This window comes from Vicugna pacos, chromosome 2 (assembly GCF_048564905.1).
Source record: "Vicugna pacos chromosome 2, VicPac4, whole genome shotgun sequence".
Classification (NCBI taxonomy): Eukaryota; Metazoa; Chordata; class Mammalia; order Artiodactyla; family Camelidae; genus Vicugna; species Vicugna pacos.
The window spans coordinates 94,758,003-95,046,360 of record NC_132988.1 but is presented as its reverse complement, the minus strand read 5'-3'; the positions used below and the strand labels follow the sequence as shown (position 1 = coordinate 95,046,360).

The 288,358-nt window shown below is 38.6% G+C and overlaps 1 protein-coding gene and 1 pseudogene across 1 annotated transcript; one reads left to right on the top strand and one right to left on the bottom strand.

Moving 5' to 3' along the window:
* Positions 1-121,465: 121,465 nt before the first annotated feature.
* Positions 121,466-284,808, top strand: NWD2 (NACHT and WD repeat domain containing 2). Its single transcript, XM_072945334.1, has 7 exons — positions 121,466-121,921; positions 186,173-186,261; positions 205,012-205,128; positions 270,656-270,859; positions 272,934-273,078; positions 274,581-275,170; positions 278,599-284,808. The coding sequence occupies exons 1-7, from the start codon at positions 121,771-121,773 to the stop codon at positions 282,529-282,531; spliced, it is 5,229 nt and encodes a 1,742-aa protein (XP_072801435.1). The 5' UTR covers positions 121,466-121,770; the 3' UTR covers positions 282,532-284,808.
* Positions 157,511-157,739, bottom strand: LOC116284104 (ATP synthase membrane subunit K, mitochondrial pseudogene; annotated as a pseudogene).
* Positions 284,809-288,358: the final 3,550 nt, after the last annotated feature.

Here is a 288,358-nt window from a genome sequence, read left to right as displayed (position 1 = left end):
TCTCATGGTCCAATATGGTAGAATCTACATTCTAGGTGGCAGGATTGAGGAAGGAATGAAGAGAGAAAAAGAATGTGCCATCCATCTTAAGGAATGTTCCTCATGCTTTACACATACAAATCCACTTAATCCTCAAATAGTCCCAAGAAATGAAAACTGATGTCATTGCAATGCAGAAGGGGAGACTGAGGCACAGAGAGAAATGAGTTGCCCAAGTCACATGACTAGTTAAGTGGTACAGAATTAGAACATAGGGTGTCTGACTCCAGAGCTTGTATTGTTAAACACTACAATACTGAAAAATAGCTTAATTTCTCTGGACCAGCATTCTTTTATCTGTGAAATCAAAAAGATGGTATAGATGGGGGGTTCAAAAACTGATGTCAAGTGTGCCAAATAAGGTCTACAAATGAGTTTTATTTGGTTTTTTTGTTTTGTTTTGTTTTAAAATTCCTTTAAGTAGGACATGCACTACCCAATCTGCCAAGACCTTACTACCTCCCTATACTTTCTTTTATATCAGCTTTTGTTATCATTACCTTCTGGCACCAGAAGACATTTAAGTTGGAGACACATAGATAAGATGGTTTCCCTTCTAGCTCTACACTGCTATCAAGGGAGGAAACAGTTTTCTGAGGAATGTTCACCAAAATCATCCATAGTGTACTTGATTGAGCCTTACGTAAATAAAATAGCTCCAAGAATTACTAGAAACTTCATTAAAATGAAACAGTTAACAAGGTGTAAGCAGCTTGTGTATCCTTTACTAAATTTATATATACTAAATATATACGGCAAACTGCGAACTCTAGAGATTAATATGATGTGGTGCTAATATTAGTTTTCAACCCACATTCTTTACAATATGGGGACACCCCCAGAATACAACTGGTTAGTAAATAGTCTATCCATTTGCTTTTGTTTTACTGGTGTTTTTAAAGCAGTTTTAGGTTCACAGAAAAAGAGGGGAAGGTACAGAGATTCCCATGTGTACTCTATCCCCACACATGCATAGCCTCCCCCTTTATCAGCATCTCCCAACAGATGTTGATATATTTGTTTCAGTTGGTGAACCTACACTGACACTCACAATCACCCAAAGTCCATAGTTTACATTATGGCTCACTCTTTTGTTCACCTAGTTTTATATTCATCTTCTACTTCATTACCTTGATTTCATGTCTCTGACCTAAACCACCTGAATATGCTTCTTAATTAAAGTTATGCTGACCCAGTGGTTGCTTGTTTCAGGACCAATATGCTAATTGAGAGGACTTCTCAATATCTCTGTCTGTGATTGCTTGAGGTTGAGTGAGGCTTTGAAATCTAAACCCACTGCTTCATCTACCAGGTCATGGCTCTTGCATTCCTTGCTTTGACACTGGCTGTTTGTTTCTTTTCCTAATGGCTATTGTACTTTGCTTCTGGAGCTGTTTGGGTGCAGGCAGAGAGAAAGAAGGTGGTTAAGTTTACCTACCTTGTGGTTTAGCTATCAAGTGTAACAAAAGGACAAAGGAACAAGGGAGTGAGAGCATCTTTATAGTGACAAACATTAAGTCCACATTGGCAAAGGGGAAAGTGAAGATTAAAAAAAAGGCTGATGGACAGGAACAAATTGGGGAACACATGCTCTGGGAAGGATTAGGTTCCCTGATACATCGAAAAAATATTGAAGTATCTTTTTTCTGTGTTCTGGAAATTAGGGTATGGGTGAAAGCATTGAAAGGTAAGCTCTCACAGGAGAAATTATTTGAATTGATGCTACATTTGCTCTCAATAGAAATGTTGCAGTTGATTAATCCATAAATCAGTAAAATGATAAGTAGGATAAAAATCACATTGGAAATAAATTAATTAACAGACCTTAGATAGTCTAAAAACTGAATCATGATAAGGAAGCAGGTTGTCACTTCTCATTAAGACTTCAGAATTTAAAAAAAAACTGCTTTCAGAGACAAGAATGTGCTGCTAAATTCAATACTTCATCAAGAGATGAGGGCATGAAGGAGACCTACTGAAAAGAAAAGAAAAGAAATGAATGTTTTCTCTCCCCAATCTGTTCCAAATGGAGTCATATAATGATGGATGTTTTAATTTACTTAGCGTGCTCCAAAGAGCAGAAGGCAGGTTAATTCCATGGATATTTGCATATTTAGAAACCATTACTTAAAGAAATAGCACATCATCAAATAGTTAATTCTTATAAGGAAATATGATTCCTGAGTTGTGTCATATGATATGAAAAGAAAGAAAATAAAATAAAACGGAAGGAGGTATAACAGGTTCTAAAACTTTTCATGATGAAGACTTCTAAGTATAAAGTGCATGTGTAATCAAAGCATGTGTATCTGAATAACAGTTTAAAATATGAATGAATGTGTCCCACACACCCCCTGTCTCTTCCTAAGGCACTTTTTTGGACCACCTGGCCCTTCCCCATTCAAAACTAGATTAACGTTTAATCTATCCCTTGCCATAGGGTAGATTTTAACAGCTGAACACAGATCACAAGGGAGTCATCTCTGTCATGTTCGAATCATCTAAAGTCTCTTGAAATTTACAACAGAGGCACTAGTTTGAAAGAAAAGATGTTCTGAAAATCAAAGCAAAGCCCTGAAGGACCTGAGATATAAAGTTTATGCCATAAAAAATACATTTGGGAGAGTAGATAAAGGCCATGATAACCTTATCCCCTGAATAAAAATTCTATCAACTAGGAAAGAGGGAAGAGTTGCCAAGTGAAAGAAGAGAGAACATATCTCAGTGTGTCCCTGACAGGGATGCTGTGTCTTACCCCTTACCTGAAGTCCAGAAGCGGTTGAGGAGCTTCACAAAAATTTATGTAAGTTGTGGGTCTGTAATTCCAATTACATGTTATATGCGTTAGGAATGTTGGATTTTTTAAATCCTCATTTTTATAAGGTTACAGGTTTGGAGAATTGAAAGCAGAGGTTTGGAATCTGTGCCTTGCCTTGCAGGGGAAGAAAAGACACCCTGTGACTGGGGAACCATCAAAGTGAAAATGATATAAGATTAGTAGTTAGGCAGACACACCTAAAGCATCCTCTTAGAGTTCTCCTGCTTCCCAATGTGGCACAGGAACAAACAGAACTTTCCTCATGTGGCCAAGAATGATGAGGCTATGTCCTAGAGAGCTGAGAGCCCTGACCCTTGGAAGGCCTGGTGGTTGAAATCATGAGGGCACTGAGGTAATCCACATGGACCAACAAGTGAAGGATAGAGGCTGCTGAGAATGTCCCAAGGGACACCATCCTGGTTGCCTTGGGACCAGATGTTCTTTGCTTTCTCTCTGCCATATCCTCATTCTCATACCTTGGCACTAAACCAGATCCTCAAGACTTAGGCAAAATATTGGCATCATGAGGAATAAAGTTAATGATTAGCTGAGACAACCAGGAATTGACTATCAAAACCCAGAACTTACTTTTTGGAGAATTGGAGGACATGAAATAAAAATTAAAATCTTCTTTAGTAAGAAATAAAGTAGATTTTTTTTTCTGCTCTGGAGTTTGTGCTTGAAAAGTTAATGGCATCTTCAAGTACACACAAAATCCAGACCAACAGCAGAGATGCATTATGGGGCAGATATTCATTTTTATGAAAAAATTATTTATTTTATAAAATAATGCACCAGATTTCAATGTATACAAATATTGAATCATTATGTTGTACACCTGAAACTAATATAATGCTATATGTCAATTATACCTTAATTTAAAACTTTAAAAATAAAGAAGGAATAATGTATATATTATATATCTAACAACATCTAAAAATAAATAAAAAGTAAAATAAAATAAAATACTGCACCAAGAAATGTTTTTCAAAGTTCTTTACTCTAAATGCATATAACATATCATTGGAATTATAGAAATGTAATTTATATAAATTTGGGGAAACTCCTCAGTTATCTAAAGCCTACTTAACAAAACTCAAGCATCCACATTCCTACAGAGCTGAGGGAACTCATGCCTCTTTCATTTAGAATCCAGTCAGAAACAGCTGAGGTTAACGTGAGTGAGCAAATGGACAGGCTATGTGCATAGGAAAGTGGAAACACTTGCAGAGATGTGATGGTGAAGTTTGAGCCTCCTTTGATGTCATTCAAAAAAAGTTCAGTTGTAGATAGGGAGGAATTCGATTGGGGGTGAACACTGGAGAACCACATGTGTACCAGCACATGTGTGCAACCATGGGAATAAAACAAAAAGAGAAACAAGGAAATTCTGTAGGAGGTGGAGCAGGGTTGTTTAGCAATCACCGTAGCCTGATGAGTAGGATGAGTTTCTCTCAAGTCCTCATTTTTGGAGCTGTTTCTCCCACCTGCAATGTGAATATGGGTGCTTGTTCATCAGCTTGATTGCTCGATAAGTTGCAGAAGACAGAGTATGGTCTGGAGAGATCCAGTCATGTTTAGGACTGCCCTTCACCTCCACCAATTAGCCTCATTGCACCCCTCTTTCCCACTTTACTCTTATAAGCTGCTCAGGGCATCACCTGTGAACTTAAGTTCTCTTTCTCAGGGCATAAAATGTGCCAGCAAAGTTTCAATAACCACCTTATTTCTTTAGTCACAAACTAGGTTTGAGCAAGAGTATGAAATGGAATGAAGTATGGTATGAAGGATAGATAAAGGCCACGATAACCTTGTCCCCTGAATAAAAATTCTATAAACTAGGAAAGAGGGAGGAGTTGCCAAGGGAATTGGATGTAATTGAAATTACAGACACACAATTTACATAAACTTTTGTGAAGCTCCTCAACTGCTTCTGGACTTGAGGGTTGAGGGTAAGACACAAAATCCTTATCAGGGACACACTGAGATATGTTTTTCCCTTGCTTCCAGGCACATAAGATTACAACACTTATTCGAGACACATAGGATCTCCATAAAGTGCAGGACAACAAAACAAGCACATTTAAAGCACTTATAGTATGAAGGGGAAAAACGCATTTATATGTGTTTGTGTATATATATGAAATATAGTAAATTCTTTTTATTCGTGGTAATTATGTTTTAGGAACTCACTATGAACTGTGAATAAGAGAATTGCTTCCAGAGGAGATAAAGGTTAGGTTCCCGTAAGCTTCTGGTCACAACATTGTCATCAACTGATCAACACATAACCTTGCTTTATGTATATTTCTGTTTAAAGACTCCTTTTTAAATATATAATCATCCCTTGGTACCTGCAGGGGATTGGTTCCAGGACCTGGCAGGGATACCAAAATCTAAGGATGCTCTATACCCATAGTTGGCTCTCCGTATCCACAGTTCTACATCCACAGAACCAACCAACCAGGGATCTCGTAGTACTGTAGTATTTATTATGGAAAAAAACCTGTATATAATGTACTCATGCATTTCAAACCCATGTTGTTCAAGGGTTATCTGTATTGCTACGTCAATAATATTGAACTCACAACAGCACAGTACCTTTATCTGAACAAAGCTTATTAAATGCAGGTATTTTCCCCATTAGGCCTATCATAGCCTTCTTGCACTTAGAAACACTAAGCAGCACTTCAGCACTGTATTTGGGGACCATTTTAAAGAGCAAGATCACCAACAGGAAAGACAAAAAAATGCTAAAAATGTGGCACTAAATAGACCACACAAAAAGAATGCTTGTTTTCAGTATGAGAGCTGAAATAAGAAGGCAGAATATCACCTTATTCAGCCTCAACTGGGAACACACAAATCAGACAATTCAAATTTAGGAGGTTACAAATAAATTTTAGTGAGAAGGCAAGTTTGCAAGTAGAAAATTTGTGAATAATGAGGATCAACTATATTTGAGACTCATAGCTGTTAGTGGATGCAAACTAGGAAGGTGATTTTTTCTTCATTAATGAGAGAATGAACTGTTGAAAAATTTTCTTCATTCCTATTTGTATTCAGACTTAGGAGTGCTCCAAATGTTTGTAGCAATCTACATGTTGTCTATCACAGAACATTGCAGAAAGCTTCTCTGGAAACAGACTCCGAGGTAGTGATTTGCATGCACAAGATGTACCAGGAAATGATTCTGGGATCAACCCCTGTGGGGAAATGAGGGCACTGGGGTGAGAAAGGACACACTTACCTGAGGTGAAGTCACAGGGACCCCACAGGGGCAGGAAAGCAGGTAGAGGATGCTGGAGCTAGAACGGCCCTCAGAGTTGTCCCACAGAGCAGCTGGGGTTTCGCGACTACTCCTATGACAAGTCAGTAGATGCAGGCTGTCCCTCACAAAGAGCTGTGATGTTAGGTGTGGTAGTTCCCTTCAGCAGATGGCAATTCCTAAAGAGAGACCTAGCTGTATGAAGTCGCAATCACCGTCAGCATTCCCAGCAGTGGGAGGTGTGGATGCCTGAGTCACGCAGGGAGAATGTGGGCAGTATACCCCAACACCTGCAAAACTGTGCCAAGCACAACAGGGCATTTCTAGTGACTTAGTTCAGGACAGTCTCAATGATGTTTAACAAAGAGATAGAACTACTGGTAGTGACAGAATAATGGCCTCCCCCACAAAGATGTCCATTCCCTAATCCCCAGAACTTGTGATTATGTTACTTTACATGGCAAATGGGATTTTGCATATGCGATTATAAAGAAGGGAATGGTTATCTTGGAGAGTACAGGTATGTCCAGTGTAACCACATGAATCCCTTAAAGTGGAGAACCTTTCCAGGCTGCCCAGAACTGGAGATACGGCAGTATGAGAAGGCCTCCATCTGGTGTTGCTGACTTTGAAAATGAAAGGAGAGGGCCATGAGCCACGGAATGTGGGCGGCCTCTAGAAGCTGAAAAAGGCGGGAAAAAAAAAAAAGGATTGTGCCCTAGAGCCTCCAGAAAGGTATGCAGCCCTGAATTTTAGCCCAGTGAGACCCATGTTGGACTTTGACATAAAAAACCGTAAGATAATAAATGTGTATTATTTAAGACACCACATTTGTGGTAATTTGTTACAGCAGCAATGTAAATGCATACATGAGCTATCAGAGTAGTGACTGTTACTCCCAGGCTGAGAGAAAAGGGAGGCACCCCAGTGCACCAAGCTGCAGAGTGAAGGTGCAGGGACTTCCCAGCAAGCTGTGGAAGTCATCCTGGGAGCTGGCCACTTTTCAGGTGATCTCTTTTTTTTTTTTTCACTATTGCATCTCAGTATGCTTCTGGAGCCATTTATTTCCTTTATTTTTCTCTCCCTAAACTACTCATTACTGAATCTCACACCTGCATAGCCATTATCTGTTAATTTGCTAGCAGCAAAACCTTGTGTGACTCACAATGGGGCATCCTGGCCCTGCCTAACAGCTGTCCCTTCAGGAAGTCAGGAGAGCCATCTTTCCTGTTGTTCTTCATGCCATTAGCCTTCCCTGAAAGGGAACAACTCCCAAAGTCCATGCTAAAATACTGAAGTGCAATTCTGTTACTTGCCCAGGAATGTGCCTACCTACTCTATGTCTCAACTTGTATTTAATGATGGAAGTAGAACAGTGTACAAGAAAGACACAGTCCTTACCTCCAAAGAACTTAGTGAGAGGTATAGACAGGAGTTTAATATAGCTTGTATGTTCTTTGATAGAGAAATGCAGGCTTCTAATGACCATGCTGGAGAATTGGATAATTGCTTATCAGTCAGGGAGGGTTTCTCTGGCGAAGTGTCACTGAAATTGAGGCTTGGAGAATGTATAGAAAATAGCTAGACAAGTGGGGTAATAAAAAAAAGAGTGTTTCAGGCAGATAGAACATGAAAAAGTGCAGAGGAAATAGTGAAAAATCACCAATGTTTATTGAATGTTGTGCTGAGACCTGTGCTAAGTGCTTTACATACATGATTTCACCTCATTTTCACAACAACCCAGTGAGGTACACACTATTATTAATTCCATTTTCCATATAGGAAAACTGAGGAACAGTGAGTTTATGGATCTTGCGATGATACAGCATATAAGTAGTTGAATATACACTTGAGCCCAAATAATCTGGCCATAGAATCCTCATGTTTAATCAGTATTTTGCACTATTACTGTTGGAGTCCTGAGCAAAAGACACCATGGCTCATTGCAAGAACTGAAGTAAGTTCCATATGCTTGGGGCTGAGAATGGTGGAGGCAGGGAATTGGATTCAGTAATGGCAGGAAATGAAGCAGAAGTTTTCATTTATGGCAGATAATCGTATTTGTCTGGTACTCAAGATTTCATCAATGTTTGATGAGGATTTGGAAGCTGTGGGATTCAGTGGGAAGGACATAGATTTTGGTATCAGCCTTGAGATCCAACCCTCCCTCTTCTGCTTAGTAGTAATGCCATTTACAGCAACATGGATGGACCTAGAGATTATCATAATAAGTGAAATAAGTCAGACAGAGAAAGACAGATAACATAGGATATCACTTATATGTGGAATCTAAAATATGATACAAATGAGCTTATTTACAAAGCAGAAACAGGCTCACAGACATAGAAAACAAACTTCGGGTCACCAAAGGGGAAAAGTGGGGGAGGGATAAATTGGGAGTTTGGGATTAACAGATACACATTACTGTATATGAAATAGATAAAGAACAAAGACCTACTATATAGCACATGGAACTGTATTTAATATCTTATAATAACCTATAATGGAAAAGAATCTTTAAAAGAATATATATATATATGAATCACTTTGCTGTATACCTGAAACTAACACAGCATTGTTTATCAACTATACTCCAATAAAAAAAAAGATTCACTCCCCCCAAAAAAACCCACAAAAACCAATTTAACTTAAGAACATTCTTTAAGCTCTCTGTACATTTTCTTCTGTGCTCCTATCTGTGCCTTGGAGATTAAAATAACAAAGAGTTGTTGTGAGGATTTCATGGTGTAGAACCTAAGCGTCTAGCATATAGTCAGTAGAAGCCCAAATGTTCAGTTTTTTCCCTCCCCTATGGAGGGACAGGGCAGACTATATGAATGTCTCTGCATGATTCAGCCAACACAGAGCAAGAACATGAACAAAAGTGGATGCTGACCCACAAATTTTAAAATATTGCACTGGACTTGAATTTCAAACCTCAAATTTCATTGAGCCAAAATTTAAACACCAAGGGAAGTGTGGTATGGAGGGAGGCCAATGTATTAGAATTCAGGAAATGTGTGCTCAACTGTCTGCTCTACTGCAAGTAACTGTGGGACCCACTTCTTATCTGAAATAAAAGCAGGTTGAACCTGATGCCCTCTGTGTACTACTCAGAACTAGCTTCAAACAGGACTAGAAAAATCAAATTGATCTCTGAATTAAGCTAGGATTTGCAGGTTAAATTAAGAAAGGAAGGAAGGAAGGAAGGAGGGAAGGGAGGGAGGGAGAGAGAAAGAAAAGAAAGAAAGGAAGGAAGGAAGGAAGAAAGAGAAAGAAAGAAAGAAAGAAAGAAAGAAAGAAAGAAAGAAAGAAAGAAAGAAAGAAAGAAAGAAAGAAAGAAAGAAAGAAAGAAAGAAAGAAAGAAAGAAAGAAAGAAAGGAAGGAAGAAAGGAAGAAAGGAAGAAAGGAAGAAAGAAAGGAAAGGAAGAAAGGAAGAAAGGAAGAAAGGAAGAGAAAGAAAGGAAGGAAGGAAGGAAGGAAGAAAGGAAGGAAGGAGGGAAGAAAGAATTTAAATACTTTTTAAACAAATCAAAAAAGAAATTTATAACAGATATAAGCTTCTTGGGAGCCACATAGAAAGTATGCAGGAAGATAAGATGTAGGAGCTTTGATGTGAGAGAGACGTACATCCTAATTTGCTCTCTATGGTTTGCTGAATTTATCATCCAAAGTAAATCATTACCTCTTTAAATTTGTTTCTTCATCTATAAAATGAAAATGCTAACGTTCCTTCATAGAGTTGTGTTCAAGGAAGAAAAAAATCCATTTATCACCTTTCTCCGAGAAACATTAAACACTCCTTCTTTTTTGCTTAGAGTCTACACTGTGCATCATCAGAGCATGTATCCAGCTGTCTCCTATGTGAGGGTTTTTTTCTATTTTGATCTCTATGAAGAGGCTGTCATAGTCACATTTTTGTCTAAATAGGGCCTTGAATAGTGCCCAGCACATAGTAGTTTTTCAATGAATGTAGGCTGTTCAAATTAATAAGGAAAAGAAAATTAAAACAATGAGATTGAATTTTTAATCTAGTAGATTAGTGAAGATATTTAAAGACATACTAATGCAGACAAATGAACATGAACGGAAACAACCTTCCTTGAAATCAATTTAGTAATGTTTCCAGAGTCTTAAAACCTCTGTACTCTTCAGTTCAGTAATTCCAGTCTTAGGAATCCATGTAACGGAAATAGTAAGATATTTGCCATGTAAAAAAAGCAATGCATGGGAAAAAAAAGCGTGTAAGTAAATACACCAAAATACTATTTAGTGACCATTTCTAAGTGGAGAACTTAAAGCTGATTTTAATTTTCCACTGTATACTTTTCTGTCTTTTCCAAAATTTATTTAGTGATCATTTAAAAATTTTATAGCAAGATTATATAGTACTTTTATAGTTATATGCGAGATCTTTGAAAGTTTACATATATACTCCTAAATATATTAAAAACCATTATTAATGATCTTCAAATTCCTAAGCTTCTTTTATTTACCTCCAAAACCGTTGTGGCATCTTGCATGTTGTAGGTACCCTATAAATTATATATATGTAATTTCACATGAGTGCATCTATTTGGGTCCTTAATTTATCTTTCTTCTCTAAATTTAGAAGTGTCACTTGTATTTTTCTTCTGGTCATTCAATTTCCGAAGACATGCAAATGTCAGCAGATTTATTTTTCTCCAAAACAGGTTAGTGCTCCAGTTAACTGCTGTCCAGATAGTTTTTATTAAAAAGTAGCACAGTTCTCCCTGTGAGATTTCATCATCACATGCTAGGAGGAACTGAGAAGTTAATAGGCTACAAGGATTGGTTGGAGCGTCTGATCATTGCTGCGTTATTGCCGAGGCAGACACAAAAGAAGTTCTTAAAAAAATAAATCATTACGATGGCTCTTCTTTACTGATGGAGTTCCTTTATATAATAAATTATGTTTGTAAATCCTTTTTTTGGTAAAAAGGCCATTGTTTACTTGACCAAATTTATTTTTACTGAGTGAAGATTTCAGTCTTTCAATAGAATTAACGATTATTGCCATTTTTAATGTGTTCTACTGTCTGCTCGACTGCAGGTGACTGTGGCACCCTCTTCTCTGAGCTTGAGATTAACAGACATGTTTTAAAAATTCTTCCCTGACACTTCAAGGTCTCCTCCTAGAGTTTGTTACATCAAGTACCCATCTTCTCATATTTCTATGAGATTCCAGTATATTCTTACTCTTCTCAGACCACCACATAATTAAGTCTCTGCTCCCACAACAAAAATCTTTCCTTCTCTATAATTCTTTTGAGCTCTGATTCTGTTTCTCTCATTCCCTGAAGTATTAATGTCTTTAAAAGGTAGTTCACACTCAACTGAATAAATTTAACATTTTTAACCTATTGCTTACTCCAACTTCTGATTTCTACCCTTGCTACACTACTGAAAATGTTTTCTTGGACATCTCCCATCAATTCTTATAACCTAAGCAAGGTCTCTTTTCCACTCTCCAACTTATTCTACTTCTCTATGCTTTTAACGTTGCTTGCTACTCTATCTTATTTGAAACTCACCTCTTTTCACTCAGATGCTTGGAAGGGTAGGATGTCAGTGACGAAGGAACTGGGATTTCACCCTTCTTCCAAAATTCTCTATCAGTGGGAAGCAGTAGTTTGAAAGTGCATTTACTTTTGTAAAATACTCACACAAGTTACACATAAGAATGTTTTTTGGGTAATGTAAAAAAAAAGAAAATAGAACATGTATACCTAAAAGTCTGTCTTCATACCCTGCCCCCTACACCAACCCATCCCACTCCTCCTCACTTAGTTAAATAACCTGGTGATTATTGTCCCAATGCTTTTTCTGTGTATCCATAGTAATACACTGGTATGTATATAGAAATAAGCATTTTACAAACATAAATGATATATACATAGATTTTGGCAACAAATGAGCTTATGTGTCTATTTTTCTTAAACCTGTGTATTGCTTTAAAGCTAAAAGGAAGAGCTACTAAGGATAGAAAGAATAGCATGAAAAGTGGGGAGACTCAAAGATGGACAGATGGCTTGGTTTGTGCTTAAAATATCTTATAAATACATAGGCATATTTCATTCCCATGCCACATAAAGCTTCTTAAATTTAGCAATGGGAGATTAAGTGCAGAATTTGGGGTTTTGATTCCTTTTTAAATAGTCTTTTTGTTGCTAATGTTGAAAATGAAAACACAGCTTAATTGAGAGGTATCAATTAAATTCAGTTTCAGTTTTTATTAGGCACTTGAAAAAGAGGACTTATTTCTATAAGACTTTAATAGTAGGCTTTCATTTTCAGGAAGTGTGAAGTTGAAAAGAGTTGCAGTCAAGGAACAGAAAGAGAACATCTTAATTTTAGTACACTTCTTTTCACATTCTGGCTGTGCCGCCCAAGGTGACTGCATTTCACAGCCTACTCACATGCTGTAAATATCTTTGCATGTGGTCAGTCTCATCCTCGCACTGTAGTAACATGCCTTAAACACAGCACTAAAAGCTTTGAACAAGATGGCATCTATGTATAATGAGGTTTACTCGTTTTCTAGAAAAATGAAACGGCTTTTGAAGTGACTCTATTTGTACTACGTAAGAGAGGATTTCAGTGTTCAAGTTAAAAAGAAACTTGGGTTGAAAAGACTTTAGGGGATTTTTCTATGAACTAAATGATTAGAGATTCGTATTTCATCAAGCACTTTGTTGAAAAAGGGAATGGTTATATAGAGGAGCAGATATTAGAAAGGGCAGGGGATTTAGAGATAAGGATAAGAAACATGGTATTAATATGGATATAGTAGTTACAAACACTGGAATTAGAATTAATTATGTTACATTGAAAGAAATTAACAATGATCATTAGCTATTACCTGTAGAGATTAAAAAATTTTACACAAAAAAAGATACAAAAGTGAAAAATACTTTAGAACTTAAGGACCATTAAACAAGAGATAAAGAATGCATTAATACACATTTAATGACGGATTGAGGAAATTGGTATCTTTTCATAAGGGCTTGAAAACTTACGATAGCCCAAGCCTTAGATGCATGTGGTGAAAAAATTACTTAAGCAAGATAGCAATGATTGATATTTTTCTCTCATTTATTCCTATAAATGTGGCTAAAATGACCTTAGTAATTGATAACCTCAAGATTGGTGATTGTCATTTTAATCATTAATGTTGATCATCATACATACTAGGAGCATTAAAGAAATGTGGCAAACAGTTGATTTGAGTTTTAATGATGTGTTGCTTGCAAGGTTCTTCAAGGCAAATGCTGAAGGGCTATTTATTTCTTTTCAACTAAGGCCCCACCTGCTGCCTGCCATACTAACATGAATTCTTAATCTGAACAGATGGGCTTTCCACAGGTGTGGTTACCAAAAAAAAAAAAAAAAGAAAAAAGGATATGACCCACATTTATTTTCTTTAAAATAAAAAGCAACATATTATTAAAAGCAAGATTCATTTTGCTTTTGCATTTATTGATCATTTAGAGAACATTTTTGAATAAATTAAAATATGTAAGTATGGGCAGACCTCTCTTGAAACCTTGGATTCTACCCTTACCTTGTCCCACCCACTCTCACCCAACACTCTTACTACAGCAGTCTTGGGCCCTATGCAGCTGAGTGGTATGCTTAAATACTCCTCCAGGAAATTTCAATATGATTTCATCCCATCAGCAAAACCAAAGAAAACTACTGCATCAGTGCTTCTGTAAAGTGTAATTGAAAAGAGAAATCAAAACTCTTCAGTTTATGATCTTGATCCAGTTCAGTCACCATCATATTGATTTTTTTTTACCCTTCTAAAACTAGAAACCTTCTTTCCAGGGGTGACCTCTTCCTTGTTTTAGGAACCTTTATAGGCACTGATATTGATCCTGTTATTTCTTTAATCCTCTTCTCTTGGCCACTCAAGTGGTCACATGATCCTGTTTAATCAGCTTATCCTATCCCTCTAACCACAGTAACTCAAAATGAGCCAGGGAGAGCACTTGGCCAAGATTTTTTACCAGAACCTCAAAGGAGAGGTCAAGTTTTACTTTTTCTATTGAGGATGTAAAGCTAGTAAGATATGTCTTGAGCTAAGCATCCTTCATACCTGCTATATTCTGAATCCAAACATTCCAGTATTTTCAGTTATGTTTATGCTGGCTTGAGTTGAGTTTCCATCACTGGCAAATGAGCAGGCCCAACAAACACATCACACTATACTGGGTAATGGGTTAAATTCTTTGACTTATTTTCTTCACCTATAAAAGTTGGATAATGGCATCTACCATGCCCATATACCAGGGAAATAATGATAAGATCTGATGTTTAAGATGCAAAGCATTTATTATCTTATAATAGGTTTTCCAAATGATATATTTCACATACAACTCTTCAAAATAAATATTTAATAATTGAAACAACAGTAATCCAAGCCAATTATTTAGTAGTATGTAAAAATGTCTTTTGTTATATTTCTTAATTCTTAATGAGTTATTTTGTTGTTGAGGAAATATTGCTCATCAGCAAAGCAAAAACTTCAATTTATTTATAAACCAATAACTGGAAAAGTAAATAATTCTTTCTTTATTCACTTAACAGTTTAATCATGTAATAGTTATACCTTAATAGCTCTTTCTTCCAATACTGAAATTATACTTAAAATTTCTAATTTCTTGATACAATGTGTATCAGTGCCTCTCAAACTTACCAATCACCTGTTAAAAATGCAGATTCTGATTCCATAGGTCTGAAATATGTTTTCTTTTTTTTCCTTTACTTTTAATTTTTCAGCTTTATTGAGATATAATTCATGTATAACAATGTGTAAAAGTTTGAGGCATACAATGTGATGATTTGATACACCTATTTATTGTGAAATGATTACTATCATATGGTTAGTTCATGCCTTCATCACCTCACGTAATTACCTCTATATATGTCTGTGTAGTGTGTGTTGAGAAAATCATTTAAGATTTACTCTCATTTACTCTATATTACTGTATATAATACAATATTTTTAACTATTGTCACCACACTGTACATTGGATACCAAGAACTTACTCATCTTCTAACTGGAAGTTTGAACCATTTGATAAACATCTTCCCATTTCCTCCACCCCCAGCCCCTGGCAATCACCACTCTACTCTCTGCTCTTATGAATTTGGTGTTTTTATGTTCCACATATAAGTGAGATCACACAGTATTTGTCTTTTTCGGTGTTACTTATTTCACTTCGCATAATACCCTCAAGGTCCATCCATGTTCTCATAAATGTCAGGGTCTCCTTTTTAAAGGCTCAGTAATATTCCATTGTACAGATATACCACAACTCCTTTATCCATACATCCATCAATAGACACTTAGGTTGTTTCCATGCCCTGGTTATTGTGAATAATCCTTCAATGAACATCAGGGTGCAGATATCTTTTCGAGATAGTTATTTCATTTCCTGCAGATATATTCCCAACAATGGAACTGCAGGATCATATGGTAGTTCTGTTTTTAATCTTTTTAGGAAACTCCATATTGTTCTCCATAGTAGCTGTAGCAATTTACATTTCCCCCAGTAGTGCACAAGGGTTCCCTTTCCTACACATCCTCACCAACAATTATTATCTCTTTTTTTTATTTTAATAATAGAGATCCTAAAAGTATGAGGTGCTGTGTCATTTTGGTTTGATTTTCATTTACCTGATGATTAGTGATGCTGAGCATTTTTCATGTAACTGTTGGAAATTTGCATGTCTTCTTGGGAAAAATATCTACTCAGGACCTCTGCTCATTTTTAATCAGACTGCTTGCTTGTTTGTTTTGCTATTAAGTCATAAAGTGCCTTATATATTTTAGATATTAACTAAATAACTAGATAGATAGTTTGTAAGTATTTCTCACAAGCTCCAGGTGAAAATGTATCTGGGCTGCAAACCAACTTTGAGCATCAAAGGACTAGAACAAAACCCTCCAAACAATATAAACACAAGCCAAATGAGTTAGGAGTTGAAAGATTTAAGACAGTATAGTCTGAATTTTCTAATAAAAAAAACCTATGTGAGTATGACAAATCCTGGCTTTCATTTTCTCATCTAAGATGAAAATATTGAAATGTATTATAAAATAAACACAGAAACACAGAGGTACTTAGTAAATTATTGATTGACCGCCATTGAAAAATACCGTAGGATACGTGTGTTAGGATTTTTAAGGATCTGTTATTCTAAGTGGAAAGAATATATATTTTTTAGTAGGTAACTGTAATAGAGTTCCAGATTTATATTCAGTCTCTATTTTCAGATAATAGTCAATTTGACAAATATATGAATAGCATCCTGTAATTTTCAATAAAAAATTGAGCCTATAACTAAATGTGTTCACAGTTGACTGGCCTAGAGTTCATACTGAAAAGACAGGTTGAAATGGTAGGTGACTAATGAAACACATTTCTGACTGACTTCAAGACAACATACACTGGAATATGATTGTCAGTTAAGGTGGCTTCTTAAAAGCAGCCTGCACTGGAATGGTATGCAAATTTCTTTTCTATCCTTTGCAGCACCCCTGTAGAATAGTAAACATATCATTTTAATATAAAATAGGTATCTCAGTTCAAAAGTTGTAGGATATAGGCAACCTTATAAAAGCCAGAAGACATTGAATTATGCTGAGAGGCAACATTATTACACCAAGAAATGCACGAAATTCATCAAAATCCAGCCATAAAATTTCAGCTAAGAAGTATTACTTCTTAGCATAAAAATTGTTGACATTCTATGCTTAAGAGACTTTTAAAGTGAGAGTAATTTAGTGTATCCCGATAATGTTGGAGTGATCGATGGATGGAGTTTTCTTGTTCTAAGGTAGAATAACAACTGTTTAGTTGAATTGTTGATTAATTAATTTGAGCCAGCCTTAAGGATATGCCTGAGAAACAGAAATAATAAGATCTCATTTTTCAGGGTTTTTTGGTCCCTTGATCAACTAAGTCTATTTCGGATTTTAGTTACTAATTGATCTTTCACTAATGCTTTTTACAACAATTCAGAAAAATTTAATTCAGCCTCATAAGAGTTGATTTGGTTAATTTTTCCCTTCACATAGGTAAATGTGATCAAATATATTTTCATCTAGTAAGACCTGAGGTGGTTTAGGATTTTTTTTTAACATTTTTTTATTGAGTTATAGTCATTTTACAATATTGTGTCAAATTCTAGTGTAGAGCATAATTTTTCAGGTATACATGAACATACATATATTCATTGTCACATTTTTTTTCACTGTGAGCTACCACAAGATCTTGTGTATATTTCCCTGTGCTATACAGTATAATCTTGTTTATCTATTCTGCATATGCCTGTCAGTATCTACAAATTTTGAAATCCCAGTCTGTCCCTTCCCACCCCCCACCCCCTTGGCAACCACAAGTTTTTATTCTATGTCAATGAGTCTGTTTCTGCTTTGTATTTATGTTCTTTTTTTTTTTTCAGATTCTACATATGAGCAATCTCATATGGTATTTTTCTTTCTCTTTCTGGCTTACTTCACTTAGAATGACATTCTCCAGGGACATCCATGTTGCTGCAAATGGCATTAGGTTGTCATTTTTATGGCTGAATAGTATTCCATTGTATAAATATACCACATCTTCTTTGTCCAGTCATTTGTTGATGGACATTTAGGCTGTTTCCATGTCTTGGCTATTGTAAATAGTGCTGCTATGAACATTGGGGTGCAGGTGTCTTTTTGAAGTAGGGTTCCTTCTGGATATATGCCCAGGAGTGGGATTACTGGGTTTAGGATTTTTGAAGTTTATGGGCAGATCTTTTATGAACCTGAGTGAGAATTTGAAGCAACATCTCCATGATCTCTAAACAAAAGAAAAATCTGAGAGTTGATTTAAGGTCTGAACAACTTGTTAAGACTGACACAGATTCCAGCACAAAGTTATATGCAATTTGAAGGATAAAGATGATCAGTCTAAAAAGATATACCCACCTGGTATAGATGAGCATCCATTCACTTCTTAAGGGAGCTTTTAATGCCAGTGGAAATAGTTTTTCCCCACCGGTAGTTTTGGAAACTGATGAAGAAAATGCAATCTTCAAAATGTGAACAGCAATCCAAAAAAAAAAAAAAAAGACTATCAACTATATAACATGGCACGATTATTTGTGACATTTTCAGGAATCTTTTTTTTTTTTTTTGCTCTATGTTGCCTCTTTCAAGGTCACAATTTTGAAACTGGACTATCGAGTTGAAAGGGAAGAAAAGCTGAATAAATGAGTTTATGAATTTAGTTCTGTTTGGAAACCACCCTTACATATCTCAGCGTGTAGCAGTATATAATATACATAGATTAGTGACTTGATTTAGATTAAATATGGCTTGTTATTTAAGTACAAAGATAAATGATGAATATTATATTTCCCAAGCCATAAAAACCCAACTTTTAAAATACTAAAAGAAGCCATATATCAGATAAAAGAATTTTTTGTGTTCTTTTCTCTATCCTTTTGCTGTTGTGTTGTCATTGTCTGAAAATTTGAAGTAGATTTCTGAATCTTTTGGAAAGTTTTTAGTAGAGGTAATCTCATGTGGGATTTTTGCCACTTTATCATTATCTTGTCTGAGAAGTAAACATAAGGCAGATAACATGTGAGGCATTTAGCACAACACTTGCCATATAGCATCCATTTAGCATTTGTAAAATTATGCATGGTATGCTATACAGTTTCTACTTTCAATATTACATAAATCAAAGTCATTTTTCATGTAAAGTGTCTTTAATCACCAACATAGAAAAAAATAGGTCTTCAGGCCAAACTTCATCATAATTGCAAAATATTTAGATTTTTTAAAACACTGATGAATAAGATCAATCTTTTCCCCTTTTAGCAGATGTGAGTAATTTTCAAGACAGCTCTAGTGGTAAGAACTGGGAGCCTGCTCTTTCAACACACATGTGCTGAAATGTCCTGTTTCCCAGCTTTATAATTAGAGATTATTTCACAATGATTTTCAGCACAGATAAAATTTAGCTCACTTAAGATATGACAGCCATCATCTCTTATTTTCATTAAACATGCTCTAGAGCGGGTGGTTATAGAAATAAGATAGGAATTAGCATCTGAAAGTTTAAAGATGATTGCAAAATCTCTTCCTTAGAAAATTACGGGTTTCCCTTGGCTTCGCTTTCCTAAAATATATCAGCACTGCTCCAAGTGGCAGCCTCTGCTGCCTGATGTATCACATTTGAGCTTTCATCTACATCTACGAAAAAGAAGTATGATTTCAGCTGTTCCAAAATATAAGCTGTGTCTCGCTCTTGAGATGTGAGGACAGTTGGCTGAGTGTGTTACCAAAGCCCATATGCCCCCATGTAATTTGCCCACTTTTTCCTCTCTGAATGTGTCTCAGCTTAAATGCATCTGCTCCACCATACACGCTTTTCAGTGCATACAATTTCCTATGCCTCATAGCAAGCCTTTATGATAAAATTAAAAATTTAAGAAACTATTTCTAGTTCTTTTTAAAAAATTTTTTCAACTTTGTCTATGTAGCCCTATCAAACAAATCAGTCAGTTCTTTCATTAATGATCATTTCCTGTGGTGTCCATTTAACAAGAAAAAAGAATCAGACCATGTTGGCTGGCTTTCAGTGGTGGCCCTGTCAGCATTTGGAGAGTATGAGAGTTCTTGGCCTTGCTTCCTTGGAACCAAACTCTGATGCTCTGTGGAAAAGGGTCCATGAGGTTCTCAAGATTAAAAGAAATATTGTCTAAGTCCTCACATCTCTTTCTATTGGCTTCTGGAAAACCAAAGAAGTAGCCATAGAAATGAGGGCATATATCTCACTGTTCTTCTTCCCATTAATTTCAGGATATGGGGCCACTGAATTGCCCACTAGTGTTTCTTTCTCACTTGAGAAAACTTACAATTTAGCAACACTTGTTACTTGGTACTAGACAAGCCAGTAATGGAGTTCTCATGGAGTCAGGGCTGATTTGTCATGGCTAAGAAGAGAGTGTGAAGTGCAGAAAGAAGCAGATAAGGCAAGTGTGCAAGAATAACAGAGACAAGAGACCATTTGGTTCCAGAAGATAGAAAATGTGACCTTGATCCCTAGCTTTATGTTCCTACTTCTAGTAGCTCTTGAGATGTCTCTGAATTTCCTGTCCTGATAGGTCAAAAGATACCACTGCTTCCTTCCAATAGATTCTCCAAAACATTCAATCAGCAAATACTTACTGAGTCTGTAATATGTGCCCAGCATTGTAGCAGGCTCTAAGTAGACAACAGAGTATGAGATGGACATTGTAACTATTCCTCATGGATCTTTCAGTTTGACAGAGAAGCATTGAGTAGATAATTACACCCCCACAAAAAAACCATATTGTGAAAAGGGAAGTGTAGTCTGTCATGAAAGCATACGGTTTGGTAGCATGAGGCCTTAACCTAGTCTGATAGAGGAATATTGAAAGTGGTTGAGGAGAATATCTTTGAGGAAGTAACATGTCAGCTAAGACCTGAAGGGTAGGTGAAGGGAGAGGGGGAAGTGAAAATATTCCAAGCAAAAGACAAAAGTAAGAGCAGCATGAAGCTGGATGACAGAGCATTGGTGTTTTGAGAAAATGCTAATTTGAGGAAATCCAATAGAGCCCAAAAGGAAACTGAAAAGTAAGTAAGAATCAAAACTTGGGAATACTTTTTTAATTACTGTAGATTTATAATACATATTGAAATCAGGAAATGTAATGCCTCCAGCTTTGTTCTTCTTTATCAAGATTACTTTGGCTATTTGCAGTCTTTTGTGGTTCCATTTGAATTTTAGAATTTTTTTTTTATATTTCTGTGAAAAATTGCATTGGGATTTTGATGGGGATAACACTGAATCTATAGATCACTTGAAGTAATTGAAACAGTGAGATATTGGAATAAAGACAGACACACAGAGCAATGGAACAGAATACAGAGTCCAGAAATAAACCCATGTATAAGCATTCAACTGATCTTCCCTAAGGTTGCCAAGAACACACAATGGGGAAAGGATAGTCTCTTCAACAATGGTGTAGAGAAAACTAAATATCCACATGCAGAAGGATAAAATTGGACCCTTACCTTACAGTATACACAAAAGTAAACTCAAAATGTGTTAAAAAGTTAAGTGTAAAACTTGAAACTGTAAAATTTCTAGAAAAAACAGGGTCTTAGCAATGATTTCTTGGACATGACAACAAAAGCACAAGCAACAAAAGCAAAAATGAACAAGTGGGACGACATCAAACTAAAAAGCTTCTGCACAGCAAAGGAAACAAATCAACAGAATTAAAAGGCAAACTATAGAATGGGAGAAAATATGTGCAGACCATGTATCTGGTAATTGCTTAATATTCAAAATATATAAGTAACTCCTATAACTCCATAGCTCTGTATATATATATAAAACTCAATAGCTATATATATATATATATAAAACTCAATAGCTATATATATATATATGTGTGTGTGTGTGTATATATTTATATATGTGTGTGTGTGTGTGTGTGTGTGTGTATATATATATATATATATATATATATATATATATATATATATAAAACCCAATTTAAAAATGGGCAAAGTCATCATTAAAAAGTCCACATGCAATAAATGCTGGAGAGGGTGTGGACAAAAGGGAACCCTCCTACACTGTTGGTGGGAATGTAGTTTGGTGCAACCATTATGGAAAACAATATGGTGATTCCTCAAAAAACTAAAAGTAGACTTACCCTATGATCCAGCAATCCCACTCCTGGGCATATATCTGGAGGGAACCTCAAATTTGAAAAGATTCATGCACCCCAATGCAATATAAAGCAGCACTATATACAATAGTCAAGACGTGGAAACAACCTAAATGTCCATTGACAGAGGACTGGATAAAGAAACTGTGATATATTTATACAGTGGAATACTACTCAGCCATAAAAAAGAATAAAATAATGCCATTTGTAGCAACATGGAGCTGGAGACTGGCATTCTAAGTGAAGCAAGCCAGAAAGAGAAAAAAAATACCATATGATGTCACTCATATGTTGAATTTTAAAAAAGAAAAAAGAAGACACTAATGAACTCATTTACAAAATAGGAACAGACTCACAGACATAGTAAACAATCTTATGGTTACCAGCAGGGAAAGGGGGTAGGAAGGGATAAATTTGATAGTTTGATATTTGCAAATATTAATTACTATATATAAAAATAGGTTTAAAAAACAAATTTCTTTGTACAGCACAAGGAACTGTATTCAATATCTTGTAATAACCTTTAATAAAAAAGAATATGAAAATGAATATATGTACGTATATGTATGTCTGGGATATTAGGCTGTACACCAGAAATTGATACATTGTAACTGACTATACATCAATTAAAAATAAATAAATAAAAATTTAAAAGTAAATTAAAATGGACAAAGGACTTGAATGGACATTTCTTCAAAGACATCCAAATTGCCAACAGATATATGAAAGGTGTTTGACATCACTATGATGAAAGAGATACAAATCACAACCACGATAAGATACCATCACCTCATATAAATGTAACAAATTAACATGTTGTACAATTTAAATTTACACACAATGTTATATGTCATATATATTTCAGTCTTTTTTTTTAAAAGGAAGGCTATTTTCAAAAAACAAATTAACAAGTTTTGATGAGAATATGAAACAATTGGAATTCTTATACATTTTTGGTGGGAATGTAAATGTTGCAGTACTATGAAAAACAGTATGGAGGCCCTTCAAAAATTTAAAAATAGAACTACTATATAATCCAGAAACCCCCCTTCTGGGTATATATCCAAAGGAAAGGAAATCAATATCTCAAAGTGATATGTGCACTGCCATGTTCATTTCAACACTATTCACAGTAGCCAGGGTATGGAAATATCCTAAGTGTCTACTGATGAATGCATATACATATATACATACGTGTGTGTGTGTGTGTGTATACACACACACACATATATATATGAATATTATTCCGTCTTTAAAAGGAAGGAAATCCTGTCATATGCAACAACATGGATAAGCCTGGGGGACATTATGCTAAATGAAATGATTCAGTCACTGGAGGACAAGTACTGCATAATTCCACTTACATGAAGTATCTGAAATAGTCAAACTAATAGAAGTAGACACTAGAATGGTGGTTGCCAGGGACTGGAGGATGGGGAGTGGAGGGGGTGAATGAGGAGTTGTTGTTTAGTAAGTATAAAGCTTCAGTTATGCAAGATGAGTATGTTCTAGAGATCTACTGGACAGCATAGTACCTATAGTTAACAATACTATGTTGTACACTTTTTAAAAATTAAGAGAATAGATCCCATGTTAAGTGTTCTTACTACAAAAGAAAGTGGGGCATACAAGAAATTTTTAGAGGTGATGGATATGATTATCACTTTTGATTGTGGTGGTCGTTTCATGAGTATGCATTCGTCCAAACTCATCAAATTAGAGACATTAGATGTGTGCAGTCTTTTGTATAAAAATTATATCTCAATAAGCCTGTTTTTAAAAACCTTGGGAATGTTTTTAAGACCTCTGGATTTTATTCTATAGGCAAGGAGAAGCTAAATAAAGTTTTTAAGAAGGGTCGTGACATTTGCATCTTTCACCATTTAGGACAAGTTAAGTCTGCTGCATTAAATACAGAGGGAGATAATATTAACTGGGACTAACTGGGACCATGGTTTTCAACTGGGGTATTATTACTTCCTAGTAGACATTTAGTAATGCCTGGAGACATTTCTAATTGTTACAACTCTGAGGGGAAGGAGAAAGGGTTGTTATTGACATCTAGTTGGTAGAGGACAGGGATGCTGGTCACCATCCTACAATGCACAGGACAGTCTGCCAGAACCAAGAATTATCTGGCTCAACACATCAATGCTGTGAAGGTTGAGAAACTGTGGAGTAGATTGAGGGTAATGGAAATTAAGAAAAGTCAAGCATTAGAAAGATATTTAAGAAGTAAAATTAATTGGATTTAGTGATTAGACAGAGTTGTTAAGCATAAGAGGCAAAAAAATTTGACTCTTGGGTTTCTGAGTTGAACAATTAATTGGTGGTTGGTGATACCATGAACTGACTTAGGGAGCAATTTTGGAAGAATGGGTTTTAGATGAAGTAGAGTAGGAACGATGAAGAATGTCATGTTGAACATTTTGCCTTTGCTGCAAGACAATCAAGGGAATATTCTGACATACATATGTATAAATAGCCCTGACACTTAGGAGAAAGCGCAAGATCTAGTTAAATATTTAAGAGTTGTTATGAGAAATAAATTAGATAATCACATGGAAAACTCAGTATAGTATCTGGCTCATTTGTAATCATCCACTTAATATTATTATTGATAGTATTGGTGTGATTAAATGGAAGCCAAGAGAATGAATAAGATTGCCTCAAGAGATGAAGTGAAGTGAATAAGAAGAAGATGGAGCCCTAAGCAGTGCCAAAAAAAAAGAAGGAGCAGGCAGAGGAAGAGCTAGGAACTGTGTGGTTAGAGACATGGGAGGAAAACCAGGAGCATGTGTGTCCCATGAAACAAAGGGAGAAGATGGTTTCTAGAGCAGCTAGTGGTCAACCATACCAAATGTTGGTCTGAGTTCAAGTAGATTGAGAAGTAACCTTTTTTTCAAATAAATTGGAAGATTAGATCATTGGTGTTCTTGGGAAATGCTGGTTTGGTAAAGTACTGGGAAGAGATTTGGAGTGGGTTAGGCAGTGAAGAGAGGAGAAGAAATTGTAACTTTTCTACAACTCTTTTGAAAAGCTTGGCTGCAGAGAGAAAGAGAATAGAACTATAGTTAGAGCAATATATGAAGTTATTATTATTATCATTATTGTTTAAGACAGAAGAGATTTGGCGTATTTAAATGGCATATTTAAATGGCATGTTTAAATGTCATGGTTAAATGTCAATGGAGGGAGGCTGAAAGTACAAAATAGAAACAAAATAACTGTTGAGATAAGATCTCCATGAAGGAAGAAGGAGAACATGACAAATAAATAAGATGACTGATATAGCTCACATAAGAAACAGCTCACTGATTTATTTAGCCATGTCCTTTTCCTTTCTTGTAAGTGGAGACAGTTGATGTGGACTAGAGCGTGAAGCCCTTAGGGAATTAGAAGTAAGAACGTTGCCAAAGGGAGTCCTTGTTTGTTTACTTTCCTCAGTTTAATGGTATTTGGATATTAAGGGATGTGAGAAGTCTCTTTGGGGGACTCTCTTTGCAGCCAATTTTCCTTTTAATTCACTTACTTTATAAGCTGAGGAGGTAATAGTGTATTCTAAGTCAATATCTTGTCTGTGGCCATCAGAAAGAAAAACGACTCCTGCTCATAATTGCTAAAATGTTCTAAAATTTATTTGGAGATTAAGAGGAGCATGATTTTGAAATTTTTCTTAATGTAGTGAAGGGCTTTTTGAGGTATATGAGAGGGTATAATTGGAAGGAATGGAAAAATCATAAATAAACATCTTCACATTCCATTGTAGCCAGCAGATTAGCAATGGGGAAGAGAAATGGATCTCAGTTATGCCACTGACCTGCTGCGTGACCTTGAGCAAGCTTCTTAACATCTCTGTCTCAATTTCCTCTTCTGCACAAGGAGAATTATAATAATACCACTTTCATATGGGTTACCCTGAGGATTAAAGGAGATAATGTATGGTAGAACCCTCAAGAATTATTACTATTATTTGAATGGATGATTTGTCTTTGCCAGTTCAGTAATAGGAATATGCTGTTTATTTTTATATTCACAAATGCGCCTAACTTTAATTCATTCTCTTAAATATCTAACATTAATTCAAAATTATGACAATGGACTTTAATATCTGGAACAACTGAGCAATAAAGCATTCTCCCTTTTGCTCCATAAGCAGTTGTCTATCTCAAAGCTTCTACCCAGACTCTAAAGATGAGAGGGAAATCGTGCAGGAAGACACAGAAATAGCCTTTGCCTGTCTATTTGGAGGCCTTCTGTTGTCTGCCCAGGTGCTCTGACCTCTCATTTATTATCTTTTCTCCAAGAAGAAAGCACAGAGAGGAAGAAGTAAGAATTCTCAATAGAAATATTTGACAAGAAGAAAACGTTACCTTGGTTGTCGTTGCCATATACTGAATAGCTACTATATTTTGGTCACCCACCTTGGCATTTTACACTTTTGAAAAAGAAACATGAAGAAGAAAATACTTAGGAGCAATAATGACATAAATGAGGTGATCTGTGTTTGGAAGGGCATGGACAGGGCAAATACTATAATTTTTCATTGCTTCAGAACCAACAACTAATGAGTCAGATTAACCTCTTTTCCTTGAACATACCTTGGATGAAGGTTAATCACATTCATTCCTGTGAGTCAACATCTGCCATGTCCTGGAAAAATCTTGTCAACCATTCCAATAATTAGAGCCCCATATGATGATTTTCAAAATTTCCTGAACCATCAGAATCCTGCCAACTTCATATGTCTCTTGGGTTAACTCATTTCTACCCAATAAATACCTGGCTGCTGAGAATCTAGAAACTATTGCTTTTGCAAATCAGAGATTTTAAATTGAGGAACATGGAAAACTGCAGAAGGAAAGGGGAAAGCCAGAGTTTGACTGCAAAGAAGACCAGAGAATATGGATATCAAAACTGTGAATGGATGCTTTTGCCAACTAGACAGTCACATCAAGTCTAATATAAAATGAGACCCCCAGTTCTTTCTTCCCATTTTTCTCTTAATCTAGCCTTTTACCTTAAAAATATCACGACTCACACATGGTCAGCTCATCTCTAGACCAAAAACATAAAAACCAGTGGGTGTTTTATGTGAGTTCACATTTCAACCCATCGCAATACTTAATTACTATAATGATGAACCAGATCAGTGCTTCTCAAACTGTAATGTGCATATAAATTCCCTGAGGATTTTATTAAAATGCAGATTCTGATTCAGTAGATTTGAAATGGGGCCCAAGATTCTGTATTTTTAACAACTAATTCTATTGCCTTAGAGATCAAGGTCCACACATTGCATTAATAGGTTCAAAGTAAAATTACTTCTAATGATCCATCTCATTATTGCTTAATCTATGTCAAAATTTTGTGACTCGGAGTCCAGTATACAATTTCAGTCCATGAGAATCAGCATAAAAGTAAATTTTTCACAGTGATCAGCTAATGCCCAATCAACCATGAAGATTATTCAGAGCTGTCCAATTAGCTGTCTTAATTATTAAAATTTTGTTGAGATGCATCATTATGATATCTATAAAATTTTATATTTGACTTTCCTTTTAATTTTTCTCAGATGCAAACTTTAACTTTTTAAATAAAATTTGAAGTGTTCATTTAGGGTCTGTTCATATCGCTAGAAAATTAATGTTTTTTGATTATGGAGTGACATAAATGACATGAAAGAAAATCTGGAAGTAATCAATAATATGACCTTCTAACCAAGATAGAGTATATAGGTAAGCCAGAGCAAAGGCCCTTAAGTATCTGACACATTACTTTTAGACAGAATCGCTGGCACCAATGGCATTAATAGTAAATAAAGAGCAAAGTTCTACTTCAAAATACCTAGCATGTAGCAGAGAGGTTAGCATATAGTAAATTCTCTATACCAGTGTCTTGAATTTAGCTGAATTGTAAGGCTCTGCTCTATTTACAAAAAATCTTTGCCAAAAAAAGACCAGGAAGAGAAAAAATACTGCTATAGTAGAAAGAGCTTTTTAAATAAGACGGATGTATTCCCAAAAGCCTCTTTTCCAATAGATTATTAAGGCCACCTTCACTCTCCATTGTCTTTTTGTCATTTTGCTACACCCAATAAGTGCTAACCTTAGGTAACCCAATAGTCTGTGTTCTCAGTGCCTGCATTCAAGTAGCTCAGATCCTCTGGGGCAAATCACATCACCAGGTTGACTGATAGCACTTTCAATTTGTAATTCCAAGTCTCTACTGAGTTCTTGACATCCCTTATGACCTTATCGTATTATTCCAGTCACTGTATTCCAATCAGTTTCTGGATAGACTCTTTCTGCCCTTTATACTCCTTAGATGGCAGACCCCTCCTTTGTCTCCTCCACAATCAGTGGATGATCTTAGTGAAATGTGGCTTGTAGTCAAGATTGCAGGCTCTAAAAGTAAGCTTTTTGTATTCAGGATTCTGCAATTTATCTAAATGCAACCTTAGGCAGACATTTGTGTTTTTACACTTTTGTGCCTCAGTTACTTACTGAATAAAATATAGACAATAATATTTCCTGCTTCATAAGGTTATTGTAAATAGTAAATGAGTCAGTATATGTAAATCTTTAAAAATAACACCTGCTTTCAATAAACCATCAATAAAAGTTTACTATTATTCTAATTACATTTTCACAGGAAAAATAAAAGCCAGTGGATCAATGGATAGAAATTTCCTTAGCTACCCAATCCCATAACAACAAATCCATCTGCATCCTCGTGACTTCATCTCAATCTAATTTCTTCCAAAAGGTCTTACTTCCTAATACCATCAAATTGGGGGTTAGGGTTTTAATATATGAATTTGGGGCAAACAAGCACAAACATTCAGTCTGTGACAACAACCTACGACTAACTGGCTCCCACCCAAATCCTCTAGGAAAGGTTACAGATAATTTCTGTGTTACTAAATCTGGTGATCACTTTACTGAGCTCTTCTCAGGGTTCAACATTGACTCCCTTTTCCTTTGACTTCTATAACATCACACTTTCACAACTTTCTTCTTATCTTCTTACCTCCTTCACTATCTACTCCATAGCTCATGCCAGAAATGTCACAGTATCCAGTCACCAAGTCTGGTGATTCTCCATCCAAGTCTGGTGATTCTCCATCCTAAATATTTAAACACATCCCTTTTCATGACTACTGATGCCATCATAGACAAAATGATATTCTACCTAACCATCTGAAATCCCTTTTTCATTCTCCACACAGCATCCAGTGATCATCTTAAAACCTTATCATATAGCTCTCCTTAAAATCATTCAGTTGCTGTTATTTTTAGGTTAACAATTACATTTCTACATTTATTTTAACTTTATTATAAAAAATCCAATATACTTCAAAGTAGGGAGAATATTATAATTATTTCCCATGTATTCATCATCTAGTCCTAACATTGTTATAATTGTATCATTTTCCTTCATCTACTTTCTCTTTGCTCAATTACTTTATTATTGTGGTAAAATATACACAACATTTTAACCATTTTTAAGTATACCATTCTATTGTACTACATACACATTGTTGTCCAACCATCACCACCATCCATCACCTAAAGATTACATTTTTATGACATGACAATTATGACAAGCATGAACTGTTCTCCACCCTGGGTCACAATGGTGCAGTCAGTCTGGCATTTATACACTTCCTTGTATGTGCCAAACTGGCTCAAAGCCTTCCCATAGGCTTTTCCCTCTGCTTAAAATTATCTTTCCCACTGGTTTACTAGTGAAATCCTACTCAGTGTTGAAGATTCAGCTTAAACATTAGTCCTTTCCCTAGTAATGCACACTAGATGAGGTCTCTAGGTACATGTTCTTGCTATGCTTCCAACTTCTATATACAGAGGCAATATAGAATGGGCCAAACTCTAGAGCCAGACTGCCAGGGTTTGAATCTTGGCTCTGTGTGACCCTGGGAAAGTCACTGTATATCTCTATGTCTCAATTTCTATCTGTCAAATGGGGATAAAAGGACCTACCTCTAGGTTATTTTAAGAATTATTTAAGTATTTAGACTATGTCAGGGAACCTAGTGTTACATAAGTATGAGCAGTTACCACCCTTCTTCAAAGTACTTAATGGATTTTGTGCAAGTTTGGTTAAATGTCTGTCTGCCGCCATGGAGTCTCTCTTGGTTACCACCACATCTGCAGAGCCTAGAATGGTGCCTGTCACATCAGTGCTCAATCAAATTTGGTTAAAAAATTGAATGAAGCCTTCAGGTCTCTTCTTAAATATTACCAGCTCAGACCATTATTGTAAAGATCAAATTAAAGAATTAATGAAAATTTTCTTCTAAGCTTTAAATCTCAATGCACATCAAGATACTGTTATTGGGAAGATCAAGCATAAACAAACAAAAGTAAACTGCCCTTTAGATGATGAGGAAACACGTATTAAATTGCCACAATGCATAGAATGTATTCGTGTATCCCAAAAGGAGTTCCTTGAAATGCTAGTTTAAGAGAAAATAAGAAATTTTTACTTAGATTAATAAATTTGGAAAATGCTCCAAATAATTGTCCCCCTCTTCCTTTGTCATTTCACAATATATATTACCCTATAAAGCATTAAAAATAAGATAATTAGAATTTTTTAACTCTGAATTTTATCAAATTATTTTTTCTGACCATAAAACATTTTTTGCAAATTACCTATTAATTTGCCATAGATTCTAAGCTTCATCGAATCTAGCTGGGTAAATCCCAGGATAGAAATGATATGATTTTATCAAGAACAAGATCATTGTAGATTCAAGGTGTCTGAGAATGCTTCAGGTACAAGTTGGAATGTGAGCCAGGCAGTAGAAAGAATAGTATTTGGAAAGGCAAAGAGAAAGTGCATTCCACAGAGAGATAACAAAATGTTAACCACAGAAATGGGACTCTTTTGGTAAATATATTGCTGAACTAATCTTGATATCAAATCTCATAGTCTTGCCAATTTTTTAGGATGTTCAATAACAATCGTAAATTTTTTTTTTATTTCATAGAGAAGCTGAGAATTGAACTAGCACTTAAGGAGGGTTGCATTGGGGTAAGTGGTGTGGAGAAGAGAAAAAATATAAAGTTTTCTGAGAAGCAGGGGAAAGAGTGGACAGGCAGATTTGCATTTATTGAGAGTCCTCCACTCAACACTTTCCTGTATATGTTATCAGGAAATCCCCCAACAGCAATCCTCTAAAACAGTTATTACTATCTCCCTTTTACAAATGAGTAATCTGAGGCTCAAAGAGCTTGTGTGATATGGCCAATAACACACAGCAGAGTTTTGATCGTAGTCCAAAATATATACTCCTTCTACTACATTACACTATCTCCTAAATTCAATTAAAATTAAACATACACACACTTTTCTGTCCTTCTTGCCATCACCACTGCCATCTGATTACACCCTCCATACTATCTTTCATACCCATATACCTGCCCCTCCCTTGCTGCATCTCCACAAAGACACACAGAAAATGTGCTCTTCATTTTTATGACTATAGTTTCACTGTCCTGTAGGGCAGCCACAAGCCATACATGGCTATGGAGCTCCTGAAATGTGGCTAGTCCAAATCGAGATGTGCTGTGGCATAAAATACACACCAGATTTCAAAAACTTAGACTAAAAAAAGAAAGTAAATTAATAATTTTTATACTTGTTTCATTTTTCAAGAATATTTTGAATATTTTTGAGTAAACTGAAATATACCATTATTAGAGTTAATTTCACCTGTTTCTCCTTTTTCAAGCAACTAGTAGACAATTTTTAATTACATAGGTTTATTAATGCTACATATTATATTTCTATTGTACAGTTTTGGAACATAGTATAAACTTTTTTGTGTCTGTACTTGAAATTCCCAAGATTTCTGTCACAGGATTAATTCGTTAACAGGACCTCTTAAATGTCTGATACATTAAGTATTATCTTTTTTGAATGAATTTATCAGAAATTAGCCCAATTTAACCAATCTAGAAAGGCCCTGAATGAATGGGGCTGAGATGGGCAAAAGACTTTGACTCAGGTAGAATCAAGTTTAGGTACAGAAAGTGGGAGAGATGAATGGGTACTGGGTTTGGGGCTGCAGGAAGGTTCCTTGGTTGGAAGGTTGGCAGAGAGTGAGGGGCTCAAGGAAGTTGGAGAAAAAAAAACTGCAAAATAAAAGAATTGCCAACATGGAAGTACAACCAGGATGGGTCCTAAATATCCAGTTTCATGGCTTTTCCTTTAAGGATCAGGTTTTGTTCCATAAAAGTTATGATCTTAATGCCAAAGGTAGACTCTGATTCCATCACTCTGAGTAAGGCTTCAGCTCTGCAGTCAGACCAGGGCTTTCTGGTAGCCCTTGGACTCGTCAGGCACCTTGGACTTGGATGGGTGTTTGCTTGAGGGAGAGCTGCAGCGGTAGCACCCTCGGTGAACAGCCCAGTGATGCTGTGGGTTCAGTGTTTCTGGGCTCAGAAGAGGAATAAAGAACGACAAGCAATATACTCTCCCCTCAGTTTTTCTGAAGAATATTGTCACTATTCCTGGTAATAGGAACCTCTTTATCTGTCAGTTTTCATTTAGTTGTTTCATTATACCTAAAAATTTATCCCTAATGTGGAAACAGTTTCTTCGGACATACTACAATCAGGTGCTTATCCGAGTACTCCTCTGGCTGAACTTGAGAAATTGATTGTGTGCTTTAATTACAGTTTAAAACGTAGCAAGTGGAGAAGAAAATGGCACTACTTTAGATCCTTTTGTTCTATGTAATTTAGCATTTAGTCACCATTGTATGTAAATTCCCAAAGGGAAATTGAAAGGATAAAATGTGATTTTTAAAGTAGAGACTATAATCTTATCTTTAAAAATGTTGTTTTTACATAAAAAACAATGTATTTTGCATGTTGTAAAAAGGAAATGAATTTAACTGCATTAAGCGATGAGGAAATACTGGGTTATGGGTCTCAGCACCAAGATTATTTACTGGATCATCTTGGTCCAATTACTTCATGAAGTTTGTTTCTCTTTTATAACATGAAGATAATTAAATTTCTCTCCTGGGTTTAGGGTGAGGGAAAAAAATGGATAGATTATAAGTTACAACACACACCACCACCTGGAACAGAATAAATGATAACCTTCTCAATGTTCTCCCTCCATATTTAAAGTAAAGGGCATTGCCTCATTCATTCATGAATCAGAACCTGTTAGAATAATTCAAAGTCTTCTTGGTAAATTCCTAAATCCATTGCTCCAGCCACAGAGCATTCTATGGAATGCCCTGTCTGAAAGGCCACTCCCTCTCTGGCACACTCATAGGCACTCCTTCTGCCTCTCTTGCTTGCAAAATAAGATGGCAATATTTTCTATCCCAGGTGGGCTATCAGCTTTTCCTTCTCAACATTTGCATCTCTGTCTCTCTCTCTCTCTCTCTGTCTAGTAGCCCTTCCTCAAGAAAGCAGCCTTTATTTTGCACTTGAGTCATTAACTAGAGAGCCTTTTGGAGACTGTGATATGATGGCAGGACCAGAGGTTTTGTCTCAGCCTCCAAGACAGTGGCATTTTTTTCTCTCCTGGAAAGTCACAGGACCACTGATATCAGTTCATTAATCAGAAAGAGTTTTCAAATAAGCAGAACCTTCCAAAAATGGGTCCAGCAGCCTCAGGAGGTAATAAATTTCCCATCATTGGAGATGTTCCAGCGGATGCTAGACGACAACTTGTTTATTCACTGAGTAAATATTGAATGAGTTCCCACTTTGTGTCTGTGATGGGGTAACAGGAGCTAGAAAAAGAATAAGACTAGTTCCCTCAAGTCAAGGTGCTCCTGATCTAGTCAGGGAAACAAACACAAAAGCTGATAACGTTGTACCATTCATACCTTGTGAAGACTTCTCGTAGAAAAGAACGTCCAAGAGAGATCCAAAGGCAAAATGAAGATTAAAAGGGCAGACAAAAATATGTTTAGACAAAGAAACAACATTTAAAAAGTCTAGAGTGAAGAAAAACATAAGGCTCCAACAAAAAAAACTCAAAACATGAAGACAACAAAAGAGGTGGGTATGGCTGAAGAGGAACTTGGAAAGATAAAAAGGGATTCAGACAAGGAAATTTGAAGAACCATATGAACATGTGAGTTTACATGTGAAGCCAGGATCCCCTGGTGGTTTTCAGCAGACTCTGTGCTTGGGAGTCTAGCCCCAGCCCTGAACTCTGAGGGGTTGAATGGAAACCTGCTTGGCTCCTGTCTTTGCATCTCCAGTCCAGGTGAGGGCTCTCTCTGGCAGAGGGCTGTTGACATCTCTGACCTGAGTGTATGAAAGGAAAGAGATGGTTGTTCTCAAATTGCTGACTTTTTTTTTTCCATTATCATTTCTCTTAAAAAGCCAGAGGAAAAGAAATTTTCCAGGCAGCCATCACAAAGCCTATAAGAAAATGAGTGCCCCATCAACCAAAGATCTATTTAGTGATTATCAAGGAGGAAAAAAAATCCTTTTCAAAGACTCTGTTTGCACCCCAAAGATAAATTTACACGTTTAGCAAAAGAAAAAAGAATATATAAGAAAGATACCTCAGAGGTAAAAATCCTGTATTACTGACCTTTCTAGGAATGGGTTAATTCCTTCCTGCCCCCCAACCCCCAACTGCATAGTCACAAAGACATAAAAAAGTCTAGTAGAGAGAATGGCTCAATCTTTTTTCCTCTAAATAACTAACTTCTCATTAGTATTTACTATGTGCAAGAAACACATTAGATGTTTTACATGCATTGCTTTATTTAATCCTCACATGACTGAGAACTAAGTAGGTATCATCATTGTTCTCATTTTATCAATAGGTAAACTGAGGCTAAGTGAGGTTGGAAACTCGCTTACCACCACAAAGCAAGCAGTGATGGAGCCAGGGATTCAGACTCAGAATCTTGACCACTACACAAGAGTTTCAAGAGGCAGAACTTACACTACCTGCACCAGCAGTGTCTGGAGTGCTTGTTTAAGATGCAGATCCTTCAGGCCCAGTCCAGGCCTATGGATCAGAATTTATATGAGTGAGTCCAGAAAATCACATTTTAACCAAGCAGCCAATGTGATTCTTTTGAGGACAGAAATTTGATCAGCATTCCACTCTACTATTCAAAATGACACTGGTAGATTAAAGTAACTGTCCCAGGACTCTAGAGGAGAAAAATGACCAAGGTAGGAACATTAGCTTTTTGTTCTCTCTGAGTGTGCTTGTTCAGAGCAACAAAACTGTCGAATTGGAAAAGGTGAAATCTAGCTGCTACTTGCCTCAGTGCTACAGCTGTAGTTAAAGCTGGGCTGCTCCCCACATTTGGCGCCTTGTGGTACCCCTGCTCTTGTGCCTAGAGAGGCCTTTCCTGACCGATGTTATCGACAGCACCATAGTGAAGAGCAAGGAGCTACACCCATGGGGCCTGGGCTCCCAGTTCTGTCCCTCACTGCGTAAAAATGGAAGTCATTTACATTCTCTGGGCCTCAGTTTTGTCATTTATGAAATGGGGATAATTAATGCTCAGGGAACAAATTTAGGGCAGAGAGTAAACTTCATCTGATGTTGTATGTGAAATTCATGTAGCCTGAAGCCTGATGCCTAAGAGGTGCTCAGAAGACGGTGATGGTGGTTTTTACAAATAGCCCAGCACTCTGGCTATCCCTTCTGTTTTCTACCCAATTTTAGGATAACAGGCGAAGAGCCTTGGCTTTTTAGTTGAACAAATGTGAATTCAAGTCCTGACTCTGTCAATCACTAGCTATGAGATCTTGGGCAAGTTAAGTTACATAAGTGCTCTAACTTTTATCTTCTCATTTATGACACAAGGACAAATTTCTGCTTCTGAGAATTCTTTTAAGAATTAAAAGAAATAAAGTATGCAAAGTTCCTAGTACATGGTAGACACTCAACATCTGTTGTTTACTCTCTCATTTTAAAACCAAATTACTTGGTTTCTTAACAACCTCAGAGGGCAATTTGTTATAATTGTAGCATTGTGTATTTTATTGGATTTAATTCCTTTCAAGGCTAATATAGTAGCTTAGTAATTTGTTACTAACTTATTGACTAGAACCCAAACATTATCCAAATATTAGTTATGGATCACTTCCTAGCTCTTCCTTACTCTGACTTCTTGTCCTTCCACATCAGCCCAAATTTATTCCCTTAGAGACCGCATAGCTCAAGCTGCTTCTTTTCCAGGCAAGATATTGGCAGCCAAAAGAGGTGAAGTGACAGAAGATCCAGGTCAGCTGCAAAGATGATAAAATAGTTGGAAAATGAGATTTATGAAAAAAAGTAATTTTAAAAGCTAGAAATTATTTCTTCTGGAGATTCTGAGGACAACTCAGTGATGATCATCAGACACATGGATGTTTATGCTGCAAGGAAATGTATTCCTCAGTTACCCTCCAATTCCACAAAGGACAAGGGGCTCTGGACCTGATCACAGTGTGATGGATTTAGAGTAAATATAAGAAAGATGATGGCCAGAACAGAGCTGACAGTTTTCTCTGGTTTATTTTCTGTTATCCTTTATAAATCTCCCAGAATCATGATTCAAATGTCAGGCTTTGGCCACATCTAATTACTTCTCTAAGCCCCATTCATTCACTTAGCACACAACTGGGGAGCACCACATCTGCACCAAGCACTGTGCCAGGCCCTGGGGACATGAGAACCAGATGGGCACGGTCCCTATCTTTGTGGCATTATATAGTCCAACTGGAGTGGATGTTATGGACAGAGTCCTTAGAAAGGTAGATCTAGAGTAAAACGATCATTTCCTTAACTAGGAATTTTGGAACTTTCTACAGCATCTCAGTTGGTAAAGATAGTAAATTCCAAGTGCCTTAGTATGTCCTTCAGCTCCTTCAAAGATCTAGTTTCATCTCTCAACATTCCCATAACATGCGCCAGTGACATACAGTTCCCTAAATACACCTTTGTGAAGAAACAGTTTTGTGCCTTGGGGTTTTCTCTGTTTGTTATGCTTTGCTCCCCACCATCACTGAGCCCTAGGGAGTAAACTGGTCTTCCCATTAAGTAATGGACAGATTGTGAGTTCTGTACATCAGTATCCCTGATAGGCTGTGAGCCCTATAAAAGCAGGAAAAACATGGAATGTCATTGTGGTCTAGTGTTTAGCAAAGTATGTGGACAATCAATACAAGAAGGAAGGGGGGAAAGAATGGGAGAAAGAAATGAGAGAGGAAGGAGGGTAGGATGGAAGGAAGGGAGGGAAGGAGAGAGGAAGGAAAGACTCTCATATGATGAGATAATATTCCTAAGTCTTAACTGTATTTCTCCCAAAGGCCTCTTCCCACTCCCTGCACAATCCGTCCACTCCTACCTCTGCCCTCAGCTTATAACCCGTCTTAGATCCTGAAACAAAAATAAAATAGGCTTGAGTCAGAAGGACTTAGACATACACCTACAGAGTTTACAGAATGAGTTTTTAATACCAGAAGATAATAGATAAATGACTCTGGATGAGAACGAAGTAAAAAGAAAGAGTATCTCTTAGACCATAGAGAAAGACACAGAAAAACCCCAAGGTTAGTAGGACTAAGGTTTAGAGTAGGAAGGGTGAGGAAAGACCTTCCTTTGAGAGCACTAAGCAAGACTGACTTAGTTCTAAGTCATCACACTTCCTCACATCCAAGGGACCAATTGCCCAGAGTCAGCCTCTTGGCCAGAGAGCATCAGTTTGGAGAAAACTGGTTAGGGCACTGGAGATGCTATCCTGACTCCTGCCTACCTGGAGCATCTAGAGAACTTGTATCAGGAACATGGACACTTGTGGCATGAGAGTGATATGAAATAATCCTAAACCATCCATCCTGGTTGAACTCAAAGCACTTCATTTTTTTAATTGAGGTAAAATTGGTATGTAACATTATATAAATTTCACATGTTCATAATAATGTTTCATAATTCAACATCTGTATATACTACAAAGTGATCACCACCAAAGGTCTGCTTACCAAAAAAAAGGCTTTTTGTTTGTTCATATTAGTGAAATTTTGTGGTATTTGTCTTTCACTTAGCATAACACTCCCAAGTTCCATCCATGTCATTGCAAATAGTAAGATTTCATTATTCTTATGGCTGAGTAGTATTCTACTGTATATATATACCACACCATCTTTATGTATTCATCTTAGTGAACATTTAGTTTGTTTCCATATCTTGACTATTGTAAATAATGCCCCAATAAATTAAAGCACTTTTTAAAAATTGAAATAACATTGGTTTTTAACATTGCATAAGTTTCATGTATACAATATTATATTTCTACATATATATATATATGTATATCTCACATATACATTTATCACATTTCCTTATACATTCATTCATCAGTGGATATTTAGGTTGTTTCCACATCTTGGCTATTGTAAATAATGCTGCTGTGAACATTGGGGTGAATAAATCTTTTCAAATTAATGTTCTTGTATTCTTTGGATGTATACCTATGAGTGGAATTGCTGGATCATATGTTAGTTCTAGTCTTAATATTCTTAGAAATCCCCCTACCGTTTTTCATAGTGGCTGTGCCCATTTACATTCCCACCAAGTGTATGAGGGCTTCCATTTTCCCACATCCTCGTCAACATGGGCTTCTAAAAGGAGCACAATTACTAAGACTTCCTGCATGGTCACAAAGGTGACCTTTAGCTTTGTCTTGCAATGGATTTTATGAAATGAAGTAGGTCAGACCTATGACCACCAGAACAGGCATTAGGAAAATTAATTTAGAATCTGTATTAGTTAACTAGGGCTGCTCTAACAAATTACCACAAACTGAGTGACTTAAAACAACAGTAAGAACTGACATGAAATCTATTATCTCACAGTTCTAGAGGCTGGAAGTCTGAAATCAAGTTAATAGCAGGTCCATACTCCCTTTGAAGGCTCTAGGAGGAGTGCTTCCTTGGCTCTTTTAGGTTTTGGAGATTGCTAGCAATCTTTGGCATTTGTTGGTTGTGGCAGCACAACTTCAGTCTCGGCCTCTGTATCCACATGGTCATCTTCCTTCTGTATGTCTGAGTGTCTGTGTCTCCGTTTCTCTTCTTGTAAGAATTAGAGCCCACCCTAATCCAGTATGGCCTCAACTTGTATCTTAATTACATCTGCAGAGACCCTATTTCCAAGGTCACATTCACAGGTACCCAGGAGCAAGACCTTGAATGTATCTTTCTGGGGAACATAATTCAACTCACAACAGAATCCTAAATGTTATTTCTTACCACAGCCTACAGTGAAGCGGCAAATTAGATGCTACTATGTGATATATTACTCTAAACATAGTTTTACTCAACTACAGGGAAAATTCTATCAAAAAAAATGACTCAACTACATTAGAATTTCCTAATTAGTGTTCCACAGAATACTGTTTCTGAGGATGTAATTAGCTGTGCTGTGACTCAAGGGTTATGTATCTATTACAGCCCCAATCAAAGAAGAACTAGTAGGTGATACATGCTATATTATATGTTACATATGTATATTCTATATTGTGTATCATATAAAGCTACATATTATATAGCATATACACAAGGGAATTTATCTTATGTAATTATGCAGCTTGTTTAAGGAATCTCTGTAAAGTTGTCTTCTTGTGTGGTGTTGAAGCTTAAAGTCCACAGAATGGGCAATCAGAAAGAAAGATGGATGTAAAGTGGGGGAGATCAAGGATAAGCCAAAACCCATGAGTACAGGTGGAACCTATGTCAGTTCCTATGGCCTCTGACCTTGATGGCATGGGCGTCCTGTGGGAAGAGCTGGAGCTAAACACACAACCTGGCCCAAGAGTCAGAGAAGCTGAAGGAGGATTAGTGGAAAGGTGGAGCACTGGCAGGCCCAGCGGCTGCTCCACATCCCTGAGGCAAGCCAGCAGAGAAGCAACAAAGTGGGAGACCCACAAAAGGGCTACTGCTGTATTTCTGCCTTTCCAATCTCCTGCCAGAATATCTCGTGTTGCACCCCTCCCTGCCCCCAACCAAAACGCACACAGGATGGGGATTCTGGGAAATGGAGTTTAGCCTAGTCAAGTTGACACATTACCAAGTCACTTAAGCTATAGCACTACGTTAAAAATCACAATGTGCCATATCTCTCTCTCTGAGAGACTCAGGACATTAGTGTACCAAAGGCTCAGCAAAGTCCTTGAGTTTAAAAATAAATAAACTTTTCAGCTTTGATCTAAGATTTCCCACACTTATTACAATAGCTGATTTTGGAGATTATGATTATGAAAAATTATTGTGGAAACTCAATGATTGTTTATTGGCGTGATGTCTGTTTTTTGCTATATTTCTATAAGTAGTTCTTAGAAAAACTCTAATAAGATGCTGTGTTTCTTTAGAATATCCTGGTTACTAAGTAGAGAAGAGTTTCTTCAATTCATTCACCAACATATCCAATCATTCTCAATTTTAAGGGAAGATATATGCAACATGCTAGAGAAATCTGGAACTTCTCAAATCATCCTTAAGTAATCCATTTAAAGTGTTGGGGCTCTATCTTATCTTCATGAAAGGCCTAATAATAAATAAAGCTCATCTGATTTCCTTTTAAAAGTGACTGTAGTTAAACCACCTACAGAATCAATGTACACACACCCACATCTTGGAACATATAGTCATTGGATTAAAAGTTTTAAAACTAGATTATAAAAATAGCTACTGTTTAAGGCAACATAATAACAGATGAGAGCATGGACTTGGGAACCAGGCTTTTCCAAGTGAAAACTGTCTTAATCTGTTTGGGCTGCTGCAATGGTATACCATAGACTAGGTGGCTTATAAACAACAGACATTTATTGCTAACAGTTTTGGAGGCTGGGAAGTTCAAGAACAAGGCACCAGCAGGTTTGGTGTCTGGTGACGGCTCTCTTTTGGTTCGTAGTCAGCCACCTTCTCACTGTATCCTCACATGGTGGAATGGTTAAGGGAGCTCTCTGGGGTCTCTTTAATAAGGGCAGTAATACTATTTCTAAGGGCTCCACCCTCATGACCTAATCACCTCCCAAGGGCCTCACTTCTAAATATCACATTGGGGATTAGGTTTCAACATATAATTTGGGGAAAAGAGGGGACACAAACATTGAGTCTCTAGCAAGCATGGACTCTGAAATCAGACTGCTTAAACTTGAGACTCAGTTCTACCACTTATTAGCTGTGTGACACTGAGTAAGCTACTTAATCACTCTGAGCTTCAATTTTCTCATTGTAAAACAGGACTAGTAATCTTTCTCCCTTCATAAGTTATAATGGGTATTAAAGAATTTAACATTTGGAAAGAGTTTTAAACCATGCTTTGTACATTGTGAATGGTGTGTGTGTGTGTATGTGTGTGTGTCCAGCTCTTCAAGGCAATCCCTGCTGAGCCTATACCATTATGTCAGTTTTATAGATGAGGAAAGTCTGTTCAAATAGAGGTGAAGTATTGTCTCTTAGGGCATACTGCAGGAGGCAGTCAGGACAAAACCCTAGATGACTCTGACTCTAACACATGGTCTCATTCCCCACAGCCATGGCACCTTCAAGCAAAGCTTTATGGCTCTCTTAGACTTCCTCCAGAAAGTCTCAAAAGACAAGATCAAATTGACTAGGTCCAGAAATGGAATTAGTCCCTCTCCCCAGGGGTGCTAAAGTTGTAGCTGTCACTCATTCTTGACCTAGACTAGATATGAATGCAGAACTTAGAATGAAAGGCTCCATGGGTTTATTTTGCCCTGAGCTTACATGGTCCCTAGAAAGTTCTTTAAATACTTTCAATCAAGGGCTCAGAAAAATTTTTAAAAATAACCTTGCACATACAATTAGAAACTGGCATGTGGGGAATTAAACAGAAGAGATGGAATTTTCTCTGATTATCAGGGACTACTTGAAGGGAACTGCTTTGAAGAAAATACCTCAGACTCAAAAACCACACAAGGAGTTCTGACATGACTTGTTGATGGCAAAGCTGACAGGAGCTCAAGGGCAGAGACTCAGAAAAGAGACCCTCCTCTTTTAGCCGTCAGAGATAGAGAGGGACCAGCTTGGAATGGTCTGGGACAGGTGTCACTGTGTTATTGCGAGTTTAATGACTATTACAGAAACATAGACAGTAAAATATTTTCAAAGCAAGTGTGAAAGAATCCCTTATCATGTTTCTATGTGATCATGCTTGAGAAGCAGATCAAAAATGAATTTCCACACATCTCCACAGTAGTTCAAGTAATTCGAAGGATGCCATCAGGACACCAGATGGCTGTTTCACTATAGGATAGTGAAGTAGTGAAAAAGGAGAAAAGAGGTTCTGCTCACACTTCTTCAGGAAGCTTTGCTGATCCCTGCTGTCTGCGTTGATCACTCCCAGCTCTGGACTCCTGCTGCCAATACAGTCAGTGCTACGTGTTTTGTATCTGTGGTTCTTCTATTTGTTAACCGAGTGACCTAAAGCGAGTTACCTGACTACTCTCATCCATTTCCTCAGTGTCAGGATGAGAAAACTACCAATCTCACAGGGGTAAGAATAAGAATGAACTTCATTAATCACAAAAGGACTTAGACCACAGTGCTTGGCACTTGGTGCCGTGGTTCGTGGGCTTTCTGTGTTCCTGCTTCCTGTCTCGCATAGACTGTGGTATTTGATGTGCCCATTGGGAAATATTTTAAGACCCATAAGAACTTAGAAATATCTGTTTCTGAGATTTCAACTATGGCATCATCACAACATGGACCAAACCACGGATTTTCAAAATTAACCTAAAGATATAAAATTAATCTTCAAGCATAATAAGCCAGGATTTATGAAATGAACTTTGTAAAAGAACCAACTGTATAAGCAACTGTGGAAGAAAATCAGTGGCTTCATTGGAACTCTTTGGATACAAGTGACAGAAGCCCAACTTAAATAATAACAATTATTATTATTATTATGTGCTCAAACAATATCACAGAATTGTTCCTTTCTCCATTTCTCTGTTTTGCTTTCCTCTGTATTGGATTCACTCTTGAGCAAACCTTCAACTGAAATAGCTAATGACTCCTGGCAGTTCACATGGCCTTGGCTAGCACCATTATTATCCAAGTACTTACAATGTTTTTGATCCACTGACATAGAATCCCATGTAATATGTCCAAAGGAGCCACTTTACAGAAAAGCAGGCAATGCTTTGCATGCATATAATGGCACACACTGATCCTAGCACATACTGTGCTAACTAGCAGCAGCTGGCCTGATAAGCAGGGATATGGCCATTTGAAGGACACTGGCTTAGCATCATACCTTGAAAGGATGGGAGGACAACTTATATACACTCGAGGACACCTCATTATACTAAATTGATGACCATTGTGGGAGCTGGTGCTATGTGCCCTGTTAGTAGAATATATGCATCTGGGAACCAAGGAGAAGAAATAGAAATGGCCTCACTCACCATCATCCCCAGGATCCATGTGAAGAATTTGTGCTTCCTGTTCTACACTGATAGACCCTGTGTGTCTGAAGGATTGGTTCCCAAAGAGTACTTGTGCTTCCTATTCCTGCAATGTTATGCTGCATGGCTCTAAAGATCCTGAATTCCAGAAGGGAATGCTTCCACCAGAATACAGACTAAGGGTCCCATTTAACTTTAAGCTACAGCTTCTGCCAAGTCAGTTCAAGCTGTTCATGGAAAGAGACCAGAAGGCAAGGACAGGAGCTATCATTTTGGCAGGGCTGGGATCCTGATCATCAGGAAGAGGCTGCCACATAAAAGAGACAGAGGAAAATAGTTAGCACCCAGGTGGCCACAGGGGTGTTTCTTGACACTCCCCTGCCTTGTTGTAAAGTACAGACAGCCTTGGCCTGAGATGGAGACCAGGGATAAAAATCTGGGTCTCATCCCCCAGGTATGCCACCTAGCCCAGGAGAGGTACGAGCTGAGGGTGAGAGACCAATAGAATGTGTGGTAGAGGAGGGAGATGAGGAGTATTGGTCCTGGTCTGGAGACAGCTGCCGCCAGGAGAACTGTATGTAGTTTGGTGCACTAACTTTCCTCTTACATATTCCTTATGGAAAAGAGACCCTTCACCAGAATCTTGGGGAGACTGAGTGGGATGAAATTCCTATGTGAAGTGGATCCAAGAGCTACAAGGATGAGTTGTAGTGGGTGCTGTGGTGCTACCCAGATGCCCCAGGACAGAACATGCGCACTCAGGCTGCCACTGGGAGACGTGGCTGCTGATTTCTCTCCACTGAAGCACTTTCTGGGGTTTTCTTTTGACAAAGGGAGTTACTTTACCAAAGATTACCTCTGGTTAATTCAAGGTTAAAAGAGGTCTGATTCCCTAACCTCAATTCAGGAAAATCTGAATGGCCATCTTAAGACTAGAGGGCCCCATTGGCCTGTGTTGTAGCTATACATTTGACTTCTTCCCCGGCCCAGCTGTGCCTTCCTCATTTGCTTAATGATGCTCAGGTGATGTTACTGAGATCACAACCCAAAACACCTCCCACATGCTAATCTTCACCTCAGAGTCTGTTTTCCTGGGTACCTAACCTGAGACAATAGCCAAATCTATGGAATGTTCATTATGTGCTAAATACTTTGTACATGTTAACTCATTCAGTGCTCATTGAAAAATAATATTATCTCCATATGTCAGATGAGAACCTTTAAGTTTAGAGAGGGTTAAATGACTAATGTGAAGCCTAATAAGATGATTTGAAAATTAGATTTGGGACAAATATATATCAGATTGATCGCTTATGGAAATCTGGAATTCTACCGAGATTTTCATTATCTGCGAGTGTATCTGATGACCTGTGACAGGTATAGATTGTAATTGCTAAGTTTCCATTTGTATCACATGTTCTGAGACTACTAGTGACAGTACCTAGAGACCATCCAGTGACCACATCTCAATGAGGCTTTATTTAACCCTTATAAATTCCAAAGGTCAAATGTACTTACTGTGATCAAATTCTAGTTACAAAGCTGGTGAAAGGTTAAATAAAAAAAGAAAAGAGAGATATTAGTAATTTTGACTATCTTCTTTGCCCTGTACTAGTGTTTTTCAAACTTCTTTTACCTCAACCCATAGTAAGAAATACATATTTCATAGTGACCCAGCATGTACATGTATATGTATGTACATAAGGGAAACTAAAGCAAAAAATTTCACTGTCCAGTACATGCCCTTATTAATATGGCAATGACTTTATGCTCTATTTGTATGTTTTAAGCTAGTTGATACTCACTGTATTGATTTCAGATTAAATGATCATGAAGAATAGTTTATAAATCACTGCCCAGTGCTAAGTCTCTTCACATATATTTACTAATTTAGCTCTTCTGACAAGTTTTCAAAAAAATAATTACTATCATCCCATTTTTTCTCTAATGAGGTACATGCTTTAACAACCATCCAGAGATCCTACAACTCATAAATGACAGAGCAGGAATTTAAATAGATTAAATTACTAAATTATTTTATACATGTTTCAGTCTCATGGGCAGCATGCAGAATGCTTAAAAAGAAGAAGAGAACAAAAGAAAAAATGAAGAAATATAGGCATTTTCCCCATCCATTTTCTTTTGCCTCTTATACTTACTTTACTATCAGTTTTAGGAAAGAGCCGGGCTAGAAAGATGCCCCAAACTCAGTGGAGATGTCAGTAACTAAAAGCAAGTGGCATCCTCGCCATTCCCTGTGAGAATTTGTGGAACTGAGTACAGCTTAAGAAAATTTACCTTCCAGCTAGCTTGTATTTTCTAATATCTAGGCAGGAAGACATAAAGGTAAGGATAGTGTTCTTTCTCATCATTCAAGTTCTAAGCACCATTTCTTTTGCTTCTGGAGAAGTGAACAAACTGTCAAGTCAATCAATACTCCTATCAACTCTTTTCTGGAAATCAATTCACTGAGAATATTCGCCTTGATGTAACTTAAGCACTTTATTCACTCTGGAATCTTACTGATAAATTCATGTGAATTGTGATATATTCTCTGAGCTTGCACGAGTTTGTAAGCATTTGTGGCAAAGATGAATTTGAAAGACAAAATTCCCTTAATCATTTTTAACTTCTTAAGCAACACAATTCTCAAAACCAACACATTGGTATAAGATACAAAAAGCATCTTCCTCTTTATGCAATTTTTTATTTTCTACTATTCTTCAGATAGTGTTTTACAAGAAAAATGTACCATGGTGGTTAACAAGAGATATAAATTTATGTCTTTTCCAGTCAAGTGGTGGGGAGAAAACAGTTTACATGGGATCACGTAGTAAAGAAGAAAGCAATTTTAGACACGCTTTTACAAAATAATCTATAGATTTAGTGTTATTCTCACCTGAGTCTCAACAGAAGTCATGTAAAACTGGCAAACAGATTTTTTAAATGAATTAAAAGAAGCAAAAGGCAAGAATAGCCAAATCATTCTTAAAGAAGGAAAAATTGTCTGTGTGTTCTGGGTGGGTGCATATTTGCCCTAGAATAGTTGTTCTTGAACTTTGGTGTGTATTTGATAATAAAGAACACAGACCCCTAGGTGTGTTGAAGTAAGTTGGAACTCACAGCTCTATATTTTTATCAAGGCTCCCAGGTGATTTTGATACTCATCCAAACCTGACAATCACTGCCCTAGTTCACAAGACAAATTATTAAACTATAGCAATTAAAACAGGGTGGTACCAGCATAGGAAAAGATAAGAGACTAATAGAACAGAAAAGAAAGCCCCAAAATACATAGACCCATATACATGCTTGACATAAAAAGGTGAACTGCAGGTGGTGGGAGAGAAGAAACTACTTAAAAATGATGCCAGGAAAATGGTATCTATTTTAAGATAAAATTGGATTCCAAAGATCAATAAAATTTAAAGGACATTAAAGACAAATATTAAAAAGTCAAAACTTTAGAACTTTTAGAAGAAAGTAAAAGAAAATAACTTTATGTCCTATTGGACCTTAGAGTAAAGAAGAGTTTCTAAAGACAGATTTATAAGGCACAGATCATAAGGAAAACATTAATAAAAATATTTTTAAAAATTTTCTTCCATTTGCAACTATCTATAAGAAATCAGATTATTATTATATTTGGTATATTATTATACCAAACACAAACAAACAACCCAATCAAAAAACAGGCAGAAGCCCTAAATAGACATTTCTCCAAAGAAGACATCCAGATGGCCCACAGGCACAGGAAAAGATGCTCAATATTGCTAATACAGAAGTGCAAATCAAAACTAAAATGAGGTATCACCTCACACCAGTCAAAATGGCTGTCATTTAAAAAGTCTACAAACAATAAATGCTTCAGAGAATGTGAAGAAAAAGGAACCCTCCTACACTGTTGGTGGGAATGTAAATTGGTACAGCCACTATGGAGGACAGTATAGAGGTTCCTTAAAAAACTAAAAATAGAATTACCCTATGATCTGGCAATCCCAATCCTGGGTATAAGATTTGTAGATATTAACAGGCATATGTAGAATAGATAACAAGATTATACTGTATAGCACAGGGAAATACATACAAGATCTTGTGGTAGCTCACAGTGAAAAAAAAAATGTGACAATGAATATATGTATGTTCATGTATAACTGAAAAATTGTGCTCTACACTGGAATTTGACACAACATTATAAAATGACTATAACTCAATAAAAAAAATTTAGAATGAAAAAAATAAATATATCTGGAGAAAACTATAATTTGAAAAGCAAATGCACCCTGGGGTTCTTAGCAGAAATATTTATAATAGCCAAGACATGGAAACAACCTAAATGCCTACTGACGTAAATGGATAAAGAAGATGTGGTATATGTACACAATGGAATATTACTCAGCCATAAAAAGAATGAAATAAAATGCCATTTGCAGCAACATGGATGGATCTAGAGATTATCATATTTAGTGAAATAAGTCAAATAGAGAAAGACAAATATCATATGATTTCACTTATATGTGGAATTTAAAAATAAGATACAAATTTAATTTACAAACCAAACATAGATTCACAGACATAGAAAACTATGGTTACCAAAGAGGAAGGGGCAGAGGAGGGATAAATTAGGAGTTTGGGATTAACAGATACACACTACTATATATAAAATAGATAAACAACAAGGACCCACTGTATAGCACAGGGAGATATATTCAATTTTGTGTAATAACATGGAAAACACAATGGAAAACAATCTGAAAAAAAAATATATGTATATATATGTATAACTGAATCACTTTGTTGTATGCCTGAAACTAACATTGTAAATCAACTACACTTCAATAAAACATAAAACTAAAAAAAAGAAATCAGATTATTCTAGATATTGCTCAACCAAAATCAAAATATTGCAATTAATTGGAGGCTAAGGCTTTTACAAGAACATAGTTGTCATTCCTAAAAAGAATTTTAAATGTTTATTTATTGTTGAATGAATAAATGTCCCAAAGTTCAATATATATGATACATTTATACTAATATAGTAGGCCCCAAAACATTTATCCATTGCTTCTCCTGTCAAGGAATGGAATTGAAGAATCCTCCTGGAAGTATAAGGCTAGTAAAATATGGTGCCCCTTTTACCACTTGGGGTCATAGCAAGAATCCAATGGAATACTTCAAATAACGGACTGAGGGGTTGGATAGATGGGCTGCTCACAACGCTGTGAGCAAGCTAAAGGAACATGACAAAGGATGGTGACACTTCTCAAAACTACAGCACATTGCATGCCCTTCTCTAAGGACTGAAGGGCAAAGGGAAGAGGGAAAAGTGGTTACCAGAATGTGGCAAAAGCTATGGCTGTAGGAGAAAGGAACAAAGCATCAGCCAGACCGTGACCAGGCGGAGAAGGAGCCTATGGAACAAATACCCTAACCTCCCTTTAACTGCTCACCTGCAGGTCTCCTCCCAGTGCCACCCCCTCCCCAAGGAGAACATGGTTGATGCAGTCCAGAGCAGTTGGTCTTCCAGGACAAAGGGCAGCATGGAAAATGGTGGAAGTTATATCTGGAGTAACAGAATATCCAACACAGCACCAAATACATGTGAATACAAACCACAGAGAGGAACATCAGCTAAATAACATTATAGTCGCCTGTCCTCAGTATTCAGTCATTATGGGAAAATATCAGGTTTCTAGACTCCAATGGGGAGAGTGATCATATTACCTCAAAGATATGGGCTTTAAAAGATATGATTAAAATGTGAGTATGACAGATTCATATGTAAGATACCTTCTTACATACATGAGCATTTATAAAATTCATAAGACAGTCATGGAGGTAGACTCATTATTTCAATGCAAATGAAACTATATAATCATAATTTAAGAAACACTTTCTATTACACATATAAATGTGTGTCAAGACAAATGGTTTCCGATGAACAGTTAACTTCAGTACCCTAGAGAGACAATAGGGGTAGTAATGAAAGACACCCTCAAACACATGGAATTTTCTTCCAAATTTGAGGTCACCTTGACCCAGCTCCATTTTCTTCTCAAAGAATGCCAAGTCCACTTAGAAATACCACTACTGAGACATGGATGCCTTTGTCATTTCATCACTCCAGAAACATTTAGCCAAAAGCTAGACTACTGACAACATGTTACCAATATTTTGTCAACATTTAAATTTTTCTTCTTCAGGTGATTCACCTTTTAGAAAACATCAACAGAAGGAGAAAATAAAATTTTCCCTAACAGACTGAGTAATGAGAGATCTAATTTTTCTTTTAGGTGAAGTCTACATAAACCTAATTCCCAGGGAAGCATAGACCATCCCTACCCTTTACTCCAGCAGCTATATCCTAGCTCATCAATCACAAAAGCATCAACTGAAGTAGCAGCTGAATGGTCTGCTATACGTCTTTCTGTGTTCTTTCAACTGTTTCAGCCTGTGTGCCAATTGCTTTCTTCGTGGTCCTGCGTGAAACAGCAAGGCCAAGTGTATTCATTTTGGAATAATGCTTGAGTTGTGCTTCTGGCAGCTCCTAATACAGTGATCATAAAATTTTTTCAGGCATTATGTATGTTTTCAGTCTCTAAAAGGACATTCAGTATTGTATAAAGTGATTCACAATCAAATTTGAGTTGAGAATTTCAAAACCCAGCTTGAGATAAAACAACAACAATAAATGCCTATTGTCTTCAAGACAAAGGCAAGAATCACTGTGGTTCATTCAGTAAACTTTTACTGTTTTTGTAATGTGCCAGGCAGAGTTCTGGTCCTCAAGTATAGAGGAGAGATGGATAGATGTGATACAGACCCAATGTACCACTAGACAAACTGGTATAGATAATTAGAATTCAGTGTTAAGCTCTGTGTGTAGTCCTACCTATTTTCAATACTCTTTTTCTTTTATACTAATAGGCTCTCAATTTTAATTGCAGTGGCAATGTGATCAACTAAAAATGTTTAATTTCCTGGACTCTCTTGCCCTGAGGTGCATGCAATATTTTTCTGCCAATGAGATAAAGGCAGAAGTCCATGGAGAGATTATTGCTTATTGAATAAGCAGTCAAAAATCTCTTTAGAATATACAACTTAGCTCCTTACAATTTTGTTCATTCCCTTTCTTCTCAAGAATGTAGAAGAGATACCAGTAAGTGCAGCAGCCATTGTACAACTGTGAGGCAACAAGCCTGGTGATAAAATCCTAGATCCAAGGATGGCAGAGTAGAAATATGAAAAAAGATAGGCTTCCTGATGATCTCCTTGATGACCCTGTATAACCCCCTTGGAGAATGTTAATTACATAAGACAAACTGCTACCTGTTTCCCAAGTCATTGCTAAGACAGATTTTGACAGAAGAATGCCTCATGTCCTCTAAAATACAAGGGAGGGGGCAAAGGGAAATTTTCACAAGACACACTGGCATTTAAAGTGTGAGCATCAGCTAGGAGAAAGGAAAGAGGAAGCAGTAGAGTCTAGGGGTGAAGGGGAACTGGAATCAGAATGCTTGAGTGTATAACAATGTAGTTTCTGCAGTGTGCCTCCACTTGTGAATAGTGACTCTCTCTATACTACAGTTTCCTCTTCTGTAGGAGAAGGGTAACTTTTGTATCTACTTTATAGCCTAATTGTAAGTATAAAACAATTATCACTTGTGACACTATCAAAACAGTACTTTGCACATCATATGGCAGGTGCACGTGGGTGTACAGGGGACTGGGCAGTTGTCCTAATAGCTCTACTCCCAAAGGAAGTGGCACATTGTGCATACTGGCTGACTGTTATCAAATATTTCTAGATGGATCTGTTTTATCAGTTAATTCACTCAGGATTCGGAAGAGTTGATAAAAAAAAATGTCCTTTCCTCAGGATTTGACTGAGCAATATACAGTTTGAAGATTTTGCAGCGATCAGATACATGCTGCAGATGGATGCTTGAATAAGAATTTGGTTTTCATTTTGATGACTATTTATCATCCACGTGTACCTCTCCTCTCTTTCACCTCCATTCTGTTACCAGACAGTTTCCTGTTAGGTTGATCACACCCTATTCAGTTATTTCCTCTACTTGACCAAAGGTGTTTCTAATTTAGCTTCTTAATTCCTACTGAGACCACTAATGAGCTCCATGACTTTGTTTTAAAATATACCCAGGATTTTGTTTTTATTCAGTATGGAGAGGCCAACAGATCAGGAAACAATTGCCATTGAAAAAACTGTGTTATTCACAATTCCTAGAGGAATGGGTCATACCAGGTCATGCAGGGCCACACGGAGAAGCATTGGGGTCAGTCAGGAGGCAGAAGGAGCAAAGGGAAAGCATGGGTGGAAGGCTTTATTGTGATTTTTGTGGGTAGGAATGGGTGAGGCCATGTAAACAGTTCAGGATTCACTAGTTTGAATAATTTCTGTGGACTCTGAGCTATATGGGTGGTCCTTAGTTGTCTGGTACCTGGTCCTGGGATGATTAGGGCACAGGAATATTGCCTGAGAGTGTAGAAGCCAGATAGAGGAGGTGGATCTTCAGAATATGGGCTCTGGATTGGTTGGTTTGCATAGTTTATTTTGTCTAGGAATTAGCTAGCCCTGGGAGGGGCAGTCTCTTCCTAGTCACTGATGACTTCAAGATATCCAAGTAACATAGATACAGAAAATAAAAACATGATTAATACAGCCTTGGGCTCCAGTTTTGTGTTTGTTGATTTACAGTATTTCAGTTGTGTGTTTTTTTAATTTTTCTTCTGTGCCATGTAAATGTCCAATTCTAACACTTACAAATAAATAAGTTATACACTATCAAAAACATTTTTTTTTCAAAACAAAGCTATTCAAGTGTTCATATTGCTTTGGCTAGACTGTCTTGGGGTGTTTAATTTCCAGGTAATTGCTGTGATTTTCCACTATGAAGAGACAGGCTTAGTCACTGAAGTCTGAATAAAGAGATACTTTCCAGTTTGTATTTAATCAAGATTAATCGTAGTTCCTACACAGTTACTACAATTAGTATAATATATATATGTATATATTATTCTATATCATACACACACCTAAATACTGATCATCTCACCATCTTTCTCCAAATAACATCTAAAATATTTTAGAAAATACATTGTATTTTAGCGGGGGGACAGTATAGCAAATCCTGAGATAAAATACAAATATTTTTCTAATAAATATAAATAAATAAAATGCCCTTTAATCTTCACTTTCCCTGGACTTGCAAACACCCTGTGAATAGGAAACGTGTGCTCTATGTCCATCCCTAGTATGTAACTCAAGGCTGGCACATAGTAGAAACTCAACAGTAAATATTTGTTGAAAGAATGGTGATGAAGTCAATGTAAATAATAAATAATAAGTTAATATAATGTAAAGTAATATAAATATGAAATATAAATAAAGTAATATAAATATGAAAGTATTTTCAGTCTGTGAGGAAAACATTTCTCTAGAATTCTGCTAAAATGGCTTTAAGTGGCTAAAGTTCACTTCTCTGTTCCTTGTGGGCAAAGAAAGATATGTCAAGAACAGTCACGTCAACCAGTGTAGTTCTATACAAATCACTGCTCTTCAATTTTCCCTACCAAAACTCCCACCACTCCCAGTCACAATCCAGCCAAAACTCCCAAATCATGAACTCATATTAACTTGACCTTATATTTATATGACTAGGTAGAGTTTAAATGGCTCTGTTAGTATATGATCTCATTTAAATTTCACAACCACCTTGGGAGGTAATTAAGATGGGCACATGCCCAGGCATTTAAACACTCATGAGCTCCAGAGATTTTGAACATCAAAAAAAAAAATCATCTTAGAATGAGTGGAAATCAGACACTTCATTAAGCTACTACACTCAGAAATCTCAGCAGTGGAAGAGGCCACTCAAATTATCCTGTCCACCTACAGCTTGAATGAAAAAGAAAACATTTGCTCTGAAGGTTAAATAATACACCCAAATAGCCAGTGAGCACCAGAGCAGTGACCGAAATTCAAATTGCCTTCTTTTTCTCAGCCTGTCTAGTTGTAAGTGGTCTGTCAGAACTGTTGATATAGTAATAAAGTTGCTGACTTTGTCTTGTTTGAAGTCCTCTATGAAAGTATCTGGCCATTTTGCGTCCTCAGTCTGTCTTTCTCACCCTAGGAGATTACCTACAGCTCCATGCCTCAGCTTTTCTCCACCTTCCATAACTTGAAAAGCAGTCTAATAAACTCATTCACTGGCTCTCCAGCAATAAAAGCCCTGTTTTATAAACTTTGCCAATTTCTGTGATGTAAATCCTCCCACCATTGCTAATTTCAAGGATGACCATCTTTAACAATGGATTACAAAATTCCTGGAAAAAACTTAATAACCAATGATGAAGACTATTTATTACCATTCTGAAAGATATTGGTATTTACTAAAAGCAGTGCTACTCCCCAAAGTATCTTCCTACTGGGAGTATCACTTCACCTGGAAGATAGTTAGAAATGTAAATCCCACTCCAAACTGGAATGGTAGGACTCAGGGATTTCTATTTTAACAAGCATTTAGGTTAATCTTGTGCATACTTAGGTTTGAGAAGCATGGTATTAGTTTGCAAGGGTTGCCATAAAAAAGTACCATAGCCAGGTGGCTTAAACATGGTCTATTCTCAGTGTGTGTCTGTATCCTAATTGCCTCTGCTTATAAGGACAAAAATATTAGATTTGGGCTCACATCAATGAGTTCATTTAATTTTAATTACCTCTCAGAATCTGAGGTAATGGGGGTTAGGACTTCAACATATAGATCTGGCGTATACAATTCAGCCCAGAAGAGTGTCCAGAGAATGGCAGTAATTATGAAAAGAACTCAGTAGCTATATGAAAAAATTCACACCATGTGATATTAGTTTTTATTAACTATTCTGTTTGCTCCTCTTATGAAATCAGAGTTAGATACACTACTTAGAGATACTTGCACTGAGCAGATCTCATTGATACTAGACATCATTTTGGTGCCCAAATTCAGCTCCATCACAAAATGTGAGCTAAAGAGGGACTCTTTCTGGTTGGTGTACTTCCTCTTACAGTATCAGGCATTAAGAGCTGTTTTGCAAGACCCTTAGATACCCAGACACACAAATACATAAAATAAAAGTGAAAAAATAATACATTCTCCATTTTTAGTATAATTAAGTCTGCTATTTAGGGTCACTCATTTATCAAACTCTGATTTTGGAATATTTAATTATTCTACTTCATCAGATTTGTTGAAATGAGTCCAGTAGGGGCATTTGGGGCAGTTTATCCTAAAAGAAACTATGCTTTAAATTTATATATAGTGTTGCATTAGCAGTCTCACATTCTGAAACTGTTCATAATAAAGTTATATTCTAGGAGTTTTCCAAAATATTCTTCAAGACTTCTGTTGTGAACATATATTGAATTCTTGCACATACAGAATCATTCCAAGTCTTAGTGCCATTCATATCATGAATTTTTTCATATTTTGTATATGAAGGAAGGCAAGTGAAAAATGGTTTTTTCTAAATTAAAGTAAAAGTAGAAAATATCATATCACTCCATGATCCCAAAATTTGTCAGGTGGCTTCAAAGAGGAAAAAAACACATCACTATTAGCAAAATCCCCAGGCACAAACTCTGACATATCGCCTTTGATTACATCTAATGCATCACATGTTTTTTGTAACTAGATCTGACAGTTCCCATGGTATATTAACCCAAAACTATTCAAATACTTCAGTGCAACTTGCCTTTCTGAATTTAGGGCACCAATTTTTTCAAGCAAGAAGGATAAAAGGTTTTCTTATTCTTCCTAGGGATTCCTGAAAAAAAAAACCCATAGCATCCCAGAGGTAGAAGGGATGTTGGTGTTCGTGTAGTTCAATTTCCCACTTAATTGGGAATTCCCTCTACACTAGTGCTACCAAGCTGTCCCCAGTCTTTGCTCGCACACTTTTTATGACAACACAATTGCTGCCTTTGTAGGCAACACCCATTGGCACTATCCTCACTACAAAGCAGCATTAATTTGCTGACTCACACACAAATTACAAATCAGATACTTGAACCCCACTTTAAGAACCTTTTACATCTCTCTTCTGAATTAAAAAAAAAATCCTTAAATATTCCCCAAATAACTTTTGAGTGCCTCTTTACCCTCAAAACAGAGACATGTTTATGATACAGTGATTAAAAAATGGAAAAATACACAAATTCTTTCCTTGAAACTATGTTTTCTCAGCTATTACCTTAGTTTTCTTCTTCCATAAAAATCAGTGTCTGGAAAAGAGTATCATATACTTGGTTTTACTTCCTCACTTTGCCTTAACTTTGGAAGCAATTGGGCTGCCACCTCTACAACATCACTGAAAGCATTATTCAGTATTATCCCTCTACGTTTCTAAAACATCTCAATACTCTTGATTCTGCATTTCTTTTTACAATGTTCTTCTCTTGTTTTCTCTGACAACAATTTTTATTTATTCTCACCCATGTCTCTGGTCAATCCATTGCAGAATCCTTCTTGGACTTGTCTTGCTTGTTCACTCCTTTATACTTACCCAAGTTTATCTCTTATATTTCTCCTTATTTTTAAGCCAAAAAGGAAAAAAAATGGCCCTCAGGATGTCTATGAACCCCCAAAACTTGTATCCAAAATTTTGTATCTGTATGTGTGTGCATATTTTTAGCATTAAAAGTATTTACTGAGTACTCAAAGACTTCCTGGAATGAATTTCTACATTGCTTCTTGCATGAGTGCCTCCACTTGTAGGACATCAGCTACCTCAGGTACCCATCACTAGGCAGCTCCACTGATAATCTCTCAAGTGCCTCAAACACAACAATTCAGAAGCAAATCTCTATCTTACCATCACCACTAAATTTGTCTTTCATACATTATTGACTGTCTTTTTGAATTCCGGCACTCCATCTAGTTGTCCAAAATATAAACCAAGGACTAATACATAGCCCCTCCTCCCTACTCTCCAAATCTAATCGGTGGTGAAGCCCCTCAGTTAGACCCCTTTAACGTCTTCAGAATTCATCCCCTCTCCATCCTTACAAGCTGCCTTACTTCAGGGTGCCATCATTTCTCAAGCCAATTAGTCCAACACATCTCTGATTGGTCTCCCTGTCCCAAAATTTACTTCTCTTCAATCCGTTCTCTACATTTATGCTAAGTGTTTTACGCCAAATTCCATATCAGATCCAGGCACTTGGCTATTTAAATTCTTTTTGTAGTTTCCAACTGTCTTCAGTGTAAAATCCATATGTCTTAAATAGTACGCAGTGCTTTTCATTACTTCTGCCTGAATATTCAGCTAATCTCTTGCCACTCTCATCTTCGTATCTCTTGCATTTCTCCTTCTAGTGCCTCCTTACTCCAAGCATTCTCTGCTACCCTCTCCATCCCCAGTCATATGGTTAACTCCTACACATTCTTCAAAACTCAGCTGGGGTATCACATCATCCACTCCTTCATTCATTCAGCTAATGTTTATTAGGAGCCATCTCTTTGCCAGATATCATGAAGACATCGTATAAATAAGATAAATGTAATCCTTGTCCTCCCAGAATTTATCTTCTATCTGGAAAAGCATTCATACCAATCAGTGCATAATTAGTTGTTTTAAACAGCAATTAAAACAACAATAAGTGATTTTAGAAGGAAATATAAGGTATACTGAGAATATGAATATGGTCCTGATCTAGACTGGGATATCAGGGGAACTTTTCCATGGAAATCACATTTAAGCTGAGACTGGAAAGATCTGTAGTTATTCTTGGGTGAAGTAGGGGAAGGATTCCAGGTGAAGGGAACAGCCTATGTACTGTGCAGAGGTCTTGAAACAAAAATGTTCATGTCGTACTGGAGGAACTGCAGTATGACTGCCGCTCAAGGTGTAAGATACAGAGCGACACAAGTTGAGTGTAGAAACATAAGAAGGGCCAGGTTATGCGAGATTTTGGAATCTTGTTAATGATTTAAGTCTAATTACAAGAATAATAAATAGTCCCAAAAGGGTTTTAAGTAGGTAAGTGATATGATTAGATATGCCTTTTTATCACTCTGACTTCTGTTCACAGAATGGATAGGCTAAATGAATAGAGTAGATACAAAGATGGCTTTCAAGAAATTAGTGTAAGAGTTTAGGCAGGGTGATACTGGTAGCTTATACCAAATTAATGTTGCAGTTAGAAAACAGAAAAATATAAAAGTTGTTTGGAAGGTAAAACTAACAGAACTTGATAAAGGACTTATATGGCAGTTAAAGGAAAAGGATATTAAGGGTAACACCTATGTTTCTAGTTTGTACAACCAGGGGGATGATTATGCCATTCATTAATACAGGCAACACTGAAAGAGGGGCAAGTTTCACAGGACAGTATAGTTTCCAATTCATTAAACTTGGAGGTGATGTTAAGTAAGCAAACCTGAAGGGCACAAGTAGTCATGTCAAAGTTAAAAACATTAATTTAAGAGTCAGTATATGGGTTGTAATTAAAATTCAGAGTTGTCATCAGCCCAGAATATGAAACAATAATAATAAAACTAATAATAATAGCCAATGTTTTTCAAGATTTTATTACATACTTATCACTTCCTTAATGACTTAGCAGATATTAATTCATTAAATCCTCACAAAAGCCTGTTGATAGGTGTGAGTATCATCCCATTTTATAGATAAGAAATGTGAGGCTCAACGAGATTGAATGAATTGATTCAAGTCACACAGTGAGTTAAGTGGCAGAGTATGGATTCAGACACAGTCAATGTCAGCTATTTAGGTCAGCAAGATGGCAGAATAGGAAGTCTCATCACTACTTCCTCAACAGAAACACTGACTTAACAATGATATAGGGACCAAAATACCTTTAAGAGAAATCCAGAATACAGTTAAGAAGTTGCAGTACCCTAGTCAAGATAAAAATTTAGAGCAGACACTTTGAAGTAGGTAACAGACCCATTTAAGATGAAAACAAAGAAGTATACACCAAGATACATTATGATCACATTGTCAAAAGTCAAAGATAATTTAAAAGCAGCAAGAGAAAAGCAACTCATCACATACAGTGGAGGCACTATAAGACAATAAGCAAATTTCTCAGCAGAAATCTTGCAGGCCAGAAGAAAATGGGATGATATATTCAAAGAAATATATGTTCTGAAAGAAAAAATTTCCAACCAAGAATACTATACATGGTAAAACTCCCCTGCAAAAGTTAGGCCAGCATGACTTAGATAAATCCAAACAAAGACACTACAAGAAAGGAAAACTTCAGGCCAATATCCCTGATGAACACAGATGCACAAAACTTCAACAAAATGCTAGCAAATTGAATTTAATAGCACATGAAATGGATCATACACCATGGTCAAGTGGAATTTATCCCTGAGATGCAGGGATCTTTCACCATACACAAGTCAATAAATGTGATTCACCACATTAACAGAATGAAAAATTAGAATCACATAATCATCTAAATAATCGATGCAGAAAAAAACTTGGCCAAATTCAACACCCTTTCATGATTTAAAAACTCTTAATAAACTAGATATAGAAGGAATTTATCTCAGCATAATAAAGGCTGTGTATGAAAAGCTGACAGCGAACATCATACTCAACCATATAAAACTGAAAGCTTTTCTTATGATCAGGAACAATGCAAGAATGCTCACTTACCACTTCAATTCAACATAGTACTAGAAATCCTAACTAGAGATATTTGGCAAAAAAAGAAATACAAGATATACAGATTGGAAAAGAAGAAGTAAAATCATCTCTGTTCCAGATGACATATAGAAAACCCTAAAGACTTCACACAAAAAAAACCAACCCTGGAACTAATTTAAAAGAAAAACTCAGTAAAGTTGAGAGTACAAAATCAATGTCCAAAAATCAGTTGTATTTCTGTACACTAACAAGGGACTATCTGAAAAGGAAATTAAGAAAAAATAACATGTACAATAGCACCAAAGAGAATCAAATACTTTGGAATAAACTTAACTGAAGAGCCATGTACACTAAAAATTATAAAACACTGATGAAAGAAACTTAAAAACACATAAATAAATGGAAAGACATCCCCTGTTCATGTATTGGAAGGCTTAATAACATTTAAAAGCATACTAGCCAAAGCAATCTACAGATTCAATACAACTATCAAAATCCCAATGGTATTTTTCACAGAAACAGAAAAAGCAATCGTAAAATTTGTATGGAGACAAAAAGAGACCCTGAATAGCCAAAGCAGTCTTAAGAAAGAACAGACCTGGAGGCATCACATTTCATGATTCAAAATATGTTACAAAGCTACAGTAATTTTAAAAGTATGAGACTGGCATAAAAACAGATGTATAAACCAAAGGAAAACAATAGAATCTAGAAATAAATCCAAGCACATATCGTCAACTTACCTTCAGCAAGGATGTCAAGAATATATAATGTAGAAAGAAGAATCTCTCCAGCAAAATCATGTTGAAAAAATGGATACCTCTAGACTAAAGAATGAAATTGGACACCAGACACAAAAATAAACTCAAAGTGGATTACAGATTCAAACACAAGACCTGAAACTGTAAAATTCCTAAAAGAAAATATAAGGGAAAATCTTTGTGACATTAGTCTTAGCAAGGATTTCTCGGATATGATACCAAAAGCATAAGCAAAAAAAGCAAAAATATGTAAGTGGGATTATATCAAACAAAACAGCTTCTGCATAGCAAAAGGAAACAATCAACAGAGTGAAAAGGCAATCAGCAGAATGGGAGAAATAGTTAAAAACCATGTATCTGATACAGAGTTAATATTTAAAATATTTAAAGAACTTTTACAACTTAATGGCAAAAACAAAACAAAACAAATAACTTGATTCAAAAATGGGCAAAGGACTTAAATGGACATTTCTCCAAGGAAGACATAAAATGGCCAACAGGTATATGAAAAAATACTCAATATCACTAATTATCAGGAAAATGCAGATCAAAACCACAATGAGATATTGCCTTACACTTACCATATGGCTAGTATCAAAATATATATATAAGTGTTGGCAAGGATATGGAGAAATTGGAATCCTCATACAATGTTGGTGAGAATATAAAATGGTGCAACTACTTTGAAAAACAGTATGAGAGTCCCTCAAAAAGTTAAAAATAGAACTACTATATGATCCAGCAATCCTACTTGCAGGTAGATATCCAAAAGTATTGAAATCAGGATCCCAAAAAGGTATCTACCCTTTCTTGTTCACTACAGCATTACTTAACAATAGTCAATATATGGCAATAACTTAAGTATTTATTGGTGGATGAATGGATAATGAAAATGTGGTAGATACATACAGTGGAATACTATTCAGCCTTTAAAAAGAGGGATCATGCCATTTGTGACAACCTGATGAACCTGGAGGACACTATGCTAAGTGACATAAGTGAGTCACAGAAGGACAAAGACTGCATGATTCCATTTATATGAGGAATCTAAACTGACAAACTCAGAAACAGAGAATAGAATAGTGTTGCCAGCAGCTAGGGAAGGGGAAGTGGGCAGTTGCTGTTCAGAGTTTCAATCATGCAAGATGAGTAAGTTCTTAATATCTGCTGTACAATATTGTGATTATAGTTAACATTATTGTACACTTCAAAAAATTTTAAGGAGGTATCTCATGTTGTATTCTTACCACGCAAAAACAAAAAACAAAAACCCCTCACATACACAGGCAGTGTCAGTCTAAAGCCCAAACTCATAAACACTAACCCAATTTTGGCATATAAAAAGTACAAAGGAAGTATTTTCTGATTGACTGAATGAAGTCATATTTCTTACAAGCTATTTGCCATCCTGATTTACAGACCCTAACAATCCTGTAGTAGTTTCTAGTCACTGCATTTGTGATAAAATTAAATCTGTAAGTTTTTTCTCACAAATTATTGCCAAACTAGGTTGCACTCTTCTGTACTCATCTAATTAAAGATTTAATCTCTGAGAACAATGTTATGGTTACAAAAGCTACACTTCATGGCCTTACTTTTGCCCTGCTGCCAAATTACCAAATTCACTTTGAATCCTCACGATTGTCAGCATTAAAGGGGGGACCCAGTATGTGTGCCCTTATTTACTCTTCCTTGTACTGATTCGACAGAAAAATTAGATCAAAAACTAGTGCAAATGATAAATTGGAATAGCACTTTTTTTATTTATAAATAAACATCGTAAAGTTAGCTTAAGAATAAAGCAACGATGTCATCCTGATACTGAACCCCAGAAGGACACAGAGTTTGCCACCCCATCCTACACAGCACTAGACAACCAGGAGCCTCCCTGCAAAGTCATCTGCCCCTATTAAGCTTCCAGCACAGAGAACAAAGGTGAATGCATTTATCTAAAGGTATCTGAATTGCTAGAGCAAGAAGGAGGAAGAGCTAGGGCTACCCCCACCCAGATCCTTTCCCAAACTCAGCAATTTTCACAGAGAGGAAAAAGGGGCAAACAAAAAGAAAGGAGAAAGGACAGACTGTATAAATTTTGATGTTCTTCTACAGAGAAGACATGTAAATGTAAAAATGGATAATATTTGTCCATAAATACAAAAACAATGATATCTGATTTGTTTACCTTACAGGATTGCTGTGATAATTGAGACAATTAAAGTAAAAATCATTTGAAAAAGATAGAACACTATTAACTTGTAAAATAGATTGATTTTTATTTATACCCAGGCAATCCTGAGTTTCAGTCCTGCTTCTGCCAGCAAATAACTGCGAACTTGGGCCAGTTACTTAACTTCTCAAGTTACTCATCTATAAAATAATATTTACCTCGGAGTGTTTATAAGCCTTGTGAAAATAGTGTGTGTGAAGTTGAATATGCAGTGCTTATGATATGGGAAGCTCAGAAGATTTGTAGTAGGAGCAATGGTAGTAATACTAGTAATAATAGTTACTATTTACTATTAGGAACAGGTATTCGGCACATCCACAGTAAATCTTTCAAAGACCTGTAGAAACACTAGCAAAGGTATCATGCTCTTCCATAACCTGCTATTTTCACTCAATACATAAAGTTAAAGATCTATATTATTTTTAACTGCTGGCTAATATTCCAATTGGGTGATACTATCACAACTTAATTAGTATAAATCCTCTAGGGAGCCTCATTTAAATGCATATAAACAAGAAGTCATGAACCAACGTGAATACACGTTATTTGCTCACCTTTCCAATTATTTCTTTTTAATAAATACCTAGAAAATCACCCATTTTTAAAGAGGTATCAGAATCAGGCTTATTAGTCTGACATTTTTGATACCTCCCATGATTACATATAATGCTAAAAATATCCTGTATTTTTCAAAGCCCATCTTTGGTCTCTCTCTTTCCATGAAACCTTTTTGACTGTGAGACCCACACTCCCTTCCCTGAATCAAGAGGTGTTGTTTTTCATTATAAATTCTCATTTATTGTTCTGTTTCTCACATACTAACAGGTTTAACTCTTCATCTATTTAAAAACTCCTATAAATTACAAATATAAATATATCTTTCCATGATGTGATTCAAATACATTAAGGCTATTAGACCAACATAAGGACTAATTAAGAAGCAAACAAAAATTTTCCCAAACTGGTACCATTTGCTTCTCTGCCCTTTTACTTTGCTTATTAAACATTCCCTGGCAAAGAAAAGATACAGAAATTTTAAAACCTCTAAGACAAGAGGTTATTTTAAAGGTTAATCAATCAATAACAGGCTGAAGTACATTTTCTATAAGTTTATTCACAGCTCTTTGGGAGAAATCTGTAACATACCCACAGTGAATTTAAAGAATCAATCACCCATGCATTCCTGTAGCGGCTGCCAGCAATTGTTGGCCAGATGGGCTTCCAGGTAAATGTGCTTACTGCAGACTTGTGGGATTCTGATAGCAGTGTCCCTTCATGTCAGAGGAGTGCATTTAATTCAGTCGGCACGTCTCTAAATACACTTAATTTTCTTCCATGTGGGCAATTTTAAACATTATTTGGGAACATAGGTTCTGAAATTTTACTAAAATTCAAGACTCTAGAAATGATGATCCAAATTGACTCTGTGCTCCCAGCTGATACAGAGTTGCAATTAATTTACATGTGGAATCAGCTATACAGGTTAAAATATTATGTCATAAAGTTTCAAACATAAAATTTTAAAATAATCTTGCTGAAAGTAATGCCACGATGAAGAGAAATTTAAAAATTCAAACATTTTGCCTATACTACATTATTCAGTATTTTAAGAGTTTTATGCACAGGTCCTTCATTTATATAGAAAATGCAGGAATCTAAATTATATATTTCCTTGGGCCTATCTTTCAAATTAAGAAGACTGCGAAATACTTTTATTTTTGTCTATAGTATAGTTTAAATAAGGTCTGTGGGCTTTTCAGTGGTTCAAGTACCCTAGCTGATTGCTTCTACATCCAGGAAATAGTGTATTTAAAGTTGGTTCTTCTGTGAAGACAACTGCTGATAAGCAAAGCTGTTTCCTTGGAAACGTCTAGGCAGCATCTGACAGCTTGCTGAACATCTGAAATTCACAATTGATCTTGGTAGCCTGTACCTAGGCAAGCTGACTTAAGAGGTGGGAGTGGTAAGCTAGGCTGAGGAGTCAAATCTGAACATTATTTGGACAGCAAATTTCTCATTGTCGATCTTCTTCAAAGACTCTTTGCTGTCTCATTTTATTATCTTGGAATTCATTCAGTGAATGAAACATTATATTAAAATTCAATATATAACAAAATTTTAACTTGGGAAATGATGTTTTCTGGCTTACACTTTTAAAATATGAGTTGATAGCCTATTGAGGACCTAGTCTCTTATGTGGAGGCCAGTCAGAGTCCAATCAGGACAGACTTTGGGCATCACTGAAATAGACAGCATTTACCACTGTCACTCATCTATGCTGTTTGAGAATAAAAACTGAGAAATTATTGGAGCAGCAAAAAGACTCATAACTAACCCCAAAGCAAGTATTATGCTATGCATCACTGTAGTGCTGCTATAAATAAACAAAAATGTATACTAAAACATGTTTATCATATGTTCTCTCTTACTTAACACTGACCATCTGTGTCACCAAATGGCAAATCATGTGAAGAAATTTAACATTAGGTAGTTGGGTTTGGGCAACAGGGAGATGCAAGGCTAAGTGATGATCTTACCCTATGTTCTAGCTAAATGGTCCTCTAAGTATTGTCCCTGGACCAGCTGCATCAGCACCACCTGAGTGCTTCTTAGAGATGAGAATTTTAAGGCCCCGAACAAAACCTGCTAAATCAGAAACTGTGGGATAGTGTCTAGCCATTTGTGTTCTAACAAGCCCTCCAGGGAATTCTGACGTAGACCCAATTTTGAGAATCACTGCTTCTAGCATATACATTGTGGGGTGGTTACATATGAAAATGGTCCTCAAATGTTGCTGGGATGGCTACCTACATATTACTGAACATGCTAATGACAGTAAATAATATGAAGGTGCCAGATCTGCCTTGGAAGCTTATTGAAAATTGGGACAGTAGGCTCAGAGCAGTGGGCAAACAAGAGAGTATTATTATGTGAAACCAGAGAAACTACCAACTGTATGATCCAAAAGGAGGAAGGAAAAATAACAGTTACTTCACTAAATCAGTAGGAAATGCATTAATGAGGGGAACACTGGCATTGCTGAGAATCTCAGTATTGTCTGTTCTCTGCAGCCAAGGTCAGTGGTACAATATGTTGCTATGGAACTGAGCTCCCTACTGTCAATGAAACAATGCAGATGATGGCATTCTGAAACATCAGAGGCCAGATATTGCACTTACACATCAGAGGCAAGATGGATATAATTACTATGACAGGACAAAGGTAGGCTGGCAACAAGGGACTAAGAGAGCATTGGACTCCTAAGGGTAAGATAAGTTGAGCAGTCAGTGAGGACATAGCCTGACTTACATAAACAAAAATGATCACGAGCTGATAAGCAGCTGCTGCATTGGAAAATCATGATCCTTCTTCCACTTTCCAGACCTGAGCCAGTTTTCAGTTCCAGAGCTCATAAATTGAAGGGGAATCCAGAACCCCTTAAAGAAGGATCCTGAAACACCACAGAACATATTCATATTTGACAGTCCCAAAATCTATCCCCAAAGCAATACAGAGCTGTTTACTAGATGAACCAAACTGAAGAGAGAAAAGTAGCCAGTTCTTTTGAGGACTGCTGGGTACAGGATCTGAGCAGTGACACCAAGAAAACTAAGATGTCATCATCATCTATCTGTTCAAATGGAGACATGCAGGCTACAAATGGAGTCTTAGCCCACGTCCCCATCACTGTAGGTGTAATTGTTCCAGAGATTTACCGTGTTATCATTTCCCTAGTCCCTGAGTACATAACTAGGATGGATATTCAAAGCTGCTGTACAAGTCTCCCAATAGATCTCTAATCTTCAGAGTAAGACTCATCATGATAGCAAAGGCCAAACCCTTACAACAGTCCCCCTTCCTCAGCCAAGATAGTAAATCAAAAGCAATACCAAATGTCTGGTGGAATATCACAGATTAGTACCAAGCTCAAAAATCTAAAGGATGCATAGTGTAAACACTGCATAATAAACTCAGGAGATCATGGCAGGCCATTAGAGGCCACCATAAACTTACCCAAGTGGTAGTTCTAATTGCAGCTGCTGTGCAAGATGCAATGTCTTCACTAGAACAGATCAACATGGCCTTTGGTGTATTTTCTTCTTATTGAGTCGTATGAGCTGCTTATATATTCTGGAGATCAAGCCTTTGTCGGTTTCATTTGCAAAAATTTTTTCCCATTCCATAGGTTGTCTTTTTGTTTTACTTATGGTTTCCTTTGCTGTGCAGAAACCTGTAAGTTTCATTAGGTCCCATTTGTTTATTTTTGCTTTTATTTCTTCTAGGAGAAAATTTTTGAGGTGTATGTCAGGTAATGTTTTGCCTATGTTTTCCTCTAGGAGGTTTATTGTATCTTGTCTTATGTTTAAGTCTTTGATCCATTTTGAGTTGATTTTTGTGTATGGTGTAAGGAAGTGTTCTAGCTTCATTGTTTTACATGCTGCTGTCCAGTTTTCCCAACACCATTTGCTGAAGAGACTGTCTTTATTCCATTGTATATTCTTGCCTCCTTTGTCGAAGATGAGTTGACCAAAAGTTTGTGGGTTCATTTCTGGGCTCTCTATTCTGTTCCCTTGGTCTATGTCTGTTTTTGTACCAATAGCATGCTGTCTTGATGACTGTAGCTCTATAGTATTGTCTGAAGTCTGGGAGAGTTATTCCTCCAGCCTCTTTCTTTCTCTTCAGTAATGCTTTGGCAATTCTAGATCTTTGATGGTTCCATATAAATTTTATTATGATAAACAACCCAATCCAAAAATGGGCAGAAGACCTAAACAAGCAATTCTCCAAGGAAGACATACAAATGATCAATAGACACATGAAAAAAATGCTCAATATCACTAATTATCAGAGAAATGCAAATCAAAACTACAATGAAGTATCACCTCACACCAGTCAGAATGGCTGTCATTCAAAAGTCCACAAATGACAAATGCTGGAGAGGCTGTGGAGAAAAGGGAACCCTCCTACACTGCTGGTGGGAATGCAGTTTGGTACAGCCACTGTGGAAAACAGTATGGAGATTCCTCAAAAGACTAGGAATAGACTTACCATATGACCCAGGAATCCCACTCCTGGGCTTATATCCAGAAGGAACCCTACTTCAGGATGACACCTGCACCCCAATGTTCATAGCAGCATTATTTACAATAGCCAAGACATGGGAACAGCCTAAATGTCCATCAACAGATGACTGGATAAAGAGGATGTGGTATATTTATATAATGGAATACTACTCAGCCATAAAAACCAACAACATAACGCCATTTGCAGCAACATGGATGCTCCTGGAGAATGTCATTCTAAGTTAGTGAAGTAAGCCAGAAAGAGAAAGAAAAATACCATATGAGATCACTCATATGTGGAATCTAAAAAAAAACAAAACAAACAAACAAACAAAAAACAAAGCATGAATACAGAACAGAAATAGACTCATAGACATAGAATACAGACTTGTGGTTGCCAAGGGATTGGGGGTAGGAAGAGATAGACTGGGATTTCAAAATTGTAGAATAGATAAACAAGATTATACTGTATAGCACAGGGAAATATATACAAGATCTTATGGTAGCTCACAGAGAAAGGAATGTGACAATGAATATATATATATGTTCATGTATAATTGAAAAATTGTGCTCTACACTGGAATTTGATACAACATTGTAAATTGACTATAACACAATAAAAAATGTTAAAAAAGTGACAATAAAAGATTTTAAAGGCAAAACACAAACAAACAAACAAAAACATGGCCTTTGGTACTGATATGTTCCAATTGATCTGGTTAATGCATCATTTTCGATTCCATCAGGAGGAAGATTTAAAAACTTCTCAACATAGATCCACAGAAGTTCACATTCATTCTCTTGCCTCAACTATGTCCCTCCCTCACTGTCAAAATATAGTCTGAAAAGAACTCCATCATCTCAGCCCTGGGAAAAACATCACACTAGTCTACCATAATGTATCAGATTATATTTTGGTTGACTAAAAAACATAATTAAAACATAATTGGAGTGGGATCCAATTCCACTCCTGGGCATATATCCAGAGAAAACTGTAATTCAAAATGACACATGCACCCCAATGTTCATAGCAGCGCTATTTATAATTGCTAAGACATGGAAACAACCTAAATGTCCATCAACGGACGACTGAATAAAGAAGGTGTGATATATATATATACACAATGGAATACTACTCATCCATAAAAAAGAATGAAATAATGCCATTTGCAGCAACATTGATGAACCTGGAGATTGTCATGCTAAGAAATAAGGCAGAAAGAGAAAGAAAAATACCATATGATATCACTTATATGTGGAATCTAAAAAAATGATACAAATCCTACTTACAAACCAAAAATAGACTCAGAACATAGAAAAAAAAAAAACTATGGCTACCAAAAGGAAAAGGGCATGGAGGGATAAATTAGGGGTTGAGGATGAACAGACACACATTACTATATATGAAATAGATAAACAACAAGGACCTACTGTATAGCACAGGGAACTATATTCAATTTCTTATAATAACATATAATGGAAAAGAATCTGAAAAGAAAAAATATATATTTATGTATGTAATGTATGTATGTGTATAACTGTCTTTACTCTACACCTGAAACTAACATTATAAATTAACAACACTTTAAAAATTTTTTTTAAAGAAAACATAATTGGGCCTAACATCTTGGGCAATAACAAACTGACTCAACAGCCATAAATGGGTGAGGATATTCCAAAGAGGCATCTGTGATAGATGTTGTATTGGCTGCCCTTCCCTGTTGAGAGGACTCTCACTCTAGTGAACTTAGATGAGAATGTTTGAGCTACAACTTTTCCACTAGAAACTTCAAGAGCCAGTTTGGGCTCCTCTATGTGCTCTTCCTTCCCTCTACTGCCTCGCCACAATTGGCATTGTTCCAGATAGAGGATGATCCATCATCCTGGGTCCCAGACTGAAGGTGACACAGAGCAGAGTCATGATGGACATTGTCCACCACAGATATTGTTGCTGCAAGATAGAGATATTTTTGGTATCATCTGTTACCCTCATAACCTAGTTTCTTCTGGCCAAACCAATATCCTTCTGTGATGAAGTTAACAAAGACCAACCCTGCACCCAACAGGAATGAAATGTAATGCCTATAGGAAAAATTCCCAACAGTAACCATCATATAATGTGATTAGTCCTAATAAAACTAAGGACTTCCCTATATGCCAGCTAAAGAAATGATCAATATAAAGTGAATTATAACAGGCCATGAAAGTCTGTTGAAATGATAGATGATGTTGCAAAGTCACTACAAACAAAAAAGAGCACCACTCCTAGAAACCAATGAAAGAAAGCTGACTAAAGATACTGTTAGTTTCTCCAAAAACCTGGCTTGGGAAGAAGCCACTCTTTCCAGTTGACAAAGAACATATACCAATGCCTTAGAAATTTTCCCATTTTATAGGAAACTGTGATTCACTAGGATCGTGTACTGTGTTGAAAGCAATTCTTAAAACCACCTTACTCTGTTTTCTCTCATTATTTATTTCCGGTATCACTATCGAAGTTAGTATCTATGTTTCCTGTTGATTTTAGAGACAGAATAAATTGATGAGCTGACAAGAACATTCTGATCACTTGGCAGTCACATATTATCACTAATTAATGATTAGCTTTCTGATCATAATGGAAACAAAGTCTCTTTAAAAATAGAAAACACTTTACATTTTTGCCTTCTATTTTTTCATTATCTTCAGCCTTGGCAATTTCATTGCAAACAACTTATCATAGAAGGAAAACACTCAAATTTGTGTCTCAAAACTGGCAAATGTTTTATACTTCAGTCCTGGTTGATGTATTGTCAACACCCCAAATGCATGTAAGCAAAATCCACATGTGATAAATAGAATCCTTTATCTCCCCACCCAAAACCAATCCTACTCCTCTTTCTTTTTCTGTTATTGGTACCTACCAGATAATCCTCCTCTCTTGCCCCTGTTCCCTCTTATCCAAAATAATAATTACCTCTTTTCCCACCCCCACTGCCCACTTTTGTCCTCCCTAGATTTTCACTGCTAAATCCACAGATGTCCTCACAAATTCTATAGCCAGTCTCAACACAGTTCAGAAGTATGTTTTTAAAAAATCCTTAGCTATTTCTCTTTACATTGGGTCTTAAAATTAATTCTTTATATAACCAGATCTTGTACGTGACATAATTGATGTATGTTTAGATTTCTTCCTTGTCAACCAGTACCTTGAAAGCCTAGGGGATCAGCTAAATGTCTGCATAATAAGATAGATTCCAGATTCCATGTCTATTTAACTTATATAATTAAAATATATCTTCTCCTGTTTTTTGAACAGTAACATTAGGAAACATTTCTTGAACCATAATAGTGTACAAAAATTTTTCAACAATGTGCCTTTTATCCTCCATTAGTCTGTGAGTTCCTTGAGTGTAAGAGCCAACTTGCACTCATTTCCCCTCCCTCCACAGCTTATAACACAGTGCATGGCACTCATGAAATATGTGTCAATAAATGAGTAAAATGAATAACTTGTATTTAGTGCTTTGCTGTTTCTCTGAAGATTCACATTCAATCCCATGTGATCCTTATACACCCATATATGGGCAGATCAGTTGTCATAACATCTGTTAACACTTATTGAGCCCTGTTGTAAGCCCTCACAGAATGCCCTCACATAAATAAATTTAAATTATCCCCATTTTACAACTAGGAACTTAGGTACAGAAAAGTTGAATAACTTACAAAAATCACACAGCTAGTAAGAAGTGAATTGAGATTTGAATATTGACAGACTGAATCCTGAGCTTTAGCTGTGGACCAATATCCTCTACTGATCACTATTCCAAAATAAAACAAACAAAATATTCCATTTTATAGGAAACTGAGATCAGTTTGCAAGTATTCTAACTGAAGATCTTGAGTCATCTCTATTGTCTTGTTGTTTCCCATAGATAGTTAGTGTATCAAAGAGTGAATAAAGATGAGACCCACAAAGACAAACATTTTGTCTAGTGTGTCCATTGCTGTATCGCACCACCTAAACCAGTGCACTTTATAATCATTTGTCAATAATTTGAATAAACGGTCATTTGATTGGGAATGACATTAGTAAATATCTCTTTGGTCATATCAACTCTGGATAAATTGGTCAAGTTTCTAGATCTTTTAAGGCAAGATTATTCTCTCAAAACTCGCAAAATTACAGCAACCCAGGATACTTGGAACAAACAGTCTGCCAGTTCCTTAACTAATTCACTTCAGTTTTATAGGGAGAGGGTGAGCATTCAACCACAGAATCATCATCTTGCTGTAATTTTGATAAACATTATAAAAAGAAAAAAATTACATGCACATATATTACAAAGTGGGAAATGAAGTATTTACCTGGAAATTTAGAGGAAATGAAAAATCATTTGCCTCAAATACAGGGGTTTCCTAGGTAAATGTCCTCTCATTATCTTTTGAAATGATCTGATTAGTTGAGCATCCCTTCATTATGTATATAGAAGAGCCCAGGCTGGAGTTTTGCTCCCTCTCAAGGTCCCTTCTCCGTGCCACTCCCTCCCATGCAAGTACTAATAGCTATTTGACTTCAAGTCACTTCATTGTGTCTGCAGATTCTACAGTTGATCTTCTCTCATTGTTCCTGTGGAAGGAATCTGACCTCTACCCCAGTGTCTGCAGAATATTGTCGTCTCCCTCTATACCCTGTTTCTGCTCTTTGAGTCCTACAGTAACAGAATGTGATTCTTATGCAGCACTACAACACACCTAATCAAATAAGGGGATCTGCTTTACAACACAAATGGTAGATGTATGAAATAACCTCCCCCTTTAGGAAACTGCCTTTTATACAACACTCCCTAGCTTCTTCATCAAAACAGCATTCTTCACTGAGCAGGTTATTGAGGGAGAATGGCCACAGTGCTTTGTATCGATAAACTTACTGCAGCTTCTTATGGTCTCTCCTACCTAAAGCAGACTCTAAATGTCTGTGCTAACCAATTGCCAGGCTGTCAGCAGGTTGCCAGGCTAAGATGAGTTTTGTAGGCTTATTCAACAGCCTCCAAACTCTTTTCCTCATAATCTAGCCCTATCTCAAAATCCTTTTAGCTGATAAACAATAATACCTAGGTTTTTCCAAAAGCATTCTATTTTAGTTATTTTTAAGTTATAGAGCTTTATGGAAATATGCAAGTGCAAAACTTTGTAAAATCATAGCCAATTATATGTATATAATTTCCTGGCAATGCATGTCCTTTACAGGCAAGTAATAAATATCTGTCAGAATATTTTTGTCTTTGTTTGTTCCCATTCTTAGAGGAAAGAAAAAACTGCATTTATGCCCTTTAATCTCCCTAAGGGAAATGTGATGCCCAAGTAAGGAAAAAAATTTCTGCAAAAATAGATCTGTATCAGAAGTTCAGCTATAATTTAAGGTTCACCAAAGAGCTCACATTATTTTTTAAACCTTATTGATAAAAGTGGGGAATAAATCTAACAAAGCAGCTCCCACATGCTTTTAAACCTTAAGACTTGTTTTGTTCAACTTAATCATTGTTGGTTTTCTTTTCTAAGGGATATTGGCTATTTCCAAATTATATTCAAACATCTAGAGGAAATAGAATGTAAAGGTCTTGGATACTTTTCTTCTTCCACTTCTCAAAGTTTTCCCACAATGAAATAACAAGGAGGGTCTAAATATTTTCAAAAGCGTGATATCACCGTAAGAAACAGAACTCCTTCACCATTTATGAAGGATCAGCTTTGTGCCAGACGCTGAGTTGAGCTCTGGGGACGTAAACTGAGTACGACCACTCTGCTCATGTCTGGTGAAAAAGATATCAACTCAGCTCTGATACAACATGAGACATATGCCAGCATTATTTCCAAAGTCCTGTAGGAGCAGAGAATGAGAAGCTCTTGCTCTTCTCATAGCGTTGAGAGGCAAAGAAGCACAGAAGCTTTTTTCCTGGGAGGATGAGTATAATTTGTTCCAAGCAGTGGGACAGCCCTTCTTAAACCCAAATCCAAAAGATAAGAAAGTTAAGAAGACATGAATGAAAGGAAAGAGGAATGGAGGAAGGGAGGGAAAAGGAAAAAAGAAAGAATTTTGATTTTATCTAAGTTTCCTACTCATTGAAGGCTAATTTTCCCGTAATAAAATCACATGACTGAACTTTGGGAAATAGTCTGTCAAACTGGTCATTTGGCATCACCTAATCAACAGAAACTGATGCTGAAGAAAAAAAAAATACTTTAAACAAAGTCTTTTTTATTTCAACTGAATGCAGTCAACCTAACATTTGATATATTTTTTGATAAAACTTCCTTTTCAGAGTAATCTGACAAGGTATTGCAATAATGTCACAAGATGAGTGGTCCCAGTGAAACATGATGATGGCTGGAGGTGCTCTTCCCACCCCAGAGGCTCTGCCTCTGATGATTCTCTGATGAGTCCTCTGACTCATATCATCAAAATAATTCAAGCTTTGATATTAATCTGTAACCTCAAAAATACCTTGAAGACTCATAACTCAGACTACTCTATGATTCTGATCATTATGGCAATCAGAATCAACCTTAAATGACCAGCATAGCACAGCATCTCAAAACTTTGATATCTACACGGCTGAAGAGAGGAATGTCAAAAGATAAAATCAAAAAAGGGTTGAACCAGTTTGGCTTTTCACCATCCCTGATTATGCCTCTGCCTCAGTTACTTCTGACATCAATGAGTAGAAGAATAGAAAAATCAGTCAGATAATGACCTACTTAACATTCCCGCCTGGATGAGGTTGAATGGGAAGGTTGTCCACTAACTTTCTGGGGTTATCACTTGAGTAGACAGAAACAAGAGCCCTCACAGAAGCTACTGCACATTAATTATTTACATTAAAAAAAGTTGATACTGTGAAAATAATATATGATCATTGAAGAAATTTTGGAAAATATATTAAAGTAAACAAAACACAAATACCCAGAGATACTAGAAGAACCCTGCAGAAATATCAGTCTCCGATTTTTTTCATTGCAGGGAAATATTACTTGGAAACATTAATTTTAATGGCTTAATCATATTTCTTTATATGATATTCCATAATCTATATTAATATTCTCCTAGTTTAAAAAATTAAGATTTTCAAGTTTTCCTATCATTTTAATTTGTGCTGAAATGAATGTCTTAATTGTAGCATATATATTGACCTTTGTCTGTATCTCTGCTTATTTCTTTGTGATAGATTTCTAGAAGTGTAATCACTGAGTCAAAGAATAGAAAACTTTCCTCTTCTTGAAACATATGGACAAATTGCTTTTCAAAAATATCTGTACCAGTTAATGCTTCAACAAACATGAGTCTCTGCAAACTCTCCTTAGGGATTGAAAAAACATCTTTTTTTAATTCTTTGCCATTTGATAAATGAAAATTTATAATTTGTTTACATGTGTATTGCAATGATTAATAGTTAATTAAATATTTTCTTTTTTATTGAAGTATGGGTAATGTACAATGGGTGTACAATATAGTGATTCACATTTTTAAAGGTTATACTCCATTTATAGTTATGATGAAATATTGGCTATATTCCCTGTGTTGTGCTATACATTTTGTGGCTTATTTTATACCTTGTAATTTGCACCTCTTAACTCCCCTACCCATATATTGCACTCCTCTTCCTTCACCCCATTGGTAACCACTAGTTTGTTCTCTGTATCTGTGAGTCTGCTTCTATTTTGGAATTAAACATTTTCTTACAGTTATTCACCATTAGTATTCTAGTCATGTTTTTTTGCCCATTTTTTAGGATTTTTGCATTTTAATCATTGATTTGTTCAAATTTTATACATTAGGAATTGTAGTATTTATATTTGTTACAGATAAGTCAGGTTGTAAATTGTCTTTAATATAGGTTGTCATGAAATGTGAAGTACAGGATAATTTTATATAAATAATCAAATGTGTTGACTTTGTAAATCAATTTTTCCAATATATTTATGAATGGAAAGTCTTTCCCTATCTTGAAATCAGGCTAAAAAATAGGAAAAAAAATATGGGTGACCATCTTTTTTACATGTAGAAAGGTTGAGAATCTTGGTCATTTAATAGAATTTCAATACATTCCCATTATTTTCATAATTTAAATATTGGGTCTTATGATATCTTGTTTTATGCTTTTATTTTCTATGCTTTCTTGCTATTCTTTTATTTCTATAGGATTTTTTCCTACTCTATTTGAAAGTTACAAATTGTAGTTATTTTTTGCTTACAGATCTTTACCATCAAGGTATTTTCAAACTTTCTTTAGCCAATATTCCAAGATTAACACCATCAAGAATTAAATAGCATTTTTTACTACTTACTATAAAAATATAGGATTTTAGCCTACTTTAACTTCCCTCCCCACTCCATCTCAACTTCCAATATACCTTAGAACAACGTGGGGTTGACAGTGTTTTTAATATTATATAACTTTTGTTTCAAGAATATATTTCCCTTCGGTTTTGCGAACTTATCTATAGTATAAGAATTCATTGAATTATTATGATAAGAAGCTACAGAGATTGGGGAGAATTTATTGATTAGATATTCCTTTTTTTTTGCTGTATCACAGTATACTTTTTTTTTAAATTGAAGTACAGTCAGTTACAATGTGTCAGTTTCTGTGTACACTACAGTGTCCCAGTCACATATACACATACGTATATTCATTTTCATATTTTTTCATTAAAGATTATTACAAGATATTGAGCATAGCTCCCTGTACTATATAGAAGAAATTTTTTAACCTATTTTTATATATAGTGGCTAATGTTTGTAAATCTCAAACTCACAAATTTATCCCTTCCCACTCCCTTTCCCTGATAATGATAAGATAGTTTACTATGTCTGAGTCTGTTTCTGTTTTGGAGATGAGTTCACAGTGTCCTTTCTTTCTTCTTTTTTTTTTTTCTTAGATTCCACATGTCAGTGATATCATATGGTATTTTTCTTTCTCTTTCTGACTTAGCTCACTTAGAATGACAGTCTCCAGGTCCATCCATGTTGCTGCAAGTGGCATTATTTTATCCTTTTTATGGCTGGGTAGTATTCCATTGTATCAGTATACCACAACTTCTTTATTCAATCATCTGTTGATGAACATTTAGGTTGCTTCCATGTCGTTGTTGTATATAATGCTGCTGTGAACATTGAGGTGTGTGTATCTTTTCAAATTAGAATTCCCTCCAGATATATACCCAGAAATGGGATTGCTGGATCATATGATAGGTCTATTTTTAGTTTTTTGAGGAATCTCCATACTGTTTTCCATAATGGCTGCACCAAAATATATTCCCACCAGCAGTGTAAGAGGGTTCCCTTTTCTCCACATCCTCCAGCATTTATCATCCATGGACTTTTGAATGATGGCCATTCTGACTGATGTGAGGTGATACCTCATTGTAGTTTTGATTTGCATTTCTCTAATTAGTGATATTGAGCATTTTTTCATGTGTCTATTGATCATTTGTATGTCTTCCTTGGAGAATTGCTTGTTTAGGTCTTCTGCCCATTTTTGGATTGGGTTGTTTGTTTTTTTGTTATTAAGTTGGATATTCCGCGTTTTTAATTCATTATTTATTCAGATTGAATACATATTCCTTTTTAAATCTAATTTTTAATCATTTTTATATCATAGACTCACAAGCAATTCTCAGCAGGCAACCAAGTTTAGAGGAGATGCTATGCTACTGACGGTTTAGGATACATTCCTTGTGCCATCTGAAGGTGAGATGTGAAAAGGAAAAGCTCAGGACTAACACAGAACAGTCAGAGTATTATCCATCTCTCCATTCAAGAGTTTGAACTCTCAACACCCACAACAACATAAACCTTTTCAAAGATTTAACACCTGCCATTTTTAGAGAGTATTTAAAGTTATGTTTTCATTATGCTTTTTCTGAATTCTCTTAGCTCTGTACATCTTTGCTTCTCAGTAAAAGATGCTGATAGTCTAAACAGTCATAAAATTTATCTTATTGGTCCCTCAAGGGGGAATAGAGTTTTGTGTATTAAATAAAAGGCACACTATAGAAAGACTGATTGTATTTCCAAATGTAATTTCAGATGTACCTTGCTTTACTTACTAGATTTACTTCTAGGCAGCAGTGTAAATTGATTTTTTATAAATCAAGTTATATATTAAATGCACTGAAGAAGTTTGCTATTTTAAATTTACCACTTGATGAATTCTTTTCTAAAAGTATCATCAATCCCTTTTTAACCTGTTTTATATATATGAACTTTCTAATATCAAGGTAGCTTAGTTCTAAGCCAGTGTGTCTTCCTCTTTTATAATATGTTATGTTTTATAAGTAAGCAATTGCACTGCATCCTTAAGTCTTCTCTTGGCTAAATAAGTTTTTGACCATCAAGATAGAGATAAAGTTGATATTGACTTAAATACATGAAAGAAAAAGAACCCAGAACTCAGGTTCTCAGGGGAAAGTGCAAGGAGATGTGGGATGGGGTGGGACATCCTACCCAAGTAATACATGAGACAAAGATAACAAGTCTTGAAGAAGGCACAGCTATGTAGACTATTCTAAATCAGTTGTCACACATATCAAAAGAGAGCTCAGTGAAAGATGGAAGATAAAAAATATAGAGTCAAAATAACACTGAGACCAAGAAACTAGGAAAAATAAAGATGAAGAGTGATAAACAATAGGAGGCTAGAGAGGTGTATTTTGGATTAGTCAGACAGTGCAAAAGATGAGCTATAGCTCTGGAAATCAAAATAGAGGAATCTCCAGATGTAATGTTCAATGAGAAAAGCACATCACAGAAACCTATATATAGTATTGTTCAGTGATATATGCAAAATATACAAAATTAAGAATCGATTGTTTAGAGACAAAGTCATGTATGGTAAAACTTAAAGGCAAGAGTGAGGGGAATTTTGCTTCCAATAACAGTCTATTAAGTAATGGTGTATTAGTTACCTCTCTGATAAGGATAACTAGAAAAAGTGGACAAAATATATTAAAGTTCAGCTTGAAATTGGCACACTAACAGATAAATGAGTACTACCATGGGATGATGGAAATCCAGACAGAGGAGCTCAGCACTTTGGGATGTCAGTAAGGGGCCAGAAAGAAACACATGGCTCATTTAAGTGGCATGACTGAGGTGTAGTCAGTGAAGCTACAACTTGTAAAGGTATGGGAAGGATAGAGCGAAACCAGTGGGAGATGAGGATGAACCACAGGTTGTTGGATTTCCATTAGCAGCCCCAGCCCTGCAAGGGCAGGGAAAGGAAGTCATTACAAACACAGAGAGCTGTGGGAAATTATGGGTTTTTTCTGTTCAGGGACTTGGAAAAAACAAGATTGGAAAATTGATCCCAAAGAATTCTGGGAAAGAGTTATGTAGATGGACCCCTTAAAATGGACAGACTGTGAAGATATGTGTACCCTATGTGAATACTCACCAATGGGTTTCCACTGCAGAGTAGGCTCTTAACCAAGTGGACAGAATCATGTGGTCTGTAGATGTCAGTCAGCTTTTTTCCCGAGACACAATGCTTTCTCTTTGGGCCCATGAACAAAATGGCCATAGTGGCAGGAATGGAGGTTATGCCTGGGCTCAACAAAATGGACTTCCTCTTCCTGAAGCTGACCTTGCTAAAGCTACTGCTGAGTGCCTGATCTGCCAAAAAAGTGAGTTCAAAACTGAGTCCACAATATGGCAGCATTCCCTGGAGGGACCAGCCAGTAAACTGTTAGCAGATTGTTACATTACACTGCTTCTGTCATGGAAGGGACAGAGATTCATTCTTACTGGAATAGACATATATTCTGGACATGGATTTGCCTTCCCTGCCAATGTTACCACCGTAACTACCATCCTTGGAGTCACAGAATTAACTGAAAGATGAGACTACCACCTGGCCATTTAGTGCTCTTTATGCCACTGACCCAACAGGCACAAAAGCTAGTAATTCTACTCCTAGAGTGACTGATTCTAATTTCCAAGGGGAAATCAAGTCATTTCTATACAATAAAGGCAAGGAAACATGTATCTGGAAGCCAGGGATTTCCAGGGCATCTCATATTTCTGTGCCCAGTAGTAAAAATTAATGGAAAACTACAGCACCCAAATAAGGCAGGGCAGTTGTGAGTCATGAATTCTTCATGAAAGTTTGAGTCACTCCACCAGGGAAAGAACCCCAACCAACTGAGGTTCTGGCTCAAAGGAGGGGAAACAAATGTAATGGGTAGTGAAAGGAAGAACCCAAGTATCAACTACAACCTCATAAATGATTGCAGAAATGAAGACTGTAGGAGTTTTGCATATTTTCTCTTTGTTTGTTATATGAATGAGTTTATTTGTATTTGCTAATGATTTTCTTCTTGCAAGTCTCAGCTTACATTTCCCTGCAGACTAATATGGGCCCATCAAATGTGGACCATCTTTGGCACAAAGTAACCCAAAGACTTTTACCACCAGCCATGGTGGGCTGCAGCCATATCCTCTTCAACAAGATCTGAATCCTAGCCTTGCATGGGGCAGAGGAGAGGGTCCAAGTGTGTCCTTCCTTGGATTCTCCCCCTCAGCCCTAGGATATTCTTTGGAATTCTCCTTTAGTCCCTCTTTGTAGCTAATCTCCTGTAAATAGTTCATAATGTTTGATATTAAATCATCACTATTAAAACTACTGTGTATTTTCTGTCTCCTGATTGGATCCTGTTTGACACAAATGCAAGTGGGATAAATGTTCCAATTAAAAGACAAAGACTATCACACTTAATTTTTTAAAAGTACTATTTATGAAAGAAATATCTATAACTTAAGAATACAGAAAGGATGAAAGGACATAGAAAGGGCAAAGATATCCCATGTGAAAGAAAGCTGGAGTACTCGTATCGATAGCAGATAAAATAGACCTTAAGATAAAAAGTATTTCTAGAGATTAAAAGGGACATGTCACAATAATCAAAAATCCAATTCACCTGAAATACACTTTCTAACCACTTAAGATGGCTTCAGATATATACAAAACTAAAACAAACACATGATAATAGTAGGATGTTTTAAATAAACCTCTCTCAGGAACTAATATAACAAGGAGACAAAGAATTCAATAAGGATATAAAAGAATTAAATACTGAATTGATCTGACAAACCTGATCTGACAAGCCAACATCTGCAGAATATACATTTTTTTCAACAGCCCACCAGCATATTTTTTTAACTTACCAAATGCTGGTCAAAAGCAAAACTCAAAACACACACAGTATATTGACTGCGAAATCTATGTACCATCTTCAGACCTCATGCTGAGATCCAAAGCTTTGTGTGTGTGTGTGTGTGTTTATTTTTTTTATTTTTTTTCTTTTACATTTTTTATTGATTCATAATCATTTTACAGTGTTGTGTCAAATTCCAGTGTTCACAATTTTTCAGTCATTCATGGACATATACACACTCATTGTCACATTTTTTTCTCTGTGATTTATCATAACATTTTGTGTATATTTCCCTGTGCTATACAGTGTAATCTTGTTTATCTATTCTACAATTTTGAAATCCCAGTCTATCCCTTCCCACCCTCTACCCGCCCCCCCGGTAACCACAAGTCTGTATTCTCTGTCCATGAGCTTTATATCCAAGCTGGGACAGCTGGAGTGTGCTAGTGAGAGTAGACTGCCCATCTCTTCCTAACTTGGCATTAGTGACATCACACTGGTAGCTTAAAATTGGACACGACATTGGGGGAGTATTTACACCAGGGAAATTAACAAATTCTACCCCCAAAAAAGAGCTTTTTTCTTTATGGTTTCAGAGTCAGTTGTTAAATATTTACCAGCACACCAATGTATCCAACCAGTTCTGAACTATCTCCACATGGGTGTTGTAATGGCATCTCAATCTCCACATGTCTAAAACCATACTCATTATGTCCCCTCTTCAAGTTTTTGCATCCTTTATCAATTTTCTAGTTAATGGCATCACCAGCTGTCCATTCACACAAGCTAAAATCCCAGAGTTTTTAACACTTCCTCTTCTTCACTCTCACGTTTAATCAGTCACCAAGTCCTCTACATTTTATGTTCAAAACTTGTCCCAAATTTGTTCTTTTCTCCCCTTTCCTCCTGCTGCTTTTATAGCAAAAGTCCTCTGTGATCTGTACATGTGCTTCCAGGGTTGCTATTCAAAATATTTAAAAACTCATTATGCCTAGACTTGACCAATCAGAGCAGAAGTCAGCTGCAGTACAGGACAAGGCCCTGCAGACACCCTGGTGGCTAGATCAGAAGGTCCTGGGTTCCTTAGGGGTGCATCAGACAGCCAGAGCTATGGGAGCTAGTGACACTCAGGAGCTCATAAAAGCAACTTAAGAAGCTGGAAGGATGTTATTTCAATATCTTAGCAAAGTAAAAGGTACACCACTGTGTACCAGCTGAATATTTGTCCTGGGTTTTCTATGTGTATCATGGAGGTACACAGGAGAGTTTAAAGAGGTACATATACAAACCTTAAAAAAAAAGATATGTTTCTTTTAAATGCTAAAAATATAATACAGTAAGGCAAATTTTGAAATATACTTAGTGTAAGTTATATAAGTAGATAGAGAGAGAGAGAGAGAGATAGACAGACAGACAGACAGACAGAAAGGACCCTTGGCAAAAATTAGGTGAATGCAAAGACCCTGGAATTTTTGGTGCCCTGCTTCCACTTTCCTATCTTTCTCCTTCAGTGCTGCCAGAATATTTTTTCTAAACACAGATTGGATCCATTCAATTCCATAATTTCAAATTGTCTGACACTTCTCCAGTGCTTATGGAATGTAGCCCAAACTCCTTAACAAGGCTTACAGTGGTCTTAAAAATACAGCCTCATAGAATTACTTTTACAATTTTACCATAATGTCTACATCTTTCTCTCATCCTTCCATGTGTTAGTTCAGATATTCCCCAACTGGCAAATGCCAACTTACCATTCAAATCTCAGTGTAAATGTCACTTTTTTCTGTAAGGCTTTCCTGAACATCTTACACAGAATGAATGACATCTTCCCTTTGATTCTGATGTGCTTTATTCACATCACCATTTAGAAGGCACAGCACAATGACTTGAGGGTCCTTCTTCCAGTGGCCTTTGTGAGAGGACTTGATTACTCATTGGCAACCCTCTCCCAAAGAATGGGCACAAATATTAGAATTCTATATTAATTATGGCACAATCTAAGCCCTTATAACAAAGAGAATACAAAGCACATAGGTTCAACAAGATCAAAGTGTCTCTTTCTCATGCAATAGCCCAGGAATGGTGGATAAGACCTAGAGGAGCGTAGCTCCACCATTCTCAACATGCAGTCTGCATCCCTGCTTCCAAAGTGGCCACTCCACTCCCATCCTCATGTCTGCCTCCAGCAAGCCAGAGAGGCATAGTACAAGCATGCATCTTCATTTACAGGGTATTTGGTAGAAATTGCACAGTCACAGCTTCTCAAATCCCATTTAGAACTTAGTCAGACTATCTAATCACAAAAGAGCTTTAGGAATTGAGTCATTACCTGGTTAACAGCAGTGTGCCCAGTCAAGGTCTGAGAGGTACTATTGCTAAAAGAAAATGGGGACTAATGGAAGTGGACATAAATTTTCAGTTGGTGCCTCAAACAAGACACACAAATCTCTCTGTTTTACCTACATATGAGGCATGCAGATAAAAAGTTTTATGGGGAAACTGTTGGATCGTTGGTCCCGGTGAGGTTTGCAGTTATTGAGGTGTTTTAGTCATTTATGGTCCCCTTTTTTACCGTTATTATTGCTGCAGCTTATTCTATAAAACCAAGCATATATATGATCACAGTCTCTCAGCCCACATATAAATCCTGCTATTTTATGGGACCACTAAACTCTGGGTCAACTTATGTGTATCCCTTATTTATATAGATGGGAAACTAAATTAAGTCAACCTTATTTTTCTTATTTTCCACTCTAATAGTATAAACCTTGATTCTTACAAGTACACCATCTTCCAAAAATACAGTTATCACACCTCTTTTTAAAATTGTATGCATAGCTCTGGCATTATCTACAAGTTCTTACCTTAAAATGTTTAGCTGATTCATAACTCTTGCACTGTGGCTTCAGTTCAGTAAATGATGCACTAAACCTGAGTAGGAAGGTATTGCTTGCGATCAAAATATGCATTCAATTTGCTAAGCACCAATTATATTTTTTAAAGTACTCTCTTGGGCACACTAGTAAAATCTATCAAGCTTTCCATATGGCCTCAAGTTAATAAACGCCTGCCTTCTGCACTGAGCAAGGCTGCAGTGACGCTAGGGTTAACATTAATGAGATACAATTATGAACTGTAGGTGCTTGGCTTGAAGCAATAATACATTTGTTTGTATGGGAGAAAGATACTTTTATTTTTCCTCCTGGGGGTCCTTCTTTCTGGACCACTGAGTATGAATTACTTCTAGGGACTTCACATGTCCCGCAGTGAATATCTGAGCATGATTGAGAGCTGCCTCAGTAAGCCTGCCTACATTAGGAGCATTCTCCAGTGCAAAATTAAATTTAAACTAATAGCCTTTCATGATTCTCTGGATAATCAGAAACTGAGGGCCTGCATGTCAAAGATGGCAAACTGGTCTACGAAAGCCACCACAGTGCTTTCTATGCCGTATGTGAAAGCAGCTGCCCTACACGCTCTCTCTCCCTGTTTCAGGAGTTGACAGTCAACAACAGTACTTGTGTTAGGGGACAAGTTATTAACATTTTATTAATAATTTATAAATTTTATAATAATTTATAATTTTCCAGGCTTCCTCTTCTGCAGCCCACTAATGAGGATTTGACCTTGACCTTCTCACTCTCTTTGGGTCCCCCTCCATGAGAGGAGAAGCTCTGTGATGCAGAGAGGAAAGATGAGAGTATGCAGACTTAGGCTAGAAGAGAAGTTACATGGGGAGTTTTGAAGTAAGAGGTAGGGGACCAGCCGCTGTACATGAAGGCAGGGAATGGGACAGAAAATTGGAGATTCTTAGCACTGAATGGGCATTCTAAGAATCTTGATGCTTGAGAAATACAAGAATACATATAAATGACTTGGATGGCTTTGAAATTACTTATGGTTGCTGAAATTCTGTCTTTTTTCTATGAGGTTTCTCTGGCATTGAATCGAGTGGGTACCAGCTTTCAGGCATTACGCATATTTTCTCTCAGCACTCTGTACTCCAGGAGGAAAGGAAGGGTCCAACTTTAACATTTCCCAAAGATTGGCAACTCAGCGCTGATCTCAGCATTTATCACTTTTAAAATCACATTTTTAGGCAACTAAGAGAGCAGATTCTCCATTCATTATTTTGAGAGTGGTGAAAGCATTCACAATCCACCTGAGTGGCCAAATAGGAGCGAAAGAAGACAGGACCAGGAAAGAGCTGGGATGGCTCCATAATGATGAGTTAAACCAGAGACAGTCACATGGCAATTCCACCTTCCTCACATAATGCAGTCAAACTCTAATTACAATGTCCTCTCTTAACTGCTCCACCTTTATTCCTTTGCTGTCTCATGTCTGATCTCAGCAGCTCTTTTGAGAAGCCAAAGGGCTCTTGCAAACTCACCAAAATGGAGACAGTCTGGCAAAGCAAGGGATAAGAAACACAACTCATAATCAAGCAGAGCTGAGTTCCAACTGTGACTTGACCATTTAGTCCCTTGGGGAAGATACTTGAAATGAAGAAGCTGCAGTTTCCTTGTCTATAAAGTGAAGATAATGATAGACACTGTCACATAGGGTTATTTTGAAGATTGAATGAGATGGCTATTATAAAGCACTTGGCATATCACCCAACCCATAGTCAGTCCCAAATAAATGCTAGCCATTTTTATTATCATTAGCACATTATCATGCTGTGGTTCAGTATTTATTAGCTGCAGTTATGATCATTATTGCCATCCTGTATCACCCTCCAACTCTTCTTTATTTCTGCACACTTCCCCTCTTCAAGGCCATATTCTGAACCTCATCTGCCTGACCCACTATGTGCTACTGCATTTGGATGTGGTCAGAACCTATCACAATCTTCATCTGAGGCTTTCAAGATGTCATCCCTGCTGGAATCCACCCTGCCCAATCAACAATTTCTCAGTTTCTCACCTGCATCTCCCTGATGTCTGTCTGGCTTAAAATCACAGCTCTTCCCTGACACCAGTAAGTCTCATCTCCAACAGACAGAGCAAGTCCAGAGTTTAATAGAAATATTTTTCCCTGCATTGTAACCACGTATTTGAAGCCCCCCACAAATGAATTTAAATGTTAACTTTTATCACATAATTTTCTGAAGACTTCTAAGAAGAAAGGAATTGAATTTTTCCTTTTAAGTCTGAAACATTTCAATGAAATATAAAATTTTAAAAGGAGAACTTTTAGAGAAGAACTTTGAAAGAATTACTCTGATCCTGAAAAATCTAAACCAACTTACGCTCAATTATTTTCCCTCTACTGATAAAAAGAAACCCACAGGGGACAGGAAAAAGCAATAAAACAGTAAAGCAAATAAATCTTAAATTTTTACAATTGTCTATCTTCCCAGAAATCTTGTGAGATAGGAGGCGTCACTCCATTGCATGGATGAGGAAACTGAGATTTAAGGAGAGGAGGTCATTAAGACACCCAACTAGAAAGCATCAAGGCTGAAATAGAAACCTCGTGTCTGACTTCAAAGATCACCACAGCACAGGACATCACACCCAGCAGCAGACCTAACCCTGTGATGGGTTTTTTCCCCCACACACTTCCTCACTTTCTTGTTACTCTCACTGGATGTCCACGATAACCCACCCAAGCACTACTTATAGAAAGGCAGTTTTATTGGCTGATAACTTCCACAATTTGAGCTAACTACCCTCTGGTGTGCTGACAGCTCCTGCACTGAGTCCCTGTGAAAGCTTGGTGTTCTGAGTCACGGGTCAACTCAATTCTGTTTACCAAACTCCCGGAGACTTTTAAAAATCACTTTACTGGAGTTACAATGGTAAGAAAACAAGTTATACAGAAGGACCTGCTGAGAGGGCAGCTGGAAAGTGTTCTGAGCAATTACAGATCAGCAGCATTTCTTCCTATGTCATCTTTAGACTCACAGCAGATTCAACGTTTGGAGGAGAAAAATAAGAGAACCGTGGAAAATCACCAGTGAGTAAGTGAGAATGTCTCCAAGTTCTACTGTGTTGTATGCCTCTTGTGAGCGTTTCACCTGCCTTCCATGCCAATTACTAGCAAAACTCCACTCTGAATCAATACCGTGTAGAAAAGATAAGAGGATAGTAGAATTTACTAGCACTGGAAGATTTTGCTTTTAACACACTTATTTTATCAAACTATCTTAACGTCTTTGCCCTGTGATTTTTTTTCAATAACATCATTTCTGTAGTTTCCAACTGATAATTAAGATCTATGAGGTGTGTGGGGTAAACATTAGTGATGTTTACCGATGCTTCCAGGTTCCTCTTTCCTGATGTGTAAGTATATCGTTCTTCTCTACATGCTTGAGGTTAGTCCTGGCCAGGTGATTTGGTTAGGCCAAAGAAATGTGTATAAATACGAAGTGTGTCACTTCCTGCCAGAGTATTTAACTGGACTTGATCGAATCTCCAACTCTGCTTCTTTCCCCTTCTGCAGTGTTGAGGGGACACGTGATGACATAAAATTGCCATGAGAGCTGGAATGCTGAGCTGACACTGGGGAAACCACTCTTTAGGGAGTCACCTAAACCACAGCAGGCATACCTGCAACGGCAAGCACAGCAACAAATTAAGTCCTTCTGTGTGTAGCCATTGAGATTTCCAGGTTGTTCGTTTACTGGAGCACACACCAGCCTGTCCTACTGCAACATGTATCCAATCTGTTTGTCTTTGAATGAGAGGAACAGAAAATTCCACTGCAATGGCTTAAACAAATAAGGAATCTATTAAGCTCACATCATAGGAAGAACCAAGAAGGCAATGCAGGACTGGTGGGATGGCTCAGTGGTATCTTCCATGATTCAGTCTTCTTCCATCTTCCTAGACTGTCATCTCTGGTTGTGCCATTACTCCTCGTGGTATCATACGGTTTTTGCTCCTACAAGCATCATGTTCATGTTGCAAGGAGGAAGATGTAGGTCTTGTCTTTTACTGTGGGAAAGGAAGGCCTCCTTGGATATTTTTGCCTTTGTCTCATTTGGCTAGAAATGCATGCTATGGCCAACACTAGCTGCAGGGAGATCTGGGAAGATGTTTCAGCTTTGTATTCTCTGAAGAAGAGGAAGATAAGGGAAAGGAGGTTTGGGAGGTACCCAGTCTACAGTCTCTGTTACTATGTGATTATGAAAAAGATCAGGCCTTCTCAAGTAGTAACTAAATGCAGATTTTTGTTTTGACTTTTTATGCATTGCGTAATGACTATCACATCCATTCTCTTTTTTCCTTTCTTTATTGAAATATAACTGATACATAACATTGGGTAAATTTAAGGTGTGCAATGTGTTGATCTGATACACTAATGTATTGCAGTATAATTTCCACCATGGCATTAACTAACACCTCTTCTACATCACATAATTCTAACTTGTTTTGGTGGTGAAAACAATTAAGATTTTGTCTCTTAGCAAGTTTGAAATTTATAATACAATATTGTTGACTAGATCACTATGTTGTGTATTAGATCTCCATAACCTATTTATCTATGATCTGCAAGTTTTTACCCTTAAGCAATATCTCCCCAGTTCCCTGACTCCTGGCCCCTGGTAACCACCATTCTACTGTTTCTTTGAGTTTGACTTTTTTAGATTCCACATGTAGGTGAGATCATACAGTATTTATCTTTGTCTGCCATCTCAGCATAATGCACATAACGTCCACCCGTGTTGTCCCAAATGTCAGATTTCCTTCTTTCTCATGAGTGAATAATATTTCATTGTATATATACACCACATCTTCTTTATCCATTCATCCACTGATGGACACTTAACATCGTTTCCCTATCTTAGCTGTTGTGAATAATGCTGTAGTAAGCATGGGAATGCATACATTCAAATTATTTTTCAAGAGCTAATAGCTCACAAACCCAAATTTCAAATACAGTGTAAGAATAACATTTTGTATAGTAATAAAATGTGTGTTATAGCAAAATACATGCATATCTTTAATTTTTATAGCTCAGTATGCATCTGTTGCCCTAGGCTTGGGGACAGTATCACAGAATCATAGATGTTCCCAAAAATATTAGCAGGAGGATTGAGCCCACCCACCAAGTCATTAATTCAAGTCTTTATAAGCTGACTCATTAATGCTTCTGAGCCTCAGGCACACACCATCTAATTTCCATGTAATCCCAAAGCCTGATCAGGTCATGGAATGGGGATACCTGTTCACTCGTTCCACAGATATTTACTGAAACCCTGCTCTGGAATAGGCAACATACTATCTACGATTATAATAACTGAGGCATCAGCCTTACCTTCCAGGAACTCATGACCTGGAAACAAATCTAGGCTGATCAAATAAGTATCTACAGTGCAATAGTATGAAACAATGACAGTGATACTTACAAAGTATAATTTACCTCTGAGGAGGAAATACTCAGAGTAAGGCGTGCAGAGAGGATGATATCTGAAGTGGGTACTGAAGGACTGAGTGGAAGCTTGCCGGGAAAAAAGGATTGGGACAGAGATGCTTCCAAACAGAGGAAAGAAATGCCCATAGTATTTATTTTCAGAACTGCAGAATCTGAAGATTCTCCACACTTCATATGTTTCATTAACCCTCACTTTATACATTTTAAAAAATATTGTAGCAATATCATGAGATAATTACATATACCTGTCATGACAGAATTTTTCCCCAATAAATTACACAGTGGGGAAATAAGAGTGATAACTGCAGTGTAATAAAAGATTCAGCCTTCATTTGTAAGACACATTGAGTTTAAAAGTCTACCTTCTCAACCCTGCAGCTATGATTAGGCAAGCCAAATATGCTATTTCTTTTGAATATGATCCCATAAAATATAATTAAAAATTACAGAATTTTCCACGGGGGCTAAAGAAAGCTTTTGTGAGAACATGTGATACTGTTGAAAACAGTGAGATTTAGTGGGTTTTATGTACCTCAATTTAAAAGGATCCCTCAAGCAACTGAATCGATACATCATACTTCCCTTCTGCTCCCTCTTACCACCCTGTATACTAGATAGTGGGATTCTCCCAGGGTGGAGAGGACTCCTGCAAAATAGGACTTACCAAATCTTCTAGTTAATCCAATTAAATCATGAATAGATAAAAATGGGCCTTTTTCCCACTGCAACTGTATACATTTTCTTCATTAGCACCAAGTATGACTGTCTTGGCTTCAGGCCCCTTAGGTGAAGGAAGTTCTGAGTAAGTATCTAGTGAGCTCCATGGAAACATAAACCATGTTCTCTTTGCCTTTGTACTCTTCTGTAATTAATGTAGCGCATGTACCAGCTGCATCATAAAAACTGATTGGCTAGTTGGTTGAATGAGTTCATAAATGAGAAAAGAAGCTGTGGAGTTTAAGATAAAATAGCAGAATGTCATTTGTTCTAATGATTTGTATTGTTGCAAAATCCTATAGAAGTAATTCATAAGCAAAGGAAATGTAGGTCTGCGTAACAACCACACTTATCAAGTGCCAGCAGACGTTGTTTAAGTGCTTTGCATTTACTAACTCATCTAGTCTTCCAAACACCCACATGGGAATATCCTTGGTGCTGACTGGGGTTAATCGACCCAAATCACATGTCTGAGAACAAGGGAACTTTGAATTCCCCAAAGGGAAATTAGAGTATTTGAGTAATAGATGATTGGGTGGAAGCCAGAAGTGCCACACACACAGAATGAGTAACATCCCCAAGACTGAGCCCACATCTTCCGTCTCAGACTAATGAGCCCTCACTACACCCTGCAGTCCACCTCCCAGTACAGAGACATATATCATGAGCCACTAATACACTCATGTTTTCTCATTGATACAATAAATATTTCATTCATTCAGCTAATGTTCACTGAGCAGGATTATTATTTCTTTCTTTACATGGATGTAGAAGCTATGTCTCAAAGACGTTTCTTACTAAGAGACTTTTAGAAGAAATTCTTCAGTTTGCTGGAAGCTCATCTTTTCTCCATGCAATACTTTGAAGTGATCCACTTTCAGCTCAGAGGCAGGTAGGACATTCATTTGCAAATGTGGGATTGATATTTGTGAAAGTTACTGTTAGGGAAAGACCACTGCAACTGGGGATTCATCATCAGTTCGTAGATTAGTTTACATTCAGCATAGGGGTAAGAACTTCCCACAGGCTACCCCAAAATGCTGCAGCTGCACAGACTTCCTCTTAGCATTTCATAAAAAGCAGCTCTTCCTATGAACCCCCGTGTGCTCTTTCAACTTACCACACCATCTGTAGGGGAGGAAACAAGCTTCAAGCCATGAGCACAAAGAAGTGGTCCAATGTCCTCTCCACTTCTTTTTTTTTTAATTGAAATTAGTTGATATAAATGTTATGTTAGTTTCAGATGAAACACATAATGATTTGACTTTTACACACATTATGAAATGATCACCATGATAAGAGTCTAATAGCCACCTGCCCTACACAAAGTTATTACAGTATCATTGAGCATATTCCGTATGCTGTATATTACTTCCCTGTGGTTTATTTAAAAAAGTGTTGGCGAGAATGTGGGAGAATGTGGAAGAAGAGAATCCTCATGCACTGCTGGTAGGATTGTAACTTGGTGCGGCCACTATGAAAAATAGTATGGAGGTTCCTTAAAAACTTAAAAATAGAACCACTATACAGTTCAGCAATTCTACTTCTGGGTTTTTACCCAAAGAAAACAAAAACACTAATCTGAAAAGATATATGCACCCCAGTGTTCACTGCAGCATTATTTCCAATAACCAAGGTATGGAAGCAACTCAAGCACCCATCAATAGATAAAGAAAGAAAGAAGATGTGGTGTATGTATATATAATGGAATATTACTCTGCCATAAAAACTGAAATCTTACCATTTGTGACAGTATGGCTGTGTCTTCAGGGTTTTATACTACATTATATATAAGTCAGACAGAGAAAGATAAATACCATATGACCTCACGTGTATGTGGAATCTAAAAAAATAAACAAATAAACAAAACAAAATGAAAACAGACTCAGATACAAAGAACAAATGGATGGTTACCAGAAAGGGGATGGTGGAAAGGTGGGCACATTAGGTAAAAGGGATTGAGACGTACAAATTTGCAGTCTCCTCTTCCTTATACACCTTTTAAAATTTTATTTTTACATAAAGAAAAGTGAAGCAGGACAAGGATAAATGAAAATGGAATAAACTGCCTGTTAAGAAATCTCACTGTTTTCTTCTACTTTTAGAACTTTTATTCATCGCATATCTAACATGTGACAGGCCCTGTTATGCACAGGTGAACAAAATACACAAATTTCTGCCCCTGTGAAACCTGTGTTCTAGTGGATTTTGTATTCCAGTAATATTCAAAGAACACTGGCTGGAGCACAGAAAATAATTGAAATGCTTTTTTAAGTCTTTTGTCAAACTTAAATTGTCAACTGTGAGTCTCAGTCTCAAAATGTCAAACAGGACTCTCCCCACCACACATGTACCACCACCAGCACCATAATAGTATTCTAAGAGGACAGAAACAGTGCATCATAAATGCTGATGTAAAGATGTGACTTGAATGTCAGGAATTTCAAACTTAGGTGAAGGGAACATTGGGAAGGAGTGGGCTTTTCAGTCAACACTATGCCAACCCAAGAATTAGGTTAAATAGTCCAAAGTCAGCAAGTCAGATTCCAAGTGTTTTAGAAGAGAAAGAGATGGAGTCAGAGACCCCAACAGAGAGATGTCACATCAATGAAGGAAAACTGATTACTGAATTACATCATGTAGAAATAACATTTGGTAAATTAGGTTTTAGGGAAGGTTTGGCTCACTGTCTGTTAATGCTCCCTGACAGCCTCTGTCTAGACATGGAGAGCTAGTCAATTGTCCAGACCCTGTCAGAATCTTATTCTTATTCTGAACAGATGCCTCATATGTGGGGTAATTTAGCATTATCAGTGAAGGAATTAACCAATGACTAATGGAATTTGTAAAGAGCCCAGGAGTGCTCCCCTATAACACCTAAAAACAAGACCTCAGGTTGGGGTATGGGTTTGCTAATAACCACATGTTATTAATCACAAAAGGACACATTTCTCTGCTTTTAAACCTGGAAGAGAAGAAGCTCTTTGATTTCTGTGAAACCGTAGGGTAAACTCTCCTGTGAGTCATTAAGCACAGGCTCAAAGTAACAGCAGCAATTCAGCAGCGCAATATCGGTGAGATGTTATCGTCATTTGAAAAGAGTGAATATGAAGCACAGTGTATTCAGGTGCAGTAAGCCCAAATAAATAGAAGTTGTAGGTGTTCTTTTCCGACAAGTTTCAGAAAGTAAGCAGGAGAAGAAATCTAACAGTTACTAAGTTACTCCCATCTGACAGGTACCTTACTTATCACATTTAATCCGTAGAGAAATCCTGAGATAGATAGTATTATACCCATTTTATAGATAAGGAAACTGAGACTTAGAGAAGTAACGTCGTTGAGTAACTTGTTCTTGGTCACACATTCAAAAAGGTAGTGAAGCCAAGATATGAAACCAAGTCTTAGCTCTCCAGGTGCTTATACTTACACATAAAACTGCTTGGCACCATGAGGGTTCCCAGTGGGTGGCAGCTCTAATCCCTACTTTGATGGATTTATAGTTCTTTTAAGGAGATGAAACACATAAATACAGAAGCTAAAGAACAAAATAATAGAACACATCAGCAAAAAGGTGCAATAATGCTTTATGCATATAGGCTTTCTAGTTTCCAAGATGCATCCATTTATGTTGCTTTTTGTAATTATTAAAAAGCTCCTGACACATATATTTCAAGCAAGAAGTATTCCCATGTCTTCATTTAGGATTTGGTATTTGAAAGAAATTGGAAGTACTTCTGACACCTTGAAAATTTTAATCTTTACTGAAATATATTTTATGGAGGGGAGGGGATACCTCAGTGGTAGAGTGCATGCTCAGCATGCATGAGGACCTAAGTTCAATTCTCCAGTACTTCCATTAAAATAAATAAATAAAAACCTAATTATCCCCACAAAATAATATATATATAGTACATCCTAAAAATACTGGCCTAGACTTTTAATTTCCACATAAGTTCAGGAGGCAGAGCACCCAGGAGCCATAGAGCTCGTTGAGGAGGGCGATGAAACACTGTTCTATGATTCCAAATATCAAAAGCAAAATGGTGTGCTACTTGGATATCATATTATGCTACTATAAATGAGTGACAGCCAGTGCCGCAGGTGTAAGGAGAATGTGTCAGGGGTGAGGGATGATGGAAGCAGTGGACATATGTAACATTGACAGTGGATCTTCCAGTGCTTTGGGCTGAGATTTCTGCAAACTGTGTGAAAGCTTCTTTCTCAATAACAAGATCATCTGAATTCACTTCATGGATCTCCCAAGGGGAGCCCTGAGGATGCAAGGTGGTGGCTCAGGAATTCTGACCCATAAACCCCCAGATGAGTGATGCTTATTCATTTGTGAGCCTGTTGCAACACAGTTCATATTCAACATGATCAGTGACCCCTTTAGGGTCAAACTCTTATCTGAAGAAGTGGAGTCAATGTATATTGAATGATGATTATCCATAGATTCAATACCAGGTGTTAACCTTACATATACAAAATGCTGAAGGACATACTGTTATCTTCATTTTTAGACGAAGAAAGTGGTATCTCCAGAGACTGAAGCCACACATGGTCAGTAAATAATAAAACCGCTTTACATGATGATACTGGTTTTGCTGATCTCAGAGAATTATATTAAGGATCAAATGAGATAACAGAAAAAAAGAGTCTTTGAAAATTTTAAACTTTCACCTAAGTTTACTGTATTATCATTGTAATCATAATGGTCATCCTAATGGTCTTCAACATCACCATCAACTGTTGTCAATAATGGATCACTTTAAAAAAAATTTTTTTGTTGAAGTTTAGTCAGTTACATGTGTCAGTTTCTGGTGTATAGCATAATGTCCCAGTCATGCATATATATACATATATTTGTTTTCATATTCTTTTTCATTAACGGTTATTACAAGATATTGAATACAGTTCCCTGTGCTATACCGAAGGAATTTGTTTTTTACCTATTTTTATGTATACTGGTTAACCTTTGCATTTATCCCTTCCTACCCCCTTCCCCCTGGTAACCATAAAATTGTTTACTATGTCTGTGAGTCTGTTTCTGTTTTGTAGATGAGTTCATAATGTCCTCTTTTTTCTTTTTAGATTCTACGTATAAGTGATATTGTATGGTATTTTTCTTTCTCTTTCCAGCTTACTTCACTTAGGATGACATTCTCTAGGGACATTCATGTTGCTGCAAATGGCATTATCTTATTCTTTTTTATTGCTGAGTAGGTATTCCATCATATAAATACACCACAACTTCTTTATCCAATCATCTGTTGATGGACATTAAGGTTGCTTCCATGTCTTGGGTCTTGTACATAGTGCTGCTATAAACATTGAGGTGCACGTATCTTTTTGAATTAGAGTTCCCTCTGGATATATGCCCAGGAATGGGATTGCTGAATCATATGGTAAGTTTATCTTTAGTATTTTGAGGAATCTCTGTACTGTTTTCCACAGTGGATGCACTAAACTACATTCCCACCAGCAGCGTAGAAGGGTTCCCTTTTATCCACACCCTCTCCAGCATTTATCGTTTGTGGACTTTTGCATGATGGCCATTCTGACTGGTGTGAGGTGATATCTTATTGTAGTTTTCACTTTCATTTCTCTGATAATTAGTGATATTGAGCATTTTTTCATGTGCCTATTGGCTATTTATATGTCTTCATTGGAGAATTGCTTGTTTAGGTCTTCTGGCCATTTTTGGATTGGAATGTTTTTTTTTCTTATTAAGTTGTATAAGCTGTTTGTATATTCTAGAAATTAAATCTTTGCCAGTCACATCATTTGAAAATATTTTCTCCCATTCTTTAGGTTGTTGTTTTGTTTTACTTATGGTTTCCTTTGCTGTGCAAAAGCTTATAAGTTTAACTAGGTCCTATTCATTTATTTTAGCTTTTATTTCTAATGTCTGGGTAGACTGCCCTAGAAGAACATTTTTGAGATGTATGTGAGATAATGTTTTGCATGTTGTCCTATATTTAAGTCTTTAAGCCATGGGTCACTTTTTTAAAGAGCCATTAGTGAAATCTGTCATTTGATAACAAATATTAACATCAAAATTATTTTACTTAACTTGCAGATAATTTTCATCAAGACAGTTTTTATGATAAAAAGCATATCTCATCAAAGACTGGACAATATTATTTCATTTAGCTGAAAAAGAGAAAAATAAATTAAAACCCAATAAATATTCAATGATTATATCAGTTTAATTATAGAAGCAGTCTAACAAGAAAACAATAGTGAGAAACAGAGGAAGAAATATCATGCTTAACCCAACCACACTAAGACAATCATTCTCAACAGTTTAGCATAAGCTTTTTCAGGTTTTATAATATTCATGTTTTACATAACTATATTCAGAGTACATATAAACATAGATCCTGTTTTTAATTCATAAACATACCATACTCATTTTAAAGGGTTGTTACATGATCCTTATAACTTGTATTTATAACTTTTCTCCCAAATTTCTTTATGCTCTTCTTGCTTTGCCCAACCCTTTAATGTTGTTACTTGTCAGAGATTTACCTTGGCCTTCCTCTCTTTTTCCTGGGCATATTACTGCTCCCTAAGCAGTCTTACCTATACCCATTACTTCAGGTACTCCCAGTACAGCTTTGACCTCCACATCTGTATCTCCAGACCCAATTCTCTACATCACAAACCCAGACATCATTCTTGAGTCCTTCCTCCTTCACATCCTTCACAGTCAGATTCAATGGGTTCTGCCTCTTAGTGGGTGATGAATAACCACCTTAGCCACTCTTCCTCTGCCCTCCTCTCTGTCCCCACAGCCATCTGCTTGCACTCCCTTCATCTGGACAGCTGCAGTTGCCTCCTTACCAGCCTTCTTGCCTTGCCTCTGTTCTCATCCCTTGCAACAGCTCCAGGTGATCTCATTATCAACATGCTGTAACTTCCCTGTCCAAAGTTCCCTGTTCATCAGCAGACCAATAAACAATTACAGGCCAGGAGTTATAATAAAGTCACGCAAAGGAGGTCCAGAGAGAGGGGTACCTAACCAAGGCTGAGATGAGGGGTCAAACAGGTGAAAGAGTTGATAGTAACTGTGAATAAAAAGTCAGAAAGAGGGAAAGCAAGAAATTCTTCACAGAGGAAGCTGTGGGGATAGACTCTAGGATCTAACATGTATTGAGGGCTTGACTCTGTGCCAGAAATTTTACCTATAATTTCCTACTAAGTCTTCACAACAACCATTTGAGGTAGGTATTACTGCTAACCCTATCTTATAGGTAAGGAACCCCAGAAACAGGATAGCAAAGACTGTGCCTTCAGTCACGCAGCTAGAGAATGGAAGAGCCAGGCATTCTAAGCCCTGGGACCATGCGCTCAGGTGTTACGCAAAACTGTCTCTTTTGAGGTGGAGGGGCTGTGGGGTAGAGAGAGAAAAAGAGAGATAGAAGTTAAAGATTGACAGAAATATGACTTTAGGTGTCCTGATTAGGTAGCTATGAGTCTCAGAGTCAGGAATCCTGGGTTATTATCCTACACTATCGCGTTAACTTTGAAATTGTGCTTAATATTTGCGCCTCAACTTCAGCATCTGAAAGATTGAGTTATTGGCATTTCCTCTTCTAGATTCTTGCCTGTCAAAAATCATTTTATACCTTTAGAGTATTACTAAAATTAAGTGTCATCAGATCTACTAGTGTGGATATCAAGGGATGAAAGAAACTCATCATCTTTACAAATATTTCAAATATTGTTCTATCTCAAAATAGGTGGAGGAAGCTTAGTTCCCAGAGCTCTTGAGCTCTGCAAGTCTTAGAATCTAATGCAATGTCATCAAGGTGTGGAGTCTGCTGTCCTTCCCCCAGCTTTTAGACCTACTGGAGAACTTCCCAAAGCTTTTGAACCTCATTGTGAAATACTCTATCCATTTTAAAAAGGAAGCACCTTTGGGGAGTATTGTACAGATTCCTAAAAGCAAGAAAACACATCTCCAAGACGTGACCTTTCTAACTGGCATCTTGGCTTAACACTTTAGTTCTTCCAGTTTGAGGCTTGGGTCTGGACCTTACTGAAAACACAAACACTGCCCATGAATTATTCTGGGGATGAAATATAGATGACCTCTGCATCCAAGGGCAACTGTTTAATCTGGTTTGTCTCCTGAGCATGAATCTTTGTTTAACGGAAAGAAAATTTTGTTGGGGAACTTTGTGTCTGTGAAAAATTAATCAAAAGGTGTAAGGATTTTCTTTCCTTCTTTAGGAAGGTATCTTTTAACTAAATTGACACTTAGCTGCCTACACAGTTTCTACAGTAATCCCTTATTAACAGAGGTCTCTTAAATCCAAAAAATAAAAAGCCTAGACAATCAGCCATAGGAAGCATTGAAAATTCTCATAATATATGTGAAGCCATACTTTTTCTTGTTTCCTTGCCCCAGTAATTTAAAACTGCTGCTCAGTAACTCAGTTCTTCTCCTGCTAAACATATTTGCTGGAAAGAACCTCAATATATGCTGTGGCTCAGAATAATATGTCAGCATTTGAGAAGAAGGAAATTAAAGGTTTGTCCATTTCTCCTCCCATTTTGGTAATCCATGTGTAGATATGTGGAATGTTACTATAACCCATCCCTGTATCCATTTCGACTTTTGTTTTCCATTGATGGCTGTATGCAAATCAGGCCAAAGCAAATTGCAGAAAGGTAATGTTAATAATTTAAAAAGAAAATGCCATAGAACAGTTGAATGACAGCAGGAAATTAGCTGCATTGTGTAATGGATGAATACGAATTACAAAAGCAAAATAAATCTCAGCATTTGGATAAGAAGTTAAAAACATGTAAGAGATGGTAACATAATTTTTCACCCTAAAACCATTATATAACTCCCTTAAAATATAAGGGAAAATACAACTAGCACGTGTTAGTAAAATTAGCCTGTCTTTTAAGATGGGATAATATAAGAAGAGACAGGAAATCAGCCTTTGAAAATGTTTATCATTACCTACATTCAAAATATTTAAAATAATGCCCCAAATTTGCCTTGAATAAAAGGAACTTTGCATGCTTCAGTATTTTCTGGGTAGGTTGAAGTTAAATAATCCTCAGAACAGAAAGGTTAAGCATGTTTCCAAATTCCTATTCTTGGAGGGCATTTCTGACCCATGGGCTAGGCAGAGAGTTGCCCTCCATTCGGGGAGATGCTGGATGGTTTTGTTGTAGTGATGAATGACATGTTTTAAAATGTATTAGAAATGGTTTTCAGCCATATCTGCAGGAAGCAAGTGAGGAGAGAACATCTAAAAATGTTGTAACTTGAAACATAACTTATAACAGACAAAAATGGGAAGGCGATAGTTTAAGTTAATTGTCTCTCATTTATACCTTACATTTATAAATACCACCCTTTATGTATTTAAACTGAATCAAGACTGTAAAATTTCTTGACATTGGAAGAAAAATAAAAGCAAACTTTTACTAAGCCACACAGAATGTGTAACATTTTATAAGTTGCTACTTTTGTGTTGGTTTGATTTTTTTTTAATATTGTAACATATGATATAAAACATAAAGACATAAGTAAGCCTAAGGTGTATACATTTCCCAAACATAGCAATTGATTCTCACATTGTAAAATGAGTCCTAGGTTTTGAAATGAAATTGCCAAACTCTCTTAATCACAACTTTAAAGCAAGTTTTTAAAATCTGTTATCTCACAGAATTTCTTTCATTTTTCTATCTCTGGTGCAATTAAACTTTACATTAGATTTGAGTTTTATGAAATAGCCTAAAGTTCTAACCTCTTGCGTAGTTTCTATTTTTATTTATTATAAATAGGATGACTGTTTTTCCCTAAAATTATTAAGCACTGAATATAAATTTTTAGATTACAAAAAGAACAAAATTCCTTTAATAATTCCTCCTTAAAAGGTTCTATCAGACTGAAGGCTACTATTTAAACATGTTTCAAAAAAAGCATCTGTAATTTTGCTGAACTTTATGGTATCATATTCCCTTGATATTCGGCCAGTAACATATAGTTTGGTCCAAGGCTGCATTTGTTCTGCTTTAAATGGCATCGTTTGGTTTCATCTTGTTTTAATGAAGCATCAACCACTTCTATATCCCCACAACAGCCACTTACACTTTTAGTGTTCATGTGTGTGCATGTGTGTGTGTGAGTGTGTATGAACGGGTATAAGCCATCTCTTTCATAGTCAAGTACTGTTGAAGACAAGGGCATTATCCACAGGTGCAAGTACCTAGCAAGACCAAAGCAGGCATGCACGCAGGCTTCTGTGAAGAAGGTCCTTCATCTCAGGTTGTCCAGTTCCCACCTCCCAGGGTCAGTCATTACAACACCATCCTTTCCTCTCAGGCTGCCTTTTCATAGGTCAATCTGTCCCCACTCCTTTGAATCAATTTGGTTTTGTTTCGTACAATGGCATAGATAGGTTCTGTTAAAGTGCTTCCATCAAAGGGCTTTTCTCACATTATCTCTTCACCACTGTCCCCATTCATTAGCCACACAGTATCTTCTTATCTGTTATAAAGAAATCAATCAATGAATCAAACAATGTGAAGAAACCCCAAGCAAATCCAAAGTCTAGACTTATTCAATTGTTTTGATTCTGATTCCAGTAGCACTCCACTCTGGAGCCAGTGATGAATGAGATAGGGCACCCGTCTGAAGTGCAGTCATTTATCACCCATTAGGCAAAACTTCTACTGCAACTGTTGTCAGGAAAGGTTTCAGTAATGAGGAGAACATGCAGTTCTGTCCAACCTCTCTTTCTAAGCTTACTGGGAGCCCTGGGCTGTGATTCTGAGCCATAAGAGTTGCTTACCAATTAGCAAAACAAGCCACACTCTGAAATGTGTAAACGATCCTTGAAACCGGGCAGAAAGCCCAGGAATAAAGCTTCTCTGACCTGTTCTAACTAATGTTGCCACCGTTACCTTTTCCCTTCAGTTATTTAGGCTTCCTCCATGCCTTGACTGGATTGCTGCTGACAGTGATGTGGAGCATACTCATTAATCATTTTCTTGTCATTGTGTTCTGCCAAGGGGGAAGGGAATGATGCTCACTGCCAAAAATAGAATGCCTTCTCTCTGATAAATAGGAGAAAACTCTGTAATGAACATGTTATCTTGTCATGGGCAAGTTCATCTTCAATTGTCTTGAGAAGCAGCATATAATACTGGTGCTGTGTATCTATGTATCATAGGCCTGCAATACTGAAGATGTAAATAGACACTAAATTAAAGTAAGTGCTTTGAAAAATAGCTACATAAACATAAACTCTTAGCTAATAATTTCTGAGTCATGGACACTGAATTTTCTAAGCCATAAATGTTTGATGCAAGAAGGCTGACATTTAAGTTTTTATTACTTATATACATGAAAAAGACCGATTCCTCTGTGTGTATGTGTGTGTGTGTAGAAACATTTTTATCTTCCTGCATTTGTTTGCAAAACCTATCATGCTGGATCACCCTTTCAAAGATTTCTAGAATATTATCAGTGCACACAAATCCAATGTAATGATAACACCGTAAAGTCTAACATTGTTTTAGAGCTGGAATAACTGTTAAGGGCCACCCAGTCCCATGTCTTCATTTTATAAATGTGGGGGTGTAAGCTCAGATAATTATTATTCAAGAGGCCAGAGGTCCTTGCTGACCCACGCTCCCAGTATGGATTTTTTCCTAATCCTTTGTATCATTCCATCCATATTCCTGTTCTGGCTTAGTGTGAAGTCTCACGGAGCAAGGAGGTGAGATGTTCTGGGATGCCTGATCATCCTTGCAAACCCTGCTCTATTATACTTTGAGTTTAATGAAGGAGTGTTACCCCATTTTTCAATTGAGAAAGCAAAATTAGAGAAGTTGAGCTAATTAGTTAGAGGCAGACTAGTGAGTTAGGGTTAGGCAGAGTAGGGATTGGTATCCAGGCTGCCTGGCATCCAACATCCCAAAACAAGTAGTATTACAATTATCATGTGCCTGATATTTAGTTCCATTTCTCTTCTTTTATTCAGGAAAAAAAAGTTTCTTTTTTGGTGTATCTGTAAAAATGGCTATATTTGTGTAAGCTAAAGGCTGAAAGGGCATTGGAGAGGCACGAGTCTGAACAACACACCACTTGAAATATTCTCCCAGACATCCTGCCAACAGTCTGCCTGAAGGTCTCAGGGAGTCATTCTGGGGCTGTATGCTTAGTAGAAGGATGGTTCTAGAACCACTACAATTAACTTTTAGTTTCATCCATCACCATGTCTCACCTCTACAAAATGACATAGTAAAAGCAGACAACACTTATGGTTTTCAACATATTGGCCTGTGGATGAAAATCATCAGCTAATCAATTTAGTTGACACGTGCATCATGAGACTGGCTTGAGGGAGGTCAGCCCCCACCCACTGGGTCATACAGCAAAGTCATGTGGGAGAGAATAAACAATCACCTGTTGTTTAAAAGGCACCATCTGTTTTGGAAGTTGTTTTCTTCCTTTTTTCCTTCTTTCATTCACCCTTCCTTTCACATTTCATCTTCTATTTTTTTCCCCCTGTATACAGTATTGTTCTTTCACAAGGCAGAGAAGCCAAAATCTATTTGTTCTGTAAATTAGCTTGTTACATTGCCCTAACAAATAATTTCCCATTGGTGAAATGAAACACAGATTGACAAGTGTGGGAAATAATGTACATGGATCTGGGAATGAGTCCTGATTCTGCCCCAAATAAAAATAAGCTGGGTTATGATGGATAACCTCTCTGAGCCTATTTCTTCACCTGTAAAACTGATATCATCAACCAGAGTAATTACAAGATACAAAGAAAAGACTGTATGTGACAGTGCTTAGTAAATTAATTCCATATATGTCCTATTTTTAACACTCTCAGATTTTAATTAGTTTCTAATCTTGTTTCATATGACAAAGTAAAATCAATGACTATTGCTGTAAATTGCACTATAAGAGTTATATATTCAAGTTTTTGCCAACAATATAACTTGAGATAGGAAATTCTGGCCACAGTAACTTGAGAAATGATTTTAGCATTTGATACCTAACCCAAATGTTAATGAAATAAATCACTGTAGCATGTAACTCAATTCACATCTCTGCTGATTGGTTTGACACAGAGCTGCCATCAGTCTGGAAAGAAGATCCACTTGCATAGTGAAGCGAAGATTAGGGGGAAAATGGTCCCATGTGTAAATTGCATTTATAAAGTTTAACTGCATCAAAACCTATCTAGACTTCAACTAAAATTTATAGCACTCTTGGTTATACCGTCTCATCAGCCCTCCAAGCCACATTGGGTATTCTTATCTTTGTGGGTCTTTTCTGATTGACTAGATCAGAAAGAGAAGTTATGTTCTACTTCCTGCTATCCTATCTTTCTGAGCTGAAAGTGTCTGGCCCAAGGTTGTCACCATAAGTGACCCCAGACATTTGTCAAAAACATTACAGTGCCTTTACTGTGTAAAGATACCCTCAAGAGTTTCTCCAGAATTCATCTTCAAAGAGTTTACAGTCTTCTAATAAAGAATATTTTGGAAGAGCAGCATATCACCAAAGTAAGCGGCAGCGCACAGTTCTAAGGGCATAACAGGTGCGAAGTCAAACATCACTGCAAAGCAGATGACAAATTCTGAAGTAACAGCAGTATTTGAAAAGGTGGGTTAAGGTAGGTAGTGAAGGTGAAGATAAAGTTTGAGAAGAAGTAAAAAAAATAACACTTAGAATATTGTTCATGTTAAATAAAGTTCCCAAATTGTTTTTTTATAATTTTCAATGACTCCTCTTTGCCCTCACAATAAAGCTCAAACCCCTACCCAAAGCATGGCTCTTTGGACAAGTAGTTACAGAATACTACTCCAGGCCAGGCAGTGGGGAGACCAGAAAAAACACAGAGCTTCTGGGATTTGTTTTCTGTGCCTTCTCCACATCTTGCTCTGTATAAAAACTCCATATATCTGTAAAGATCCTCCAACAGTCCACTAATATTTCTGCTTCCTTGCCTTTGTTCTTTGAAGAATGACCATCTCCTTCCTTTGAAACCCTTCTCATCTTTCAAGTCTTTGCTCAAAGGCACTGCTTTCATAAATCTTGGCTAGTCCATGGGGCCAACTTCCAATGCACTTGATTTACCTCTGTAGCATCTGCTACAACAAAAATATGATAGACTGGGTGACTTATAATCAATAGAATTTTATTTCTCACAGTCTGGAGGCTAAGAAGTTCAAGATCAAAGCACCAACAGATTCAATGTCTGGGGTGAGTCCTCTTCTTGGTTCATAGATGGCCATCTTCTTGCTGTGTCTTCAGGTGGCAGAAGGGACAAGGGAGCTCTCTGAGCCCTCTTTTATTAGGGCACTAATCCCATTCATGAGAGCTCCACCCTCATGACCTAATCACATCCCAAAGACCCCCACCTCTAATATCATCACATTAGGGGTTAGGTTTCAACATCTGAACTTGGGGGAAACACAACTTGTAGCAACCCCTATGATCAATTAATTAACAATCAATTAATAAACAAATTCTCTCATGGGGAAGCATGTCATAAACGGAAGGAAAGTATACCTTGGAGACATGTTCATAGAGGACCCAACATTAAGCTGTTCACACACACATAAAACACCTTCTCTCTCCCTGCCCTGATCCTTCTAAAGAGATGATATCATAGGTTTGCTCCTAGTGGAATCTGAGTCAGTAAGGCCAGTGCCCACTGCACTGCTGATAATTGAGGTGGAGGAATAAGGAGAGTGAAGACATGGAACATCTGTTGATGTTCCATGTCTAAATGTACATCAACAGATGACCGAATAAAGAAGATGTGGTATATTTATACAATGGAATACTATTCAGCCATAAAAATGACAACATAATGCCATTTGCAGCAACATGGATGTCCCTGGAGAACATCACTCTAAGCCAGAAAGAGAAAGAAAAATACCATATGAGATCACTCATATGTGGAATGAAAAAAAAAAGAACATAAATACAAAACAGAAACAGACCCATAGACATAAAATACAAACTTGTGTTTGCCAGGGGGGAAGGGGGTGGAAGGGACACTGGGAGCTTGAAATTTGTAGATACTGACAGACATATGTAGAATAGATAATCAAGATTATACTGTATAGCACAGGGAAATATATACAAGATCTGGTGGTAGCTCATGGTGAAAAAGAATGCGACAATGAATATATATATGTTCATGTATAACTGAAAAATTGTGCTCTATGTTGGAAATTGACACAACATTGTAAACTGACTATAACTCAATAAAAAATGTTAAAAAAAATACAAATGGGGGGAAAAAAGAGCTTACATTTTCAAATTAAAAACAAAAAAAGATGAGACTTCAGTTCTGTTCACAGTCAGGTTAGTAAGCCAGATATGTGAAAGAAATAGTTCTCATTGATAGACGCCAGTTCCTGAAAGACTTTACACATAGTCAACTTTACTACAGTGTATACTACTGTAAAAATGGCACCAAGAGGAAGACTTTGGTCAATGGTGACAGTGAGGCAAATGTGTTTCCTTTTTCCTCTTGTGGCCTAAGGGAAATCATGTTCTGAGGCCTTAGCTAATTATCAGAGTGAACTTGGACCCAAGGAGAAAGCAACTCATTAAAAAGGTATAATCTGTGTTTGAGATTCAGATTTATTATACCTTTTCAGTTTTCTCTTGAGAGAAATCTCTTAAGAAATACTGAATAATTAAAATAATATTAAAGAGCATATTCTTAAATCTTGTTGAAAGTCTTTCTCAATTTTTTCTTTTCTATTTTCTTGTAATTTATCATAAGCAACTATCCTGGGCACTGGGGATTCGGAGCTGGTGGTGTATTTCAAGCTCTTATTATTCACTAGAATTCCTCATGAGGAGTAGTTGGTAGGGTTTTCTTCACTTATTTTTCTTTGTGATTTCCAGTTGTAGTGGGAAAAGTGCCTACAAATATTGCTGATGAGTGAGAAACTGCACATTCTTTGGTAACATTGGTGAGAAGCCAAGTACTGAGTGAACACTACTATTTGCAAAATGATTTCTGTGAAAGAGCCCAAAACTGTAGTTACTGCTCTTCACTTTGCCCTAATGGTGAGAAATCACTTTCAGTAACAGGCAGGTTATCTGCCCAGTTTGTAGCCTACTGACAAACTTCATTTCACCTTTTCTTAGTCCGTTAGACATTGTTAAGCAGCTCTTGGGTTCTATTCTATAGTAGGAATTAGGGCAGTTTGCAGAATCTGCAGGCAAGCTGGGATGGTAGAGAGTCTTCTGAGACTGTAATTTTTAGTTTTCTCTCCTTTGACCTTTTCAACCCCGTAGTTTCATCCCATCAGAAGATGGAGGTATCAGTCATGATTCCTAAGTAGTCAGTCAAAAGAACCAACCAACTTAAGCACCTTCAGAGCCTCCTCCTCTGCTGTCTCTGGAAGCCACAGGTCTCTGGGCAGCCTTCACCACAACAGGTTCTTCTCAGTGCCTGCTTCTCATCACTACCTTTCAAATCTATGACTTACAGATTCATCTCCGGTTGGCAGCACCTAGACCCCATGCTTATGCCATAATTGCACACACACACACACACAAAGCTGGAAAAATTAGTTTCTGATATCTTCTGTAGAGATTCTTAAAGTAGAGAACTCCCCAAAGTAGGTATGTTCAAAGGTACCAGGCTGACAAAAAGAACGACTGACGTCTACTCCCTTGGTTTCATAGCAGAGCTAGAATATCAGCCAACACTCTAGGTCAGGGAGAACAAGAGGCTCAGGAGAGAATGGTGAGTTACTGTTCAACTCCTCTATTCCCTCTAAACCCTGGCTCCTTGTTCTTGACTTACCAGCTGAGCATCTTTGAGCGAATTACTCGACATTTCTAGCCCAAGCCGTCCGCCCAGCTGGAGTCCCTCAGATGGCCCTCCAGCAGCTCATTTCTATGCCCACTTGGACTTTAACAACATAAATCTCATGATGCTATTTTCTAGGCTTAACACACTCCAAAAGCTACCTGATCACTTTCCAACAGCCCGCAAGATCCTATAGGAACTGGTCTCTGCCTAGATGCCCTTCAAGGCATCTAAGACCACCCTTTCCCTCATTAACTGTTGCTCAGCCCCACTGATTCAATAACACAGGCCAGCTTGTTTTGACTCAGTCCTGCCCTGTGGTTTGTCCCTACCTGTAATGTTCTTCCACCAAATGCCTGCCTGGGTGGATCCTTCTCATCATTCGGGTCTCAGCTCAAATGCCACTTCCTCAGAGACTTTCCTGAACATCCTATTTAAATTGGACACTCCTTCCAAACTCTTTATACTATACCCTCTTTTAAAAATCATATTTCTTATCAATACCTAGGTTACCTTATTTATCTATTTATTAAACTGTCTATTTTCTCTTTGCACTACTAAAAAATGATGTTCATATTTATCTCAGTATCCCCAGTGCCTAGAACTGTGCCAATTTCCTGAGCTGCTGATTCAGTTCCTTCCACACTCTTCTTATTCCAGACTTCCCTTTGCCCCACTTCCTGGCACCTTAACTGAGTTCCCAGTCATGCGTTTGAGCAGATGGGAACTCCCACTTCCCCTGAAGCAGATGGCATCCTTCATGGCTAGTGTAGGCAGGGTATCAGTAGCCTGGGAGTTGAGCACATGATCAGAATGTACAGGGCTGTGAAATTTGAAAGAAATTGAGTAGGAGAGTGGGGAAGAAAGATTGGAGATGTCAGGCAGGCCAAAAATCAGATGGGCAAAGATATGACAAAGGTGGCTATGGATATGAGGTTGAAAACAAGAGTCAGTTGACTTGCTGTGTGGCCAGGGCTTAACCTCAGCTGTCATTTCTTCTTAGATGAGCACAGCAGAGAGGAAGCAGCAGACAGGGCCAGGAATAAAAACCAAGTCGTTCGTCAAAGATCTGTTTCTTAGAGACACAAAGACAGCAGGATTAACTAAAACATCCACATGCTTGTTAATGATTCTTGTTACTATGGAGTCCTGAGAGCCAGGCTAATCTGCATGGAAGAGGGGCCCATCTGGGCTTGAATTTTCCTGGTGATGTCCGAGCTATCTGAGCTTTCTCAGGTATAGCTTCAAAAGAAGGATACCATCTTCTTCCTTTCAAGTAGGGTCCTACTTTAACTGTTTCCTTTTCACTTTTAGCTAAACTGACTTCACTTTACGTACACCTGCAGACGAACATGTCCTCAAATAGAAGGATGTTTTCAGACAAGTATCCACTGAAAATCCCTGTGTCATAGACCTTGACCTGAACGTTGTGATGAGTTGGGTAATAGTTTTCAGTCTTAATGACTTTCCTTTTAATTACCTGAAATATCTAGACAATCACTTGCATTTCACTCTGCTGATGGTGAAATAGCCATGATGTTATAAACTGTGGTTAGTGTGGGTTGCGGTTGTGTTAACCCAACTCTGTAAAGAAGTCCAAATTTCCTACTCTCTAATCAAAGTACTTACCAGGGTCCAGGTCCAGTAAATGGCACGGATGAGTTAATAGGTAGGACATGTTCAACCTTTGAATTCTTCCACTCTACTCTTGGTCCTCCTGAATGAAAGTTTTCACCCTTTCCGCTCCAACCCATCCTTCCTCTCCCATTGATTGCTAGATGAGTTTCTGCCTTCTCTCTCCCTTCCCCCAGGGACAGTAATATCTAATTGAACAGAAAGGGACCTTCAGGCAAGCTTCTTGTCTGCCATAGGGTAGAGGACTTGTTTGAATCATTGTTTCTACTTTGATGTGAGCTATTATAGGGAGAAAGTCCCTCCTGGATCAAGTGAGAGAGAGAGAAGGAGAAATAAATGCTCAGAAACAACCACATCATTGCTTGGACATATAACATTGACAAGACTGCAAACAACAGAAACCACTTGAGGTATTTAGACAAACAAGGAGGACTTCACTACAAAGAAGGGTTTCTTTCTCATGGCAGCAAAAGGCTGGGGTGCAGGCTGATCCCAGAAGTAACTGTGACTTACAGATTCAAGCTCCATCTGGACCCATTTTCTGCCTCTTGCCTCTTGGCTATGTGTCCGTTGCAAGTCTTTCTCTCTCACTCTCACTCTTCTCTCTTGCTTTTTAGCTCTTTCTCTACCTCTGGTGCTATCTGTAGTCCTTGACCTACTCTGACTTCATCTACAGTAGCTTCCACTGCTTCTCTTGTGCACATGGAAGAAGTATGACCACTGATGATCTGTCCTGGATTTACCAGTTACAGGTCCAGCAACCCAAATTCCCAGAGAAGGAACTCTGACAAGTCCACCCTGTAACTGACTTAACGTTATATGAACATGGCAGCCAGAGCTACCACTGCATCCATGTGAAAGGAGGTCACAGAATGGGAGAGCAAGGGACCAAAGACGAGAAGCACATACAACAAATACCTACCTATTTACTTATATCGTATGACAAGTTGTCTTCCTAATTTGTGAGCATTATACCAATTGCATCATGGGTTTCATCTCACTGGAAAACAAAGAAGAGCACTAGACGCTTGGTCTATTTGCAAATATTTGCAGACCTAACTATTCATACAGTAGAGCTAGCTCCAAAATCTGTATCAGCTACACTTAGCTAAAGATAGAATCCTGCTTTTATCATTTCAATGGTGAGAAACTTCTTGGTGCTCTGTATGACTGCCCACAAGATTAAGTGCTGCATTCTACATTTTTAGCAGATGGAGAGCTTTCTTCACTTACTATAATTCTCATGTCTTGAGCCAGATGGAGGAAGGGAATTAGAAAATAACGATGCATAAAGTAAACATTAGTTGTTACTCCTTCATTTTTTTAGAACTATAATTTTAATGTCATTCTTTCCTCCCTCTGTCTGTCTTTCCTCAAGATTCTTCATCAGTAGCCTATATTCTATGGTGACATGTATTCACTTTGCAGAACAAGGAAGGTGATAGGTGCTCAATAAATTCTTGCTGAAATAAACTGTGTTTATCTACTAGGTGCAAAGTGTCACATGACCAATTTTGCCACTTCTCCTCTGATGGAACAGGTAAATAGGGAAGAGATAAATGTTGAAGTATTTATCAGTTTACATCAGAAGTCCTTTATGGGTATTTCTGTGGTGTTATTCATGATTGTCTTTGCAACTCTAGGCTGTGATGGTATTTTCCTTTTTCAGAATTAACAGTAGTGTGGTTCTCTTAGGGAAATACTAAAAATATTCTATGCCACATGTGGCTTTCCTAATGTTAATACAGGTATGTGTGCCTTTGCTAGATTCAACAGCTTGTCTGCTATTTTGAATATATTCCAAGATCATTTGCCAGGTATTGGCAATTCATTCTAGAAGCATTTATTAAGAACCTCCTTTATGCTAAGTGCTATGTAATTCCAAAGAAAAAGCTCAAAGAAATGGCTACAGTAAGAAAATGGTTTTGCTTTTCACTCCTAGTAGACATTCTATGTCTTTCCAAAAAGCTAACTATTAAGGTTGGCTGTATAGATTTTAATTTATAGCTTCTACACTGTTCCTTTTTCCAAATGATTCATATTCCCTATTCTTTCCATAATTACAAGAGTTTTCAAAAATTGAAATCTGCTCCGTATCTCTTAGGGTTTTTTTTTCTCATTTTACAATACATTAAACTAAGACTTACAGTTGCTTTAGTGGTAAGTGTTTTTGTTTTTGCTATTGGTTTTTTCCCCCTGACTTTTTAATTGAAATCCTTACTGTTCCCTTCAGAAGGGAGAAGGAAAGAAATATTTTTAACAGAAATTTTTTAAAAAGGAAGATTTTAAAAATAGAGACTATTTTCTAGGAATAGGTTAACTGTTCTCTCTGTGTTTAGAGTTGTCTGTAGACCAGGTAGTGGAGTGTGGCCATGATCAGGTTAATTTTGTCACTATAACAACCAGCACTGACAATAGGCATGTAAAAAGCTTTCTTGGGGGAAAAGGTCATTTCCTTAAGAACTGAAATTAATTAAGAGATATGTCTAATAAGAATATGAAGGAAGTAGAGATTTTGATTGCTTCCAGTTAACACAGCTGTAAATTTTTGCTTGAAAGTCTAATATATTGAAAGAATTAGCAATACCTTGAAAGCACTCTCAGCACTCCTTTTAATTTAATAACGTCTTCATGATGTAAAAATGACTCAAGTGTACGTACAACTATGCTGCCTAATGAATTTCTGGAAAGAAGGGGGTCTTCATTAAAACATGTCTGTAAAAACTCTGAATTCATCAGGATACAGGTTTAACTCCAGACTGACTATTGAAGCTTTGACATTTTCAGGGACTCCATATCCATGAAGTTCTGTTTTGCTCCTTAATAGATGTTTGCACACAACCCTAATAGCATCTTTTATCACAGAGCTTTACGGTGTTCCACAGCTACATTTGACAATCTTGATTTGCAAACGGAAATTCAGAAAGGTTAAGTGATTCCGGATCCGATTCTTTTCTGCCCTCATTAAGCTCACAGGGCTCTGCCCAGGCTGTGTCTGGGAAGAAAACAAACTGTGACACAGATACCACAGTCCATCTGGGTCACTGCAGCAGTTCTTAGTGATCCATCTGCACTGATACCAGAGATAAAGGTGGGGAACTCCTATTACTGTGCCGCCGCCACCTCCACTCACCTTGAGCTCCTCCTTTCTGAACTCCTGGTGTCCTCATCCTTAATCCGCATTCTTTATCATTCACGGCTCTGCACCATTGCTTAATCCTTTCATGTTCATTTATTCAACTGACTCATAATTATGAAACATTTATTGTGAAGAAAGCACTATTGTAGACTGGTGTGTGTTTTCTTTTTAATCTTACTCATGTAAATTGTTCCATCTTATTCAAAAAGAAAAACAAAAATGAAGGAAATTTGCTTTTCTATTGCAATGAGGCAATATGGAGTCACTGTTCTCAGGAATTAAAACCTAGAAAAGAAGAAAGGACTAATGTGGTATTCATTAAGATGCTCCACAGATATTCCAGTTCTTTTCTCCCAGGTTTGTGGCTGAGTTAAAATTATTCACCCTCCCTACAGTTGGGTGTGATCATGTGACTTTTTCTGGCTAGTAAAACATGAGTTGAAGTTATCTATATATCTTCCAGGTGGAAGTTTTAAGGGCCAGTTGGCAACTCACCACATTCCTTGTATCCTACCTTAGTGATCATACAAGTACATGAGAAAGTGGAGCTTCCATCAGTCAGGGTCTTAGAGCATCCACTATGAGCAAAGCCCCTCTTCCAGTCTTCACTGAATGTGTAGCATGAGTGAGAAACTTTTGCTGTATTTAACCACTGTGATTTTTCAACAGTTTAATCGAGATATAATTTATATACCACAAAATTCTCCTGTTTGAAGTATACAATTCAGTAGTTTTTAGTACAAAGTTGTAGAACCATCACCATAATCTCATTTTTGAAAAGTTTCATCAGAACAACATCATTTAGAAGATTTCATCAACAAGAAATCTCATATCCATCAGCATCACTCCCCATTTCTCCTTCATCCTCCCAGCTCTAGGCAATCACTAATCTACTTCTGTCTCTATAAATTTAGCCATTTTGAGCATTTCACATAAATTGATTTGTATAATATGTGGTCTTTTGTGACTGTTTTCTTTCACTAAGCAAGATTCATCCATGGTGTAGCATCTTTCAGTAATGTATTCCTTTTTATTGCTGAATACATTGTATGTATGTATCACATTTTGTTTATCTGTTCATCACGTGATGGACATTTGGATTGTTTCCACTTTTTGGCATTTATGAATAATGCTGTTACAAACATTTGCATACAAGTTTGTGTCAATAAATATTCTTATTTCTCTTGGAATTTCTCTAGGAGTGGAATCACTGGATCATATGGTAATTATGTTTAACAATTTGGAGAACTGATTTCCAAAGTGACTGTATCATTTTATATTCACATCAGCAGTGCTTAAAGCTTCCAATTTCTTCACATCCATACCAAAAATTGTTATTGTCTGGCTATTTTATTATAGTCATTTAAGTGGGTATGCAATGGTATTTTACTGTCATTTTGATTTGCATTTCCTAAATGAGTAATAATGTTGTGCATCCTTTCATGTACTTATTTATCATTTGTAAATCTTTTCTTGAGAAATGTCTACTAAATTCTTTGATCATTTTATAATTGGTAAATGTCTTACTATTGAGTTAAAAGAGTATATTATAAAAACTATACACAAGTCCCTTATCAAATACTTAATTTGCAAATATTGTTTCCCATTCTGTGGGTTGGCTTTTCTCTTTCCTGTTGACATGTTTGCAAGACAAAATTTTTTAATTTTGATCAAGTTCAATGTTTTGATTTTTTTTCTTTTATCACTTGTGTTTTGGGTGATTTATCTAAGAAAATACTGTCTAAGCCAAGATCACAAAGATTTACTCCTATAACTTCTTGTAAGAATTTTATAGTTTTAGCACTTACATTTAGATCTAGGATCCATTTTAAGCACATTTTTATGTGTAGTGTGAGTAGGGGTCTAAATTAATTCTTTTGCATGTTGATATCCAGTTAACCCAGAACTATGTGTTGAAAAGATTTCTCCTATTGAATTGTCTTGGAACCTTTGTCAAAAAGCATTTGACCATAAACATGATTTATTTTTGGTCTTTTAATACTATTCTACATTAGTCCATTCTATGCCAGTACCACACTGTGTTATTTACTATAGTTTTGTAATAGGTTTTAAAATCTGATAGTGTAAGTTCTTTGACCTTGTCATTCTTTTTTATGGATTGATTTGGCAGGTGTAGGTTTTGCATTTCCATAAATTTTAGAGTCAGTTTGTCAATTTCTGCAGGGATGGAGGGTAGGAGGGATAGGAAGGAAAGCAGGCAGGCAGGCAGGCAGGCAGGAAGGAAGGAAGCAAGGAAGGGCGGAAAGAAGAAACTGGACTAGCTAGAATTTCATGGAGATTGCATTAAATCTGTAGATAAATTTGGAGCATATTACCATTTTAACATTGAATCCTCTGATCCATGAACATAGGATATCTCCATTTATTTAGATCTTTAATTTTTTTCTACAATGCCATGTTTTGGTCTTGCACTTCTTTTGCTAAGTTTATTCTTAATAAGCTTTTAATCTTTTGGGTGCTATTGTGAATGAAATTTTTTTAATTTCTTTCTTGTTTTATTCATTGCTAGTGTATAGAAATGCAATTGGTTTTTATATCAAACTTGTACTCTGTGACCTCGCTGAATTCATTTATTCTAGTGTTTTTTTAGTGGATTTCTTGGGATTTTCTACATAAGAGATCACATTGCCTGCATATATAAACAGTTTTACTTCTTCCTTTCCAATTTAATGCCTTTTATTTATTTTATTTTCCTATTTGTCCTGTCTAGAATCTGTGGTATGATACTGAAGAATAGAATCCATGAGATTTTGAGGTTGATTGTTATTGGAACATAACCTTGCCTTTATATCAATAATGCAAACATTAGAAGGAACAAAATAGAGATGGAGTCCATTTAGTTGGCAAAATCAGGGAAGGCTTTTGTAAAAGTGACCTGGAAAGGATAAGCCTTGAAGGATGGAGGTGAAGCCATTCAGTATGAAAAACTACAATACTGAGTTATATACCTTGACTTTGTCAGAGTAAATCTGCAATGAAGAGTAGAGAAAAGATAGGAAATACAAGTTAAGGAACTAGATATTTGTGAAAAGCTGTACTGGTAAATTGAGCATGAAGATAGAAAGATCAGTTAGGAGGCTACTGCAAAAGCTTAGAGAGGAAATAGTAAGTGTCAGAGCTAAGAAGTAATTAATGCTGCCCATTCCCAGATCCCTTCTTGTTTACATTTAGAGCTTTGATAGTATCTGCCTTCCATCTACCCAGGTTCCTAGAGTCCCCAGCTCCAAGCTGAAGAATATTAACTAGCTACTAGCATGAATCTATTATAAGCCTTGTTCCTGGCTCTATTTTGATCTTGGACCCCCAATATCAGGAAAAGTATGTGTCTTCCACTTTTAAATTGCAAGACTGCTTTTGAAATTCTGTGATCTGCTTTTCTGGTTTGCCACAGGCCCAGGAATCAATGTAGTTCTCTTGCCTTTTTCATGTTGCTGTAGCTCATTGCTTACCTAGATTTTCTCATCTCAGCTAGACTGCTGTGTGGAGTAAAATCCAATGTCAGGTATATGAGTCTTAAACAGATGGAGTATCATTATTCTAATTTTATTACTAGGAGTGCAGAAAGCATTCATCTCTTGTCCACAGAATCCAAATGTTCTGGGCCATCCAAAAGCAGAGGAAATGTACCGTACCCTTGCTGGGGGGAGGTGTGTAAAAGTTTTGACCATCTGACCTCTGAAACACCTTCTAGTGTTTAGAAAACTCTGTACTGCCTGAGTCTAGATGCAGGACAGCCACTATCCCTGGCTTCCTGGCCTCAGAAACCAGACTGGAGATTACAGGGCAATAATGCTGGCAATGTCTAGTGCCCAGTGGCAGTGGTGCCAGTGGTGCCAGTGGTGATACCCAGTGAATGGTACTGGTGGTGGCAGGGGTGCACTGCAGTGTTTAGGCTTCAGCAGCTGAAGAGTCAGTGCTGTCCTAGTGTCTGTTCTTGTGATACTTTAGGTTGTGGATCCAACGAGCTGAACTATTGTGGTCCCCTCCCATTTTCCAAGCCTGATTCTTCATCACTCCCAACAACTACTATCCAATTATGTCCCGGAAAATTGCTTATATGCTTAAGCCAATCAGCACCATTTCTGTTACTTTCTACCAAAAACCCTATGTAGGACAGATGGTTGATTTCTTAATTTTCCACCTAAATCATATATAAATCAAGCACTTGATTTCAAAGGGTAGTTAATCCTTTGAATTGAATTGGAACACATGTTGGATTATAGTCAGTAAATTTTATTGTCATATTCTAATTAACACAATTATTCAGAAAAGGTGGCAAAATTCTATGTTGACTTACCACTTCCTATTTAGTTTTACTCCCCTGAGTATCTTATAACCTAGCTAAGAGTGTTCAAATTATTTTTAAAAATCACTTTTTTCCTCTGTGTTTTCTTCCAGGAGTTTTGCAATTTCAGATCTTATGTTTAAGTCTTTAATCCATCTTGGGTCAATTTTTGTTCATGGTGTAAGATAAGGGGAAATTTTCATTCTTCTGCACATGGACATCTAATTTACCTAACAACACATATTGAAGAGACTATCCTTTCCTCATTTTGTATTCTTGGCACCCTTGTTGAGGATTATTTGACTGTGTATGCATGGGTTTATTTCTGAGCTCTCTATCCTCTTCCATTGATTGATGTGTCTGTTGTTATGCCAGTGCTATACTGTACTGATTACTATGGCTTAGTAAAATCATTTGAAATGAGGAAATGTGATACCTCCAGCTTTGTTTCCTTGCTCAGAATTGCTCTGGCTCTTTGGAGTCTTTAGTGCTTCTATGTGAATTTTAGGATTGTTTCATCTATTGATCTTGGCAATGATTTTTTTTAAGCTATGACACCCAAAGCACAAGCAACAAAAGCAAAAATAAATAAGGGAGATTACATCAAACTAAAAAGCTGCATGGGCAAAGGAAACCACCAACAAACTGACAGAATCAGAGAAAGTATCTGTAAACCATATATCTTATAAAGGACTAATATCCACATTGTATAAGAAACTCATACATCTTAATAGCAAAAACAGAACAAAAACAAATAACCCAATTAAAACATGGGCAAAGGAACTAAACTGATATTTCTCCAAAGATATACACATGGCCAAAAAATGGTTATATGAGAAGATGCTTAACAGCATTAATCATCAGAGAAATGCAAATCAAAACTACAGTGAGATATCACCTCATACCTACTAGGAAGGTTATTTAAAAAACAAAAGACAAGTTTTGGCAAGGATGGAGAGAAAAGAGAATCCTTGCACACTGTTGGTAGGAAGGTATATTGGTACAGCTTTTATGTATGAAGACAGTATGGAAGGTCCTCAAAAAATTAGAAATAGAACTATTATATGATCCAGCAATCCCACTTCTGAGTATATATTCAAAGGAATTCATTTAAACTCTCTGAGCCTCTTGTACCCATCTATAAAGCTGAGCTGTTAATAGAATTAAAGGATATGGAATTTAGCTTTTACACAATAAAATTTTTAAAAAATCAATGTAAATAGGCAATGTAGCTAACTTTGTCATCCAAGTAGAGTATTTTATACCTTATACTGTTTGATTTTCCTAACAACCAATATAAAATATATAGAAAGTGCAAATCATGTCCATCAGTTTGGATCTTGTTATTATATTGGTAGCCATGTGGCATATTATAATTAAGCTACAGTTCAGTATTAAGAGATCTAGTTTTGAGCCTGGCTTTGCCATCCACCAACTGAGTGAACCTGGACGTGCCCTAAAATCTCTTGATCCACTTTTTCAAGTTAGAAAAAAATGGTAGGGGTGGGGTGACTATAATAAATCCAGAACCTACCTCACAGGGTTAGAATCAAAATGAGTTGACAGGTACAAAAGTGCTTCGTAAAAATTAATTCTCCAAGTAAGTATCGGATGATGGAACAGGAGAGAAGAGGGTGACTGAAGGGACTGTATTTGCGATTAACGTCAGGAGGGGGAAAAAGCTTGGCAATCATAAAACAAGAATAAAACAATTTATAAATATAAAATAATCTACAGATTTTTATTAAGAAATTCACCTTACTTTCTTCTACTTGGTGTGGTATGTGTTGTGCTCTCACAACAATGTAAGTGTTTAGAAGGTTGTAAGAGGCACACTGATCAAAAAATATATTAAACAGATTTGGAAGGGGGTGGATATAAAGTTAGAACTTCTGAGTCATGAAAACATCAGACAGCAAATTCAGAAAGGTGTAACTTTATTTAAAACCGAGCTGCTGTGAATTCTGTTGTGCTGCAGACACCTCTGAATCAACCGTCTCTGTTGGCAAATTGTTATGCTGACAAATTCTCACATCAACTGAAAATTTCCATTTTGTAAACAAGTAAGTGGGTTCTTGATGGTCTGAATTAGATCCTTTAGCTGGAACTTTGGAAACTGGACTCCTTGTTTGAGTGACCCTGTATAATCCATTTCTCACATCTGCAGAAAGATTCAAATATTTATCTCCCAAATCAGGAAGCCAATGTGAACATTCATGTAACATTAAGTCTAAATTTTTCTTCAAGTTTGGGAAACAAAAATACACGGCTGGCTTCATTGGCTAGATTTCCTGAGATAAGAGTAGCCTGGTGTGTTAATTTGGTCATCTTTATGACACTAGAGGCTCTATTTCCACTTCTGTCCACAACAGGACAAATGCAGAACGCTGATCCAGAAGCACCCAGGCCAGAAGATTTGATGTAGAGAAATATGAGTGTATTAGTAGGCAAATACTGGGTAATAGATCTTCCTTCTACTGGGTCAGAGTTAGTCACAGGGACTCTGGTTGTGTGCTTTATGATCACAACCCCTGTCATCCAAGCAGGACAAACTGGACATGTGACACAGCCATGCAGCTGGGGAAAAAATCAGGGAAGTAGGTGAGGTCTACTTGCATACCATGGACTTTGGATCAGGTAACCTGCACACACATCACAAAGGTATGCAAGGGACAGCAGTGTCCAAGAAGGGACATCAAGTGGGGAGATAAGAGGTGTTGGGCCCAGAGCCCAGAAACAGTGGGATTAAATGAGATGCTTATTAAAAGACTTCCACAGTGTCTAGCTTGCAGATGTTCAGTTTATTGATACTATTAGACATTAGTGTTCTTTCTTCCTGTTTTATAAAATTACTTTGTGGAAGGGGGTATTATCTATATACCCATGGGAGCTGGATTCCATGACCACAAGTTTCCTTCTAGCTCTATGAGTAGATGGATCTAGCAGTAATTTTACCCTGGAGCAGCACTGTTTTATCAAGAACTGGCATCACTGTTTTATAAAGACAGGGCACTTCTTTATGGTCCTCTAGCCAGCTAACTGGGGTGAGTGAGAGGGTGAAGAAGGGAAAACTTCTTGATCACAAGCTTGGGACCAAGCCCATTTTTCATGTACTTTTATCTTCCTATTTCTAGATGATTTTCTAGATGCTCCAGCCAACTTCAGAGATGATATGGGTTTACCTGTGGTCCTGTGAGGAAAGAACAGGGCCCAAAGAAAACAAGGAGTTTGGAAGTCTTTGTCATTAGATCAAAATCCTACAAGTTGGAAGAGTCTAGCCTTGTGTGATCTTGTGAACACAGACCTGCTTTCCTATTTGGAAATATGATAACCAGCCTTCCACACCTGTGAACACAGGGCTGAACAACCCCTTTTTTTTTTTTTTGTTACTAAAGATGTTAGCCAGGGCCAGACCTGAGCAAAATTAGAAAACAGAGGTGGTATGTTACAAAGATTACTGAGACAGGGGCCCAAATACCTGGATCTCAGCTCTAACATTAACCAGTTATATGACCTTGGACAAGTCATTTCTATTTTTTGAACCTTAGTTTTCTCAGGTGTAAAATGAGAGTAATAATAACATGTTTACAAGATGTTTAAACAGACATAAAGACAAAGCAGTCTCCACGCCATAAGTCAGGGCCTGCCTTCCACTTGCATGCCTGCTCCCTTCCTTCCCTTTTCAGTCTCTCTCCCTCCCCAACCCTCCACTCATGTAGCCAACAGTTCCCCAGGATGCAAAATACATCTAGCTAATTCATAACAGTGTTAGCACCATGGGTGACTCTTCCCTTATGCCGTCAGCCTGCTAATGAATGAATCTCTGGTTTGGGGCTATTAGATATTAGCAAGAGATGGGATGGAAAAAGGTACAAGTGTGTGGGGGGGGGGGGGGTCACTGATCTGGTATCCTTGGGTAGAAATCTTCCTGAAAACCCAGAGACAGCAGCCTGCTCTACCTGATGCAAGGCTGGCTGTGCTGGGAGCCTTTTGAATCACAGCCCCACAGATAATGTGAAATCCTCTCTCCTCTGCATCCTTGGTCTGCAGTGACACTGGCAGATGCTAAACTTCGGCCTGTCTAGAACAGCTAATTAGGTTAGAGAGGCTGCCAAAAATCCCAAAGTCATCCTAAGAAAATGAAACACTTTGAAGCAAAGGTCAGAAGACACAAACACTAATTCGATTTTTAAGAGAGAAACCACCAAATAAGAAGGGGTAGGGGAGCAGCGGAGAGAAAGAAAGGCAGGCACGCAAGACCTTCACAATCTGGCAACTCCTCATCAGTCTTATAAACAACATTGAGATCAGGCATAAAGTGGTCCTGGCTCCTTTCTCCAGTAAGAAACACTGTATATTCATGAAGGATGATACTGTAATAGATACTGTATATTCATAACCTCTTCCAGAAAGCTCAGTCCGTACCTCCTGGGACATCAGGAGAGCTTTCAGAGAGTTCTTCCTGCTGGAGAACATTCCCACCTGGGAGTAATGAGGCTGGGGAGAGAAAGGATTTGCTAAATGGAATCAGTTAAACAAATACATGGGGCGTGTTCCAGCCTTCTTTATTGGTTGCATCAAATTATTACAAAGTAAGAATTGCTGTCTGCCCCCTTGTTCTCAGTAGCGGAGAGGCAGCCTTAAAAACCTAGAGACCCAATTCTCCAAAAAGGTTATGCCAGAAAGTGTGTTGGAGATGCCGTTGGGGTATCAAAATAAACAGCAGTGTGTATGACTTCACTGCCACCAGCAGGGCCGAGAAGAAGTGCAGGCCAGGAGCAGGCCAGGAGCTGCCTAGAGCAGATGCCCCAGGTGAGAGGATAAAACTTGCAGCCGAGCTCCTCTCACACCGTGCCCACCCGCCCCTTCCTCAATTTTAAGGATTTGGAAAAGCTGTTCTTCCTCTCTAAAAGGCATTCTTGCCCTAAAGCTCAACCAAACTCCAGGTGAGGCTCCAAGCACGCCCTCCTCCCTTCCCCCACTCCACAGCACCGACTTATTCTAGGAGGTCTTCTTTCGTGCCCAGGGATTTGCAGTATTTCGGTAGGTGCAGTGGAGTGTAGCCCGGAGATGGAAATTCTGTGGCTCAGTCCTGCATTTCATGTCACCCCAGACGTGGACCAGACCTCTTGCTGTATATCCACCTCACGCCCAGACCCCAGGTAGCAGCTCCGCGTCGGCTCTGGCCACGCTGGATCAGCTTCAGGTGGAGCCGACTCACGCTTTCCAAGGACTTGGAAAAGCTAGTCAACGCTAACTCTGATCTCTCGCACCTAGCCCCAATCCGTGGCCACCTGCACTTTGTAAGACGTTGAGCCGGCGGCGCTCCCCAGAGCCCGCACGGGCCTGCGGTGCTCAGGCACGAGCCAGGCCGCGCGGGGCTCCCGGCATCCTCCCGTCCGGCTGGCCCTGGAGCCTCCGGACTGGAGGAATGGCCTGGGAATGCGCGGGGAGGGAGCAGAAAGGGACCCCCCCCCCGGAGCCTTAGAGACCTCAGGAGGGCTCCCCGCGGATATCGGCTCTTGGAAAGGTTCCGTGGCCACGCGGCGAAGAGCACGTGAGCGGCGCTGCTTCGCTATAAAAAACCCCCGCTCTGCTGCGCGTAGGGAGCGAGCGGAGCGGCAGGACGCGGCTACCTGCGCCAAGAGAAACGGCGACAGTGATACTCCCTCCAAGACGGTCCCGAGTTTTGATGCTTCAGTCCCTGGGGGTCCGAGCTTCGTGCATGCGTCTAACTTTGAGGCCGAATTCCCAGCACTTAGACAAAACCGCGCAGATGCCGGCACGCGTGCATTTTCGAAAATGTTCAGGGCTTGTTTGACCTTTAGAGTTGGAAGAGTAGCAGAAGTCTCAGGCTAATTTCTTTCTTGTCCTCCGTTGAGGGGACGGACAGGAGAGCCCGGGCTCGCCCTCACAGCCCTCGCCCGAGTCCCCAGTGCCCCAGCCGCTCTTTAAGTCGCGGGGTATTCCTGCGCCCCGCAGGAGGCAGCTTGTGATAAACTCCGGACGCCTTTCCTAGATAAAGTTTAGTCTGCTCTCCTTGCCCACTCCGTCCCGGCCGCGTTGACAGCCCCCTCCTCCCGCGGCGGGCGCGGGCGAGAGCGCGGGCGGGGAGATGGCCGCGGACTCGGCGACCGACGCGGGCGCTTCCCGGCGCAAAGGGGCGCCGCACGCGTAGCAGCCACCACGCTGACCTCCCGCTCCCGCTAGCTGCAGCGCTGAGCTCCGGCCGAGAGCGAAGGCAAAAGACCAAAAGGGCAGGGAGCGGCGGCGACAGCGGCCCGGGGGCCGTATGGCCGCTCTCCGCTGGCCGGCGGTGTGCGCCACGGAGCTCGCCCGCGGCGCCTGTGGCTCAGAGCGGCTCTAAGCCGCGCCGCCTGCGGGGATCGACCTAGCCCTTCCGCGGAGCCGCGGGCAGGAACCCGAGGAGCAGGAGGCAGCGGTTATTTCTCCCTGAGGGCGATGTGGCCGGCCGGTGCGGGCATCAAACTGCCCTGTCCCCGGGACTCTGCCCTCCGGCGGGCGGCTTTCTCCGGGAACCTAACCGCCCTGCCTTCTCACCTCGTGCCCGCCGGCCGCAGCGTCCGGGTCTTCATCAGCGCCAACCCTGAAGGTAAGTCCTTTGCTTGGGCTTGTCCGTCTGTCCTTCTATCCGTCTACGCGGGGGGAGCCGGAGAGAGTGCCACGGCACAGCCGGGTACGCTGTGCGTTCCCTGCGCTCCCTTTCTCTAGCTCATACCGAGGCTGCCTGAGCGCGTGGGGATTTAATTTGAGTCACTTTTCTTCTCTCGCTCATCTCTTCTGCCTGCTGACTTAGACCCATTTCTCGCCCCATGGATTACTTACCCCGGTTGGGCTAAGAAACGTCCGAGGCATTCGCAGACGCTTCTGGAAGCTCCATCCTGCCACCCTACACCCCCACCCCGTTTTCCTTTCCTTTAGTGGTTTCTTCTTCGAGGTTATCGTAAACGCAAGTAGTAGATCCTCTCGCTCTCAGCCTAGGCAGATTCCTGAACGGGGGGCTCCCTCTTTTGCCTCTTGTTCAGGCTGAGGCGAAGTGAGCAAGGGTTTCCCTGAGGCTCGCCTCTTGCGGTTGTGCGAGTCGTATCTTTTGCCTTGAGGAGGCCGAGAGGACCCTCGTGAACCTAAGACCCGCAGAGATGGAGGGGAAACGCGCTGTGGGGTCCCGGGACTGGCTGGCGCTCAGCCCGGTGCTGGTTTCGCAGTGGAGTGTTTAGGATGAGCTCATCTCTACAGTTGAGCCTTGGGCTAGATCACCCTGTCTAGAACTTGGCCTTCTCAGTCGTGTTTCTGCTTAAGGCTGGGCATCTGGTAGGCGCTAGATGAAAACTTGTTGAGGTATTGCATTCACAAACCCCAGCGGCTGAGCGCTGGGTGGTCAATTTCTTGCTCATCGTGGCTTCTCAGTTCTCAGTTCTGAATGTTAACTTTCATTCCTACTAAGTGAAGAAGTGGGATGCATTTGACTTAGGCTGGATAAAACTGTAGGGAATTGCTCTTTTCTAGAAATATAGATGGCCCCAAGATGAGTTTATTGGAAACTGAAATAGATATGTGAGATCTGAAACTAACTTGCTGCACCTTAACAAGCCTTGGGTCTGAAAAAGAAGTAAAAGGAAAAAAAGAAAGTTAACACTTAGCCATTGGATAGAATCATTTGAAAACCCAAGGCCCTGGTTGCTTGTGAAAAGCATTCAGAGGACCAACAAAAAATAACTTTCTAAAAAGTAGTTTTTCAGTAACTATTTCTGCTGGCAGAAATTTCAGGTAAAGTTCACATTATGACGAGGGGATTGGGGGAAGAATCAAATAGATGACCCACAGTGATTAGTATTAGGACTACATACTTTTGAGGGAAGGCTTTAATCAGTTTACAACTCACTTTCACAGAACTTAATAATTAAGGAGACTTTTTGGAAGCCGCAGTACCCTCTTTAAAAACCTTTTTATCTGAAATGTTTAACAGGATTTTTTACTTAAATCTGGATAATGAAAATCATGGAGTTATGCAGCCTGTTTGAGGACCTAAGGAAATCTACCACTTAAGTTTTCAGTGTTGTTTTCAAAATATTGCTAAAATAAAGTCTTTTTAAAGTATTTGAGGGAATTGTTCGAAAATATTCAGTCTTAAAATTTTTAATTTTCCTGAGCTAAAAAAAAAACCCTTCTGCGAAGTGTTCAAACGTGTAGTAGATGTAAAACGAGGTAAATTACTACATTTCTCTTTAAACACGTTGCTTTTAAAATAACTGAAAATTCTGTTACCATTAGTAATTACTCTTTAAAATTGTAATTTCTGGGATAAAAATCAATGATAGTTTTTATCAAGTCAGCTTAATATTGAGTTAATATTCAAGATTAATGCTGTTTTTCTTAAGCCTGTACATGTGATTCTATAGTTTCTCCAGTTTCTTGACGTAAAAACCTTACCATGTATTAATCTGAGGAAAGCAAACAAAAGGGAGGAGCAGATCACCCCTTTTAGTCACTGAGCTGGGCAGCTTGTACATTGATCTTAAAGGACCAGATTGTGACTCTTACCTGAGAAATTGCAATAGGGGCAGGGCTTCAGATTTTATCCCAACTGGAGAGCCAAGAGTATATTAAATAGAAAAGACTGAGATGGATATTTTTTTAGGGCCTGAACATGAAGCTTTGGAATCTTTGTAAATGCTCCGTCAGAGGCAGTACTTTACGGTAAAATCTTTATGTATACGGTTCAGGAAGCAAGTGGTTGTGTTTTGGTGTGATCCAATATTAGACTGTTGGCCAATACTCAAGAGCCTCTCCACTGTCAAATTAAGACAAAGAACGTTATCTCATGCTTTCCTTTACAAGTGAAATCTAATTTATGCTCTAAGTAAAAGGCACTCTGTATTGAACTAATCACAGTACTTTTAAGAATCCAGCAAGGATCTCCTTAGATTCCCTTATAAGGCTTGTATGGAATTTCCCTGCCAGTAAGTAAGATAATACATGTCTTTAGAATGGAAAAATTATTTTCACAGAGACTAGTTCGTTTAGTATTTTAAATTTGATTTTCATCCTCAAACCCTGTGAGGATGGTGGACAGAGGATGTTCTCGCTATTTTACAAGTGAGAAGACTGAGGCTGCACCAGGGTAAGCTAGTTGCCTGAACTCATAAAGCAGAACGAAACCAGCTGGAGCCTTCCGGGTGACTCGAACCATCTCTCTTGGTACTCTTTGGCCCAGCCTAGGTTCATGCCAGATTTCTCTAAATGTCTTATGCCACATGGCTGAGAAAATCAGCCAGATATAGTAGACAGTGCTGGCCTTAGTCTTGAAGCTTGACGGCCAGCAGAAGCTGAGCAGAAGGAAGGGAACATGGATGCCCTGACCCACTTCACCCCCACAAAAAGGTAGCTGTAGAAACATTCAAGGAAATTTCAGGGTGTTCTCAACTCTGATGGCCACATTCCTATGAAAACGTATAGCTCTGACCAGTCTCCACTGTCTGAAAGACGCAGAGGAACCGTCATGGGGTGTGGGGGCAGTAATTGTCCCAGATGCTCTGATGTGGATAGGCCTTGGACTCCAACTAGTCCCACCTCCCACTCAAGGAACAATCCCGTCTGTGGCATCTTTATTAATCCTTGGAAGTTCTCTAGTCATTTAGCCATGGTCTCTGCCAGAATGGCACTTACACCTCCTTGGAACAGTGGTTCTAAAGCACATATAAAATCCTCCACTGTGATTAGCCTGAATTGAATTGTCCATGAATATGCAGAGGAGAGGAGCCTGCACAGTTCTCTCCCTATCACTGAATTCCAAAGGGCCCGTAAAGTAATATTCCTCTGCTTCAATTCTAAACCAGTTGAGAGTAAGGCACCGTCTTAGCTCAGGCTGCTGTAATAAATATCATAGACTGAGTGGCTTCAACAACAGACATTTCTAACAGTTTTGGAGGCTGGAAAGTCCAAGGTCAAGGTATGGGCAAACTCAATTCCTGGTCAGGGCCCTCTTCCTGGTTTTCACATGGCCATCTCCCCACTGTCTCCTCACGTGGCAGAGAGGAAGAGCACTCTGGTCTGTTCTCTTTGTCTTACAAGGACATTAATCTCACACTGGGGACCCCACTTTCATGATCTCATCTAAACCTGATTACCTCCCAAAGGCCCCACCTCCAAATACGTTCCCATTGAGGGGTAGGGCTTCACCATATGAACTGGGGGTTGGGGGGAGACAAACATGCAATCCATGACATTTTGCCCCCGACCTCCCAAAATTCACATCCTTCTTGCATGCCAAATACACTCATTCCATCCCAACAGTTGTAAAAGTCATCTTGTTCTAGACTTTAGACTTTGTTGTAAAGTCTAAAGCCCAAAGTCTCATCTAAATAATATATGAGACTCCAGGTAGGATTCATCCTGAGGCAGAATTCCCCTCCAGCTGCAAATCTGTCATGTGATTCCAAAATACAATGAAGAGACAGACACAGGATAACCTTTCTCATCCCAAAAGGAAGAAATTGGAAGGAAGAAAGGGATGAAGGGTTCTAAGCAAGTCCAAAACCTAGCAAGGAAAATACCATTGGGTCTTAAGGCTCTAGAATAATCTTTTTTCCTTTGAAGCAGAAGCCTTTAAGCAGAAGCCATCTCCCCTGTTGAAGCCCAGGTAACTCTCTCCTCAAACTTTGAAGCCAAAAAGGCAGTCCTGATGATCTCTGCATCTCCTGTGGGGCCGTTCTTCCTTGGTCTGGAAAAGTAATGTGTGTTCACAGGCAGTAGCCCTGTGGTCCGGTCCTAGAGGTCCTAGGAAGTCAGCCAGCCTGCCTTCCTGTCATCCTGTCTCCACCTAACCCCAGCTCACACCGGCCATGTTTCTGCTGGGTGGTCTGTGGTCCACTCACACCCATACTCATTTCCTTACTGAACAGCTGTGTGACCACACCCTTAGCATTCTTTTCAGAACAGACCTCCACATTTTTTGCAGTATGGATAGGTTGAAGGTTTTCAAGATCATCAAGTTCTGATTCCTTTTTGCTTAACAATTATTACTTCAATTCATCTCTCTCTCATTTTGCTATAAACTGTCAGGAGAAACCCAGCCACTCTCTCAGTACATTCTTAGAAATCTCCTCAGCTAAATAACCAAGTTCACTGGTTCTAAGTTCTACCTTCCACAAAATACCAGAGCACAGTTCAGCCAAGTTCTTTACCACTTTATAATAATCACTTTTTCTCCATTGTCTAATGACCTCTTCCTCATATCTGAGATGTTGCCAGACGGCCTTTGCTGTCCATATTCTGATCATGATTATTTATATATTCTCTGAGGGGCTTACTCTCCAGCCCTCTTCTTTTCTCCCTGAGCTGTCACCAGAGTCACCTTTAACCATCCCTTCATGGCATTCTTGGCTATTTCTAGCATGCACCTCAAAACTCTTCCAGCCTTGACCCATCACCTAGTTCCAAAGTTGTTTCTGTATTTTTAGATGTTTGTTGCAGGAGCACCCCACCTCTTGGTACCAAAATCTGTCTAAATTTCCTAGGGTGGCCATGACCAGTTACCACAGATCGGGCTTCCAACAACAGAACTCTAGAGCCTTATGATGGTGGAGTCCAGGGCCTGAAATCAAGGTGTCAGCAGGGCTGTGCCCCCACTATCGGCTCTGGGGAAGAACCTTCCTCTGCCTCTTCCTGGTTTCTCACCAGTTTATTTGTCCGTGGGCTTGTGGCTGTATCACCCCAATCTTGGCCTCCGAAGCCATGTCATCACGTGTAGAGAGAATTCTTGTGTCTCATCGTATAAGGACAGTAATCCCATTGCAGGGTCCCACCTTCATGACCCCATCTAAACCTAACTGTCTCCCAAAGGAGAAATTTTCACCCCTCAAATACTATCACATTGAGGGTTAGGGCTTTAACATATGAATTTAGGGGTGGGGACACAACCCTTCAGTCCATAACATGTAAAATATAAAGCAGAAGACAGACCAAAGTATTGCCTTTATTACTAATGAAAGCTGAAGCAGGCCAGTATTCCCTTGTCTTTGACCCTTTGAGCCAGATGTAATTTCGCAATTCCACAATTTTTTAGATTTGGGGGAAAATGGTGCATATTGTTATTAATAATATCCTATAATCAGGTATGAATATGTTTCTAAGAAAACACAACTAGGTCAGTGTTGTACAGTAGAACTTTCTCCAGTGCTGGAGGGTCTTTATCTGCATTGTCCTCCATGAAAGCACTAGTTACTAGTTAGTTACTAGTTAAGGTGTAGAGCTTTTGAAATGTGACTAGTATAACTAACAATCTGAATTTTTAATATCATTTCATAACAGTTGACTTAAATAGGCTCATACAGCCATTGGCCACTGTGTTGGGCACAGAGCTCTAAGTGGGGTAATAAGGACCAGAGCTTCTTGTCCGTCAAGGTCAGGTTTTGCCGCCAGTGACCCAGGTCACTTCAGATTTTGATGCCAGATGAATTGGGGGGGGGGGGAAATTGTCTTCAACACTTAAGGGATTTTGTAATTGCAGATAAGGGCTATAGATCTTTATTGGGGAATGTGGCTTTTAACTTTAGACTAGTGGGTTTCCTGGTACTGAACCTCAAAATTGCACAGACTTACCCTCCAGTCACTCCCAGCAATGGACAAAGCACAGACTGCCCCCCCCCATACAGTGAACAGAGTTGACCCCTTTAAGACATGGAGGAGCAGAGAAGAATGACAGGTTTACTTATAAGAGAGAAAGAAGGAGCTGGGCAGATTTTTGTTCCAAGTGCATCCATCAGATTAAGAAGCTTCTCCCCTGAAGAATAAGTGCCGGCCCTGGCCCGGGCTGCTGGTGGATCTCCCTCAGGGTGTCAAGAGACATCTAGAGTGGAGAAAAAGATACTCTAATGCTTTTTTGGGGGTACATCCCCGCCCCAGAACATGCAGATTTATGCACTAGTCATCTTTGAGGGTTGTGCACTTTCGTCCACAATACTAATGATCAGATGCTGAGGCCATTCCTACTTAGATTTTGCACTTTACTTGTCTTTGTATCTTCCCTGACTCTTTTCTCCATTCCTTTGGAGTCTTGGTAAGAAAGCTTATTCTCCAATTGGCAGAAGCCACAGTTGCTGCAGCCAGTGGCCATTTGCTTTAGCTTGTGCCCCAGACGAGAGACAGATGTGCATCAAGAAATTCATAAGAAATCTATGTGCTAATTTCCAAGCTCCTCTGTTTTTCATTGTTTTTAGGAGTCACTGGGGGAAAAAGAGTGAAGCATAGCAACACATATATGCTCTTTTGATACTCCAAGAACATTTGTCAAAGTTAAGAGTCTTAAAGGAAAATATAGGAACTGCCATTTTACGATAAATGCCCTATGTGCATTTATAATAAATGAGTTCTAAAATTTTAGTGGGTGAATCTTCAAGTCCTTCCACAAACATTATTTAAGCAGCAGAGTATTACATCCAAGTACAGACTTGAAAGCCAGAGTAGCCAGGTTTGACTTCTCCAGGTCACTATTTAATGCAGTGATTCCTTAAGCACGTTGCTTTATTTCTTTGTTCAGTTTCATAATCTCTAAGATTGTAGTACCTGCCTCACAGGATTGCTGAGTAGATTAAATAAACTAGTAGATATAAAGCACTTAGAACATTGCTGGACACTTACTAAACATTGTTTGCTGTTACTGTCCTTATTATCTTTATTATTGCTTTCCACTGTGATCCAGACACCGTGCAGGTATGGATATGCAGAGACAAATAAGGCCTTTCCTGCCCTCAAGGAATGCTATCTGCAGAGGCATGAGAGCTCAGTAGTAACAACAAAAACCATTCCAGATGCTTCAGGGAACTAAATATTCCCCCCAAGTCATTGTAAAGATCAGAGGAGTGAAGGTCATGGGCACAACTGGGCATTTAGGTCACATTGCCAAAGCTGTCAGCAGGAAACTGTAGAAGTCACTTCCAGGATGACAGCTGCTGCTGGGTACTGGGCAGCTGGCTAGTTTCCACAGGCATGCACATCTGCTGAACCCGCGGAAGGACCTCCCTGGCCCCCCTTGCCCTCCACATCTCGTGCAGGTGTGTCCCTCTGGTAGAACAAGATTGCATTTGGACCCTGGGCACCAAGGTAAAATGTGAGCAGAGCAATAGAAAGACAATTGAGGAGGAGTGAGGGGTTAGGAGGGCTCCCCAGAGGAAGGAGTAGAGCCAGGGCATAGGAACTGTTCTACGTGGTAATTGAATACGAGGCAGAGTGATGGTGAGCTGTCTGCAGGGAATAGAGTGATAATCTTTACTATTCAACAAAGAGCTTTTATCCTTTTGAATAAAAGTGGGGCTGATGTCTTGAGGTGATGTTATCGTTTGTCCCTTGAAAGTGGCTCGTTTAGAATGACGTTTAAAAGAAAGCATGACTTGGACCATATAAGAGGTACACTGTATACAGATAGATTTATTGTTTAATAAATCTCCTGTGGATCTTTTAAAATTCTCATTACACCACAGCAGTGATGCCATTTGCCATTTTAAAGGGTGTCTGCAAGTTTGTATATTATGTTTCAGTTATCTGTTGCTGTTTATCAACTCACCCAAAACTCAGTGACTTAAACCAGCAGCCATTTACCAGTTCTCACTTGTGCATCTGGCTCTGCCTGCTCCTCCATGAGAGCTCGTGCTCTCCAGCTTTTTTTCTCATCATTCAGGATTCGTTACAGGGGACTGGCTTCCCCAGAGAAAGGAAATGGAAGCTGCCAGGCCTCTTCAGGTGCAGAGGTCCCAGGATGTTGTCTGTGTGAACTGTTAAGGTGAGCCTGGAGTCAAAGGGAGGGGAAATAGCCCAAACCCCCAGTTATGTTGTGCAGTTTCCTTGACTTGCCTTTGTCATAATTACATTAAATGAGATAATACCTGAAAAGTGAGTAATACCTGACACAGAGCAAGTACTCAGCCAGCGTTACTGATTAAGAGTTATTGTTGTGATGATGATGAGTTGAAACTTGACAGTGACTCTGTAAATTGCATCCTTCTAGAACCTCCCAAATTCTAGAGCTGAGGAAAAGAGACCAAAGAGTTTGCAGATAGGAAATCAAAGTAGCACCTTTTTTGTTGCTAAGGATAATAAGAGAGAATGCTTTTGTGCTTCTGAACACTCAACACCAGAATTATTCAGTCTTCCTCCCACACGCTGGCAGCGGTGGGCCCCCAAGGGGTCACTCTATAAAACACGGGGCCTGGAGCGGGGAGCAGAACCACGCTCTCCACAGACAGACAGGGGCGGTTCCGCAGGGGAAGGGGCTGAGCAGGCGGTCTGAGTTTGCCTGACTTACTCTTCCCACATTTTCCCGTCAAATAAGTCACCCTTTAACTTCCTATCCAAGTTCTAGTAAATAGAGAGTCCAGGAATCTTATGCTAGAGAAGAAACTTCCAGGGAGGGGAAGAAGGGCTTCTCCCGAACACGAATATTCACTTAATTCAGTTTTAACATTTGGACACAAAGGAAGCCTTTAATTACTCATTCAAATTAGATCTCTAGTTTGACATGGCCCATATTGTATCATAGTGAGATATCTTAACACAAAGAAGAGAAGACAGTGAGATGTAGGGTGTGACATACCGTTTAGAAAGAGCAGCAACTATATGCAAACATCCCTATCAGAACATTTTTATAGCGCTTAGCATGGCCTTGGGAAAAGTCAGCTTATCTCTTGAGAAATAATTTGTTTTAAACCACTAAGTTTTGGGGTACATTGATATGCAGCAATAGACAACTAAAAAGTACAAACTCACAAACACCTTTTAAAACGGCAAATGATGAAATTTCTACAGAATAACAGAACTCATCTACAAAGTAATTGGGTTTGAGAAAGTAAGCTGACAGTTCTTTTCAACTCAGACTTTTAAGGGTCATGATTTAAATAAAAGCAAAACTTGTAGCAGGTGGTTCACAAGAATACATAGGTGCTGAGTTAGGTACAGTCTGAAAGGAAATGTGGTGATGTCAACTTAGATACCTTTGTATCACTTCTTCAGAGTGTTAGCTTCCATCATATTTTTGCTATAATTAAACAGAATTCATTCTACAAATTAAAGCATGTTGGCTATTGTATAATTAGAAGAAGAATTTGTGTGATACTAAGTTAATGAAAGAATAAAAAACTGCAGCTTTGGATGCAATTCAAAGGGAATGATACCCACTTCCAATGATATACTTCCTTGAAAGCTCATTTTTAATCTAAAATATTTCAAAGACTTTGACATGGGTACACTCAAAACAGACAGCAAAGCTCAAATATCAGATGTCTTATTCCAAGAGTGATGACAGAATCTAACTCAGAAATGAAATCACAAAACTTGAAAGGGTATCCTTCATAATGCTTAATCTAATCTGTTAAGTGTAGTGTCATTCAGAGAGATTCTTGCCACTGAATATATTTCCTTCAGATTTTATTCTATGCATCAGCTGCAATATTTATTATAGGCGTTGTATACAACCAAAATCCTAACTGGTTGGTGTGAAGAGTTACGAAGGAAGTAAGAGATATCTTCCACTGCCTTTATTTTTTAGACTCATCCATCTCAGGCAGGACCAACACAGCTACCAACAATACAAACACTGGCTGTGAGAGGGATGTTTATGTGCAAAGGCCAATTGGAATAATTGGAATCAAACTGTCGTATCTGATATCCAGTGAGACATGAGCTGGTCAAAGTTAGTTAAAAGAGAAAGATCAAGATGTATCAAATCTAAGAAATAGACCTCTCTACAATAGTGGAGTGGCCAGCGGGGAAACTGTTCCAGCTGCGGGTGCTGACAACCAGTCTTTCTGCTGAGAACACCGAAAAGAAGACATGAAAATTAAGCCCAGGCTCACTCTATTCAGAAGCCCAAATAATCTATGTAAAGAGTCAATTCTAATAACAATAAAAGGAATACGTGGGGAAAATGTAAAAAGATCAGACCTTCCCACCTCTGAGAAGCTACCATTTGTAGATATTAATCTGCAAACTCGTGGGGGTAAGAGCATCATAAAATAGGAATTTCATGATTTAATGAAATCACTGCTGAACTAGAAATCTTAAAGTGTGAGACTTTTGTCACATGGTCCCCAGTTTTTTTTGGCACACCACCCACTGACAGGTGGAATTGATGAACCTTGAATTTGAACTCTGTTTTTGGCCAATAGGATACAGAAGAAATGGCACAGCACTGGGTTCTGGGCCTGGGCTTTTAGAAATTGGACCCTTCCTTTTCTGTCTTTTGAATCACTTATTCTTTGGAACCCAGCCACCCTACTGAGAGACCCCTGGAAGAGAAGCAGCACCACCTTGCCAGTAAGGAGGGGGAGCTGCCCTGAAAGGAGATCTCCGCCCCTTGCAGAGCCCTCCTAGCTGACCAGTGCCGTAGGGAGCGGACACTCCTTCCCCAGCACGCCCTACCCCGGATCACAGGTCCAGGAGAAAAAAATGAATGGTGGTGGTGGTTTTAAGCCAATGATTTTTATTTGTTATGCCTTTAAGGCCTTGATGTGGTTTCCCTGCCACAATAGATAAATAAAGGTAGTAAAATAAAGCAAATGTGCCATAGCATGGACTGGTTAGGTGGAAGGATTCAGGGGGTAGATCTGGGTTTGTGTCAAGATTTGTTATAATTTTGGGTAAATCGTTTAATTTCCTGAAGTTTCAGTGCCCCTCAAGCTTCTGAAAGTTGGGCATAATAATAACTACCTCACAGGGCTATCTTGAGAAATAACCTAAAACAATGCCTGAGAAAGATAGCGAGAACTTAAAAATTCTAGATCAGAATTTGCTAAAAGCCTTCAGGTAGAAAATAAGTGATAGAAGGTTACAAGGGAATGAGAATTACTTGAATAACTTTTTTGTAAATTGTGGCATGAAATGGGTCATTATTCCCCAATTATGCCAGCTACATAGGCATACATGCTTTTTAGCTAGAGGTAACCACATTAAAACAGTGTATTTTTTTTAAATGTTGGCTTAACACGTAAATATGAATTCAGACCAAGTTATGAGGTATTAAGTTAATAGAGCAGACACTACTTCTAATTTATCTTCAAAAAAATGGCCAAAAAACCAAACCAAAACAAACAAACCAAAAAATGCCTCTTTTGAAGCCAGAGGTAGCAAGCAGATTTCAAGAAAATGACATTAAGAGAGAATAAAAAGTTACCACTTCCTCCTTTTAATGTAAGATGTGCTAAAATCTTATACTAAAAATCATTTCTTTCACACATAAAGAATCCCTTTAATGTTGCTTTAAATCTACATGAAGGTTCATAGGTCATTCTTTCAACTCCTGTTAATCTTTTAGACCTTGATGCGGTTTTCCTGCCACCGATGTTCCAGAGAGCATGTGGTGCCCACATTTATGTGGGAAGGCGCACTCTTATAAAAATGAGCAGCTGTCTCTCTCTAGGAAGGATTTCAATATAGATCAGATCTCACATACAGTTGAAAACTGTTTCGTTTCAAGTGGCTTCAGTGGTAGAATGAATGACCCAACCGTTGTGTAAGGTGATCACTTATTGTGTGCCTGCTGTGGGGGTTGTAAGCGCGTGTTATATTGGGGAAGTAATACAGGCGTTCCTGTCAGTGTTTGATGTGGAGGAGAGAAGGGCTGTTGGTGGATGATAACTAGAATCTGGAAAGGGTTAATTCACCTGTTCATTGATTCTGACTCATAAATCTGGGAGTAGGGTGGAATTGAGAGAGAAGAATTGTGGAACAGAAGCAGTTTTTGTTTTTTAACTTTGAGTTTGGTGCTCCTTGAAAAGGGCTAGAGACTGAGGCAGTCTGGTCCCTTTGAGGCAGGGGAGCCAGAAAGCTGAGCCTCAGCAGGGCAGAGGGAGGCTAGGAGCCTGCCGTCCTGCGTGTGCCTCCGGGATTACCTAAAGAACAGGAAATTAAGGGCTTAGCCAAATGCTAATGAGATTGTTAAAAAATATTTGAAGCTCATCCTTTGGATTCAGTACTTATTGTTTAATCTTTTCTTTTTGTTGTTTCTTACCTTTTTCTTTTTGGAAACTTTGTACAATATCTCAACTGTGTCAAAGAGGTAAAAAGGCTTTCACTTTTGCTGAAATCATGGGATCAAAGCACACCCTTGGCTCTGAGGGCTGCTCCAGTGGGTGTATAAGCGAAAGGGAAGGTTCCCATTTGACACTGTGTAGACATGTAAATTTCCTCTCTGCCAGTACCCACCTGTGCCTGGAGGAAGGCAGTACAGGTTTCCAGGACACGAGTTTCATTTGATACCACAGCATCCAAGAATCACAATACTAGAATCCTAGATTCAGTAGTTTTTACCAGCTGTTTAATCAGGGGTAGGTTCGAGAATGTCAATCTTCCTCTCTGTCAGAACCAAAAACACCCATATGATACATCTTACCAAGTTCTGAGGGTGAAATTCTGTCGTATATAAACAATGAGCCCAATGTAGAAACAAATTATTATTCTTTTCTTAAAACTCTTCCAGATGCGAGTCTTAACCCGACTGTAAGCCAGTGTTAAGTCATTATGCTCTGTTAAGATAAAGTAACATTTAGTGCTCAGAATAAGTGCGCAAGAAACATCTGTTGAGTTCAGACGTCTTAATAGGAATGAAAGTGGAGAGGAGATGGGGGCAGTCTACCTCCTGACCTGGCCTTCCCAGGTGTTCTGCAGGACCTGCTGCTGCCAGGACTCACTCTGGTTCACAGGATCCATCCCTCCAGTGTTTGTTCCAGTCCTGTCATCTCCTGCTCCCGCCTCCAGCAGAGCTAACCCTCTGTGTCAGTGTACCCAAACTCCCATGCCAGTATGGCTCCCCTACTCTAGGTGAGGCCAGCTAAAGCCCCAAAGAGATGGTTGTAGAACCCAGCCATGGAGTCCCTATCCTCCAGACCAGAACTTCCAGTAAAATACATTCCATGAATGCAGTTCCTGGTTTTTGCTGTAGTCATCCCAGGGAGGGGAAAGTTGGTGGAGAAGGGCGCCTTCCTCCCAGGAAAGCAGGGACTGAAGGGACTGAGGTGAAACCAGACAACAGCAGTGCAATTGTAAATTCCCGTGCAATTCTCGCAAAAAACAATGGGAAATCAGACACTGCTAACATTAGGGTCTGGCTGCATGATGATTTGGGGGACCAGTGAGGAACCTTGCCACTTTCTGTAACATTATTTTTATGGCAAGTTTCATTTTGTATTCTATTTAAATCATGCACAGTCAGGCTTGTGTAACAGCCATTTGGGAGTTGGAGAGATTTGAGCGTTTTCGCTGGAGAGCTTTCTGCTTGTTTGCTAATAGCCTTGTGTGTGCACACAGTATAACCTTCGTGTTCATGAGGTGGTAAGGGAGCACAAAATGGACTGAAACGTCTTAGCTTCTGCTTTTGGTTTGGACAGTAGCTCCTTGACCTTGGGCAGTTCTCTCTGGGACTCTCTTCCTCATCTATAGAATGAGGTGGATGAAAAACAGGACTTCTGGGACTTCTTCCAACTTCAATATTACATTATTCCATTTCTTTGAAACTCCCGGGAGTTCCATTTTGTTTTATTTCTTTCTAAGGAGAGGAAGTGGGGAGTATCACTCTATCATCTGAAAAATAGTGACAATATAACCTGTCCTCCTTGACTCGGAGTGTGTTATGATAATGGATGGAACAGCACTTCTGAAACTGCAGTGTGCTACGTAAATGTGTACTCTTGATGATTAGAATGTGGAAAGTACTGGAGGACAACCAAATCAATGGGAAACATCGCCAGGATTTAGAAACCCTTCCCCACTGTTCAGTCTTAAAACTGGAAAATGTAAGTAATATGAAATAAGCATAAAAGACCTCCTCTTTAGGCCTATGAATAAGACTTTTAGGTTGACAAGATCACTGGGCTTTTGGGTAAGGTGACTGAATATAAACTCCTGGAGAGATGAGGTTGGATCTCTCCCCTGAATTGTGAGAAGGAATTCATCATGTGTGTGCATTTGACACATGATTCAGGACTAGGCAGTAATAGAAGCTAAAGATTCAGAATCTGGAGTTGGAAACACTTGGGTTTGAGACCTTGCCCTGCCATTTTCTGGCTCGGTGCCTTAAAGCAAGTTACTTAAGCAAATCCACAACTAGAGAAATTACCTCTAAAATGAAAAATATCATAGGATTTTTTTGAGGCTTAAATGAGAGAAAGCTTGTGAAATGCTTATCACGTGGCTGGCACATAATAAGCCCTCATTAAATGTTAACTAGGTTTATTATTGTTGTTGTTATTTATTAGCTCCATTATCTCCTTACCTAGAAGATCCTGACAACTAGTTAAAGAAGTAACATCAAGCCTGGCTCAACTAGCTGGCAGTCATTTAAAAAAAAACAAAACTCATCTGCCAATGGTATCTTTGTTGTGCACTCAATTAGGAGAGGGAAAGATATGTGACATGATGGTACAGTTGGAAAACATTTATATTCTGTTTGTTTATATTAAACCAGAATGTTTATTTCCAACTGTCTGTCAAGGTTGACATCTTAAGAGGCCATGGTTATTCTCAACATTTTAAAAAGTGCTTTTGTAGAATTATCAGAAATAAGTTGACAAGCCAGGAGGATAGGCATGCCTTCTTTCTTTATAGTCATCGCCTATTTTTAACCAGAAACTCACAACAGTCATTGAACAACTATTTATTGAGGGCTTTTTACATGCAAGACACTGTTCTAAGCCTGGAGGATATAGAATTTAACTATGTTAACTAACTGTGTTTATTTAACATACACATTACCCCTACTGTCAGGGCTTTCATGCTCTAATGGAGGAACCATCATGTCAAAAATAAAAAGATAAATTAAAATCTTTAAGTATCTTTGTAAACTTTGTGGGGTGATATGTACTGTGAAGAAAAATGAAGCAAGGTAAAGAGAGCAATGGGCAGAGTTGCTCTTTCCCGGTGATGAATGGTCAGAGAAGATCTGTCTGACAAGATAATGTTTGAACAGAGACATGAGCAGTTTGGGGCAGGGAGCCACGTAGGTACATGGAACGCAAGCATTTCTGCCAAGAAGCATGTGCAAAGGTCCTGAGGCACAGCATGCCTTAGGTGCCCAAGGAGCAACATTGTGGTCAGTGTGGCACGTAGATGGAGACAGGGCAATTTTCACAAAGTTTAACATCCCTGTATACAGGCACCAACCAACCAGAACAGATACTGTCTATTAGCAATCAGTAAGCTCATGCATCTGTGTGTCACTGCTAAGCATCAGCCTTGATAGAAAATGAGGTCAGGAAATATATGGAGGCAAGACCACGTACAGCCAGCATATTATCTCCCCATAATTTCTAGGCTTAGTTTCATAAACCAACTTTACTCACATAAGATAAGGATCATCACCATTTATTTGGATAGTACTCATTCATTGATTCCACCTATTTTTAAAAGCAATGCTAAGAGAAGATTCCAAAAGTATTTCCAACATTGTTGGAAAAGAAGGTGTGTCAGTATTCACTCAGATGTACGTGTAAGTTTGTTAAAACGAGTCTGACTGGTGTTTTGTTTTGTTCTAAATTCAGCAGTTCTTCAGTGTCCTAGTAAAGTAGAAAGGTGTGGAGCATGACCTGTATCTCCTGGCTGCCCGGGTCTCTGGGAACTAGAATGGAAGGGAATGAGAGACATACTAGTTGGATCTTTAGAGGAAGCAAGTGGCAAATTGCCCCAGACTTTATAAATAATACCCATATACGATAGGAAAAGGCCACATACACGTATGTGACCTGAGTAGACAGGAAGTCCTCTCTGAGGTGTCAGAGGGCAGGGTCAGCCTTGGTCTCTGGGTGCTGGAAAGCGGCATTTGCTGCTGCTTGGTATAGCTCCAGGTGATGCCCTGCTGCATCCCTTAACCAAAGCTCCTAGGAAATCTGTTACAAATTCTTTAAGAGGGAAAACTGAGGCAGCAATCCTGGAGCCCCTTATAAAGGTGATGGGGCAAGGGCCACCAGCACTGCCATGTCCGTCTCAGTTGAAGGCAGCAGCAGCAATGGGATTGATTGGGATCAATATCTGAGGCTTAAGTGAATTCAACTGGGGCATCTTACAGCCCAGCAGCAACAGCTGATATGACCCCCATCGGGGACAGTGGGGACACATGGTACAGCTTTCACAGCTACGGAGATCCCAGAGCACTCTGTATATATTAGGACCTATACTGGTAATGGCATACAAGAATGCGTAAGCCACGTGTTTCATAGCAGATCCCCAGGGTAATCCAGAGGCTCACACTGACTATTACTGTTTCTTTCATGCATGCGTCCGCTCACTCACTCACGGAACACTGAGTGCAGGACTGGAGTGTCCACCACTATCCCTTCCTCCCCCAGTCTGATTTGGAAGCTGAGGGAGTGTGGGTTACATAATCTTTCAAGATGTTAACAATTAGAGAGAATTGTGTGGCTCTTGGCTCTGGAACTGGAAACTGCCAGGTCTGGTATTTGGATTTCATCACCTTGTAGCAGTGTGTCTTCTGTGAGCCTTGGTTTTCTCATCTTTTAAATGGGGCTAATAATATATTTGACTTGTAAGATTCCTGTGAGAATTAATGAGGTAAGATATAAAAAGCACTTAGCTCTGTGCCTAGTATAATAGACACATTAAAGCTACTTGTTCTGATATTCAAAATGGAAATAGAATGATAGACTGTTGAAGGTGGGGAAGAGGAGGAGAAAAAGTAGAGGAAGAAGGAGCAGGGGGAGGAAATGAGGAGAAGAGACATTTGTTTCAGGGAAGAAGTAGCTGGGGGAGGGAGGAGAAATCAAATGAGTATCCCAAGCTATGTGGAGACGAAACATTCAAGTTCCCTATAAATTTTAACAGTGTCTGGAAATTATTTAAGAACAAGAGACTGGTAGAATGTAAGAGGCCCTTAATGATTTTTTTTTAAGAGGAGGAAGTAGAAGAAATGATTTTAGCAATAGGGTTTTGGATGGTCATTGGAATCAAATCATGACTACCTTTATTCCTGACTATTTACTGAGTTCTTGTAAACAAATGAATAACACTTTCTCAGCATCCCTGAAACAAGATAGCAATTAAAGAAAGCACTAGGGTTGTATCTGATGGTTACGAGATGGAGATTCCAAAGTATGGTTAATACCCATTCCATTCATTTCATATCGGACTAACCAAGCCATTCAAACCAAAGGAGATTTTGGACTCAAACTTCTTCAGTCTTGTCTGTCCACCCCCAATTCTAAGATAACTGTCAGCTTAATTCAGTGCCTGACCAAATTCAGATATGACAAGTGATTATTTTTTATCAGTATCTTCCAATATAATAAGAAGGCACGGAGAATGTGCGTGGCTTGCGGATGGTTAAATAGCTGGCATAAACCTCACCTGTCAATGACATTTCAGAAGATCTTGCTTTACATCTGGTGACTATGATTTGGCTAGTTTCTCCCCCTTAGGTAAAATGATGTTCCTCTATCCCTCCTCATCCTGGAGCTATTTTATCATTTTGATTTTTTATAACTAGCTGACCTTTTTCCTAAATAGGTCATTTTGTTGTCCAGCCTGTAAATTTGGTGTTCTGGAGATTTTTGCCCAAGGAAGTTGAATATATTTATATCTGAAAGTGTCTCTATATTTCAGTCTCTATTTGAAAGCTGCTCAGGTTATAGCACTCGGAAAATCACTGCTCCAAAAAAGAAGATAAAAACAAATGCCCATAATCCTGTAGCAAGACATTCTTAAAGGTTCAAAAGATATAAAAATGAGGCTTTATTCTGTAAGAAGTAGAATCAGAAGCAGAAATAAGTACAAGATGTAGCCTTTTTTTATTAATGCCATCATATTCTGCATACATGTGTAAATATTTAATTTCCTATGTAAGTTCTATAAAAGACCATTTTTAGATGTATGTAGTATATGTTTTAAAATATCTTAGTCATTTAATACCATTTTCTAATCAAAATGACATTTGTAAGATAAAAGTAAAATTTACAGCATTTGTTTTGGGAATAACTTTTCTGCCATTAATAGCTATGCTACCAAAATATGCTAGAGGGTGTTTACTGCGGAATCTATAGGATTGAATGAACCTCAAAACAGATTTGCCCAGCCATAAAATACTTAAATTGACACAGATTTCAGCAATATTAAAATCCGATCAAAACAAGGTATCTCAAGCCCAAGTCCAGATCATTCCATGACTTGATTGTAAATTTTCTATCCCTCCAAAACAAGTGGGGAGGGGGAAGGAAAAGAAGGGCGATTTGATAGTAGTGACTATGCTGAATAATTCTTTTTTAAAAAAAAAGGGGGGTGGGGGTTGAAACCTCAAGATCCATATATAAAGTGATATACAGTTGACCTGTAAACAACATAGGTTTGAACTCCATGGATCCACTTATACATGAGTATTTTTCAACAGTAAGTGCTACAGTACCACCCAGTCTGTGACTGGTTAAATCTGTGGATGTGGAGGGACTCCAGACATGGAGGGCAGACTGTTGCACGCGGATTAATCTCTCATATTGTTCAAGGGGCAACTATCTTTCTAATACAGTGACCTGCAGTAAACTAGTAGTTGCTTAAACTGGCAACTACTCATACACACTCTCTGCACACTGTCTGTAAAGTCACACAAAAGTCTGAGACATGGGCTCTACACCCAGGAACTTACAAAATAGCCAGTGGCATTGACGTCTGAAAAGTTAGGAAGCATCTAACAAATGCAAAACATTTGTATTAGTTTTGTATTGCTTCTATAATGAACTTACCACAAATTTAGTGGCTTAAAAGAACAAAAATTGACTATGTTATAGTCATGGAGATCAGAAGTCTGAATTCAGTTTCACTGAGCTGAAGTCAAGGCACTGACAGGCCTGCATTCTTTTGGAAGTTCTCGGGGAGAATCTGTTTCCGTGATTTTCCCAGCTTTTAGAGTCTGCCTGTATTTCTTGGGTCATGGCCCCTTCTTGCATCTTCAAAGCCAGTAGCATAGTATCATCTACATCTCTCCCTCTCTGACCTCTGCTCCCGCTGTCATGTCTCTTCTGATTTGACTTTCATGGTCACATTTCCTCCTCTCCCTCTGACCTCTCACTCTGCTCTTAGTGTGTTGTTTAAAACACAGCTTTGAGTCCTTACCATGTGCCAGGAATTAATATTACAGCAAAACTAATACAAGAACTGATACAAATGACAACAGTCAATGATAAATGGGCTGTGCCCCCAAGGAACACAGAAATAGAAAATAATAATGAGATGCAATGAGAATTGTGGAAGCCGCTTGACCCCGATGGTCTGGGACCTCTGCCTGCCTGACCCCAGTCCTGATTCCTCAAACACTGTTACTCTTCATAATCTGCTTCTACTCTTACCTGCTCCTGTGGCTGGTCTTATTTCCTATAAGAGTCTTCTGTGCAAAGAAGATAGCTTTGCACTCAAAAATTATCCATGTACTCCTCATCAACACAGAAACATCTAAACCACCCCTTACCACCTGTGGGATAAAGACTGAACTCAGGAGCCTGATTTGCCAACCTTTCAACAATATGGCATTATCCCACCAGCCAGCTGATCTCTTTCTGAACCCTACCCTCAGGTATCCCCCAAATGAAGCCTTTGTTTTAGTTTTAAGGTCTGCCTCCTGTAAAAAGCTATCCTGAATGACTTCCAAGGAGAATTACTGATTAAATACTAATTTTTTAAGTCATAGATCTTTTACATTATTGCTTTACTTTAATGCCTATGCCTTGTTTCCCAATTCATTGTTAACTAATAAAGAACTAGGACTCTGTTACAGTCATCTATCACTTCTAAGCACCTTGGATATTGCCTTCCCAGAGAGGCACCCAGTGAATGAATGTACAGTATTATAATATATAGCTTGAATGTTGATAAAATAGTTACAAATGTAGATTGCAGTAAGGTACTTTTATACAGTAAGATCACTAATTGACATTAGTGATGTGTCCTGTAATTATTACAGGTTTTTTAAAGGCTATGTAATAAAACTTAGGCAAAAAAGCAGATCATTGGCATGAGGAAGTCAGTTTTTAAGAAAATTATTCTGGCAGCCTTGTGCATGGGGGGTTGAAGAGGTGAGGGAAACTGGAGACAGGTAGGGGAGCCATAAGGCAGATGGAGCAAATCAAGCATAAGAGGTGAATGAGCATCTGGGCCAGGAGTCTCCCAAACACCTAGCATAGCCTGTTGACACCTGTAATTATTTAAGTGTGGCTAAAGCTTATTTGACAAGTGGAAATAAATCATCAGGCTTTACTCCGTTAATTGATCAAAGAAAAATCTGTTTTTAGCTGAGTAAGTTCTGTTAGAATGAATTCCATGTTTCCCACAGCAGTGATTTTTAATCCTAGGCTCTAAAGAATTCCTTTGCCATTATGAGATTTACTTTTACTAGTATGACATAGATGTGTGTATCGATAGTTTTAGAGGAATTAAGTAGCCCGTGTCTTTGACTAGAACAAAGATCACATAATTGTGTTATAATCACAGATAAGATTTTTAGAGTAAAAATTGAACAGATTGACAGTGGGGATGCCAGTCATAATTTGGTTTGATTCATGACCGCCAGATGCTTGTCTCTGTTCATGCTGCTCTCAATGGTTGGTTGTACTTTTTAATTAGGGAGAATATGAGCTGTGCAAAGTTGATGTCTAGAATATTAAAGTAAAAAGTGGAAGGTTTATCCACAATCTTATTAGTGATAATCTTTTTCTGAAATCAAATTTGTATATAATGAAACAGAGATCTTAAGTCCAATTTGAGCTTTGAGAATGTATTCACTTGTGTATTCACACTGTTACAAAGCTATAGCACATCCCATCACCCCAAAACTAACCCATGTGCTCCCACCAGTCAGTCTCCACCCTACGTAAGCATCATTCTTCTGATTTCCATCACCATAGATTAGTTTTGTTTTGTTTTGCTTTTAACTTCATTCCAGTAGAATCATAGCATAGGCACTTGATCTGGGTTCTATCATTCAGCGTTAAGATTTTGGAGATTCATTACTGTTGGGTTTGTATCAGTAGTTCGTACTTTTGTATTGTTGAGTAGTATTCTGTTTTATAAGCAAACCACAAACTGTTTATACATTATCCTTTTGGTGGACATTTAGGTTGTGTCCAGTTTTTTGCTCTTAAGAATTATGCTGCTAAGAATGTTTTGAAGAATATCTCTGTATATTTTTTTTTTCTTCATTGTTGATTAAATACCTAGGAGTGGAACTGCTGGCTCAAAAGCTGGATGGATATTTAACCCTATAAACTATCAGTTTCTGAAAACGGTTGCAACATTTTACACTCCCATCAGTAATCGATGAGTAATTTAAATGCTTTACCTCTTTTGGTTGCATCTGTCTCCTGGTGCATGCGAATTAGTATCTCACTAGGACTTCAGTTGCATCTCTCTTAGTAAAACTGATATTGAGCATCTTTCATGTGCATATTGGGTGTTCATATATATTTTTTGTGTGGTGTTTAAGTCTTTAATTGATTTCTTTCATTTGGTTGTCTTTTTGTTACTTATTGGTAGAATTTTATATTCTGGATACAAGTCCTTTGTCAAATATACATACTACAAACATTTTTTCATAGTGTGTAGCATGTCCCTTTTATTTCTCTAAACTATGTGTTTTGATGAACAAAAGTTTTTAATTTTGGTGAATTCTACTTATCAATTTTTTTAATATTTAGTGCTTTTTGCATCCAAAGATATCTTTTCCTATCACAAGACAGCAATTATTCTCTTATGTTTTCTTCCAGAAACTATGTAATTTTAGCTTTTAAGTTTAGGTCCATGATGCAGTTTGAGATGATTTTTATACATGGTATGAGACAGGGGTTGGGATTCATTTTTAAATCATTATTTAGGTGACCTTGTGCCACTTGTTTAAAAGATTTTCTTTTCCCTCATTACTGCGACAGCGTTGTTGACAGTCAGTTAACTGTATGTGTGGATCTGTTTCTGGACTGCGTTTTGTTTCACTGGTGAGTTGGTCAGTTCTTCCTTCAGTACCGCATTGCCCTGATTACTGTAGCTTTACAGTCAGCCTTGGAGTTGAGTGGTCTAAGTCCTCCTTCTGTGCTTTTTCTTTTTCAAGATTCTTTTGGCTATTTCAGATCTTTCTAATGGATTTTCCATGTAAAATCCATTTCTATAAAACAGCCTGCTGGGATTTTGATTGGAATTCTGTGGACTGTGAGGATGAATATGGACATAATTGACATCCAGACAATATTGAGGCTCCCAATCCATGAACATGGATATCTCAACAGTATATAGTAGTTTGCAGTGACGAAGTCTTACACATCTTTTGTTCAATTATTTCCTAAGTATTTTAAATGTTATATGCTATTTTAAGTGGAATTACTTTATACAATTTTTTAACTATTTGCTGCTAGTATGCAGAAATACAATTGACATTTCATATTTATATATCCTGTGATTTTACTAAATTCAGTTGTGTGAGTTTGAATAATTCTTGTGTAAATTCCTTAGCATTTTCTAAATAGACAGCCGTGTCTTTTGGAAATAAAAAGTTAGACTTCTGCCGTTTGGGTTGTTACATTTTATTTCTATTTCTTGCCTTATTGCACTAGCTTATTGTGCTCCAGGATAAGTTGTTGAACAAAAGCAGATATTTTTCTTTTTCAGTCTTAGGCAGAAAGTGAATGTTCTCAATTTCACTATCAGATTTCTATTTTACTATTTTCCTGTGTGCTTTCTGTCTTTTTTTTTTCCTCTGCTCCTCCTTGACTGCCTTCTTTCGTGCTAAGTAAATATTTTTGTAAACCATATTAATTCCACTATTGATTTTTAAACTATGTTTATTTTATTGAGATATATAATTAACATATAATATTATATTTCATGTGCACAGCACAAGTCAATATTTGCATATACTGTGAAAAGATCACAATAAATCTAGTTAACATCCGTCACCATACAGATTTTTTTTCTTGTGATGAGAACTTTTAAGATTTATTCTCTTAGAAACTTTCAAATATACAATACAGTATTATTAGCTAGAGTCACCATGCTATACATTACATCCCTAAAAGTCTGTACCTTTTAATTACCTTCACCCATAATGCCCACCCTAAGCTATATTTTAAAAATTATTTTTATAGTGGTTGATTTATGTATTAGAACAGTCTCCTTCAGAAATTAACACTAACTTAATTTCAGTAAAATATGGAAATGTGTTTCAAATTGACTCCACTCCCTCCCCCTTTGTGTTAACATTGTCATATACTGCTATATCTCTGTAAGTAATAAATCCAATAAAATAGCCTATGATTATTGCTTTGTATAACTTATGTCTTTTAAAGAATTTGGGAAATGATTAATGTTTCCATAGAAAACATATTTTATATTCACACACATATCTGGTGCTTTCCATTTCCCTAGTAGATTCAAGTCACTGTCTAGAGCCAGTTCCTTTTAGCCTGATGGACTCTTTGGTGTTTTTTATAAGGCCAGGACTACTAGCAATAAATGCTTTCCATCTTTATCTATAAATTTTACTTTCATTTTTGAAGGGTAGTTTTCTGCATATAGAATTCTTGGTTTACAGGGTTCTGAAAATGCCTTTCAGCGTTTTGATTTTGTCATTCCACTGTCTTCGGGCCTCCATTGTTTCTGTTTCTGGTGAAGTCAACCACTATATTTATTGATTCTCTGCTATATGGAACTACTTGTTTTCCTCTGTGCTCAGAATTTTCTGTCTTTGGCTTTCTACACTTTTATTGTCATGTGTCCAGGTATGAACCTCTTTGTATTTATTTTACTTGCATGTTGTTGAGCTTCTTGGATGTTTAAATTAATATTCTTCATCAAATTTGGGAAATTTCAACTATTATTTCTTCAAGAATCTTCCTGCCTTTGCCTGTTCTCTCCTTTTCTTCTGGGACTTCTACATGTGTTTGTATACTTGATGTCCCACAGGTCTGTGAGGGTCTGTTTATTTATCTTTATTCTCAGCTCTTCAGATTGGGTTATTTCTATAGATCAACCTTCAGTGGCACTGATTCTTCTGCCGTTTCAAAGCTGTTATTACTTTCTAGTGAATTTTTATTTCAGTTATTAAACTTTTCAACTCTAAAATTCTTTTTTTTTTTTATAATTTCTCTCTCCTCCCTGATGAACCGTATTTGTTTATTCATTGTTGTCATACTTTCCTGTAATTCATTGAATAGAATTTCCTTTACTTCTTTGAACATGTTTATACTAGCTTCTCTGGAGCCTTTGTCTGCTCTACGAGCAGGGAACATTAGAGATGGTTTCTGATGACTGTTTTTCCATAAGTATGTGTCACACTTCCCTGTTTCTTTGCATGTCCCATAATTTTTTGTTGAAAACTCGATAATGTAGCAACTCTGGATTCTGGTATTTTCCTGAAGATTATTATTGTTGCTGTTTGTTTGTTTCACTCTTTGTTAATTTGCCTGAGCTAATTCCATGAACTCTGTCTTCCCTGTATTATTCTTCCACTGACATCTCTGTTCAGTTTGTGTATAGACAAAGACATTGGTATTTTTTTGTTTGTTTTAGTTTTCAGCCCTGGTATTCTAAGAGTCATCCCATATGTCTGTATTGGTTGATCATGACAGGTTGTGCTCAACCACTTTGTCAGTGAGTCTTCTGTTCACAATTTATGAATCCCTGTATGGGGTGGGTAACACATTTAAACCTTAGGTTATTTAAAACTGTGCTCTGACCTTTATTTGGGCCCTATGTGTATTTGCATAGCCTTAAGTTTGGTTAGGAGTGTGAATAGCTTGGATTCTCTCTGGTGTTCTTTGCATGTGCATGTAATCTCAGCCATAATTATGCTTTCCCCAACCATGACTGTATCCTCAGGCTAGTAGAACTATTTGGCCCTTCCCGCTTGCCCACTGTTGAGATCATTATTTCTACCAAACATGGCACTGGGAATGGGCATTGCCCACCAGTCCAGATCAAGTCAGGCCCTTTACCTGCAGCAGATAAATGCCAGCCCCATGGCCTGGCCTGCCCTGCCCTAGCAGAACCTCCATGTCAGCCTTGCTGGCCAACAGCAATTGTGGGACGCCAATAATTGTAAGTGGCATTTCTTCAATTATGCAACTAGAAATTGATGAAATGTGGTTATATCAGTTGGGAAAGCAGCAAAGCAGCACTTACTTGAATCCTAAAATGCACTGCTGCTTGTGTGAGGGTTTTGATCATTCAGCTATCCCCTGAACCTTCATGGAAATGAGCCCCCACTTCTTTGACCATTTCAGTGTAGTTAAGTGGACCCAGCCATGACAAGAGAAAATAGGCTATTTCCCAAAACATGCACACCTGCAAGGTAAACATTTATTTCATTTTCTGACTTTACTACCATCTTTACCCATCCTAGTATGGGCATTTGTCTTTACAGCCCCCTCCCTGAAAAGAGCAGGGCACACAATCCATCAGTTTTGTTACATGCAGCTTATTGAGCCCCCTGAAAAAGATACTGTTATTGTCAATTCTGTAGAAAAACATTAGGACAAGACAGACTAAAACTGACTTAGTGTAGGTTTTGTACCCCCATTGCATTTGGTCATTTAGTATTAACATCCAAAATAATGGCCACAAAAAAAGAAGACAGAATGCAAAGGAAGATGATAATAAGGTGGAGAAATGCACACGGTTAATATCAAACCATATTTTTAAATAGAGAAGATGTAGAATTCACTGCTAAGCTTTTATGGGTTTTAGGTCTATTTGTGGCTAGGAGCTTTATGATCACTTTGTTTTACAGATTTCTAGCTCCATATTTTTATTGTTTACTTTCTTCTTGAATATCAGTCCCTTTGGAAGCCAAAATAAACAAAAATAGGATAAAGCCTTTGGTGGAAAATCCTTCTCACCAAATGCAAACACTGATTTACGAACAACAATAAGCTGTTGTGTAACAGTAAGACTGTATCTGCAAAAGAAAAAAATTAACATAGTAATTTGCTGTATACTTTCGTAATTCCATGATGAGTCTTCAGAAACACTGTGTAGACACAGAAGTTCATTCAAGTAAATCAGTTGCTTATTCCCAAATGTATTTTAAAGTTGCTTTAACATCTGGACTAGATTGCAAGAAATACACAGTGAAAAGTAGAAGCGTTTCTACTATATCTGTAGCAACTCAAAAATTATTTTACTTTATACTTCTTGTTAATGGCATGTTTGTAAGTCTATTTTGAAGTCTTATTCACTGAAAAAAGACAAAAAAAAAACTTCAGTTACAGCAAAATCTCTTTTGTAGAATTTACTGCTTTGTATTCAAATTCTGTTATAACCTGTAGCCAATTTTCAGCATGGTCAGTAGAATAAAATCAAGGGAAATGATGCCTCTAAAAAGCACAAAAACAAAACCAAAAAGAAAAACAAGAAACAGAAAATTATCCCTAAGTTATGGCAGAGATTTTTTTTCTTTTGAAAGAATTCCCTGAAGGAAAAGAGTGAATAGAGAAGGCTTTATCATTTCAGAGCTCATGGAGAGATTTATAGAAGAGTCATTTAGGAGCAGTGAGGGAAAAACAGATGGGTCCCAACTGGACATAAAAGAGGAGAAGTAGTTGCTCTCTGGCTGCGTGGTTGTTTTATGGTTCTCCCCTCGCGCATCACAGTACTGCATCAGTCAGGGATCCAGCAGGTAACAGATGGCACACTCAAACTCGCTTATTTCTAGAGGGTTTAAGAAACGGACTTTCAGTTTCAGCAAAGGTGTGGGAAAAGTGGAGAGAAATTACAGCGCACTGGGACCACTAAGAACAGAGCTGTTATTACCCCAGGTCCAAAGGACTCAGAAGAAAGTATATTTACAAGTCCTAGAGAGAAGGCCCTCTTGAGGGGATCCTACAGAGCAGGAACCTGGGGAATAAAGACCCTGATTTCTCTTTCCTTTCTGCCTCTGGCCTCACGCTGTGGCTCCCAATGTCTACACATCACAGGAGGCTGGTAGACTTCCAGGGGACCCATTGATGCAGTTTGTACAGATCATCCTCAGGCTGGGGGAGAAAGGAGGTAGAGAAGGATGAGGAGTGGACCTGGAGGGGCAAAAGGAAGACAGCTGACCCATGTGCTGTTGTAGAATGCTGCTCTTATGCAACTTATAGTCCAGTGGGGAGACCTGGTTAAAAACAACCACAACAAAATTAAATAGAAACACAGAAGAGAAAAGCATCAATACAGGACTCTAATCCAAACTTTTTAATGAAGGACCTCCCTCCTATCTCAGATGAGCCACCCAAAGGGTTTCCCCATGAACAGTCTGTGGTTCCCCTCCTCTTTGAACCACACCAAGTATTTCTGGGACCAGTTGAGTTAGTAGAATTCTCCGTTTTTTAAGAAGCTACTATGTGCCAGACATGTTTAAAAACATAATATATATTTTATATATTAAGTTGGTTAAATAAAGGACTCAGTTCCAACCCTCAAGGATGCAAGGAAAGAAAGGCACCTCTAAACAATGTCTGGATGGACCTATCAAGGGAGATTAGAACAGACCCACTGGGAGGAGGGGGACTGGGACTCATTGCTCCTCTTAAGCACTTTATATGTATAAATTCATTCTTCCTGTCATGAACCCTAGAGGATCCATTCTTTTACCATCCTCGTTTCCCATGTGGAAAAACTGAGGCACAAAGAGTTAAATGCCCAAGGTCAACAGTAAGTAAGTAATGGAGGTCCAATCTAAGCTAAGTACTGTCCCATTACATTGCCCTCCCGGCCACTTCCCAACCCTGAAAGGTAACAAAAGGAGGAAGGGCAGAGGAGGGAAAGGTCATTAATGACAATAGCTGTCGTTTAAGGAGGACCTAGAGGCATACCTTGGAGATACTGTGGGTTCCATTGCAGCCCACCACAATAAAGGGAATATCTCAATAAAGCCAATCAGGAATTTTTTAGTTTCCCATGTGCATATAAAAGTTATGTTTACAAAATACTATTGTCTGTTAAGTATGCAGTAGCATTATGTCTAAAAAAGCCATGTACGTACCTTAATTAAAAAATACTTTGTGAAAAAAATACTTTATGGCTGAAAAATGCTCACCATAATTTGAACCTTCAGCAAGTCTTAATCTTTTTGCTGGTGGAGAGTCTTGCCTTGATGTTGGTGGCTGCTCACTGAACAGGGTGATGGATGCTGAAGGCTGGGGTGGCTGTGGCAGTTTCTTCAAATAAGACAGCAATGAGGTTTGCTTCATTGATCAACTCTTCCTTTCACGAACAAGTTCTTTGTCGCCCACAGTGCTGTTTGATAGCATTTTACCCACGATAAAACTTACAAAATTTGGAGTCAGTCCTCTCAAACCCTGCCACTGCTTTATCAACTAAGGTGATGTGTAGTATTCCAAATCCTCTGTTGTTGTTGGGGGAAACACAGTGGGCCAGTGTCATGAGTGACAAAAGAATTTCCCAGAGGCAAGGAGAAGTTTAAGAACAAAGGAAAAGTTTAATAGATATGCTGCTACAGGCAACAGTGGGCCACACAGACGAGAGGTACCTGGGTGAGCGCTGAGGTAACGTGCAGAGTCTTTTACTGAGGAAGGGGCTGTGGACACAATGGGATGGGGAACAGATTTCTGACTGGCTGTAAATAAGGTGAAGGGCTTTGGTATATGGGAGAACAGTGGGTTTATGACTCCAGGAAGATGTTGACATGAGCTGACACAAAGAAGGCAGTGGAACTTACGACTCCAATAAGGAGAGGACGTGGGCTGTGACAAGTCAGCCTGAGCTCCAGTGAGGCTAGCCATTCCCCAGGGCTGTTAATTCTGCCAAGGCAAACACACGTCAGGACTTTATCTTCTGAAGAAGAGCAGACAGATGCCTAAGGGCTGGAAGTTGGGGGTGGGGGTCACAGGCCTCAGCAGGCACCAGTTGACACCGCAGTTGTCACTTCAGCAGGCTTCACAGCATCTTCACCAGGAGTTAATTTCCATCTGTAGAAACCACTTTCTTTGCTCTTCCATAAGAAGCAGCTCTTCATGCGTTAAATTTTCGTCACAAGATTGCAGGAATTCAGTCACATCTTCAAGCTCCACTTGTAATTCTGCTTCTCATTATTTCCACCACACCTGCAGTTCCTTCCTCTGCTGAAGTCCTGGACCCCTCAAAGTCATCCATGAGGATTGAAATCAAGTTCTTCCAAATTCCTGTTAATGTTGATATTTTGACCTCTTCCCATGAATCTTGAATGTTCTTAATGGTATGTAGAATTGTTAGGCAGTTAGATAGAAATGAACACCGGGCAGGGGGAGAGGCAGGGGAAAGAAACAACCCAGAAAATAACAGTAGGTCTGCACTCAGGATAAGAGACTCCAGAAACTTTTACTTTCCCTAAATGAAGACCAGCCAAAAAAGCCAGCTAAAATCAAAACGCTGCAGCTGCGCGTAAGAGAGAAGGACCCAGTGAAACCTGACCCAATGCTCATTACAGTGTAATTAACATTACAGTCTGAGCCCCCTCCCTGGGGTTTCTCTGTACTTCATGGGTAAGAACCTGCCACAAAGCGGATGGGCGTGTCTGAGCACAAGGAACCTGAGCTGTCAGTCAGCCAGAGCACAGGGAACCTGAGCCCGTAATCAATCAATCAATCACAAAAGCGCCCCTAAGCCAGGACATGAGATGGAAAAACAAAGGAGCAGCGCCATTTTTCCTCTCTCAGATTGGCCCGCTCCCAGTTCTCAGGAGTGTACTATCTTTTACTATCTTTTTACTTTACTGATAAAAATCTTGCTTATATCATTCTTTCTGTCTCTTGTTAAAACTTCTTTTTTTGGGGGTGACTAAGAACCAAGATAATTCTTATTTCCCTCCTCCCGGTAACATTACGGTGAAGAATCTCTAGAATGTTTTCAATTGGCTTTGCCCAGATCCATGAGAGAAAATCACTATCTATGGCAGCTGTAGCCTTACAAAATATACTCCTTTGGTGATTATTTGTTCTTTTTTCCTTCCATTTTTATTGAGACATGAGACATACAGAGCTAGAAATTGAAGGTGTTCAGCATACTGATTACCTCAGGAAATAATTATCATAATAAGTTTCGTGAAAATGCATCATCTCATATACATACATACAAAATTAAAGAAGTAGAGAAAATTTTTTTCCTGTGATGAGAATGTTTAGGATTTACTCTCAACAACTTTCGTATGTAACATACAGCAATGTTAATTATATTTATTATGTTGTACAGTACATCCCTAGTACTTATTTACCTAATAACTAGAAGTTTCTACCTTTCACTGCCTTTAAATCCAATTCCCCATCCCCCCACCCTGTCTCTGGTAACCACAAATCTGATCTTTTTTTCTGAGTTTTTGAAGTGTAATTGACCTACCAAACTGTGTTAGTTCCTGTTACACAACATAGTGATTTGCTACTTCTATACATTTCAAACTGATCACCATGGTAAGTCTGGTTACACTATGTCACCACACAAAGATATTACAGTTTTTGACTGTATTCCCCTCACCGTACGTTTCATACCTTTGTGTCATTTACTTTGCAGCTGGAAGTTTGTACTTCTTAATTCCCCTCACCTATTTCTTTCCTCCCCCTACACCCCACCCTTATGGCACATTATCTCTTTGTTCTCTGTATTTATGACTCTGTTTCTATTTTGTTATGTTTGTTCATTTGTTTGTTTCTCAGGTGCCATTTGTAAGTAGAATCATGCAGCATATGTCTTTCTCTGTTTGACTTATGTCACTTAGCATAATAGCCTCTAGGCCCATCCATGTTGTTGCAGATAGCAAGATTTCATTCTTTTTTATGGCTGAGTCATATGCCATTGTATATATACATACCACGTTTTCTTTATCCATTCATCTATTGGTGGGTACTTGGGTTGCTCCCATATCTTGCCTATTGCAAACAATGCTGCAGTGAACATAGGGGTACATGTATCTTTTATTATTAGTGTTTTCATTTTCTTTTGATAAATATCCAGAAATGGAATTGCTCAGTCATATGGTAGTTCTATTTTTCATTTTTTGAGGAATCTCCATAGTGTTGCTCATAGTGGCTGCACCAGTTTACATTCCCACCAACAGTGCATGAGGGTTCCTTTTCCTCCACATCCTTGCCAGTACTTGTTATTTGTCGTCTCTTTGATAATAGTCTTTCTAACAGATGTGAAGTGGTATCTCATTGTGGTTTTGATCTGTGTTTCCCTAATAATTAGTGCTGTTGAGCATCTTTTCATGTGCCCGTTGGCCATCTGTATGTCTTCTGCAGAAAAATATCTGTTCAGATCTTCTGCTGATTTTTTGATCAGGTGGGGTTTTTTTATGTTGAATTGTAAGAGTTATTTGTATATTTTGGATATTAACCCCTTATCAGGCAGATAGCTTGCAAATTTCTTCTCCCATTCAGTAGGTTGCATTTGCATTTTATTGATAGTTTCCTTTGCTATGCAGAACCTTTTTAGTTTGATTAGGTCACTTTTGTTTATTTTTGCTTCTGTTTCCCTTGCTAAGACCAATGTCAAAGAGCTTACTGCCTATATTTCCTTCTAGAAGTTTTATGGTTTTAAGCCTTACATTTAAATCTTTAATCCATTTTGAATTTATTTCTGTGCATAGTGTGAGAGAGTAGTCTAGTTTGATTCTTTTACATGTATCTGTCCAAATGTGGTTTTCCCAACAGTGTTTATTGAAAAGGCTGTCTTTTCCCCATTGTGTATTCTTCCGTCCTTTGTTGTAGATTAATTGCCTATATAAGTTCATTTCTAGGCTCTCTGTTCTGTTCCATTGATCTGTGTGTCTGATTTTTTTTTTGCCAACTACCATACTGTTTTGATTACTGTAGCTTTGTAGTATTGTTTGAAATCAGGGAGCATAAGTCCAGTTTTATTCTTTCTTAAGACTGTGTTGGCTGTTTGGGTCTTTTGTGTTTCCATACAAATTTGGGGATTATTTTTATACTTACCAAATGTTCTCCTTTAGAGGAATCACTATCTATGGCAGCTAGAGCCATATAAAATGTATTCCCTAAATAATAAGTCTTGCAAATCAAAATTACTCATGGATCCATGAGCTGCAGAATGGATGTTGTGTTAGCAGATGTGAAAACATTACTCTCGTTGTACATATCCATCATAGCTCTTGGGTGACCAGGTTACCTTATCAATGAGCAGGAATATTTTGAAAGGAATATTTTTTTTTCTGAGCAGAAGGTCCCAATAATGGGCTGAAAATATTCAATAAATGATATTGTAAATAGATGTGCTCTCATTCAGGCTTTGTTGTTTCATTTATAGAGCACAGAGTAGATTGAACCTAATTCTTAAAGGCCCTAGGATTTTGAGAGTAATAAATGAGTATTGGCTTTAACTTAAAGTCACCATCTGTGTTAGCCCCTAGCAAGAGAGTCAGCCTGTTTGAAGCTTGGAAGCCAGGCATTGACTTCTCTCTAGCTATAAAAGTCCTAGACGGCATCTTCCTCCAATGTAAGTATGTTGCATCTATGTTGAAAATCTGTTGTTCAGTGAAGACTCCTTCATTAAAGACCTGAGCTAGATCTTCTGCATACCTTGCTGCAGCTTCTACATCAGCACTTGCAGCTTCTTTCCCAAAACCTCATGAACCAACCTCTGCTGGCTGCAAACTTTTCTTCTGCAGCTTCCTCAGCTCTCTCAGCCTTCACTGAATTGGAGAGAATTAGGGTCTTGGCTCTGGATTAAGCTTTGCCTTAAGGAAGTGTTGTGGCTGGTTTCATCTTCTTTCCAGGTCACTAAAATTTTCTTCATATTAATAGTGGCTGGGCCTGTTTGCTTTCTTATCATTTGTATGTTCACTGGAGTAGCACTTTAGATGTCCTTCAAGAACTCTTCTTTTGCAATTACAACTTGTTAGCTGGTGCAAGGTACCTAACTTTTGGCCTATCTCAGCTTTCCACATGCCTTCCTCACTAAGCTTAATCACATCTAGCTTTGGATTTGAAGTGTGACTCTGCCTTTCACTTGAACACTTAGAGGCCATTGTAAGGTTATTAATTGGCCTGATTTCAATATTTTTGTGTCTCAGGGAATAGCGAGGCCCAAGGAAAGGGGGAGAGAGGAGGGAATGGCCAGTTGACAGAGCAGTCAGAACAGACACATTTATCAAGTATATTGTCATATGGGTGAGATGTGTGGCTCCCCAAAACAATTACAATAGTCACGTCAAAGATCACTGATTACAGATCACCTAACAAATATAACAATAATGAAAAAGTTTAAAATATTGTGAGAATTACCAAAATGTGACACGGAGACATTGTCTGCAAATGTTGAAAAAATGCTGTCGATAGATTTGATCAAAGTAGGTTTGCCACACACCTTCAATTTATAAAAACTCGCTGTATCTGTGAAGCAAAGGACAGTAAAACAAGGTCTGCCTTACTGTGTCCCAGCATTCTGTTAACCACTTTTACTCTTGTAACTAAATAAGACCTTCCAGGACTAAATAATTAATGTTTATTTAATATTTTCAAAACCACCTGTCCTATAAATAGGTTAAAAGCATGGAGTAATGATTCTCTTAAGTCTCTCGATTTTACTGGGTACCTTCACCCATCAGTCATACATGATGATACAGTAAGAGTCATCACTGCTTTAGAACAGATGTTATAGACTAGTAAGATCAATATAAAAACTTACATTATGCTATATTTTTACTCTGTCCTATTATCTAATATTTTAATCATGATTCATATAAAATATTTTTGTTTTAAGCTAATTTATGGGTATAAGAATCATAACTAACTTAAGCTCTCACCTTTTTACAAACTCCTTTACACAAATACAGTAACATTCTAAATCAACGTTGTCTGACTAGACATAGCTTGGTAAATTTTCTGGAACATTGATAATTCTGTAGGGAGAAATAGAAAGACCTGTCTTTTCCTCATGTACACTGTCTCTGGGAATTCTCTTCAATACAATGGGTGTAACGTTGCTTATCTCAGGCAATATTTTAGAGCAGTTATGCATAGACCTTTAGTTTTCAATAGCATGTTAATAGTCTCTCAGTTTAAAATTGCCAGCATATTTTTTATAGAAGCCACAGTTCTTTTAATGGAAGGCTATTAAAATGAAAAAAAAAATCTCAAGACCTTCAGTATAGCATATGTAACATACTGCTCAGACTAGAAAATATATATATTGTTTATAAACTGACCACATTATAACCATATTTTATTTCCAAAGTAGGAAAAAAATTGCGGATAACAATGGTTTTTCTCCCCTAAACCTGCTTTATCTCCTGGCCTCGAAGTAATTTAGGTGCTTAGGAAAGCACGTTAAGAACTTTAGTCTATGCAGATGCTGGTTCTTGCACAAGTGAATGCAGTTTGGGCTGTAAAAATAGAAAAGCCCTCTCTCTGTTAAGCGTCAGTAATTCTTTAACTCAGACCCATTGCCCTTCTAATCAGTCTAAATCCTTACACAGTTTGAATTGTAGAAATATTCGGGGGCAGCTCCATCGTTCGTACTCACCACTTGTTGGATTTGTATTTGGCTCCAGCTATTATGCTAGTCATGCTCGCATAGCATCTCTCTGTTTTTAGGTTCTAAGGCATTGGCTTCTCCTTTCCTGAGTTCTGCTTATATGACACTTAGTGATATTGTGGGTAAAGTTGCACCATGAGTGTCCTTGGAGAAACGATCTCTCAAGGCTCCCGTTTTCATAATTGTATCGTAGCTCCTCCTGTTAGGGTTGTTGTGAGAAATTAATTGACAAATGTCAATGATGTAATTATAATAGGTACCCTTTAATTAATGCTTACCCAGGACCTTGCATGATTACTAAGTTATTTTCAGATTATTAGAAAGACACTACTATTACTCCTGTTTTGCTGATGAGGAAACCTAAGCTCAGAGTGGCTTAGTAACTTGCCCAGTGTCACACAGTTGGTGTGTGGAGGAGGCAGAACTCACATCCTCTCATCTGCCTGATTCAGAAACTTCAAGCCAGTTGCTGTGCTGCAGTCATTATAGAATCACCTACTGGACTTGCCTCAAATCCAGCCTTCTGCAGTCAGTGAAAAAGCCTTCCCCCACCCAAAATGTGTAAATTAGATGAATTTATATTGGTAATATTTTTTTCCAGATTCATAATTTATTATACAAATTGAGTATCACATGATGAGCTGACACTAGCTTCTTAAGGCATGGAAACTTAACAGGTGAGGTACAGTTTAGAATCTGTTTATGTTGCTTTCACAGCTGGAGTTTTTTTAGACCTTAACTTGAAGTATAAGACTATCAGAGCAACGCTTCGGTACGCAGCTGGAACACAGTTCGCTCTCCCTGTGAGAGTGTAAGAGTTGAAATATTTTTTGATGCCAGTGAAATGAAATTGGGCACCAGTTTCTGGACCTGCCATGCTTTCAGTCTTCCAAAAGACACCAACTCTGTAGCCTGTGTCCTTCAACGTACGCAGCCACTCCTCGGCCCAGCTGGAAGAAGCCAGTGATATTTTAATATAGAAAAATCTGTTTTATCCAACCAAGGAGGAATATTAGGTTCATATTAGGTTCATATGACTTTAGGGAAAATTCTCTATGAATCAGCTTTTTTGACAGACAAAATAATTTCTAAAAGATAGCACTTACGATCTCTTTAATGTGTTTGCTTAATTGTTTAATTCTGTGTGCTTGTATGTCACGTAAGAGTTCTTAATGACCCTGAAAGTCATTAAGTTTTAGTTCTGTATTATAATCACAGTGGTCAATGTTTTAATCAATTACAAATGTAGAATTTTATTATTGCCATAGCTTTTTGAAATCCTTATCTTCCTGAGTTGAGAGGTATTATATCTTTTTAAAAACCTGGTGTACGAGAGTGATTTGACACTTAATAGGATAAGACCCAGCAATATATCAGTCCTAGGATTTTTGTAGTATTCCTAAAGAATTGGAACTTAGATGTTATTTGTGAGAATCATATGGAAATGGGGGTAGTCATATAATTTGACCAAGATTTTTGTTGATACCTCAGTGGTATCTGAGGAGTATAAAGTGATCAAGAAAACTGTCATCTCTAGGAAGGATATTTAGGATCCATCCTTCTACGTGCTCTTGAGTAGGGTTAGGAGATGAAGATTCTGGGGATAACCCCCAAAGCTCTTGGGGCTTAAGTTTTCTCATTTAAACTAAGAGGCTGGCCCTTGATCAGTTTACTGTACGCCTTCTATGAAATCGAAAGATCATATCAAATATTTAAATTCCTTTAAAAAATATCTTGTCAACATTCTCCGGAAGGTCACTAGCATTGAGTTCATCTAAACCGATATAGCCCCTCTAATCCATATCCCAGAGTGTAGCGCCAGCCTCGGGACCTCACACCCTGTTTTGAGGGGACTCCCCTCAATTCTTTGGCTCTACCAGTGCCCACTGGACTTCTTTATAAGACAGACCTCCAGGTTCTCCTTCAGCCAGAGTGGCCCCATGCATCTGATGGCACTGTCACTGCAGCTCATTTACGGGAAACGTCCTCTTAGAATGAATTATATAAAAGTGGGGAGTGAAGACAGTTTGATTAGAAGGGTAGATTGTGGATGAGGTGCACATACCTCTCTCTGCCCAACACCAGTGAGTATGTGGTGCTCAGGATGCTGTGACACCCCTTGTGGTTGGTTGTCCCCCAGAACCAAGGCTGCAATATCTGGGTCTTTGCAGCCAGGCACTCTCCTTGTATCCCTTCAAAGACTAGAGACCTGTGGTTGCGGGTATCAGAGAGGCTTATGGGCGGAGATGCTAGGAGCTTGTTTGTCTTCAGAGATGACACTCTCAGTTATTGTTTTACCAGTGAGGTGCCTCTCTCAGCCAACTCCACAGTAAGACTTTTTTTTCCCCCATATCTAATGATAGGCAAGACTGATTTAAGAAAAAAAAATCTTGAAACTGTGTGTGATCCTGGAAACCATCTCAGATACCATATAACTTAACAATCCTTCACATACCACCTCCCACCCATAATACAGTCATTTTACTAGTAAGGAACAGAAACCTAGTCAAGCAACAGTCATTATTGGCAGAACTTGAGTTTAGTCATGGGTCTCCCTTCCTGGCCAACGTTATAGCACACTATGTACTAGGGAATTAGACTTTTTATTTTTAGGGTTCTTTTTTAAACGATCTCTGATACGTGTTCTCTGTAATTCAGCAACATTTGGTTATTTTTCCAAATCTCTGAAATCATTAGGAAAAAAAAATAGGGTTGCTAAAACAGATTTGTAAATAATTATCCTAAAAGTTTCTCCTATTTTTGAAATATTATTCAATTGGCTAATCTCTAAGACCTTCTTGTAATGTACAATATAATAATATATTTATAGTAACATGAAAGAGATAAATAAGACCATTCTGATTTATAATTTTTATAAGTACCCAAGAATCAAATGAAAAACATACTTTGGCATTTTCACAAATTCATATTTATTATATTAATTGATTGCTATCCATATGATGGATGTTATTTCCTAACATTTAATTTTCTTTGAGAAACTGTATATGTTTTGGTTTCACTTGGACTGGATAGTCTTTTCTAAATAATCTTTAAGTAACAATATATTTTTACTTTGTTTAGGATACTAACATGTATCTATATATTTTATCTTCATGTCATTCTGTTGAAAATTTTATGCAGATGTTTTAGTAAACTGTTTTTTTTCCATCAAAAATGTTATATGCAGAAAATTCTCTCCTCCTTAATGCTCAGAATATAGGGTATTCTCTAACTGTCACTGCTTATTCCATCAAGTGATAGCAATTTTTAAAAATTACTTTATCAAACTTATGCTGGACGGAATTCCACTGATATTTTTGAAGACTCATCAGATATAGGTGAAGACTTTGAAGCAGCTTCTTGTTAGAATCATGACATCAACTGGCCCTAGTCCATATGTGTGCAGGAGAGTCATTTAAAGCTATTGCCAATAGAAATCTACAGAGAGCAATTCTCTGTATTTATTTGACTGGACAATAGGATATAGCATGACAGTATCATTTAATACATAATGGTTATTTTCAAATACAATTTTTTTGCCATCTGTAAAAAAAAAAAATTTACTTTCGAGTATGATTGGTAAGTTCACCATTTTTATGTGGTGGCGTGTTTTATCTAGCAACAGCTTTAAGAACTTTAGCAATTTTGTTGACTATAACAGCAGTGATGATGAAATCCCCATGATATCCTAATGTTGAAATATCACCCAAATGACACATGTGCTTGTTGGGTCAGGATTCCCCCACTGTCAGAGTTGGAGAAGTACAGTAACTTTTTTCCTGCCGTGTTACTGTACTGTGGACAGGCCCTTGCATTCTGGAACATGAAAGTAGCGTCATAGGATACTCACTTAGATATTAGTGCGTTTCGGTTCACATCAAACTGAGCAAGTGCAAAGACAATTACATAGGGTAGAAAGGGTAAGAATTAGAATCAGTGTTGTGGGGCAGTAGAAACAAGGTGTGTAGCCCAGGATTAAACCATGCCTTGACCAGGAGGACCACTTGTGTGCACTTGGGCAAGTTTCCTATCAACTTTGAGTCTCCTCATGTATGAAATTGAGATCATGACACCTGTTTCACATGATTATTGTGAGGTTTAGTGAAAGTGTGTGTCACATGACCTGAGCAGTTACTGAGATGGTCTTAGTAAATGGTAGTTGAATATGAATCTTTGGTCCTTGTCTTCTCACAAAGCTTAACTTGGTTTTAATGACACTGAAAGAAAAAAGTCAGTATAAAGAAGATAGGATATTTTCTAGTGTGAAATGTCATATGTGGATCTTTTATGTCAACAGGATTAAAGCCAGTGCAAGGAAAATCAATTTCACACATTAGCCTTCTGCAAATGCCTCCTGTTCCAGCATCCCTCTGGCCCAGTATCACTTAACCCTGAGGTGAAAATGAATATAGCAAGAGGGAGAAACAGTTGTTAAACTTATCACAATAGCCAAGCTATCAAATTAAACATGTTATTTATAGTGTTTCTAATTTTCACCCTAATTTATATATTAATTTTTCAAGCTAGCATGTGCAGAAATTTAATCAGCAACCCCTTATTTCCATGGAGGTTTATTGGTTATACTCTGGGAGAGAATTCGGGCATCAGAATCTATTCTGCCTCCGCTGGCAGAGTCCATCTGCACAGTAGCAGCGTTTGTAGAAAAGTAGAAATTGCTGTGAGCTGCCTATTTGCATTTGTTACACAATGCTGAACAATAGAACTGAATTAGTGGTTGGTTTTCATGGGATTAACTGAACCCAGTTGTTTTAGGAACATAAAAGATTGGGCATGATTGTACTGGATGACTCATTTGTTAGTTTTTTAAATAAAACTGAGCTCTAGAAAAAAAGACTTTATTAATTTCTGATGAATTATTAGTTATTTTTATATTTTGTTTATGTTAATTCCACATATGGTTTACATCACAGTTTTAGCTTTGCCTTACTTTCTTTTTAACCTCTGAGGTTTCCAGTGACTTTTTAGGATGAATCTCTTAACCTGAATACCTAAGTACTGATGGATTTGGGGACAGATCCAACATGGTTCCATTATTCCAATTTTACCACCCAGTTAATATAATCTAGCTTTGAATGCTATAAATTGGCAGTTTCCACATAACGTCTGTGTTTTTTCATGAGTCATCTCAGCGGTTCTTGTTTATGCTTATACCACTTACTTGCACAGAAGCACCATTTTTCAAAAATCAGCGATTTACTATTTATGAAATTAATACTTTGATTTGATTTAATTCATTTATTTCAGAAATTGCAATAGTAGTAATGTTTCCTGGGTAAATAAGGTCATTTCATCCATTTTCCCCGAAATGTTATTTTGTTTGAAGAAATAAGACTTCTGTAAATAAATCTATTAAGAAAGTTTACTCAGGAGATACGTTATTATTTTGATAATTTCATTTTTCTTTCATTTTTTCCTCCCTTCCCTCTTAGGGCATTCCAGAAAACCTTGTATAGTCTGAGGTTAATTGATATCATTGGTATTCCCTCTATAGTTTATCAGCTTTTTTTCTTTAATTATAAAATTTTTGATTCTGAAAGATTTTAGACATGCAGAAAATGTACCATCCAGATTTAACCAGATTTGCGATATAGGCCTCAGATTCTTTTTAAACAGGTATTTCTTCAGTAAGAATCCTGACCACTGCTCTTGCCCCCTTCCCTCAAGGGAGCAGAGCATGAGTTTGTATCTGGTGTAGTTACGTCTTAAAAGATTGAAAGATACAGGTGTTCTATATACTGTATATGATATATTCTAAAAGAGCAGGTTATAACATGAGTTAAGAAAATCAAAGACTCTGATTTCTTTCTCCTTTGGAAGGCATGTTATTTCCCCACCATGAACAAAAAGTGGTCTCAGCTCAAGGTGCTCTTATCCTAAATGGATTGCCAGTCCTTTCCAGTTCCCAGAGCCTTGATCCATTTTATGTCTGCATATGATGTTATTCCCTTCAAAGGATAGTTTTGGGCCTGAGATAGGAAAAGAACTGCCGCTTTGTCTCCTGCCAGCTCCCTCCCCTCCACCATCACCTTTCCTCCCCGCTTTGCAGGAATCCCCTTGAAATCATAATGAAAATATGAGATTCCAAGAGGACCCAGACTTTTATCTATTTTTAGTGCGTCTTAAACAGTTTCTGATATAAACTAGGAATTCCATAAATGTTTATTGAATGAATGAATGAGTCAGTTAGCCACAGATAATAAGAACTTTTCCCATTTCCTGAGATTTTTAGAAATTCTTCATTACTCTATGTAACCTTTCATCCGTGATCTTAATGTCTGACTTTGCATAGCCAGAGGATTCCCGGGAGGCAACTCCATACTTAACTTTTGGGTGCTAATATACCTGCATCTAAACAGGCCAACCAACCATCTTTCCCCAAAATTTTTTAATGGAAATTTTCAAACATATATGAATGTTAAGAAAATTATATGGTAAACGATCATACCTACCACTTAGATTCTATAGTTAATGTTTTACATATTTGCTTCATTATATATTTCTCCATCACTTTTTTATTATATGCATTTCAAAGTAAAGTGCAGTCATTAGTACACTTCACCCTTAACATACGTCATGAGTATCATTAGAGTTCAATTCTTGTTGACAGATATTTCGTTTGCTTTCTGAGGTAAAATTTATGTGTGGTGAAATGTACACATCCTAAGTGCATTATTTGATGAGTTTTGACAAATGCCTGCATCAATATGGAATAAAGCTTTAACTAAATAGAGCACATTTTCGTTCCCTGAAAGTTCCCTCAAGTCCCTTCCCAGTCAGTCTCCATCCCCACCCCCAGAGGCAACCACGGTTCTGATTTTCTCCACCATAGATTAGTTTCAAGCAACCAACTATTAGCAAATGCTTTTTTCCTGTTTAAAAAGAAAAAGAAAAAAAGCATTGGTTGGCTCTGGTCACATGCATAAGTACCCTGCCTGAAGGCTGAATGAGCAATCCATTTTCACATCTGTGTAATTTTCTGATGCTGTAATTTCTGTCTCTCTTCTGATGATTCACTTGCCCTTCTCCCTAATAATTTAAGCACCTTCTAATTCCTTTCTCATGGTTACAGGTACTAAGGGAAGAAGAAGCTGTCCTTAGAAAATTAGAGAAGCATGCCATTTCAGAAATCAATTCAGCCAGCATTTCCTAAGGGCTTACTTTGTCCCAGGTACCGGGCTACACATAGAGGATGTTCAGATGAATAAAACATGGGCAAGTCAAAGCACAGGAGATGCACATATAAGCCAGTAACTTCCAGGCATTTGTTTGCTCTGTTCAGAAAATGGTTACTGAGCCTCTCCTATGTGCCAGGCAGTGGGGATGTTACCAAATCCAAACTTGTTCTGCTTGCACAACAGGCCAATAAATTGGGAGATGAAGTGTTGGGGCAAGGAATAGCGACTTTATTCAGAAAGCCAGCAGACCAAGAAGGTGGCAGACTGATGTCCTAGAGAACCATCTTCCCCAAGTCAGAACTCAGGCTTCTTTTGTACTAAAAAAGGCAGAGTGTGCTTGTTATTAACTTCTTGGTGTTGGAATCCCTTGTTCTTGCAGCTGTCCATGTGGGTCAGGTCATGGTGTCCCTGTAAACCTCCAACAAAACAAATGTCATTTCCTATTATGCAGCTTTTTATCTTTATGTGATTTCAAAACTGTTAATACCCTTAAAAGAGCCTTGAGAAGAAGCTCTCCTGAGTATTTCAGGCTACAGGCAACATTCTTTTACAAAGGGTGCAGAACCAGCCCAGGAAACAGAGCACAGGGTTAAAGCCAAAGGAACAGATTTAATACAGAGTCAGATTTGTTCTTTTTATTACAAGGAAACAGCCCTGAATAACACAAACATGGTTCCTGCCCTCAGGGGCTTCAGCTTAGAGTTGGAGGCAAGGCTTTGTAAATTTAAGTGTGCCGAGTATTTCAAATCAGAAGTGCAGAGTGGTACAGGAGTGTCTAGCAAGCAGGTGGAACTTGGGCCATTCTGGGCGGATGCAGGTGGTCAGAAAAGGCTTCCTGGAAGACATTGCCTTCAGCTGATATCTCAAGGACAAGCAGGAGTAAACCAGGATCAAGGGGGTGCCCAGGAGTTCGGCTACAGACATGTGGAAATGGCAGGAGGTAGCATGCGGCTGGTTGGAAAATGGAAATAGGGCATAGAGAGCAAGAAGGAAAGTGCTAAGAAGTGAAGCCTGGAGAAGGAGATGGGGTAAATCCAGAAGATTCTTGCAACATTTATCAGAAAAAGAGTATTTGACATGCTGATTTCGTCATCTTCTTCATTCTTCACACCTCAGATAAATTGATTCAAATTGGATTCGCTTTGTATCCTCTTGAATTGGCTACACTGTTGTTTCAGAAAGAAGTAATTGTAAGAGGAAGAGTTAAAGAGCCCTAGAGTCAAGAAATGATATGACAAAGTCTTGATTTAGTCAACTTCTGGAACCCTGAGAGGAAATCTGAAAGGGAGTGCAGGGGTTCTTTGCCCAAAGGCCTGAGTTTCCCCATCTACTTCAGAGGCCTGAGATCAGCCCAGCGTGCGCTGCCGGGATGAGCAGACTCCTGAGCAGGCCTTCCCCGGTCCTTAGTTCAGCAATTTAAAAAGAACTAAATGTGGGCTGAGTTCTCACCGTCTTGTCATTTTGATTTTTTTTTTGCATTATTTAATGCTTTGTAATAAAATTATTGAAATGCATAACTAATAGTCCAATCTAAGGAGTACTGTGAGAAATTTTAAAACTATGTTAAATGCAACATTGTGTTCATCCCAGATAGGATTATATAGGGAAAAAAAAAGATTCAGCTGCTGCATTGAATTGCATGCTATTGCTGATAAAAGCTCCATTACCTTTTTGTAAATTCAATTTTAATTACATCAGTGTTGTGGGCTCCATGCAGATATTTACTTTTTGTATAATGGATTTTTTAAGGGAAAATGTTCCATGAAAGCAGTAATTGTTGAATATTTCATTTGAAAGCAAATGCTTAAAGTATTTTTACAACATTCAACATGGATACTTTGGGAAAAGTAAAGTAAAAACATCCTTTAAAGGATTAAAAGGAAACTTTTACAACCTTTAGCTATGGGTAGTATTTAGAATTTCACACTGATAATTATATTATTGATAAATGCATTAGAGTGAGGGATAACACTACTAAAACTTTGTTTTGCTGTTTTTTCTGTGTGAAACTGTATTAATGTTTGAGAAAGTATATTAATGATGAGATCAGATGAATACATCCATAAGTACTTAATGATCGAGACATTTAAATGTATCTCATAACATTAAAATTAAGGTACCATCTATCATATACCTTTGGTATATAGGTAACACGTCAAACTCTTTGCTGGAATTGTCATTTCTTGAAGATATGGGAAAATTGAGTATGAGCTGCTGACTCCTTAGACACTGAAGCACCTCTAACTGAAGATCAGTTTGACTGGGTTAATTATCTTAACAGGATCACACAGCATTAGGTTTAAAATATGTGTATATGTGTATATGTATATGTATTTTTGTAAAGACCAGACTTAATAATTCTGAAATATTTCAAAGGAGAAGTCATCACATGTATTCTCCCCTCAGCCCCACCCACGTGGTGTGTTCCTTGAGAAAATGCATTGTTAGTGCAAATTCTCAAATGCTGCAAAGATCCATGCAGAGAACTGGGGCCAGTGACTTTCCACCTCCTGCCCCCAACTCCTATCCAAACTGGTATTAAGACACTGAGGTTTCCTGTCAAACATGAAGATCCAAACTGCGTTCTCTAAACTGTCAATGCCTGTTAAACACAGATTAAGTCTATTTCTGAAAATGTTTTCTCAAATGATCAGTTGATACTGGTCAGTATCCAATGAGTCATCAGTAGGCTAGCATGGGGACTAAAGTGAGCACTGACACTTCCAACAAAACGGGTTTGTTTGAACAGGTCAATATTTTTTCCTCAACTTCCATGTGGAATCAGTCAAAATCAATCTCTCTCCCTCTGAAACCATAAAAATATTATTTTTAACTTTTAAACACCACATACTTTTGATTTAGAGGTATTTGTATCAGTGTTTGTCTGCGTATTAGCTGTTACACCACATAACGGCGGGGATGGGGCAGGTTTCTCTTATCTTCCATACCTCGAGGATGGTGCTTTGCACATGAGAAGTGTGCAATGAATATTTGCTGATAACTTAATTCATTATCAGTATCTAGCAAATCCACGTTTGTCCCTAAAAGCAGTCATTATGGGAACCCTTTTGATATCTGTTTGATGTCTTTATGGGGAATCTTTTTTGAAATAAAACTGTCAACTTAAATATAATCTTCCAATCCGCTGATTGTTAATGAACATCAAATATGACATACGAATGTTTGTCACTTTCATATTTCATATGTTGCCCAAATGGATTAATTACCTTCCTCTCTAGCTGTGTATCATACCTTATATTAACTCTCTTTAAAGTGCATGTCTCTTATACGTTTGTACATTTAGTTTATTTTATAACCAGATGGTGGATTGTATGTTTATTTGGAGGATTGTGTCGATAGCGTGTAGTAAGAGAAATTTATATGAAAAATGAATATTTGCTTTTATTAATGGTGTTAAGGATTTAAAGTACTTTCTTATTAACATGGAAGAAACCTTCATTTATTGTTGTTCCTACCAGTTCTTGCAGACCATGTGTTATCGGTTAGTACTTGACAAATGTTAAGGCTGAGACACTGCATTTAAAAGAAAACAAGATGATTCTGACACCAGAAAACCAAAGGAGGCGTGTCCATGAACATTTGAAACTAATCAAAAGCACAGTGAAAGGGTTATCAGTAAATGCCAGAAGGCAAGTCAGGAGTGTTCCACAGGTCACAGGAGGTCTCTCCTCCCCCACATACCCCCACGGAGGGAAGGTTTTCTGCATCGTCAGGTGAGGGAAAGTAATGGGAGTGGAACCTCAGAGCTGATGCAGTAAGATAGGTGTGAGAGCTTCCGGTTTTGTTGGTGTAATGTACAATCTACTATTCCCATGGCTTCCACACACCAGTGAAAGAGTACATATACAACAGTTTGGGAATGAGAATTATGCTCTTGACAGTTTTAACTTTAGCATACCACTAATAAGCAGTTGACGCTAAGCTATTTCAGAGAAATCCTTGGTACCAAAGACCACTATCTAGTATAGAACTCTCAGGACTCTGCTTTAAAAAAAAAAAAAAAACCTCCCATTTCTTAAAAAACTAGAAATAGACTTACCCTATGATCAAGCAATCCCACTCGTGGACATGTATATGGAGGAAACTCTATTTTGAAAAGACACATGCACCCCAGCATTCATAACAGCACTATTTACAACAGATGATTAGATAAAGATGTAGTGTATATACACAATGGAATACTACTAAGCTGTTAAAAAAAAGAATAAAATAATGCCATTTGCAGCAATATGGATGGACCTAAAGATTATCATATGAAGTAAGCCATAAAGAGAAAGAAAAATATGATATTACTTATATATGGAATCTTTAAAAAATGACAGGAATGAACTTATTTAAAAACAGAAATAGACTCACAGGCATAGAAAACAAACTTACGGTTACCGGGTGAGAAAGGGAGGTGGAGGCATAAAATGGGAATTTGGGATTTGCAGATACTAACTACTACATACAAAATAGATAAATAGCAAGATCTTATTGTATAGTGCAGGGAACTATATGCAATACCTTGTAATAGCCTATAATGAAAAAGAACAGGAGAAGGAATATATATATATATATGTATAAATGAATCACTACGTTGTACACCAGAAACTAACCCAACATTGTAAATTGACTATACTTCAATTAGAAAAAAATAAAAATAAAAATTTTAAGAAAATATAAAAATAAGCCTTACACCCTCAAGCCCCAGGTACTCATTTTCTGCTCTGTAGAACTCATTTTGTGCTGATTATCCATAAGGAGCAGCTAAGAAGGGTGGTTCTGTTTTGGCTTCATCCCAGCACAGTCACAGGGTGTCTCATTTTGGCGTAAGAAATTACTTACATTCAGCAAGAGAACACCATCACCTATGTGTGAGAGCCAGATCTACTCCCACTTTGGTAATAGTCAGGGACTGATTTTTTTTCTTGTTTGTAACTGTTTCCTCCCTTTGTATAATGTAAGCATCCCTACTGAGGTAGGTAGATGGGTAGAGAGATGGGTGGGTGGCTGGGTGCATGAAAGTACAGATGGATGGGAAAGGAGGGAGCTCTTCCTCACATTAGAAATTTAATTATAAATGTACAATATGATGGAAATAGAAAATTGTTATTTGCCAAGTGGTAATAATTTATTGAGACAAGGATCTTCAATAGATTAAGTAGTGGGTGAAAGGTTGAGAAACAGTAGGACATTATATCATCTCAGAGGATTCCCCTACAAGATGCCTATCAATTACAAAAGAAAAATAGCTATTTTATCAGGCAGAAAAGTTTTTAATCACTCCAGTGTGATGGTGGTGGTGGAACCAGCTTTTACTGAGATGTTACTATGTGAGAAGTACTTTATGTATGTTGACTTAATCTCAATGAGGCAGGTAGTATGGATATTCTCTGAGGTTTTTAAATGTTTAGGATCTCACCCTGGGACATGCATTTTATGTTTAACCAAGCCGCTATTAAACCCCAGGATTCCTCTTGACAGCTGTATTCTGCCAACTCTTTCTCCTGTATATAATCTGTCACTCAGTTTCCTTTTAAATGTCTCTTCTTTGCACCCTTTATTTTCTTGCTGTAATCAAGATCTAAGCTCTATTTACCACGTGTATGGATTACTGCAGCTATTTCCAGGCAAGCCTCCCTATTCCAGTTTCTTTTTTTTTTATTGAAGTATAGTCAATTTACAATGTTGTGTTAATTTCTGGTGTACAGCATAATGATTCATTTATACACATATATATATATATTCCCTTTCATACTCTTTCATTATAGGCCATTACAAGATATTGAATATAGTTCCCTGTGCTATACAGTAGGACCTTGTTATTTATTTTATATATAGTAGTCAGTATCTGCAAATCCTTTCTTTGTCATGTCTTCCGTATCGAATGTTTCCCTGTGTACCGTTCCATAAGATCCCCCTTTCTATAATAAGCTCCAGGTCTTTTCCTCCATCAGGAAAGCTCTCTTTTCTACCCTAGTCTTTTTCTGAATTCTACTCATTTTCAAGTCATAGCTTCCCCCAAATCTTCCCCAACTTGGGCCTCAAAATTAGTCTTCTGTCTAGAATGTGTTTAATTTAGTATGGAATCATTTTCTGTTTTCTACAGGTACCTTCATCTTGACTCTGTCTGAAGCAAGCTCCTTTGCGTTGGGGACCATGCGGTATTTCCTTTAGTTTCCCAATAGCTAGCTGAGTGTTGGGTACCTGGTAGAGTCTGGACAAACAGAGGACTGGCTGACTGATGATTACTCTACACAGACAGGTCAGCCAGGTGCAGGTAGACCCCCGTTAGTAAACAACAGCTGCATTTTGGATGCCATATGAAAATGTTTTTCTTGTGGACTGAAGTATATGATGAATTGCTGTTCTGTATGTTCCTTCCTCTGTATGTAGTCTTTTCTTTCCCATTTGATTATGAGAAATAATTGCTTACACCCTCCAAATTCCCAAGACACAGAGGAACCTCAAAAGACTTGTAGCTGATAGACTAGTTATAATACAACCCCTGTTCATTGTACAACAAACTGCACTGCTTAGTGTTCCTCAAACACAACATGCACTTTTTTAAGACTTCCTCATTTTGCTCATGATGCTACTAGAAGAGATTTCCTCTTTTCTACCTGAGAAAATCTTGTCCATATTTCAAGTCCTAATTAAATTGTCATCTTCGCTGGTAAACTCTCCCTGCTCATTGGATACAATCAATCATCCCTCTCTCTCTCCTTCAGTAGCATTTTGCTTATCCCTCTATTCCAGAACTTGCTGTGCATCATTGAATCCCATTCTTAGCTGACTGCTGTCTGGCCCCAAGTTATTGTGAAGGCTGAGGGCAGGGCTGTGCCTTGTGCATCTTTTATTTTGAAAGAAACCCTTTAGCAGCTGATAAATTTTCATGTGGCAAGCCCTTGTTGAGAACTGTATGTGAATGAAGTCATTCTAGTGGAGGGTGAAATTAAATTATATGTGAATGAGTAGATCGGAGATGCCACATATAGTTCTTACTGAGTGATCTTTAAATGGACTTTAGCATGAAAGGAAGGGAATAATTAAAGATGAATTATTCTAATTTAAAGAACTTTGTCCTCAAGATTACAAAGAAATTGAAAACTCTGAAGTTACCAATTTTGCAGTAACTTCATGTACTATGAATAGTTTTGTAATATATATGAACTATTTCTGAAAAGAAAATACTTTGTTAGAATAAAGCACAAGGAAGTACTTAAGTTTCTTCAACAAATGGGTGGTTATAACATTAACATCTAGTTTAAAGGCTACCTGAGAAATTTTAACAAGCAGAGTGGACAAAGAATAAAGACACTCAAAACATTATCATTCTCCAGAAAACAAAAGACACTAAAGTTTTTTTTTAATTGAAATATGGTCAGTTACAGCATGTCAGTTTCTAGTATACAGCATAATGTCCCAGTCATGCATATACATACATATTAGCTTTTATATTCTTTTTCATTAAAAGTTACTATAAAGAATATAGTTCCCTGTGCTATACAGAAGAAATTTGTTTTTTAAATATTTTTATATATAGTGGTTATCATTTGCAAATCTCAGACTCTCAAATTTAGAGTCTAAAGTTTTCATTCTCATGACTTACATGCTAGTTTTATCTAAGATTTTTCAAATTCTATCTTTTTAACCCCCCAAATTAAAAATTATTTTATGCAACTAGTTTTTTGTTAAAGTATAAATGACATACATCATCATTAGTTTCCTACATACAACATTCTATCGTTTTCTTTGGAAATATTCCCAGAAGTGGAATTGCTGGGTCATGTGGCTGTTCTATTTTTTATTTTTTGGGGAACTTTAGTCTCGTTCTCCATAGTAGCTGCACCAGTTTACACTCCCACTAACAGTGCATGAGGATTCTTTTTTCTACACATCCTCACCAACACTTGTAATTTCTTGTCATTTTGATAAAAGCCAGTCTGACAGGTGTGAGATGATAACTCATTGTGGTTTTGATTTGCATTTCCCTGATGACTAGTGATGTTGAACATCTTCTCATGTGCCTGTTGGCCATCTGTGTGTCTTCTTTGGAAAAATGTTGATTCAGAGCCTCTGCCCATTTTTAATCAGATTGTTCGTTTGTTGTTGGGCTGTATGAGTTCTTTATGTATTTTGGATATTAACCCCTTATTGGATATATGATTTGCAACTATCCTCTCACTTTTTCTTTCGTTGATGATTTCCTTTGCTGTGAAGAAGCTTTTTAGTTTGATGTAGTAACTAATTTGTTTTTAGGCGTAGCTTTGTATTTACCAATTTATTTCACTAGTGCTGCTTGCATCTCAAACTATATATTTGAGACAATTTTTATTCCACCTGAAATGTCTCTTAGAATTTCCTTCTAAAGAAATAAGACAGAATAGAGAGCCTAGAAATGAACCAACATTTATATGGGCAATTAATCTACAACGAAGGAAGGAAAAACATACAGACAGGGAAAGGCAGCCTTTTCAATAAATGGTGTTGGGAAAACCCTCTCACACTATGCACAAACATAAATTCAAATTAGATTGAAGACTCAAATGTAAGACCATAAAACATCTAGAAGAAAACATAGACAGTAAGCTCTTTGACATAGGTCTTAATGTTTTTTGTATATGTTGCCTCAGACAAGTGAAACAAAAGCAAAAATAAACAAATGGGACTACTTCAAACTAAAAATCTTTGCACAGCAATGGAAACTTATCAAAATGAAAAGCTACCCACTGAATGGGAGAAGATATTTGCCAACAATGTATCTGATAATGGGATAAAAATCCAAAACATACAAAGAACTAGTACAACTTAACCTCAGGAAAAAAAAAAACCCAATTAAAAATGGGAAGAGGATCTGAATAGACATTTTTCCAAAGAAGACATAAAGATGGCACATGGAAAAACAGGCACATGAAAAGATGTTCAACATCACTAATGATCAGGAAAATAAATGCAAATCAAAACCACAATGAGCTATCGCCTCAGACCTAACAGAAGAACTATAATCAAGACAACAAATCAAAAAGACAACAAATAACAAGTGTTGACAAGTATGTGAAGAAAAGGGAACCCTTGTGCACTGTTGATGGGAATGTAAATTGGTGCAGCCATTATGGAAAACACTATAGAGTTTCCTCAAAAAATTAAATAGAACAACCTAATGATCCAGCAATCCCACTCCTGGGTATATATCCAAAGGAAATGAAAACACTAATTAGGAAAAGAAACATGCATCCCTATGCTTATTGCAGCATTATTTATAATAGCCAAGATATGGAAGCAATCCAACCACCTATCAACAGATAAATGGGTAATGATGTGGTGTGTGGTATATATGTAAATATACACACCCACACATACAATGAAATATTACTCAGCCATGAAAAAGAATGAAATCTTGCCATTTGCAACAACATGGATGGACCTAGAGGCTATTATGCTAAGTGAAATAAGTCAGAGAGAAAAAGACAAGTATTGCATGACTCCACTTACATGTGGCATTTGAGAAACAAAACAAACAAAACAGAAACGATACAGATACAGAGCACATGTGGGTATTTGCCAAAGAGGAAGTGTTGGGGGGGGGGGGAAAGAAACAGGTGAGGGAGATTAAGAGGTACAAAATTCCAGTTGCAAAATAAATGAGTCAAAGGTATGAAATGTACAGCGTGGGGAATATAGCCAGTAACTATGTAATATCTTTGTATGGTGACATGTCTTAACTAGACTCGTGATCATTTTGAAATGTATAGGAAAAAAATCACTACATTGTATAAAGGAACGAACATAGTGTTGTAGGTCAATTATACTTCAAAAACAAATGAACAAACTTACAGAAAAAGAGATCAGATTTGTGGTTATCAGAGGCAGAAGGGGCTAGTGGATAATGATAGTCAAAATGTACAAACTTTCAGTTATAAGATAAATAAGTAGTAGGGATGTAATGTACAACATGATAAATATAATTAACACTTATATGTGAGATTTCAGAGAGTAAATCCTAAGAGTTCTCATCACACACACTTTTTTTTTCTATTTCTTTAATTTTGTTTCTATAGGAGATAGTGGATGTTCATTAAACTTACCGTGATAATCATGATGTGCATAAGTCAAATCATTATGCTGTGCACCTTAAACCTGTTCAGAGCTGTATGGCAATTTTGTCTTAATAAAACTGGAAAAAATAAAGTAACTGATAGGTAAAAAGATGGGAAACTCACTTTTTATTTTTCTAAAAATATCCTCCTTTGCCCTTTTTTGAAATGTAACTTTGTTGCTTACTTAATTCTAGGCTGACAGTTGATTTTTCTCTCAGCATGGTGAAGATAATCTTCTACAGTCTTTTGGCTTCTGTCGGTGGTACCATGTCAGTTGGAAATATTATGTTGTAGATTATCTGTCCTTTTTTCTCTAGTTGTTTTTAAGATCCTTTCTTGTTTTTAGTGTTCTTCATTTTCACTCTGAACTGGAATTTCTATATTTATATGGAATTCTTTATATTTATCATGCCTAGAATTTGTAGGCCTTCCTAAATCTGAGAACTGGAATCTTTCAATCAATCTGGGGAAATATTTAGCCATTATTTAATCAGGTACTGCCTCTTTCAGATCGCTCTCATCCATTCTTTTAGATTTTAGTATATTATCTATAGCTGCTAACCTCCCAGCTTTTTGTTTCTTTGTCTCTCTACTACATTCTGGGTAATTTATTCACGTGTCTTTCTGTTCACTTAATCTTCAGGTATTCAGCTATTCCATTGAATTTTAATTTAAATATTTTTCATTTCTAGAGGTAGTACTGGGTTATTTTAAGCCTGCTTTATTGGGTTTTTTTTTTTTTTTGGTTTCTTGTTTCCATTGTTTTATTCAGTACCTACTTTTATTTCTTTAAGTACTTGTATTCCAGGTAATTTGATAGTTCTGTGTGGATCTGATTTAGCTATTTTTTTTTGTTTCAACGGGTTCACTCATGGTGCCTTATTTCCTTGTGTATTCATTGATTTTTGTGTGTGGTAGAGGGGTGCTTAATATTCTTTAGAACTTTTAATTCATTGGAATTTGTTGAGGCCTTCTTAGAAAGTATGTTTCTCAAGCACCAGGGGTCACTACCAAAACAGGACTGTTTTTAAATAAATTATAGGCTTGATTTGTCAGGCTTTAAATAAGATAAATTTGCATTGCTAACCTGCAAGAGGCCAAGCTTATGATTACACATGTCAAGGAGATGGTTTTTTCTTCCGCCTAATGCAAATGGTGTGGCAGCAAGTTTTCTTGCTGATCATTTACTTCTGATTCGCCCTCGCACTGAAGATCTAGCTCTTTGGGGTCATGGCCTTTGCAAGGATTTCCTGTTAGACTCATCACTTTGGGGTTCTATGCTTTGTCTCCAATCTACCCTGCACTCACAGAAAACAAAATCAACACTAGAGGTCACAAGTCTTCAGTGGAAAATAACCAGTAGCTGGCCTCAGAGATCCTTTATTTTTCAAAATTAGTGTTTCACTGTGCCTTGGACTTCTGTGCATTGCTTAGTGTTATTCAAACTGTGTGACACATTTTAAGAGGTACATTTTTAAATATTTCTATGATATGTTTGGGTGGTTTTTAGTGTGATATTTTTACACGCTTCTTTTCCTCCATGTTACCAAAAAACAAGCCCAGCATTATTATCTTTTTATAGTTGACTCTTTTTTCCTGAAACATACTGAGGTGTAGCAATAATACAGTGAGTGGATTTCTACTAGAGACTTTAAAGAATATTTGGATAAACTGGTGATTATTTCTTAAGCTATATTTTAGCTATGATTTTCCCTAAAACTTGAATAATATCTAGAAAATTTAAACATTTTAATGAATACAGTGTAAGACAAGATCATGATTGTTGTAGCTACTTTACTATTAATTTCTTAGAACTGAAAATTCTCATAAATGATAAACTATACTTTAATATGTCTTTGCCCCAAATTGTTTGATAGAATAATTGCAGCATTTATTGAGCATTTACTATATGCCAGGTGTTGTTTAAAGACCATTTTCTCATCATAACAACCTCAAAAGGTTGATCCTAGTAATTTTGATTCCACGTGACAAATGAAAAAAATAAATTTAAGATTTAGTAATTTGCCTGAGATCACACAGCTAGCAGGTGAAGGAGCTGGGATTCAGACATGGTGAGTTTGGTTCCAGAGGCACACTCAGTCCTTCCACTCTCTTCTCTGTTTGATACCCATCAGTGTACTTAACAGAACAGATAACAAGCAAGATTGAGTAAGGTGTACTTTAAAACTTCATTTAAATAATGACACTGAAAAAATAATTGCAAAATATGGTGGGATTTTGATAGGGACTATGTTGGAACTGTAGATCAATTTGGAGAATCTCAAGCCTGTAGTTGGTGAGGATTGCTGTTCTAAAAATCTTGAGCCTTCCAGCCATGAAGATCTCTCTCTCTCAGCAAAGTCTTACAGTTTACAATGTCTTAAATTGCTTTTGTTAAATTTATTTTTCAGTGTTTTATTATTTTAATGCTATTATAAATGCAGTTTTTCTACTTCATTTTTGGATTGTTTGTTGTGAATGTAAAGAAATACCATTGATTTGTATAGTTTATTCAGTGACCTTATTGAACTCATTTATTCCTTATTGTATTTTTTCCTCTGAATTTCTCAGGATTTTCTACATATAAGATCTTGTCATCTGAGAATAAAATTTGTTTCCTTTTCAATCTAGATGCTTTTTAATTTTTTCTTCACTGCACTGGCTACAACCTCCAGTAAAATGTTGAATAGACATGATAAGAAAGTGTTTCTGAACAAAAATATGAAAATGAATATATGTATGTATATGCATGACTAGGACATTGTGCTGTACACCAGAAATTGACACATTGTAATTGACTGTACTTCGGTTGGAAAAAAAAAAGTGTTTCTGATCATAGGTGGAAAATATTCAGTCTTATGCCATGAATGATCACCACAGCAAGTCTAGTTACAACATGTCACCACAAATATATTAGTTATTGACTATATTCCTCACATTGTACATTTCATGCCTGTGACTCATTCATTTTGCAGTTTGTATCTCTTAATCTCCCTCACCTATTTCTTTCTTTCCTACATCCCCAAACCCCCTCTCCTCTGGTAATCACCTTTTTGTTCTCTGAATCTATAACTCAGTTTCTGTTTTGTTATGTTTGTTCATTTGTTTTTCAGATTCCACATACAGATGAAATCATACAGTATTTGTCTTTCTCTGACTTATTTCACTTAGCATAATAGCCTCTGGGCCTGTCCATGGTTGTCACAAATAGCAAGATTTCATTCTTTAAGGCTGAGTAATAGTCCATTTAGGTTGCTTCCATATCTTGGCTATTGTAAATGATGCTGCAGTGTACATAGGGGTACACATGTATTTTCTAATAAGTGATTTCATGGTTTTTTTGCGTAAATTATCACATGGAATTCCCTTATCACATGGTAGTTCTTTTTTTTTTAAGGAATCTCCATAGTATTTTCCATAGCGACTGCACCAATTTACATTCCCACCAGCAGTGCACAAATGTTCCCTTTTCTCCACGTTCTTGCCAACAGTTACTTCTTGTCTTTTTGAGAGCCATTCTGACAGATGTGAAATGGTATTTCATTGTGGTTTTGATTTGCATTTCCCTGATTAGTGATGTTGAACATCTTTTCATGTGTCTGTTGGCTGTGTGTCTCCTTTTTACATCTTTTCCTAATTTCTTAAGATAGAATCCTAAATTACCAATTTGATACCTTTTATTTCTGCTGTAGGTGTTTAAAGATTTCTTTCTAACCACTGCTTTAGTTGCACATCATAACTTTTCACATGAGTTTTCATTTCATTCAGTACAAAGCATTATGTTTCCCTTTGCGCATTGTTCTTTTATGCATGAGTTATTTAGAAGCATGTTGTTCATTTTCCAGTTATCAAGAGGATTTTCCCAAAATTCTTTGTTACTGATTTCTAATACAGTTCTATTATAGTTAGAGATCATACTTGTTATGATTTCAGTTATGTTAAGTTTGTAAGACTTGTTTATGGTCTAGTATATGAGCTATCATTGGATCATTAGACAAGATTGTGTGTTTTGCTGTCTTGGAGTGGATTTGTTGTAAGTGTCTGTTAGGTAAAGTTGTTTGTTAGTATTGTTCTATATCCTTGTTGGTTTTCTGTTTAGTTTTTTCATCAGTTATTGACAACAGACTATAGAAATTACCACCTATTGTTGGAATGTCTGTTTCTTCTTTACTTCTGTCAATTTTTGCTTTATGTATTTTGGGGCTCTGTTTATGAGTGTGTATACATTTGTAATTGTTATATCATGGCTCTTTTTTTCTCTAGTAATATTTTTTGTCTTAAAACCTATTCTGTCTGATATATTTAATCTGCTTTTGTTTACTTTTTGCATGTTATATTTTTCTATACATTTGCTTTCAACCCATTTGTATCTTTAAATCTAAAGTGTGTCACCTCTAGACAGAATATAGTTGGGTATTGTTTGTTATCCAGTCTCAGTCTGTTCCTTTCCATTTGAGTGTTTATTCTATTCTTATTTAAAGTAACTGTTGAGAGCTTGGATCTATTTCTGCTCTTTTGCTATTTGTTCTCTACATATCTTATGTCATTTTTCTTCATCTCTTCCCAGTTTACCCTCTTCTTTGTTAAATATTTTAGTGTGTCCTTTTAATTCACTTGTTGTGTTGTTTTGTATATTACTTAGTAATTTTTTAGTGTTTTAGGGATTACTATATATATCCTAATTTATTACATTTTACTTTACATGAATACTAACTTAATTCTGGTAAACTATGAATACATTGTACCATTATAGCTTCATTTTTTTTTCCTTCCTCCTTTCTGTAATTTTTGCCATATGTGTCTGTGCATGCATGTGTGTGTTAAAACCCAACAGTGCAGTGTTGGAATTATTGCTTTATAACTGTCTCATGTTATTTTCAAGAGCGTATAAAAGAATAAAGAAAAAAGATATTTTTATAGGATGTTTTATATATACTTACATGTTTACCTTTTCCAGTGCTCTTCATTCTTGTTGTGCATCTGCTACCGTCTGATGTCATTTTCTTTTTGCTACAACAGTTTCTCTCAATCTTTTTAAATTCAGTGAAGTCCTTATTGTCACCTTCTCTTATTCCAGTATCACCTAGTTATTGTCACCTAGTTTTATTCCAATATAATTGAAAAAAAATTTGTTAAGATAGAAAGCCTGCTGTTTTGATCTACATGTACATTGTGAAATAATTGCCACAGTCAAGCTAATTAACATATTTATCACCTCACATTGGTACTGTTTTTTTTCTTTTTTGAAAGATCTACCATCTTGGCAAATTTAAGTATACAATAGAGTATTATTAACTATGATCACATTGCTCTAATTATGTCTCCAGAACTTACTCATCTTGCATAACTGAAACTTTGTACTCTCTGACCAACATCACATTTCCCCTACACCCAGCCCCTGGCAGCCACCATTCTACTGTTTCTATGAGTTTGACTGTTTGAGATTCTACACGTAAGTGAAGTCATACAGTGAACGTCTTTCTGTGTCTGCTTATTTCACTTAGAATAACGTCTTTCAGAGCTTTTTTTTTTTAATGTAGTTTTGTTGGCTATAGAATTCTTGATTGACATTTTTTTCGGTACTTGGACTATCTTTTCATTGCTTTCTGGCTTTCATTCCTTCTGATGAGAAGTCAGCCATTAATTATATTGCTGTTCCTTATATGTGATGAGTCAATTTTCTGTTGCTGCTTTCACAATTTTCTCTTTATCCTTAGTTTCAGCTGTTTGTGTGTACAAATGTAGACCTCTTAGTTTTTATCCTGCTTGGGTTCTTTGAACTTCTTGAATATGCAGATTAATGCTTTTCTTTCAATTTAGCACATTTCGCAATTTTCTTCCATTTTTTTTCCTTCCTTTCTTTCTCCTTTCCTCCTGGGATTCTCTTGACATATGTTGCACTACACTTGATACTATCCCACAGGTTTCTGGAGCCTTGCTCATTTTTCTTTCTTCTTTAAAGTCTGTTTACCTTAAGTTCTTTGAATATATTTATAATAGCTGTTTTGAAGTCTTGGTCAGCTAAATCCAACATATAAAACCACTCAGGGACAGTTTCTATTGACTGACTGCTTATTTCTCCTGATTATGTCACATTTGCTTTGTAATTTCCTCATTTTCTGTTGAAAACTGGGCATTTTTGATAATACAGTATAACAAATCTAGATTCTAATTTTCACCCTCTGAGTGCTGTATATTAATTTATTTGTGGTTTTGATTTGTTTAGTTTATTTACTTGGACTAAAGCTGTGGAATCTGTCAGCCACAGTGTGGGCTGCTGAGGTCTCTGCCCAGTTATTTGATGTTGATGATGATAATGAAGTAGCAGCGGCCTGGCTTCTTAGTGGTCCTCACTTGTCTGCATGGCTTGTTCCTTGGTGATTTGTAGAATTTCTTCTCAAATATCTCTATAAAGGAGTAAGGCTTCCACTCTCTGCCAGTGGATCTGTGTGGGTTGGGAACACATGCAAAATGCTAGTGTTTTAGTCTATCCCAGATTTTACTGCCACAGACCTTCCCATGTTTCCACTGTCCACGTACATGGCTCAAAGATAGCCAGGAGCATGTGACTAGCTTTCAGTCTATCCTGTGTTTGTAGGTAGACTTCCTATCAGCCAGGAATTTGCAGAGAGCTGATTAAGGTTCTCCATGGCCATTTATTTCCTTGATCTCCTTGTTAAATGTGGGTAAAGCCACAGGCTGGGCTAGCTGAGCCACTGGGCTCCCCCCTTTGTCTAGTTCTGACACCACTACTGCTACTGACAATACTGACAGACACAGAGTTTTCCCATGCTCAGCTCCAAATCAAGTGAGTCCTGTCTGGCAGTGAAGTTACTGATGTTCACAGCCTGACCTCTCTGACTCTAGGAAGGGGAGTAGTTAAGGGGGGATGGGAGAAATCCCAGGCAAGAATCTCATGGACTTTCACTAGTCTTACCCAAAGTTCAGTTGTTTTTCATTAATAATCACCTCCCAATTTATTTTATACCTTTGGTCTTTGGTAGATTTACATTAAAATGCTTATTTTGACAATTTTATCCAGTTTTGCTATTGATTTTGGGGAAGAATATTTGCTAAATCAGCTCCTCACTGTGCCATACCGTATCAAATATTTTGTGACATCACCCCAGATTCACACATCAGCATTAGTGCTGTCAACATAGTCAACTATTACTTAAAAATGACTTTGGATTTACCTTTATGAAGACACATTAATTCTTTGGTTGGGTTTAATTTTATTATAATAGCATCTATTTGCTCATTAAATTATTGAGTACTGACTATGTGCTGGTGTCTGATCTAATTTCTGTGATATAAAGATGTATGAGAAATCCCTGCCTTCCATGAATTCTTAAATCTAATGGAGGAGATAAACTAAAAATAATGGTAACAAAGTACAATACTTGATGTTATATAAGGGTGAGCAGAGTGCTATGGAGTGACCTGGAGAGGGCATGCCTGTCTCTGACTAGTAAGAGTTCACAAACTGTGCTGCCTTTGCCTGGGATTCAGGAGGGTTGGAGTCTGCCAAGCAATGGAGGTGCAATATTTAGGGAATTCTGAGCATGTAAAGCAGTATGTCTAAAGACAAGGCTCAGATTCAAGTAATATCTGAAAAACACTCTGGCGTGTGCATGGTAAGGAGCAGTAGAAGATAGAATTTAGGTAGGAGAAACATTTACACCTGCTGAACATTCTGGACTTTATCCTCTGGGCCACCGGATGACAGCCAAGGTCTTTAATGATCAGATTAGCTTTCCCTTTTGTTTTGTCTTAGAATTCATCTCCAGCAGCTCTGTGGAGCATCAGACTGCAATGAAAAAAGACAGATAACAGGTCAGTCAGGTAGGAGACTCTGGGACTTTAAGGGTTGAGAGATGGTGAGTACCAAAATAGAGAACAGCCAGATTCAAAAGATGTTTAGGATAAAATTGACAGGATTTGGCGACATTGAAATAAGGAATGGTGAGTGTGATTGGTTGGGCACAGAGGACTTAGGGGGCATGGAAAGGAGACAGCCTCTGGGAAGCTGCCAGACAAGAAATCAACCAAACAACAACGAAAGTTGGACATGATGTCCAGGCGAATCATTGGCTAAAGGGCAGGGTAAAGAAGGAGAATCCAGGCAAGAGCAAACATACAGAAACTTGGAAAACCAGGCTGGAATGATGCTTGTAGGTGGATCCTCAGTAAGTTTTCTGAGCTGCCAAGAGGGGAATGACTTTATCTGCTGTCCATACTCAAGTTTGGGTGAGGTGGGGGCAGTAAGAGGTTCCAATCCAACATGATCATCTTGGCACTCTTATTTTTAATAAAAATTCGGAATTACTCTAAACCCTTCTTCAAGTAGAATAATGATATTGATTGATAATTCTCCTCCAACTAATGTTCTTCCTGCGGGTAACTCAGATACGGCACAGAGACTGTCATTAACTCTGAAATCATAGAGGAATTATTTAAAAAGCAGCTCTTCAAAAACCTAATAGTGCTGCCAAAGTATTAATGCATCTTTTCAAAGCATTAAGCAGGTGGGCAGATACAAATGGATGCAATGACTATAAAGAATAAATGATGATATACCTAATTTTGATCTACACTTTTTTTAAAGGTCCCTTTTTATGTGTGACATTCTGTGACTTAATTTCTCCTGTCCATGACATTCTCTTGGTTTTTAATTGCCAACCATCCGGGTTTGCTGTCAGTTTGAATCAGGTTTTTTACATAATTAAGCCAGCCTATCTATCACCCATCATAATTAATCCATTCAATTTTAATTACTTTTCCATTTCCAGAGTCAATCATCCTATATTAATACAAATATAGGAAAATATGTGTCATTTTTGTAATATAAGTAATACTACAGAATGCCTGTCATACACTTCCCTCACATTTTTAGAAAGGTTCAACCTAATTTGATAAAATATATTAGTATTGCATTGCCAGAAACACAGAAACCAGAAATCAGTATTTCGTTTCATTCACTCACTTCATGAAGCCGTCTTTCTAAATCCCATCACTTCTTCTGCAGAATTTCACAGTCTGGGTTCTGTATCCACCCAGTGACACCCAAGAGGGCTTTCTGTTTCTGGAAGTAATTGCAGCGATGCATCGTGTGTCAGCTCATTTTTGTCACTGGTGCCCGTGTGGGGTTTTATTTACTTTTTCTGTAATTGCACCTGACTCGTATCTCTGGGGATGCAGCAGTGAAAGAGAAGAAGGTTCTGAGTTCCACTGAGTTCACATGGCAGTGGAAGAGACAGACAGTAAACAAATAAAAATCACCAGTCATGATGAGTAGTGTGCCAAGAAGTTCAAGAAGGTGATGTGATGGAGAGTGGTTCTGCAGCCGTGGAGGGCTCAGAGAAGGCCTCTCTGAGGAGGTGGCATTAAAGCTGACACTTGAATGACAGGAGATGCCCTGAGATGATCCTAGGACTAAGCATTCCAGGAAAAAGTCATCCCTAGAGCAAAGGACATGAGAATATAATCCAGGAACCAGATGAACACCGGGGCTGCTGGAGTGACATGAGCAGGGAAAGTGGCAAGAAGTGAGCTTAGAGGGGGAGAGCATTCACGGTGAGGAGTGTGGTCTTCATTCTGAGTTCCATGAGGAGCTGCTGAAGGGCTTTAAACCGGAGGGTGATGTGATCAGATTGACATTTTTAAAAGATCAGTCTGACTGCTCTGTGGAGAATGGATTGAGGGGGGCAAGTATGGAAACAGCAAGACAGGGTCCAGATGACAGAGGAGTCTGGCTTGCACCCGGGGTGCAGAGAAGTAGACTAATTCAGGATTTGTTTACAGATAGATGGAGCCAGAGAATTTATGGATGGGTTGGTTCTTGAAGAGTGTGTTATAGAAAGGGAAAATCTGTCACGGATCACTCAGATTTTTGTTGTCTGTTTCATAAATACTAGGATTTCAACACCCCTTAACCATTCCGGAAAGTTACTGCGTTCATCGTTCTCCAGGATTGATTCTTTTGCACAGCTGCGTGTTCTCCATGGTTAGCGCAGACCGTGGCATTTGGCTCTCTAGATTCAAATCCGAGGTTTCCAACTTAGTGGTCGTACAACCTCAGGCAAGTCTCTTAACCCCTTTATATTTGTTTCCTCTTATAAAAAAGTGGACTAATCATGTTACTGTTTCCTAGGATTATTGACAGCAGTGACTAAGAAAATATGAATAGAAATACTTAGCACACTGCTGGTCTACAGCAAGTACTCAGTAGATGTTAGTAATAGATTCTTTGTTTCTGTCTTGCCCTCCTCACTATTGCACATTCCCATCTCAGTGCCAAGTAATAAGAGTTAAAATAACATTTTGAAGAAGCAAATAATTTCTACTCCTTACCACTTCATAATTTTTTCATGTATTATTTGGTTCTATTTTTTTTTTAGAGTATCTCAACAATAATCCTTGTTTAATATATTCCCCAATTCCACATCTGGCAATATGTCTTCATTTGTAAATTGATGTTTTGTTTGGGTTTTAAACATCTGGAGCCTTTTAGGGAGATTGAATATTATCAGCTTTACTGTGAAGTTAGTGTTTTCAGCCCTTAAAATGGGGTTGGGTGTTGGGGGTGGGGGGGTGGGCATCTGAGCCCAAGATTAGATAAATCATGGAAGAGCTTAATCTACTGCCTCCATCGGAGCCACGGCAGCACGTGGGCCATGCTCAGGTGTGTCCTCCTCGGCTGGGTCCTCCTGCTTTCCCTTTGGACTCGGGTGCATGTTGGCTCTCCCGTGGGAAGAGACCCTACTTGTTTGGCTCACAGGGTGATCCAGAAGACCTTGTATTGAATCTTGGATCCCATGTAAACACTGGTTCCCGTCACTCAGTCTGGCTGCAGCTACATCTTAGACTCTCAAGATCGGTTGTTTGCCTCTTAAAACAGGCTCAAAAACAGTAGGAAAGGAGAGTAGGTCAGTGTGGCATATGGTTGAGTTTGCATGGACAGATTGCTTGAGAATAACGGGCACAATCTTTTAAATTGGTTCCTTAGTTATAAATGTGGTATGCAGCTGTTTCATAGTTTTGGCTGGGATTGAGGTACATTTAGCAATTGGTACTTTTCATGAGATAACACATTAACCTAATTTTTCAAAGCTCTGCTTCTCATCTCTCTCTCTGAAGTTAGTTGGGTGAGGAACAGACTCTCTTTGCTATAAGCATCTTACAGCATCAAAATTGACAAGGAGCGTCGTCCAGCGCGGGTGGCCTTGGAATCCTTTTCTGATCAAAGCAGTCAGCATTAAACACATATATATTCTGTGGTTCTTCTGGTTTCAGGTTGTCTATTTCTTCTTGTATTTTTTAATGACACAAATAATTTCAAAAATATTTTATTTCAAAGATTTTACACACTGTGGCACAAGTGAAATGATCCCCTCTCTGATACAACAGGTCCCTGAGTCCAGGGTGTGGGCTAATTAAACCGCTGGCAAATCCAATCCACTGGGTGTGGAATCTGCTTGTTTGAGATGTCAGCTCCCACAATGTGTCTTGCCTAACTATTGTGCTCATTGCATGGATGCTATGTGGAATCTTGCAAAAGTAGCAGTAGTTGTAAATACTTTAGGAAATGATGATGGTATAGAATGATAGATGGGTTTTTTTAGAAATCGGTAACTAGATTAATCAGTGTGTCTCTGTGTGTGTTTTGAAATGTTTACACTTAATGGGGTTAAAACATCTGATAGCCCTACAAGTTTTCCTTCTACCTCTTCCAAAGACAGTGTGGTTGTGGCTATTTCAGACCTCCATGTGAGGATCTTACATAGGCATAAAGAATCACCAGTGAATTCTCTGCCAGCATCCACAGAACTTCCCCGGGGGGCTCCCATCCATCCTGTGGGATTCTTGTGCATGCCTGGTAGATCTCAGCTCTGCTTTCTCTGTGAAGAGCAAGTCTCCTCCAGCAGGCAGTATCCCATCATTTCACAGTACAGGACCCCAACTTGATTACATTAATGTTTCTTTGTAAGCTTTCTTTTTTTCCAGAAATATATACATATGTGGATGTAACTCACTTTCTATTTGTTTGCTTTTCTACCACAGACACGGGAGCAGAAAGACAGGCACTAAGAGAAAATGTGTATCCTAAACTGAGAGAATTCTGCAGAGAAAACTATGGATTAGAATTTCAGGTAATTATGCAATTAATTTCATTTTTAATTATATCAGCTTAATAATGTTTGTTTCTTGTCACAGCTTGGCTGTTATAAAAGACAAATTTTAAGTGCCCCCCCCCAATTTAATTTTTTAAGCATAGTTGAAAAGAAACACTGGAAATAAAATGGAAATAAAGGTATTTAGTCATTTTTAATGTTCTGCACTTTTATGCTCTGCTTGTTGGCCCCTACCTGGTATTGGCTCGTCTTTTTCTTCGAACATGTTTATTTGGTTGTTTTGATGCTCTTAACTATTCTCAAAAAATTGAAGGTTTCGGAGCACCTGCCTTTAAGCTAGGATCTCTAGAAATGTTATACATGTAAAAATTGGGACCAACTTTCTCACAAGTATTTCTTTTTAGCAGCCTGGCCAGTCCTTGCCTTCTGTTCTACCTTTTAGTTTTTATTCACATTGTAGAAGTTCCTTTTTCCTGAGCATTTTGGGGATTTGCCATTTACTAAAAAAAAAAATTATTCAGCCTTTCAAGAGACGGTACCTGTGCGTGTCATTGCTAAAATTCATAAACATATGGGCATTTGTAGACACCAGTGATTGGCCACCTAATAGAAAAGTACTAGGAGACATTGAACGTATCTTGGAGATCCAAAAAATTTTAAAGTAAATGGTTCCTGCAACAGATAGCATTATTTTGTCAGAATTTTTCAACCTCATTTACAATGGACATCTGAACTCTCCAGTGCTTTCTCAACTACGTGTTTACATTGTGAAGTAAGGAATATGGACTAGAGGTTCGTGGTGTAGGTATGCAAAATGTGCCGTTGTTAACAGAGGAACATTTCACCCTTTGTTTCCTCCTGAATACAGCTGACCCTTGAACAAAGCAGGGGCTAGGAATGCTGACCCTCCACACAGTTGAAAATCCACAGATGACTTTATAGTCAGCCCTCCATGTCCACGGCCCCCCATATCCGCAGATTCAACAAACCATGCATCCTTTAATACTATAGCATTTATTGAAAAAAAAATCTGCACATAAGTGGACCCACACAGTTCAAAGCCATGTTTGTTATTCAAGGGTCAACTGTGTATATTTTATCATGGTATACTTCATAATGCCTTCTAATGTGACACATAGAATAATAGTCTCAGAATGACTTCAACCCCAATACATAGTGTCAGGCAGCAGCCAGCCATTATGACACACATGTTGAATAGTCACCATTTACTTGAAAAATGGTAAACCTAAGTTCCTTGTTGTGAGCTCAGCACTGCTTTCTCTGAGGCATCGGGTTCTGCTGATAACATGGTCTCAACTGTTATAAAAATTCTGGTATGTCAAGATTCCCAGGACTTAGACATTCCCTGGGTACTCAGTTACTATAAAGAAATGTGTCCAAGCATATTAATCCCATCTTTGAGTTTGGGTTTGCATCCTTTTTGTCAGTAGAAGAAGGTTGAACTTTGGAACAACCTCCATAAAACATGGTATTGATTGGGATTAGTTGAGGAGAAAAATGTATTTCCCAAATTATAAGTAGACACAGGAGAAGACAGATAAAGCCAAAGGAAAACCTTAGAAGGCCAGGTCCACAGACTAAATTGATGGCAAAGATCATTCCAGGCAAATGTATTGAATCAGTCACTGAGATGCTGGACAGCAGTAGAAACAACATTGGACAAATTATGACATGGAACTGAGCCCCAGCTCTTGACTATGAGTGACTTAACCCACCACCGGTCCTTTAGTTCAGTGTCTAAAATGGGCGTGGTGACAGCTTACACACCTGAGGTTTTGTTGAGAGTAAAATATGCTAGGTTGCATTTGCTTCCCACCTTCTAAGCTCAAGTATATAGTATCTGAATCAAAGAATATATTTTTAGTATAGTCTTTTTTGGTAGGTTGATTATAGACCTCCCTGAGTCTATGTTTTCTAGAGAGATGGTTCTTTTTCCTCAACCTTAGCAAAATGTACCAGAAGCTTCATGACAAACCAACTTACCCATACAGTATTCTGGATTCCGTCCTTATACATTGGACCCAGGACAAATGCACTCCCTGGAGTTACTCAGATGCACCAGTCTATGTTGTGCTTTCTTGCCTTTGCTGTTCTCGTCACCTACAGTGCTTTTCAATCTGGTTCTCCACTTCCTAGGTCCTACTCATTCTTGAGACTCTTCCTACCTGATCTTAAGTCATGCCCCTCTTCTCACCCACTTTGCACCTGTGTGTCCTCTGTTTTGTTCCTTGAACACATCAAGCTCATTCCCATTTAAGGACCTTGCCCTGGCTGTTCTCTTTCTGTAGGAATGCTCACCCTCTCCTGTCACATGGGTGCTTTCTTATTGTCCTTCAAGTCTGAAATGTCACTTCCTAGAGTTGCTTCCCTAAGGACCCAAACTCGAGTCACACCGTAGATGTGCTCATTTACATCATCCTGTTTTAGTTTTTTTTTTTATTTGCATAGCGTATGTCAGTGTTGGAGATTTTTCTTGTTTACTGATTATTGGCTTGCTTCTTGTCTTTCTTTCACTAGATTATAAGTTCTGCAAGACCAGGGACTCGTCTGCCTTCATGACAGCTACATTCTTGGTCCTAGAATAGTGCCTGGCATGTAGTAAAACTCCATATGTATATGTTGAATGAATGAGTGAGCGTACAAATGAATGAAGTGTCAGCCCAAACATTACTTGCTTAAAGAAACCTTCTCTGATTCCCCTGTCCCTCCCAGGTTATGCCATGTAACCTCCTCTTTGCTGCATCCTGTGTCTAACTCCCAATCATTCATCCAGTTCATTCAAAAAGTGTTTGTTGAACACTGGAATTTGACACAACATTGTAAAATGATTATAAATCAATAAAAAATGTTTAAAAAAAGTGTTTGTTGACCATCGACCACATGCCAGTCAGCATTCCAAGTGCTGGGAATACAGGCGCAAACCAATCAGACCCTCTTCTTATGGAGTTGCCAATATTGTTGAGAGAGGCAGATAATAAATGATAAATTCTAGTGTGAGAGATGCATTTCATTGAGTAAATGCTTTTAAGAAAAGTAAAGCAGAATAAAGGGAGGGAGGGAAATGCCAGGTAGTCAGAGATGGACCCAGTAGTAAGACAGCCTTTGAGCAGAGACCTGCAGAAAGGGATGGAGCAAGTCATATAGACGTTTTGGGAGGAGAATTCCAGGCATTGACAACCAGGAGTAGGGTCTAGGGGGGAGCGTGTTTAGAATATTCTAGGAAAAATAAGCCAAGTGGGAGTGGGGTAGAGGGAGTAAGGGAAATAATTATAGAAGATGACATCAAAGTCTGATCACACTGGACCTTATGAACTAAGATTAAGGATTTAGAATTGTACTGAGTAAAGAGGGAAAGAGTGACATGATTAATGTTTAAGAGATTCACTCAAGCTTTGTGAGGGGACTGGAATTGGGGGAGAGGAGGGATGGCAGAAGCAAGAAGACAGTGCAAGTACAAAATGATGTTGGTGAGGACTAGAGTGAGCGTGGAGATAAGGAGACATCTGGTTAGGTAACTGTTTCATCGCCCGTCCGTAAGGTCTAACAGTTCTCAGGACTGGGATTCTGTCTTATTCCGCTTTCCCAATGATTAGTCAAGTACCTGGCACATGGTAGGCCACTTAGGTAAATCTTTATTAAACTAATTTGACAGACTGTGGAGTTACATTTTAAGCAGGGCCATAGACTTCTATCTGCTTGCCTGTTTGACAAACTGTTTTCTAGCATTTCCTCTATTTTTTTCATTTACGCTAACATTTAATGAAAAGGCACCAGCCTCTCTGATTACGTGAATTTCAGCTAGTTCTGTGTGTAACACACGTGGTTGATTGCTCAGAGGTGGAAACACTGAATAGAAAGAAGCTCAAGCCTACTCAGAGCAGGAAACACGCTCAGAGAAGGACGAGGTGCTGAAATAATGTTATTTGATTTGCCAGTGTTCAGTAGGTGCCCTTGGCTACAGAGAAGAGGATAGAAAGGAAGAACAGGGGAATAAACTGGGAAAAATAAAGACAGATTTGGGGAAAAGCAGGTGGTGCAGGACCCAGTAAAGAAAGGGCCTGTAATTACATGCACAGGTGCCATCCGTCCTTGCTTTTCCTCTCCATCCGCCCTGCAGAGACCCTGATCCAACCCTCACTGCTTCAAAAAATTCGATAAACAAAGAGCATCTTAACTGACTTTGCTCTCTGTTTACGCACAACAGGTTGCAAGTCCTTGAGGGAGAGACTAGCTCTCACTTATTTTTAAGTCCCCAGGACCTGGAAGAGTGTTTGACATTTAGTGGGGTTTCATAAAGTGTGTTAAGCAGGACTGCCGACACCATCATCTGACTTGAGTTTTTCTATACATCACCAGGGTAACCTTACTTAAATGTCATGTTGTCAGTTCCTTTGCTTAAAATCTTTTAATATCTCCCTGCTGCCTACAGGGGTCCCTCTTTAATGTGATCCCTGCTGCCTCTCCTACTTCATCTGCCATTTTTTCCCAACATAAATACTCCATGCCAGTCAGGCCATCCTCGGCCTGTCTGTAGAGCGTGTCTTGCCGTCTGCTTATTCCTGACTGCAAAATCTCATTCGCTGATCTATTTCAGTTCTCCCCTCTTTTCAGAAATGTCCTTTCTCCTCTACTGCCTGCCCTTCCAAATCCAGCTAAAGGCCTAGCTTTCTAAGAAGTCTTTTCTGATTCCCAGATATCCCCCTGCCATGCCCTGAACTCCTATAAATCTGCCCCACCCCACTCCCACTGGTACCCTGGGCAGGAGTAAACCTGATTAGGACAAGGACCTCTGCAGGGGGTACTTGACTCATCTGGACACTTAGCTACTGTTCCTTTTCCTTCACCTTTAACATCCAGTAAATCCCAAAGACCTGTGGATTCCACCTCCCCTAATATTTCTCCAGTCTGTCCTGTCTGTATTATTGTCATCTTGACTATTGCGATAGATACTCTGCTGGTCTGTTTACCTTCATCTCTTCCTTCTTCTCCCCAACATCAACCTCTCTACCTACCTTGACCACCTAGTGCATCTGCCACACTGCTGCAGGGGTGTTTCTGAAATGCAGATCTGACTCTTATCTACAAGAAGTCTGCACTTCTTAGCATGGCATTCAAGGTTCTACTTTCCACTCCTGTCTACCCCTGAGGTCTTATCTGTCCCCTCCCCAGCAGGTGGCCTGTTTTAGCCTTTCTCATCTACATTCAGTCCCCAGCAGGTTCTTCCTCTTCCCTGAGTCCTCACACCCACTGGGCCCTCTGTATCGGGTGCCCTTAAATTGTCCCCCGTGCTGATGACTAGAAAATTTTCTACTTATTCTTTAAGAAATAGTGAACTTCCTTCTTTAAGATTCTGTGGTACTTTATTCCTAATCATTTAATTGCACTTGTCACATTGTTTTAATTACTTGTTTTTTATTGGCATATAGTTGATTTGCAATATTGTTTCAGGTGTACAGCATAGTGATTTGGTTTTATGTATACATATATCTGTATATATATATATATGTGTGTATATACATGTATATATATTTAGTCCTTGTTTGATTCTTTTCCATTATAGGTTATTACAAGATATTGAATGTAGTTCCCTGTGCTATACAGTGGAAAATTGTTGTTTATCTATTTTATATATAGTAGTTAGTATCTACACATCTTGAATTCCCAATTTATTCCTTCCCACCCCCTTTCCCCCATGGTAACCATAAGTTTGTTTTCTACGTCTATGAGTCTGTCTCTGTTTAATTACTTTTAAAATGTCCTTTCTCCAGGAACTAGGAGCTTATAGAGGTCAGAAATCACATTATTTATAATTATCACTAGTCTTTTTTAGAGTACCTGGTTCACATTATATACATAATAAATATTGGTTGATTAAAATGAATTTGTTGATTAAATGAGTAAGACCCAGAAGCTGAGACTCTAGACCAGTGCTGTGCAAAAGAAGTATAATGTAAGTCATAGATGCAAGCCATAACTGCAATTAAATTTTCTAACTACATTTTAAAAAGTAAAAAGAAACAGAAATCCTTTAAGAATCTATTTTATTTAAGCCATTTATATCCAAAATGTGACTTCAACATGTAATCAATACAAAAATTATTAATGAGTTATTTTACATCTTTTTTTATTTTAAGTCTTCAAAGTCCAGTATGTATTTTACACTCACAACATATCCCCATTCAGACTGGCTACGTTTCAGGGACTTGACAGCCATATGTGTCTAGTGGCTCCTGGGCTGGACTGCGATGTTCTAGATGGAGGTGGCGTCAGAGTGAGGTCATTCTAACTGGGATGAGAGCTGAGTGCCAGTGATTGACTCAAGCTGGTGCCCGCGTGTGAGGATCCTCATATCAGCATCTCCAGCTCTTTGCCCACCATAGTTACATGAAGATAATTCTGGTTTTTTGAGTGTTAAAATAATCTAAAATAGAACCCATCCTTTTCGCTTTTCCCAGTTACTCAATTGCTACTATTTCCCAGGCTCCAGACTTTAAAATCTTGGTGCATAGTTCATTCGTCACCCTTTACAAGCTGGACCCAAACTGCCCTGTTCCCACTGATTCACCTGCCATAGTGTTTCTTTAGAAATTCACTTTGTCTTTCCACTTCACAAGTCTCTGTCCTTACTCAGGCTCCCGTTTCTTAATAGCTGAGTGACTGTGGCAGTATTTCTGAATCTGTCCTTACCTTGGGTGTTTTTGTATTCTGGTTCAGACTGTACAGAGCTGCTCGAATAATCTTCTTTAAGTATTTACCAGATTTCATTCATTCTGAAATGCATGTTTTCCCACATTTTTACTTCTCAGAAATCAGGATTCATCTTACAAACAAATAGGTACATCCCAGTGCAATTGGCTGGCAGTGCATTTCTCTTTCAGTGGACTGTGCAACATTGGAGCAGTCTACTACTGGTGATACTAGATTCAATAAAACGCAGCACATTATGTCATGTGTGGGGTATACTGGAAACAGCATACATTTTTCTGTTAGAAAGACTGGGATTCAGATTCTCGGTCTGCAAATTACCAGTCCTGTGACTTTGGGCAGATTGCTTGATCTCTTTCACACTTAGTTGATCCCTCTGTGAAATGAATAGGATAGTGTTCATCTTCCAGGATTGTCAGGAGAATTCAGTGAGATAACACAACATGCCTGGCACGTGGAAGGCACTCATTTATTCATGTGCATTTTTCTTTTGCCTTTCAATACAGTAAAAGACTTTGGATCAAGGAATCTGTCTGTCTGAGGGGTCCTTAGTGTCTGGTGCAGAAAGAAGGGGAATTGGAAGAACACTGAAGAAATATCTCTTGCATCCAAGAAAGGATTATGTAGCAAAACAAAATCCTTGGAGTTCACACTATTAGCCTGAGAGAAGATTTCTCTAAATTCCTTTAATCCCTTCTTTAGTATGTCAACCAGTACTTAGGATTCTGCCCCTGGAGCTCTAACATATAGAGAAGAGGTCCCAGCTGGTTAATGAGGAGAGCAGGACTGACCCACCCGATGTGGTCTCTAGGAGAATGGTGGAAGGAGACAGGGAGGCGCAGAGTTCGCTAGACTTGCCTCGCCATCCCCTTTCTCTGAGTTCTGCTTCAGAAAGGGGAGGTAGGTGGATCGGTAACACTGAGGGCAGCTTGCCTCTGCTCTCTACTTAGGACTCTGGAAAAAGAGATCACCTTACAACAGTCACCCCCCCACCCCCGCCAATAGACCTGGGCACGGCTACATCATGACCAGGACAGCAAGAGATCAGGAGGTTTAAATTCCCAAGCTGCCCTCAGTTACTGTGTGTCCCATATGCTGAGTTAAGAGCCACTGTTAGTCTCCACCACAGGGAGAGGTGACCACACAAAAGGCCTGGGGTGAGAAAACTGGATGGAGCATGGGCCCAGGGTTTGGAACTTCTCATCCACAGCAGGGGACGGTGGCCTGGGTTGTCTGCAGAGCAACACCAGGCTCTGACCAAGCTGAGAGGGAAAGGCCAGTCCATGGATTACAACTGCCCCAAGCCCAAGCCATGATGCCCCCAACCAGCAGATGTCACCCGGGGACTGCTCCCTAGAAATCCACTTTTCCCCTTCAGGATAGGAGGCTACCCAGACATACCCTCCGGAAAAGGAGCAAGGGAAGGGGGGAGCTGTAGGCTTTTGAGAGAGTCAGCATCTTGATTCAAGAGAGAATAAGCACTTTAAAAAGTCCTCGAAAACATCACTTCAAACTAAGGTTTCAGCCGACTAGAACTGAGAGCTCACTTTATCCTGATAACCAGAGGACAGAGGCTTAGGCTGGAGATCCAAACTAGCTTTGGACAAGATAAAAGAAGCTACGTTCTCTAAGCACATCAAAGTCGTAGGCCAAGTGAAATTATGCGAGTCTTTTATTCGCTTGATCTTGCTAATGTTTACTGAACAAAATGATTACTTAGCCTCACACTGAAGGCTCACAATCAGTTGTGTTCAGTTGCTTCCCCTCCCCGGCCCTCTGTCCTGTCGAGCACGATCTCCTTCTCTGTACACATTTTTTTCTCCCAACTGCCTGCCTGCTCAGGAATCTCGGAATGCATTTTGCCTCCTGAGTTGCCAAAATCCGTCCTTGGCTTTCTAATTGACAGGCCGTGTTGTGATGCCCTTGGTCCTTTCTCCACATTGTCAACTAATCACTCCTTCTCCATTTTCTGTTAATCAAATGTATGCTGCTTTCTAGAGGGAAGTGCATCTCCCCTCACTGAATCACACATCATTCCTCTCAGGCCAGCGCTTCAATTTGTCTGGCTCACTTCGCATTTCAGTTCTGTCCATCAAAGCCTGGACAGGGCTTACCAAGTTGATATTCTGTAAAAGTCTTAGAAGCCTGTTACCTCATCCTTCTCCCTTCCATGGGCCAGTTTATAAAAAGGGGGAAGGAAGATTAATAGAGAAGATAAAAGGGAAGGAAAGGACTATATCATCATTGACCTTCCTTGCTCCTGTTGAATTGTAAATATTGGCTCAACATTTCTGCAGTGTGGAATGTCTCTTCAGGGATCCTCGGGCCTGACTTCCCAAGATAGCATTACTGGTCCTCCTTTCCTTTGTGCATATAGGCAATCTTATATAAAGCAGTCGCATTGTGGGAAACTCCAGAGTTTGCTGAATATTTAGCACAATTTATTCTGCTAAATTGTGGCTGTTTGATTACCCGAACTCTAGAAATCACCAAAAAGATTAGTCCCTCAATAAACAGAATGAGAGATCCCCATTTGCAGGTCACCTCTAAGTGTCCCAGTGGAGTCCAGTTACCACGAAGCCTTTCTCCAGTTTCGAACACAGGGTAGCTCTTTCCATCATTTTCTGTCTCTGATGGGAAGGAGAGGAGACCTTATTAACAAGTCCCTGCACAGTTAAAGAACTCTTATTTAAGAGGTCCACTTTGTCAATATTTAGTTATAAACCACTGAAAAAGTAACTTAAGCTAAGTTCTCTTATTTGTAAAGCAAAGTGTTTCTTCAACCTGATCTTGTTTCCTTCCAGCTCCCAAAATGATGATGCTGTGAGTGGATCGGCGGGCAGGCCGGGTCCCGATCGGCTCGGTGTGGGCAGGCCGGGTCCCCTGCGTCTTTGCAGTGCTCTTCTGTCTAGAAGGGCCTCTTACCCTCTCTGAAGAGCAGTCTCCTATGCACGTATCCTTCAGGTCCAGGCTTCTGTCTTGCTTCCTCACCGATGTCTACCCAAATCCCCGGGGTAGATTAAGGTGCTTGCTCCCATGGGCATCACTCATTTATTCACAGACATTTATTGAGCCTCTGCTCTGCATCAGGCTGAGTTGAGGGTGCAGTGGATGCCATAGTGTTGAAAACAGTCCCTGCCCTCATGGAGTCTAGTTTCACAGAGAATGTAGTCATCCACAGGGGCCAGGGTGATGCTTGCTGCGGAGGAAATTCAGGGAGCTCTGGGCGTGCATAATGCGGGGGTGAGGATGCCTCATCAAACCTAGAGGCATCAGAAAGGGCCGCTGAGGACCTGATGTCTGTGCTGAACTCTGAAGAATGGGTCGATGGAGATGGCCAGGTTAAAAAATATTTCAGTCAGAAGGAACATTCATAAGCAAATTTGGGGAAGGAACTTTAACATTACATAGTACTCACTGCCTGCCAGGCACTTACTCTCAGCACAGTGTATACATGAATGTGCTTAGTCGTTGCTGTGAGCCTAGGAGGTAAGTTCTATCTTCCACATTTCATTCAATAAGGACACTCAGACATATAGAAGTAAGTAATTGCAAGAGATCCCACAGCTAATAAATGGCAGAGTCAGAATTTGAACTAAAGCAGTTTGTGCCAGTGCCTGTGCTCTTAACCACTGTACCAAAAAGCCTATATTCATACATTCACAAAAACTGATAGAGATAGGTGTAGGAATGTAAGTACAAGTGTAATGTATACATGTAAATACACAGACTCACACATACACATGTTACACACGCACGTATTTGAGGAGTATGTGTACAGCCAGAACCTGACCCATGAGGGAGAACATGGCATCAGATGAGTTTGGAGAGCTGGGCAGGGACTAGGTGGTGGAGGATCTCGCAAATTAGGTCATAGCTTCTAGGCACTGTCGTCAAGGTGACGAGAAGCGCTGTGAAATAGTGTGAACAGCCCAGGTTCAAATCCCACCTCTACTACTTGCTACTACCTGTGTGATTTCAAGCAAGTTGCTTCTCTAAGCCTCAACTTTTTCATCTATAAAGCAGGGATAATATTTCTGTCTAGTCCTAAGTTTAAGGAGTAAATAAGTTACTCTGTATAGTGTCTGGAAGAATGAAAGGAAATCTTAGCTATGGCGATCAGATTTGCATCTTAAAAAGACGCCGCTGCCTGCAGTGTAGTGAACAGATTAGAAGAAGCAAGTACGGAAGCAAGGGGCTAATTAGGGAAGCCCCCGAGTGACACAGGCACGCATACACTCAGGCTCCCTCCCATATGGTGGTTGCTGAAATCCCGCCGACAGAAACAGAGCCAGCTTGGCTTTTTCACTCAGGCACACTGTTTGTTTGTGGCCAGGTGTCCTGCCCCGAAGGAAGTTGGTATCCAGCTGCACCTGGGTCCGGTTCCTTTATGTGGCGAGCTCAGACTCCAGCACAGACTCAACACAGATGCTCAGTGGCGCCTGGCTTGCAGCTTCTCTGCCTCTAAGAACTCCTGGTACCTTCTCTCCGTCTCCAAGTTCATTCAGCCTTGACAGTCAGAGGTCCTGCCCTTGTGAAGGGCTCAGTTCTTCCTTACCAGCACACTGTGACTGTTAGGGCTGTCCAGCAGCTGAAGATCCAGCACACAGAGGCTTCAGGTCTGAGCTGTTAGTCGTCTTTATGAGGCTTTGGATGAAGCCTCATCCTACCTCATACTGTTGGATCCTCTTTCTTTCTGGTGATCGTGTGTGACACTAGGACCAGCCAGTTCTGCCTGGGCTCGATTTAGGACCTGATTTTCCCAGAAATGTCTATCTTAGTCATGCTGCCATACAGCCTAGTCAGATTTGTCAGGACCAAGAGAAAAATTGCAGGTGACCTAAAGTCGTCAGCGTTTGCCATTTTTCTAGTAAAAGTGTTGCCGTGCATGGTGTGGACCTCAAGAGGAGTTTTTTTTTTTTTCTTGCACCCCATGCATCTGGGGACAGTCATTCTAAGTAGAGCAAGAATTGCCAGATCTATAAGTATTTACTTACTACTGGTAGACAATATCTGACCTAGGCTGAGGTTTAAGACTCCTCCCTGCTTACTTTCTCCTGAGATGAGCATTCTGGTAACAGGACGCAACTACTAAAATATAGTTGAATGAGTGCTGTCTTCACTTCTGTGTTGACCTTGAAAGTTATGTCCATAGCACAATAATGTCCTGTTCAGAGCTTTCTGGACCTGCTTTGTGTTCTTTTGAATATTTTCAGTGGTGGCAGATATAAGAATAGATTGTGATTATTTTCAAAGAGTTAAAGGTCTTTTCAAAGCCATATCTTACAAACATAAAGGCCAGGGAAGTTAAAGAAATGTCATTTTAATAAAAACAAACTCCCAGCTATAAAGTGATGAGAGTTTTTTCAACACAAAATGAGGTAATTCCTACAGAGGAAGTGCCCTGAGCAATAGCAGAATCATTGGAATGAGTGCGTAGCCTCCCATCCTAATAACCTGAACAGCCTTCGTTTCAATAGTGTGTTTGTTTTAAAAGCAAAATCAGACGTATTGTCTCTGCAGTTGCATTTTCGTTTTGCATTCAGTTAATGTCATGTGGCAAAGGAAAATTGAGAAGGAAAATATTTTGGAAAATATAAGCCTCTGAAGAAAGAAATGGCCATTATGAACTGAAATTTGACCTTTTTTGTTTTGTTTTGGTAAAGTGTAAGGTTATTATTTGTTTCTTACAGGTTGCTTTATTGATTGTTCAGGAATCTTGGTATTTCAATGATTATGTCTAATTTCAAGCAGCAAAATTTGTTAGGGCATTTAATTGCTGGCTTTTTGTTTTCAGACCAATTCAGCACTTTTTAATAAGCATGATAAATTTGCTTCCCTAAGAATATTTTTAAACAAGTTGGATGGTTTTAAGCGAAAAAAGATCAAATCAAATTACTTTCCTGAGCTTTTATACTTAATGATGAAATAAGTAAAGGCACAGAAGATGTGCTGTCAACAAGGTGGTATTCCAATAAATAGTAAATTAGAGTCCAGTGTCTGCAGTGCCTGGACATTAGGCCAAAAGCTTAAGCTTAATTTTTTAAAGTACGTAATAAATCTTGTCTCATTGAGCACTTTGGGTTCCAACTGCTTCTTGCCAGTTATTGATCATGTGGACAGAGGCGTCTATTTGCCCGTAATGGTGTTTTGTGTTGCATAAGCTAGATGTTTCATCTATTTATTTCATCTTTATCTTCACAGTTGCTTGATTTTATTTTTCATCATTTTCCGCTCATAAAGACATTTGAGAAAGAACAATATAAGGGAGAAAAGCTGGAAGTAAGAGAATATTTAAACAAAGCTACTAAAGCAAGGGGACATGGGTTATAAAGGCCTGGATAAAGGCAGTGGTGGCCAAACTTTAAGGAAATGACAGATGCACGGACTATTATAAAAGACTCCCATAGGTGGCAAATAGATCATGTGACGCTTAGGCTTCTGTTTAAAAATATAAATGAAAGCCTTGTTTTGACTTTTACCCTGGTCATTCGATCCACATATATTTAGTTAGATCTTAGTGCTTAGCTCTTAGTATACTAGGTGCTTGACTTAAACATATTCTGTTCTTGCACTCAATTCTGTGAGTAGGAGATGTAAGACCTGTAGAAAATCACAGTACAAGCTAGAAGTGCAAAGTCTCATTGAGTTATAATTCAGTTCACATATCATAAAATTTGCCCATTTAAAGTGTACAGTTCAGTGGTTTTTAGTGTATTCACAGTTGTATAAGCATTACAAAGTCAATTTTAGAACATTTCCATCACCCAAAAAAGAAATTCTGTCCCCTTTGGCTGTCACTCCCTAATTGTCCTATTCTGCTCTCTCCCAGCCCTAGCCAACCATTCATCTACTTTTTGACTCTGTAGATTTGCCTAATGTAGACATTTCATATACATGGAATCGTACAACCGGTGGTCTTTTGTAACCAGCTTCTTTCACCTAGGATAGTGTTTTCAAGGCTTAGCCATGTTATATTATGTATCAGTACTTCATTACTTTTTATTGCCAGAAACTACTCCATTGGGTGGCTGTATACCACATTTTATGTATCCATTGATCACTTGATGAATACTTGTATTGTTTCCACTTTTGGGCTATTATGAATAATGAATGCTGTATGAACATTCATGTACAAGTTTTTGTCTAGACATAGGTTTTCATCTCTCTTGGGTGTATACCTAGGAGAATTGCTGGATCATGGAGTAACTGTCATACTATTTTATATTCCCTCCAGCTGTGTATGAAGTTTCCAGTTTCTCCACATCCTTATCAACACTTCTTGTTGTCTTTTTGATTATAGCCATCCTAGTGGGTGTGAAGTGTTAATTTCATTGCAGTTTTGATTTGCAATCCCCTGATGACTAATGATACTATCTTTTCATGTGTCTATTGGCAATCTGTATATATTCTGTGAAGAAATGGCTACTCACTTCTTTTGTCCATTTTTAATTGGGTTGTCTTATTTTGTTGTAGGAGTTTCTTATGTATCCTAGATACAAATATATTGTCAAATATGATTTGCAAATATTTTCTTCCATTCTGAGGGTGCTCTCTTCCCTTACTTGACAGTGTCTTTTGAAGCATAAACTTTTTTAATTTGAAGAAGTCCAATTTATCTTTTTTTGGGGTTACTTTTTCTTTCCTGTAATATCTAAGAAACCATTGTCAAATTCAAGGTCACAAAGATGTTTTCTATAAAACTATAGTTTTAACTCTTAATTTATGTCTGTGATCTATTTCTACTTTTTATATATGACATGTGGTAAAGGATTAAACTTTGTTCTTTTGCATGTAGATGTCCAGTTGCCTCAATACTATTTGTTCATTCTTCATTGAATTATTTTGGCACCCTTCTTGAAATCAGTTGACCATAAATGTGAGAACTTATTTAAGGGTTTTCAGTTACATTCCATTGAGTATACTTAATGCCAGTATCACACTGTCTTAATTATTGCAGGTTTGTAATAGGTTTGAAACCTGGAAGTGTGAGTCCTCCAACTTTGTTCTCCTTTTACAAGATTGTTGTGGCTATTCTGGATCTCTTGAATTTCTGTATGAATTTTAGGAGCAGCTTTCCATAAATAAGCCAGCTGGGAGTTTTGTACTGATTGCATTGAATCTGTAGATTAATTTGGGTAGTATTGCTATCTTAACAATATTTAGTCTCCTAATCCATTTATATGGGATGTCTTTCAATGATATTTAGTAATTTTCAGAGTATAAATTTTGCATTTCCTTTGTTAAATTTATCCCTAAGCTTTTTATTCTTTCTGATGCTTTTTAAAATGGACTTTTACAATCTTAGATTGCTCATCGCTAGCACATAGAACAATTGGGTTTTATATATTGATCTTGTATCCTAAAACCTTGCACTACTCATTGGTTCCAACAGTTTAGTGGTTTCTTTAGGGTATTCAATATTCAAGATTATGTCGTCTATGAATAAAGGTAGATCTGCTTCTTTCTTTCCTATATCAATGCATTTTATTTCTTTTTCTTGCCAAGTTGCCCTGGCTGGAATATCCAGTATGGTGTTGAATAAAGATGATGAAGGTGGATATCTTTCTCTTGCTCCTAATCTTAGGAGGAAAGCTTTGTTTTAAGTATGGTGTTAGATGTAGTTTTTTCATCCATGACTTTCATTCAAGTTGAGAAAATTAATTTCTATTCCTGGTTTGTTCAGTGTTTTGTTTTGTTTTGTTTTTTTTATCATGAAGGGGTGTTGGATTTTGTCAGATGTTTATTTCCATGTCTGTTGAGATTGCCCATGAGGCTTCTGCCCTTTATTAATACATAGTGTCCTCCATTACTGGATTTTCTGACGCTAAACCAATCCTGCCTTCCTGGGATTCATCCTTCTCAGCTGTGTTGTATAATCCTTTTAATATGCTGCTGTGTTAGGGGTTTTGGTATTTTTGTTGAGAATGTTTATTTTCATAAGAGATAATACTTTGTATTTTTCGTGATACTTTTGTCTGGCTTTGGTACCAGGATCACACTGGTCTCATAAATTTGGGCGGTATTCTCTTATAATTTTTGAAGACTAGATAATTGGTATTAATTCTTTTTTAAATATTTGGTAGAATTCACCAGTGCATCATCTGGCCCTAGGCTTTTCTTTTTGAGTTACTATTTAGTCTCTCAACTTATTAAAAATGTCTTCACATTTTCTATTTTGTCTTGAGTCAATTTATTTAACTTATCTCTCTAGGAATTTTTTTATTTCATCTAAGTAATCTAACTCATTAGCATACAGTTGGCCATAGTATTCTCTAATAATCCTTTTATTTCTGTAAATTCAGTAATAATGGCCTCTCATTCACCTTTGATTCTAGGAAATTGACTCTTTTTTTCTTTTTTTCATTTTGTTGATCTCTTCAAAGAACCAACTTTTGGTTTCATTGGTACTCTGTTTCATTAATTTCCATTGTAATACAGTATTTCCTTCCTTCTGCTTGCTCTGAATTGTTCTCCTTTCCCTGTTGCCTCAAATTACTGAACTCTTTCTCCATTTTTAATATAGGCTTTTACAGCTCTAAATTCCCTCTAAAAACTATTTACCTACATCCCATAAGTGGTGATGTGTTGAGAAGAATGTTGTTGGGTAGATTGTCCTATAGGCATGTTAGAGCTAGTTGGCTTATAGTATCGCTACAGTTTTCTAGTTTTTTGTTCATCTTCTTCCTAGTTGTTCCCACTATTGAATGAGATATTTCAGTCTCCAACTATTATAGTTGAATTATCAATTTCTTGTCAGTTTGTGCTTCATGTATTTTAAGGCTTTATTGTGCATAGCATATACATTTGTAATTGTTACATCTTCTTGATAGATTGACCTTTTTATCATGATAAAATATCCTTCTTCATCTCTAATTATATTGTTTTAAAACTTCTTTTGTCTGGTAGTATAGCCACATGAGTTTTCTTATGGTTGCTGTTTGCATAATAAATCTTTTTCCATCCTTTTAACCTATTTGAATCGAAAATGTGTCTCCTGTAGAAGCACATAGTTGAATCTTGTTTTTATCCAGTCTGATAATCTCTGTCTTTGGATTATTTAAACCATTCACACTAAATGGTACTATTGATGTAGTGGATTTACATCTGCCATTTTACTTTTTTTTCCCTCTGTCTCATGTCCTTTGTGTTCCTCTATTCCTCTTGTACTTTCTTGCTTTATATTAAATAAATATTTTCTGTCATAACATTTTAATTTGTATAATGATTTTTTCACTATATTTTTGAGTTAGTTTCTTTGTAGTTATTTTAAGGCATCTACATCTAAAGTTAGTACACATCATAAGTAGATTCTGTTAATTCCAGTGAGCTATAGAAAGAATACTCCCATATAGCTCTATTACTTTTTCTCCCTTTTTGTGCTATTGTTAAATATGCAACATCTAATTACAAATCCAAAGACATAATTATTACTTTATATAACTTTATGTCACTTAAGATGTGAGAGGAATAGCAGGTATATATTTATAGCTTTTGTGATATTAACTATCATATTTACCATTTGTTTTTCATTCATTCTATACCTTTCTTCAGATATTATAGTGTCAGCCAAAAGGATGGGGACCAAGTTCTGTGTATGGTTGGTTGTGCATGGCACAACTAAGGGTTGCCATTCACATTGCAGTTGTTATTATGACAATTTATTGGCAGATGGCCAAAAATGTCTTTTTCTAGTTATTTCAGTACATGAGGCTCAGTAATTCACAGTTCTGTCCAATTAAACTTTCTGTGATTGTGAAGTATTCTATTTCTATACTTTCCAATATGGGAGTCAGTAACCAGTGAGCACTGTTGAGCACTTCAACTAAAATTTTAATTTTAATTAATTTATATTTAGTTTTAAATAACTCCAGCTAAGGGCTCTCATATTCGAAAGTGAAGTTATAATCTGATGTCCCTCTCTCTTAATATTGTGATTAAACTTTGTAAGTTAGACTAAAGGGACGAACCTCAAAATCAGTCCTGATAGTTTCATATGTTATGAAATTCATGGACTGAGTCATAGCAATGTTTTTTTTTTAAAGAAGCTGTTATATTTCTATCAGCCATCTAAAAATGCAGATAGACAAAAATCTTGTCCAGACACTCTTGTGCGGGGGCATTGGCCAAGAGATGGGAAATACACAGAGTACTTAGGGCACAGGCAGTGGAGGACCCATGCAAACAGCCAGCAAGGGGGTTTGGGGGTGGTTCTTTTTTCTGCTTGTGAGAAACAGGAAAGGAAAAGAAGACATCTTCAAAGCTACAATTAGGAACATTTACCTTATGCAGATAGCAGTTGAGTAAAGGGAATGAAACTGCTCTCCATAGCAAATTTTTCAGAGTGTCCTTGTAAAAGTTTTTACAGACTCTCTCCATCTTCGCTCGTCGCCTTTGAAGTGAGGAGACAGAGGATCCCATTTATCTTCACTTCTCAGGAAAGCATACCTTTTTGGTTTTCCATACGTGTTTTTCAGCTACGTGTTGATGAAAGCCAAGCTGCTTACAGATAAGATATAAGCAAAATGTCCCCATGGGATAACAGGTTTCTCTTTTTAATTTGTTTTAAAGAAATGTCACTGTGTAACTCAGGGTCAGTACATGTGAATGCCCATTGCATTTTTCCCTTCTCATATTGAGACACACAGTAACATTAGACACTGTTACTTGTCTCAGATAACATAGTGATCATATCCCAGCTGCTCTGAAACTTCTGAAACCTTGCTCCTGTTTTAGTGTAATGGACGCCTGCATTGCAAAGCCTCTGACATTTAATATTTTGTTTTCCCACGGCCCATGTCAATAGTATAATTTCTTCTTTTGTTTCTGATTGTAACTTTCATACCCAAACCATCCTGGGATTAAAAAGAATACCTTTTTAGATTGATCTTAAAATATCATTTTCCCTCTCTAAGGGGAAACATACTGCAAAGAAAAAGGTTAAAGTCACGCTAGCTTAATATCGTGAATACGAGTAAAGCCTACAGGTAAATTGAATTTGCCACCAGGTGATTTAACAGTGCCTCATCCTTTGGTCCCCAGGTTATAGATCTGTACTGGGGAATTGATGAAGATGAATGGGACAGCCCCGAGCTCCAGAAGACCCGCATGAAGCTGCTTGAGGATTGTTTGAAAACTTCTGCAGGTCCATGTTTTGTTGTGGGTATAAAAAAACTAATGCTTTCTATTAAATTGTAGAGGAATATGAGAATTCTTGCTGATTCGTAATTTTTAGGGGGCTTTTTAAATGGGGAAAAAATTCTTGCTTTTTATATCTACTTAAAATTTTCGAACTGTTTCCTTGCCCTCAGTGTGTGAGAACAAAACCCTCCGCTTTCCATAAGAAACACTGAGAATTAACAGTGAATAATTTGAAATGGTAATCAGAGAGATGACTTGGGGCTGACGACAGTTTCCACGGCACCTTGTGATCAGCAGTACGGATGACTGGGTCAGCCCTACAGTAATTATTCTATTTTTCCTTCTCTTTTAAAATGTAGTGTTCCATCATAGTAGCTCTGTTTCTCAACACTAGAATTTCTGGCATTTAAAAAAAAACACAGTGGCTGAAACATTGTTAAACCAAATATACAATGTCAGATCGGCCAATAGGAATTGTTACTCGGTAGGGGAAAAAAATTGTTTTTGCAGTGATTTTTTGGCCAGAGATACTCAAGTGGAACATTATTATTAGTTTATCATTATTTTCTAAAGAACATCCACTCCTCTGTGTAAACACAGTGGTAGTAAGAGAAGTAGGTCACTGTATGGCAGGTGATGGTACAAAATCACTGCCTTAATTTAGCTGAAGAAAGAACCTTATCTTGAATCCAGACAGCTCCTAGCCATTGATAGGGAAGTTTGCCCCTTTCGACATAGGATGTTCTGAGGCTGACAGATGAGTATTAAAATTACTAGTAAAGAAAATAAATCATGTGATTAAAAGCTAGGTTCAGTGTTTCAGTAAAAGAGTTTTTAATATTAATTTGCATGTCCATCTATATAGTCAACTCCACATAGGATTTAAAGTATATAAATGCTCTATAATATTTTTAGTATGTAGCCAAGTTATTCATTTATTCACCCATATTCACCCAGTACCTACTAGGAGAATGCTGTCCTGGGCCCAGGACTGCTCTTGGTGCTGGGGGTGCGGGAGGTTGACCTATGTGATATGGTCATGTTGTGGGCCAGTGTGTTATGATTTACCTTAGAATCTAAGGTAAATGAAATTACAGAGAGAGACTGTGTCATCCTTATGTGGGGCTAAGAGGACAGAGGAGGCAAAAGTCAAAGAAAAATGTAAAATAATAAGCCGGATGGTGATAAATGATACAGAGGAGAGGAAATAGCACTGATGGGAGAAGGCCTCACTGATAAGGTGGCTGTAGAGGGGAGACAGGAAAGAGCTGAGTGAATATTGCAGCTGTGAGCTGTGAGAGGAAGTGGGACTTGGAAGCAGGTGGGTGAGAGGAGAGGTGAGTGTGGGAGTGGAGGCCGTATCATGGGGCTTTGTCATCTTGCAGTTGGTTATAGATTTGACCTTGACATGAGAAGCCAGAGTGTGCTGAGCAGAGGACTGAAGAGATCTGGCTGCTGGGTGTAGGACAGAGGATACAGCATGAGGAGACCCAATGGAAAGCTAACACAATGTCCAAACAAGAAGAGTGCATCGTTTTAAGGGGGTTGACGACAGGACATCTAAGAACAGTGTCCTGTGGTCTGAACAGAATGCATAAAGTCCTGAAAGCCATGTAGGTATCCAAAGAGCTAATGGTGGAAGAGGAATTAAGACTTTTTTCCCATGAGTCTTCAGAGGATAGAACTAGACCAGTGGATGGAAATTACAAGGAGACAGACTTTAGCTCCAGGTGAAGCAGTTCGAAGATGCAGCTTTCTCTCTGGTTTTGGGTCACATATCCCGGGGTCTCACTAACATTTCATAACTGTGGGATGTTAGAGCAATGTCTTTACTGTTCTAAGCCTTGGCTTCCTTATCTGTAAAACAGAGATGCTGATAATAGTTACCCACCTCCTGGGATCTTTCTGGGGATGAAATGAAATTACAGAACACTTTTATAGTGTCTCACATATAATGACCCACAAAAAGTGTTGTTGTTTGTTGTAATCATTATTATTCTCTCTCCAAGCTGTCTAAATTGTAATGAGTGCATCACCAAAAATGTTGTCATCAAACTAGAAAATAAAACCACTCTGGCAGGGGTGCTTTAGAAGAGATTCAAACATTGGAAGACAAGATAGACTGGGTTCCATCATGTTTAGAGGCATAAAGAGCTATGTGTGTGCCCTGGGGCATCTCTATTACTATGATCTCCACAGCTTTAAATAATCCATCTTCAGAAATTCAGGAATGAGGGAGACATTCTCCCCCTTTTATCACCCTGTAGAGTATCATACCCAAACTAGCTAAAATTAGTCATGGCCATTGATTCCTATAATATGCTGGTATAGGAATGAATAATTTAAAGACTTTGCAAGTTCATGCAGGTTCTGAAAGTAAAGGTTAACTGTTAGAACATCAGTAGCAACTTCAGAGCATAAACAAATCATTTATCCCTCCTTCTGCTTCCTGTTACACGTTGACACTCAAGGCAACCACGCTAAATCCCTGTGGATAGAGCCAGGATTATTCACCCTGGTGATCCTAAATCATGCAAGGTTTATTTCACTGCTTATGGGAAGAAGTACATCTCTTATGGCCTTTCCTGTTGTAACTATGGTAACAGTGGGCGCATATGTGTCGCTTTGGAGCTCAAGTTTCCTTACCCACTGCTCCCTTGTGATATTTCTAGAAGTCATGATGACCCCTGTGTGCTGCAAAGCATGGCATATTACTTCCCCTAATGCTGAAGTCTTTGGCAAGAACATTTGCCATTGCTAATGGAAAAAAAAGTTTGTATATCTTCAAAGCCTTCACAGACATTAGCCCTTATGTCAGTTACCAATAAATTCAGGACCAAACAAAGCTTTCATTTTCAGCACCCAGGGAATTAAAGCCCAAAGGGAACTTGGACTTAAATGTCGTATGCACTTGGTTCTTTTCAACTTCATTTCCTAAAAGTTGTCCTTTGGGATATGGCCCAAGGTCCTAGAGACATGCAGGCTATGCCTGCTGATCCCAGATTGTTGTTTGTACACATGCTTTTGGTCACTGGTTGGACAGAGGGGTAGAGTAAGGGGCCTGGACAGGTGTCCAGTTCCACTCTGAGGATTAACTTGGGAGACAGCACACTGAGAAGACAGCACCTCTACTGAGAAAGAAGAGCATTTGTAGATGTGCATGTACAGGAAGGCACAGACAGTGGGGAAAACCCAGAATTTTTATTTCATAGCCAGAGTTAGAGCCCTAGTTCTGATAGGGCAAGTCACTGAGCTCACCATGCTTTAATTCTCACATCCATAAGATGGGGAGGGGGAAATAAGAGTAAAGAACAAGTAAATGTTGAATATATATCAAAGTTTTGTTATGGAAACCAAATGTGACGGTCTACATGAGAATTCTTTGTGAGCTATACAGGGCCACACAACCATTAGTTATTATTAAATTGTGATTTCAGTTATTTTCAAATAAGAATAAAATGTTTTTATTCATACTGGGCATGTATGTGATGTTGGAAATTTCCCTTTGAAAATGTTGATGAGAGTCTAAATGTAGAAAGTGTTAAGACTTGATTCAGACAGTCAAATATTAAAGAGTTTTTAAGTTCATTCTTAACATTGTAAAATGTACAGAGTATATATTAATTTGCTGAAATTTACTTAGTAAGACCTTTACCTGCTCCCAAGGAGGGATTTTGAACAGGACTGCAATTAACAGGAAGACAGCTCACAGTTGAGTCCAAAGTTGCCATATGTTTCTCCTTTTAAGTACAGAGAATTGCCTCAGCCCTCACAAAGTGTGGAAAAGTTTAGCAGCATCTTTTCCCACCAACCTGTCCCACCCACTTAGTCCATAAAAATCCTTATGAAGGAGGTGAGGAATATTGCCTGTGGGAGAGAGAGCAGAGTCTGCGTCCATGCTACCTATCCCATCCCGTCCCTCTTCGAGTGCTTGTTTATGGAGACAGGGGGGTTTCTTCTCATCCCTCCAAATTTGGAGTACCCCAAAAGAATTACTTGTGGAGTTTGGGCTTTGACTCAGACCTTGAGCAAAGGTCTGCCTCCTGGAAGAAGTTGATAAAGGCAATTACTCTACTGACTTGAAGACCTGGAGTTTGAAAAGCTGAGATAGCTTTAGGGATGCTGCCCCCCAATGTAAGGGTGCTCTGGGGGGTGCAGACAGTATCTCACTACATTCCCTCAATCCACATGTGGAGATTTGCTGAGGGAAAGGGATTGGCAGGACCTAGGAGAGCCAGGTCCAGGCACCCAATAGAAAGAGGACCAGTTATGATGGAGACCAGGTAAGAGGAGGTTCCATGACTTCACATTCAGAGGGTGTTCCCCATCTCTTAGAATCAGGACAAAGGGAATCCTATCTGCGCCACTGTTCTGGGATTTGACAAAGCAATTAACAAGAGTCTCAGGAAGCCAAAGCCTGTGTAGCCATCCTCTCTGGGGCTACCAGATTGCACGGCATTGGACAGAGGAGCAGCCAAGGCCAAAAGAGTGAGACTCCTGCCATCATTCTTACCTGAGTGTTTAATCTGATGCTGAAGCAGCCTTCCCGCCCACCCCACAACATACACACACACTGCCAGCAGTGGCACAGATGGCTCGGGACAGAGAAGGAGCAGGCCATACTCTTGCCTACCACAGGGAAGGCAACCACTCCTGGCAGCCAATCTTAAAACCAGCATATACAAAGTGGAAAGAAGGAAGCTCAGAGATACATTTTGGGTTGGGCTGGATTTTTAAAACCAGCAATGTGAAAACATAAGGAATTGGATTGAGAAATCTATTATTCAGCAAGTTTAAGTTTTTCAACTAGCCAGAAAAGACAAAGCCAAGTCCACGGATGTTATTGGTAAAAATCAAATCATTCCAAATTTGTACATCACTGATACTAGTGAATTAAACCTACAGCATACTGATCAGTTCATCATCACCTGTGTCACCAAAGTTCCTTCAAAGTGAATTATGCCCACTTGATAGTTCAAGTTTAGTTTCTTTCTTTAAATAACTTTATTTAAGAAATTCATACAATGAGAGTTCTCAAATCATTGAGTTTTAAGAAAATGTTAGTGTTTTTATAACAGTTTAGTTTTTGGAAACTAAATTCTATCTACATTTTATCTACATTTCACCTTTGATTTACCATTTTAGGTATACTAAATATTTTAGGCATAGTAAATAAAATACATGAAAAGTTAAAACAAGTGCTTAATCTTAACTTCTACTTTAATAAAATGTACAGGTTTTGTGTGATTTAATGATCAAATTTATATATACAGATTTACTAATCAAAATGTACTAAAATGGAAAAATAGTCATTGATTTGAACTGAAAAATCATCTAAATTAAGCAGTCTAGACATTAATTTTTTTTAAAAAAAGGACAATCTAATACCTCATATTTTCTAGATGTATTTTTCTTGCACAATCAAAAGAAAACATTCCTGATATGTAAAATTAAGCTTGTCCAGTTGAAATCAGCTAGACATCATAGTTCTAAGATGGGTTCCAATAATAAATTGCTTGATTATCACCAAAAAAGTTAGAATAGGCAAACATTTAAAAATACTCTTGAGAAGGGAAAAAAAAAGCTAGTCATCTCATGGATAGAAGCCAAGAGAGAGCCATTTAGTTAATTACTGCTGTTTCTACAATAAATTTTTATTGATACATAAGCTATTTTTATGGTATAACCCACTATATTTTTGTGTGGTATAAAGAATTATGGAGAAAAAGTGAACTGGAGAGTAGTTAACCTCTTTATAACTTAATTGGTAAGAAAAAATTTCACTTAAAACTGTGATGCAAAGGACTTCTGAGTAGGACTACAATAACTTTAAAAAATTATAAATATCCTATTTTTAAAGAGCTAGTAGAGATCTGGAGACAAAAATGTTTAAAGTTAAATTCCAAAGAGGAGAGTTGTTCTTGCTGAGCTGGCTTTATAGATAGAGTCTCAAAAGCATCAGCAGTTGTCATCATGAGACATTGGAACAGATGGAATGATACAAAGCTGGGAGGGAAAAGCTTCTACAACCTCTTTGTGTCTAGGAGATAAAGTCCACTAGAACATAACAGTAATTGTCTTGCCATTGGAACATTTTAATTAAAATAAAACTGATTAAAACTATAACCTGGTTGTACCCAGTTTGAATACTGAATAGACTGACATGACTATCCTCTCACTCTATATCAGTCTAACACAGAAACATGAACCCCTAAATAAAAGTTACATAAAATGCCAAGAATACAATGAAAATTACAACACATGTGAAGAATCAAGAAAATGATTACTAAATGAGGAAAATTTAGATAATAGAAGTCAACCTCCCAGATGACCAAGATGATGGAATTGGCAGTCAAAAACTATTAAATAACTGTTATAAATATGTTAATGAAAATAAAGGAAAAGATAGTTAAAAGGGATAAGATGGATAATTTCAAAGAAATGAAATCTATAAAAAAGAAATGGATATTTTAGAACAATATCTAAAATTAAAAACTTATTTGATGGGCTTAACAGTAGACTGAACACAGGGTAAGACTAGATTAGTGAACTCAAAGAGAAATCAATAGAAAATATCCAAATTGAAGCACAGACTGAAAAAAAAAAAAAAACCAGGAAAAACAGAATAAATCAGAAGAGACCTGTGAGGCACAGTCTCACATAAGTGTAACTGGGGTCCCAGAAAAAGAGGATGGGAGAGAAGTAACAAGTGAGAATTTTCCAAAACTGTTTAAAAGCATCAACCCACATGGGTTCAAAAAGCTCAGTAAACCACAAGCAAGAATATTGCTCCTGATAACATTATAATAAACTGTTGAAAACCAAAACTAAAACTGAAAATCAATCGAAAGGAAAAAAATCACTACCTTCAGAAAACAGACTTTTAGCTGATTTTTAATAAAGAAGCTTTGGAAATCAAAGGACAATGGAATATCATCTTTAAAGAGCTAAAATGAAAAAGACAACCAAGCTACATTGCCAAATGTAGTAAAAATATCCTGCAAAAGTAAAGACAAAAATCATGATATTTTCAGGCAAAAGTAAAGACTTAGTCATCAGCTAACTCACATTTAAAGAAAAACTAAAAGGCGTTTTTCTGCCTTAGTGAAAATGACCACATATAAAAGCTCAAATCCCTAAGAAGGAATTAAGAGCACTATAATGAAAGATGAAAGAACACTGACTATGTTAAGCTACAGTAATGATGCTGTGTGGAGGTTATAACATAAGATAAAAAGGGCAAAAGGGAAAATGCAGTTCCCTCTTTTAAAGGTAGTCTTACATTATTTGGGAAGTGATAAATGTCCAAAGTTTAAGCTGTAAAATGTCAAGAGTGAATACTGTAACATCCCTACATATAGGAAAACCACTAAAGAGGATTACAAAAAGACATAAAAATCTCATGGCAGAGATACAATAGAATACTAAAAATAATTCCTTTAAAAAGAGCCTGGAAAAGAAGAATGAAGCATAATAGGTGGAGATGATGGCGGAGCAGGAAGACCCTCACCTCCTCTCATGGACGCATCAAGATTACACCTCTTTACAGAGCAACTGTTGATGAGAAAGACCAGAATCTAGGAGAAAAGAACTTCTACGACTAAAGAAGGAACCACAATGAGATGAGTAGGAGGAGTGTAGGCACAGTATAGTCAGGACCCATACACCCGAGTGGGCAACCCACAAACAGGTTAATTACCACTGCAGAGGTTCTCCCCAAGAAGCAACGGATCTGAGCCCTACATTGGGCTCCCATGCCCAGGGGTCCTGCCACAGGAAGATGGGCTCCTAGAACACTTGTTTTTGAAGGACAGTAGGGCTTACTTTTGGGAGACCCAGAGGGCTGTGGGAAATAGAGACTCCATTCTTAAAGGGGGCACACAGAATCTCATGTGCTCCAGGACCCTGGGCAGAAGCAGTAATTTGAAAAAAGCCTGGGTTAGACCCACCTGCTGATCTTAGAGAGTCTCCTGGAGCGATGGAAGGTGACTGAAGCTCACTCTGGGGACACAGACACTGGCAGCAGCCATTTTTAGGAGCTTATCCTACCACATGTTCACTGGTGCTGGCAAGTGCATTTTTCCATCCTTCCTCTAGCTTATTACCCTCAGGACCCAGTCCCACCCACCAGCCTGTAGGCACCAGAACTGGGATGCCTCAGGCCAAACAACTAGCTGGGCAGGGACACAGCCTACCCACCTGCCTTAAAATGCCTGAGCCCACAGCCACACTGGGACGCAGACCTGTTCACCAGAGGGCCCAGGATGCAGCCCTGGCCTCACACCACTGGGCAGGCACCAGCCCTAGGAAACCCTGGAACCTGGCCATGCCCATCAGCCCCAGAATCACAGCAGCCTTACAGCCAGCCACGGCAGGGCCCATCCCACTCACCAGCATGCCAGTACCAGCTCCAGGGCCTTGCAGCTAGAGATCCTAGGAACAGACTCTACCCACCAGTGAGCCAGCACTAGCCCCAAGACCCCATGGGCCTTTGACCCATACACAAGCAGTCTAATACCAGCTCTGAGTCCTCTGGGACCCTGGGACCTGGTATGCCTGCTAGTGGGCTGGCACTAGCCCCAGGTCCCAGCTTCACCTACTGATGGTCAGACAATAACCCTGGGATTCCCTGGACCCAACCGTGCCTCCCAATGGGTGGTCACCATCACCAGGGCCACTGCAGCCCCACAACCTGCCTTGTCAAGACCTAATCGACATACAGGCAGGCCAGCACTATCCCAAGAACCCCCAGGGCTCAGGCCTTGTCCACAAGCAGATAAGTCCAGGTCTTCCTCAGTAAGTGGTGCCAAGATCCAGCCCCACCCACCTGGAAGGCTGACACCAGCTTTGGGAACTTCAGGGCGCTGCATCCAGAGAAACTAGGGCCCAGCTCCATCAACCTGTGAGCCAGCACTAGCCCTGGGACCCCCCTCTGCCCTAGTCCCTGGCCCTGTCCACCAGCACACCAACACCAGCTCTAAGATACCAAGGACTCCTCAGCCATCCACCCTGGGATCCAGTACCACTCACCAGCAGACCAGCACCAGTTTTACCCCAAAACCTTCAGCTAGACATATCAGGAACAGCCCCACCCACAAGCAGGGCAACATTAGAGCTGGGAGCGCCTTCCCTGTAACCACCACTCTAGAACCTGACTCCACCCACCACTGAGTCACCAGTAGCCCAGGTATCCCCAGGATTCCAAAGCCAGCCTCCTCGTGACTGGGTCCTGCCAACCAGTGGCTGGTAGCCTCTGAATAAGGCAGGGCCGGGCAGCCAACCAGACCAGGGGCCAGCTGCAAAGGCTGACTACTGTGGGAGCTACCAGACCTCCCACAGTAGTCAGCCTGCCACAACAGAAGGGACCACACAGCCCACTTAGAGGTGCTCCTAGAGCATATAGCTCTGGTGACCAGAAAGGAGTATGCTGCTGGGAAACATGGAAAGTGTCCTACAAATGGCCACTTCTCCCAGATTCAGAGGCATAACCAGCCTACCAGATACATAGAAATACAAACAACAAATTAGGCAAAACAAGAGGACAAAGGAACATGCTTCAAATAAAGGAACAAGGTAAAACCTCAGAAGAACTAAGTGGAGATAAGCAATCTAACCAGTAAAGAGTTCAAAGTAATGATTGTAAAGATGATCAAAGAACTCAGGAGGATGCGTGAACAGAATGAGAAGTTAGATGTTTTTAACAAAAAGTTAGAAAATATAAAAAACCAAACAGATATGAAGAATACAATAACTAAAATAAAAAATACACTGAAGGGTATATGTATGTATATATATGGCTGAACTATACTACAATAAAAGAAAAAAAACACTGAAGGGAAACAACAGTAGATTAAATGATACAAAAGAACAGGTCAGTAAACTTGAAGATAGAGTAATGGTAATTATTGAACAGAAAAAAGAATGAAAAATGAGGACAGGTTAAGAGACCTCTGGGACAACACCAGTCATACCAACATTTGGATTATAGGGTCCCAGAAGGAGAAGTGGTGGAGAAAGGGGCAGAGAACATATTTGAAGACATAATAGCTGAAAACTTACCTAACTTGGAAAAGGAAACGGCCAGATTCAGGAATGACAGAGAGACCCAGACAGGATCAACCCAAAGGGGGCCAAACCAAGACATATTATAATTAAAATGGCAAAATTTAAAGATAAAGAGAGAGATTAAAAATAGCAAGGGAAAAGCAACAACTTACACACAAGGGAATGCCCATAAGGATATCAGCTGACTTTTTAGCAGAAACTCTGCAGGCCGGAAGGAAGTGACAGAATATATTTAAAGCAATGAAAAGGAAAAGCCTACAACCAAGAACACTCTCCCTGGCAAGGCTCTCATTCCGATTTGATGGAAAGATCAATAGTTTTACCGACAGGCAAAAGTTAAGAGTTTAGCACCACCAAACCAGCTTGATAAGAAATGTTAAAGGGACTTCTGTAAGTAAACAAAACAAAACAAAACATAACTAGAGACTTGAAATTACAAAAGGAAAAAGCTCAAGGAAAACTACAAAAGAAAAAAGGCAAATATACGGTAAAGGTAGTAAATCAACTACAAATAAGCTCATAGGAAGATTAAAAGACAAAAGTAGTAAAATCATCTATATCCACAATAAGCAGTTAAGGGATACACCAAACAAAAAGATGTAAAATATGATGTCAAAAACAGTAATCATGGAGGGGCAGGAGTAAAAATACAGGGTTACTAAAATGCATTGGAAAGTAAGAGATCAGCAGCTTAAAACTATATCTATATGTATATATGAGTGATATATATTCCTATATATAAACATCATAGTAATCACAAATAAAAAAATCTCTGATACACAAAAAACAGGGATCCAAACATAACATTAAAGATAGTCATCAAATCACAAGAGAAGAGAGCAAGAGAAGAGGAAAGGAACAAAAAAGAATTACACAACAACCCCAAAACAATGAACAAAATGGCAATAAGTACATACCTGCCAATAATTACTTTAAACGTAAATGGACTAAATGTTCCACTCAAAGACAGAGTCGCTGAATGGATATAAAAACAAAACCTGTATATATGCTGCCTACTTCAAGTCTAAAGACATACACAGACTGAAAGTGAGAATGTGGAAAAAGATATTCCATAGAAATGGAAATCAAAAGAAAGCTGGGGTAACAGTATGTATATCAAACAAAGTAGAATTTAAAACAAATACTGTAACAAAAGACAAGGGAGGACATTACATAATGATTAAGGGATCAATCCAAGAAGATGCAACAATTATAAATCTACAAGCACCCAACATAGAAGCACCTAAATACATAAAGCAAATATAAATCGACATTAATGGAGAAATTGACAGTAACACAGTAATAGTAGGGGACTTGAAAACTCCATTTAAATCAATGGAGAGATCATTGAGACAGAAAATCAATAAGGAAACACTGGCCTTAAACGGCACACTAGACCAAATGAACTTAATAAATTATATAGAAAATTTCATCCAAAAGCAGCAGAATGCACATTCTTTTCAATATGCACATGGAACATTCTCAATGGTAAGTCAAATGCTAGGTCACAAAACAAGTTTTGATTTAAGAAAACTGAAATCCTATTAAGCATCTTTTCTCACTACAATTCTGTAAGAGTAGAAATCAACCACAAGGGAAAAACTGTAAAAAAACACAAACATGTGGAGGCTAAATAATATGCTACTAAATAACCCTGAATCACTGAAGAAATCAAAAAATACCTGGAGACAAATGAAAACAAAAGCACAATGAGCCAAAAATCTAGGGCATGCAGCAAAAGCAGTTCTAAGAGGGAAGCTTATAGCAATAAAAGCCTATCTCAGGAAATAAGAAAAATATGAAACACTCTAACCTTATACCTAAAAGAACTAGAAAAAGAACAAATGAAACCCAAAGTTAGTAGGAGGAGAGAAATCATGAAGAACAGAGCAAAAATAAGTGAAATGGAGACTTAAAAAAATAGAAAAAATCAAAAAAGCTAAGAGCTGGTTCTTTGAAAAGATTTTTTTTAATGATAAACCTTTAGCCAGACTCATTAAGAAAAAAGAGAGAGGTCCCAAGTCAACAAAATCAGAAATTAAAAAGGAGAAATTACAATGGACACCACAGACATGCAAAAGATCATAAAACATTACTATAAACAACTATACTCCAGTAAAATAGATAACCTAGAAGAAATTAACAATTTCCTAGAAATATACAATCTTCCAAAACTGAACCAGGAAGAAATAGAAAATATGAACAGTAATGAAATGGAACCAGGGATGAAAAGAAGTCCCAACAAACAAAAGTCCAGGTGAATTCTACTAAACATTTAGAGAAGAGTTAATACCTAGCCTTCTCAAACTATTCCAAAACATTGCAGAGGAAAGAACACTTATGAACTCATTCTGTGAGACCAGTATCACCCTGTTACAAAAACCAAAGATATATCACAAAACAAGAAAATTACAGGCCAGTATCACTGATGAACATAGATGCAAAAAATACTCAACAAAATATTGGCAAAATGAATTCACTTATACATTAAAAGGATTATACACCATGATCAAGTGGGATTTATACCAGGGACGCAAGGAAGGTTCAATACCCACAAATCAATCAATGTGATACACCACATTAACAAACTGAAGAATGAAAATCATATGATCAATTCAACAGATGTGGAAAAAAAGGCTTTGACAAAGTTCTATATCCATTTATGATATTGATTTTTTTTAAAAACCTCTCCACAAAGTGATAGTATCAGTGGAACATACCTCAACATAATAAAGGCTATGTGTGATAAGCCTACAGCTAACATCATACTCAACAATGAAAACCTGAAAGCACTTCCAGTAATATGAGGAATAAGACAAAGATGACCACTCTTGCCACTTTTACTCAACATAGTATTGAAAGTCCTAGCCACAACAATCAGACAAGAAAAAGAAATAAAAGGTATCCAGATTGGAAGGGAAGAGGTAAAGCTCTCATGAGACTAGAAAAAGAAGAGAAAATTAAACCTAAAGAGATTCAAAGAAAAAGACACATTCATCAGAATACAGTCGCTTTTAAAACACTTTCGAAGGTTCTCAGTACCTTTTGTATACCTCTGAGGATAAAAGGGTGATAGAACTTTAGAGCTGGAAAAAACCTTGAGATCATTAAGTAACCAAGGAGTTAAAAATCCTTCATTTTACACAGGTGAAAATTGAGACCCAAAGAAGTGAAGGAATCTGGTATTTCCTGAGCTCCTAAAATACACCAGCTGCTGTGTTGAGCACTTTTCAACACACAGCCCCATTGAGGCCATTATTTCTCCATCTCTATCAGTGAGGATGCTGAGACTTAAGTAGTTTCTGTAATTGACCCAAAGTCCTGCAAATAGTAAGATATGAAGCCAGGATTCTGACCTAGGTCTCTTTAATTCCAAAGCCTATACTCTTCCTACAGTAAGACTCTAAGTGGTTAAATTAGAAGCCATGTGAGGCCTAGAATCCAAGTCCCTTTTCCCCAGTCTATTTCTACCAACACTACAAAAGTGAAAAAAAATGGTAAATTAATGCCCTGTTTCAGTTCTGTGGGATTCTTTCACATACAGTTGAATGAGTCAGATAAAATTATCACTGATTTAGTATGCAGGGTGCTTTTCCCTAGTGGGGAATGAAGCTTTGTTGCCCAAGGCTTTATTAAAAGATTGCTTGAGCCAACCATTAAGTTCTATGATAAACTTTGACTTTTTAAATCTAATTTCTCTGGACAGAGAAACTTGAAGCTGCCAAAATCTGTACTTGGAAATGCCACACATGCAAATTGTGATAACAACAAAGATTTCTTAGGGCTTTTTTTTTTCCCTCACACTTACCCAGTATTTACTCACAGTACAAGGTCCAGGTCTGCTATACCCAACCAACCTAAAGTCTCCATGTGATCCTGGATATGCACATTTCACAGCATTGCACAATAAAACAACCAGCAAATGTATGTAGTGCCTATCATTTATGACTTGATGCCAAGCAGTATAGAAGTAACACACTATCTCTATACTGTTAACTATGCACTTAAACAGAGAGAGGGAGAGAGAGAAAAACGTGCATGCAGTTATATATAATTTGATAAATATGAAAATATGGTATTAAGCAAGTGCTATGAGAGCCAGATGGAATACGTTTCCCTGACTCTGTGCATCAGAAAAGACCTCCAGAGGAAGTAATGTTTGCACTGAAGCTTTCCATCTTAACACCTAAGGCAGGGGATATGCAGTGCCTTAATTGTCCAGAGACCAGCAGTTGCTGAATGTAGTTAGACTAGCTTAATGACAGGGCATTGGGGAACATGAGGCAAGAAATACAGTTTGAGGCCCGGCCTCATAAGGAAGTTTCAGCTTACATTTGTTAGCAGTGAGGAGGACATTCTGTTCAGATGTGTTCCTCTGGAGGTGGTGTTGTGAAGAGGCTGGAGGTGAGACATCTAACTAGGCGCCTAGCTAATGTCATGATCCAGGTGAAAGATAATCTGGTGTGGTAAGAGGTAAAATAGAGGGGAGGGCATAGATTAGAGACATTTAAGAAACGGAATTGATGTTGACTAGTTAAAGGGGGGAGGGTTGATGCAGAAGAATGAGTCAGAGGTGATTATGCCAGTACCCAGGGTGTTGGCTCTTGCATCCATTCCACCATCATAGATGCTTAAGTATACACATAAATCACATTGCAGAGTAATCTACAATCCGCATTTACAAAAGGTGATTATTTGCTGAAAATAAAATCTGTACTGACCAACAAGAATGTATCATATTCATTACTCACAATCTCTGTTTTCTTCCTGATTCTTTTCTGTCTTTGTCTGGGAAGCGAGTGAAAATAGTAACCAAGAGTAGGTAAGGAGCAAGTTGAATCACAATATCCGTCTGTACCATCATAATTCTATGAACACTTCTCATATTGCTTTATATTTTTCTTCTTTATAGTATCAGGGACAGAGCAATTTTGTAAACATCTGTCTTGGGTCAAATGCAAAGAAAACTTTGTGGAGGTCAAAGCTGGTGTCCCAGCTTGGAAATACGCACAGATATAGGACAGCTCTGTGAGTCTTCTGTGTTATGGCCCCTTCTGTGTTCTCAGCTGTCCATAGCAGCCTCGGAAGTACCAGGAGGTGCTGCTCTTTCTCCTGTTCTTCCTCTTCCTTCCTTAGCACCTGAGATGCTGGAGGATGTGCATATCTAATTGTGGGACTATCATTAGTCCTGACCCCTTTCCTGCTTTGTTATGACAAGCTGCAAAACCATCTTCCCAGCCATTCTGCATATCTAAATGGCATGGTTTGAGGCAATTTAAATATTTTAGCATTTTTATTTATGTACAAATGATATATGGAAGAGATAGGAGTTTTAACTAATTTTAACTTGGGGAAAAGGAATCTCTGGTAGTTTTTACCTGGTTTGGCATTTATACTTTGTCTGCTATACAAAAACATGTATTATTATTAATGAATGCTCCAAGTTTTCCAAGCCCACTATTAAGATTAGTGTTGCTGGGCTAGAATCAAATATTCATACACTACCAGTAATATTATACATAATTTAAAGTGTATCTTGTCATTGCAAATGGATTCACCATGGTGCTTTCCCTCAACTGTAAAATTATTTTCTTGCCCCAAAATGGAGCAGGCTTGTGAATTTTTACGCAGCCTTGGAAGAGACAGCTGAGTAAGCGTTTGGGAGAGGCTTCAAATTCTGTCTCTGTGAAAATGGAATTAATTGGTCTCCAGTTTGAATCAGGTATAAATATAGAGGTGACCAAGATTAACCAGCAACAGGAAAGTAATCATATCTTTAATTGCCTAGTAGTCTCAAGGAAGTACTGGACTCAACTTTTTCCAAACTATAGCAGATGAGTGTAAAAAAAATCTAGATCAGTCATTGCATCCATCTCTATACCTCATTTCTTCAAGAAAGGAATAATAATGAGGCTAAACTTGATTTAAAATGTTCAGCTAGCCTTAAATTTTTACTAGTTTTGTAACTGTGTAATCTGGCATGAAAGTGGTGTTTGTCTTCCTGTAAGACCCTGTACAGTGCACGCCAAGGGTCTTAGTACCTTCCCATGGACCACTGCATTTGTCTTTACTTTCTTACTAATCATAATTATTATGTTTTCTTTTCTAATTTCCTCTTATAAGTGGCTAAAATAGACTATTAAGCAGTTTCTTTAATACAGTTCAGGATGGAAGGCTGTTCCTGGTAGTTTTTATCAGTGATATGATAATGATTTCTGCTTTTATTCTAATTCAGTCTGTTGAATTTTCTCAGGAAATTGAGGAGGCAAGAGGCCTGCCTTTTCTCACTTTATCATATATCATTGATAATTATGGTTGGCACGAACTGGCTTATGTTTCCTTGAGGGTACCAAGTGTCTCACCCAATTCTCTTTTCTAACATTACAAACCAACCAACTGAATTTGTGTTCTACCTTTTTAGCCCCTGGAGAAAATGTTAAAACATGTTTTCCCCTTCTAACTAATTTTGCCCTTTAGTGCAGAATAATTTTTCCTTTCTTGGAAGTTTTTCTAATGCAAATAAATGAATTCTTGCAAGGGCAAACTTTATTTTAACACTGTCCTTCTAAATCGAAGCAGAGCTGTATTCACAGAAATGACATTCATAAGGCAGGAGCAAAGAAAGCAATACATTTTAAGGGATCAAAAAGTCATTTGTCTTTTTTGAAGTATCATGTATTTAAATAAGGTAATTAACAGGATCATATTCATATACAGTATATTGAAAATATGCTACTAGGATTTCTCTCAAATCTTTGTTAGGTGAAATTAAAATAAGAAATGTATCTGAATAATAATTTTACCATTTGAATAAGTTTATTTATATCTCATCTTACTACCTTTATTATCTCTACCTCAAGACTACTACTAAAACTAAACACACATTTCTTTGACTCACATTCTTCATTTTAAAAAGTGTCCAGCTTCTTATTTTTGGAATTTAAAGATGTACGTGAACATATATAACATTAGTGGGACACGTATATTGACTATATTGTGAGTACTTTGTATGGAGAACTCATCCACTCTTCCCAATAGTTTATGAGGGAATTAGTGTTGTTGTAACCATTGTACAGACAGGCTAACCGAGGAGAAAAAAGGATTCCTGACTCTTGCCAGGATATACCGCTAGTAAGGACCTGTACAGGACACGAACCTGAGGAGGTCTGATGCTAGGATTTACATGTTAACCATTCCACAGTGCTGCTTCTCAATTTCTCAGCTTTTGTTTCTTCTGAACTAAGATGTGTTCAATTCAACATACAAAGTCCTCTTAATCAATGGGTCTTAAATTCCCCTTGGAGCACAGTCATCTGTTACAATCTTACCTTTTTTAGTATATCTTCATCTCAGATATATCAAGGTCAAAGAATAGCATTCCCGACTTCCACCTTTCCCCCAATTTCAATCCATATTTTTCATTCCTTTTTAAGGCACACTCACATGCCAGTGCGCTGTACAGCACAGAAAACTGTTTATTTCTAGAAGTGATTAGTCCATGATTCTTTGCCTCCCATAGGGGCCATCACCCCTCTAATCCTTGGGGAGAAAGTGAATGAAAGAATAGAGACATATTGTAAATAGCCTCTGACTGCCCCAGCTTTACACTGAACTGGGAAGATACAAGGCAGAGATAAAAATGTACAATATTAAAACCAAGACCAAATCGAGGAAATTCAACTAGTTCTGAGACATGCAGAATTAAATTAAGATTCACAAACTCTGGACAAAAATCATGTTAATAGCAAACATTTACTGAGCAGCATTTACGTGCCAGGCGCCATTCTGCATCGCACATGTAGTGATCTGCATCGCCTGACAAGAGTAGTGATGAGGGGTGGGTATGACTGTTACGCTCATCTTGCAGATACAGAAACAGGCACACAGAGCTGGGATTTGAAGCCAGGCTGACTGACTCTGAGGTTCATGGTCTTAACCACTTTAGACATTTTTCCTGCCACTTGATATGAGATGCTTTATTTTGACCTCACTATCTACCCTTTGCGTCAAAATCCAGATCAGTTTTGTGCAGTACATTGGGCAGCTGTCCATGGCTGTGCATATTTAGCTTTCCAAAAGGGTTGTCCAAGTTCCATCAGTAAAAATTCAGGGGCTGCAAGTCACCATAAACAAGGAACATGATAGGGATTTGGCAGCTTATTGTAATTTGCCATGAATATTCCCAAATTACAGTTGCTGGTTGGAAACACCTTAATAGCACTACACTCTGAGAGTTCTGAATATCCATGTACCCCATTGCTGAAGACACATGGAGCGTTAACAGCAGTTGTGGGTAGAAAATTCAGCTCAGGCTACTAACATGCCTGTTAGACACTGGATTCTAGATTAGGAGAAAGGGCATCAATTTGTTCTCCAGCAACAGATGGAGAATGAGAGTTGACCAACACCCAAATGGATGGAGATGAGGACAAAAGAACAAGTCAGACATCCTGGATATTCACCAAGTTTGAGGGGAAAAGCCTTTGAAAAACATTTTACAGATTAAGAAAAATGGATTAGGATGACGAAAATATATATGAAAATGATTTTTCTACAAAAAAAAAAGACTTTAGCAAGCACGTTGGCATCTTAGTAGCATTTGAGACTGAAAATCACATGGTGAGAACAGACTAATGTGAGAAAACAGCTACATGGTAGAGATGGGTGACTTGCAAGGAAAACAAAAACTAGAATTATCACAGTAAAAATCAAGTCAGTCCAGTGATGCAGAGAAAAATATGAAATGGTTTCTCAGTATTCAGGAGAAAAAGAGATGAAGAATAAAAGAAAAAAAATGGAGGGCTGAGAAAAGAATCCAACCCTAAAATTACAGGTATTTCCAGGAAGGAAAACATTAAGGTCAGAAGCAATAATCAGAAACAATATTGGAAGGAGTGGAGTGTATATAGCTCAGGGGTAGAGTGCGTGCTTAGCAGGCATGAGGTCCTGGGTTCAGTCCCCAGTGCCTCTTCTAAAAATAAATAAATAATACTAATTACCTTCTCCTCCCTGCACCCCCCAAAAAAAACAATTTTGGAGGAAGAAAATCTGGACAAATGCTTTTTACTAGCAACCAAAACAGATCTTTGACAAGTGTAACAAAATTGAGAAATATATAGAAGTAAAATTAGGAATAATAAAGAGTGATTTAGCCACAGATACAGAAATAACAACCATCAACAACAGTAAGATGTAGAACTGACTAGGGGCCATGAGTCTGCTGTTACATCTGCAGGATTTTTAAACATTTGTATCATAAGTAAGAAAACTTAAAATTAAAAGAAAATACTATGTAAAACTCGATGCTGGGAAAGTTTCAAAGCTGAATACATGACTACTTCTCTGAAAAGTTTTAATTACCAAAACAGATTCAAGATGATTTAGATAAACCGCTAGTTGTAAAAGAAAGTTGATCAAAGCATAGCTTCCCAAAAAAAAGCTTCCTTTTGTTTCCAAAAAGTAAAAAAAAAAAAAAAAGTGGTTTTATCTGTGTATCCTTCAAAGCTTTTCATTCCACACTAAATAAATTGTTCCATTGTAAAGAAAGACAAAGGAGAAAGCCATCTTACTCACTTTTTATGCTAGCATAATCCTGACCCCAAACATGACAGAGCACAAAAATTAATACCCCTTGTTGATTTTAATATAGGTTAAAAATTCTTTATGAAATGATTACTAAACCAAATTTTGACAGTTTTTAAAAAGTATCCACCATACTTAGGGTTTACCTCAGAAAGGTAAGAAGATTTATTAGGAAGTTCATCAATAAGTAAATCAATGCTAAAAATGTTAATTTCAACTCATGCCAGAAAAGGAATTTAACAAAATTCAAGACCCTTTTCTACAAAGTGATGAATTCTGTAAGCCTACCAACAGATTCTTCCTTTATATATTAAGAATATCTACCATATGTTAATAACCAACTTTGTGATTACTACATGCCCATGGCCTGTGTCATACTTATAAACATGAATGCTTACTGACAGGAATCTGCAGACGACTATAAAGTAAAATATGAAAGTGAGCCATAATGTCACCATCCAGAGACACTCATTTAACTAACACTCATTAGCTAAATATTTAAACTAGTATTTTAAGTATGTGCCAGGCCCTGTTCTGTTTATCTGAATGTTTTTACAGTTGACCCTTGAACAACAGGGGAGTTAGAGGCGCCAGTCCTCCCACAGTTGAACACCCAGCTATATGGCTTCCCTTGTCTGCACCGTTACACACTGTTCCTCCATATCCACAGTTCTGCATCCATGGGTTCAACCAACTGTGGATCATGTAGTACTGTAGTGTTTACTATTGAAAGATATTTGCATACAAGTGAACCTGTGCAGTTCAAACCTGTTTTAAGGGTCAACTCTACTTTGTTAAGAATATTCTGCATAGGTATTCCTCATTGTCCTGATGAAGAGACAGACACATAGACGGGTTAGGTAGCTTTCCCAAGGTCACTGAGCAAGCACATAGGTGAGGTATAAATTCAAGCAGTGTTAGAGAATTCACACCCTTAAGCCATATGTTAAATCATCTCTTTAGAGAAATTTTTCCAGTATTTTATCATAAGCATTTCCCAATGACATATAATTTTCTTAAATTATTATTTAAATAATTTGTAATACTGGAGCATACAAATGAACTACTATATATTTAAATGTTGCCTGTTTTTACATATGTAGGTCATTTCTGATTATTTACTATAAATATTAATGCATTTAACATTTTCACATAAATTCAAACTGCCTGATTTTTTCTTTGAGGATAAACTCCAAGATGCAGAATTACTAGGTCGAAACTCATTAGTATGTGTAAACCGTCCTGAATTTCTGCTTGTTTTCTGGAAAGATTCTGTGATTTGCATTTCTACCCAAAGAAGATGAGAATGCCCATTTCATAGTGACTTTATTAGTTCTAAAAACTACCACAACTTAACACTTTTGTAAATTTGATAGGTACAAAAAGGAGTATCTTACTTCACATCTTCGGCTACTAGTAATGTTTAAAAATCTTTTCATATGTATATTAGCCATTGGAAAATAGTTTTGTGATTTGCCTGTTGATTCCTACATCACAGAAAGCAGTGTAGCTAACGGTTAAGAACAGCCATTTTTGTCAGAGGCTCTGGAATTTTCAACTTTTAAGAAATAGAACATCACTATACTAGATACATCGTTCTCACACAAAGGACATGGTAAGTTGTCCAGTTATTCTTGGAAACCTAGGTTAATCATGATCCCACAAACCTTAATCTCACTGAACCTGTTTCCTTATCTTCAAAGTGGGGGTAATGATACTTCATTGGTTTATTGTCAGTATTAAATAAGATACTACATGGAAAATGTTTAATGCACAAATGGCAGCTTTCAAACGGTAACTTTTAAAACATATTGCTCTATGCTTTTAGGCCACTTACCTGGAGCTCTATGTAGACTTATATTAGAGTTTTGTATGTACTTCTCAGTAGTTGATAAATTCTCAGGAGGAATTTTTATCCTTGCCCTTTGCCTCTAGCACACTAGTATCTAGCAAAAGCCTGATGTGTATTAGGAGTGGAGTACACATCTACCATATTGGGCTGAATGTAAAATTACTCTACTTTGAAAGGACATTTTGTAATTAGATGTCATGATTCCATCTAGCTAGCCTCTAAAACATTTTTTTCATTTTCCTATTGCAGAATTTTAAAAAATAGAAATCCTCAAATTTAGGTTCTCAAGGGCAGCTTTCAGATTTTTAACTGCTTGCTAACCACCTCATTTAGGACAGACTCCATTACAGGCCAGCGCCAGACAGGCCACACTCAAGGGCAAACATACGAGTAGTGACCTCCCTTCAATGGGGAGGGATCAGTTAGGAGCTTGGGACTAATAGATACACACTACTATATATAAAATAGATAAACAACAAGGATTACTGTATTGCACAGGGAATTCTCTTGTGATAACCTATAGTGGAAGAGAATCTGAAAAGAAAATCTACATATGTATGTACATGTATAACTGAATCACTTTGCTGTACACCTGAAACTAACATTGTAAATCAACTATACTTTAATAAAAAATAAAATTTCAGAAAAATTTTTAAAAAAGAGTAGTGAACACCTCAATTACAGTTGATTTCATGAACAAAGATAAACCAGTGTGGATCTTGGCAAATGAAGTGTCCGCCCCCCGCCTTCTCTTTCCATTGAAAAATAAATGTTTTCATAAGTATCTCCCAGTGTTTTGTGTAGTAAAACACACAAAAAAAGAAACTCACTGATAGGTTTTATGAAGACCTACAAAAATCAACATGGTTCTTTTAAGTTATTTTCAATGTCAGGCCAAAGTTATTATAAAAGTTCAGGGGGAATAACATTTTCAGGTATTTTTAGTTAGACCATGTTTTAGGTTAGAACTTTTTTTTATAATAGAAATACAAATTTGTCAGCCTCCTTTTGGTTCTGGTGATTAAGACAATAAATTTTGTATGGCCTTCTGTGCCCTTTGTCCACCCCCAACTCCCCTTCCCAACTTATGAGCCTGCGTTTGTTCCAAATCCCTGTTAATAATCATTTGACAAAATACTAACGGCAATGACTGATTTGGAGAATTTTGAATGTTCTATATTATCTTCTTCTATACTGATGCCTGAATTAGAATAAAAGGCATATACAACATTCATCTATATGGACAGGTTTAAGTTCAATTTTATTACCTAAGCTTTCTCAAAGAGAAAAGTGAAACATAGGCCAAATAATAATCATTTGCATAATCAGAAGGCTGTTGGTTAAGGAGGTGAGCAGTGTGATAGGGTCAGGGTGTCATTTAGTTCATTTCATCGTCATTCACAGTGGGTGACAGTTCACAATTTCAAGAAAGTTAGGAGGAAACTCTGCTTTCCCCTGCAGCCATGGCTGGTGCCAGCCAGATTCTACCCTGGTTTTGCATGCATCCTAGGATGATTCCTTGGCCTGTTAGGCAATTACCTTTCAGCTGGCCCTTGTGTTTTGCTTTATTTCCCTGAACTTTTTTTTTTTTTTGGAGTGACCTTTAAGTCACAGGGACTTAATAATTTGGTGACTGTTATAAAAGTGTTTCTTTCAATACACACCCCCTATGTGTCCTCTCTAGGGGTAATTTTATAAATCATTTTTCAAAACCCTGCTTTTTTGTAATGCTGGGCTCAACAACTGATTTCTTTAAAAATTGAGAAGTTTAAAGAATTGGGCATTTTGCTGAAATTCACAAGGACTCATTTGTTGTTTTAAAGCTGTTGAGGGAACCAATATTTGTTTTTATACAATTATAAACTGTAAAACTAATGGAGTAGTTTGATTTCATTTGTGTTGAAGTTATAAAACTGGCTACAATGGCAATTCAGATTCTATCACTCAACTTTCAGACTAATTGTACAAAGGAAAGCCAGAGGTGAACAAATGCTTAGTAATTTGGACTCCTCCATGTCCCCTACCCCTTCTCGCACCAAAAAACAAAACAAAACAAAAACAACTCTTTTACTCTGGTTTCAGGATAATTCAGTGGAAAACCATATAGTAGTCCATGAATTTGTGCAAGGTTTCATTATATTTAAGTTTCAGAAAAAGGCAGCACTTTCTGGTATGTTCTACTGGGTTTTCACAGGAAGAACTGTGATGTGCAAAGCTAAGGTGGTCCATCGAACCTGAGGGTCTGAATAAATGTAACAAAACACATATGGAACAATGTTTCCACGTTTGCAACCACTGAGGCCTGTTGTTATCTTCACTTCACAGAGCAAACCAAGACACAGAGAGGCTGAACAGATCACCCAGAGTCACACAGAGAAGCTAGAATTCACTCAGCCAGGCTAGCTCCAGGTTATCACTCTGGTGCCATGTTTTTGTGTGTCACAAAGCACATTTCCTAATTCGTTTTATCACTTAATCCTACTAATATCCCCAGGAGATACTAGAGTTGTATTATTGCTTGTTCACTGGAGTCAACTGAGACAAGAAGCATGAAGCAGAGTGGACGGGGGTTGTGCCCTGAAGTCATTTCAGCCCCAGTTCCCTGACAGCTTGGCTCCTCCTCTCCTCTCATGCCTCCGTCTCTCAGGGAGGTTGGTTTTGCTGAGGAACATTCTCGTTAAATGAAAACATAAACTGTGTCTTGACCAGACAAGTGAAGGCAGACCTGTCCCAGGTGAAGCAGGGTGGACCGGGCACTTACACATCCCTCCTGTCCCGCCCATTCCCATCCCGCCCCCAGCGCCCCCAGGTGGCTCCATGGAACACAGCTGGGTACCCACTGCTTCACCCCATGCGTGTTACCTTCCCAGAGGTACAAAATGGGTTTGTTCTCCCTGGAAGGCTGAGTGGTGATAGGGGAAATTAGCATGGAGAGGCCAGAAATTCCTGGACACAGGAAGAGCACAGAAGAAAAAGCCAGCTTTTTTTTAGTTGGGTATAAATCAGGATTTGAACTTGGTACTTGTGAGCTTCAGTTTGTTGTTCATCTGTAAAAGGGGAATAAGCAGTGATGTCTTTTGTCAAGTGCTTCTGGTGGGCCAAGTTTCTAGGCACTCTTTCATTTAATCCTTGCAGAAAAATTCTGAGGTGCAGCTATTGTCATCCCCAACTTACAGATGAAAAATTAAGGCTCAGAGAGATGAGCTAACTCCCCCAAGCCTACTAGGTTAGAAGATGGCAGAGTTGGAATTCAAAACCACATCGGTCTATCAAGTCTATGCCCTTAACTGACATTGGATTGGGGAAATTATGAGATAAAGCTCCTAATATGTGTCAGGGACATAGTAGGTGTCTAATAAATGGCAGATGTTGTTTTAGGGAGATAACATTATTTAAGAGTACAGACTCTGAACTCATACTGTCAGGGTTCAGGTATCTGCTCTACTGTTCACGTGAGCAGATATCTGTTCACATGATGTGTGATTATGGAGATTATGGACAAATTTTTTAAATCTCTCTAGGCTTCAATTATCCCATTTATAAAATTGGAATAATATTAGCACCTACTACACAGTTTTTGTGACAATCAAGTGAGATACTGTGTTACTTAGCACTGGCCCTTACCCACTGTGTGTGTTAAATAAACTTTGATACAATTAGGATCTCTGTGTCAAAGAACCAGAAACAGGAGACCAAAAAAAGTGGATTTTCCAAGTAGCCTCCATTTATCTCATTTTGTTTTCACCAAACCTTGTATTAAGTGGTGCTACATCATTCCCATTTTATAAATGATACTTTGAGAGGTTTTAAAACATTTTTCTCAAATGCTTATAACCGGTAAGTAATGGAACTGGAATGTGAGCCCAGGCAGGGGGACTTCTGAGCCCGCATCGTCATTCTGCCTCCATTCAGACAAGCTGGTGAAGATACTTTCCCTAGTCTTGAGGAGCCCAAGTGTCAGGGGTGCAGCAGATTAGAGAAATGCTATTCTCTTCCCTGATGAAATTCGGAACCAGTTGTGAGAGGCTGTTGCACGAATTAGGTAGATGGAGATTTTAAATGTCACCTTTTTCACGGTAAAGCTGTTGAAGAGCGTGGCTTAGATCTGATACCAAGCAGAATTATTCAATCTTTCATAAGGCAGAATGACCCACCCACTGGCCAGCCTCACACCTCATCCCCAACCCCAACCCCACGAAGCCTGCCCTGGAGGATTGGAGCTGAGTGAGGGCTTCCTGTCAGCAGAAAGATCCCTGGAAGAGAGAAGGGCAGACTCATTTGTCTCCCATGGTCTCTCCCACATCACCAGTTGGATAAGTGACTCCTCCACTCCTGGATGGAGTGAGTGAAGGTGCAGAAAGGCAAGGCGTGTTACTCTAATGAATATAAACACCCTGGGTGGGGTGTAAGATCACATTTAATGTTCCCAGATTTGAGTTCTCTCAACTTTGCTGGGCTCAGTCTTTAAGAATATGGGTCATCCAGGTGTGTGACTGACCCCTCAGGTGAGATTAACATCCGTCAGAGCAGGACAGCTCCCAGATTCACGCAGCCACTCTTCCAGACCAGCCACTGCTCCTCTGGGTTTCCTCCCTGGACCATAGCAAGGCAGTGTTCACTTTGACCCCAGAAAGCTCCAGAATAGCTCAGAAATACACAATTATTAAATTAATGTGAAAGCTACTCTGTACCTAAATCTGAAATTCAGTCTGTATTCTATTTCTCATCCCAAATTGTGTGCCACATTGTCCAATACAGCCCTTCAGAAGTTCTATAACGAGATTTAAAAACAGCATACAGCTATTCCAATAATGAAATGCTAATAATATAAACAGTTCTACTGAATATAAATCTCACCCCATTATTAATTACATAGGGAGAAATTAACTTTAAAAGATTAACATTCAAAAAATTAAAGTAGAATGTAGTTAAGTCAAATTTCAAAATAACTGAAAATTCTTTTGCTTTTGTGGGATAAAATTTTTTAAATTACAGTTCAAAATTTATCTTCAGTATCTTATTCTGTTCAGTCTCATTCATAGTCTTGATACCTAGGACAAGCTTGGGCTCTGGGTGGGTGTTACTGCTTCCGCATCTCAGAAATGAACCATCATTCTGTGATTCCAAAAAGATAATAAAACATAGCTAACCATCGTGGTGCTGATCCCACACCCATGAAATTAGGAACACAAGCCAACCCCAGGCCCTAAAGAAGGTAGCCCAGGCACCCTTACGTTCTGCCAATCCATACTTGATATTGCGAAAAACCGTAGCAGAGACTCAGCGCTAGCAAGTGAAAAAGAGTCAACAGAGGAAGTCCTGGTTTCCACCTCGCCGGGGTGCCGGTTGGTCTGTGCATGCGCTCCAGCGACCATGACCTAGATTCTTTGGGGAGAATGTTCCCATTAAGAGATTAACTTTAGCATTTTCACTTTGTTTACGAATTCAGGAGGACACTTCTCAGATGTACTGCACCCTCACAGGACCTAGCATTGAGACACTCCTGCCTTGCGAACTGAAATATTTGGAATGATGCCAACCTCAGGCATCGAGCTTTATATGAGAGTTGCCTGCCTCTCCAAGGGGAAAGATGACTGGGGAAGACGGTGCTCTCCCACACCTCTCCCTCCTCCTCCCCCTTCGAGCCCATGTTTCCTGCACCCCAATCTGCACTGGGGGCTTGGACCCTAGTGATGGAACCACAGCCTTCTATGAAACTCTTGTCACAAGTGTCCATCACTATCCCCTGCTATAGCATCACTTATATCTAAGAAGTGTGGTTCCTGGGGAAGATTTTCGCTGAATCCACACGTTTCAACTGGAGAATTCCCTAAGATTCCTGAACTGAAAGTGCTGTTGGTGTCTTGGGAGCCTGTTGAAAACCACTTCTGCCATGCTCTCCTTTGGGTTTTGGCTGTCTGACGCCTGGGCGCCTTTCTCTGTGCACACTTTCTCTGCGGTAGCATCGTCTAGTCTTTTAGGAACTCTCAGGGGAATTTCCAGCAGCTGACTTCTTACCTGGGTCTATTCCCTTTTCTGACACCTATTCACTGAATTTGAGGGCCATTTCCCCCTTTTGATTTATAGACAAGAACAATTGATTTTCTAAGATATCTCTTTAGATTTCATCCTCTGGGGTCTTCCATGGTGAGAAATACAAAATTAGGAGTTCTTGGTGTGCCAGAGACTTCTACTTTACAAACAAATCACGCCTCCCTGCCCCTCCCTGCACTGGCGAATTCACCTAGGTGATACTCCCATAGGATCGGCAGGGAACCTAGACCTGGACGTGCTCCATTATTGTTCCACCCGGTCACATGGAGGGTGTCTCACTTTCTCTGTCCTCAAGTTCTTGTCTCATCAATTTATCAAGCAAGTCCCTCAGAGCCTGGTAAACACATGCACACCCTCTACCATGGCTTTGTCACCTGAAGACTCATCCAGAAATACTCTGCTGCCTTCTCCAGTCATTTCATATCAAATCTGGCCACATAGGTAACCACTTTCTACAGTGGCCCAATCATCAGAAGGTCAGTCCTCAACGGCTTTTACTGGAGACAATGCAGGTTTTTGAGTTGTTTGCAGATGTTTTTCCAGAATCTGGCGCCCTCTAGGGGAGTCATTTTGGGTGGTTTTTTGTCCTCTGCGGGGTTTCCTGAGACAGCTCAAATCCCTCTTTCTGACCTCATATCAACTGAAAGGTATCTCTTTAATGGGAGCAGGCAGACTTAGGCACATCTCCTTGTGTTCTGTAGCTGTCTCTTCAGGCCTTCAAAGATCTCGTATCTATCTAGCCTGTCTTCTAAGATGTCAGCCTCTCCCTCAGGGCAACCTTTCTTTCCTTCAGCTTTTGATCCATTTATTTATTGTGTTTTCAGTCTTCTGCTGCTCCTGATCTGATTGTCATGTCAAAGCACATTTTCCAAAGCACTTGAGTTTTTCCTTTATCCCCTGATTCCTAGGGACAAGCCTTTGGGTTTGTGATAATTTTACTGAGTTGTTCTCTTCTTCAACCCAAGACGATGGCATATTCTATTTATCTATTCTGAACATACTACCCTTTACAGGTGACTCTCGAGAGCTTTTGGCAAGCACAAAATTCATTAGCTGTATTAATTCCCTGTTAGCCCTGAATGTAGTTCGTGGATTCTGGGGCAGCAAGAATCATGCTGCCTCCCTGGGCTGGGCAATAACAGTTTAAAGCCAGAACATTCCAACATGCTCTGTGCACATGGAGCTCAGCTATTTCTGCTCTTTTGAGTCTTGGCTAGTAGGCCCAGCAAAGAAACAGCAGCAAAAAGCCACTCAGTTCCTGACCATCTAAAAGGCCTGTCCAAATGAACGCTTTCCCCATCTTGACCTCCCTGATGACTGCTTTCCAAGGCTGGCAGCTACAGTCCTGCCTGGATGTAAACCTCTCCTTGCCCATACAGAAACAGCCATTCACCTGTGAATAAAGCCATACTAAGCCAGAGTAGGAATCCCACAAGACCCACACTTGCCAAGGCCAGATGCCTTTTGCTCAGCTGACCAGTAAAAGCCAACAGTAAAAACCAGCTGCATGGCACTATACAGACACCAGTCAACTACCATGAACCCTCCATGCTGACCCAAGGCCCAAAGCCAGTACCTTGGCCCCACTAAAACCCTCTCTACTCTTGGTCTGTTTCTCAGACTTCCCAGATGAACACACCAGACATTGGGAATTTAAGGCAATCAGTAAATAACAGTCCTCTTACCCATGCTTAAATTCTGAATCCACTGAGATAAACACAGGAGTCAGGCAACAATTTAAAATCTCAACTTTTCTGTGAATCTAGCCATTGGGAATTCCCAGGTAAATGTGAGTGTCAAATTTCACAATCACTTACCACCCACCACTGGACCTCAGGCCGCACCCCCTCCCGGAGGGGACCTGTCTGCATCCAACTAGCTGCTCAGAGGGGCAGAGCTGAACACGTTCTCTGCCAAGAAGAGATGCCCAGCTCCATCTCCCAAAGCCTCAAGAGTGTCATTCCCCAACCCTAGAGAGGATGACTGAAGGAGGGTGAGAAATGGAAAGCGGCACTCCAATGGGAGTCCCTCCCCGTGAAAACACCAGGAGCACAAAGTTCCACCTTAACACTAAGCCCAAGAACACATCCAACAGGAAAGCATGTGCTGTATCATCAGAACAAGGGAGGGAAATGCATCAACTGATTTGACATAATACTGTGTGATATGACAACATATGGTAAATGTGTACGCACACACACACACACACACAGATCTGCCTCAACTTACATCCCAATAAATCCACCTTAAGTTGAAAATCTCCTACATCAAAAATGCATTTAACACATCATAACTTAGCCCAGCCTACCTTAACATGATCAGAACACTTAACATTAGCCTACAGTTGGTCAAAATCATCCAACACAAGGCCTATTTTATAATGAAGTGTTAACTATCTCATGTAATTTATTGAAGACTGTACAGAAACAGAACAACAGAATGGTTGTCTGGGTCCGGCATGGGTATAAGTGTATCAGTTACTTCCCCCGTGACCGCGTGGCTGGCTGGGACCTGTGGCTCACTGCCCTGCCCAGCAGCATGAGAGAGTGTTAGACCACATACCACTAGCCCAGGAAAAGATCAAAGTTCAAAATTTGGAGTTCAGTTTCTACTGAATGCATACCAGTTTCCCACCATCATAAAGTCGAAAAATCCTAAGTCAAACCATTGTAAGTTGGGGACTGTCTGTCTATCATATGGTGTGTTATGCCGTTTGATGTATTATAGCATATGATAGATACACACACAACCCTATTATTATGACAGAAATTAATGGGCAGTGGGATAAGGGATTTCTGGTATTATTGATAAGACAAGAACAACAATAATATTTACCAAGTCCTTTTACCACAGGACTTACCATAGACCAGGAATTCCACTAAGTGCACTTACTAACTCATGTACTTGACCACAGAGCTTGAGCTTTTAACCATGTGGCTATTCACTGTTATCTAAAACTGAATTCCCTAAAGAAATACTTACGGGATTAAATGAAGTTTTTTAAAATCTCTAAAAATGTGTCCTTCTCTCAGCGAACACATCACCCCACCAAGGCAGTTGCCATGAAGAAGCTGTCACTTGAAAGCTCAAGAGGCATTATTTCTTCCCTTGCTGGTGGATATTTAGGGATTTTGTAAGATTTATCTCCAGCACTTGTTCATCATATTGAGTTTTGTTATTTCTACGTAAAGGAAGCTTTCCAGGGATTTCTGCCACTAACCTGTACTAATGTGGTCTAAAAAATAAAAGCAATCCTAAATGTATATTGAAATAAACTACAATTTATTAAAAAAAATGAATCCCAAGCAAAAGTACATTGACATGAAACCATCATGAATTTACAGGTATTTTCTCAGCTAAAAAGTTGAATGTAGAAATGTAACATCATTTCAGCTGTATCTGGCCACCTGTTAATACCCAGCCCCTAACTTGTGGTGTCAGATCTTGGTCCTGGGTGCTTACTGGGCTCTCCTCATATACAGACTCTCCAGAAAGGTCTCCAGTGTCATCAGTAGGCTGATGGCACCAACATGTGCAGTGCCAGCTCTGACCTCTGCTTCAAGCCCCGGGCTCCCTATCAACACCTAGCTGTCTCACATTCACTGCAAACTTGTATGTCCAGAGCATACTTTTTAATTTTCACCCTTATATCTCCCTGTCTGCTTCTCTTCCAGTTCAGTAAATGCACCACCATGACTTGCATTGTTCAAGCAAGAGACCAGGACATTCTCCTAAATCAGCACTTCCAATAGAAGTACAATGTGAACCACATATGTTGTGTTACAGTTTCCAGGAGTCACATTTTAAAATACAATTAATTTAATAATACAGGCCCACTTCGTTTATTGTGCTTTGCTTAATGGCACTTTGCAGATTCTGTGATTCTTTTTTTTTTTTTTTACAAATTGAAGGTTTGTGGCAAACTTACATTGTCAGATAATAGCATTTTTTAGCAATAAAGTATTTTTTCATTCAAGTGTGCACATTGTTTAAGCATAATGCTATTGTACACTTAATAGACTACAGTATAGTGTAAACATAAATTTATATGCACTGAAACCAAAAAATTCGTGTGACTTGCTTTATTGCGATATTTGCTTTATGACGGTGGTCTGGAACTGAACCTGCGATATCTTCAAGGTATGCCTGTAATTGTATGTACTAATAATACATTGTATTTAACCCAATATATCCAAAATGTTGCCATTTCTGTATCAATATAAAAATTATTAATAAGATAGTTTACCTTTTTTTGTGCGAAGCCTTTGGAATCCAGAATGCATTTTACAAACTCAACAGTTCATCTCATTTCAAGTGCTCAGTGGCTGCCTGTGGCTAGTGGCTACCATATGGAATATTGCAGTCTTAAATCTAAGATTTATCTTTTTGTCTTCCTCCATCTGGCAGCCAAATTAACCATTTTAAAGTATTTATTCTTGTAACAAACATTAAATGATCTTGTGCCAGGCTCTATCTTAGGTGTTATACGCAGCAATAGTGGGTTAAGAGCAGCTTACCCAGGTATAAATACTGCCCCTACCTACTAGCTGAGTGCCCTTGAGCAAACTGTTAAACCAATCTGTGCCTTAGTTTCCTCATCTCTAAAATGGGAACAATAATAGTATGTGCCTTATGGGGTTGTCGTGAGGATCCATTTAGTTAATAGATACAGAGTACTTGGTATGTAGAAAGCACTTCATTAGTAATAGTGACCTTTTGCAAGTCATTCTACAGGTTTGAATTTTGGGTTACTGACTTTTTTTCTAAGTGATTTTGATGTTTTGGTAAAATGTATATCATAAAATTTGCCATTGTACAATTCCGTGGCATTAATTACATTCGCACTGTTGTGCAACCATCACCACTAGCGAATTCCAAGACTCATCATGCCAAACGAAGCCCGCACACAGTAAGCAGTAACTCCTCCCTCCCCCCGCTCCCCAGTGTGGGTTACTGACTTCAGTTTCCCTTATGGAGTCTACATCCAGTTGAGGAAGGACAGAGATTGAACAAATAAAAAGATATTTAACATAATGTCTGCTCATGCTAAATGCTGGTGAGACAAGAAAACCTGGGAAAGGGATGGGGGCAGGAACGCCCTCACCGATAGCAGGACAGGCCCCTCTGAGATGTTGCCTGAAGCAGTGAAAGAAGTGAAGGTGTGGGCTGTGCAAAAATCCTTCAGTTGAAATAAAACCAAAATTGGTTCCTCGGCCCAGAGGCCTCTCTGAGCCTCTGCCCCAGGGCCCTCCACTCCCCGCTGTGGGGCTGCTCATTCCCCTTTCCTTTAAATGGATCTACTTTGAAGCCGAGATTCAGAAAAGAAAAAATTGCAGTGTGCTTCTATTTTGTACTAATTTAATACACGTATTACTGTTACAAACCTCACATTTCTTACATTTTTGTCATAGAAGCAAACAGTGAATATGATTGGACTTAAATTCTGCTTTCTGTCTCTTTGTACCTTTGTGACTAGATTTCCAACCTCTCTCTGCCCTCTGCTGGCTCCACAGTGACAAAGCTACCATTTACCAAGGGCTGGTCACGTCACCTCACCTTTCTGGACTCAGTTTCTGCCCTGGGGGAAGGGATGGAATTACCAGGTGCTTGTGGTGATGGAGCCGAGGCAGGCACAGGGTCTTATCTTTCCCTCGGTGGTACCTACTGTTGATGTAACTATTGTTTTCTGAATAGCCACGCTCCTTTTCTAATAAAATAAATTATTTTGGGGGCAGATGTAAAATTAATATTAAATCATATACATCTTTATTTTTCCTTTGCCCTGCGGAGTTCAGAATGGGGTTGTGCTTTCCATTCCTTAAAGAGAGGGTTCCATCTAGTGGCCAAACTGTAGTCTGTGGATAGAGTGTTTTTCAATCCGTGAGTCTTGAAAAATACATTTTTTAATGGAATAAAATAGAATGTAAAGTATCAGAGTGATAAGAACTGTTTTGTAAAGTTTAACAGATACATTCCACGAAAAATTATTGTATTGTAATATTAAAACATACTCGTGTGTGTAGTAGGGCCCAACATGAACCGCTTTTTCTGATAGTGGCCATTTTTAAAACATTCAGAAAGTCACCGGTTTAGAAGCTCGGTTTAAGTTAGGGATGAACATTGGGCTTAACGTGGGCTGAATACTAGAATTATTGAGGGAGCTTGAAAAATACTGTTGCTTTGTCCCCACTCCAGAGATTCTGGTTTAGGGTGTCACCTAGGCATCAGGATGCTTAAAAGCTACTCAGGTAATTGCCTGTGCAGTCCAGACTGGGACTTACCATCTGAGGTCCATCAAAAACTAGTTTTGTACATGAGAGAACTGTGATCCAGAGGGGTTAAATGACTTGCCAAAAGTCACACTGGTAATTAGTAGAAAAGTTTCATGAAGGACCTTGATGGATATGTTAGAACCTGTCAGAAGTTCAGGAACTGTTTTATTTCATATTTTGGAATGCTTTTAAGAGGGAAGGGGAGATAAAATGGAGAATTTATAATATCTATCTAATCTGTTTTCCAAGTTATAAATTGATTTTTTATATTTCAAAACATTTGTGGAGTTTATCTGTTAAATGTTCAGTTACAGAGCTAATTCAAATTAGATTCTGTGTGTCAATATCAACTACATCACTGATTTTTTTTGTTTTCACAACACCCAGTTTGAGGGCATTTGCCACCTACATCCCTGAATTTAATAAGATGGCTCTACCTTCCTGTTACTATTTTCTCAGAAGTGATGTTTGTGTGTTGGTGATGCCTCATCTCCTGTTATTAACTAGGAAAGCACTGGTGACTGTCCATCAAAAACCACACACTCTACGAAGTGTGATGATTAAATGCAGAAGTGCTCATATTCCAGAACTCTGATCAATAGAGAGAGAAGACACCCACATGGATTTTTAGGATTGAAAGGACATAAAAAAAACAGAGCATAAGAATTATAATATGAGCATATTCCTTATGTGTCAAAGTGCCCACAGCCAGCTGATAGGATAATATATACGTACTGGAGCAGTGGGTGTGCCGGGCAAGGGAGGCTTTGAGAAGATAATTTTTGAGTGGGGAGAAGGAGGGGTTTTGACTGAAATAAAGGCTTGAACTAAAGTTAATAATCATTTTGTTTAAGTTAGAGTGAAAAAAACAACTTTTTGTAATAGCAAAGGAGAAATTGGGGAAGATGTTTTAGTAGGTGGGAGACGGGGAAAGAAAAATATCTGGTAAAGACATGTGAAGAGGTGAAATGGGTACATGAGTTTCCATTATGAGGAGTTTTTAATGGTAGGATGTTAGAGCTGCCAAAAGAACTCAGATAAAGCCCACCTTCCTCGTCATCCAGAGGAAGAAGCTGAGACAAGGAGGCCTCAACAGTGTGGCACCATCCCCCTCAAGCTCTCCCTCTGGCTCCAGTGCCCTCCTCCAGTGTAGCAGTCAGCCTCACCTCACTGAATTTGAGAGGTAATGAGGAATGAATTAAAATATGAACACATAGAGGTAGAAATAACCTCTTAAATCCATATGCCTATTAAAGGATAAAAAGGCATATTAAATTTTATAAGAATTTTAGCAAAAATTGATTCAAATCTGGCAGCATCTAATCTGTGCAAAATCAAAGACTTTTATAGGCAGAAGGGAACAGGAACAAAGAAGCTATAATGACAGAAAAGCAGATTGGTTATTGCAAGGTTACTTTCCTTTAGGGGAAGGCAGGAGTCTATCAGGCAGATGACCTAACTAGGGCCGATCAGGCAATTCCTGATCGACTGGCTTAAGATTCCACTTCTGAAAGAGACAGAACTGGAATTCAGTTAAGTCTTAGTTTGGTGACGTGGGGCTTAGCATAAGTGACTCCATTTGGGGCCTACTATCCTGATTTTAACATGCTTATGAGTATATCACACAGACTTGAGCCTAACAAGCTTCCATTAAAACTAAAGATAGAGCATAGATAATAAAATATGATCATTAGACAGCTTAAACAAGAGACTTAGGTCAGGGTTTCTGAACCTCAGCTCAATGGACGTTTTAGGTCGAGGGTCTATTTGTGTGCATTAACGGGTGTTTGGCAACATTCCTGATCTTGACCCATCAGATGCCAGTAGCAACACTTCCACCACCACCCCCAGGTTGTAACAACTGAAAATATCTCCCAGGGGCAGAATCCTCCCTGTTGAGAACCACTGATGTAAGAATGTTTGGGAACACAGTTAGTTGATTCAGGATTTGTCATTATAAGCAGGCAGGGAGTCGCCAGCAATGTACTCCCTGAACTGTGGGGTCTCCGTTTGCACAGCTTGAGCTCTGCTCCTGCTAATCGCTCCTTAAGAGCTCTGCCCTTGGAGGGGCACTCGGAGGGGCACTCGGCAAGTGCCTCTGTGAGGGAAGCCTGACTCAGCAGTTGGTAATTTGTCCACCTTAACATCACCTCCACCAACCCAGGTTGTCTGACCCTTAAGAGTTTCCTTAAAACTGCAGGCGCTGGTCTCCCTCTCAGAGAATTTCCAAACACCAAGGAATTCTTTCATTCACATTGGGATGTCTGTGCATCTGTGGCTGCTCCAGAATTCTCCTGACCCCGTTCTCAGTCTGACATAAAATCATTGCCAGCCACACTCGAGTGGCCAGCGGACCCGGAGCAGGCTCTCTCCTGCCCGAATGCATTGGCTCCGACCCGCTGGGCCTCAGGAAGTGGGAAGCAGCAGCCAGTGAAGCCAATCCATGAATGTTGGGCCTTTTTCTTAGAAAACAAAGGGTCCACTTTAGGCTAGCAAGAAACATCCGGGGAAAAAAAACCAAAAAACTGACCTTGATTAGAATCAAATAAAAGAGGGGAATTCAGAGAAACCTGTCTTTCATGCTGTGAATAATCATCATTTTGTGGGGCTTTTTACCATATCATTTCTCCTTCAGAACCGTCTACATTACCTAATCTACAAGAGAAGCAATCGACTCTCAAAGCAAATTCTTAGAAGAGGTTCAAGAGAATTTCAGTAGTTTTGATTTCTGAATTAAGATCCTGCATTATTTCCTGTGCTCTGTGTTATAAGAAATGCCTGATCATGAAGAGTGGAGAAGATTCGTCATTATACAATACAGCTTGAAAGTTCCCAGAGAAAATAGTCCACGCATATTTTTAAAGATGCAAAATGGATGCAAATCCCACCAGACACTTAATGGATCCTAGTGACTCCTGGTAGGGACCACTATTTTAGTCTTTTTTTCAGAATGCATTGGCAAGCTGAATTCTGCACAGCAGCTAGCATTCTGCTGGCTTGAATTTGGGGTTACTGGCTTCTTAACTCCCCTTCTGCCTACTCTCGTCACAGCTTCTGATATAACACGGACTTTATCAGTTCCTACTCCTTCTGTGGTGTTCCTCTTAGCCAACGTCCCTCTCCTCTGTCAGAACTTCCTTCTCATTAAGGCTTAAAGCCATTCATTGGGCCACCTGAGTTGGTTTTGAATCCCTTAGCCCCCCGGGGTGGGAGTACAAGGTTAACCTTTGAAAAGTAATACTACACTTGGGTAAAGAACTGCAAAAAGAATGGGTCTCCAATTGCAGAGAACATCCCTCCAAACATCTTGTAAGAGAAGAAAAATAAAGTAGGGGGAAGAGAAATATTTGAGGTAAACATGAAAGGCTTTCCAGCTCTCATCTGCCTAATATTTCCATCAGTTAACATAACCACACCAAGCACTGAAGTAAAAGCATAATCTCACCTCACTGTTCATCTCTTTAGCATCTGCTTTCATTCTGAGATATTTCCTTGTCAGTCTTTTCTTATATATTCACCTGTATTATATTCATATGATTAAACAAGAAGTCCCACAGGGGTGGGAGGAGCAGACCCAGGCTTTACAGGGGAGATAGTAAAATTAGTTAACACCAGAATGGTCCAGAACAGAAGCTGGACGTAAATAAAAATAAAAGATTCATACAAGCTGAAAACTCAATCTGTTGCTTTGTATAATGTCTAGCACAGCAAGTGAGAGTGACCCCAGACATAGGAATTAGAGTACTTATTGATATTACTCACAGATAAGGGGCAGAGATTCCCTCCACTTAATTAAAATAGGGGCTACATGTAAGCCGTAGCACTAGTGTCCTGCAGTCATCACTAATTCCTTTTTCTATTTCAATTACCTCAAAGCCAGTCTAACCCTAGAGGAACAGGAAGATTATAAATTAGCGTTTGCAGTGGAGACACAGCCATGCACATGGGAACTTTCTTTCTGCCCCTGATTGGCTGCTTCAGCTGGAACACTGTACAAATTGGCCCCTGTTCCTCCACTGGGAGTCCGAGCTTTAATTCTTGATCTCATCCTCCTCCTGGCCCTCAGTTGTCAGAGATACAGTGCCCAGACACGTGGAGCACCCCCAAAGTATTCCCAGCATCTGATGAATCAGGTGACACCTACTCAACTCAGATGGGGCTGAGTCTCTTTAAATTTTCTATAACCAGTGTACTGAGAGAGCTAGACTCAGTTGAGGACACATGAGGAACGAGAATTTATTTTTCTTGCATCACTGCCTTCAAACATGCTTTGCTGGGTTCTTTCCCGACCCAGGAAGCTTGCTCAATCAGATGCTATCAAGACTGACTTGCAAGAATTAAAAAGTCCAAGTGGGTCTAAATCAAAGTGTCCACTTCGCACCCAGTTTAAATTGTCTGCTTCTCCTGGGTTCAGGTTCTTGGGTCTGGAACAGAGAAGGGAGGTATCGCCAATCCTGCACCATTTTCCCTTCTTCTTCCTTCACTCCTCACCCAGCCTTTTGGGCCTCCAAATGCTCTTCTGAATCCCTCAGGTCAGAGGGAGGGCAATGGAAGAAAAGGAGCAAAAACTAAGAGAAACTTATCCAACCCTGTCCGCTGTCCTGCACTCCCACGTCTGGTGTCCCACAGATAGAAGTCCCTACTTCCCTCCCTTCATGGGGTGAGGCTGGGGCTGGGGGAAGCAGCGTTCACCTGGAGGACAGACAAAAGTGAAGCCGACACTACTCCAGTTTCCTCCAGCGAATCTCTTCCTGGTCTTCAGTCTTCTGTCACATACTGGAAATGGGTGACAGGGACGAGGGTCACAGGAACAAGGTGATCATGTCAGCCCAGCAGGTGTGTCCAGCAACTCCTCTTTACAGTGTTGCAATAGCCCAGGGCTTGGGTTCCAGTGAAAATTTTGAGCTTTCAGGAAGTGTCCTGCTGATGACTAAGTTTACGTGTCAAATTGACTACAGTACCCAGATATTTGGCCAAACATCAGGCAAAATGTCACAGTGAGGGTTTTTCTTTTACTTTTTAAAAAAATTTTATAGGGTTTTTAAAGGTTACTTCCCATTTACAGTTATTACAAAATATTGGCTATATTCCTCATGTTGTACAATACATTCTTATGCCCATCTTATACCCAATAGTTTGTACAGTCCACTCCCCCATCCTACATTGCACCCTTCACTGGTAACCACTAGTTTGTTCTCTATATCTGAGTCTGCTTCTTTTTTATTATATCCACTAGTTTGTTACATTTTTAAAGTTTCCATCTGTAAGTGAGATCATACAGTGTTTGTCTTTCTCTGTCTGACTCATTTCAATTAGCATAATGCCCTCCAAGTCCAGCCATATTGCTGCAAATGGCAAAATGTCATTCTTTGTTTATGGCTGAGTAGTGTTCCTGTGTGGCTGTGTGTGCATGTGCATGTGCGTGTGTGTGTGTGTGTACCACATCTTCTTTATCCAGTCATCTGTTGATGGACACTCAGATTGCTTTCATGTCTTGGCTATTGTAAATAATGCTGCAGTGAACATTGGGGTGCATGTATCTTTCAAATTAGTGTTTTTGTTTTTTCTGATATATACCTGAGAGTGGAACTGCTGGGTCATATGTAGTGTATTTTTAATTTTTTGAGGAACAACCATACTGTTTTCCTCAGTGGCTGCACCAATTTACATTCTCACAAACAGTGTATGAGAGTTCTTTTCTTCACATCTTCCAACATTTGTTATTTGTGTTCTTTTTGATGACAGCCATTCTAACAGGTGGAAGGTGATACTTCACTGGGTTTTGATTTGCATTTCCCTGATAATTAGCAATATTGAACATCTTTTCATGTGCCTGTTGGCCATTTGCATTTCCCTTTTGGGAAAATGTCTATTCAGTTCTTCTGCCTATTTCTTAATTGGGTTTTGGGTTTTTTTTTTTTTTTTGATGTTGAATTCTATGAACTGTTTATCTATGTTGTATATTAATCCCTTATCAGTCATATCACTTGCAAATATTTCCTCCCATTCAGTAGGCTGTCTTTTCATTTTGTCAATGGTTTCTTTTATTCTGCAAAATCTTTTAAGTTTAATTAGGTCCCATTTGTTATCTTTTCTTTTATTTCCTTTACTTTAGGAGACAGATCCAAAAAAATATTGCTGCAATTTATGTCAAAGAGTGTTCTGCCTATGTTTCCCTCTAGAAGTTTTATAGTATCTGGTCTTCCATTAAGGTCTTTAATTCATTTTGAGCTTATTTTTGTATATGGTGTTGGAGGATGTTCTAATTTCATTCTTTTACTTTTACATGTAGCTGTCCAGTTTTTCCAGCACTGTTTATTGAAGAGACTGTTTTTCTCCATTGTAATTCTTGACAGTGAGGGTATTTTTAGATGAGATTAACATTTAAATCAGCAAACTTTGAGTAAAGGAGATTACCCTTCATAATGTGGGTGGGCTTCAACCAGTTGAAGCCTTTTAAAATAAAAGACTGGTCCTCTGAGGAAGGAGGAATTCCGCCTGCAGAAGCCTTCAGACTCAAGCTGTAACAATCAACTCTTCCCTGGGTCTCAAGCCTACTAACCCATCCTGCAAATTACAGGCTTGCCAGCCCCCACAATCGTGTAAGCCAATTCCTAAAGTATATAGAGAGATAGACACACACACACACACACACACACACACACACACAGCCTGTTGGTTCTAGAAGTTTCTTTGGAGAACCCTGATTAATACAGCCCTATTTAACATTTTACAGCAGTTCTACAAAGACTCATATAACTTTTCTGCTCACTCTAGACACAATGATCTCATCTCCAGTGGCAGTGGATTCTATCCACTGTAAACCTCTGTTTACCAGCACCTGGAACAGTTCCTCAACTCAGAACTTTATAAAGAAATCAGAAGGACTACCCGAGAGCAACACATGTGATAAAACGAGAACGGTTTATAATTGTCTGGCATATAATTTTATACAGCCACGTACACTATCCATCTGACTGTGACATTCATTTCCAAATTGTTTTCCCAAAAATAGGAAATTAAATCTATCATGCTCAACTCCAGATTTCCTCTTGTGTCAGCCACAAACTTACTGTCTAGTCTTGTGTGACCATATTGTTCTTGCCATTAAGTAGCCCATGCTGGAGCGAGGGTGATTTCAGAACCCTTATTTCTAATTCATCAACATTCTCAGGTTCACTTCACACTTGCTTAAAGTTCACTGTGAGAACAGACTATTTTCATTTGATGCAGTTCAAGGAAATTGCATTTCTCCGGAGCCCTTTGCCAAATGCTTGCCCCTGGCAACCTGTTTCCCTGGGAACAGTCTCTCCCTCTCTCTGCAGAGCTGCGTCTTGCTGTTGCTCTGTCTGCTGCCCCTGGTTCTGCACTGGCCACGCCACTGCCATAGAAGGTTCTCATCACCAGCACTCATTTGGTGGAAACACATCTTTCAAATTAAGTTCAAATTAAAACCAGAGCTCTCATGGCCTAGAAATGTGAATCTGTGATTAAAATGGTACCATTTAATTCTACAATTGAGTGGGTCTCACAGTCTCATCACCACTGTTTCTCACTGAAATACCTTACATTTACTAAATATTTCCTGTGGTCCAGGCACTGCTCAAAGTACTTTATTCAAAGTACTAATTAGTTCTCCCAAGGAGACTTGGAGATTGGTACTGTAATTAAGGCCATTTTATAGATGAGAGCCCTGAGGCTTACAGAGGTTATATAATGAATCTAGGGTCAGACAGCGGAGCAGGGACAGGCTTCAAAGCCCATATTCTTTACCACAATGTTACGGCCTCCAGAAAGAATATCGTGCCTGAGGGTCAGCTTTATCTTTATATACAGAGAGATTTTTATGTATTTTACAAATATTTATTTGTGGCTAAATAGGATTATATATTTTTTAATTCATTATATGTAACAATGTCTACACCAAAAAGGTTTTGACAGAAATTTATATTAAAAGAAAGAACTAGTTATTGTTTGGGGCTTTTTTTTTTAACATGAAATGAGGCCAAAAAAAAAAATTAATGGCCAAGAAATAAGGGGCTAGGGAGAGTCAACTGTATCAGAAAAGCATTGCAAGACAAGCTGCTGGACTTGAACAGAAAACTTAGCTCTGGGGTTCCTGGCTGCTGTGACCAAAAGAGGAACATAGCACATTTCACATCTTTCATCACTTGATAAAAAAGAATCAAGACAGTTCGTGGAGAAAGATACAAATTTTATAATATTGAATTGTGAAAGGAACCCAGCCGATGTCTTTTTTTTTTTAATGACAGCTTGTGTCTTCAATTGCATTTTCAAGACAAAGCAGAAGATGTACACATATGAAGGTCAATGAGATGTTTGTCTTTGTAATTTTCCCACACAACCCTCCTCAGACAGTTTTTCTCACAGGCAGGGCCAATCACATTTTCATTAAATGGGTGGCTCAGGCCTTAGGACTCACTTTTTAAGCCTCTAGCTGTCATCTGACTCCAGGAAAACAGTAGGAGACCTGGACTCACCCAACATGAACTCCTTACACCAGATTCTTTTTTTTTTTTTTAATTCCAAAGTCTTGTTAACATAAGTGTTTTAAAATCAATGTCTGTTTATTGTTGCTTTCAAATGTACTCATTTCATGAGATGTAAATCTTAGAGTTAATATTTTTGAACTAAAATGATGAAAGATTTCCCTTTTAGATCACTGATTTGAAGAATCTATTATTTAATTGTGGTGGCTAAGTATTTCCCTTCTGCCTAAGCTTACAATAGCTCTCCTCGCTCCTCCAATTCTGCCTATTGTGAGTATGAAGTGAATTTCTGACTCAGTCCTTCAGGTTGGTAAGGTAGCTTGCCTTTTCATCCTCTTTCTCCAGAATAAACTCAATTCCTTTATCCTTTCTGTAAAGTCCTGTCTCCATGCTTTTACTCAGGATTGTAATTTTACTGCTGCTGCTCCAAGTATGGTCCCATACCAGCTGTAACTGTATCACTGGGGGCTGCTTGGAGATACAGATCCTATGGTCTCACCCCAGACCAACAGAATCAAAACTAGGGTGGGGCCCAGCCTTACTGTGTTTGAACAAGCCCTCAGGTGATTCAGATGCTTAAATTCAGCACCACGGCCCCAGGCTTTCCTTTCTCAAGCTTTTTTTTTTTCCTCCCCCGTTTTCTTAATCAGTAAACAGCAGGTAACTGGAGCTAAGCCAGATTGCAGACTGAATCCCCTTGTCAAAACTTGAAAGCTTCAGCAACCTTGGAAATGTAAATGAAAAATGTCGCCTGACATATCAGTAAACAAAGGATGTTGCAGCCATCCGGCCACTGCAACCATTCCAACTGTGAGCCCTCAGGGAACTCAGGATGGAGCTGCCAAGCCCTCAGTCACTGCAGCCGCCCCCAGTGGTGCACGCTCAGGGTTCTCAGGATGGGAAAGAACAGGATATTGGGCCCAGGAGGCTAGGTGCATATCAAAGGAACAATATCAGGGAGCCCAGATTCTTACATCTTCCCATATACAGAAAAGTGCTAAATTCCTTAACCTGAGATATCCGGTTTTCTTTATTTAAGAGTCATCTTTTGATGGTCTAACTACCTGGTCTTTGCTGCAAAAACCCCCCATAGATCCTGGCTCCTCCCTTACCTCTTTGGAGCAGCCCCTCACATCTACCTGATAAACTGCCTCTTGGGCTTGAAGTCCTGAGAAAGTCTGCCAAATAAAACATAATTCTCAGCTTTCAGGCTGTGCCTTTTTTTTTTCCCCAGTCAACAGAAATCAACTGAGTCTCAACAGATACACGTGGGTAAATTGCTTCTCTTTTTTTCTGTTTTTTAAATAGAAATATAGTCAGTTTACAATGTTGTGTTAGTTTCTGGTGTACAGCATAGTGATTCAGTTATACATACAGACATACCGACACATATGTATTCCTTTTTCATATTCTTTTTCATTATGGACTATCACAAGGTATTGAATATAGTTCCCTGCGGTAAATTGCTTCTTTTAAAATCCCTTCTCATTAGTTTGGTTTTCCATTCACTCTAAGACTCCTGGTGTTAGTTTCCAAATGTTCTGTTCTGTCCTATATATCTAAAGTAATGAAGAAGCACAAAGCTAACAGCTCAGTTTCCCCCAGCAATCCTTCCAGTGGGAAAATAAAGAAAAATTACCTTCCCGAATTGTGTTTCGGGGCCCCAGGCTTTCTGTGCAGCACATATTTTTCCATTTGCCCCTGGCTGTTAACCAAACTGCATGGAGAGGAGTGGCCCAGCCTTAGTCAGAAAGGGGGAGTGATGGCGTGTATTTCCCCTTCTCAAGAGGCAGAGTTCCTAGTCATCATCCATGCGCTTAGAAGGGCCATTTTAAAAATAAAAATAGCCTTGATTCTTGCCAAGGTTTAGAAAGCCAACTCAAAATTCTCAGAGACTTCATTTCAACTTTGTGACTAATTGCCTTGTGTACTGCTCTTGACAAGTGGCTGACAAATGGGTGTTTTATGGACGCCATGATGGAGAGATGGAGTGTTTTGCTTCATTGTGACTATGAGTGCATTATAAGCGAAACGCAGAGTGCATACGTTTTAATCTCAATGAATTTCGTTTCTTGAAATGAGGCTTGGAAAATCGAGATAGCCTTTCCCTAAAGAACAATGATTTTATATATATATATAGTTATGGTTCCTACAGTTATACTTAAAAATGAACTTAAACAGGATTTGCTTGGCAAGGAGCATTAAGGATTCGGTGACCTGTGCTATTATTAATTGATGTTGTGTAGTCATTTTGTACAAAGCACTGATATTTGCCAAGCAGAGCAAGTGAGACTAACACTCAATTTTTTAAATATATATAAATAAGTATCAATAAATCACTCGTTATATGAGGGACCACAACTGCTGGAAGAGCCCACTATGTATATTTCATGTTAATAGCTCCTTTTCACTCAGCCAATCACAAAACTTATCTGCTGTCTCTCCTCCTTGGCAAGAGATCTCCTTTGCCTCCTCACTGAGAAACAGAGCTCATCCACCATAAACCCCTGACCACCCCTACTCATCTCCACCTCAAAATATCTCCTTACCTCCATGTGGCCCACTTTGCTCAGGATCTTCTCTGCCAGCGACCCTTCTTTCTTCAATCCCTCCCTGTCTACTAGTATCTCTACGTGGCTTACAAACTCACAGAGTCTCTCCCATCCGCCATTCTCATTCTATTACTTTGGACACCAAGCAGGTTCAGACTCTCGTTTTCTCCCACTTGGACTCTTAACTAGTCCCTCCAGCTGCAGCCTTTTTCTTCTCGGCATTTTACACCTGTTTACAATGTAACAGAATTACCTTGTTAAAAGACCTATGTGACTTTGTTGGTCCCCTACTCAAAAACCCAGTGGTATCCAAAAAGAATTAGAAAAAATATTCTCAATGTGAATCTCAAAGTCCTCCACAATCCACCTCAAGGCTCTGCTTTCCTTTTCAGTCTGGCTTCTACACATTTCTCTTTCCAGCTTGTAAGACTGCCTACCATTCCTTGAGCATCACTGCCCACCTTCAGATCTCTTGCCATTTCCCCATCTGCAGTGTCTTTTTTTGCTTATTGAAGTTCTTGTCCACAGTGTGCTTCCAGGTCAAATCAATGGCACCCACCTCTGGGTACCCGTTTTACACTTTTATTACAACACTGCTTTCCATGGTGGCTAGTTGTGCCTGAGATAAGGGACAATGTCTTTTTCATTTTTAAAAATCCTTCCCAGTGAAAAATATGGTAATTTACCAAAATTAGATGTTTATGCGCTGAATTAACCAAATGGATAATCCCAGAGGTATTACAGGGAAGAAAAGAATGTTAGCTCTTTTTTATAAGACATTTTCTTCTTCTGTAATATTACTTAAATGATTTCTTGATGGATGAAAGTTCTCAATCCAAGTAATTAACCCCCTGGGAGAGAAGATTAGGCTGTTCACTTCTTCCTAGTCTTTCCACAGAATCACCAAGAACCAAGTTTACTGAAAGAAAAAGCACAAGGAAGCTTGCTAAGCCCACAGCACACCACTTCTGAGAGCTGCCATCTGTTCACCCAACAGTATTTACTGAACCTTTATTATGTACCAGGCACTCTTCTAGGCGTGAGAATATGGTCATAAACAAGACAGGTGAGGACCCTGCTTCCTTGGAGCTTGTAATAGAGGAGGAAACAGATAATGAACAAGAAAATAAATGAATTTTTTAAAGATCTTTTTAGCTAGTGATAAAATATAATTAGAAACAGTATCGCAAGGTATTGTAATAGGTATTTGAATGGCTAATTTAGCTCAAAGGTCTAACTGAGGAGGTGACATCTGAACTGATGTCTGAATTTAGGATGACTGAATCAGTCACACATGCAAAATCTAGGGACATCAAAAAAAACTACCCAACTATAAGCCAGGACTTTAGTGGGCCTATTCCAAGGGAAAGCAAACTCCTCAAAGTTATCCATTTTCCCCAGGGGAGATGACTTCTCCAAGGTTGAGGTCACTTTAGACCCAATTCAAAGTTCAAATTCTCTCTAAGGCAAAGCTAAAATGTATAGATCATCTTTGATACACTATAGAAGTTACTTTCTACTTGTTTTTCTAACACACACACCGAGGATGGGGTTCACATTTGTGAAACATTCCTGTGGGCAGACCCAGGTATTCTTATGCCTGTAGCATAAAAGAGAGAAGTTTCAGGTCATGGGCCACTTGTGGAACTCTGCCTCAGAGATGTATATCACAATGAATGTAAGGATGTCCCTGTTAGGAGAACAAACTAGCAGTTGCCAGAGAGGAGGGGCAAGAGGGTGATGGGTGAAACGGGTGAAGAGGATTAAGAGATACAAACTACCAGTTATAAAATATATAAGTCACAGAAATGTAATGTACAGCACGAGGAATAGAGTCAATGACATTGTAATATGTGGTGGGTAATGTACTAAAGTATCAAATCACTACACTGTACTCCTGAAACTAACGTAACATTGTAAGTCGACTAGGCTTCAATTTGAAAAAAAGAATGTCACTGTTAGTAGCCCTAATAATTTTTCATTCACAAACGTTAACAGTTCCTTTTTCAGTAACTTTTGACATCTAGTGTCTGACCAAATCATGATAATCAGAAGCCTGTAGAATTAGGTCCTCACTTGAACCACCCATTCTTAAAAAACATTACCTACCATCGACTGCTGGCTCTTTTTTTTTTTTTTTTTTTTTTATGTGGATCCCTCTGGTGCCTTCTCTGGGTTGATAAGGGTCTAGCACAGTCTTGGTGATTAACTTCTGACCTCCCTGATAGAAAGAGGAGTGGGGAACAGACTGCTGGCTCTTAACGTGCACTCTGTCCCAGTCACGCTCCAGAGCACAGCGGACAGGACTATGAACTTGATGTTCTGGAAACTTGAGCTCAGATCCTTATTCTGCCATACACTTGCTACAGACATTCTCAGCCTGGGGAATAATAAGACCTAACTCATAACTTCATAGTAAGTGATATTACTACTGATAGAAATAAAAGCTTTGCTGTTATTATTGCCAGGCTTCTAGTTGCCTCTTAAAGCACCCTTCTCATTCACAACAGCAAGCATTACAGGAGGAAGCTGCTAACTCCATCTGGAAGGTCCTTTCCCACCCTTCCCCTCAATTTGTCCATTTAAATTCTTTTTAACCATCAGGGGCCAATTCAAGTTTTGCTTCCTTCTTCAACTACACTCAATCTTCTAGTTATTTCCATCTTCTCAGTGGTCTGTGAGCCCCAACTGACACTCCCAGGCTCTTGGTCCCCTCAAGTCGGCTTGCCTGTCCCATGTCCCATCTCATCCAGCCTGTAACCTCAGAAAGGGCAAGAATCTTGCCCTTCATTTATTACACCTTCCCCTTCACTTAAGTGATAAATAAATGAATGAATTCCTATCCTCAGTGTAAAGTCTTCCCCTGTGACTCTAGTTCACGTCAATGGCACTCACTTCTACGAATCCATTTTATACTTTTTTTTTTAACAGCACCATCTTGCATCGCAATTGGTTCCATATGCCTGAGATCAGGGGCACTTGTATTTAGGCAACCAAATGATAAGAATGAAGGAATCTTGTGGAGAGTGAGTTTAGAACCATGTAGAAGAGGGTTTTCTTTGAAGGATTACACATTTTTGAAAATGTGAGTTGCAGTCTAATAGTGGATCAGGAAATCATTCTTATCTAGTGGATTACCACCAGCAATTTTCAGTGGAATAGAACTGAAGAGAACAAAAAAATAAAGGCATCAAGGTGGATTGCAGGTAATACAGTTAACAATTATTGGTGAAACACTGGACCCACTCCCAGAATGTCTGATTCCATAGGTCTGGGGTAAAGACAGAGATTTTCCATTTCTAAGAAGTGTGTGCATGTTTGTGTTTCAACAAGATCACAGTGTAAAATAGGCTTCTTACTGTAGATCACTGTCAAAGTTTGAGAAACATTGCTCTATCTCATAGGTTAAAGAGTCAGGTCAAAGAGACACATTTTTATAATTTCACCCAAAGTACTCTGACATACATTATCTCAGAATGTTTTAAAATCCTTGTCAGGCAGATAGGATTATTATATGATAAAGAATATTACTGTCATCATAGAATAAAGTGGGGGCGAGGCATTTAAACACAAATCTGGTGAAAAGATCTTGGTTGAGCAGCCTGTTTGGCTTACCACAGGCACCCAGGCAGACAGCAATTGATTCAAAGCCAGAACCCAGTTTCAAAACAGTTAAATTGTAATTAATTCACTAATGAAATGAGTGCTTCCTAAGCAAATGCAAGTCATGTAAATCAAGAGTCTATTATCAAAAAATTCTAGAAAAAAATTTTAAATTTGTTATCAAAGAATCATGTTAATTCACACTACTTTTATTTATTTTTACTTATTTATTTTTTAAATTCACGCTACTTTTAAACTGTAACTATGCCATGGAGGCTGTCATGGTCTCACATAAGCAACAACAAAAAATGGCTGCAAATGATTAATTAACGCAGAGTGTATGATATTAGACATCCTCATCTCATGATCCCAAAGGAAATAGTAAGTCTAGACAACAAATCGGCAGTGGTTGGTAAAACCACTCCGAAGAACAGGTGGATGCCCCCCGAGCACTGGGCTGTCTCAGCAGCGCTAACATCAGGTCAGAGATTACATGCCCCAGGATACGATGCGGTAGGAAAGCTCAACATCATCTGTGAAGTATTGTTGCCTAAAAAAAAGCACACACACACACACACACACACACACAAACTGAACCTGAATGTAATCAAGACTCTAAATCTAATTGCTAGTTTATAGGAAATCCAATTGGAGAAGTGAACTGGAAACAGAAGGTGGCATTCAGCCTTCCAGGATGTGAGCTAGTCAGTAAGAGCCACGCAGGTGAGATCCTGGAGGGCTTGTTAAAACACAGCTCTCTGGGCTGCATTCCCAGTGTCTGCTTCAGTAGGACTAGTGGGGCCTGAGAAGAAATTTGTATTTCTCGCATGTTCCCAGGAGATGCTGAAGCTGCGGGTCCACACTTTGAAAACTACTGGTCTATAGGACAAACCACCCATCAGTGACATGAGAGAGGACCAGTATGTTACAGAAGAAAATAGGTTTAAAAGGCAGACAAACCCCAATGCAATATATAGACTTTATCTGGATCTTGATTTTAAAAATCTGCAACCACACAAAAAAAAAATTTTTTGAAACTGGTGAAATCTAAATATGGACTGAAGGTAGACTTAAGTTGATAAATTATACGATTCTTTTGAGCATAATAATAGCATGATGATTACATTAAAAGCTTTTTTTTAGAGGAGAGCTTGCCAAGATAAAGTGGAAGGAAAAGTAGCTCACCCTCTCCCACATCAAATGAATACATACAGAACCATTCTCACAGAATATTTACTGAACTTTGGCAGAATATCTCTTACAATCAGAAATACAAGGAAAATCCTCACAAAACCAGATAAACAACAAGTTCATACTGTATGCACAGGGAGCTATTTCAATATCTCATAGCAACCTATAATGAAAAAGAATATGAAACCAAATATATGTATGTATATGTATGACTGAAACGTGCTGTACACGAGAAATTGACACAACACTGGAAACTGACTATACTTCAATTTAAAAAAAAAAATTTTAAGGTTAAAGGTACATGCTGAATTTTTTTGGTCTTGTTTTTGTTTTATTTGTTTGATAAAATGACAGGATTCCTACAGACAGATGAAATAAGATTATCAAAATATTGATTATTGTTGAAACTTGATCATAGGTGTCTGGGGACTTGTTATATTAGTCTCTCTAATTTGGGTATTGTTTTAAAGTTTTCATGATGAGTTTTTTTTTTCTTTTTTTCTTTAATGACCATTGCCTACACTAGACATCTCTACATTATAGAGAATTGCATTCTCCTTATCTGGATATTAGCCTTCCAGTGGCCTCAACACTTCAAAAAATAAAACCTGACACTGGAAATAAAGATAAATTGCCCTTTGTGCTCCAGAAGTAGCTGTGATGAAACTCTACTAAAGCCATGAAAAACCTTTAGATATTATTCAGACTTTCTGAACATACAGTTCTAAAAGGGTTGGTTGGTCTGGTTTCTAGTAAAGGAAGACTGTCAAAAATAGGTATAGTGACAGCTGGAAAAGTAACAGCTCACAGCCTGACATTCCTAGAGCAGAAGAGAAATGTACAAACAAGTTGAATCAACACATTACACAGCGATAGATCATTGACTAATTCATCAATAATGAATCATGAACTTCTTTTAATCCATTACCATTCTAATTCCCTTACTTACATTGTTAACGCTCTTAATCCACATAAAAACCCACTGAGATTGGCACTGTGGAAAGCTGCAGTTCACAGATATAGAAACTGGAGCACAGAGAGGTTAGGTAACATACCTAAGATCACAGAGCGGATGGCCTGTGCTCTTAACCACTTTCATTGCCACCTCATCCATAAAAGTTAAACAGAAGACAATGGGGTGAAGTTTAAGACATTATCTATGTGAAATGAAAGTATTAAAGACAGACATTTTTTCTACTGAAATTTATTTAAAGAGTTTTAAAGATGGCTAAAGGGATAAACTGTCTAATTGGAAGTCTCTTTCTTTAAATTTTTTTTAATTGAGGTATAGTCAGTTTACAATGTTGTGTCAATTTCTGGTGTATAGCCCAATTCTTCAGTCATACATTATATACATATATTCATTTTCATATTCTTTTTCACCATAAGCTACTACTAGATATTGAATGTATCTCCCTGTGCTATGCATTATAAACTTGCTTATCTATTTTATACATACCAGTCAGTATCTGCAAATCTCAAACTCCCAGTTTACCCTTCCCACCCCACCCCCCAGACCCGCCCCAGAAGTCTTTCTGAAGAAAGTATGTTATGGTAGAAAGATCATGACTATGGAGTTAGAGGTACCTGGGCTCAGAGTTGGGCTCCATCTTTAATCAGCTGTGGGATCTTAGGCAAGTTACTTGACCTCTCTGATTCTTGGATTTCTCAGCTTTGAAGTGGAAGCAGTAATGCACAACATTCTCATGAGGATCAAATGAGTTAATGGCTTATAATTAGTTCATATTCCACCCCTCATATGGGAAAACCAGTGGTGCTGGATAAATGAGCTGTTACTTTATAATAGGCACAAATCACTGCAATTACTAGAAGATGAATCCTAGAATGATCCTAAATAAACTGTCCTTCTCCCAGAATTCAGACAAGTTAGCAGAGATGAGAGGATGGAGGGCCCCTTCAAAAGATGGTTACATGAAAAGCCTACAGAAATTTCTTATCCCCAGAGCATACCTGAAATCCCCCCAGGACTCTTCCGGGGGAATTCAAGGGATTCTGAGCACCCCAGAGGGTGGAAGCAAAGTCAGCTAAGTCCTATTTTGTGGCCTTGATTTTGGCCAGTTTATCACCAACTGCTAGAGCCTAGGAAATACAGATGACAAACACTTCCGTGTGTAACTCAATATTTTCAATCAGGAAAGAAAGGTAATATTCAAATATTCCTTTTAATTAAAACCATTTAAATGTATTTTAGAATACTGTGTCAATTTACTACCATCTAAGGAGGATATTATGCAAGATATTAAGAGGAATTTTTTTAATTGAAGTGTAGTTGATTTACAATATTGTGTTAGTTTCGTATGTACAGCATAGTGATTCAGGGTTTTTTCCCGCAGATTATATTCCATTTTAGGTCATTACAAGATCTTGGATATAATTCCCTGTGCTATACAGTAAATCCTTGTTGCTCATTTATTTTATGTATGGTAGTTTGTGTCTGCTAATCCCATAGTCCTAATTTGTCCCTCTCTCCTTTCTAACCATAAATTTGCTTTCTCTCTGAGTCTGTTTCTGTTTTGTATATAGATTCATTTGTATTTTTTTTAGATTACACATATAAGTGATATCATATAGTATTTATCTTTATATGACTTATTTCACTAAGCGTAATATTTTCTAGGTCTATCCATGTTGCTGCATTGGCATTTTCATTCTTTTTTATGGCTGAGAAATATTCCATTGTGTGTGGAATGGACCATACCTTCTTCAGTCAATCGTCTACTGATAGGCACTTGAGTTGTTTCCATGTCTTGGCTATTGTAAATAGTGCTGCTATGAACACTGGGGTGCATTTATCTTTTCAGATTAGAGTTTTTAGAAGGACCTGTAATTGTGAAATTCCAATTACAGATTTGGCATATACTGAAGGGGACACTTGCAAGTCGCAGTAGGTTTTCATGAGCCCAGGTCTTGTCAATGGGTACCCACTAATAACGCTGTTGCCATTAAGACAGCACTCAGCAAGCCAGCTTTCTTCTGTTCACTTCTCAGGCCCACAGTACACATGCCGGGCTTCCTTCTAGGCGTGTCTGCTCTGTCTCAGTCCAAAAGAAGAAATTTTCTTGTAACTTTGAACCAGCAGTATACACATGGGCAATTCAGCGTTTTTGTAAGGCTTTCAAAGCAGGGCTGACAGACCTCCGCAGGATCTGCACACACACACACACACAGGCAGTTTTGAAAGAACCCTTAGATACACTGACCAGGGCTGACCCCTGCAAGGCAGCAGGAGGAGCAGTGAGAGCCTGCTGTGGGCCAGGCATTGTGCGATGTGTCCAAGCCAGGATAAGGACCCGGCCAGCTGAACAGCGGCTGTGAGAATTAGTCTTCATGGGCACTGAAACATGACTGGAATCCACATTTTTAAGTATGGAGTTAGATATTAGGTCTGAGAATGGAACTTTTTATTTATTAAATATAAATTGACGCCATTTCCACTGACATAATGCTCTCAATATTTACTAACTTGGTGGGATATTTAGCATTGCATTATTTATAAAAGCAAAAAAGAAATTGGAAGAATCCAAATACCCATCAGTAAGAAAAGTGATCAAGAAAATGTGGAATATTCATACGATAGGATATATTTATGATACGAAGGAATGGACTATATCTAAATTTATCAGCACAGAGTCATGACAACAATGTAAGAATGAAAAAAGTGCAGAATATGTGCCGTATATAATTTATGTAAATTTAAAAATAGGATACCCATACATGTATATTTATATTTATAAAGTATAAAAATAGACTGAAAGAGTATATAATAAACTTATAATAATATGTCCATCTTGGGAAGGAAGAGGAGAATCAGCTTGGATTTGTAGGTCGAGGGAGAATTCCAACTTTATCTGCTGTTTTATTTTTTATTTTTAAAATGTCTGTTGGGGTCTGTGAGATTAAAGGCAAAAGGAACTATGCTTAAATACTGTACTCTTGTCAATAAGATTGTTTCCTACAGGGATGGAGGCTAATAATTCTGATACCGCTCTCCACATATACTGGAAATGAACCATTAAGTAAATGAATGACAGGTGGTGGGATCCGGGTTTCCCACAGTTGGAGTCAAAATGTACACAGCAGCAGGAAGAGAATGGTCCATGTGATAAGGGGTTAGAGTTGGAGACCTTAGTTTATGGAGTGTATGGAGAACTCATGTTCAACCTAAAAATAGATTCAAGTTTATGATTAGTAACTTACTATGGAGCACAGGTGGTTACCTGCAGAAGTGTTTATAGCTGTGCGTATACACACAGGTTAGTGCACACACATCATTCTGAGGGGGCCTAAAAGAAATGACACTGCAGTGGCAACAAGCACACCTAGCACCCAGATCTTGGTTTCTGGTACCATTCCCCAGCAAGTGGAACAAAGTCTCCATGGAGAGACGGGTGATTCTGGGACTGGAGCAGGAAATACTCAAGATGAGCCTGGAGCATCTTGTGCCAGAAAGTAAGTAGTTTTTAAAAAATAAAAACTGCCACAATGAAGGCAGTATGTTAAAGGGACCCAGGGGTCAAGTAAAAGAGCTTCCAATGACCAAGGCTGGAATAATTTAAGTAACAAAACAAAGTAACATTAGATTATAACTCAAAATGTAAAATAGCCATGAGTCCCTACTGATAAAAGTGACTGAATAAAAATATAAATTCTTTGCAGAACTCCAAATTATGCAGCTCATGTAAATTATGTAGACATTCTACCCTAAAGGAGGGGATTATAACTCCCACCCCTTAAGAATGGGCTGCACATAGTGATTTCCTTCCAATGCGTACAGTATGAAAGTGTGGGGTGGATGGGAGGAACAGTAACTCACAGTAGAGAAATCCAACAAATGCTACTTCAGCCAGTTGATCGAGGTCAATATAAACACTCATAAATTATGTTGAAAGTAAGTACCCTTTGATATGATGAAAATGGCACTTTATGATCTTCCTCCCCAAACCCATTACTCTGGTCTAATAATGAGGAAAATATCAAGCAAATTCCAATAGGGGGAATCCTACAAAATATACGACCACTACTCCTCAAAATGATCAGGGTTATCAAAAACAAAGAAAATCTGAGAAAATGTCACAGCCAAGAGGAGCGTAAAGAAAAATGACAACTAAATGGAATACGGCATCCTGGAACAGGAAAAACATTACATTAAGTAAAAACTAAGGAAATCCGAATAAACTATGGGTTTTAGCTCATAAAAATGTACCAATATTAGTTCAATAATTGTAACAAATGTCCTGTACCAATATGTTAAAAATAGGGGAAACTGGGGGAGAGGGTGGTATATGGGAATTTCCAGTGCTCTCTGCCAGATTCTTCTGTAAGTCTAAACTGTTCTAAAAAATAGTCTATTAATTTTTTTTAAATCTCTTGAAAATATGACCAAAAGTTGAGTTGTGAAGCTGGGCTGTGGGGACATAGTTATTTTATGCTTTGTGTGTTTCTCTATTTTTTTTTAACTTCTCAGAATTAGAAAAATAGAAACTTGAGCAGAATTCTGACCCACACATTATGTGAGTTAGTAATTATCGTGGGCAATCTCACTCAGTTTTGTTTATATTAACACTGGTAAGTTAAGACTTAAAGAATAAGGCCAGGATAGAAGCTAAAAATTACTGAATTTATTTGTACCCAAATCTCTGTGTTAATAGTAGGATGGATTTCTAAAAGTGGAATGCTATACCTCTTGCCGAATCACATTCTCAGCAAGGTTCTACCCATTTTCACTGGGTCTGTGTCTGGGAGCGTCCATTTCCTTGTTGCCTAGACACCATGAGGTGTTTTTCCCTCCATTGGTTTGATAAGCAAAAAGATATCTGATCATGTATTTTCCTTCGCAGTTCTATGGTTGTTTACAGAGCTGAGAATTATCTTTTATGCTTATTGGCATTTGTTCTTCTGGTTCTATGAATTACCTGCTCATGCCCTTTGTCCATTTTTTCATTTCTTTTCAAGTGCTCTGTACAAATGATTTGAATATTACCACTCTTTTCTCTGTGGACTTCTATGACACCATTCAAATCTTTTTCCTCCTGCTTCTGTGCCCACATAAAGATTGGTTATCCTCAGCCCTATTCTCTTTCTGCTCTGTAATTCCTCTTTGAACTGTCTAATCCATACAGATATCCGGCTGCTCTCCCAGAATGCAAGCTCAAAATAAGTGGGAACCACGACTGTCTTGTTAGTGTCACCAACTGTCCTGTCTTGCCTGGGGATGAGGGAGCTCCTGGAACTTTCAGTGCTCAAACTGGGACAGCCCTGAGCAAACCAAAGTGGTTGGCTACCCTGCAAGTCAGGTGCTTAATAAATATTTGTTGAATGAAAGCATGATGTTTTCCAGGACTGCTTTTCCAGCCAGATTACTCTTTGGACTTACAGATCCACGTTTCTAACTGCTTCAAGGGCAGCACCACTTAAATAACAGCATCTCACTTCTAGTATGTCCAAAACTGTCCTCCCCCCCCCCCTTAAAGAACAAACAAGCAAAACACAACCACCCCTGCTGTTTTGTACTTACTTTCGTGATGAATTTTTTCTCTGGCATTTTAAAATTTCAGTAATCCTTCCACATTTCTCAGTTCTCAGTTTTATAAGGCAACTGTTCAGGGTTAGAGTTGAAATCTGTGCTTTGAAATGATGTAAATTAACTATAAGCTCCAGAATGGTTACATTCCCTTCGGTTCTATTACCCAATCCTTTTCACCCTTTTGGTTGCCTCATTTGCTCTGATGTTTCTACTGAATGCTCAACTTAGATAAAAGGGTAAAATGAGGCAAGCTTGAAATTATAAAAAAAAAATAAAATAAAATAAAGAAGGTGAGTTTACTCAGGAATAGCAGAAGAACTGCAATTTGGGACACAGAGACCGTAGCAAGCTACAGGTGAGTCCACTGAGGGTGTGAGGGAGGCTGTCTTTATGGGCAGGGAATGTAAAGAGGGGAGAGTTGAGTGAGAGTCTGTTAAAGCCAAAAAACAAACAAAGACCAGCTCTGAAAATTCCCCAAGCAGACAAAACCAATCCAGTCATGCAAACACAGCTCAATTCAGCTTATTCGTGAGACCAGCCCAGCCTGGGTCATTTCTTGTTCCTGCCTCAGAAAACCCTAAGCCTAACTTCCAAGGTTGATACAAGGTAATCCCTGACCAATTCCCTATCATTCAGGAAAATTCCAATATTAGCAATTTTCTGTAAAATCAGGCTTTTACAGGAAATCAGTCTTTCACTCCTTACATTTTGTTTTCCTAAGGGCATGTGTGTGAGATTTTTCACTTTATATTCTCTGGTTCCACTTTAGATTGAAATTCTTTCACAGAATAATAGTTGTGTTCATTTTCCAGGTAATAAAACTTTGTTGCAGAGAAAAGCACATTGCCATAAGTAAAAAATCACAGAATTGCCATTGATATAAGTAATTATTATTGATATCAGTTAAGCTCCGCGGTGGCCTTCAGTATGTAAATTTAATAACCATAGTTAAATCATAAATAACATTTTTTAGAAAAAAAGTAAAATTATAATTTCATATGCATTGAGATTCTCAAAGAAACAGATCAGAGCATTAACTTAGTAACTCTGTTGTATAGGAAATGAAGTTGGCAAGTCACTTCATCTATGACTTTACCCCCTCAATACATTTTATGATGAATTGCTAAAGACACCAGCTAATTATGTCAACAAAAACTACTTCATTTTGTTCATCTTTATGCTTGTTTTAGTCAGCTCAGGCTGCCATAACAAATACCATAGCATGGGTGGCTTAAACAACAGAAATCTGTTTTCTCACAGTTCCAGAGTTGGGAAGTCCGAGATCAAGGTGCCAGCAGGGTCAGGCTCTGGTGAGGATTCTCTTCTTGAAGACAGCTGCCTTCTCTCCATATCCTCATTTGGCAAAAGGACCTCTGACATCACTTCCTCCTCTTATGAGGGCACCAGTTCTGTGGGATTGGCTCCACCCTTATAATCTCATTTAACCTTAACCATCTCCTTAAAGGTCCCATCTCATTCACTGGTGGGTTAGATCATCTACATATGAATTTGGGGGGGACACATGTAGTTCACAGTCACACGGTTCTTCTTTTTCAGAAGAGTTGAATTTCAATAACTCAATTCTTACAAACCTGGTGATTAACACACCAATAACAATACACATTGCTTCATTTAAAAATTTTCTATTTTACGTGTGGGTTGTCAGCTCCCCGTGAAGCCTGTGTTCTCTCTAAAGTTTAACTCCACACATCTGTTGCCTTTGGGCCAGCCAGCTAGGTTAACCCAGGTTAATTCTTTTAAGCCTCTTTTTCTCCACCCCTGGAGAGTAGAGGAGTTTGTTCTTACCTGATCATGTATTTTCTCACCTTCCTACCACCTGTAAACAACTATCTACCCCTTCTTTTCTTCCTTTCTATCTTGCTTCTCTTTCTTCAATCAAGAGATGTTTCTTTCCCATCTCTGTCTACCCAGCTGGACTTCTCAGTTTTCATTTCTATCACATGTGTGCAGGTTTGAGCACGCTGAGGAGGTATGTCTCTCTGTAACTGTGTTTAGGGAAAGTAGTGGCGCCTTATTTATTGCTAAGTGCTTGCATTTCACAGAGTGCTTCCACCTAGAGTGAGTAACTGACTCTCACAAGAAACCAGAGTAGATGAGTGACCAGATAAGTATACAAGGGTAAAATATTATCTCCATTTGCAGATGCAAAAGCTGAGCTCAAAGAGGTTGAGGTCACTCCTAACATTTTGCCTTTTTCTAACCTCAAAATATTTTTAAAATTTATCTGTGGATTATTTGTGTGCATTAATAGATCTCTTTGTCTACAGACCCTATTTCAGAAACTCATGGCTGTAGCATGTGAAGCACAGGCTCACTATGTACCATTTGTGAGAGTGGATATTTTTTGCTCATAGACAGAGCAGTCATTATATACTGTCAAATCCATCATGGGCATCTGGACAATCGCTTTGACATGAAAAACACTAAACTTTATGTGCTAAGTATATCTGCTAACATCCAATCTTGGCAACCATGTATGCAAGACAGGTCTCTAATGACTAAGAGTTAAACAGTTTTCTGAAAATATTACCCTTATGTCTGCTGGAGCCAAACATACGCCTTTTTAAAGCTCTTATGTAGATCATCTTTAGTATGGAGAGTATGTAGTTCTAACAAATAATGCTTTAGTTATTTGTCATTCTTATTTCCCAATTCATCCCTGGTATTAGCTATAGTTCTCCAGAGAAACAGAACCAATAGGAGATTATATATAAAGGATGTATTTATGTATGTATTTATGATTTATTTTACAAATTATCTCATATGATCATGGAGACCAAGAAGTCCCACGACGTGCCCTCTGTAAGCTAGAGACCCAGGGAAGCCAGCAGTGCAGTTCCAGCCTGAGGCCAAAGGCCTGAGACCCAGTAGTGCCAGTGGTGTAAGTCCTAGTCCAAGGGCAGGACGAGACCAAGGTCCCAGCTCACACAGTCAGGCAAGAGAGTGTCTTTTCCCCTTCCTCCACCTTTTTGTTCTATTCAGGCCCTCAGTGAACTGGATGATGTCCACCCACACTGGAGAAGGCAATCTGCTGTGCTTGGTCTGCTGATTCAAATGCCAGTCTCAGCCAGAACTGTCCTCACAGACACCCCCGGAAATAATGTTTAGCCAAATACCTGGGCACCCATGGTTTAGTCAAGTTGACACGTAAAAGTGACCATCACATCCCCTTTTCTTCATTTACTTTTGCTTCTTGTGACACATTAAACTTAAAGTTTGAGTAATTTCATTGCAATCCACCTCTAAATAAAGTCCCTTGTATTGTGCTTATATTGAAAAAATGTGAAAGTCAGTTGTGAAGGTGTTTCTCGACTTTGGAAAAACATTGAGAAAATAACGTTCAGTGTGTGAAGCAGGTCCAGCTGAGTGTTGGGATGGTTTAGTTGGTCCCACTCTACACCGGAGCACTGCCTCTGCAGGTTGGCTGTGAGCTCCAGGGAATACACCACATCCATCTTTGTCTCTCCACCCAACGCCAGATAAAAGCAATGCCAACACCCAGCGTCCTGGCATTGAACATCCTGCAGTCCTTGTGCACAGTGCCCCCTGGAGGTGTGCAGTGCATGGTGACACAGCCATGGACACTGGCTGGAAGAACCATCACCAGCAAAGAAGCCATCTGCAAGCACTCGCAGGAGGGGGCACAGCACACCAACTCGATGAAGTAGAAAGAATGAGGCCATTGAAAGCCCCATTTTCAAGTGCTAGTATCTCCATGTCTCCTTAGAGAAGTGGTCTTGGGCAAGCCAGTTGAGGTCTGTGAGCTCTGGTGTCCTCTTCTGCCTCTCCCCACTTCACAGAATCACGAATGTTAAATGAGATCACCTACGAGGGAATGCTGTATATGTGAGAGTGGATTTTATTTTAATAAATAAAAGGGAAACATAGGAAGAAAGGAATAGTCCCACCTGCCTTGTGCTAGTGACTGGATCGGAGGGAACAGGGCATTTACAGAGTTGGTGCTTCAGCTTGTGATAGCACCAACAGGAGGAGAAATCTCTCCTTTCCCTTCCAGCTGCTCCCCACGAGTGGTGCCTCAGAAGCAGCAGCCCATGGAGCTCCTGCCCACCTGTCTGCAAACCATAGCATCCATAACTCCAAAAGACTGCTCTCACCTGTGACATCCCACAGCCGAATAAAGGCAGAGACATACAGAGCTCACCAACACCATCGAGAATATGTCAGCCCCTCTGTTCTGTTTGCTGCAATAAAAACTGCGTACCATCAGACGCAGACCCCGAAGATTTTCAACTGTAAGCCCAGGCAGAACTAACTGCGCATGAAGGGCTAGGGGCAGTGGGGCGGAGGGCAGGGGAAAGAATCAGTGCTTGTGCAATGGAAAAGAAAAATCAATTGAGGGGAAAGAAAATGTTGTCCTAAGCCTTTGAAAGCAGTGGCTTGGATGTATCGATATCAGCATATAAAGAAGGAATGGATGATAGAGTAGAGAATCCTTTTACATTTAAGTTCTCAGTTATAAGGAAATCAATAGTTCAGAAAGTATTTCCTTTTTTAAAATTGAAGTGAAATTCACATAACATAAAATTAACCAGTTTAAAGTGAACAATTCAGTGGCATCAGTACATTCACTATGTTGTGCAAACGCCACCTCAATCTGGAAATATTTCTTATACTAGAATTTTATACATAAAAGCTACAGTTAAAACATTAGAAAATCTTCTTAGACCTTTCAACCATTTGGATTTAACTCCCAGATTGTATTTGAGCACTCAGTAGGGTTGTGGCTTCCTGCCTAACTAATGTTAATTATTTTTAGTGTTGCAGAATGGGCCAATTTAAATGTTTTCACATTTGATGAGGTGGGTGGGAGAGGTGATTACGGATTTCTATGGACAGGAGACAGTCCATATGTTCATGTTCATATATGTATTGATAATGTTTAAACAATTCAATGAAAAGTTGAATATTATTTCAGACACATGCATTTCTTCCATACAGGGTCACACACACAGACTGACCAATTGCATATAACTAATAAACAGGGACCAATGCAAAATTGAATATAGTTCCTCAACTCTCCACCAAATTTCTCCAAAAAACTGGCAGAGTTGGTTTAATCAAACATAAAATGAGCTCTTTGAATATGGGTGTCAGAAGGATGTGGAAAATCTGATTCTTCTTCAGTTATGGGAATGAATATTCTACTGACAGTGAACAGAAAAGGATGCTCTTTGCACATGGTTTCTGAAGCTGCCCCAGGGTCATTCACGTACACTCCCCATGGCTACAGAGCTAAGGAACAGTCTAATTAGGAAACCTCTTATCTTGCCACCTCCACTTTTACCGCTAACCTCTCAGACTTGGTCCTGCATCTTCTACTCCTGCTCTGAGCCACTGACCACAGGAGCTGAACTTTTCAATTGAGCTGGACTTAATCTTCCTCTGAGTTGACTATTGCCAGCCCTGTTACATATAGGCATGCTTCTGTGTCACCTTATAATTATAACCACATAGAACCCCAAAAGGTCTTCCTGAAAAATGCGGTAGCAAACTTCTCTTTAGCTGATTCTCTTTTTGCTATTTCTCAAATAGTGAGACAAGACTAAGGCAGAATTCTATTTTGGACTCCTGAAAGGTAACTGCTTCATGATTTATGAACATTCCACCCGAAGGAAGAATCAATAGAGAGAAGGAAAAGGCTTGGGGAGAACAATCCAATACGTAACTTTAAGCCTGGCTCACATTTTCACTTTTCTGAAGCTCTACATTGTCTCTTTATATATAGTAAGCGCTCGATATAATTTGTTTTTTGAATTGCATGAGGAATTTTTTTCTTCTTTAGTTATCTCTAAGGAACATTTTGCCTTACTATATTGATCAAATAATTATAGTATTTGGTGCCAGCTGTTCAACTCAAATAATTATTTCTAAATAGCCTTCGACTTTTGTAATGAACTGCCATGTTCCCTGTCCTGCCTCTTAAGTGCTTGCTAACCATTCTTCATGAGACCACAAACGCATTACCCCATCAAGTGGTCCTCAAATTCTAGATTCACTTGTCCGCATTTTAAAGTCCAGATTCCTGGGCTCCCTAAGCACAGTGGTCCTCAGGTCTGAGACCTATATTTTAACAAACACCATGGGTGATCCAGGTGCCTCATGGAGAACATTTCAGAAACTGACCCATAGATTTGAGCCCACCCGAGACTCTGAGACCAGCCTTATTTAGAGCAGAGTGGTGATGGAGAATCAACAATAAATTGCTAATACTGTGATGCTGGTCCTTCCCTGGGACGTGGTCTTGTTTCACTAGTCACTATTTTGTCTTCTTTCCCCCTTCATGTTCAAAATCCAGCTGGTCTTGCCCTGGATCTTGGTTGCTGGGTCCATCATATTGCTGGGCTTTGCTGGCTGCTGGATGAAGAACTGTCAATTACTAAATCCCATATTAATATCCTGCCTGTTCACCAAGTCTTCCATCCAATGGCCAAACTCCACTATTTGTCTTTTTGGATTCCTCTCAAAAGTCCTAATTCTACCTCTTAGAAATCGTCTTACTCCCTTCCTTGACCAGGTGGGTTTGCTGGATGACTCTTCCCGGCACTAAAACCTCATTCATCATGACAGAGCCTGACTAAGGATGCTGACTACCCTTATCCAGAATTAACCAAGAGGAGTAGGATACTCACCAGGCTGGCTACCCTTAAATAGATCATCTCCCTTTGTGTCTGTGGTACAGTGAGAGGTCGTGCCTGTTCGTTATCCAAGTTTAACATAAGAGATTTTAGAAGAGAAATTGTTAGGGGAAAACAATTCCAAATAATATCATTTTTGTTGCACTGAGCCTGTTGGCAAGAATAGCCCAGAACAAATGCAGATTAAAATAAAAGTGCTTATAGTTGCTTTTAGGCTGATACACTGGGTTGGAGTTAGAACATCCTTATCTCAGAAGAGTCCTCCATAAACCCTTGTTTACTTTGCTGAAATAATGGAGAACAACGACATGGAGTCCCTTCATTCAAGACCCTTCCAAAGCGACTTATGCAGCCCAAGAGAGCAAACAGGTGTATCTCCTTCTTGCCTGGTCTCTGAGGCTAATACTGAGGAGACCTGAGCCTGGAACAGTGAGTTCAGTTAGCCACAGTCACCTTCAGTAAGCAGCTGAATGAGATGAATTATGTCCCAAGGAGACAGAGGGGGCCTGGGCCAACCAGGGATGTGTTTAGACAGTACCTGCTAAGAGACTATGGGCTCAAGTGAAGGTTGCTGACAAAATTGGTACTTTCCCAAATTGTTACTCTATCTGCTGAGAGCTGAAATTTATCTTTGAACACAAGAAGACATTTCAAACAAAGAAAGGATTTCTTTCTCTGTCTTGGTCTATTCATTTATTTAACATATATTGGGTTTTTTAAAAATATATATATATTTTCTATGTGCTAGGAGTAAAAAGCTCTGCCCTCTGCCCTCATGGGGTAGTGGAGTTTAGGTCATGAATTTTAGAAATATGTCTACCAAGAACTTTTATTTTCCCACCTGCCAGCATAGAATGCTGGGGTTGCAGAGATAGAAACAAGTGCCTGTGAGGAAGCCAAACCACAGTTCACCTTCCAATGGATAGACCAGGCTGGAAGTTTATGGCAACGGTGCTAGTCAACAGGAGGAAAGGATGAGGACGCCCACCAATTAAACAGAAATTCTCCCATGGAGATTGCAAAGCAGAGAAACTTGCCTTGGACAGGATAGATCTGTGCTAGAGTTCTTTCTGTTCCTTCCTTATTTTTACTAGATAAGGCGTTGAAGATTAATTGAAATACCAGGTGCTCTATAAGCTAATTTTTTTTTGTCAGCTTGAGCCAGCGGCTCAGGAACCTGGAGGGCTTGCTAAAACAGAGATTGCTCAGCTCTATGCCCAGAGTTTCTGACTCATTACTTCTGGGACAGGCCCATAGGACTTGCACGCCTAACAAGTTCCCGGGTGATGAGGATGCTGCTGCTCTGAGGACCACACTTTGAGAACCACATGTGTAAGCAAACATTTAGAGGAGACTTGAAAGTGTTGTTCCACAAAGGAGTACAGACAACAGCACTAGGTTTAAAATTTTTTAACACCTGTTGTTTTTCTCACTGCAAAATAATACACATGTATTGAAAAAAAAATGTTTTAATAAACAATGAATTCATAAAACCAAAGTAAATTTAAAACCATCCACTGAAAGATAGCCATTAGTAACCCTGCTGTGTATTTTTATAAAATCTCTATGTGTATGTTATGTTTATGTCTACACATATACATATATGTTTCTCATATATATATAAAATGTATACAACATTGGATTCATCTTATACATCTTTTGTAACTTAACCTTTTCACTTAATAATATATTATAAACATCTTTCTACATCAATACAGTTGTAGAACATAATTTGGTACATCCTTTGAATAGAGGTACCAAAATATATTTATATGTATTTAAATGTTCCCATTTGCTGGACACATAGGTTTAACTCTTTCCTGGTAAAACGGGTTCAGAATAAATATGCTGTTAAGTCTCTCTGTATATCTTTAATTATTTTCTAAAGACAGATTCCCAGAAGAAAAATGTCGGAGTCAAAACTCATGTATTTTAAAGCTTTGAATATATATTGCCAGAATACCCTTCAAAAAAACACTGGCTCAGTTGACACACTTATCAGCACTATAGAGGTGTTTTCTTACATGACACTGAGCACCTGTTTTCCTTGGCCAATTCAACAGGGAGAAAATGATATCTTGTTTATATTTTGAATTTTTTCCAGTTACCAGTGGATTTATAGTCACATAACATTCCATGATTTCATACTTCTTTCATTTGTAGCTGTGTAAATCTGGGGCTTAGAATCATTCTGTAAACTCTTTATAAAGCAATTCTTTTGCTTGCGAGTTTCCGTGTTTGATATTTCATAGAGTCCAGCACATCATCTTTCTTTGTCAAGAACAAACAAAAAAAATCTCAAAATTGACAATTTTTGTTATAGTATATAAACTCTGTGAAAACAACTTCGCTACAGAATTCTGTATTTGGGGTTTGTCTGATATGATATGCAATCTCAATTCTCAGTATATAAATTTATTATAATTTATAACTATAAATTATAAATGCAGTATAAATGGTCTAATTTTACTTATGAAATAATCCATGGGAAAAAAAGTATCCACTATGATTAAAAGAGGCAATTGATGGAACAATGTATCTTGTTATCTATCTGTTAATATTTATTGAGTGGCCATATGATGTGAGTACTGAAATGAACTTTCTTGGTGATACACTAAACTGAAATTTCTTGTTGATACACAGGGACTATTAGGTGAAAAATATGGGAACATCCGAATCCCTGGAGAAGTTGAAGCCTCAGAGTTTGAGATGATTTTGGATGCTGCCATAGAGGCAAAGCTGGAAACCAAGTTACTGGAAGAGTGGTACTGTCGAGATGAGAACTCGGTGCCCGCAGCTTATTACCTCAGACCCAAATCGGAAATGCTGAAAAGCAATAAAAATGCAGTAAGTTACCTTTCTCTCCAAACTGTGTCTCTCTCCACGACTTTAAATGGTTTATGCCATCCAGGGGTGGTTTCCTCCACAGAAAAGTCACGGTAGACAAAACATTATTTCTTTTTAACAACTAAATCCAAAGCTAAGAAATCTTCCAATTTTTGACCCATCTTTCTTTTTTGGCATCTCAGATTTTCCTTCTGGGGTCATTTCCTCCTTCCTGAAGTATACCTTTTGAAGGTTCCATTAATGAAAGTCTACTAGCGATAAATTCTGTTTATCTGAAAATATTTTTCTCATTTTGCTATTATGTGTCTACGTACATATGCTGTGTGGTATATGTTGTGCTTCCTATATTTGCAAATTCATGTAGTCTATCAGTTCTGGAAAATTCTCAACCATCATCTCATCAAATAACATCTCTCCTCTATTCCTTCTTGTCTTTCCTTTTTGCTCTTTAATTAGATGTACATTAGACTGCCTCAGTCCTCCTCCATGTCTCTTAACTATCTTTGACATTATCAATTTCCTTATCTTTCTGTGCTGCTGTCCAGAAAATTACTTTAGACCTTTTTTCCAGTCCACCAATTTTCTTTTTCAGCTGTGTCCACTCTGTTCATGCATTGAGTTTTCAAGTTCAACAATTATATTTTTAATTTGTGAAAGGGTTTTTTGGGGGGGAGGTGATCTTTTAAAAGTCTGCTTAGCCACTTTTATAGTCTCTCTTTTTTTAATTCAGGATTTTCCTTCAACATTTCATACATTGTTAATTTATATTCTTGTGTCTTATGTAGAATCTTGGAGTGCAGTTGAGTCATGCATGAGTATGATGAAAACATTATCATTGACTTTTCTCCAGCTTTGTTCCCAGATGTATCAATTACATGTCCCCAGAAACTGAATGGAGGAGGTAGAGAAAATGGGTGGGCTTATTCATTGCAGAGCCTTTTTACAGAGACGGAAAAGAAGGCATAGATATCCAATTCCTCTTCTAAACAGAATATCCCTGATACATTCAGCACCCAGGCAGCTCCGAGACGGGGAGAGCCCTGGGTTAGCAACAGCTCTTCATTCAAGAACGCTGTGTATTTGTCATTCTGATATTTAACATAAAGCATGTTCTCCATGCAAAATGAAATCATACCAGATTTCTCAATTTTTCTTCTTCCTCCTCACATATATTTTTCAAAGTAATATTTTTTAAAAAATGTCAGACAATTTAGTTATTCTTTTCCACTAATAATCTTATATTAATTACTTGTTAATGATATGCAATATGATGACATTTTGGATATGCTGGGTTAAAATAAAATGTTGTTGAAGTTAATTTCACCTACTTCTTTCTGCTAGAATATGGAGAAGAATATTGAGGTAAGCCCCAAACCATCCCCAGTTAAGTATGCCAGGAGTGAAGGCAGTAGCTGATAAATGTAGATGTCAAAAAACATGACACCTCAAGAAACCAGTTTCACACAGTGGTCTGAGGGCACTTGCATACGTTTATTTAATTGGCTTTCGTTGTTCCTTCTTCATTTGATTCCCTGATCCTCTAGGGAAATTTAAGTTATTTTCTAAACCCCACAGGATATTTCAGCATAAACTGTTGCCAAGTAAATGAATGTTTGAAGACCATCATCAGCAATACTCTATAAATGTTACTTTCTTGGTTGGCACTCCTCCTGTTTTATTTCCTAGAAGATCATAAAAATAAATGAGGAAGAAACAACTTAAGACAATTAAATAGTAACATATGAGCACCTCCCCTTTAACTGTGTCTTCTCTAAAGAGGATATTGAAGGGATGATTTTGTTATGACATTTGTATCAAAACTCAAGAGGGAAACACATGTTACATTAAGAAAGCCCAACAAATAAATCCTGTCTAGATTCACATTGTTGTGTCACTTGGGCGAGTTCACATCACTTTCAGGGGATTAAGGAGAGGAAATGAGATACTGTCTGTTAAGTGCCTGTCAGACTAAGGCACATAGTAGATCTTCAAATAACAACAGTTCTCTTGCTTTTAAGTATTGGGTTTCCTTTGATGATTTTAAGACTAATCTCTCGCTTTTATGTTTCCATAGATGCAGCCCTCTGGCAATGCTGAGAATGAGAAGACCTGGCAAGAGATATCAGATGAGATCAAGAAGATATTTAAGGTTGCTGTAAAACTGTTGCATGAAAAGGGGAAAATGAAACACAGCCAAGCCAAGAGATATCTGTTCTCAGGTAATTTTTACACATCCTCAGTAAACTAAGGAATAGCTCAATAATAGAGGCATTCACTCCTTCCCTTTTATGGTTCTGCAAATTTAATTGCATTTACTGCCTGGTGAAACTTAATTTTTCTAAAATGGTTCCATCTCCTGGAGAGACAAGTGTTCTTTGGTTTTAACTCAAAGGTAAGCCTTCACTTAACTCGACGACATCTCCAGAAAATGGGACTTTATAAGAAGTCAGAGGAGGCTGGATATAATAGACCAGACTCTGCCACTGTTTCTCAGTTGAGCTGTTCATTCATTCATTCACTCAGTCGCTCATTCAGCAAACATTTATTGAGTGCACCCTGTGTGTCAGGCACTGAGGCTACAACAATGACCAAGAAAGCAAGGTCTCTACTCCCTTGGAACTAATTTTTTTTTTTTAGTGGGAGGAAATAAATGATAGGCAAGTAATAAAATAAATGAACAATATCATTTCATGGGCCTAAAAACAATCACAATACACTTATCTGTGGGACTCCATGATTCATGTCTTCCATCCTCCACTAGACTGTCAGCTTCCTATTGGCTTTTTCTCTCAGCATCCTCTGTTTTCTCTCCACTGTATCCTAAGCAACTAGCAGTGTGCCTGGCACATAGTAGATGCTCATCTAAGACCAACTGGATGAAGGAACGCAGGAGGGGAGGCAGCCAGTTTGAAAAGACTCCTTGCCTTAAAATTCATTTCCATTGATTTAATTGTTTTATTTTTATTTTTCTTCCCTAAAATCACAAGTAAGTGATGTTATTACTACTGATCCAATTTTAAATGTTCTTATGGGATCTCAGATGATTTAGAATGTATATTTACTTTTATGTGAGCATAGGTATTGTAAGACCCAATGTGGTTTCTTAGAAGAAATAAAGTTACACACTAAGTCATTTTTCAGAACTTACTCTGATGGGTATAATGGGATTTAACAGTGACATGGATAATGGATAAATAGAATCAGCACATGGCTATATTTTGAACACGCTTTTATTTACACATCTCTCTCTGGGGTGCAATGTATCTGAAACAAAATGGTGAACCCACATTGTAAAGAAGAGGCTGAACAAGGAAAGCAAACTAGATACATCATTTGGCCTCTTCCTCATTCTTTCCTGGCCCCGGTTTGTTCCTGCTCTTCACTCTTAGAACCCCTGAAGTCTGAGAGCGAAGCTAAGCAGGAACTTAAAAGAATCAACTATAAACTTGGTTTCCTTTCTTTCTTGTGCTTATGTTCAACCTCTCTCTTGGGTTGGGGAGGAAATTAAACAATTTTATTTAAACCCCTTGTCTGAGTTCCAGGCTGTTTAGGAAAAGACAAATAGGAAATTAAGGAATTAAGAGATTATTTTATAGATGACTCTGCTACACACTATAAGCAAAATAAACTACCACTGGTGACTTGAGAGTTACGTCCCAGGAGTGGAGATGCCTTGCTTCTTTGTTCTAGGCAATAAACTCCTTGTAATATTTTCTTCCAGCCATAGAAGACGAGTTTGACTTTGCTCTAGGAAAGCAAACTCCAGCATTTCTAAAGAAGTGTGTTTGCTACATTAGGAAAATTGCTAACATTGAGCGTTTCGTGAAAATCCCAGAGATGGGAAAATACATGGATATAACAGGAGCAGAACCAAGGATTATTCGGGACCCAGAAGCCCAAGAGAAGCTGGTAAAACTCAGGGATGAATTTATTCCTACCATCGTTGCATCATCCAATCTGAGAGTGTACACATCTGTTACTCATTGTGACATGAAACTAGGCTACTCCCAAGAAATAGAAAATCATTACATAGAAGGACTCGGTAAACAATTTTATGAGGACATGATTGACATAATTCAGGCAACAGTGCAACAGAACTTTGACACGGAAACTGATACACTCTACGATGAAATCCTTCAGCATTCATCATTATGTAAAACATACGCCTCCTTCTATGAGTACAAATGTGAATCTCTAAACATAGTGCATAAGTACATTCTTCCAAGCAAGACCGGGCACATCAACCCTCTTATTATATATGGTGGACCATGCACGGGGAAGACCCTTCTGCTCGCCGAAGTAGCAAAGAAGGTAAAAGCCTATCCTTTTATGAGTATTTTTGTAAAAACTTCTACTTTGGGGAAAAGATCAATTGGTCAAATTCACTTCCATTTTCTGTGCTTACTATCTGAATTGGTCTTTTGGGAATGGATATTTCAGCATTTCTCTTTTGCTGGGCTAACAGTTACGCTGAAAGAACGGGACTCACGGGGTGCCATTCTAGAACAGCTTTATTTTGTCTCTCACTGTTCACACTCGTGTTGTGGGGCTAGTTCTCATTTGGATGGAAACTAGGGCAGATCTCACAACTCTTCTCTTCCCTCTGAGCAAAGACAAGCCCTCCAGTCACTTCTGGACACTAAATCCATCTCAGTTCAGCAATGAGTACGTCCTGTCTAAGATGATGATGAAAACTTCAGTCTGCATCTCCCCCTCCGCCAGCTGAAGTCTACCACACGCAAGGCATCTTCAGTGGGAAATACGGACATGGCCATCGTCTCCTTTCTTTCACCACACAGCCCTTCTTCCCCCTGTTCCTAACCCTGACCACACTTCTGACTCCTAGAGGGTTGTGGTTTAGGGGATGTAGGAAAGGTAGGGTGGCAGGACACTCCTAAATGACCAGTACTGTTCTGACCTGGGCTCTGTACTCTCATCTTGGCAGGTGTTTAAAACTTCCTCCCATTTCTTCTGAGCCCTTTTCATAGTTTCCCAAAGGTCCTTTCCCTCCTACATCCCCACTCCCTGCCTCTCTGGTCCTCACTGAGCATCCCTCACCTGTGGTTCCCTAGATACAGGGAACTGCACTGTCTTCCAGCCGGTCACCTCTGCGGCTCCTATACATCCTGAGACACATTTCTGGTATCTTTCTGCCAAGAGCCTCTCCACAACCTAGCAAACTCCCTTAGACAGGACCTGGGAAAAACAGAACCAACAGAAATCATTGTCAGCTCATGTTAGCCAGTGGCCCACATCCGAAACCTGGGAAACACTCAGCATTTTTTGACTCTGAGAAACTTCAGTTCCATACAGCAGTTCTCTCATCACTCCTCCATTGGAGCAGCTAGCCAGCCTCAGTCACTCAACCTCCGTATTTCTCAGATGTCATCAGACACATATGGCCATGTCTCCCAAGCCCTAGGCGACATCCCCTAAGTGGTGCATTGCAGCCCCTTCCCTAGGCTGGAAGTGAGGGGTGCGCATCTCTCAGCCCTCCCCTTTGGGAGTGTGGTGGTGACAGATATGACCCATGGCATTCTCATCTCCCACTTTTTTCTGGAGGTGGGTAGTCAGCCAAAGGCAGCAAAACTGGTTTTCACAACTCCCTTTCAAGGTGTGCATGATGGCCCAGAGCTCCACTCTGGAGTGTGCTATCTATTGTCTTCGGACCTCAGTCTAAACTGGATGAAACTAGTCCCTGTTTTAACCTCCTGGTACACTTGATGTCCAAATCTGATAGTTTATATTATCCTGACGTTACCTTGGAATCTCTATATTGTTCTTCCTGTGGTTACTCTCTTAAGAACAGAGCTTTCTTTAACTCTGTGAACAGTCTCATGATCCATCACATGCTGCACCATCTCGGGTAGGTCATCTTGAGGACAAGAGCAGGGACAGTGTGTTGCACCTTTTGTGGTGATTAGGTTCCAAAGCAAGGTCACAGGTGACAATCAGACATATCAAACTTACTCTTAAAAAGTCCTCAGGAAGGTCCATTTACCATTTCTTAATCTGCCAAGCCCAGGTGCTGGTTTCTTCTTGTGTTAGGACACGCAGCTCTCGCTTTAACTGAACACCTGATGAAATGGCAGGCTTACATCTAGGAGCCACACTGCATCAAATAAATGTATGTGTGTGTGTGTGCATATGTGTGTCTGTCTTTGAACACTGCTTTGTACGTGTATCCTCAAACGTTACAATTTTTCGGAGTTAACAAGATAGTGACGTTACAAGCAGCCCATGGGAACTGAAATCAAATGGGAAGACATCCATGTGTTGATTTCACACTCACTCTGAGGCCTCTTCCTTGTGGAGGAGGTAGAGGGACAGTGTGCATGTGATGCAGCCCCACATGTCTAGCACAGGAGGCAGTCACATGACGTGTGCTGATCTGCCTGTACACAGAAGCGATCCCTGTGGGCAGAACGTGGTGACAGTTAATCAACTTGAAAAATGGCTTTCTGAGTTCTTGCTGTTCTGGATATAAGCCATGCCTATTTCTAGGTCCCTTGTCTCTGCTCTGCTTGCCTCTCTCCTGGGGAACTTCTACCCCCTGCCCCCATCTCCTCCTACTTGCCGCCACCTCCACCAACAACACCCTGTCCTCTTGTGACCTCATGTTCTGTGTGAGGATGGAGACAGGCATCTTGTGTTCATCTCTAGGTTATCTCCCTTGCAGCCGACATTTCCTTGGACATGAGCTAATGATGGCAGGGCCATTCTTTATAGACATCACACATGCCACCACACGTGATTGGGAGGAGGGAGGACAATGCAAATAATCATCATAAGCCATCCAAGTAGGGCCAAACAAATTGTGTTCTCTTTCTGATTTGCCAGCAAAAGATGCTGTAAAGTGGCAGGATTACCTTCCTCCAAGTCAGCAGCAAAAGCTGGGGCTGATCACCGACCACGAGTTGCTTATTTTCCTTAACAGCTCGTTCTGAAACTGACGTCCCTGAATTTTTTCTGAACATATTCTAACTTCAACCTGAACTATTTCTGAAGGAACCAAGTTTCATAAACTGACTTTCTAATGTATTAAATAACATGTCCTTTCCTAAGGAGCATCCTTGGTGAATTGCAAGCGTTACTGAAAGACGTTGTCTCCCTAAAAATACGTTTTGGAGTGTTTTATACTTTGATCATATCCCTTTTTGTCCTTGCACTTCCAGACAGAAAGATACTAAACTTAATTCAGCCCCCTCTTCGTATATTTTCTCTCTTTAACTCTACAATTAAAAGGGAGAAAGAGAGGGAGAGAGAATGGGAAAGAGAGGGCCTTATGTGATCTCAATTAAGGGACATATTTGATTGATATACTGTGTAGATCATTACTTAATCTTTTCATTAAATAAATACTTACTAAGCACCTACCATGTGCCAACAACTGTGCCAGGAAATGAAAATTCAGTAACGAAAAACTAACCATATTAGATACTCAGATTTACAGTTTGTGAAATGCTTTGTGACTTTTAGAACACCAGCTAAATGCTGCCTTATGATTGACTAGCACTGTCATCACCGCTCTATTGCCTTCGGTAGAGTGGCCCTGAGGATCTCACCTATGAGCTTTGCGACAGCTCTTCGACCATCTCAGGTTTCCCCACTTCCCAGTTCTAGGCTACTTTCTGTATGGTCAGGGTTACCAGAAGTCTGATCTGTGCCGACAGGAGGCGTTGCTGCATGTGACCGCATGACTCTATGTCACCATTCTAAACTCGGCCTTTATGTTTTAGGCTTATGGCTGGCTACATGAAGACACAGGACCAGAATCGGACCCAGTCGTAGTCGTGCGATTTCTAGGAACCACAGACATGAGTACTGATCTCAGGACTCTCCTCGTAAGTGTTTGTGAACAGTTGGCAGTTAACTACCGGTGCCTGGTTCAGAGCTACCCCAAGAAGATCCATGACCTCCGTGACTTATTTATCAACCTTCTGAATGAGTCTTCGCTGCAGAGGCCTCTCGTGGTGATATTCGATGCCCTGGAGCAACTGTCGGACAGCGACGAGGCCAGGAAGCTCTGGTGGCTCCCGGCTCACCTTCCCCGCTTCGTCCGGATCGTCCTCTCCACGCTGCCCAACAAACACGGGATCCTGCAGAAGCTACGGTGCCTTATCCATGCAGAAGACAACTACATCGAGCTGGTTCCGCGGGACAGGAAGATGTGCAGCCAGGTGCTCAAACACCAGCTGCTGCGGGTCAAGAGGAAGGTCACGTCAGGCCAGCAGATTTACGTGAACAATGCCTTCTCCAAGTGCACGCTGCCCATGTTTGTGAACCTGACCTTCAGGGAGGTGAGACATTGGCGATCTCACAGAGACGTCGATGAGTCCTCGCTCTCTGTCACCGTCCATGAAAGCATAGAGCAGCTCTTCTGGTCCTTGGAAAAGAAATGTGGGCAGAAACTAGTCTGCCGGGCTCTTGGTTACATCACCATGGCCAAAATGGGTTTGAGTGAAATGGAGCTGGAGGATGTGTTGGCCCTCGACAACACGGTCATGAATGAGCTCAGTGAGTGTGCCAGGCCCAGCAATCCTCTGAGAGTACCCTATCTGTATATCGCCAGGCTCAAGGAGGGGCTCAGCGGGTACTTAATTGAGAGACACGTAAAGAACGTCACCCTCCTGGTCTGGGCCAACAGACACCTGCAGCTCATAGCCCAGAAGCGGTATCTGCAGGACGGTGGTGACCTGCGTGAAATGCACACCATCCTTGCAGACTACTTTCTGGGCGTCTGGTCAGGGGGCAGGAGAAAAGCTTTCTGCCTTGAAGACCCCTACTTGAATGGCTGCCTTGACTTGGAGAGCAGAAGCCTGCTGGAGGAGGAGAAGCACTTCATGGAGCAGGCTTCCTTCGACAGGCAGGCCCCTGACCAGCCCTGGGTTTTCCAGTGTAACCCGTTGGAGCCCGACATCTTTTTCGTCAACCATCGGAAAATGTGTGAGCTCCTGTACCACCTGACGAGGTGCGGGAAGACAGATGACTTGCTCTACGGCATCATCATGAACTTCAGCTGGCTCTACACCATGACCAAGATCGGCCAGTTCGACAAAGTACTCTCCGACATCGAGCTGGCTTACAACTACTCGCAGGAGAAGGAGCTGAAGTTTCTGGCAAGCACCCTCCGCAGCATCAAAACGAAGGTCGTTGCGTTCCCCGGCTCCCTTTCCGCCGAGCTTCAGCAAAGACTGCTGCCTGTTGTAAGTTCCCTGCCTAAACTCAGACACCTTCTTTTAGAATGTGACAAAGACGGCCCCAAATATTGCTCCATCGTGCCATTACATTCATCCATGGACGTGACCTACAGCCCAGAGCGTCTTCCCTTGTCATCTAGTCACCTGCATGTCACCGAGATTCTGCCCACCTCTAACCCCAGTACAGTCCTCACAGCTTTAGAAAATGGTTCCATCAGCACGTGGGACGTAGAAACACGTCAACTACTCAGGCAAATCACGACAGCCCAGTCTGTCATCCTGGGCATGAAACTCACCAGTGACGAAAAGTATCTTGTGGTGGCTACAACAAATAACACCTTGTTGGTTTATGATAATGTAAATTCTTGCCTCCTGTCTGAAGTGGAAATCAAAGGGACCAAACATGGAAGTGGCTCCACCTACATCAATGGATTTACACTGTCCGTCAAACACGCCCTCGCCTGGCTCGAAGCCAGCAAAGACGTCACTGTCATCGACCTGCTCTACGGATGGCCCCTTTACCAGTTCCACTGCTGGTATGAAGTGACCTGTGTCCAGTGCTCGCTGGATGGCGCCTATGCCTTCTGTGGACAGTATCTGAACACCACCACCATATTTCATTTAGGGAGTGGAGAAAAGTTATGTACGGTGACATCTGAATTTTCGGGTGGGTTTGTGAAGTTCCTTCTTATCTTGGACACGGCTCAAGAAATGGTAATGGTAGACAGTGAGGGAAGCCTCTCTGTTTGGAACACTGAGGACATCTCCAACCCTCAGCTGACTGATGACTTTGACTGCCGAAGAGAAGATAGTGAGGTGGTCAGCATTGAACTTTCAGAGGACCAGAGTGCAGTTCTGATCTGTAAAGCCCTCAGCATTGAGCTCTTAGATACTGGCATGTGGAAGGTGGCCGAAAAGTTCAGAGCTAAGCACAACGAACGCTTTATATCAGCCGTGCTGTCCAAGAACGGGGACTGCATCATCGCGACCATGGAAAATACCTCAGCCGTGTTTTTTTGGAGGCGGGACACGGGACAATGTATGGCGAGCTTACAGGAGATCTCAGGAACCATAGTCAAGCTGGTGAAATCGAGTCACCACAACATGCTGCTCTCTTTGTCGACCAGTGGGGTTCTTTCTATCTGGGACATAGATATCATCACAGCCATGTCAAACATAGATAAGACTGGAAAACCCATCCAAAGTCTGGTGTTGCCTGCTAGGGGGGAAATCATTTACTCCCTGGATGGCTCTGATTGTGTTCATAAATGGAACTTCAGCAGTGGGTTCCTTGAAGCAGTATTTAAGCACGAAGGGATAGTTGAACACTGTGTGTTGACGTCCTCAGGAGACGTAATGGTGACAGCGGATGACAAGAGCAGCCAGTACGTCTGGCACACCAGCAGTGGGGAAAACCTCTTCCGCATTAATGGGCAGAGGATATCTCAGCTGCTAATCACACACAATGACCAGTTCGTGGTCTCTCTCTGTGAGGAAAACGCCTCCAGGGTTTGGAGACTGGCCACGGGCCACAGGGTGTGCAACATTCTGACCACTCTGCAGAACGCCTTTATAACCTCTGCAAACACCTTCGTGGTGGGGATGACCAAAAGCAAGGTGCTGGCAGTCAGCCTTTGGACAGGAAGCATCACCAAGAAATTTTGCTGTGAAGACGGCACCACCATTGTGAATTTTAAATTGATCCCCGACTGTCCAGACATCATCGTGTTTATCACATCGGCCGAGACGGTGAATATCTGGAGTCTGACAGAAGAAGTCATCTGTCGCCGTGTGCAACTGCCAAACAACTTCCTGAAAAATCTAGAGGATTTTGAAATCTCCCCGAATGGAAAGCTAGGCATTATTTCCAGGGGAGACGAAAACATCAACGTGCTAGACTTACACAGCGGTAAGTTACGGGTGGTTCACGCCTCTGGGGTCATCTGGAGGCAGAGGCTGTCTCGAGACGGTCGCTACCTGGTATACATTTGTTTCCGAAACGGGGAGGAAGAGGATGAAAACGGTGCGCTATCCAGTTTGATTGTCATGAGACTGGCCGACGGCAAAAATATCGGTGCTTGCTCTCTTTACAAAACACCAACTTTTCTCGCCCTGTCCCAGAGGCACCTGAACATCATTGTAGGTTTTGACGACGGGAGCGTAGGGATATACACCGTGGTGGACCGCGTGGATGCCGCGCTGAAAATTAAAATCGCCACTTCAAATAGTAGGCAGATCTTCAACAGCACGACGCAGGCATCCAGGCCGAAGTGCCATCGTTACTGTTTCAAAGTGTCTGTGGATTGCCTGTGGAGAGAGTCTACTGAGGTCTTTGCAAGAGACAGTCCCATCACAGTGAGTGACTCCACGGAGCCCAACGAGGCCACGCCCTCCAGGAAACACAACTCTTGCTACGACCGGGTGTGCTCCGCCCTGGAATCCAGGGGCCCCGGCTATGCCCCTGACAACTGACAAATGTTTTTCCTGCTCACATATATAAAGAAAGAAAAATCTTCTGTATCGCAGATGATAAACCAGTCATTCTTAAAAAACAGGAAAGATGCTAGAGGTCCAGTATTAATTATTAGTGTGCTCATGAAATGTACAGATGCGTGAAATTGCGTTTAGGTTTTGTTGTTTTTTTTTTTTTTTTGGTCAAAGCTTATCCAGGAATAAAGTCTTGACAGAGAATTTCTAGAAATCACATTTACATGGCTACGTCACCTGGAAGTTAGAGGGTAGTTTTGAAATTAACTGTGCGGGAAGAAGCATCTTAACTCATCCCATTATGCAGATGAGAGAGGAGCGAGCTACATACGGACCATTTGGACTGGAGCTAGCTCTACAGGAAATGATCGAAATTGTGAAATTGCTGCTTGACTTCAAATGATTGTGTGGATCACTAAACACAGCCTTAATCTCTCCTTACATTTTACGATCCTGACAACTGTGTAAATCCAGTCTGCAGAGGGAAGGTCTAAAGGTGCAAAATAACGTAACAAAATGGCCCAGGTGTGCCCGCAGTTTCCCGAGAGAAAGGACGTGAAGGGCGAGGCCGCAGGCTGGACTGGGACAAGAGCTCCCTACCACTGTCACAGGGCTATTGAACATGCAGCCGTCTTCTTTCAGATACAGTTGTGACAACTGCATGCAAGGGTTTCTGTATAACAGAACATCCGGTTTTTAACCTATTTCCTGGGCTGCAAAAGAACACTTTTAATAAGAAACCACAATCTTTTCATGTCTTTTTGAAATGCCCATTTGTGCTGGGTGTAAAGAAGAGTTGCAGGAAAGGGCATTACAGATTCAGTCAAAACACCTGTTCATTTCTGTCATTGTACTAACAACAGTCTGTGCAATAGAAATCGGTTGTTCAGAAGCGTAAATTATTTCCTAGGCCCCTGCAGTAAATCTTAGTAGAAGGAAAGCTTTCTTGACTTGCCATCTATGGAATACGGATGACATCTGCCTTACTCTCATTCCTCCTCTGTCCTGTGTAAAACGCAGATAGATGACCAAATACTCTGGGACAAACTGAATATTCCTGTCTTTGTGCTAAAATATTCCACAGATCTTAAGGGTGTCCAAAGGCTCTTATTGTCCCTGTGTGAAATTACTGTCTTACTTCTACTCACTCTATGTGTACATCCTTCTTGATCTGTCTCCCTTTCTGCCTAAGGACTCTTCGGAGCCTTTCATAGTCTTATCTGTTTCAAAGCAGAAGCTGTGAAATGGTATTCGATGTTTTTTAAAAGCTACTTTACCTATTTAGAAGAAAATATTACATCCCAAAAGGGGAACGTGATTTTCTTCCTTCCATATTCTCCTCATGGCATGTCCCTGGATAACTCTCCAAAGGGTGTCAGTAGTGATGGTTTGGTTTGGTTTGGTTTGGTTTGAAAGGGCCAGTGGTGACTTGTGTAGGCAGAATAATGAACAAGGAACTGACTTGCTTTCAGTCCAGCTCCACCTTGAACTCATCAACTATCCGTAGGTAGATCCTTAACCTCCCAAATGTATTGTTTTTGTAAACTGCAGAATAAAGGTAGTGATAGCTTCTGCTGTTGCCCTCATAGGGATGTTGGGGAGAAACATGAGAAAAAAGGAGCATGACATCTTAATTGTTAATGCTAATGGAAGAAACAAAGTGATCTAACCTATAGGGAATCCAAGTCAACTGTATTTCACTTTGGAAAGCAATTTGACACATAAGCATACAGAGATGTGATTCAGATATAAACACCCCACTTGTTGGTGAAAGACTTTTTCAGTATGTTCCTCCTGGCCTAGCTACCAGCCGGGGAGGTGGAAGCTCAGAGAAGGCTCAGCCCATGTACAGATCACCTGGAGTAGATTGTATGAATCAGTGCTTTTTTTAGCTCTTCGAGGCAACACATTCTTATTCTTGTCCTTATCAGTTGGACCTCTGTGCTACACATTTCTCAGATAATATGCCTAGGTGGATTAAATGTAGTGTGTGAATGTTCTATGTAACAGCCAATAGAGTTTAACAAGTGACTTGAATGATTTTTTCCTAACTTGTTTGCAACTGATAGCTCATATTGAATGTTTTTATGTAAACTTTGTATTGTTGGGAAGAATTGCCCAATCAGAGATTTATATTTTCATAAATGTTACATTTAGTTAAATTTTGTTACAGAGTTGTTACACTAGAAAATTATTGCAGTCTTCAAACAATGTACAGTCTTGTGTATGTATTGTTTGTATGAATAAAAGATAAATGGCTTAGATTTGCATGGTGTTTGTTTTTCTCCTCCAACTTTGGCAGATGTAGTTAAGAGATCTTCAGTAAAAATAACAATAATTATTCCTGTACATGAAGCATTTTTTTGGAGCTTTGCGTGTATTAAGCCACGCAATCTTCACAGCAGCCATATGAGGTAGGTACTGTATTCCAAATGTACAGATGAAGAAACTAAAAACAGAGGAACAGATGGACAGGATTTCAATACACCACCAATGTCTTTTTTGTTAACTTCTGAAAGCACATAAAAATAAAGCTTTGAGCACCCAGTAGGCACTTAACTGATAATGACCTTTAAGATATTTTCTAACTTGCAGATTAGAGACCAGGCAAGGCTCTAAAGCTCACTGGAGGGCTTTGCAAACTCCCAGGGTTTTCAGGTATAACTGCAATAGCTGAAGTATTCATTCAGCAAATATTTACTTGGTCAATGCATTTTGCCAGGAATACAGAGGTTGATAAAATAGGTTATACCTTCTAGGATATCACAGTCTTATAACAGGAAACAGGACACAAGCTCTCTGTGTGAGTGCCAGGGCTGTGTGCTTCCCTCTGGGGCTTGGGGCAGAGGTGGGAAGGAGAGTCACCCAGAGGTTGACCTACTCATGAACTGCCTGCAGGTGAGAGAGCAGGGCCAAGGGGGAAGCTTCCCATATGCACTTTTGTTTTTCCCTTGTTGCCTCTGGAATCTCAGAATTCCCCACACACACACATACCAAAAAAAAATATTTTTAAACAAAGGAGTAATGGAGAACTTAAGTGATGATAACTAGGAAATAACCAGGTGAAATCTTGTATCTAGTTTCATGAAACATCTTCAGAGAAACTTAAAATCAGATTTTTAAAAAATTGAAGAAATTATCTGTTGGGTTTGATCTTCACGTGGCTGAGACTGACTTCTGTTTAAAATGTACTCCCTTTGAAAACAATCCCATTACCCATGCTGGGGAATTCCTTCTTGGATTCTGCTCCAAATTCTTGAGTTTGAAGTTTACACTTTCTTTTCTTTCGGTTCTCAGAGAAAATGTAGAGGAAGGGATCACCCTTATTTGCATAAAAGCACTTCATACGCGTGAAGTCTGCTGTTTAATAAAATATCTGCTTTCCTAGGGGCAAGAGCACAACAAACACTGCTTGCTATGTCCAAGGCATTATGCTATGCCTAGGATGAAAAGTCAGCCATGCACACCCCCTGCCCTCCAGAATCCTACCATCTAAAGGAGGCAACTAAATTAGAGGTAAGACAGACTGTGATTTAAAAAAAAGAAAGAAAGAAAGTTGTTAATAAAAGTGATAGATAGATGCTGAGGATATACTGCAGAGGAGCAATAACTCTAACCGGGAATCAAAAAGGATGGCCTAGAGGAGATGACAGAGCAGAGTCTTGAAGGATAAACAGGATTTAGCTGTCAGAATGTCAGAAAGACATTTCTCAAGTGGAGGAAGCTATGTGAGCAAAAACAGAGTGAGACAAAGGACATTTGGATGACTTCAGATGCTACGTGGAGATATTACATTTTATCTGGTAGCCAAGAGGGAATCATGAAAAAGTTTTTGAGAAGGGGAGTGGTCTACTTGAATGGTATTCTAGAATGACTGGGGCAGTACTATGTCAGATGGACTAGAGATGGGAGAGACAAGAAGCTGGGAGGCCAGTAAAGAGACTATTGCAAAGATCTGAGATAGAAAGTCTAAGAACTTTTTTTTCTTTTTCTTTCTTTTTTTTTTAATTTGGTTTTTTTAATTGAAGTGTAGTTGATTTACAGTGTTAGTTTTAGCAAAGCAATTCAATTAAGAACGTATAAGAACTTCACCTTAGGGCAGTGGCAGTGAAATTGCTAACAGGAGTGACTTCAGGACTTCACTGATAGAGGTGGGTGACAAAAGGGACACTCAGATAATTCCAGTTCCAATTGAAATCAGGCAGAGAGTACAATGACAAATGTAAAATGAGTAGGTTACAAGATGAATATGAGGGAAATGATAAAGTTGGACCCAGAGAGTTTAAAAGTTAAGACACCCACGTGGGCAATTGTAAGTAGACTATCCATACAATGGACAAATCTGAGCTAAGGATAAAGAATCCAACCAGTTCTCTCTTTCTCAAAAGTCTAAAATGCCTAATACGGCGCTTTTTTGGTTATAACGTAAGCCAATACTATAACCTTTTTAAAAGTTTATCTCTTCTTCAGAATGGAGTTTCGAGTCCTCAGAAATGTTCACCAGATAAAACAGAACTCTCAACTTTTAGGCTGTGCATTTATTTCAGTCAACAGAATCACACTGACAAATTCAGAACTATATTGAAAAATCCACTAATTTGTTATTAGCTTTCCTGTCTTCCATGATTCATATGCCAATGAAAACTGAAACACACCCAAAAACCTAAGTGAATCATGGCATTTCATATCCACATGCATAAAGAAACCATAGGTTTTTCTTCTGTATTTTTATGGAGGTCCCCTCCGAGCTCCCTTTGGCATTCCACATAACCTGCATGAAGTACAGATTACACTTCATACAGACCCATCAGAAGGTTCAGTTTCCGTGTAGGAAAAACATGACAAGTTATGTAACACTGGTAATCTGAGGTTACCAGTAACACCAACACCTCTGGCTTTACAGAACTCCAGCCTTTAGTAGATGAGGGAAACTTAGCCAGCTGCTTGAACATGCTCAGGGCAGTGGTTTGCAAACTAGAACGTGCACTGTTTGTTAAAATGCAGATTATTTCACCCTCCCTGCCCCAGCTGTTTCTACATGGATATGTCCTGGGCAGAACCCAAGAATCTGTATTTTTACTAAATTCCTCCAGATGATGCTGATTCTGCTAGTCTGGGGGTTACACTTTAAAACCCAAGATAAATACCAGTCTTTTTGGTCAGAATAACCTAACTGATAAACATACCAGTATCTTGTGGACATTACTAGAAGTTAGACAGGAGGGTCCTTTGTTGTGACAGAAGGTTTTATGAGAAAGTGGTGTAAAACGGCATATAACGTCCCTCACCAATCGATCATGTTCACGCATGCAGCTACTGCACAAGCGGGAAGATTTAAAAACCGAGTTTTCCTCCATAAAGCGTGGCAAATATCGCCGTGTTAAATGGCGCCAGAATCACTGGCACACATTAAGAACTAAGGGCAGAACGTCCACTTTCAATAGTATCCTGCCCTGTTGCTTCTCCAGCATCCTGTTTTGTACCCTGACTCTCCCTGAATGGATGAAGGGGAGAGGAGAGGACAAGCTAGGTGGCGCCGTTGCTTAACACATTTTCCTGTCAAGCCCAACACTGACGCACTAGGGCGCACAGGTGCAAAGAATTTCCAACCCTTGAGTGCTGTTTTAGAGTAAAGCAACCAGCTCACCACTCACCTGAGGTGCTGCAACAAGCACGGGCGTGGAGCTCAGGAGGGTGGCCGCAGTGTGGCGGCCAAGGTTCCAACACTCCCGGAAAAGAGAGGGAAGTTGTGGGTCGGGGAAGCCTGACTTCGCTGAACTCCCACTGTGGTCTTGGGGTGCAGCGTGTGCCA

Coding starts and splice junctions, on each gene's coding strand:
- NWD2 (XM_072945334.1), top strand. CDS start 121,771: ATGTGGCCGGCCGGTGCGGGCATCAAACTGCCCTGTCCCCGGGACTCT. Junction 186,262..205,011: donor ACTATGGATTAGAATTTCAG/GTAATTATGCAA, acceptor TTTGGTCCCCAG/GTTATAGATCTGTACTGGGG. Junction 273,079..274,580: donor CAAGAGATATCTGTTCTCAG/GTAATTTTTACA, acceptor ATTTTCTTCCAG/CCATAGAAGACGAGTTTGAC.